Source organism: Peromyscus eremicus, chromosome 15 (assembly GCF_949786415.1).
Source record: "Peromyscus eremicus chromosome 15, PerEre_H2_v1, whole genome shotgun sequence".
Lineage (NCBI taxonomy): Eukaryota > Metazoa > Chordata > Mammalia > Rodentia > Cricetidae > Peromyscus > Peromyscus eremicus.
This window is the reverse complement of record NC_081431.1, coordinates 71,674,503-71,923,772: the sequence shown is the minus strand read 5'-3', so window position 1 is coordinate 71,923,772 and position 249,270 is coordinate 71,674,503. Positions and strand designations below refer to the sequence as shown.

The following is a 249,270-nucleotide window of genomic DNA, read 5'->3' as shown; positions in this document are numbered from 1 at the left end:
TGTCAAGTGGTGATAAGTGTCCTGGAGAAAAACAGAGCTAGGAAAGGGAAATAACAGACTGATGCTTAAGGCACTGTGGTCAGGGAGGGCCTGAGTGGCAAGGCAACATTCCATTCATTCATTCTTCAGATAATTTATCAAAATGCCTACTGTGCTATAGGCTCTGGAGATAGGACAGATAAGAAGACAAAAGTCCCTCAAGGCAACCATGGTGACAAACACCTACAGTCCCTTGGGAAGTTCAGTAGTGAGATCAAGGCCAGCTTAGTTTACATTTGGGGGTTCTGTTATAATTAAACAAGTTTCATGGTCAAGCCTGTGTGGTAGAGTGTACCTGTAGTCCTTGATACTCTCAAGGCTGAGGCAGGAGGATCACTTGAGCCCAGAAACTTGAGGCCAACCTACCTAACACCATCTGAAAGAGGAGGGGAGTAGGGAGGAGGAGGAAGAGGAGGAGGAAGAGGAGGAGGAAGAGGAGGAGAAAGGCTGCATATACCTCCATTAGAGTGCATGAAGTCCTGGGTTTAATACACATGGTTGGTCAGTTGTTAGTAAAGTAATAGGGACAGGGGATGAGGGCTACCAATTCAGCAAGAAAGAAGGCCTCTTAAGACAGTGACATTGTGTTCAGACCGAAGCAGGTGAGGAGATAGCCCAGTAGACATCCTGGAAGAGCAGCAGAAACAGCAAGGACAAAGGCCTGTGTGGACCTGCTCAAGGGTGGTACTGAAACCAAAGGAGCAAGTGCAGGAGGAGAGACACTGAGGAGGGAAAGGGTGTGGACAGAGGGTCTCTGGGGATCTTGCCTGAAAATTAGTGTAGAGGGAGGATCCAGGAAATACCGTTTCTGGGGATTTGGTACTGACCACACCTGCACCACCCTGGTTAGGCCTGGCAGAACACCTCTGTGCCAGTGGTGTTGCCAGAATACTGCTAGTCACCTGTGTGGCACCTCATTGGGGCCAATGGAGCAACAGCTGAGTACTATACATAGCTCTACCCATAGCAGGGTTTTGGGGTGGAGAGACTACAAACTGAAGTTCTCTGGCTGATTAGGGACAATACCAGGAAACCAGTGTCATTTCTGATTCCTGGTACAGGTTTTTAAAGCAAAACTAGTTTCCAAAAGGGGGAGTAGGCCAGGGATCTAGCTCACCTGGTAGATGCACACACATACAAATGTAGTAATTGTAAAATGTAATTAAAAAGAATGAAATAGGGCTGGTGAGATGGCTCTGTAAGAAAAGACACTTACCACCAAGCATGATGACCTGAGCTTGATCTCAGGTCTCACATGGTGGAGAGAACCGACACCTGCAGGTTTTCTTCTGACCGCTACATGAGTGCTGTGCAAGTACATACATGGTCCTTCATGACCCTCACTCCACAAATAATGTTTTAAAGAACGAGACAGATGTAAATATGCTAACATGCAAATATCCCACAATGAAAAAAGGAAAGTTGCAGGCTGTGTCATACAATCCTGCAAGCATAAATATATATGCATACACAAATATACATTTTTCCCTAGAAGAAAATATAATGAAGAGGTCATCATTGGTGTGATAGGGCTTCCACTGCCCCAAGGCTTCATATAGCTCAGAGTTGCTGTTAATCTGAAATTCGCACAAGAAAAACCAGTTCCACAATTTTGAGCCAAAATTGAAGCAAATTTTAATTAAGTACTGGCCAGAAAAGTGGACTCTGGTCAGTTCCACTGCTGGTTCCCAGCAAGTGGCCACAACACAAGTGTTATAGGGGCTTTTTAAGGACAAAACCATAAGGCCATTTATTTCCCATGTAGTTTTGTTATTTTTCTAAGAAATACAACTCCCAATATTCCAGGGAATTACCTGAACCTTGGGCAGGTAGGGCTTACAGGTTGACTTTGACTTACAGAGCCCACAATTTGAATCCACCTGCCTCAGTCTCTTGAGTACTAGGATCACAAGTCTGTGCTTTTCACCAGGTTTGAGGGGGCTTTTCTCAGAGATGGTGAGTTGGCACGAGGCTGCCATAAATCATCTTGGATCTTCCTCAACATGTTTCTCTTAATTTCTTTTTTCTCTTATTTTTGACATAGGGTCTCTTTGTGTTGCACAGGCTGACCCTGAACTCCTGTCCTAAAGTGACCCTCCTACTCCAGCCTTAAAAGTAGCTGGGACTACAGGCACTGTGTCATTGTAGCTGCCTTTGTCGTAATGAGTCCTTTGTCATGTAAGCACCTAAAACAGAGTTAGTGGTTGCAGGGATGTGGTGGTGCAGCCTTTGATACCAGCACTTGAAAGGCAGAAACAGGCACTTTTTTGAGTCCCAGGCAAGCCAAGGCTACATAAAACAAACACCCCCCTCAAACAAAACCAAACCAAAACCGGAGTGGAGCTAGTAGTCTTTACTTCTTCCCTTCCTCTAACAGGCTATCAAGACAGCATGCCTGACTTCCCTTTCTCTTTCAGATGCAAAATGGCATACCTGGCAAGATGTGATCCAGGCTGACTTCAAGAGAAGTCTTTGGAGTGACAAGGTCTTGCTCTGGGATTACTGGAGGAGGTGTGGCCACAATGAAGGAGACTGGGGACACTTTCCTTCTCTAGGTAGGGAGATGGTTTGATGGGTAAGAATGCTTACTGATCAGCTGGGCATTGGTGGCTCATGCCTTTAATCCCAGTACTCAGGAGGCAAATCTCTGTGAGTTCCAGGCCAGACTGGTCTACAAAAGTGAGTTACAGGACAGCCATGACAGTTACATGAGAAACCTTGTCTCGAAAAACAAAACAAAAAAGAATGCTTACTGCTCAAGTAGGAGGACCTGAGTTAGGATTCCCAGAACCCATGTAAACAACTGAGCACAGGTATGTGTGCCTGCAACCCCATGCTGTGGTTGCTAGAGACAGGGATCACAGGCTTGCTGGCCAGCCAGTCTAGCTGAAAAACATTAAGTTCTAGGTTCAGTGAGAGATCTTGCCTCAAAAGAATAGGGTGGAGATTGATAGAGGACAACACCAGATGCCCTCCCCTAGTTTCCACAAGTATGAGCGTATGTGGCTGTTCCAGCATATGTACATGCCCATACACCATACATATATACCAAATACACACACACACACACACACACACACACACACACACACACACACACTCTTTAATTTTCTAAATTCTCTTTAAATCTCTGTTCTCCCCATTCCCTCAAGAAGGGCTACTATGTGTGCTACTAATTCTAGAAATAAACATCATGTTTAGCATTCAACCATCCCTTCTAACTGATCACTCATTAATGACTAAAATCACTGTTAGCAGAGTCCAAAAATAAATCCCCATAAAATAATCTTGAAATGAAGTCATTAGATTACTAAAGCACATCTTTATTTTTCAATTGAACATTAACAACTAGAGGTTTTTTTTTTCCTTTTCACACTTGTATCTGAACAACTACTTAAAATGAAATATGCCCAACAAAATATGTGTAATAGCATTTCACATAACATAAATTGATGTTAGGACTAAAACAGTTTCGATGCAAACCAGCATTTTTCTCCTGCTCACTGTTGGTATGTGTAGATAGTTGAAAACCACGGATGTCAGGAATTCTAATTTTCCTTGAATGAGGACAAGCACACAGTGAGCTGCAGTGACCATCTCAGAATACCCAGTGTTGGCCAAACTCCAGCTTGTGCACTTGCAGTTCTCATTCTTAGCTTCTCTGCCCTTCATCACAAGACTGAGCCATACAGAGATCGTTTTGTACAACTGGGAGAAAAGGCAGTCGACAACATTAAGGGACTAATTCCATTCTGCTATTAGTTCAGTACAAAACATGAAATGGAAACAGAAATGAAAAATATTTTAGTAAGGAAATAAAGTAGACCTTTAACCAAGAAAACTTCTCACTCCATATTTACATATAGCACCTATTACAAGAAAAGAAAGTTCCCAAATTAAAATACCCTCTACACAGAAATAATTTTAAAACTACTGTTTGAAAATAGTACTGATAAGTATAAACTATCAGTCCTAAAGTTAAACCTACACTGTAGAAAACAAGGACTAGCTTTCCTTATTTGAAAAGACTACAACATAGTTCATAAGGGGTATGTTCTGATGCTGGAGAACACTGGAGTAGACAACTTTTATTTTTTACAGCAGATATACTGTACTGGCAGAATATGAAAACAGCTTAATATAAACTGTTACAGCGTCATAAATTCTGCCCTTTGTCTTCTATATAAACTATGTACTCGTGGTGCAGTATCCACTTAATATCTAGGTACTACACTGAAAACAAACGGATTTCCAAGAATTCATGTGATGTCCACAAAATGCAGAGCAGAAACAATTTTATTAAACCAAGCTCGGCTGAAGCTAGCTGAGAGAACTGAGTCCAGCAACACAGTCAGCTGGGCAGCCTCTATTGTATTACACAAATTACAGAAAAATCGCAGAGCTAAAATCACATAGGTTACCTCTTAAATATCAAAGAAGCTATCAGGAGATCATTATAAAGCATTTAAACTTGGGGCCAATCTAATAAACGCTAATACTAATCAATTTTTTTCTGTATTTACAAAACTCCTAGGATAGATATTTTAATGTATAAATTAAGTCAGTAGTAAGCATGAAATAAAGTGCTATTTGAAATTAATTGTAGCACTGAAGTTAGACCTACTCTAAGGATTCAGGAATGAGGTGTCTTGTGAATTCACTGAAAGAGTGGGAAAGATGAATCCAGAGATCACAGAATTGGGTTGAAACATCCATGCCCAGGATGGCAAATAACTGGAATACTATAACTTACGAGCAGAAAACAAATATTAAAACAAAGGTGAAATAGGCCCAATTATGACAATAGTGGATGTAATGACATATAGATCTAGGGAAACCACAAAGCAGCAACTATTTGGGCCGAAGGTTGAAGAAAGCTACTTCCTTGATGATCGCTGGCAGCGACTTTACTTAACAGTATGACTTCTAAGTTACCAGAGTTAATAGTGCCAAACTTTGTAACCACTGGGGTTGAGGAAATCTGACACTAACCTTGAATTACGTTTTGGTTGTTCAGGGTACATCACGATGAGTGAAAATTAGTATGTAGGTTTAGAAAGCATTAAAACAACGACTTCCCAATTTCATAAAGTTTAATAATTGGCAATTACTAGATTAATTAATCATGCCTACAAGCACTGGTTTAAAGTGAAGAGTTTTCACTTAGCTGAATAACTCGTAAGCACACAAGCTACTACTGTTATAAGTCACGAGTGTTGGGCCCAGTGGTCTTACTATCCACATCACTGAAGACAAAAAGGGACACTCATTAGCAGGGTCAGAGGCCTCTGCACGTAATTACTGCAGTGGCTCTTAGGCATGGGTTTCTGGCTTCACATTCTTACAATGATGCCCCCCCCCCCATTGGTGGCTGCGACAATGACAAAGCTTGGGAACTTTCCTCCATGGTAGACACATGCAGCAGCACACTTAGCCTAACACACAAACATTCTTCCACACCCCACAAGTATACAATTAAAATATTTTACACTCAAAATAGTACATACAATTTTTAAGGAAAACTTCCGAAGTCAAAACAAAGCAATGTGAAATGAATGTACACTATACATGAAATAAGCTTTGACAGTGATCATTTATAACGAAACTCCATTTCTTCCAACATTGCATTTTACACAATGACTTGTAACACTTTTCACTCTTTTGCAGATTTCTCTCTCTTTCTAAACACATATACTTAGAATCAAGTAATAATGCTAACATTTGAAAGATACATTCATTTTCTTTACAGCATGAAAGACATACAATATCGTTTTATCCCTTTTAAACAATGAAATTAAAGTTAACAGTTTTAACCTTCTGTTCATAGAAAAATATTTTCTGTATATCATTTACACAATAATAGGAAAACTCTACAATGTTTAATTGAAACTTTTATGACCTTAACAAGGTTTTCTTTTTCATTCTTTTACTGGAAATTTTACAAGGCTCCAGAAAGCTAAACGTTTGAACTCTTCCTTAACAGTGTAGTTTTTAACTTGCAATATTGCTAACAACCTTCTGCAAATTAAAAGTACTACTGGCTTACTTGTTTACGTACTGAACCATACCTCGCTAATACAGACGGACTGCTGTCAAGCAGCTGTGACTAATGGCTGCCCATTTAGCTTTGGAGGACTACAAAATAAACAATGTCTTAGAAACCAACAGTACACCGTAGCAGAAAAAATGTAAAATAAGCAGCAACACATTTATATATGGAACAGAAAGTAACCTTATGGTATCTACTCCAAACAAATTCACCTAGGGCATGAAAATATGGGCTGGAATACATGGGTTGTTGTTTCTGTCAACATAGAGAAGTTTATTATAATAACTGCTACTAAGAGAAAGCAAAATCCATGAAAAGTAAGAATTGTGGTAAAAAGCAGAACCTGAAACATAGAATTTTGGGGTTGATTTCCTGTATTCTTAAAATTGATGAAATTATCTCTTAGCAATTAGCCCTCAAAAAAGTTTTAAGATTCTGTAAATTTCTTTTTATGTCTATAATTCTCTAAGAATTTCATAAAAGTCGATACAATTTGTGATCACACTGAGACAGACACAAATGAGTGTCTGTCAACAGATCGGTCATTTCATGTCTGATAAACTCAATCACTGAAGTGTACTAACGCAGCTGTTTGACTTGGAGGGAGCACCACAATGACTGTTCCAGGAATGGCAGGTGGATGGCTGGTGCACATGTGGGACGTGAGCAATGTCGACACAGAGTACTTGCTTTGTGGATGCAGCACCTTGCATGAAAGCAGACTGTGGGATCATTTAGGTATGATTTGCAGTATTACTGAGATGTTTATTCCATCAAATATTTATCATCATATATTTATTATAAATGACTTAAATACAAATTCATCAGAACTACAAAATAAGTACTACAAAGAGCCTGTAAACATATCCCACATTTGTGGTATAAACAACTTACATGAATTCAAAACTACTTTGGCAACTTTACCATCAGACTATTCAAAACAGACATTAGATAGCATATTGATATAAATTAGTGTTTCCTTCTCTTTTCCTGATAAACAGGCCATACTTCAATTTTATCACATGTTCACATTATGAATATAAATTATTTTGTAAGTAGACCTAAGTTCTAAATCTCAGTTCTATGTTTTAAGTGCTTTAACGCTGCCTTCCTACCTGCAGTTCAGTTTGCTTACTGTATGTGTATCAGGCTAACTACTTCACAACAGCTTATGTCCATCTGCTAGGGAAGCACAACGAGCAAACTTGGCCCACGTCCTAATCAGCATCACTTTTGAAGCCTACTTTCAACCTCTAAGGGGTCAAAGTTCCCAGGTAGAAAGAGATAAAATTTACAAGCATTTATCATATTCACAATTTACTGAAGTTCTAGTCTAATATAGCAACACTAGATTGAGAATTAGAAAACTGGAAGATGACCAGATACTGTTAAATTAATTGCTGGGCCTCTGGTCCTTCCTATCGTAAGGAAATAGAGATTGGACACACATCTTTCACCTTCTTATAGATATCAAGTTGTAGTATCACTTCTAGTGAGACAAGAGATTTTTTTGCTCAAATAACAACTTAGACTTGGTCAGACCTGCCAAGAGATATAAACAACCCCATGGTCAAAAGTCCATTCCGTCTGTGCACACGTCTTTATGAAGCACACATGCAAACCAATGTACTGACGTTTTTCTGTGAAGGCATGTACAGTAGTACCCAAAACCTTCAAATAACTGTCCTTTTTTTTTTTTTTTTTTTTTTTTTTGGTTTTTCGAGACAGGGTTTTTCAATGTAGCCTTGGCTGTAGACCAGGCTGGCCTTGAACTCACAGAGATCCACCTGCCTCTGCCTCTGAGTGCAATTTTCATACATGTTACTTTTATTCTTAGGTCAAAATGATCAATCATTGTCCTTTCCCAGTTATTCACCTCAGTAGGTAACACAAAAGTTTTTCTTGGGCTGACTTTTGAATGGATGGAGGATTACAAGCACAATCTATTCCTTTTGTGAATGAACGTCTACTCCAAATACTCCTAGATACTAGAGTATCTAGGCGATGCTGATGAAAACCAGATGCTCAATAAAACACTGGAAAGAAACACAGAAAAATCATCTGAACTCAGAGAGTGAAAATTTTCACATTTACTTTTTAGCATGTACAAAAGCCCCTGATTCACCAATACTGATTTTTCACTTGTAAGAATAAATGCATTCTTTCTTGAGTTTGTCAGGGTGGCTAGTGAAATGGAAAAGTAGTTTAATTCAAGAAATTTGTTTTTTGTAACACAATATTAAATCAGTATGTATGAAGTCTAGCAGTACTTGGTATGAAAACTGCCATTATTTTTAGAAATCTAATTAGATTAATAAACTGATTAAATGCTTAGGTGTAAAGGACAGTGTTATATGTTAGAAAACTAGGAAAGTTTAGTTAGCATATCCACATTAACAATTTTTAAAGGTAATTGTAGCTTAAGGTCCTAACAAATGGTCTAAGGGCTGTTTTTACACTAAAATGCTGACGGGGGCGGCTCTCAGAGGAGAAGCTGAAGTGGAATTCTCCACTTGTCAATAATTTAAAGGCAGCAATGCTCACTGCCTACACCAGCGTTAACGACAGGTGTGAACAAAGCTGCAGATGAAAGAACCAGTGAACCCTGACACTGCCTTTAGCCTCCACCCAGCCTTCTCCTCCTGTCTCTGGCTGTCACAGTCTATCCACATGGCAAGGACAGACACTTCCAATGGAGACGAAAATCTGTACATGAAATAAAGTAGCTCTACAATGTACAGATCTCCAGCTTCATTTCCCTTTTAAACTTGTAATGATAGCCTCTATTACATTTGCCTCTGGTAGACAATGGAATGTCTGAGGGAAGCTACCGTTCATGAACTAGCTCATATTGTCTTGCATATGAAATCAGAATAGGAGAACTTCCATTTGACATAAAGATTATGTTTATGTCTTTCTTTAAAAAAATAAGACAAAAAATATTTGTAAAAGACAATTTATTTGGTACCCTGGCTATTAATGTTTAGGAACTTAACTTCTGAATTTTACTATTATGGATTCTGAATATGTGAATGGATAATTTAGATTTTACTAAAGATTTTTAAATGTATGGCACCCCTCCCCCAACTAAATAGCAGTCCAAACTATTTACCATTGGAACCTATGTTTTATTAAGACGACAGAAATACTCTGAAACCACTAGCAAATGTGCCTATTTTAACTATATCCATATAAAACAACATTTGAGTAGGTGAGCAAATTCTCACATTAAATTGGGCAATTTTGAAGCTCTATCTCCACAGATTTAAAAACAAATGAAGCCAACAAGGAAAATACACACATCTGTAATGGGAGTTGAATCTTCAGTCAAAATGGACAATCAAAAGCCTCACTACACATGCTTATAATTTTCTTGGCATATATGAACTAGATAATATAACTGTATACAAAAATGACAAGAAAACTTGCATTTTACTATTTTGGGGGTCACATTTAGAAGAAGTCAATAGTATTTAATTCCTTGTCTGAAGAATTCCAATGAAAAGACCATTGTGGCTAGGTGGTGGCAGCACATACCTTTAATCCCAGCACTCAGTAGGCAGAGGCAGACAGATCTCTGTAAGTTCAAGGCCAGCCTGGTCTACAGAGTGAGTTCTAGGACAGCCAGGGCTACAAAGAGAAACCCTGTCTTGAAATAAAAACCAAAAAAACCCAAAAAACAAAAACTAAACCAAAACAGAAAACCAACAAAAAACAAAACTGGAAAGAAAGAGCAGTGTGAAGAGCAGCCTGATATGAACGGGAATGAGTGCTGGAGGGCAACACTTCAGCTACAGACAGGAGGAAACCCAACCACTGAACTTTGTAACTGGAGCTTAGAGTATTAATATGTTGATCTCTAATGTACATGTTACATCACTTTTTAAGTTAGGAAATAAAGTAAATATGCAATTTGAAGAATAACCCCTCTTTTTCAGTAGGCTGCTGAACTTTAACGCCTGTTCCTCAGTAAAGGAATGTACAGGTTGTGAACAATTCCATAGCAGCAGAATGCACTCTCAGCAGAACACAGATATCCTGGCTTTTGTGGCAAAGTACAAGCAAGCACTGAGTAAGAATAGAATTTCCTTACCCTTCTTTGTATAACTCTCAAAATAAGAAGCTGTTTTTTACACTGTGAACTTATTAAAAATTCATCAAACTATGAGAATGTACAGTATACATACCTCCTATGGGGTCAAATGAGTGCCTTTTCATTAGACAAAGAAATCTCAAGGCACTTAAGGGGTTAAGACACGATACATGCATTCCTTTACATCAAGAATGTGAAATCACATGATTTGGAATAAGCCAACCTTATGATAAATATAAGTTACATTATTAAATCCAAGAAAATCCATAGATTCATAGATATAATTTTCTAAGATGCTGGTAATGGACATGTGCAGCATTTCCTGGGAACAGCCAGTTCCCCTTTTCTTCTCAACAGCAGGTCCCTACTGGGATGTCAGGAAGGTGTGCTGCATCCACAGGCAGTGTACTGGCTAATGTTGAGAATGGTATTGCTAACGGTTGAAAACTAAAATCCGGTAATCAGAAGAGTAAGTACATGAACCACTGGAAAGACCAGAGCAGATTCCTGATGTTTACTCCTTTTTGCTTTCAAGGTGCAGGTGTGTAACAGAGATGAGAATTCTGAGCCTTGTCTGGGGCAATTCTACCAGAGGGGACACATGGCACCACCTCAAAATTCCATAAGTTACCCTGAACATATTCAGTTTCCACTATTTGTTCAGAGCAAAGCACAAAATAGTCAAAATAGTGAGTTATAGGTTTTGAGTGACTTTTTTAAACATAAAGTGCAATAGTGCTGAAGTTTTCAAAGTTTGTTTGAGTTCTTCACTTTTTTGTGTGAGATGCCATTTCCTGCAAGCAGTATTATGGCACAATGAATGTAACAAAAATCAGTTTCCCAATACTTATCCCAACTGTTTTGTTTTCTTATTTATTTGATGTTGTTAAGGGTTTAACAAAGCCTTCTTCATATACTTTCAAAATAGCTTCACAGACAAATCTGTACTGACTCTGAAAAACATAAATAGAAAAGCAGAATCATTATAAAATCCACAAAATCAAAAACTAATAGCTCACTTGTCTTGTTTATTAGAAAGAAAGAAAGAAAGAAAGAAAGAAAGAAAGAAAGAAAGAAAGAAAGAAAGAAAGAAAAAGACAGACAGACAGAAAGAAAAGTAAAAAAGCACAGAGATACAATTTTTTCCAACAGATGGGCAAAAAGTTATAAAAAAACCACCTCATATTATACTTTGTTGGCAGACCTCAAGACATTGCTGGTAGGAATGTGAAAACACTGAAACTATAAACAGATATTTGAAAGCATCTAATAAAATGGTATTATTTTACCTTTGGATCAAGCAATCTCACTTCTAGAAAATCTAATTCAAAAAATAAACTTGAAAAGTAACTGAAAATATATACTCACTCTTTTAAAATAAAAAAAAAATTAGGAAACATTTAAGTTGCCATCAACTTGCTGTATAAAAAAGGTTGACAATCTACAGATTCAATGCAATCCCCATCAAAATCCCAATACAATTCTTCACAGACGTGGAAAGAAAAATACTCAACTTCCTATGGAAAAAACAAAAGACCCAGGATAGCTAAAAGAATCCCATATAATAAAGAAACCTCTGGAGGCATCACCATCCCTGACCTCAAGCTCTACTATAGAGCTATAGTAACAAGAACAGCTTGGTACTGGCATAAAAATCGACATACAGACCAATGGAATCGAATTGAAGACCTTGACATTAATCCAGGCACATATGAACACCTGATTTTTGACAAAGAAGCCAAAACTATACAATTGAAAAAAGAAAATATCTTCAACAAATGGTGCTGGCATAACTGGATGTCAATATGTAAAAGATTACAAATAGATCCATATCTGTCACCGTGCACAAAACTCAAGTCCAAGTGGATCAAAGACCTCAACATAAATCCAGTTACACTAAACTTAATAGAAGAGAAAGTAGGAAGTACTCTTGAATGCATTGGCACAGGAGATCACTTCCTAAATATAATACCAGCAGCACAGACACTGAGCACAACAATTAATAAATGGAACCTCTTAAAACTGAGAAGCTTTTGTAGGGCAAAAGACACGGTCAATAAGACAAAAAGACAGCCTACAGAATGGGAAAAAAACTTCACCAACCCCACATCTAACAGGACTGATCTCCAATGTATATAAAGAACTCAAGAAACTAGACATCAAAATACTGAACAATCCAATTAAAAAATGGGCTAAAGAGCTAAACAGAGAATTCTCAAAAGAAGAATCACAAATGGCTGAAAGACATTTAAAGAAATGCTCAACATCCTTAATCATCAGAGAAATGCAAATCAAAACGACTCTGAGATACCACCTTACACCTGTCAGAATGGCTATGATCAAAAACACTAATGACAGTCAATGTTGAAGAGGATGTGGAGCAAGGGGAACACTCCTCCACTGTTGGTGGGAATGCAAACTTGTACAACCACTGTGGAAATCAGTATGGTGGTTTCTCAGAAAATTGGGAATCGATCTACCTCCAGACCCAGCCGTACCACTCTTGGACATATACCCAAGGAATGCTCAGTCATACCACAAAGATACATGCTCAACTATGTTCATAGCAGCACTATTTGTAATAGCCAGAACTTGGAAACAACCTAGATGCCCGTCAACTGAAGAATGGATTAAGAAAATGTGGTACATATACACAATGGAGTACTACTCAGCAGTAAAAAACAATGACAGCATGAAATTTGCAGGCAAATGGATGGAACTTGAGTGAGGTAACCCAAACCCAGAAGGACAAACATGTTATGTACTCACTCATGAGTGGATTCTAGATATAAAGCAAAGAACAATCAGACTGCAACCCACAGAACCAGGGAGGCTATATAGCAGGGGGGACCCTAGAATGACTGTGGCTTATAATAAGTTTTGGTTTTACTCAATTACTGGGCAAGCCTCAATGCCTCAATGAAACATTTCACTATTTGGATAAGAATTTATACTGTATCAAGCTGATAATGGAAAAATAAATAAATAAATAAATAAATAAATAAATAAATAAATAAATTAAAAAAACAATGGCTGTCCTAATCAGCAACTGCAACTCTGCCTCTACCAGCAGCAATTTGGCAGCAAGGGCCATAGCCTGAAGGGATTGTAGTCCCTCAGGCACTGGTTCTTTCAAAGCTACAAGAGAATTTATCTAAATCTCTGTCCATCTAAAAAACTCAAGATTCAGAGGTTGAGGTGGAATTCTGCTCACTCAGAGAAGCTGAATAGCAAGTAGCTAATTTCTCCTTACTGACATCTCCCCAAAAATCAGGCATCCTTCTCCCAGCCCTCACTTAAAAGCCCTTCTCCACCTGGTTCCTCCCTACCACTTCCTGTCAGCTAGTTTTATTCAATCAAACAAATGTAATAGGTCTTTGCATCATTAAACAAATGGTCCAGAGCATAAACAAAAGTAAAACACCTTAAAATAATATTCTACCATATAGTCAGGGTTACAGGAGCAGAGTGTAAGCATAACAAGTTACTACTAACAACTTCCTGAAACAAAGACATGGTTGCAAGGTGGGCATAACAAGGTAATCATAGCAGCAGGTAGTCACAACAAGGTAGTCATGGGTGGTCAAAATAACTTTTTGAAACTATGGTAGGGTTGCAAGATTATTATTTTTTTAAAAAAACAAAACAAAACACCAAACTGTAATGAAAGCACACACATACATACACACAAACTGTGAGTCTATTATATATTGGTCAACTACTCCTGAACATGAGGCCTGCCCTCAAGTGGTTGATATATCCAATGTTACTCTATTGGAGAAAATTGATTTTCCCTCTCTCAGAGGTATAAATGACAGGAAGAAAGGTGTATCTGAATCTATTAATCTCATTTGACCCGTCCTCGTGACTTGTGGAAGAACTATTTCCATTCCTTTATTCTACATTCCTCTCAGCCTGGCTTTTGTCTCTGCTATTATGCAGAAGGAATAACCTAGAAATTCATCCCAGCAAGTTCCACTGGTTTTCCAACACTTTGTTGAGTGGGATTGGTAACAGAGGCTTTTGGGGGAAACACTTGGTCTCTAAGGATGGTATTATTTGTTGAAAGGTTTATAAAAAAGCAAAACAACAACAAAAGGCAAGGAGGGACTGGGGAGATAGACCAGAAGGTAAGAATATGTGAACAAGTATGAGCACTTGGATTCCTGTCTCCAACACCCACTTGAAAGGTTGGGCATTGATGGGGGTGTCAGGGCAGACACAGGAGAGCAATACGATTTGCTGGCTGCCAGCTGAGCTCCAGGGACAGTGAGACCCTTACTCATGAGAATCAAGTAGAGAGTGACAAAGAAGGACATCTAACAGCCTCCTCTGGCCTCCATACATACTTGCACATTTATTCTTTGTCTCTCTCTTTGTGCCACATAAAAAAATTAACATGCGCCGGGCAGTGGTGGCACACGCCTTTAATCCCAGCACTCAGGAGGCAGAGCCAGGTGGATCTCCATGAGTTTGAGGCCAGCCTGGGCTACATAGTTCCAGGAAAGGCACAAAGCTACACAGAGAAACCCTGTCTCGGAAAAAAAAAAAAAAATTAACATGCGAGGAATAAAATGTACATTTATTAAAAAAGGAGAAGGCAGGGAGATCTCTGTGAGTTCGAGGCCAGCCTGGTCTACAAAGCAAGTTCCAGGACACCCAGAGCTGTTATATAGAGAAACTCTGTCTTGAAAAATAAACAAAGAAACAAACACAAAAAGATAAATAAAACATATATTTAAAATCTTACTGTTGGTTTAGCTCTCCCCCCCCCCCCAAGACAGGGTTTCTCTGTGTAGTTTTGGAGCCTGTCCTAGATCTCACTCTGTAGACCAGGCTGGCCTTGAACTCACAGAGATCTACCTGGCTCTGCATCCCGAGTGCTGGGATTAAAGGTGTGTGCCAGGCTAGTTTAGCTTTTTTTAAAAGAAGAATATGATGAATCTTTAAAATGTTTTCATGAAAGGATGGAGGGAAAAGGGAGAAGGAGAGGGACAGAGATCAGACTCCATCAAATACAACCTTCTTCTTCATTTTTAATGATTTATTTACTTTGTTTCCCCCTGTGCATTGTTGTTGTGTCTGTGTGAGGGTGTCGGTTCCCCAGGAACTGGAATTATAGACAATTGTAAACTGCCATGGGGGTGCTAGGAATTGAATCTGGGTTCTCTGGAAGAGCAGCCAGTGCTCTTAACCATTGAGCCATCCCTCCAGCCCCTACCTTTCTATGTTTATAGATTTAAAATATAAAACTGACAATATCCTATAACAAATCAACATGCCTGTATCTAGCTGATGACATAACCAGTTATTTGGAGCAATTTTAAGACAGTAACTGACTATGTTTTGTAGTTACATCCAAGTTCAAAGAGAACTGTGGGAAACTAAGAACTCTTCATAACCATTCTGTGCATGTGATGTCAGCACTGTCATTTTGAAACTGTGACATGTGTTCTTGTTAAACAAGGAGAAAAGGGTAAAGAAAGTTAAGTAAAAAATACCATTGCTGAATTCATATTACATCATAAGTGTATTTTCCTATCTCTGACAATTTAGAGAAACATATCAACAATAACAATACCCCATCCAAACACTCAGAGAGTAGCATCTAAAATAATTTCCCAATAAACAGAACGAAGAATTATTGGAAAATTACTGTTTCCAAATCTAGGGCATAAAATACAAAGCCTGGCTTAGCAATGTTTTTTGACAGCAAGGAAGTTGCTAAAGTTATTATGGTCCTGAGAAAAGGACTTAGGAACCCAGCATGAGGCTCCCACTGGCCAAATCACAGGATCATTTTGGGCATCATTGAGAAAAGTAACTAGATATGGGTTGGAACACATCAAATATGTTTACATACACAACTTCTTTTTTCTTTTTGATTCTTTTTCTTCTTCGAGACAGGGTCTCAATGTGGTGATAATTTATTTGTGCTCTAACAAATAAAGCTTGTCTGAAAATCAGAAGGAGGAGCTAGCCACTAAATAACCATAAAGGTCTGGAGTCTGTATAGACAGACAGGAACTGATAGAGCTGGGCGGAGAGACGAGCTCGCTCTCTTTGGGTGGAGCATTCTGTAGGGGTAAGAACTAGTGGCTTGCTGGGTGGTGGTGGCGGCGGCAGCGGCGGCGGCGGCGGCGGCGGCGGCGGTGGTGGCGCACGCCTTTAACCCCAGCACTTGGGAGGCAGAGCCAGGCAGAACTCTGTGAGTTTGAGGCCAGCCTGGTCTACAGAGCGAAATCCAGGACAGGCACCAAGACAGGCACCAAAACTACACAGAGAACCCTGTCTCGAAAAAAAACTTAAAAAAAAACTAAAGAAGAAGAAGAAGAAGAAGAAGAAGAAGAAGAAGAAGAAGAAGAAGAAGAAGAAGAAGAAGAAGCAGCAGCAGCAGCTCTACTTCTCTGATCCTTCAGCATTTAGCACAATATCTGACTCTGGGTTTTTTATTAGTAAGACCGTTTAGCAATTCGTGTTACATCTGGCACCTTGAACTCACAGAGCTCTGTCTCTGCCTCCAGAGTCCTGGGGATTAAGGGCATGCATCACTACAACCAGCTGGATGCACAGTCTTTAAATTGTACTAAAACAAACAAAAGTCAGTTGCTGGCACTGACTAGTGAGCTGACACTGAAAATCTAGGCTGGGGAGCTCAGTGACAGAGCACTTGTGCAGCATGTGTGATGCCCTGGATTCCATGCCAGCATTGTAAAACACAGTAACAAATAAAACAGCACTTGTAAATCAAGGGAAAGAATCAAGTATTTATCTTTAAAGAATCATTCTAGGAGCTGGAGAAATGGCTTAGTCCTTAAGAGCACTTGTAGTGATATATTGTGCACCCTAATAAACTTGCCTGAGGATCAGAGGACAGAGCCAGCCACTAGATTAGACATAGAGGCCAGACAGTGGTGGCACACACCTTTAATCCTATCACTCGGGAGGCAGAGATCCATCTCTGTGAGTTCAAGGCCACACCAGAAACAGAGCCGGCAGTAGTGGCACACACCTTTAATCCCAGTACTGGGAAGCACACACACCTTTAATCCCAGGAAGTGATGTCTGGGCAGAGAAAGGTATATAAGGTGGGAGGAAACAGGAACTCACCCTCTTTAGACTGAGGATTTCATAGAGATAAAAACTAGTTGTTGGCTGTTCTGCTTCTCTGTTCTTTCAGCTTTCACCCTTATATCTATCTGTCTTTGGGTTTTTTATTAAAAGACCATCTAAGATTTGAATAAGCACTATCTACTTTTCCAGAATGTCCTGGGTGCAATTCCCAGCACACACTCAGTAGCTCATAGCCATCTCTAACTCCAGTTCCAGGGAATCTGATCCCCGCTCTGGCCTCCAGGGCCACCTGGCACACACATGTTGTACATACATACATGCAGGTGAAAGCTTTATACACAGAAAATAAAAATAAATACATCTTCTAAAGAATCATTCTATTTAATAAATGAAGTAGCTGAACATGAATTTGGGAGCAACCCAGTAAATGCTAAAACCAAGCAAACGCACAGAATGCCATTCCTCCACAAACCCAATGAATAACGGATAGAGGTATATATCACCCAAGGGTGCCAATATCACAAAAAGAATGATAATCAAACATCATGTGCTTTCTGAGGAAAGAATTACCAACCTGAACTGTTTAAGCCTATGGCTCCATCTGTCACTTTGAGGAAATACAGACAGCAAGCACTACCTTGAGGAAATAAACCAAACCATCAGAGACTTTGGGAATGATAATAACACAAGTAACTCAGTTTGTTCATTAAATGAAATGGAAAAACAAAACAAACAAACAAAAAAATGACAGAAGGTACAGGAGGAGGTTTTTGACTAAAAGAAATTTAGAACTTAGAAGACATATAAACTAATTCAAATGTGCAGGCTTGTGGTGGTTTGAAAGAAAATGTTCCAAGTGAACAGCACTATTAGGAAGTGTGGCTTATCGGAGTAGGTGTGGTCTTGTTGGAGCAAGTGTGTCACTGTGGAGGCGAGCTCTGAGGTCTCATATATGTTCAAGTTACACCCAATGAAATAGACCACTTCCTGTTGCCTTCAGACCAAGAAGTAGAATTCTCGGCTACTTCTCCAGCACCATGTCTGCCTGTATGCCACTATGCTTCCCAAGATGATAATGGACTAAACCTCTGAACTGTAAGCCACCACCTCAATTAAATGTTTTTGTTTATAAGAGTTGTCATGGTCATGGTGTCTCTTCACAGCAATAGAAACCCTAACTAAGACAAGGCCATTATTTGAACTAAAAACAATCATTCTGATTGTTATGACCCATCAACTTTACTTCTGGGTACAGATCTGAAAGAAAACAAACTGCAGTCTCAAAGAGATAGTCTATATACCCTCCATCATGGCAGCTTTATTCATAATAGTCAAAAGCTAGAAACAAGCCACATGCCCACCATCAGAGAAATGATCAAACAAAATGTAGTATATGAAACAAGGGCATATGGTTCATCTTTGAAAAGAAAGGAGATTCTGACACGGCTACAAACTGGGTCAACTATGAAGATATTTATCTGAACTAAGGCAGTCAGAAGTAGATAAGTACGTATGAATACTTCTATGATACATCAAACTCAGAAACAAGAAGTAGAATGGTGGTTACTAGAGGCTTGGGAGAATGGGTATGAAGAATTGTTTAACGGGTATGAAAAAATCCTAGTTTGATAGGCTATATATTCAATACGACTGAAATGCATACATAAAATATGGTTAAAATGGTAAGTTTTGTTATGTGTATTTTATCACAATTAAAAAGGGGGGGACCCAAAACCTTTGTGCACCTGACTTCACCCCACCTGAGCCACACTCAACCTCCAGGCCCAGACCAACCCAATGTGCCCTGGCAGATCCTACTTCGTCAGCACCCTTCCAAATCCTCAGATCTAGTCTAGATCCTACATCTAATGCCTAGTCTGATGCCTAGTCTGATGAGCCCCTACCACAATGTCCCCAGTCTCCAGCCTCCTGTATGTCAGCCTAATCCCCTGCATCCACCTGACTTCATCCCATTCTCACCATATCCAAACTTCAGGTCTAGTCTGACCTGCACATCCTATGCTGTGTCCATATCAGACACAGAATAAGTGAAAATTCTGTAAAGTTCTGAAAATTCATAAATATGAAAGAAAAATGAAAACCCAAGACAAAGTCTATCAGTCTCTGCCAAAATATAGCAGTCCTATAGATTAGTCCTATAATGTCTAATGAGAATTACCTAGATGAAGCCCAGGACCCAGAACTTAAAAGAACAATCATAGGCCAGGTGTGGTGGCAAATATCTTGAATCCCAGCACTTTGGAGGCCAACCTGGTCTACAGAACGAGATCCAGAACAGCCAGGGCTATTACACAGAGAAACCCTGTGTGTATGTGTGGTGGTGTTGGGGACGACACATGACAAAACAAAAGAAAAGAAAAGAAGATACAATGAAATAACTCAATGAACCTGAAGAAAATAAACTTAAAGAGAATAAATGCCTGAGTGTTGCACAAGAAAAATACAAATAAGGCTGAATGAACCAAGATAATATACAGGGTTGGAAAACTAAGGTTCAATTAAGGGAAATAATAAAGAGAACTCAAACTGGAATGAAGTTGGAATTGGAAAACTTAGTAACCCAATTAGAAAAGTCAGAAGGCCTTACAAATGGAATGGATCAAAACATAAAGAAAAAGTACAAAAAGCCACGAGAGAAAAAATACAAGCCACATATAAAGAATAATAGATTATTTTTCAGTGGAAACCAGCAAAACTGTCAGCTAAAGTTGAAAGAGAAAGAAAAACTTTCCATGATACAAATAGGCAAAAAGAATTTGTGTTCAACAAACCAGCCCTAAAGAGAATACTGGAAGCAATACTTAGGCCTGAAGAAAGGAGTAAGCATAGAAAGAAAGAGACCGAAGAAAGGAAACAAAGCTATAATTCCTGAATCACAAGGTACAACTAACAATACAAACAGCTAAATAAATAAATAAATGAAATGACTGCAATCAATACCCACCTTTCAATAACAACTTGAAATATCAATAGCCTCAACTTTCCAATCAACAGACACAAAAATCTATCCTTGGTTGTCTACAAGAAACTTACCTTGGCTTTAAAGATAAGTACCACTTTAAAATAAAAGGATGGAAAGAAGAATTCCAAGCAGTGGGACCAGGAAGCAAGCAGGCATTGCTATCCTAATACATGACAAGACAGACTTTAAAACTAACCAGAAGAGGGCCGGGCGGTGATGGCGCACGCCTTTAATCCCAGCACTCGGGAGGCAGAGCCAGGTGGATCTCCGTGAGTTCGAGGCCAGCCTGGTCTACAGAGTAAGTTCCAGGAAAGGCGCAAAGTTACACAGAGAAACCCTGTCTCGAAAAACCAAAAAAAAACAAAAAACAAAAAAAAACAAAAAACAAAAAACAAAAAAAAAAAACCTAACCAGAAGAGATTAAGGATACTTCATTCTAAAGGGAACAATTAACCAAGAAGACATTACAATCCTCAACATAACTGCACCAAACTCTGGGGCACTCAACTTCATAAAAAGTGTATTACACAGATTAATATCAACCTATTAATATTAGGTGAGTTTAATGCCACACTTTCTCCAATAGACAGGTCATCTGGTGAAAAAATAAACATCAGAATTAAATAACATCATACATCAAATGGACTTAACAGATAACTACAGAATATACCACCAAATACTAAAGAATATATATTCTATTCCACAGCCCATGGAAGTTTCTCTGGAATAGACTATCCTGGAACACAAAACAAATCTTAACAAATTAAAAAACCTGAAAGAATTCCATGTATCCTATCTGACTTTCATGAGATAAACCTCACTGACAGTAAACAAATCTCTCCTAAGCACACTAACTCATGGAGATCAAACCACTGAATGACACCTGGGGCAAAGAAGAAGTCAGAAAGACATTTTAAAATCTCTGGAACTAAATGAAAATGAAAACACAAACTATTAAAACCTCTGGGTCTCATTAAAAGCAGTCCTATAAAGAAGATTTATAGCTACAAGCAACTACATTAAATGTCAGAGCACAAATTAATTAATGACTAATGATGTGCAGCTCAAGAACTTGTATAAATGAGAACAAAACAAATTCAGATCTAGTATATGGCAAGAAATAATAAAAATCAGAGTAGAAAATCATGAAATAGAAACAAAATAATACAAAGAATCACTGAATCTAAGAGTTGTTTTTCTGAGAGAAAAACCTAGATTCCCACCAACAAACATGCTGAGAAAGAGATCATGGGTATGCCCTACTCACAAGAGCCTCAAAGAACATAAAGTATCTAGGAATAAACCTAACCAAGGACCTCTACAACAAAAAAATCAAAAAATATACCAGACTTCATTAAAGTTAAAAACATTTGGTTATTTATTTATGTGGTGTTGGGTACTTAATTCCTAACCTAAATTTGGGTCTTAAACGACACCATTAAGGAAAAACAAAGTAAAATAAAACAAAACAACAACAACAAAACTCCCCTACAAAAGAGCCAGCAAGCTAGATAACCCAAGTTTGGTCCCTGGGACGCACAAGGAGGAAAAGAGAACCTACTTCTGTAAGTAGACCCCTGACTTTTACAGGTGAGCCACTGCATACACATACCCATCCACACACAAGTAGCACACATGAAATAAATGGGAACATTTTAAAAACAGAAAAGAAACAAAAAGAAAGAGTTTGAAAACATAGATTTCATTTAAGATTTGTATCTAGAAAATATAAATCCAACAAAATGACAAATAAAAATGAGCAAAACAATTTTTACAGAAAAGACACTTGACATCGCTATTAAGAAAATGCAAATCAAAGTCACAATAACACTTCATATTCATATACAAAAGAAACTCTCTTTTAAACAAGGTAAATGTTGATGATGTTAAGGACATGGAACCCTTATTTTCCACTATTGGATATAAAATGTTGCCTTTGACTGAGGATGAAGCTCAGTGGTCAGATGTGTCCTAGCTCACTGACCCAGCAGCTCTACTCCTGAGTATACCCAACAGAATAAGAACATATGGAACATAAGTGCTCACAGAACAGTGTCAATCTAAACATTCATCTATCAATAGAGAAAAATACAAAATGTGCTAGACCCATATAATGAAAAATTAAGTCAGTAATAAAAGGAATGAAGTGCTGATATACATTAGAGTATACATTAACTGATTCATATTTGCTTAGCCTGGGGCTAAGGGATAGTTAAGGAGGGTATCAGGAAAAAATTGGAATAGGTGCTTAATGAGTATGGAGATTCTTAATAGGATGATAAAAATGTTCTAAAAATTGAGATGATGGCAAATCTCTGCGACGTACTGAAAAACCACTGAAGTAAAGCTTTAAAAGGGTAAATTTATGGCATGTGAATTGTATAATAAAGTTGTTTTAAATTTCACAAGTGAGGTTTTTATGAAACTGAAAAACTGAACACTATTTGATAATATTAAGAAATTATAATTATATTTAGGTGAGATAATGGTTTTTTCAAAGAAAAATACAATTCTTATCTTTTAGATACGTATTAAAATATTTCTGACATACAAGATTTGTTTTAAATAATAAGAAATTGAGAGTGTAATAAATAAGATGAGTTGGCAAATGTTGGGTATTTAAAATGTTTTTATTATATTACAATGTCAACTTTTGAGTAAGTTTGAGAGTTTCTGTATTTAGAAGCTTAGAAAATGACAGTCATTTTTAGAGTGCTTAGGCTAGACAGCATCAAGTAAACTTGTTGCCACTAACAATGCCAACATCTCACTTTGGTTTAATTAATACAAAAACCAATCTTAACACCAATTCTAAAGTTTCTTGATTCTGTTGATTTCTAACGCAGAATGAAAAGTCAGTGGAGAATATAAGGGATAAGCAGCTTAATTCCTAGGAATTTTGTCGTTGTTATGCAGTTTAAGTTCCTAGGAAAAAGAAAGGCTTTCCACCACAGCTATAGTCCCAAACAAAGTCCTACTAAGACTCTTCAGTTTAGCCTGGTGGTGATGGCACATACCTTAAATCCCAGCACTTGGGAGGCAGAGACAGAGAACTCTGTGAGTTCGAGGCCAGCCTGGTCTTCAGAGTGAGTTCCAAGACAGTCAAAGCTACACAAAGAAACCCTGTCTTGAGAAACCAAAGACTCTCCAGTTTAGGGATGCTCTCACTGACAGCATTCCACGAGGAAAACACTCAAAAGAGTTACCATGCTAAGCCATCTACATGTTGGCAAAGCTGTCTCTGTCAAAGGCTAGATAGTAAGTATTTCAGACATTGTAGGCCATAGGTATCTGCCTCTGTTGCAGCATAAAAAGCAAACAGAGCTGGGAGGTGGTGGCGTACACCTTTAATCCCAGCAGGGGAGGTAGAGCCAGGAGGATCTCTGTGAGTTCGAGGCCAGCCTGGGCTACAGAGTGAGTTCCAGGAAAGGTGCAAAGCTACACAAAGAAATCCTGTCTCAAAAAAAAAAAAAAAAAAAAAAAACAAAAAACAAAAAACAAAAAAGCAAACAGAGATAACACCTAAAAGGATGAACATGGCAGCCTTCCACTGTATTGTTATGTCTAATACCAAGTGGTGGTGACTATTATAATACGAAATATTAGCTTCTGAGTAAGAATTAAAAAGATAAAGTATAATTCAGAGGTAGACTTTATGGCATATACTTGTCAGGAGGCTGAGGAGTTGGAGCCCAGCCTGGGGTACATAGTGAGTTGTAGGCGGCCTGGTTACATAGTAGAACACTGTCATATATAAGTGTGTTTGTCTGTGTGTAAGAAAAAAAGATAAAGAATGAAGGTTATAACAAGATCCACCATGTTTAGGAGATAGATGTACATATGAAGTATAGTGCTTACAGGTGTTTGGATCATCATGGCTCTTTGATCTCTCATTGTTCTTACAATATCTAGTGGATAAATTGGCTGATTGCATTCAATGAGACACATGGCAGTTTCCATAGTAATAAGAACCCCAGTCCTTCCAATTCCAGCACTAAAACAAAAAGAGAGACAGAGATATGCAAAGTTTCAGTTGTGCAATTGTTAAACTTGTGGCTTTTCTGCAGAAATATCAAAGTATCAAATCACAACAAAGAAAAACAATTTCATTTTAAGGTTTTATTTCATAGAGCGAGCAAGTTAATTATTAAATATTTTAAACCATTTTAAAATGCAAAGTAGATCTAAAACAATACATCATTAACAAATACATAAATGACAATTATGTTTTATAAGGTAATGTTTTAAACATAGTTAATTTATATCAAACTTACCATTGAGATACTTAAAAAAAAACCGCCCAAGACATAATCTATAAGCATAACTATGGTAGCTACTGAAGATTTCTTTACTATAACGAAGCCACAACACTTCACCATTCTTTTTTTTTTTTTTTTTTTTTTTTTTTTTTTTGGTTTTTCGAGACAGGGTTTCTCTGTGTAGCTTTGCGCCTTTCCTGGAACTCACTTGGTAGCCCAGGCCGGCCTCGAACTCACAGAGATCCGCCTGGCTCTGCCTCCCGAGTGCTGGGATTAAAGGCGTGCGCCACCACCGCCCGGCCACTTCACCATTCTTGACGCTGCATCTTACTTGTTTTTTAAAGAACTATTTTATTTTTATGTGCATGAGTGTTTTGCCTGCATGTATACAAGTGCACCAAGTGCATGTGCACCAAGTGTATGTGCCTGGTGCCCACAGAGGTCAGAAGGTGGTGACATCCCCAGCAACAGGAGTTACAGATGGTTGACAGTCACCATGTGAGTGCTGGGTACTGAACCCTGGTCCTCTGACGAACAACTACTCTTAACTACTGAGCCATCATCTCTCCAGCCCCGACATTGGCCTCTTAATTTTTTTTTTTTTAGTTAGAATTCAAAATGATGGGTTTCATGACATTTTCCATGCATAACATGATACTTTGCTCATATTTAACCTCCTCCCACTACACCCCTCATGGTCTCCCTCTACCATCAGTACCTTTTTTGCTTTCCTGTCATATATATATATATATATATATATATACATATATATATATATATATTTAAATCTAGATTCTCTATGATAAAAACATAGAACATTCTATCTTTCCCATTAACTCTCCCTCTTCCCTTCATCCTTGTAGTCCCCTTCTTACCTGCATGTCTTATGCATTCTTCTTACAGTGAATATCAGCAAAAATATTCAAAATCTGTCTTTCTAAACCTGGCTTACTTTAATTAATATGATCATCTGCAGTTCTATCAACTTTCTTATAAATGGCATTTTCATTCTTCTTTCCACTGAATTCATTGTTCATATGCACCACATTTCCTCATTCATTCATCTGTTGTTGGGCATTTAGGCTGGTTCCACATCTGTGCCATTGTAAACAGTACGGTAATAAATACAGACATCTCTGTTGTGTGTTGACGTGGCATTGGTGCTTCAAATATATACTGAACAATGGTATATATGATAGTTAATATTTGAGGAACCTACATACTGATGTCCACAGAGGCTGGAGCAATTTATAGTCTCAGAAGCAGAGAATGAGGGTTCATCTTTCTCCACATCCTCACCATTATATATTTTCTTGATGATGGCCATTCTGAGTGGAATGAGATGGAATGTCAAACCAGTTTTAATTTTTATTTCCTTGGTAACTAAAAGATGTTGAACATTTTTTCATACATTCATTGGCTATTTTTATTTCTTCTTTTGAGAACTGTTAGCTTCTGAATAGATATTTTGTTTTTGATCTTTCTAGATATTAATCCTGGCAGATCTCCAGTTGGCAAACAGCATCTCTTCACCCCACTGATTATTTCTTTTGTTGTGCAGAAGCTTTAAAATTTGATTCAATTCCATTTGTTGGTTCTTGCCATTACTTCCAGAGCTATTACTCTTTTACAGAAAGTTCCTGCTTGTGCCATGAAATGTTGACCTATGCTTTCCTCTAGGAGTTTCAGATTATTAAGGTTTTCTGATCCATTTTAAACTATTTATGCAGAGTAAGAAGTATGAATCTAGTTTCATTCTTTTACAAGTGGACATCCAGTTTTTCCAGCACCATGTATTGAGGAGGTTGTCTTTTCTCTAATATATGTGTGGCTGGTTACTTTTTATCAGTTCAATAGGAACTAGAGTCACCTAGGAAGAAACTTCAATTGAGGAACTGCCTCCACTGGCCTGGCCTGTGGGCATGTGTTGAGGGGTACGTTTTCTGAATTGCTGATTGATATAGGAGGGTCCAGACTACTGTGAGCAGTGTCCTTGGCAGGTGTACCCAGGCTATGTAAGAAAAGTAGATGAGGAAGTCAGTAGACGCAAGGGAGTACCCACTGCGGTAGTTCTTCAGTTTCTGCCTCTAGGTTTCTGCGGTGAGTCCTGACCCGACTTTCCTCCATGATGGAAAGTCAACTACTAAGGTAAAGTCAATCCTTCCTTCCCAAGTTGCTTTTGGTCAGTGTTTGATCACAGCAGAAGAAAATTAAAATAGGGCAGAGACTGGTCTAAGACTGAGGCCTTGCTGTGATAGGTCTATGTAGCTTTGACCTGGAAAAGTCATTGAGTATTTGGAGCTTAATGAGTTGTTGGAAGATAATGCTAAGAGCAGCAAAGATGATGGAGGCCTGACTTGGGAAGTTTCAGAGGGAATTGGAGTCTCTCAAAAGCAGTCTATCAGAGCTGTTTATATGATATTTTTGAATTAAGAACTGGCTGTTTCAGCCAGGTGGTGGTGGCGCACGCCTTTAATCCCAGCACTCGGGAGGCAGAGCCAGGCAGATCTCTGTGAGTTCGAGGCCAGCCTGGGCTACAAAGTGAGATTCAGGAAAGGCACAAAGCTACACAGAGAAACCCTGTCTCGAAAAACCAAGAAAAAAAAAAAAAAAGAATTGGCTGTTTCTTGTCAGCTGGGGCTGAAGAATAATTTGTGATTAACAAGAGACCAATACTACCAAAGAAAAAAGTATGTCTCAATCTTGTAAAATGTGTGCATTTACTTCTGGGTCCATTATTCTAGTTCACTGGTCTCCATGTCTGTTTCATGCCAGTATTCCACTGGTTTTGCCACTATAGCAATATAGTATAACTTGAGATCAGGTATTGTGATGCACTCTGCTTCTGATGTGGGTGTGGGTGTGTGCTATTTGGGTCATGTGAGTTTTAGGATCATCTGCTCCAGCTCTGTGGAGAATGTCACTAGAATTTTGACCAGGATTATGTTCAGTCTGTAAGTTACTTTTAGCAGCACAGACATTTTTACAATTACTCTGGCACTCCATGAGTATGGGAGGTCTGTTCAACTTTCAGGGTCTTCAACCACTTTCTCCAATATTTAAACAGTTTTATTGGAGAAGCCTTTAATGTCCTTCATTATGTTTATTCTTAGGTCTTTTATTTATTGAAGCTTTTGTCAATGGAACTCCCCTGCCCCAAATTCTTTGTTGACAAATCTGTTACTGATATATATGAAAGCTATCTAGTTTTTGTATGCTCATTTTTTTTTTTTAAATCCTGTTACTTTACTAAGTGTTTTGCAGAGCTAAATTTTTCATGGAATCTTTAAGGTCTCTCAAAAATCGGATCATGTGACCAGAAATTAGGGCTAATCTAACTTTTTCCCTTCATTATTTCTATCTTTTTTGTTCTCTTGTTTTATTAGTCTAGCTAAGATTTTGAGATTATACTGGCCCAAGTATACAGCGCTATACTGACTATGTAAGTTGTTCCTAACTAGAGGAAATGTGTTCAGGTTTTCTACAGTTAGTATAAATGTTGGCTCCAGGTGTGTTGTAGTTAGTCGTTATTATGTTGGGGGCATGCTTCTTTTGTCTTTCCTCTCCTCATCTGTCTTCTTCTCTTCACTTTTCTTTCCCCTCAGCCTCCTTTTGCTGGTTGTTGTGGTTGGTTACACTAATGTTGCTCTTTTCCCTTTCCCTATCTGCATTAGGAATTTCACTGTCTTACTATGTCGAACACGGTATGATGGGTTTAGGTATCCTTTGTTTATTTAGTTCTCTCATGAAACTTACTCTTTCCTGTGTTCTCTTGATTGAATCTATCTTTCCTACTCCCCTGTTTTTAGAATTCCTTTAAGTATCTTTTGCAATGCTGACTTAGTGGTCATGAACTGTTGTAGTGTTGAAATGTCCTTACTTCTGTTCATATTAAAAAATAGCTTTGTTGGATATAGCAGTTTTATTGGTTATTCACTTCCAGGGATTGAAATACAGCATTCTATGCTTTTCTGGCTCTAAAAATCTGTTGCAAGGTCTGGTGTGTTTGCCTCCTCCCCACTCTGCCCCAAACAACTTACTATCTCAACCATGCTTTTCAGATTTATTTATTTTGAGGTATATGTATATGTATTATGTGTGTGCATCACATGCATTCCTGGCCCAAGGAAGTCAGAAGAAGGCATCAAATCCTCTGGAACTAGGCTTACCCACAGTTATGAGCCACTGCGTGGGTGCTGGGAATCAAATCTAGTCCTCTGCCAGAGCAGCTGGTGTTCTTAACTGCTGAGCTATCTCTCCAGTCCCTATGCTTGCCTGTATAAGTGAATTGCTGTTTTTTACCTACAGTTTGCTTTATTTTGTTTGAGAAAGGGCTCACTATGTAGTCCTGGCTGGCCTTAAACTCACAAAGATCCCCGTGTCTGTATCTGTATCCACTATGCTCTCTTAGAGTTTTTTAATATTGTTGCTTGTTTTATATTTTGGCATTTTGAGTACATTGTACCATGGAGAGGTTCTTGCCTAGTCATGCAATTTGGGGTTCTAAATACCTCTTGGGCTTAGATGTTTATTTCTTCCCTAGATTTGGAAAACTGCTAGACTTTCATTGAATAGATGTTCTCGGCCATTAGCTGTTCTGTTGACTCCTTCCACTCCAGGGATTCCTAGGTTCTGTCTCTTAATCACATCTTACGGGTTGGAAAGCTATGGTTGGGCCTTTCTGCTCACTTTCTTTCAGGCCATCATGTTTGTACAGTAGTCTTCACAGGTGTCCGCAATCCTGCTCTTCTTTTATTGTTGTTGCTTCGTGTAGTCTGTGGGTGATGCTTTCTGCATTCAATATTCTCTTTACACATTTGCTCTACTGAGTTTTTCATTTTCACCATTTCTGTTTGTTTGATTAACCTCAATTTCTTTGATGAATATCTCAGTCATGTGCACATTAACTTTTCCATCCACTTTGCTTACTTTCTCCCGTGTTGACAGCTTTCTTTCCAAGTCCTGATATGAAATCCTTAGTTCATTCATCTGTTTATATAGGAAAACGTTTGAATTCACCCAACCTTTTTTTGTTGTTTTTTTTTTTGAGATCTGCCTGCCTCTGCCTCCTAAGTGCTGGGATTAAAGACGTGTGTCACCAGTGCCCAGCAAATTCACCCACCATTTTCTCTGTCTTAGTATTTTTGAATTCAGTAATAGAAGAGTATTTCTATGTCCTAATTGGTGCTTCCATTGGTGTGGATTTTCACTCCAGTTTTCTTTGGGGGTCTGCTTAGTGAGCAGCCTACTCTTGCAGGCTAGACCCCCAATACCACTAAGGGAGATGGAAACAAATTGGTTTATCAATAGTAACACCACTCTGTATGTTGTACAGTTAAAATTGACAAAAGCCCAGCTGGGCAGTAGTGGCGCATGCATTTAATTCAGCACTCGGGAGGCAGAGGCAGGCAGACCTCTGAGTTCAAGGCCAGCCTGGTCTAGACAGCAAGTTCTAGGACAGCCATTGCTACACAGAGAAACCTTGTCTCAAAAAACAAAAACAAACAAACAAAATTGATCAAAGCCCATAATATACCATCAATGACCAAAGAAGAGAAAATGGCAAAACTAATGGAAAATATACTATGAAGTCAAAAATTATTTAGAGCAAACATGGAAATAGCAGTAATGAATGAGATGAAGGAAAAAGCCAGGAAAGGAGAGAAAACAGATGCAAAAACAATGTTAAATAAAAGAGTAAAGACAAGTTATAAAAGGGGAGAGGAAAAAACAGAAGATTAAAAACAAAAAAAGAAAAAAGCTTGCTGAATAGTGAAAAATATAAACAGATAAACCAAAGAAAGGGAATTAGCCGGGCAGTGGTGGCGCACGCCTTTAATCCCAGCACTCGGGAGGCAGAGCCAGGCGGATCTCTGTGAGTTCGAGGCCAGCCTGGGCTACCAAGTGAGTTCCAGGAAAAGGCGTAAAGCTACACAGAGAAACCCTGTCTCGAAAAACCAAAAAAAAAAAAAAAAAAAAAAAAAAAGAAAGGGAATTAAAAAAATAAAAACATAAAAGTTGTTTTTTTTTTTTTTTTTAAGGCAGGGATGGGAGTACACATGTAAACCCCAGAACTGGGGAAGTGGAGGATTCAGTTTAAAAAAAGGTACAAGACCAGCACAGGTTACATGAGACCTCATCTCAAAAATGTTAAAATAATAAGAGAAAACAGTAAGATAAAGTTAAAAATATCACCAAAAATACAGTAGCGAAAAAAATCTAGAGGAAGCCCAAGGGCAAAAAAAAAAAAAAAAAAAAAAAAAAAGATGACCAGTTGGATCTGACACTTTCCATACTGGCTAAACTCCAGAGGCCCACAGGCTATCTAAGTTCACTTTATGCCAGGGGCCTCTGCTGGCCACACTTAGTCTCGCAGTCTAAAACTGAAAACTACACGACTGCTTTTATAAATTACAGTTTTGAATATCTTGTTATACCAACACAAGCACATGAAGATAAAGGAAGTATTTCATCAGATCTAAGTTACAATCAATTGTAAGACAATTCCAATTTCAGAGATATTAAAATAGGAAAAGAACTAAAAAACAGCTATGTTTTCCCTTTCCATAGTTTCTAACACTGTTATATTAGAATATTTCCTTTGTCTTCCACCTTCAGAGCACACTTTGGCTCTAAATACCACAGTATTAATCACAATAAAAGGCCAAAGTACAGTAGGTACTCCCCCAGCAGCCAGTCAGTCACTTCCTAAGGACAGGAAATCAAGTACCTGCAATGAACAACAACCGGCTCTTCCTTCCCAGCCCTCTTGTTGCGCACATGACAAACGAAGTCCAGAAAGTCACTGGAGTCGTCAGGTACCCCATGGTCAGGCCAGGCTGTGTACTGGATCTGAGTGAGTTGACGACTCTCATTTTTCTAAATGAGAATGAAAAGGCACACATTTTGACATAGGAATTCCCTTTAAAGTATAAACAGTCATGCCGTTTTAATTTTAGAAGGAAAGCAAAAACCACCTTCCCTTTTCCTCTTGCCATAGTGTATAAACTCACTAAAACCCAATATTTCAAAGAAATAGTTGTATCCTTTTGAGGACTAGTAATTTATATTACTTTTTTTTTTTTTTTTTTTTTTTTTTTTTGGTTTTTTCAAGACAGGGTTTCTCTGTGTAACAGTCCTGGCTGTCCTGGATCTCGCTCTGTAGACCAGGCTGGCCTTGAACTCACAAAAGATCCACCTGCCTCTGCCTCCTGAGTGCTGGGATTAAAGGTGTGCGCCACCACGGCCTGTTATATTACTACACTTTTCTAACTCAGCTTCTGTATCTATTAAGAATTTTGAACACGGCAGTCAAATCAACAGGCAGAAATAAATTAAGGTCAGAGAACTACTCAAAGGGTTACCTAAAGAGATTCCAGGTGAGCAAAGACGGTAAAGTAAAAACCTCTGTGTGAGTATGAACAAAAACTGAGATCATCTTTACATGAGGCAAGTGCAATTATCAAGACTAGAGGGGGAAGCCCCAGGAGAGTGAAATGGCTCAGCAGTTAAGATGCTGTGGCCAAGAATGAGGAGCTAGGTCCAAACCCTGAGACTCCCGTGGTGAAAAAGAGACCAGATGCTAAAAGTTGTCTTCCCTCCCCAGGTGCACCACGACAAAAGCACAAGCACTCACACACACACACAAGTGTGATACATTTTTAAATAAAAACTCCCAATACACATAGATTAGAAATGAGATGTAATAAAAACACCAAGTTGAGAAAGGATTAATTCTACTTGGTGACGGAGGGAGCAATGGTAGATGGAACTAATTAAGAACCTTGGCTCAAATCTCGATTCTGCCAGTTACGGCATTTAAGATTTCAGAGTTTCCTTCGTTCACGTGAAAAATGAAATGACATCTACTGCTCCACAGGACCATCATTAGGTTGACAAGGCTTTATGAAAAGACTAAATACAATCGAACTACTTATTCACACACTTTCAAACACGTAAAGAACATCATGCTGCTAAGTGTGGAAGTATGTAAGTATCAACTGTTTGCTCTTTCAGCATCATTCAATCTGGGGATGCCATTTCCATTCAAGGGAGAACATGGAAGTAAAAGTTAATCAAATCTTGGGAGTAGTACCTACCTGTCTGTTGTCTATCAATGTATATGCATTTATATTGGTAGAAAATCTCTTTTGTCGATTATATTTGGCTCAAATTTTAAAATTAATTTATCTTTGCAAGTTCTAAGGTACTCAGCATATACAAATAAAAATGCCATGGCTAATTATAGATAGACTCTAAAAAAAGGACATTGAAGATAGAAATCATTACACACACACACACACACACACACACACACACACACACACACCTTCCTCCCTCCCTCCCTCCCTCTTTTTCAAGTTATCTACTTGAGAAAACAAAGATGAAAATGAAGAACTATCTTAATGGTTCACCCTACAGATCACACAGGATGCCACCAAACACTTAACTGACTCTTATTTGAATGGACTGTCACTTTCCCCCATAACTTTGGCTTCCCTCAGTGTCAGCTTCCTGCTTCCTTCCTTCTATTGTGAGACAGGCTCTACCTCACTTGTCACCATCACACCCTTGGAGAAGAGGTGCTTCCCACTTTCAAGGGTTTAACTGCTGATGGAAAAGGCTGGGCCGTCACAGCTTGTGCTGCAGTTATTCCTTCTTTTGCCCCCTTTAGAATGACAGGCAGTGTTGCCGGGTGTGGTGGTGCAAACATTAAATTCCAGTACTTGGCCAGGCGGTGGTGGCGCACGCCTTTAATCCCAGCACTCGGGAGGCAGAGTCAGGCAGATCTCTGTGAGTTCGAGGCCAGCCTGGGCTACAAAGTGAGTTCCAGGAAAGGCGCAAAGCTACACAGAGAAACCCTGTCTTGAAAAACCAAAATAAATAAATAAATAAATAAATAAATAATAAATAAATAAATAAATAAATAAATTCCAGCACTTGGGAGGAGAGGCAGCATGAGTTTCTGGCCAGCCACATCTATGTAGTAATACCCTGTTTCAAAAACAAAGTGACACAAAATGATGGGCAGCTGTCAGGGAAAGAATGAATTACGGGTAGTGAATCTGAGGCAGACTGTCTCTAGAGCCTGCCAAGACTAACATCATGATGTCCTTTACATATATATTCCAACTAGGGGACCAAGCCGTGACTCATTAATCGGGGTTTGCTTTTGGCACTGGAAGCCAAGAGGAATGACTGTGGTAGACCTAAGAAGAGCTGGCAGTCAAAGAGCTGCAATGGGCTTGCTGTCAAAGACCTTTTCTTTCCCATATCACCAAAACTGTGATGTTGCTCTTCTCTACTACTGGAAAAAAGTGAAAACAACTTGACATCTTTTAACAGCTTTACCTATTGCCCCAGACATATCCAAATCTAATACTGATTGCACTAAATTTTTTAAGATTTATCTTATTTATTATATAAACAGTGTTCTTTCTGCAAGTTTGCCTGTACGTCAGAAGAGGGCACCAGATCTCATTATAGATAGTTGTGAGCCAACATGTGGTTGCTGGGAATTGAACTCATGACCTCTAGAAGAGCAGTCAGTCCTCTTAACCTCTGAACCATCTCTCCAGCCTCATGCACTAAAATTTTTTATAAGCAAATGTTATGAATAAGCAAACTAGTAACTAATAATATTTGCCAAACTCCCAATTAACTGATTATCACATTTACCACTAGAAGTGGAAAATACATTTATGATAATACAGAACAGTAATATTTATATAATTCCAAATTACCCCATTAAAGCAAACAGTTGATACTTACTTTTATGTGTGTATGTGTGTATGTGAATGTGTGAAGAATCATTCCTTTAGAATAGGGTCTCTCCCTGAACCTGGCCCTTGCTCATAGCTATGGTGGAACCTAGAAAGCCCCAGGGATCCTTCTGTCTCTGATTTCTCAGAGCTGGGGTTACCGGCACTTGCAGTTATGCCCAGCTTGTTATATCAGTGCTAGAATCTGAACTCTGGTCCTGAAGACTGTGCAGCAAGTGTTCTTAACTGCTGAACCATTTTTCTAGCCAACAGTTGAGTAATTCTTGTTTCCTGGTATCTATTACTCAAACTAAAAACATTTTTGGCTTTCAAAGTCTTTATATCAGTTCTTCTGAACATACACTCTTATTGACTTCTTACCTCTTGGTTAAACAGTGTCATCTTCCTGAAGATATATGCAGGATTTCCTTCCTCAGAGTGGCAGGTGACTTGATAGCATCCATAGGATGAGCTTCCTGTGGGTTCTGGCCAATACTGGTGACATTTAACCTGATTATCAACAGGATCGAATATACAAAATTACATTTTTAGGTGTAGGAATTTAAATTCTCCAACTTTCCAAGTATTTTAATTTTTAAGAACTTCCAAATTTACAGAAAATACACCTTTCACTTAGATCTTCCAACTCCTGATTTTAATGTGTGCATTTGATATTGTATGAATGTGTGTGCACATATATGAGTGTGCATGTGCACAAATGGGTGTCCTCCATCGCTCTGTAACTTTTCTGGAGAAAGGGTCTGTCACTGTACTTGGAGTGCATCCAATTTGGCTAGACGAGCTGGTTGGACAATGAGCTCAGGGATCTGTCTGTCTTTACCCTGGCCCTCCAGCTCTAGGGCTACAAATACATCTATCGTACCTAACTGTTCCATGGGTGCCGGAGATCTGAACTCAGGTTCCCATGCTTGCATGGCAGGCCCTTTACAGACTTAGCCATCTTGCCCAGTCATTATTCACATTTTACAATCCTGTTTGGCTATATTCCGATAGAGTTTTACCACAGGTGTGTGTGCACATGTGTGGTCTGTACTATATAATCCCAGCCTTATTATCATATAGCTCACCCATTTAAAGTGCAATTGCTTTTAGTACACTTCAAAGAACTGTGCAACCATTACCCTCACCACTTTTAGAACATTTTCGCCATACCCTAAACCACCTCCATACTTATTAGTAGTTACTGTGCATTCTATTCCATTCCATCCTCTTTCTCAAACATGGACTTAGGCATCTACTAATCTACTTTTTATACTTATGGAACAGTCAATCCTGGATGTTTCATAAAAGCAGAATCATACAATAATTTTTGTTGTTAGAACTTTTCACTTAGTATAATGTTCTCCAGACTCACCCAAATTCTAAAATCAATACTTCAGTTATTACTATTACCAAATATTCTTCAGTAATTTGAACATATTACATTTGATTTAGAGTATGTAAATCTCCATTTCATGGCTAATGTTGGGAAGGCATGGACATATCTTCGATTCCTTGAGTATATATAGTACTGAAATTGATGACTTACGGAAATACCATGTTTCACTTTCCAATCTGTAAGCAGAGCAGTGCTGCATTTTCTCCACTCTCTCACCAACACGTGTCATTATCTGCCTCCCTTTAACTCTAATCAGTCTACTGTATATAAAGTAGTGTCTCACTGTGATTTGGATTTACATTTACTTTTTGATATCCAGTTATCTTCTTACGTGCCTAACAGATATTAGTGTATCATCTTGGGCAACTGTCTATTTAGATCCTTTGACAAGTTTTTAAATGATCTTGTCATTTAACTGTTAAATTGTAAGGAATCTTTACATATTCCATAAACAGGCCTCTTGGATATACAAGATTTTAAACAAATACAATGATAAGAATTGTAACATTTCTATCACAAGTATGGTGTTAGGCACAGTCTGAAGTATTTAGCTATAATAATTCAAATCATGGAACCACAAGAGAAGATTAAAGGCTACAAAAGAATATTCTGAGTCCATAAACACAATGTAATTTAAAAAGAGCCCAAGTAATAGGTCAGATTCAACTACAGCTTACTCTGCCACGTTCAACTTGTGTGGTCAACATCACAACCATGGAAGAGCCTTGTTCCCAAGTCATTTGCCAAAAATCTTTACAAGTGTGCGGTAATGGCCCTTGACAAGCAATGTACTGGTTTATAATACTTGAAGAAGGAATTTCCATCTAAAAAGAAAAAGACATTAAAATTTTTGCATTTTGACTTTTACTATGATTGGGAAGATGAGAACCATCCATTAATGTTAAACTGAACATAACTTATTTCAATAAACTGATTAATACAATAATCTTCATTAATAATTTCATCTGTAAAAGAAATTTCTGGCAATGTCCAAAGTCATACATATTCATCATTCAATTGTTGGAAAGAGTAATTTAAAAACAAATTATTTTCCAAAACACTACTTTTTTTTGGAGACAAAATCTCAATATGTAGCCCAGGATCCCAGATATTACAGGAATGTATGACCATATCTGGCACCACTATGGCTTAAAGGATAGTTTTACAGAGAAACTTGTTTTAGAGGCAGAGGGTTTGCAAAGAATTTTTTTAAAAGTATCTATAAATAGTTTATTGGTAAATTTCCTAAGGAAAAAATAATGCATTTTAGCTGAATTATATTCATAAAACAATGTGAAGAGCTATTAGAATGATGTTTAAAATTATTTATAGAATTAAATAAGACAAATAAAATATTGGAGAATCACAATTGAACTACATTTGAGGTTCATTTTAACAAGGTGATATCTACACATAGCAATTCAGAGAATATCAAACGTTGTATACTTGAAGTCTCCCTCTCAAACCACCTTCAAGTTATTATCAGAGTGTAATTTGTTTTTCTAGTTTCTAGTACCTCTTTCACATAGACAGACTGTACACGACAACTACGACAACTATTTTCCTATAAAACTATTTTTAAAATATATATGGTATATATATATATATATATATACACACACACACACACACACACACACACACTATATATATATATGGTCCTATTGTTTGAAAGATAATGCCAAAATTAGTATCTAAATTTCTTTCTTTTAATGGGCCCTCTTAAAAAAAAAAAAAGCCTGTAATTTATTTAAAAGATATTTAAGGCATAATTTAAGACAAAAAAAAAACATTAACAATATGTTTGTTAGCAGTAACAAGGTTAAACTGAATACTTTTCTAAACTTGACATTTTTAGCAAATGTGAAAATAGGCCCATCTATAAGGGAAACAGAAAGAAATGAGAATACTGGATCAAAATGTATGCAGATTTCAGATTCTGACAATACCATACTGCTCTTCAGAGCATTTTTACCAACCTACACTTCAACCAAAAACACACAGGAATGTATTTCCATTGATACTTGCTAATATTAATTGCCTATAATCCTTTATCTATCATTCTAAGAATATCAATAGTCTGACATGCAAAACTGCTTTTGGTGTTTTAAACCTTGTCTTGACTTGAAGGCATTTTAAACTTGACCTCACTTGAAAGCATTTGACAGCAAAATCTGACTTTGACTGACCTAAAAGTTATTTATTTATTTTTTATTTATTTATTTATTTATTTATTTATTTTTTGGTTTTTTGAGACAGGGTTTCTCTGTGTAGTTTTGCGCCTTTCCTGGAACTCACTTGGTAGCCCAGGCTGGCCTCGAACTCACAGAGATCCACCTGGCTCTGCCTCCCCAGTGCTGGGATTAAAGGCGTGCGCCACCACCGCCCGGCACCTAAAAGTTATTTTTATTCTGACTCAGAATATTTATATAATATCAATATAATAATTACAGGGTTCTTATCCTATAGGCTGCTAGGGAAATTATTTCTTATAGCATTGGTACAGGGACTGAATATTCTTTAAAAAAAAAAAAATCTAAAAACTTTGAGTCCCAAAGCATACTTGACCCTAAGGCTTCATATGAAGAACTGGACTTGCATATGTTATCATAAATTTTTGGTCTTTCACTTTCATAGGTAATAATAGTACTTCTATGCAGTTTAAATTTGTACTTTGTTGTGAAAATCAAGTATACTTTAATTTAACTGTGTTTGATATTATTTTTCTAAGTTTTATATTAGTATTGTGGTTTTGTTTTGAAACGTGCATTGGTGTTTTGCCTGCATGCATGTCTGTCTGTCTGTGTGAGGGTGTCAGATCCCCTGAAACTGAAGTTACAGACAGTTTTGAGCCACCATGTAGGTGCTGGGAATTGAACTCAGGTCCTCTGGAAGAGCAGTCAGTGCTCTTAACCACTGAGCCATCTCTCTAGCTCCAGTTTTGCTTTTTTTTTTTTTTTTTAAAAAAAAAAAAAAAAAGTCTCACAAGTCATTATCTCCTCCAGAAGGAAGAGTTGTGTGTCATCTTGTATCACTCTCTTCCTGCTCCTTTGAGGAAGGGTCTCTCCTTGCACCTGGAGCTTGAGTCTAGAATTTTTTGATGGAAGCCAGCAAGACCCAACAGAGTTAGGATATCCTCCTAACTCTGATACCCCAGAAGCAGGGTTACAGGACACCCATCTTGTTCTATGGGTGGGTGTTAGAATCTTAACTCTGGTCTTCATGGTTGCACAGCAAGCTTAACTGCTTTGCCATCTCTCTACCCCATAATTGCTAAAGTTCCTATGTAACTTCAAAACAGGAGGAGAGATTTGCTGGTCATTTGCAGGCCTACCAGGGACGCAAACAATTTGAGTCACCGGATAAGCATGTTTCCAGCTGACATCAAATAAGGCAACTCTGTTTTGTTCCCCTCTTATACTGCCCAGAAGCAGCTGCCAGTACTGTGCAGTACCATATACTTCACATTTCTGTGTTTATGGTGGGTAACTGCACCATTTACAATCACAATGATGAAATGCTGTCTAGTGTTCTGAGGGGCAAGAAGATCTCCATGATGGTATTATTCATCATGGAGGAAGTATAGATTAGCTTTCTTCAAGTATGAGTTACACTTCAATGCTGTTGGCTATGCATTCAAAGTTAACAAATCAACAATATTAATATTAAATAAGTCTTTAAATGAAGTTATGTATTGATTAACTGATGAAAATATGACTATATACTTATAAAAACCTAACTTTCTATTTACCCTAAAATGATGATTCACTAATTCCCTAGTTCACCATTTGTACAAACTTGTAGAAAGAATCTACGACTACCTCAAATAGTGAGAATTAACTGTACATAAAGTAATATATTTTGGCTAAAAAAATAATCTACAGGGTATCACTTAAACAATACTGGCCACTTGTCAACAGACTTTAAAGCTACGTGACAGATACCCAAGGGACTCTTCTTACTATTCTCTCTACTTTTATAGACATTGAAAATAGCCATGAAGTTTACAATATTCAATGTTGCTTACATTTCCTCTCCTGCCTTACATCCATTTTGTTTTAACTGAGACAGGGTGTCTTGCTTTGTAGTCCTATTAGTCATGAACTTGGCAGTCTTCTAACCCAGCCTTTCAAGTGCTGGTTTTACATGTGCGCTAACAAGGCCCAGCCTATGTGTAAGATTTTAACTGGACAGCATTTTAAAAATTCAGACTGTCATTTAATCTTAGTACTCTTAAGTTTACCAAAATATAAGATTTTCCATTATCACCATTATTTTTAAGTTTTTGAGTGGGGGAGGTGAACAAGGATCCATGAGGCCCTGGCTGACCTGACCTGGAACTTTCTATGTGTTCAGGCTGGCACTGAACTCACAGAGAGCCTCCAGTCTTGCCTTCTGAATGCTGGGATTAAAGCCACCACACCTGGCTTAATTTTCTTTCTTTCTTTCTTTCTTTCTTTTTTTTTTTTTTGGTTTTCCAAGACAGGGTCTTTCTGTGTAGAATTGGCTACCTGGAAACTCGCGCTGTAGTCCAGGCTGGCCTTGAACTCAGAGATCCAACTACCTTTGCCTCCTGAGTGCTGGGACTAAAAGTGTATACCACCACCAAATAGCCTTGGCTTACTTTTTAAAACATTAATTTGATAAAATGTCCATATCTTCAAGTTTTAATATTCTATCAAAGTTAGACCTTCAATAAAAAGGAATTAACCTTAAAATTTACATTGGTTTCAATTATTTCAAATAACAAAAGTATAACAAAAAACTTACATTTATATAGTTTGCATTGATGTAGTCTTCATTACCTTTTAAGAGGACCCGTGTAGCATCATCTAAAAAATGTTAAAAGAAACAATGGATTCCTTTTTTGCTTTGATATTTTAGATTAAACCACCAAAGCCTGGCACATGCTAAGCACAATGCTCTACCACTGATCCACATTCTGGCCATAAAAATTTTTAATAAAGTTTTATTTAAAAGATTAAGCTTAATGATGGTAAGAATTAAAAGATACTCACAAGGCGAAATATCTCTGTATCTATTTTTGGAAATGTTCTGAGGTAATTTGGCACAAGACATTGTCATTCCAGGTTTTTTCCGATACAGTTGCTTTAAAAACAAACGAGAAACAGTCCAGTAAGTCATCAATAATTCTGTTGTTTTTGCAGACTAGCTTCTATTCTAACAGGAAACACCATACCCCCCATACACTATGATACTCTGAAAGAGTAGAGTGCTAGCCCAGAACTGTGTCAGTTCTGTAGCTTTTGACATGCATTATACATCTATGATATCCTAAAAAATCTGAAAACAATTTTGTTCATCAAAGTACCTGATATTTGAATAGCAAATCTGCAGAGAATACTTAGCTTTCTTTTAGTTTAGAAGTACTCACAATATAAAAACGAAGATTTTTTTAAAAGAAAAAAAAGATGCATGTCTTATATGTTTTATTATAGCATTTACATATAACATATACTAGAGAACAATAAATAATGATGGCCATTTTTTTAAACCCATGGGAAAATTTCTAGTTTTAGTAAAGATAAACAAATTAAGTTCACTATGACAAGATACTGCCATCTACAAATGTGTTGAAATGGATTTATAAAATAACTAATCTGGATGTATATAGCTTGTGGGCCACAGGCTGGACATGTCTGGTTTGAATATAGACATTCAAAAGTCACTATATACTCACTAATCAAAATAAAGGTTAGCAGTGAAGAAGCATTCTTGTACTTCTGAGATAAGGATCTGAGGGGTTTTAATACTGTACAGACAAAACTAGAGAAAGGCTAAATGTGACTAAATATCAACTTGAAACACCAAAGTGATTTTCTTTAACTTGAGAGTGTTGTTTATTTTACTTTTTGAGATGAGGTCTTTATTACATGTAGCCTGGGATGCCCTGAAGCTCATAAAAAGTCCACTGCTATGGATGTGAGAACAGCAAATGATGTGCGCTGTCACACCTGACTTTGCTCAAGCTGTAAGTATATAATACATCACCTTTCATAAAAGACCTAATAAATTACAGGGACTCTTTTAAATTTTGAGAGGGGTCTCACTCAATAGCTTAGGGTGGCCAGAAACTCACTATTGTGGACTGACCTTGAACTCAAGAACATCTTCCTGCCTCAGGTTTGCAAATGACGAGTTTACAGCTATAAGCCACTATTCCTGGCTCTTATCCTTTTTTCAAAACGACATTTATTTATATAGGCATTGTTAGAATTCTGCCCTCACTCCAGCTATATGACTGCACATGTGCAGTTCAGGAGTTAAGCAAAGGGTCTTGTGTCTTACATCATCAGTGTGCGCTGGTGACTACGTGCGCATGGCATGGTCACACAGTCAGTGCATGGATGATGTAGTTCCATAAGCTCGCTTCACTGGGAGCCCTTACAAAGCCAGATGCAGACCTCACTCTCTCTCTCTGCCCTCCCCCATCTTTCTCTCTGCCCTCCATACAAGTTCTTTCCCAGGCCTGGTCTTTTTGTTCCTGCTCCCCCCTCCTCCTAATAAAGCTCTCCGCTACTAAGCAACTGGGTTCTGTCGTGACAGTGACCTTTCCGCCGGTAACCAGCGCCACCATCAGATCCGTTTCTCATTCTTTCAGGCATAATTAGTATTATGGTAATAAATTTAAAAACTACATTTTAGAACTCAATGTCAACTAGTTCTAAGGCTATCATTTTACCTTATAAATCATAATACACAGTAGGTTAGGCTCTTACCACGCTCAAACTAATTAGCACATACTGATTTAATACAAGGATATCACTTACATCAAACTGTGCCAGTACTGTTCCAGTGATAAGCCCCTCAGCTAGCTGGATCATTGACTCTCGCAGGGAATGGTCATCTTGATGGACACTATCTAATGGGGCTTTCTCGGGAATATACTGGAAGTCTGGCTCACTTTCTAATTTTTCTTCTACTACATCATATACAGCTAAAATAAAACAAAAAAACATAGACAAGAATCTTAATAGAATTCAGTAAGAAATTACCAGTTATTTTCTATAGATTCAGTTATTAATAATTCCTCTGGATCTAACTGATGCCATTGTGTAGGAACCAAGGACGGCTGTGGGGTTGAAAGGCTTTTACTATTCCTTTGGTGAAGAAAAGGGTTCTTTAGCCATATGCTTAAAATTTGAAGAGACATTAAGAAAATGAGGCTGAACTAGAGAGGTTAAGAGGACATGCTGCTCTTGCAGAGGATTTGGGTCCAGTTCCCAGCATCCACATGGCAGCTCATAACCTCCCGTTAATAAGTTCCAAGGGATAGATATCCTCTTCTGACATTCTTGGTATCCGGTGCCCATGTGATGTGTGCGCCGTACAAGCGCGCACACACACACACACACACACACACACACACACACACACACAAATATATCTTTACAAAAATAAAGAAAATGAGACAGTGTTGAGCTGCAGATCTGAATAGACCTCCCCTTAATTTCTAGGACATGGGTCAATAGTACAAACAAAAGTCTGTACACTATTATATGTACGGATATGTTGGCTTTTTTTTTTTTGTAAAATGTTAGCTTTTTTACATGTAAAATGAACACAAAGCTAAACAAACTTGTTCCACCCTTTCTCCTTCACTTAGTCACTACATACACTTCATCCTCTGTTAGTATAAGGAGAGTTCAGATTCCAGATGTTGGACCTATAAATGCCAGGCCTACAACTTACCCTCACTTCTCCGTCTCAGCTCCATTTTAAAGAAAATTTGATTTTTGTTGTTTTTACATGTATGGGTGTTTTGCTTGAATGTGTATATGTATACCGAGTGCATGCCTGGTACCTATGGATACCAGAAGAAGGCATCAGAGCCCTTGGAACCGGAGTTACAAACCACTGTGAGCCACCATGCGGATGTTGGAAACCAAACTCTAGTCCTTTGTAAAAGCAGCAAATGCTCCTAATTGCTGAGCCATCTCCAGCTCCTTAACTCTACTCTTTAGAATGGGCTCTATTAACACACTCATGAACAGTCCATCCATATGTAAGTATGTCTATTCTCTGCAAATGACTGCCTCTTAGCCAATTTGCTGGATTAGGAAACACCATGTAACATACTTGGGATTAAAAAAAAAATGATAAATCCACATTGAAAATGAGCAGAGGTCTCAGTCTAGAATCCTTTACAAGGTTTAGCTGGGTTCCTCTTGGAATTTAAAGTATAAAAGAAACAACCCAAATTACAAAAAGGCCTTTGCCATGATAGAGACTTCTGTTTATATTCTGGCTCTGTGCCCAACATGAACCTGTAGGCAGGTAATTGAATGTTGGAGAATATTTTCAACTATAAGCTGAGAGTAATTTACCTATCATGTTTGCTGGCTCTGATGATTAAGTGAGAACATTAGACAACAGCCTAGATAGAAAACTTTTCAATAGCTACTAATTGTTGTCACGGAGAGCTACAGGAGCTATTGAGAACAAAAAGGCAAAACTGAGAGATTGTTATTGTTCCACGAACTTGAAGCTGTGACAGAAAACACATAGTATGAAGCTTAAACAAACGAGTTCCTCAAAATTAATAGGCTATTAATGCCTGTTTAATATTCTTAGAAAGCCAATTCTAGGATTATACATGGAGAAGAACACAAAATACAGAAGAGGAAAGAAAATGTCTGCTTTATCCAATTTTCTTTAAAATACATCTCACTGTGACGTTCTCACACATGAATACAATGGATTTCAATCATATGCACCACTCTCCTAGATTCATTCCTACTATAATAAATATGCTCTTCTACATTTACACTTATAAAATACAAGTCTGTGCATTAAGTACATGTCTCCTGCTGTTCACATATCTGCTGGTGGACACAGCTTCCTGCATGACGTGGCTACTGTGATCGTGCCACAATGACTATAAATGCAATAATGCTAGTACATCCAGATGTGGCTTTGACATGACTAGTCCAGAGAGCATCACCTACGGCAAATATAGTTAAAACTGCTTTGTTGTTGTTGTTGTTGTTGTTGTTGTTGTTGTTGTTTTGACTATAGCTTGCTATTGGAATTTTCTAGAAGTAGAACAGATTTCTCCCCATACCCCCCCAAGAGAGGGTTACTCTGTGTAGTCCTGGCTGTCCTGGAACTCACCAAGAACACACAGAGATCCGTCTGCCTCTGCCTCCCGAGTGCTAGGATTAAAGTGCGTGCTATCACTACCTGGTGGGATTTACTTACTCACTAAACAAATATTCACTGACTACACAACACTACTACTAGAGTGGTTGAAGAGGAAAGCCACTTTAGGTATGGTAGAATAAGCAGAGAAAGCCTTCCTGAATGAAGCAAGAACATGAGTTACATAAAAATCAAGATTTGTTTACTAAGCAAAGCAAACAGCAAGTACACAGGCCTAAAGTATATCAGGTTGGATGGAGCTTTTGGGAAACAGTACGAAAGCCACTGGGCCAACAGAAGTGAATATAGTATGAATGGGAGATAAGAGAACCAAGATTTTGGATTGTTTTCTCCAAGAATGATAGATGTCACTGTCATTTGAATAAGAACTCACTTGACATGCTTAAAGAAACCTCCTCTGGCTACCATGTCCAGTAATAAACAGTAACAAATTATGACAAATACTCAGGGCTAAATAGAGGACTTACCATTAGGTCGAACTAAAAGCACGAGTTCCCCAGAATGTCTCTCACAGCTAGCTTTAATAAACAAGACTACTTGATCATGGGTATGTTCTGCAATGTCCCGACCATTGATCAGTACCACTTGGTCTCCTTCATTCAATCGAGGAACACAGAGGTCAGCCTGTAATATAATGTAGAAAAATGTTCAGATATGCACATGGTATCCTGAAAATATGGAAATTTACTTCTTATAGACTATAGCAGGAGGACTAAAACTACATATAGAAAAGCATCCATTCAAGGCTAGGAAGATGGCTCAGTCAGGCAAGTGCTTGCTAGGCATGCCTAAGGGCCTGACTTCCAATCCCCAGAAAGTATATGAACATCAATGCTGCAGTGAACCTGTAATCCCAGTACTGGGAAGTCAGAGCAGAACCCCTGGAGCTTGCTGGCTAGCCAATATGCCAATCAGGGAGCTCCAGGTTCAGTGAGAGACACAATCTCAAAAACTAAGGTAACAAGGTGGAAAGTGACTGAGGAACAGGTCAGCCTCTGGTTTACACACACACACACACACACACACACACACACACACACACACACACTTTCAACTATTTAAAAAGCAGAAATATTCTATTTTGTTTTACAGCTTCACTGAATGAATTCCTTCCTCATGGCAGATCATGCTCATAGAGATTCAGAAAAGATGTCAAGATGCATATATACAAGCAGCCTTTACTTTGTACTGTTTAAATATATACAATTTTAGTTCCCACAGCTTAAATAACAGTAGTTTCTAAATGACAAAATTTTAGTTTTCAGGACACACTGTGAATTACTGCATAAAGTTAATGCTGCTAGTGCTTCAGTCCAAAATGATTATCTCAAAATCAAGTACTGGGGCTGGAGAGATGGCTGCTCTTCCAGAGACTCAGGTTCAATTTCCAGCATCCATACTGGGTGTGGTTACAGAGGAGTTAAAAACGGGTTAACAGAGGGGCTAAAGCCCTCTGTAACTCCAGTTCTAAGAGGGAGTCAGATGCCCTCTTCTGGCCTCCAGAGGTACTGCAGGCATATAGTACACAGACATACATGCCAAGCAAAATATCCATACATATAAAATAAAAATGAATTTTAAAAAATTTCTTAAAAGACCAAGAAGGAACACATCACACTTGTCAAAGCATATCCATTAGTCAGTTTGTGACCAAGAAGCAAAGAACACAGCTGTGCTTCTCTTTGATTCTCAGTGGAAAACCATACAATCATCTAAAAGAGGAACCAGCCAGAAAAGATGAAAATAAAAGCTAAGTAAAGAAACAAAACATGATAGACCCCAGAAGTGACCTTTGACCTGAGAAGACAGGATGGTGGAAATGTGAGCAACTCTGCTGTCTGGAGCTCTAAGTAAGTAGTTATTTTCACAACACCAAGGTGTCAAAGAACAAAACACTAGAAGCAGATGCAAACGTGAAAGATTATGATACTTTGCTAATATAAGGTAAGAGCCTCATTCTGTAGTCTCAGTTTTATAACGTACTATTCAAACTACTTGAGATAAGGACTCATAAATAACTGAAACACTACTTTTCAATATTTCTGATGTTTTGGACTACCTAACATTTCTTGTGTTCCTCAATATTTTTATAACAGACAGCACAAAAGAATTTAATGTATAGAAAATAGATCTAAAAGTCATGAAAACAGTGTAATTTTTCCAGCTGGTTACCAGTCCATGCATGATTTCACCTTGCACGGCAATCTTTACAGTTCTGCACTACTGCAATACAGACTGGCTGAATACTGAGAAAAATCACCCCGTAATAAAGATAAAGGACACAGGGTAGAGAGAGCTTGGCAGTTAAGAGCACTGACTGCTCTTTCAGAAGACATGGGTTCAATTTCCAGCACCCACATGGCAGCTTACAACTGTCTGTAACGCCAGGATTCAACACCCTCACAAAGACACACATGTAGGCAAAACACCAATGCACATAAAATTTAAAAAATTAATTAAAAATATAAAGGAAATAAAAGAAACAGAAATATGAATTGTAGAGAGCCACAAGAATATATTATAGAGATTCAGCTCTGTATTAAAGCTATACTTTGACTGGCCAAGGGTCTGTCAAAAGGCAAGCCATTTATTATGAATATTTGGTATTATTCAGCCTTTAATGTTTCAGTTGTCTTCTGCTATGAAATTCTTGCGTGCCCAAACATTACCAGACCATTTGGCAAACAGGCAACTAACTCCCCCACTGAGCCTAGGAGACAAGCTGGCTGAAGCTGCATAGCTTTGTTTCTTGTGCAAATGATGCCTTGAGGCCTAGTGGTTCTCCAGAGCAACTGACTGAGTACAAAAGAGGTTTGTACATATCAAGGTGGAAGGTAGAGCAACATTCCTGAGGAGGCAGAGAAGGGAGAAGAGAATTACACAGAGGTAAAGTAGATAGTAAGGCAGAACTCTTGTAGAGTTCATCAGTGCCAGGAGTAGAGAGCAAGTAGGGATGAAGGGAGGAGAAACAGAGGATGAAGATGAGGCGGGAAGCATAAGAGCTTAGTTGTTAGCAGGATTTTGAGGGAACAGTAAAAGAGAGGCAAAGAGGAACTGAGTGTCAGGACGGAACTGAAGCTATGTAGACAGGATTTCATCCCAGAGAAATAAAGTAGACGGATAAAGAACTTGGTGTAGCTAGATTTATTCTTGTCCTGAATACCTGATGGAGCTGTAGCTGAGTAGATAAAGTTTTGTCTTAGTGGAATACAGTTAACGGACATTAAGAGTGAGCATAGTATATGTAGATTTGCTTCCCTCAGATATCCCACTCGGGACATAGCATTATCCCCAGACCCCTGGGCACTCCATAATGACTAACATGCTCTATGGAAACATAGGAGACCAAGCATAAAGATGGCAGGCCAGGTAGTGAGAAAAAGGCTATGACAAAGGGGAGGAGAAATGGATCCAACTTACTGAAATTTACTGCAAACAGTTTGATAATACTCAGCAAAGTAGTGTGACCAGTGTCAAGAACACTGCTGTAAAGGTTAAGCTCATCCACTGCTTATGAGATGTGTAATCTTAGAGACCCAACACTCTGAGAAATGTAACAAGGAGGTAGTTATCCTGATTTATGTTCTAGAGTTGTGAAGATAAAAATGAGGTTAATTCAATCAAATGTTTTTAAATCTCAAATATTCAAATGTCAACCTTATTGTTTGTTTGTGAGGTTTTTCTTGGTGGCTATTTACTCAACGAAGTAGATGGCAAACATCTATATATTCCTTTATGTAGGGAAATGCATCTATGTATCAGTTTGATTCTATGCTTTTAAAAATGTGTGTTTAGGATACCCAGAATGAAGCAGAATGGTTGCTACAGTACTGGGAGAAGTGTTACTTCAGCAGAAAGAGCTGTCCTATCATATTACTCTGTGGGTAGTATTCCGGCAGAAAAGAGGAAGTGGTCTATGTATTAGAGGATATAAGTCTTCTATGAGTCTTTTATTATACCCATTTATCACTGATGGGAACTTTCTCATAAATTTAACCTGCCTTTTGTCAGATATCAGTTTTTATTTGCATTTCTTTCTGATCTGAAAAGTTAAAACACCTGCATATCAGATAAATTTCGTAAGAGGAACAGACATTGATTACAAAATTTCCATACAGAAAGAAAACAATTACTTTAATGTGAATTATCTATTTCTGAGGTACCCATTACACAATTTAGAAAAAAAAAAGACTGACATTAAAATACTGAACTAGGTTGGGCAGGGGGTGGGGGAGAGGGTAGGGTAGGGGATTGGGGTCGTGGCTCAAGACTTTAATCCCACACTTGGGAGGCAGAAGCAGGCAGATTTCTGAGTTCAAGGCCAGCCTGGTCTACAGAGTGAGTTCTAGGACTCTGTCCTGGAAACCCTGTCTTGGAAAAGCAACAGAACAAGACAAAACAACTTTTGTTTCCTTTAATTATCTTTTTTAAAAAAGGTCACAGCATGGAAGACTGTGGTGGTATCTAAATTAATGAAATAATTTAAAAATGAGAAAGTTCTACTGCTTCAATATGTTCTAAATTCAACCAACATTTCAAAAGCCTAATTCTACACAGCAGAAGGGAGTAAGTCACCAGCAATATATACACCTCATAAGAGCAAAGCATGTTCGATGTCATGACTCAGATAATTAAATAGGAAGAAAAAAAGAAAGTGAAAAATACCAGTAATTCCATTTTTCCAAGAGAAAGCTTGCTAATATTTTAGCATGTTTCCAGATAACACACTAATAAGAATTATTCAATGATGAACAGAAAATTCATGCCTGAGGAAGCTTAATGATGAGTAACAGGGGGATTCATTGTTACAGGCTCAATGTTCTTAGAATGCACATATTAAAATTTCAAAAATAATCCCATATCGTATTCATTTAAAGTTATATTAAGCTGGGCAGCACATGCCTTTAATCCCAGCACTCGGGAGGCAGAGCCAGATGGATCTCTGTGAGTTCGAGGCCAGCCTGGTGTATAGAGTGACATCCAGGACAGACACCAAAACTACACAGAGAAACCCTGTCTCAAAAAAACCCCAATAACAACAAAAACTAATTTTAAAACAAAAAGTAGGCAAATAATGTACTACTGCAAATGAAAAAAAAGTAAATAGCCACAACAAAAATCTGATGAACTCCATCTTCCTCTGCATTTGTTGAATGAGGAGGTTATTTGGATAGAACCCTTTAGCACTGCAGCCAGTGATAGCTTCTTTCTAAGACAGAGAGTTAATTAAAATGTATCTGCCCCGCAACTTACAATATGGTACTTAGCATTGAGATTTAACATTTGGCACTCGACAAGTTGAAAAGTAAATTTTAACTTTCTTCCTTTATTTAAGCAAATAAAAGTGATTTATTTTTATTTTATGTGTATGAGTGTTTTGACTGTATCTATGTCTGTGCCCCACAAAAATGCCTGATACCTGTGGAGAACACTGGATCTCCTTGAAGTAGAGTTACAGGCAGCTGTGAGCTACTGTGTGGGTTTGGAGAATGGAGCCTGGGTCCTCTAGAAGAGCAGCCAGTGTTCTAAACAGCCAATCCATCTCAATGATATTTTTTTTTTTTAAAGTAAAGTAAAGGGGGTGAAGAAATGGCTTTGTTAAAGCACGTTCTGCTCTTCCTCCAGTTCCGAGGGATACAATGTCCTCTCCTGGTCTCCACAGGCAGCAAGCATGCATGTGGTATACACACATACAGGCAGGCAAAACACTCACACATGCAAAACTTATTTTTTTTTAAAAAGTACAAATGGGGTTGGAGAGACAGCTTAGTAGTTAAGAGCCCTTGCTGTTCTTGTAGAGGACCCATTCCTAAGACCCACATTGTAGCTCACAACTGACCATAACTGCAGTTCCATGTGGATGCTATACTGCATTCTGACCTCTGAGGGCACCACACATACACAGAAGGTGCACAGACATACATGCAATCAAAATATTCATACACATAAAAACATTTTAGAAAGTATATTTGTCTTTTGTTTGTTTGTAGCTCTGGTTGATCTGGAAGTCTCTGTGTAGACCAGGCTAGCCTTGAACTCAATGGAGATCTACCTGCCTCTGCCTCCTAAGTGCTGGAATTAAAGACAGGCAACCATCACACCTGGCCCCAAAGCATATATTCTTTTTTGTTATTCGAGAAAGGTTTTTTTCTCTGTGTTGCCCTGGCTGTCCTGGAACTCGCTCTGTAGACCAGGCTGGCCTCGTGGCTTCAAACTCACAGAGATCCACCTGTCTCTGCCTCCCAAGTGCTAGGATTAAAAGTATGTGCCACCACCACCTGGCCCCAAAGTATATATTCTTAAAAACAGTATGCACAAAAAATTTAGGCTAACTTACAGGTGTTCCAGGTGCTACTCGGGACACAATTACAGGCATCTTCTGATCATATCCTCCCTGGAAAACACAAAGAAAGTTAAATACTACCAAACTAAGAACATCCTAATATAAAAATTAATTAAGACAAATTCCAGATTACCTTTACATTGAACCCAAACCTTCCATTTTCATCAGGTTTCATTTTGATAAGAACAAGATTATCATTTGGAATGCCACCATTAGGCTTGAAAAGACAAAAATAAAGAATTTTCAGATTATAAATAAAGTATATCTTATATCTCCTTGTATTATCTATGGTATGTAAATAATTAAAATTCTAAGAAAAATGTTAACTGAGGAAAGTAAGTTTCTTTGACTAATAACTTGAAGATGCATTCTCTCATTCTTCCTTCCATTCTACTGGCAAGAACACTGGCAAACGGGAAGTATTTGTCATCTCCCATTCCTTTCATTTATGTAATACTAGTCAGATTTTCATCTCCACTATTCCATGACTAGATTAAGACAACAAATATTTTCCCATTGCTAAATCCAGAGTTAAGTCCCAACACTTATCTTATTGAATTACCTGCAGCATTTAACAAGAGTGATCATTTTCTCTTTGGGTTCCTTTATTACATCCTGTTGCCTACTTTTCCTTCTACTAGTCTGCCTGTATATTCTCTGTCTCCTTTAATCTTCCTTATTCTTATAATTTGATGGACTGGAGGCTCAGTTTCTAGAGCCTTTATTTAGGTAACTACACACATTTTTTGGTGATTCTCTAGTTTGTGTTTTTTAAATATTCATGTATATGTGTGCATGCATGGTTGTGTGTGGAGGTGCACATGTGTGTGCAGGTGTGTACGAACCTAACTGTGGAGGCTAGAGGGCAACCTTGGGCAGTACTCCTCAGGTGCTGTCCATCTTGCTTTTTGAGAGCATCTCAAACCAGGGACTTAGCATGTAGGGCTAGGCTGGCTGACCAATGAGCCCCCAAGGCTCCACCTGTCTGTACACTCTGAGTGCCTGTGGAGTCATCATTTAACCAACTAAGCTATCTTCTAGCCTTTACTAAAGATTTTTTAAAGAAACAAACTAGACTGTAAGTTATATAATAACAACTACCATGTGGTAATTGTCTTTGCATACCCACTACCATCAAAATACAAGTTCAGTAACCATGAATGAATCAATGCATGCAAGAAGAGACACATAAACATCACCATAAAGTTAGTACTGGAGTTGTCATTTTTGGTAAGAATTCTGATCTCTTTTGATTAAGTCTATTGTAGTGGAACAGTACATGTGAGAAAATAGAAAGGTTTTAACTTTTGGTAATGGGAGAAGCTCTGAGTAAATAAACAAGAAGGCAGGGAGTGCAGTAATCAAAGGCCTTTGACACTAGATGCTGAAGCCTACGATGGACTTTCCCTTTTGCATCTTATTTAATTTCCTAATGTCTCTTTAAATTTCCTGAAACATATCTGTATATATCTGTGCTTGCTTTTTTAGGAACACAGTGTATTCTTAAACTGGTAATCTCACTTACAGCTTATTTAAATCTTCTTGAGAAAGTAATTAATAAACCATTAAGATTCTAACAACTCATCATTTTATTGTATAAAAGCATATTCTGGAGAAGCAAAAGTTATAAATTATTTTGTAAGATGTAGAATGCACATACACTATTAGATCTGTAACAAATTTTAAAAAGTTGGGGAATATATCTGCATTAAGAAATTACATATTAAAATAAGTATTTACTGAATTATTAGAATTTGTTCTGGAAGCATATGTATATTTTGTATACTGAAATTACCACTAAGTTGTTAAGACATTAACTCAAAGCAATGGGCACTTTATAAATGAAGAAAAAGATAACTCCATAATGGTATAAATCATGATCAAAGAATCAGAAAAAAAGACAAAGTACTATAATTTACAACTAAAACATGCTATGGTTTAAAATAAAACTGCATTCAAGCTTTTAAAAGTTCCAAACAAAGTGAGGCTACCTACAGTGGACTTTTCAGGGGAGGAGGGCACATCAAAGGTTTCATTAGTATGGTTTACTAGATCTTGCTGAGAGTGGGAAAAATGAATTTGGTTCCAACTGTTTTTCTTAGATTGTTTGGGTGGTAAAGCTGGAGGCTGCCCATCTTCAGGGGTCTCTTGTGATCTAGGTAAGAAAAGGGGAGAAGAAATGAATATTTTTTTGTCATCATCTGATGGAAATACCTTATTTAAATTAGGTCAAGCAATCCAGATACCAACCATGTCTAGTATGGAAAGGCTTTGAATATATTTACTTGGAAATGCAACTTTTTAATAATTTTTTAAATTGTAAATCTGCTTTTAATCAACCAATAAGCAATTATCAAATACCTTAAAGGTATTCATTCCTATGAAGATATTTATTAATTTGTTGTAATAATGTACATACCTTTCCAAAACAGTTTTTGTTTGTTTGTTTGTTTGTTTGCTTTTTAAATGTTTTCAATGGAGGCATGGGTAGCCAGAGAGTATTGTAGGCAAAGAGAAGTCAAAATAGAATTTCGGAAGGTAAGCCTCTATTCCTGTGGACACCATGTACTTCAGACCCATGGCCCAGAGGCTCCCTGAGCTGGAACTAACTTCATGCCTCCTCACTGAGGAAGAGCTTTCATGGTTCAAGAAGGCTCCACGCAATCTTCCAAAGGAGGAAGGCAACCACCAGTCCTACCTAACTATGGCACCTATGAACCACAACCACCAGCAAGGCACAATAACCCCTAAGGGTATATAGTGGCACACACATCTTAGTAGTAACCAACAGCTTTCTAATTGGACTTAAGATCCACTCAACAAGAGAGAAATCGTGCTTGGTCCTGGGAAGCTAGCCAATTACCCAGGGATACTAGACTCATAGATCTTGGACAAGAACTTATAACCACTACTTTACTAAACTAGCATAATCCTGAACTATACTCTAAATATTCGTCCTTATACAAATGGATAGGTGTAGCTCTCACTCCTCATCAGGAACTCTTGGTAACAGATGGAGACTATTACAGAAAATCTAACCAATTAAAATGCAGAGCTATAGAATCCAGTCCCAATGGATACATCTAGGTAATACCTTCTGCACCTAAGGCTCAGGGAACATTGCAGAAAAGGGAGTAGAAAGAGCCAGAGGGTCAGGGAGTTCTGTGAGACTGTGTCTCCTAGGAATATCAGAAGCCACACTCACCAACATGGCTTCCTATACATGAGCTGAACAAGGACAACAACAACAGACATCCAAAGGGCATGGGGAAAAGCTCACAAGGCCTGAACTCTATACAAAGAACTACAGATAACTAAGGAATGCTGTGAGTGGGAGTAATACTCTTCCAGGGACAAGCACACCAGTTATTTATCCAATACCAATGGTTAGCCCTGAAAACATACAGACCAGTTACACACACACACACACACATTATAACATTATATATATATATATATATATATATATATATATATAAAATGGAACATGCACATTATATATACACATATAATATATATACATAATACATATAGTATGTATATATATATATGGACACATACACACGTATGTAACAATTAATGAAAAAGAGGCCATGAATTTGAAAGAGAGCAAGAGGGGATTTATGGGAGGGTTTTTAGGGAGGAAAGGGAGGGAGAAATCATGAACTTATATTATAGGCTCAAAATAAAAGACCAAAACAAAACAAAACAAAACTCTGAGAATTGGATGTTGAACAGAAAAAAACCTCCTGGTAGGTATAGTCTAATGACTTTAAATTACTGTCCTCCTATACCATGGCTCATGAGGTTAATAAATGCAATCATGGTACAGAGACTAGAGTATTAAGGTCATCATTGAAGAGACAAAACTTCATAGAATCTTGTCAGGTGAGAAGACAGCAATTTATAAAAACATTAAAGACTCTCTAATTTGTGGCAACAGGAATTGATATTCAGCAAGAGATTTTAAGGTAGAAATCATAACTTTTAAAATCCAATAGTCTATAGAACATAACTTGTGATTTTCCACAAGGGCCTTCCAGAAGGAAGAACCAATGTTCAACTTTTATCCTACTATGCTGGCATCCATGAAAGTAAGCTTGGAAAAAAGAGAGCAGGAACGGGAATCTTTTTTCCTCTTAAAAATTTGCATATATTAATTCCAAAAATTTAATGGATCAAAAGTTTTATTGTGCTATTTTTATATATCCAATGTATATTATGTATTTTTCTCACATGGTTCTCCACTATCCTCTTCTGTCCTAATGTCTTCCTTGGCTTTGGTCCTTTCTCAACAGTCTCCTTTTAAATTCAGATTATTTGTTCCTTTGGTTTTGTTTTTTGAGTTCTTTATTTGTTCTGAATACTAATCCATTTGATGAATATCTGCAAAGATTTTCCTCCCATTCCATAGGCTGTCTCTTCACTCTGAACAGAACTTCTTAATTTGATGCAATTCTGTTTGTCAATCGTTGCTGTCCTATTCTCCTGAACTACTGGAGTGCGACTCAGAAACGTGCTGTCCACACTTGTCCGAAGTGCTTGCCATTGGTCTTCTGCCATTAGTTTCAGGTCTTATATTAAGGTCTTTGATGTATTTTGAGTTGATTTTGCACAGAGTGAGACCAAGAAAACTAGTTTCAGTCTTTTACATGTGAATTTCCAGTTTCCCCAGCATGATAAAAAAAAAAAAAAAAAAATGGCTGGGTTTTTGTTGTTGTTGTTGTTTTTCTTTTTATTAATTGTGTGTTTGTTGTTGTTGTTTTGTTTTTCTTTTTATTAATTGTGTGTGTGTGGGGGATATTTCCCTTGTGAGACAAGGTCTCACTGTATCCAGGCTGGTCTTGAACTGCCTGCTTCTATCTCCTGAGTGCTTTGATTTCAGGTGTATGCTACAGTATCTAATTAAAATTGGTTCTTTCTTAAATTTATTATGTGTATGAGTGTTTTATCTACATATATGTACGTATATCAAATGCATTATAATGCCAGAAGAGGGCACTGGATTCCCTGGCACTTGAGTTAGAGATAGTCATGAGCTGTCTGTCATGTGAGTGCTGGGAACTGAATCCAGGTTCAGTGCAAGAACAGCAATGTTCTTAAGTGAACCATCTCTCCAGCACTGAAAATGGTTCTTGATATACTCAAGGATACAGCTAACCAAGAGCTAACCAAGCATTACTCACTTGGAGAACTGATAATGGATGCTTAAATGATGCTATCATTTTAAAGACTACCCTTTGCCCTTCTCCAGGGATGACATCAGGCTTGTCCATATATGACTTGCTTCAGTGGATGAAATTGGATTGAAGTAGCATGTGTCATCTTCAAAGGGAAGCTTTAAGAAATAGATCCTGATTCATTATGACTCTTCTTCCTTGAAGAGTCTTCCATGCCATGAGACTAGCCACGCCCCCCCAACCAGAGACTTGGCCTGGTATGAAGATAATATGGAACAGAGCCACAACTGATGAATGATGTACAGACAGCGATGACAGCAACAAACATTTCTTCTACGTCAGTGAGGCTCAATTGCTACGACAGTACAATTTAACCCACGATAACAGAAAGGTCATAACAGGAGCAACCTTGTAAACATTCTTTCCCTTGGCAGTAGAGGCATGAACTTCTTTAGAAGGTGGCTGCTAGAAACCTGATAGTTAGGGAGGTAGTCGAGGGTGGTGGTGGTGGTGGTGAGGTAGGGTAGGGGATTCAAATTGGATAGTATGGCTTAATGGCTTCCCAGAGAAGTTTGTGCTAAGGAAAGTCATGAAATTTTCTAATCTGGCATAAAATATAACTAAGTATAAGTCCACAATAATGCCCACTCATCTAGGTGTCTGTGTAAAACAATTCAGAGACCAAACACTCTAAATTTTTTTAAAAAGAGTATCTTTTACTATCTGACAATTTCATACATATTCATACTTGGTCATATCCATCTTAATCCCCCCCATCCTACCCCCCACACATTCCCAACACGTTCCCCTCCCTCATATCCTCCCCATTTTTCTTTGATAACCCACAAATGTTATAAATTCTGGTAGATCTATTAATTACTGCATCAGGGTATGTACCCTTTCTCTTCAATAAAAACTTCCTTAAGATCTACCTTCATGACCGGGGATCACAGGTTCCTTTTTTGTTTTGTTTTGTTTCTGTTCCTTTCAATTGCCAAGAAGACAAGCCTCTGAGGAGTAATGTATTCAAACACTGCTAGTCCAGAAAGTATTTCTATGATAATGAATACAGGCTTGGACCATGGCCTGCATGGTATGAAGGCAAATTAAAAGACTCCCTTTGGTGAAACCTCACCAATGTCTAAAATGTAGGCATTACATGGCCCCCAAATCTAAGATTTTTCTGGCCTTGCAAACAGCTGTTTGCTCAAGATTTCGCCTCAAAACCAAAGGCTTAGAAGAAAAGGGTGTGTGAGGCTGAAATTAGCTGGCAATAGAGTCAGAGAAACTTCTCTTATTCTTGTTCTGGCCAAAATACATAGCAGGATCAATGGTCTGCTGTGGAATAGCTAAGTGCTTAAAGCTGATGGGTATGGGCATAATAGTAGCAGTGCTCAGCTATGTGAGAGAGACTGCATGGATATGAGATATTTTACAAATACTGTTAAATCCACATTTCTATGGGTTAAAACAGTTTAAATATACACCATTAAAAAGCTGTAGGTTCCCCCCCACACACACACATAGTGTACTTCTGATTAGAAATCATTGTCCTGGATAGTACTTGAAAATTCAGGGATTGTACAATTTTGGCCAACATACATTTGGCCCATTCATTGTTTTTAGAAAATGTTAATGAGTACATTTTGAAAATTATATACAATATGGACTTTAAGAATGAAAATCCAGACGCTTTGGGAAGAATGTGTATGAATCATCAATTGTTAAAAATTGAATAAAAGCAAGAGGCAGCTGATGTTTTTTGCATTCCAGGCCACATAAATTCCCACCCAGTACTATCAAAAACAAAAGGTAGAATGTGGTGATATTATGTTTGTGCTCTAACAAATAAAGCTTGCCTGATGATCAGAGTGTGGAGATAAGCCACTAGATAGTCATAGAGGCCAGGCAGTGGTGGCACACACCTTTAATCCCAGCACTCAATAGGCAGAGGGAGACAGATCTCTGTGAGTTCAAGGGCACCCTGGGCTACACAAGATTGATCCAGTCTAAAAGAGAAACGGAACCAGGCAATGGTAGCACACACCTTTGATCCCATTTGGGATCTCATGCCTTTAATCCCAGCACTAGGGAGGTGGAGACAGGAAGTGACATGGCCGGGTGGAGAGAGGAATATAAGGCTAGAGGAGACAGGAGCTCAGTCTCTTTCAGGCTGAGGAGTTGGCAAGATAAGAGGTGATGGCTGTGGCTTGTCCTTTTGCCTCTCCGATCTTTCTCCCTATATCTGACTCTGAGTTATTATTTATTAAGACCAATTAGGAGTCATGTACAGTAGAAAGTTTATGAGGGGAGACACCCAAGGCCGCCTGCTAATCTGCTACCCTCTAAGACAGACACTAATATAAACCTGAGTTATGAAAGGTAGTTCTACTAATGACTCTCATTTTCTAAGATATATACCAGGAGATCATGTCACATTTAACTCCAGTCACTAGTGTCAGCCCTCCACTTAACCTGAAACTTCACTTTAATTATAAAATTTTGGCTTAAAACGTAGGCTTCTTGACTCTTTGGCTAATTTATACTGATGCTGAGATAACTTTTTAAATAAAACACTATACTAGACAGATGACTCAGTTTGGACATGAAATACTCCTTTGGGGCTCATGTGTTAAATATTTGGTTCCTAGATTGAGGTAGTTATGTTGGGAGGTTGTGGAGACTTTAGCAGGAAGGACCTACCTGCAGAAAGTAGTTACTGGGGGTAGATTCTAGGTGAGTACCCAGTCCCTGCTTTTCTGCTTTTCTCTCTGCTTCCGGACCACTATGAGTGAGTAGTCTCTGCTGCACGCCCTTGCTGCCGTAATGTTCTGCTTTACCATGGGCCCAGAATCAACAGCCAAGGATTCTAGATTGAAATCTAGGAAACTGTGAACTAAAACACATCTTTCCCTATCTTAAGTGGTTCTCTCAAGTATTTGGTCAGTTATGCACAAAAATGACCAAAACACTAGTTAGTGCTCAAGGTAAATTAAACAGGCAGTTTAGAAAATACATGCAACCTTTCAAGGATATAATTAATATACAAAAATAGAACTGTTTGGTTAGGTCTTAAGACTTACTTCATACTTTTAAAGTTTCAATTTCAGAAAATATGATTGTCAAAACCCAACAAAAAAGTTAGTTATCATTTTTAAAGTAATAAAATATTAAATTTCTATCAATTCGCTCTCTTGTCAACTAAGTTTTTACAAGTTTCATTGTGTATGATATATCTGTTATATTCTTTCATTCTTTATAATGTAGACAAAGACAATGTCTTCTTAAAATAACCTAAGTTACCAAGGCTAGACTTTTACATGTCTTGGCAGCTTAGCTTTGCTTGGCATAAGTACAACCATGGCTAATATAGGTGGTCATGGTTTTCCAGAATAGCTATAACACTTTGCAGACTTCTTCATCTGTCTTTTATCCCTACCCTAAGACCTATTTGTTCTTAAAGACTGATCATATTCATTATATACTGTATTATATACTCCTTTCTCTTCAACAAAGTATTTCTTACTCATCTGTTATTGTGTAGGTACCTTCCTTCAATTATGTCAAATGTATATGTTATCTCCACTACATAAGCTGATAAATCAAGATGTTGCATATTAATGTGAGGATATGCAGACTATGCATTAGACCAATGGCTATCAATACTGAAATAAGAAGCTATTGATATATCAATCAGTATAAAAATAATAGTAGGAACCTACTTTAGAAACAATGTGGATAGTCAGGAGTAGTGGCACACACTTGAGGGGAGGCAGAGACTTTAGATCACTGAGTTCAAGGCTAGCCAGGACTACATAGGGAGACCCTGTCTCAAAATATGAAAAAGAAAAAAAGAAAAGAAAGATGTGGGCATGCATTCTATAACTGAGTGTGGTAACCATCTCACTTATTCTTCTCTTGATATTTTTTGTTATATATTCTGTTCATATTTATGGTTTCTTTCCTTTAAAAAAAAAGTCCAGATGACTGTCTTACATTCTCCTACTTCCTAACCATATTGCTATATTAACTGAACAAATATTTGAGAGTATACACTAAAAATTAAAGAATAGTCAGTAACCAGAGGGTTAAAGAGAAGAGAGGCAACAAGACATTTAAAGGACAAATAAATACATTTACAAATATGTATTCATAATTATATAAGTAACCTTGTATCAAGTACTCTAATTTCCAAGATTATTTCAAGTGAAGCAATTTAAGGTATTTGAAAATAAAGAATTAAGAAGAAAAATTGAAAAGGGGTCTTACGGTGATGATTCCAGAACTATGCTATTAGCTTGTGTTGATGATGGAGATCTCTGATTTACAAAACCATCACTGGGGGATGTGTGAACCACATGGTCTACCAAATGACCAACTGAAGACGGCCGGACCCGGGTCCCCTCTTGTGTGAATGCAGAACTCCGACTAAATGAAGAGAAACAAAGGCTAAACAAAAGTATACTTTAATTTGAGTTTTCCATGGTTTTTGATTATATAGTTTCCTGAGAAAGTGGTATCTGTTTGTGTGTGTTTTAAAGAATTGTTGAAAATGCAGAATCTCTAACAGTGATATAAACAGAAAGAACACAAAATCAAGACTTGACTGCAGTCTATAATCGGCTATAAGGCCTTACACTTCACTATTATCTCTACCTAGTATTACTAGGTTTTAGTCACGATTAATCTGATGCCTTATTCAACATTTATGAAACTGACTGGAATAAATGTTCAGAAGTAGATTCTAGACTCAATTACTTTTTCTTCTTGATGTTTTTAATTTGTGGAATTTGAATTCCTATGACTAGATGATGAAGAACCCCACTATCCTAACTGGCAGTTACATAAATATCATCATTTTAATTATTAATTGCAATAGTTAGTAACTGAGCATTTTTCTAAGTATCTTTCATTTGTTATGTCATTTAATTCCACATTAAGACCATAGGACACTTACTATAACAAGGATGCTAGGATTAAAGGCATGTGCCATTATGTCCGTCTACAAATAGGATTTTGCAGATGAGAAAATGGGATGGAAATCAACTTCAAGATTTAAATATTGACTCCAGAGCCACTGCTTAATCACTGTGCTGTACTGTCTTTTTTCCAGATCATCCTTAACATTATTTCATTTCCTAGAAAACTTAATGAGAGCTATTATTATTATTTAGATCATCCCTCTTACATTCCTTCCACCCTTTCCTCTCCCTCACACCTTCCCTAACCCTCCCTCTTCTAATATAGGCTCTCTGAGGAAGTCTTCCCTTTCTTATTATTATCTATACCCAAACCTGGCAGCTTTGTGAGAAATGCTAGACTACAGTACACACATGGTTAGAGCTACACCTCATCATTCTTGACCCAGCTCTACTTGAGCTTATGGGGCTACTTTTAGAAATCTTTTTCTAGGCCACAGGAAGTGCTAGAGCACTGAATAACAATCACTCAGACAAAGCATTTTCAAACAATTTATACCCCTTTAGAAATCCTGGTGGAGCCAGGAGATGGTGGCACAGGCCTTTAATCCCAGCACTTGGGAGGCAGAGGGAGGAGGATCTCTGTGAGTTCAAGGCCAGCCTGATCTACATAGGAAGTTCCTGGACAGCCAGGGCTATTAACACAGAGAAAGCCTGTCGCAAAAAAAACAAAACAAAATCCAGATGGAGATCTACATGGAAATGGACTCCATAAACAACAGTTCTATGAAATTTTAAAGTCATGACTAAATCCTTAATTACCCTTCCTGTGAAAGCCAACTGCTAAGGAAAGTGAAGGTTATCCTTCAATCTATTCGTTCATTCCCTAAAGCTATTATTGTAGGCCACTTTAACAGTAAGCAGCAAGCAAAGAGGAAATAATGCTTGAAGTAACACCAATCATGTTTGGGTCTGGTGAGGGAGCTAACCAAGTAAAGGCATCTGCCACCCAATCTGAATACATGATCTCAATCCTAGGGACCCATATAGTGGAAGAATTGACTCCCCTAAGTTGTCTTCTACTCTCCACATGCCCACTATTACATACATGCATATGCCCTCACACACATACACACACACAAAGTAAAATACAATAGAACTTTTTTTTTGAAAATTTGATCAAAGGATTTAAATTTTTATATATTATAATCTTAAGGCAATAAGATATGTAGCCAATAACTTAGAAGCAAAATGCAAGCATAATGCTGGCTTGCCACTTACTGATTGGGAGTTCCGGGTGGAGACCGGGATGGGAGGCTTTGTGTTTCTAACCTGTCATCAGATAATGAATTTCTGCTAACTACTTCCCAATCCATTAATTTCCGTGCCAAAGGCTTACTTGGAGATCTGTAGAAAAATTTGAATAATACATAGAAAAGGTTTGTTTTTATATAACATGTACCTATGAGTCAAATCTTAAAACTCATTTTAATAGATCATATTCAAAGAGTTTGCTTATAAGAAATTCATTGTTTTGATAGTATATATCAAATAATTTCAAACAGGATATATTTGCTTTACATGACAAAAAAAAAAGAAAGGTGGGGTTAGGAAGAGTAAGAGAACAAGGAATACTAAAAAAAGAAATAAAGAAAAGCAAAGGAGAAGTTTGCTACCAAACATTTTCTCGAATCATAAAGTTATAGATCTTTGCTTACGTCTATTCTGTAGTTCTCAGAACGTTGTTTATCATGAGGTGTACTGAACAAGTCTCACCACATTATCTCCTCAATGACTTTTAATTCTGAACCTCTGCTTCAGTGAGGGGAGGGCAAAAAATGATAATCATACAGACTGCATCTATAATTTTTTCTCTTTTATGTAGAGTATGGATAGTGAATGTCTTTCTCTTTCTTTTTATAAAAACATTTTAAAACTACTATGTCTTGTGGTGGGTAACAAAAGGATATTTTTTAAAGATTTCTTCTATTTTTGGTTATGTGTATGTGTGCCTGTGTGTGTGCATGCATGTAAGTGTTGGTGCCTGCAGAGGTGAGAAGAAGGTATCAGATCTCCTGGAGCTGGAGCAACAGGCTGCTGTTAGGCTATCTGATATGAATTCTGGGAAATAAACTTTAGTCCTCTGCAAGAGCAGCAATGGTTCCCATCTACTGAGTGATCTCCCCAACACAAAAGGATATGTTTTATTATCTGTTGTCAGCTATCACAGTAATAAAACAGAATTAAGTGACCTGCCAAGAAAAAAAGATGCTAATTTCCACAGAGCAAATGGTATAACTGTATTCAGAGACATAAATCCTTAGAATTTTAGGAATATTAATAACCAAAGTTTTTAATATGCAAATTCAAGTACTACTCAAAACTCTTCTACATAAATGTGTACTTTTTGATATGTAGAATTATTCTGGAAATTAATTAAATGAATTAAGTGACTTAAATCACCCAATATGACTTTTAATCTCAGTAATAAATTAAAGACCCGTAAAAGTCATGTATGTTATTTTGTTACATCACAATAAAACAAACAGATACCATCACACTACTGCAAAAGTTAGATCATACAAATTGAAATAGAAACACTTATTGGGCAGGGCTGCCACACCTAGGAACTGGAAGTGGTCTTGATAGCACACACAAAAGCTGTGCAAGTCCAAGGCAGACCCAATCCCGCTCCAGCGGAGCAGCTCCTGGCAGTTCTTAGCTGCCAGGAGAGGAAGGGTCAGCTTCCTCTAACAGTGTAAAAGCTGATAAGTCTACCAAGAATATTTGGGACAGCACAAATTGGTCTTGATGAAGAAAACAAAATAAAACACAAAACCATGACAAACACAAAGTTGGAGGGTAAAGGAAGTAAGGCGTAGGTCTAGGAAGAGCTGGGTGAAAGAAGGGGAACATGATCAAAATATATTATACAAAATTAAAAAAGAACTTATAAAAACATATATTAAAAGGCAACCAACTTTTTTCAGTGTTGGCCCATTCTATTCAAAGATCTTCATTTGAGGCCGGGTGGTGGTGGCACACACCTTTAATCCCAGCACTCGGGAGGCAGAGACAGGCAGATCTCTGTGAGTTCGAGGCCAGCCTGGGCTACCAAGTGAGTTCCAGGACAGACTCCAAAGCTACAGAGAAACCCTGTCTCAAAAAAACCAAAACAAAAACAAAAAACAAAAAACTTATTCTATGAATTTTATTTTCAATTTTTTTCCAATAAAAATAAAGACTGTACTTAGTACTATATGTACTTTTTAGATTATTGAAAGTTTTTTGCCTTAAAAATTGTCCATAATTTTCCCTCTTGTCATGTACTATGTACATACTTTTATATAAATTAAGAAAAAAATATCAGGAAAGGCACAAAATAAATGCAAATTTAAGTAATCCAAATACATCCAAACAGTAAGATCATTCAAATTCATTTACTGTGTTTAAATTTGCAGTTGCAGCCTAAAATTTCCTTTGTGACACATTAACTACACAAACAGAATGGCCTGAGAGAATAGCAATGCTCAGCAAATGGTATTCCACAGTGGTTTAGGTCCATAGCAGGAAATACTAAAATAATCATGCCTACTAGGTACACTGAATGCTAATTCTGGAGTATACTAGAAAAATTATTTAAGTTTCTATACTCAATATCTAAATTCATTAGTGCAATAAGGTCTTTATGTCCTTCCTTATCACTTCAATTCTATGACTTAACAGTATAGTTTTCAGTGCAATGTTTTAGCGTCTTAAAAGTTTGTTAAGTTATGAAGAATAAATACTTAAAATCTAAATCATACAAGTATCCTATCATTTCAGTATCTCATAGCCAAACACTCTTGGTTTGGTCTAATCTCTTTTAACTCTAAAACCAATGGGCATCTTCTAAAAGAGACGTAGTGTTACAGGTAAAACAAAGAAACCAACAAACAAGCAAACAAATAAACAAAAATATGGACTCAAATTTCATTTTCCAAATGTAAAGTCAAAGTAATTTAACCACAGATACTTCTTCCTATCATTATGAGTTTAAGTCACAGGACTTCTTGACTTCAACTCAGGACACCAGTAGACTCAGTCCCTCACAATGGAGGACACATATTTCAATTAGTCACACAAATGACAATATTATGTAATGTCTTCAATTTAAAAAATAAAGTCTTAAAGTTACCATAATTTACTACCTTTAGTCTCTTAGTGTTAATATTTAATATTTACAAACTATTCTTTCCTCATATAATAGACTAAATGTAAGCTGTGAGAACCAACGAAGATAAATTACGAAGAGACAGAGAAAAAAAATCATTTGAAAATCCAGCATACTTACCTAGTACAAACTGTCTGAACACTTTATTCTTGGTAACGAACTAAACATGTTTGGAAATGTCTAGAATTTAAAACTAAACTTCAGGCATTTTAATTTATTAACAGTTTTAACCTCAGAGACCCACCCACTTAAGTTTGCTGTCTATGTTTCCTGTTCTGTTCGGAAATTTCAGAGAAAAAAATACCACACTGTTAGCAATGTGGTTGAGTTTATTTTTTGACCATGGCACCTTATTTTTCTGTTGAGCAGAACCTTATTTTCCTCTCTTCCTCATAGAATATTATATGATAACTGAAAAGTGTGAAAGCAATTCAAAGAGTTAATACATAAGAGTGAAAGGGGGGATAAATATTGGTAAAATTTTTCCTGTAAAATTTAAAGATCTTTTTTAACTTTCTATTTATACTGCCATCTAAAATTCTGAGAGACAAGAAATCTGGAATTCTCAACCAAAATGACTTAACACTTTGTAAGACCTTTAGAGAATTGTAGTAGCTCTGTATGAGGGAAGAGTCTTACATAGAACAATCTCAGGAAATATAGTCTTAAAGAGAGACAGCAATCATTAGGAGAGTCTAGCACTATTGAAACTGCTCCCCAGGACGAGATCATATAGCTCCAAGTAGAACTCTTGCCTAGCATACTTAAGACTCTGGATTTGGTAACCTAGCACCTTAAAAAAGCAACACCTATGCCCTGTCCACACACATACCCCAAAAAACAAAGACAGATATATACAAACTTTGTACCATTTTAATAATGAATATACAAAACAATGAAGATGAAGGCATATCTGCATATTTCTAAAATCTAGTATGTTAAAAACCACTAAAATAACATAATAATTTGATTTCTAGAAATAGGGGAGTACTGCAAATAAGAGGCAGTATAAAAAGCCAGAACAAATTCTTTCTAAATTTGAATAATTATTTTGACAAGTGTTGACAAGAAGTAAATTTTTATGGGCAAATGTACAGAAAACATTTTTTTGGGGTGGATTTCGACACAGGGTTTCCCTGTGTTGTTTTGGTGCCTGTCCTGCATCTCGCTCTGTAGACCAGGCTGGCCTCGAAATCACAGAGATCCACCTGGCTCTGCCTCCCGAGTGCTGGGATTAAAGGCCTGTGCCACCACTGCCCAGCCAGAAAACATTTTAATAACAACGTTTACTAAGCAAATCCTCTTTTTCCAGGTCTATACAACATTCTAATTGGAGCAGTGGTGTCCAAGATAATCACAACACACACACACACACACACACACACACACACACACACACACACACACAAATCTCTTGAGTGTATGCAAGGAAAAATCTTGACTAATACCACAAAGTTTGTAGGGCTGTCTTGGATGATTTATTCTTCAAGTCACTAGATACTGTTGAGTCTTTAGAATATAATGAATTGTCACCCATTGCTAGAAACAGGGAGCAATTTTTACTTTGGAAGGAATGAAAAGAGAAAAAGCAAAGCCAAACATAAAAATATTTCTTCTAGAAACACAAAGCTGGAAGGACTTTTGGACAGATATTTAGAATAAAATTTTGACCAAGTAAAATTCTTTTGTTGTCTTTATGAAAGCTTCCAAGTCTCTAGTAGCAGTAGATGCCAGACATATAACTCTTCAGGGCTTTCTGCTCTTGAAGTAATTTCCACTAGGAACAAAGACCTGTTTCATTGCACTTGTAGCCATCGGTCAGCAGCTAATGCTAGTTCCCTCAAATTTGTTCCCTATCCTCTATAGTGTTGAGTAAAGGTCTTTATTATTCTTACTTGGATAACTGTAATCATCTCCTAATTAGTCACTAGGTATCCAATCCACACTTTACTAACACATTCTCTATCTTTAACTATTTTTCTGAAATGTAAATTTGATTGTATCATTTCTATCACTAAAAAGCAAACTGGCCCTAACAAATTTTAATGAAAAGAAGATAATTTTTTTAAAAGGCAAATCAAAAGCAACTTGTTTTTTAATAGCATGATTTAAATAAATATAGAAATGGGCTGGATAATAGGACTCAGTACATTTCTCAAAAAATATATAACAGGAGAATAACTTTCCAATAAAAGGTTGTATTAGCGACACTTGATTTAGCCTATTAAAACCTATTGTACTCAATGCATGATTAAGGTTTATAAATATGGAACAAAAAAAGAATCAGGACACTAGACAAACTAGTTTCCATTTCATAAACACAGTGTACTGTGTACTTAACATCATTTAGAAAGCGTTTCTAATAATTTAAAAAGTTGTTTATGTGTATATGTGTGCACCTGAGTGTATGCATGCACACTACATGCATGCAAGAGTCCATGGTCTAGAAGAGGGCATCAGATCCCCTGATCTGGATCTTTTATAAGAGCAGTAAGTGCTTTGAACTACTGAGCCATCTCTCCAGTCCCCATTTCTAAAAATTTTTATCCTTCTAAAAAACTCAGATATCCATTGGGCTGGTGAAACAGCTTAATGGGGAAATAAAGGTGCTTGCTGCCAAGCCTGACAATGTAAGTTCACTCTGGGACCCACATAATGGAAGGAGAGAACCAACTCCCCAAAGTTGTTCTCTGACCTTCACGTGTGTGTGTGTGTGTGTGTGTGTGTGTGTGTGTGTGTGTGTCCCGCATACACCACAAAATAAACTCTTAAAGTGTAAAAAAGAAAAAAAAAAAAAAACACCAAAAAAAAAAAACCAAAAACAAAACCAAACCAAAAAAACAAAACAAAACAAAACCAAAAAAAAAAAAAAAAAAAAAAAAAATCACCTCGGATACTAAAAGAGAATTGACTTACCTTGCAAATACCCTGTCTTTATTTGCCTTTTCTTTGCCATATTGAACTGACTGGACTTCAGTTCTTCCACTGAAATATACAAATATGCATAATATCTTAAAGGGGACTACAGGATAAAATGACAGCATAAAGCATGACTATACTACAATTTTATAAGAGACGAGACATTTCTGATGACAAGAACAACAATAAAAGCAGCAGAGTAAGGAGGAGAGACTGGACGGATTACTTTCCATTCCGTCTGGATGGACAAAGCTTAATTAGCAGTTCTTCAATTTACAAGAAGGGTCCAACAGACAAGAGGTTGATGACAGGAACCCCTTTCCTGTTGTGTCTGCTTACATGCTCTCTCTAGAGTCAGAGGTGCCCTGTATCAAACAAGCTCCACAGCCCTGACTTACCCTACAGAGCAGAATTAGCTAATGTCTCCATGACTTTTAATTGACTGGCTGAACTATGTGGTCTCTTGGATAACTGCTCTTTCCTTTTCTACTACTAATTATTACATATATGAAGAAAGCCTATCAACTCTCTCCATGTCACAACACAGGAAATTTCAGATTTTTGAATACAGAAAAGAAATGAGGTCAGAAATATTATGGATGCTGGGCACTATTTCCGCCTTGAAGCTGATTTGCCTAAAAAGCACCCTGTGTATACAGAGGAGAATTCTGGTCCTTATCTGTGGTACATCAGTATGTTCAACTAACTGTGTTAATGGAAGAGTAACTAACTCTCAGTGAACTGGTGACGGCAACCTGTTACTGAGTTGTGAGTGAACACAAATTTCAAGTACAGAAAGTAGAACCATTTATAAATATATTTAATGGATATAGAAGTAGCCAAACACAGGTTCTCTAAGCCACACAAGCAAATTTCAGACTATATTCCTAGGACAAATTTAAATAGTTGTGAACTAAATGGCATGATTGATGTTTAAGGGAAAAAATGTTTCCTAGAAAAATGTATTTCCTCTAAGAAGGCTATATATTCAGGTTTACTAGTTTAATGCATTTTATCCCTTGGATATATAGAATAGTAATAAGCTTATGTGTAAACAGAGGAGGTTAAGAAAGCAATAAAACTTGTCAATATTCCCAGCTCTACTTTCTAGCCGATAATATTTCAACATCTTAAGTAGAACAATAACATCAGTATTCCTAGCCACTGCTTACCATGGGGGAAGGGAGTTGATCTCTGTTTATTTTGGGCATGTCCATTAGGGAAAGAATTGTATGCAGTTAGACATTTGTCATGCTGACTTTACTACTTCATTTGCAAGACTATTCAGATTTAATAATGAAAAAGTGCTTCCGATACATTCCAAAGTTAAGAACTACAAACATGGAACTTAACCTTTGAAACTAGAAATATATATGCCCTATGTCCAAACACAATGTGAAATGGGCTGTCACAGGCCTTAATTCTGTCCCACTGTTCTTTGCTACGTTTATCATGGGGCTGTTAAGTGAACACATCCCATTTTCTAGATTCCTTTCCCACTTAGCTTTTTGCTAGGTTCTGCTTTCACAATGTGTAGGAGGAAGGTCATAAAAGTAAGAAAAATGCAAAGCAGCACTGGCAAGTGCTTGGCGCCGCTTCACAAGTCCTGGGAACAAAGGGCAGAGGCATGACATCTTGATGAAGTAGTACTTCTGTGACAGGTCCAGGACTAGCTGGACTGGCCAGGACAGTATCTCTGAAGTGTAGTAGCAGGTTTAGGCTCAGGGAATGCAGACCAAAAGGGACCCTTGCACATTACTTCTACTGCATACTTGCTTCTATATAATCACCCCTCTTCAACTTATTTTCCCATTCATTTGTTTGTTTGTTTTGTTTTTAAATACCTATGTAACCAAGTCTCAGGATTAATTTTCTTTTATATGAAATATCAAAAAGGGCCCTGAGTTTCTCTAATTCAGTACTGACTGATATATTAATATGGCAGTAAAGTAGATTAAAATACAACTCTATTGCTCAAAAGGTTGGATTAACAAGTCAAAGCTCATAGCAAGCAGGAACAATTAATTGTTCAAAAGGGATTTACATTGCATATTTTTCATAACATACTCTTTAAGAGTCAGAATAAATTAAAAATCTGTAACAATATTATAATACCAAATTGTGACAGTACGAATTTAAGCAATGAGGAAGTATCAACTGTTAAATACATACACATAAGCTTACTGCAGTAATTCAAATAATAAAAAAATATATATATATAAAGAAAAGAACAACTAAAATGTAAGCTAGTCTTAAATTTGAAATTTCATCACAAAGAGATAAAAATCATTCTGGAACTTCATATATACTCACTTAGAAAAGCTAGAAATACAGACATAGTCTTATACTGTGATTACAGTACATATATGCTCAGGAAGAGGTTGCTGTTGGTTGGAAAAGGCTTAGAAAAACCTTAAAAGTTGACAAATGTATTTAAAATATGCATGTTTTAAATTTTGTCCATGAGGACTCAAAAACTTCCTCTCACCTACATCTTCCTTTTTAAAGATTATCTTTTCATTTTAAAAGGCTTTTATCATTTTAACTCCTTTCTCTGGTCATTCTGACAGTTGCTACGGATTAACCCTACTGGTAAAGGGCTTAACCTTTCTTTTTTTTTTTTTTTTTAAATGGTTTTTCGAGACAGGGTTTCTCTGTGTAGTTTTGCTGCCTGTTCTGGATCTTGCTCTGTAGATCAGGCTGGCCTCGAACTCACCGAGATCAGCTTGCCTCTGCCTCCCGAGTGCTGGGATTAAAGACATGCGCCACCACTGCCCTTAACCATTCTTTACTCTGTTCTTTTCACCAGGATTTTTCTTGAGTTATTTTCTTGAGTTACTTAATTGGCCTGATTTTACTATTTTTTTTTTAAAAACTCAGTTATATTTTAATTTTTATTTTGTGTAAATGTTTACTCTATATGTATGTATGTATGCCATGCATGGGTAGTGCCTTCAGAGGCCAGAAGAGGATATCAGTGACACAGAAAAAACCTGAAGTTTCATAGTAGCCAGAATTTAGAAACAACCTACATGTTCCTCAACAGAAGAATTAATAAAGAAAATGTGGTATATTTACACAATAAAGTATTACTCAGTTGTTAAAACAATTATATCGCCAGGCGGTGGTGGCGCACGCCTTTAATCCCAGCACTCAGGAGGCAGAGTCAGGTGGATCTCTGTGAGTTTGAGGCCAGCCTGGGCTACCAAGTAAGTTCCAGGAAAGGTGCAAAGCTACACAGGGAAACCTTGTCTCGAAAAAACAAACAAACAAACGAATGATATCATCAAATTTGCAGGCAAAAGGATGGAACTAGAAAAAATTATCCTAAGAGAGGTAACCCAGATCCAAAAAGATGAATATGGTATGTGTCATTTATATGTGGATATTAGCTGTTAAGTCAATGATAACTAAGCTACAATCCATAGAACCACAGAGGGTATAGAATAAGGGTCCTCAACCTTCCTAATGTTGCAACCCTTTAACACAGTTCCTCATGTTGTGATGACCTTAACCATAAAATTATTTTTGTTGATACTTCATAACATAATATGAAGCATAACGTAAATATCTGATATGCAGGATATCTGATATGCGACTCCTGTAAAAGGGTCATTTATCCTCAAAAGGGTCAGGACCCACACATTGAGAACCACTTGTTTAGAGGGACCAGATAGCTCTCATTAGAAAAAGGAAAATAGAATAGTTCTGGATGGATAGATGGATGGATGGATGGATGGATGGATGGATGGATGTCACATACCTGCTGGAAGAAGGAAAATCAGTTTTGTCCAACACAGTGTCACTGAGTATATCACAGTCCAGGACAGGCCTCATGTTGAGGAGTAGTTGAGCAAAATATATTGGACTCCACATTGTGTGTGTGTATGTGTACTTTTATTTAGTTACAGTTTGGTAGGGTTTTGGGGGAGGGTGTTATTTTGATTTCTTGGTGTCGGGGGGTCTTGAGGTTGTTTTGGGGTTTTGTTTGTTTTTTGAGAAAGAACTTAAAAGTGGGTATGCAGGAAGGAAGAGAGGATCTGGAAGGACTTGGGGGAGGGGAAGAATATGATCAAAATACATTTAAATTTAAAAATTGTTTTAAATAATAAAGAAGAAGAAAGAATAGAACTGATGTTGTAAAAGACTTACTAATAGATTTTCTTAGGACACAATAAGTCACACAAAGTAGAATTTAGCAAAGGGAGCCACTGCCCCCCAAATATCCCCCAAATAAGTAGTCTGCTAACCAGGAATGTTAGAGATAAGCGAAGTTTAGGATGCTAGGATATAAATGTTTGCTCACAAAGACTGACTAGTTATTAGACTCCATTCCTAGAACAATGGAGACAACACTGACTTATAGTCAGCCATTATGCCCATCCCTATATGAAAGAACATGCCTCCAACAGTCAGCGAGGGTACAGTGCAATGTCACAACCAACAAGAAAGTCCTGGTCTATCATAAAGCCCCCAGTCCTACTCTTGAGAAAAGCATAATTCTGCCAGATGGGCAAGAAGACCTTTGGTAAGAACTATTTGAAAAAGAATGACACAGGTGTAACTTAAAATAATTCAGGCAATATGCAACATCTTTACTGTGTAAATCTCCCATCTGCCTAAAAGCCTAAGGAGACTTGTAGTCTCCTGTCTCTGTTTAAATTGTTCAAAGTGTAACCTGACCTGCGGTTGGATACTGAAAGAGATTTAAGAATGACAGTTTATATGAAATGCTTAACCTATGGTGTATATAAAAGTTAGCAAAATCTTCTAATCAAGACCATTTTCTTTTTGGGTTTTACCCAGAGCCAGATGTGAGCTAAATTAAAGAGCTTTTCCTTTTATTAGTCCCTAAGTGTACAGAATGACTTCTCACTGGAAAAGCGTATAAATTCTAGACCATCAGAACCCCTGGAACTGGAGTTACAGACAGTTCTGAGAGACTATGTGGATGTTGGGAACCAAACCAGGTCCTCTATAAGAGCAGCCAGTGCTCTAAGCACGATGCCATCTCTCTAACTCCTGATTCAGAGACCTTACGATGCCAGGGATTTTGCATACTGAACAACGTCTACAATGTTGGCTTTAAACTTACTTGAATGGCAATCTGGATGAGCTTACCAAATTCAGGCATTTCCTTACCCATCTCATTTTTGAAACTGAGCTACATAAGTCTGAATAAAAAATTTATTTGGCATAAAGATTGTTTAAAAATAATCCAATCTGATGAGATTCTAACAAGACTGATTGCGGGCAGTGGTGGGGAGGGGAGCGGAAGACAAAACACAAGCAAGAATGAAAGAAGTAAAGTAACCTTCCTATACATTCCAGACTTAAAAAGATAATGATGGTCATTAGGAACTTTATGACGATAAAGTCAACAACCTACATGGAATGAAATACACCAACTACCAATAATGTTTCTTCAAGAAAAAAAATCATCTGAACTGGTTTGTCTAGTAAATTATTTTTTTAAAAAAACTTTCTCTAAATAAAACTACCCCCTGATAAATTCTATCAAGCATTTACTCCATTTACTTCTTAAGTAAGAGCCAGATGATGGTGGCACACACCTTTAATCTCAGTACTTTGGAGGCAAAGGCAGGTGGATTTCTGTGAGTTCAAGGCCAGCCTGGTCTACAGAGTGAGTTCCAGGATAGCCAGAACTACATAGAGGAATCCTATCTCAAAAAACCAAAAGGAAAAACAGACAAACAAATATATAAAGGAAGGGCTGGAGAGATGCCTTCGTCAGGAAAGTGCTTGTCACACAATCATGAGGACCTGAGCTCATTCTCCTGGAACCCAGGAAAAGCCAGTGTGGAAGTCTGCGCCTGTAATACCATCACTGGGAAATGATATTTGGACTAGGCAAAACCTTCCACAAAATTTAATTTTTTTCAACTCTTTCACTAAAGCCAACCTTACCCTGACTCTAAAACCTGACATAATTATACGAAAGACAACTGTAGACTAATATCCTTCACGAGTATGGATGCAAAATCCCAGAAAAATTTTGGTAAGTCAAATCAGACAGTATATAAAAAGGATTCCATGAACAAGTGAAGTTTAACTCAGGAATAAGGAACTGGTTTCCCATTTGAAACTCACAATGAAATTCCTTATGTTAACAACTAAAAGGAAAATCATTATGATCATATCAACAATTACAGAGAAAGCATCTAACAAAACCCAGTATCTAATCCTGATAGAAACATTCAGCAAATGAGAAAGAGAAGTTCTTCAACATGTCATATACTGGTCACTTTTTTAAAAGTTCATAACCAACATGGTACTTAATAGTGGAAAACTACATGCTTTCCCCTAAGAGGAAACAACACTTGACCACAATATCATACAACATTGTAAAAAGGTTCTCCATGGAAGAAATGAAAGGCATCATATTACAAACGAAGAACTGAAGCCATCTTCATCCTCTAAGCAGAAAAGCCCTTGGAAGCTTAAGAATAGTTTCCACAGGGTTTCACAACTTTTCACAAAACAAGACTGATATTAAAAACAAAAGCAATTCTCTTTAGTGGCAGGAGCAACCAATACTGAAATATCTAAATATAATTTAGAATAAAAGTATAAAAATACTTAAGGTTAATAAAGACCTGGAAGACATGGGCACCCAAAACTACAAACATTGCTGAAAGATACAAAATAAAACTTTAGAGAAGACACACTGAGCTTCAGGATTGGAAAGAACCAGTATTTTTAAGATAATCAGTCCTCCAAAATTTGATATCATCAACACAATCACAATCCAGCTGAAAGCTTTTTTTTTTAAATCTAGGAATAGAGATACTATTAATAACTCTCAAATTCAAATGGAAATACAAAAAAACCTAGAGCACCCAAAATACATTTTTATATTGTTTTGGAGTTTTTTTTTTAAAGATTTATTTGTTATGTATACAGTGTTCTGCCTCCATGCCAGAAGAGGGAGCCAAATCTTATTACAGATGGTTGAGAACCACCATGTGGTTGCTGGGAATTGAACTCAGGACCTCTGCAAGAACAGCCAGGGCTCTTAACCACTGAGCCATCTCTCTAGGCCCTAAAATACCTTTTTAAAAGAACAAAATCGGAAGAGTGAACCTTCTATGCTTTAGTCATAAAGTGAACGAACAAGACCACACTAATATGAACAACATAGTACGAAGGAACAACTGAACAGCCATCGGCAATGAATTTCAATGTCTGCTTTACATCAAATACAGGAGTTACATCCAAATGATCTACAGACCTATATGTAAGAGCTAAAATTGTGCAACTTTTACAAGAAAATAAAGGAATAAATCTTTGTGACCTTAGGTTAGACAACATTTTCACAAATATGACAACAAAAGATAAGATTCATAAAAGGACAAACTGGTAAACTCAACTTCATCAAAATAAGACCCATGCTGTTCAAAAGACCCAGGTAAACAATGAAAATAGCAAACACTGATGAATCAACCCATGGGGGAACTGGAACTCCACACTGTTTTGGGGCAGTGCTGGGGAATGAACCCAGGGCCTACCACATCCTAGGCAAGTTCTCTGCCATTAGGCTATACAGCCAGCCCTGAGCTGGAACTCCTCCACATTGCAGTACTGTATATAAATGGCATAATTACTTTGAAGACATATTTGGAGGTGCCTTAATAGGTTAAACATACCTCAGCCATATAACCTGGCCATTCTACTCCTAGTTGTTGACCCAAGAAAACAAAGTAGATGTGCGCATAAAACCTTATAAATGCATATATGTACATATGTGTATATATATTCACAGAAGCTTTATTTATAATAGCCCAAACCTGGGCCGGGCAGTGGTGGTGCACACCTTTAATCCCAGCACTTGGGAGGCAGAGGCAGGTGGATCTCTGTGAGTTCGAGGCCAGCCTGGGCTACAGAGCAAGATCCAGGACGAGCACCAAAACTAAACTAAGAAACCCATTATTAAGCAAATGGACAAACAAATTCTATTTATACAGTAGCTTTAATCCCAGCACTCGGGAAGCAGAGGCAGGCGGATCTCTGTAAGTTCAAGGCCAGCCTGGGCTACAGAGTGAGTTCCAGGAAAGGTGCATAGCTACACAGAGAAACCCTGTCTCGAAAAACCAAAAATAAAATAAAATAAAAATAAAAATAGAATAGTACTCTGCAATAAAAGAGAACTACCGATATAAGCAACATGGATGAGATGACATAATTGTGCTGAGTAAAAGTGGTCACACCATAAAGTATGTTTCAATTTATATAAGAACCTAGAAAATGAAAATCAATTTAAAGAGACAACAGACCAGCAACTGCCTAAGGACAAATGGTTGGGAAAAGGAGTTAAAAAGAGACATAAATAATGAGCATGTTTGCTACCTTGATTGAATCTTCACTCAAAGGAATTCAACTCCCAAACGTTAAAACTTGAACATAGTTGTTTACTATATGTGAATGCTCCAATAAAGTTATTTTAAGACATTTTACTCAATTTCAAAAATATCCATAATCTTAGTTTTGTTAAATATGTGTGTGTGTGTGTGTGTGTGTGTGTGTGTGTGTGTGTGTGTGTGAATTGTGCTAATACTAGGCCAATGTTACCAAAGGGAGTAACTGCCTAAATGGTTTTTGTTTTTTTCTTAGCTGATTTTAGTTTCTTTCCTTTAAAAGGAGATTTCTGTTTATTTTTGATCATGTGTATGTGTGTATCTATTAACATGACTACAGGCACCTGCAGAGGCACTGATGCCCCTGGAGCTGAAGTCACAGGCAGTTGTGGATGGTGGTGACATGGGTGCTAGTAACTGAACTCTACAGGAGCAGCACCTGCTCCTAACCACTGAGCTAGCTCTCTCTCCAGCCGCCAGTCTTCGTTTCTTTCTTTCCTTCTACACATAGACAGTTGTTAAGCTTGTTTTTTTCTTATTTTATCGGAGACCTGTTTGAACTGCAACTGGAGGCTGGTTACTATACTCTATTCATTTCTTTGTGGCCTAAATGAAACCGTGTGTGTTTTCTTGCATAATTTCACTGCTGGTCACTTAGGAATTAAACTGAGGAGTATCTTGAACGGTTTGCAATGTCCTCCCATTCAGCGTGCACAAGACATTCCTGTCCCTGCTGAGGGTATGAGCAGGTACAAGCAGTCTCTGCATTTCCTTGATTGTCACCACTGGCCTGACACTCTCTTCCTCAGTCTATTTAACCTTAAAATGGCAAGTACTACATCTTACCTTTCTGAATATTGCTTTTAGGAAAATAAAAAAGATTTTGCTAAAACACGTTATCAAGCTACTTAAGATTCTGCTGTGTTTTGGTTTTTGGTAAAAAAAAAAAAAAATTAAATTCTACTTCATGGTTGATATTGAATTCCCATACTTAGAGATTTTTTTCCTTGGGGTGAAAGGTATGCATTTTAAGTGATAGATCATGTACAAATGCTGTTATTATTTTTACTACTATTACAAGTTGAGCATTTATAAATGTTGGGGTTTATATTATTAACCTTTTGGAGGAAGATCTACACATTTTTCTTATATAACAATTTCTTCTAGCATAAAAAATTAGAGATGGAAAATCAAAAACAAAAACAGGTAAAATGAATACCATTTGTTCTATTAAATGACTAGTAACTTTTTCTGCATGAGTCTTAATGGATTTTACTTTAAAACTAGATTTTATGTGTCACTTTAGACTTCTACAGCTAAGACTAATCAGGGCTTCTTCAAAGTTATTTTCCAAAAGTTGTTGCCTTTGGGAGAATTAAAAACAAAAGTCAATAAATGCCAAAACACATAGCTAAATGGGAACAATAAGTTCTCATATTTTATAGCACACAAGATCAACTATGATTGACATTAACTGTAAATTTCAAAATAGGTAGTAGACAGTTTAGAATATTCCCAACACAAGGGACATAATATGACACACATCTGAGGCTGTGGATATCTCTGATGATTACATACTGCAAGCACATCAAAGGCCACACTATACCTCATTATGTGTCCATAAAAAATTACTTTAAAGAGAAAAACATAAATTTAGGGGGACTAGAGAAATGGCTCAGGAGTGAAGAGCACTGGCTGCTCTTCTAGAGGACCCAGGTTTGATTACTAGCACGCATACAGTAGCTTACAACTATTTATAATTCCAAACTCAGGGGAACTCTTCTGGATTCTGTGGGCATTGCACACACGTGGTGCATAGATATACAAGCAGGCAAAATACCCATACACATGAAAAATAAAAATAAAGAAAAAAATTTAGGAAAAGTTATTTCTCTGGATTTATGCTGAATTATAGACAAAGAACACAGGAAAATGTCAGGACCTAGGGTTACTGTTCAAAAACTTAATCTTTTTTGTTTGTTTGCTTAATGGTTGTTTTGAATGTCCGTTTGGATAGCTCCAAAAACTGCTAAACTGTAGATTTTTAAAAAATAACTATACCTCTATAGAATATATATTAGTTTTTAAAATAAATTAAAATGTATCTTATAGAAAAGTTTCTATGCATATAATAAATATACTGGGAATTATAAAATTTGTTGATTGTAACTATGCAAATGTGGCTAATTACTTTATAAAATAATTATCTACAGCACAATCACAAGCACAGGTCTTCAAGCTTAGTGTGCATCACAAGACACATATTGGTACAGACATACAGACAGGATTCCATGGTGATTTTGACTCTGTAGGTTTTGTGACTAACAACGATTCTATTGCTTTGTATCTAGATCATTAATGAATTTATTTTTTAAATTTATTTTATGTATATGGGTGTTTTGTCTGTCACATGTCTGTGTACCATAGGCATGCCTGGTGCTCCTGGGGGCCAGAAGATGATGGATGCCTAGGACCTGGGGTTACAGATACTGTGAGCTGCCATGTAGGTGCTGGGAATTATACCTGTGTCCTTCTGGAAGAGAAGCCAGTGCTCTTAACCTGTGAGCCATCTCTCTAGGCCTAGAGCTGTAATCTAAAGGTAAGGGGCAGGGGGAGGGAATTTCTCTCCAAATAAAGTCTTAGTATAAAGTAGTACTTACCAGTACCGGAATTTGGAACCCAGGGTAAAATAATGTGCAAAAAAATTCTTCTGCGGTGGAAGTGGTCTATCCAGGCGGAAGAATGTGTGATGTTCTACACATGCTTTCCACAAATTTTTACAGGCTCTGTAATTCACCATATTAAATCCCAGCAGGGTTTCTCTAGATTCATGCTGTATACAATGACAAAATTCAGAGAATATGGGAAAATATCAGGATCTGATCATTCTTTTGACAGATAAATTATTCAAGTCCTGCAAATGTTAATCTCTACCTCAATGATTTTGTTTATTCAACAAAAACTCAGTAAACTAAAGGAAAAGAGCTGTAAAATGTGCACTTTAGTATTTTACAACTTTTAGGAACTTTTATTCTCTATCATAGTTAGAAATAAGTTTAATTTTTTTATTATTTTCAAATTTTATTAGCTATGATTCTGCTTCAAAATATAACCCTGGACCATAAATTAAATTTGTAATAGGCCCACAATTTGTAATTCTGTCTTGATAAAAAATAGGAACATTCAATACCTCCAAGCACTATTACAAAATCACATTAAAAATTGACTAGCACTAAAATAGAACAATTTCTCTAGTTTTTCTTTTTCGCACAAATCACATTACACAAAGGACTCATCTCCTGAATAACAGTTCTGATTTCCAGACAATGTGATCGACTACTCAGTGAAGACTTTGAGACATATCATTCTGTGCTACCTGGTAATACCCTTCTTTTTCCACTAGATTATCTTCTAATGGTAATCACTTTACTGTCATGACCACAAACCAGTCATCCTTGTTTCCATTTTTCATTGTATTCTATTATAATATATCCACAAAAGTTTATCTACTTTACTGTTTATAGACAATTGATATTTCCCATTTAGGATAGATGAGTGATGTTGTATATATACATTCCTAGTGTCTGTACACATATGTACTTATTTCTGTTCCTAGATCATAACATGTATGTTTAGCTTGATTGGTTAATACTTCCTCCCAACAATAGTGTGTGTTCTATATACTACCCAGCTTCAGTCATTTTCCGTTTTTGTTTTGTATTTGCTTGTTTGTTGAGACAGCACTTCACACTGTACCTTAAGCTGGCCTGGAAGTCACTATGAAGTTCAGGCTGTACGTGAATTCATGACAGTTCTCCCGTCTTATCTTTTGGGAGATGTATTATAAGCATGTACCACCCTCATATATTTTCAGTCTTTCTTATTTCATTGTCTTGATAGACATGTTGAAGTGGAATATTTTGGTTATGACATGTACCTCTTTTTGATGACTAATAAAATCCAACAACTTTTCATGCTAATGGCCATGTGGATTTTGGAGGGAAGAGAGGTAAAGCATGGCCTCTTCTGTAGACCAGGCTAGCCTTGAACTTATGTAAATATCCATCTTAGCCTCTTAAGTGCTGGGATTAGAGTATGGGCCACCATGTCTACCTTATTTTATTTTTTGAGGCAGGCCCTCACATTATGGAGCAAAGGTTGATTTTGAACTCACAACCTTCTTGCCTCAACCTTGTTAAGTACCTGGCTACCATGTGGATACTGTCCTTCCTGAAGTGGGATTCAAGTCACTGGCCTATTTTTCTGTTGGACAGCATATATATGCAAGGACTTGTCGGGGGCATGTGTACTTCATATATAGACCACGCTACTTCTTAATTAACTTAATTAACTCTCTTAATGAGATCTTTTGATGAACATTTACCAGTTTTGAAACAATCTAAAATTACCAATAATTATCTTCAAGGTTAAGAAGAACTTCTTCTATATTTTATTCAAGAACTATTTTCATCATGAAAATCTTTTCCATAATTAAATCATGACAAAAATGTTCATATATCTTCATATTAAAAGGTAAAATGATTAAAGCATAACTTACTGGCAACTAGAAAATTAAAGGTACCATTAACAAGTGTTTGTACATGCACTATCAGTTTACATGTTATATTATATACAATAAACATTATGAAAAATGAGAGAATGACTAACAGAGAAGTATAGTACAGTAACACTCTCAGTGTGTGTGCTCTAAGACAGACATATGCTATCTCCCTTTAAAACAATTGCTTCAAATTGTCTGTATATAATTTGAATACTGTAACTGTATTTGAAATGCAACAACATTTTTTTCCAATTTGTAAACAATGGACATAAAGTATCTTAGGAGTAAGGGTAACAAATGGAAGTTTGGCTTTGCTGCTGTTGTTTTGGCTCAAAGTCTTGCTATGTAGCTCTACTTGGTCTGAAACTTGCTAGGCAGACCAAGGCTATCCTTGAACAAAAAGCTACCCTACTGCCTGTGTCTCTTGAGCACAAGGATTACAGGTGTGTATCACTGCATCTGGCTGTAAGTTTGGATAGTTAAAAACACACGAATGTTTTACAGAGAAAACATTGGCAACATGAACTTCTGCAGTGTATATCTGTATGTGGTCTTTTAGCACGCATTAGTTGACTTTTGATGCTGTTGTTACTCACAGGTAAACAGTGTTAACTGATCCAGTCTCTCAGAGAACAAGCATGAGAACTAAATAATAAAAGTGCTTCATATATTACCAGGCACATACACAAAAATGTTACATTTCATAACTGTTATTATTATTATTATTACTACTACTACTACTGATAACATATCCACCACAATCAGGTAAACTAGAAAAGTTGTCTACTACATACTCTCTATAGTTACTCCAAGTAAATATCTGTTCTCTAGTTTCTGGACAACAAGATTTATTATATTTCTTTCTCTGGATACTTACTCATACACACACACACACACACACACACACACACACACACACACACACACACGATATGACTGTTCTGTACCAGCATTAGTCATAATATTCCCCACTGGGAAATGGTAAAACTGCCCACTAACAGGAGAATGAACTGCTAGTTTATGGCATATGCACTTAGTGGAATACCACACACTAAGGAACAAACCATGCAACATCATGGATGTCAGTACAACAGTATGAACTTCACATAGTTAAGTTGGAAAGAAGGCAAGCAAAAAGAACATGCTGTATGGTTTCATTTACATGCCATGAGTGCAAACTCATTCAAGGTAGAAAAAATGGGAATAATGCTATTTATGTGTTGGAAAGATTAATACCTGCAAGTGGACATCAGCTCTATTAGCACAGGACTAGATCATGCTCTATATATTAATCTGAGTTTATCAAGTATATACTTAAGGTCTAAGTACTTTCCCATACTAAATTTCATTTCGATAAAAAATCTATTTTAGAAAATCTCCCATATTTAATAAACATAAATGATAAACTATAATCACAAAACAGGACACTATCCTCTAACAGTGGATATGGTAGCTAACTCAAATACATTTTTAAGATTTTAAGGAAATTTTACGCATATACATCTTAAAACATGCATTAATTTGCAAAGATTTATAAAAAATAATGCAAACCAAAGAACAAGATTAGTTTGATTGCAAATTCATGTTTTGTGTTAGGGTCTTGCACAATAACCCAGGATGGCTTCAAACAGTCTTCCTGCATGCTTGTGATTACATGTTTCTGTCACCATACCAGGCAAAGCTAGTTTAATTTGATCAAACAGGTAAAATAATTTATAAAATGAAGTTGTTTTAATACTATACTAACACCTAGATACAAGATGTAAGTCCATGAACTAGAAACTAAATATTCAGCGCTCCCAAAATGAAATAAGCTTTCCTATGAAAGGAAGTCCTAATGGATTTAATATGGAGGAAAATCAGAAGAATTTTCTACAGGGTCAGAAAGTTTTAAATATTATCAGTGTGTGTGCTCATGTGCATGTGGGTGCACATATGCACATATGTTAGGATGTCAGAGGATAATCTCGGTGTTATTTCTCAGAAATACTGTCTCTTATTTTTGGAGACAGTCTCTCATTGGCCTGGAGCTCTCCCATTAAGCTAGACTGGCAGGCAGGCTGGGAGCTGGATGGGTCAGCCTGTCTCTGCCTCCTCACTGCTAGATTATCCATGCAGCTTTCTTATTTGGGTTCTAGGCATCAAACCCATGTTCTTGCACTTGTATAAGACCTATACAAATTCAGCCATCTTCTCTGCCTATGGGTAGGCAACCTTAAAAGATCAATAAATATTAGATCAATACTCACCAATTCTTTTCTAAGTTGAATAAAAAATTGTTTGCATTTAAAAGAAATTTTTACAATCTTCAACCTGCATAAAAGAGAATTGGAGTATTCAAAATTACTGGCGAAAGATGGAAATATTAAAAAAATTGGGGAAATTATAGATATGATTTTTAGAAGTTTCATACATTTATAGGATGAATATTAATCAATCTATTCAGCAGTACCTCCAACTCCCTGATACCACCACCCTTGCTCCCTCCTAACTTCATGGCCAGGATCTTAAGTTTAATGTGGACCAATATCTTCACATTTTATTATATATCTCTAATACATATAACATCAATAATGTAAAGTTTATGGTGCTTCCTAGAAAACAAAATAAAATCTAGGTGCTCAACTGAGAAAAATTTTATCAAACTATAGAAATATTCACCAAAAATTAAAATCTCAACAAATATAAATAACATTTAAAACTTTTAATACTCCAAAGCATGTGTAAGGGAAAGTGTAAAATTTCAGAGTTTTATAAAACATTTTTCATTTTAGAAATCATAATTACTTTTATCTCACCCCTATACATTACCTTTTAAAAACATATGTAACTTACTTTTGTTTTTTTAAGAGTCTCACTATATAGCCTCAGCTGCCCTGGAATTCACTATATAGACCAGTCTGGTTTGCCTCTGCCTCTACTGTGGCCACCACACCCAGTAATTTATATAACACTAATTTCTCAATGTTCCATTAGTACAATCCATGACTCAAGCTGGTTTGGTTTCTTATAGTAACCATATAAAAAATAAAGATCTTTTAGGGCTGTAACACTTAAAGGCTATGAGGCCCAAGAGACTGAATCTTAGTAAAATGTGATTTGGAACCGAATTTTTTAACATTTCTACTATTTCACAGTAATTCTACATTTTGATCCTCATGACTCATACCTGTATCCATTAAGAAGTTCTGAGGACTCTCACAGAATAAACTAATCCAATCTCAGCCACTTGGGAAGGTAGATATACCAGTCATACTCAGGAAGATCCATTTAGAGGGGGTAAATTTAAGGCTAGGTTTTAGGTCTGACCTTTGTGTTTCTAGAGGACTGAATCCAGCACCTTGCACATGCCAGTCAAGTGCTATAACACTGAGTCAAATTCCCAACCCGAGGATTGAAATTCATTGTTTTACTATTACATCTTGTGCTCTTACTGCATAGATATATAACAACATGGATATATTATTTTCTCATATACCAGAGGGTATTATTTTCAGAAAGTGAAAGGAAGATTGGATAAAACAGCCTGTGTTTGTGGAAAGAAAGTAAGCCATTGAAAAACCTATACAGAGCTACATACACTTTTACATTTAAACATTAACCTTCACACAAGCAACAAATAAAATATGCTGTTCATTTCTAAATGAATAAGACAGAAAATCTAATCTAATTTCTAGTCATCTTCATTTTACAAACATCAGAAAACATCAAACAATGAATACAAAATTTTACAGTGGATAATGGTCTCTAGCAAAAGTTTACTTGTATGACTGGTGTTTCTTACAAATATATTCTCTCAAGCAATGAATAATACTTATTTTGTATAATAAGATAGCTATAATACTTTTTCCTTTTTCATGCTCTTGATTTATCTTCTAGAGTGAACTCAACCAATCTGTCTCTTTGTTTCATATATATCTCTTATAAATAGTATATACATAAATTCAATCCCATCTGAGTATTTTAAAGAGGATGAAAACACAATAAGCACATGAAAAGATGTTTAACATTATTAGCCATAAAAGAATACAAATTAAAATTAAAATGAGGTATCATTTCACACCCACCAGAATGGCTTTAAGCCAAAAGACTAACAATAAATGGTAGAGAGACTATGGTGAAATTAACCTAGCACATAACCCAGTGGCGATGGAAAGTGACATACTGCCACATGAGAAAAAGTCTGGACAACCCAGCCATCCTAATCCTTTGTATATGTCCCCTACCAACACTTACACAAATATGCAGTGTAGCACCAGTATTAATAGCCAAAAGGAACAACTGGTGCGCTGTGAAACAAAATAGACTTTAACTAAGGGATAGAGCATTATTCAACAACAGAAAGGGACACTGATTGATATATTGTTTTAGGATAGATGAATGTCAAGAACATGCTAAAAGTCATTCAAACACACAATATATTATCTCATTTTAGAATATCCAGAACAGAAACATGATTAGGGCTAGAAGTAAGAGGCAAGACAAGGGGTACAAAATGATTTATAACAAACGATCTTTTGGGGGTAATGAAAATGGTTCAAAATTATATTAGGTGATGCTCTGTTCTTTAACTGTACTATAAACACTATATATTTTAACCATGAATTTCATAAAGCATATACATTATACAATAAAGCTTAAAAATCCATTTTGATAGTCGGCCTCTTTCAGTCTCAAGGGTGGTTGCTATTTTTCCTGAAGAACTCAGTTTAACATTCCGCACACGGCAGGCCAACAAGTAAAAAATTCCTTGAATTCCTCTTGCTTCTGGAAGACAACTATAGACCAAGTTTATGAGTATTTTCTTTGAACACTTGCAAATATTTCACTCGGTCACTTTGGGTTTTCCAAAGACAAGTGCCATGTAATTCTTATCCTTATTTCTCTGCAAAATGGTATTTTTGGTGTTTTCTTTCAAGATTCTCTCTTTGTCTTTGAATCTCTTGATCTCTTGAAATTTGCAGTTGAATCCAGACATGATTTACTCAATAAAAGGAACCAGGTAAGCATTCTTTAGCTGCAACTTCACGTTTATCTGACAAGACAAAAGCTGTGTTCACTGCACTGTGAGCAGCCTGGGGTGTAGGCTTAGCTTCTGCTAGTGCCCTTACTCTACCACTCTGTCTTTGGGTTGCTATCAGTCTCTTGGAATTGCCTTCCTCGCAGTTTCTCAGTTGTAATCCCGTTATTACACAGGCCTTTGTTGATAAGGCCTGTTAATATGTGAGCTGGGGAATCCGGTTCAATCTAAGTGGCACAGAAGCCCATGCCCCTTAGCTCTCACCATGAGAACAGGAAAGGGCACCTGTTCTTCAACTCATAAAGCTTGAAGACGCTCAGAAGACAGGACACCCACAAGTTTTTTTTTCTCAACCCAGTCTAGATCTACCACCCAGCAATGAGTCGCCACCTTTTAAGCACTCCCAACTGTCCATTCTCTGTAGTCACCTGTCTCCAGTTTTCAAGGCAGTAGCTTACTCAGTGTGTCCAACTCTGTGAAGAACCTAAGAAGAGCTGTCAACTTTCGGTTTCTATTGGGTTTTTCTTTGTTGTGGAAGCAGGATAGTGAACACCTTACATGTCAGATCAGGAAGCTGAATTCTAGGTCCCTCACTTACTATCTTAATATCTTTGCATAAGTTTTCTTGTACTGTATACTGTAGAGAATAGTTGGAAAACATCCATTATAGCCCACGGTGATATGGGCTTGATAGTTCTAGCAACTTGAAATTCCATCTATTTAATTACTGAAAACTGTATTTCAAATTCATATTGTGAAATATTTTCTAATTAATATTTCAATGTTAACATTCACTGTTTGGTTTTCTTAAACCCAACCTGCAGAAGGCCTTGGACATACGAGTACTATTTCCCATTTTTAAACCAGATTCAAGTATATTTAAATGATGCATCAAGTCTTCCATCACGAATATCTTATACATATTGATTCCTCAAAATTCGCTATCTCCTTCCAACTGAGAAGCCTATAAAAGCCATCTCAAATTCAGTAAAATAATCCATAGAATATATTTTTTCGGTTCGTACAACAATGTCAGTAGTTTGCTAGAATCCTTATTTTATAATAATGAAAGTTAAAAGAAAGATTATATAATATAGAACTTTGAAATGCAAAAAAAAAATTAATTATCATTGGCATTTTAATCATATCACCTGAAAAGAAAAAGAAAAATTAATTTTTGTGTATCCTATCTGTACTTACAGGTAAGAATTATGTTTTTGCTTATTTGATTTTGCCCTTGAGCATGCCACAATTTCAATTACCTAGGAAACATTTCAAAGGTGGAAGATGAAATACTAAACAATCTTTAGCTTTATCAGTTTTATAGACGTATAATTTGCATTTAAAGTACAATTTACCAACTTTAGGTGAGCAATTCAATGAGTTTTAACAAATCTGTTCAATTGCATTAACTACCACAGAGCAAGTCTCCTTGGTGCCCCTTTATAGTTAACAGCCTCTTCCAATTGTTAAAAATAGGATATCATGTAGAGAGAAATGCATTCTTTTGGATCTGGTATAAAGATTCAAGGGTAGGGGTGTCTGTATGCTTTAGTGTATCAATACTCATCTCTTTTTAATGCTGAGCAGAATTGTAGCATGTAGATACACCATAATTTCTTTATTCTTTCAGTTGATACTCATTTTGATTTTGCTATGAATATTATAGCTATAAATTTTATGAACAAATCCATATATATATATATATATATATATATATATATATATATATATATAACCTATGTTTCTCATGTATAATCTAAGAAAAGAATTGCTAGGATTACATGTGCCATGTTTGGTCTACTGTCAACCTGGCCAGTTTATTTACTAGTTCCTTCTCTTATTTCTGTGACAGAACACCTGTCAAGGACAGCACAAGGCTGCATGGTCTCCGCGATCTCACATCTTAGTACCTGCAAAGCTAGTATCCCACGCACAAAAGTGCTGAGTTCTGCTGACAACTCAGGATGGAGCACAGCTGCAGCCTGTGTGGTGACCCAGGAAACAGACAGTTGTTTCTGAGCAAGGAACCCCTTGAGCAATATTCTCAGTTTAGGTTTTCTCTTTTCAAATAGATTTGCATTTTCACAAGATAGACCCTTCGGTATTCTTGGGATACTATGGTGATATTTTATTTGTACTGAAATGTGATTTTATTTGTATGTTAATAAATAAAGTTGCCTGGGGGTCAGAGCTAATAGCAAACCATAGCAGAAGCCAGGCGGTGGTGGCACACGCCTTTAATCCCAGCACTTGGGAGGCAGAGCTAGGCAGATCTCTGTGTGTTGAAGGATACAGCCAGCATGGAGACACACGCTTTTAATCTCAATACCAACCATAGAAGACCTGGAGGTCTGATCAGATAAGCAGTGACGAGCAGGCCATGTGGTTGGGTTTACAACCAATGAGAAGTCAGAACAGAAAGTCAATAAAAGGACAGACACACAGAAAGTAGCTCTTTTTCTGAGGGGACAGCAGCAGAGAAGGGTAAGCTCAGCTCTCAGCTACTGCTCTGACCTCTTGGGCTGTTAACTCTGCAATTGGCTCTGTGCTTCTTATTTAATAAGACTGTTCTCTACAGGATACCAATTCCTACTGAACCAGTGTGAAGGTTTTCCTTCAATGGGACTAATTTCTACTGATTACAGCTGCTTTGAACCTGCCCTTTCTGTATATACTTGCTCATAATCTTTTCCTCTCAAAGCTACATTTTTCATATCTCTCTGCTCCATATTTTACTCTTTGTCACTGTTACCTGGAGAAGAGCTGTAAACAGTAAACAACACAGTCTGAATAGAATATTGTCTTGAAGTTTCCCCTGCCAAATAAATTAGCCCACTCTTTTTGAATGTGCCCGACTTAAGATCTCAGGACATGGGCCAAATAAAGTCAGATTTTTTTTTCCTTGCCAGAATATAACATGAAAGGCTTCTAGCCCAGTTTCCCATATAGTCTTTGTTCCCCTTTAAAACCTCATGAGCCAGGCCCCCACTGTCCATCCAGTTCTCTCTGTAGCCTGGCCTTCTAAACTCCCATCACAATGACTCATAAAGTTCTGCTTACAGCATTCTGGAGTTTTTCTAATCCAAAAGTCTAAATTCTTCTACACCTTTCTCGGACAAACTAGTTCCACAAGCTTAAGAACCACATAGTCAGGATTATCACAGCCATAACCTGACTCCTGGTATCAGTGATCTGTATTAATTTTCTTGTTGCTGTGACAGAAGCAGCTTAAGGAAAGAGAGGATTATTTTGGCTCACAGTTTGAAATTACAGTTCATCCTGGCAGAGCAGGCATGGCGACAGCTCCCCACATCCAGTCCCCAGTTAGCTAACACAAATAAATGAGGCTGCTACTTGTACTCTTCTCAGTCCACGACCCCAGCTCACAGAATGCTGCCACCCTCATTTAAGAGGGTCTTTCCACCTCAATTAGCCATATGGGGAAAGTCCCTCACAGGCAGGCCAAAAGGCTTGTTTCCATGGTAATTCTATTCCCATTAATTTGACAACCAAGATTAATCATCAGAATTGGTTTTGGAGCCACTGAGGAGACATATTTCTAGGAGAGTCTGTGAGGGGTTTCCAGGAGAGGATTAACTGAGGGCAAGACCCATCCTCAGCAACCAGATATAAAGAGGTTCAGGATGTACTCCTGCCTCCCCTGCTTCTTGCTGAACGAGTTCATCTACAGATGCTGCTCCTGTTATTCTTTCTTGACATTACATTCTAGCTCTTCAGTCTTCTGATACAGACTCAATAGCAACAACTTTGCAGGGAACTTCTAGGCTCACAGCATTGGATTGAGACAGCTGAGCTTCTCAGACTGAACTCTAGGCTTTTCTACCACTCCAACAAGCAGATGGCCACTGTTAAGACTATCATGTAAGATAATCTAATAAATTCCCTTTTTCTCTCTCTTCTTCCTCCCCACTCCCTTCCTCCTTCCTTTCTGTTCCTCTAAAGCACTGTCTAATACATTTTTTTTCAGTTTTTTTTTTTCAGTTTTTGGTTTTTTTTTTTTGGTTTTTCGAGAAAGGGTTTCTCTGTGTAGCTTTGCGCCTCTGCTGGAACTCACTTGGTAGCCCAGGCTGGCCTCGAACTCACAGAGATCCGCCTAGCTCTGCCTCCCGAGTGCTGGGATTAAAGGCGTGCGCCACCACGGCCCGGCTGGTTTTAAAGAAACGGTCAGTTTCCAAAGTTAGTGTATCTGTTTGCATTTCCATCAGTAATACAGTATTTCAAAGGTGTTGCATTACAAAGGTCCTGGGATTACAGCTTTTTGTTTGTTTGTTTTCTGTTTTGTTTTTTGAGACAGGGTTTCTCTGTATAGCTTTGGTGCCTGTCCTGGATCTCCCTCTGTAGACCAGTGCTGTGGGATGGTCTGTATGTCAAGTGTGTTGCTGATTGGTCAGTAAATAAATCACTGATTGGCCATTGGCTAGGCAGGAAGTATAGGCGGGACAAGGAAAAGAATTCTGGGAAGTGGAAGGCTGAGTGAGGGAGACACGGCGAGCCGCCATCAGGACAAGGAAGATGTAAGGTACCAGTAAGCCATGAGCCATGTGGCAAAGTAAAGATTAATAGAAATGGGCTAAATATAAGAGTAAGAGCTAGACAATGACAGGCCTGAGCTAATGGCCAAGCAGTTTAAATAATGTAAGAGTCTGTGTGTTTATTTTATAAGTGGGCTCTGAGACTGGCGGGACTTGGTGGCGGGAGCTGGAGAGAAATTCTCCAGCAACAAATGGCGCCCAACGTGGGGCAAGAGTTTCCACCTAAAACCTGAGTAAAAAGATTCTAAAACGGACCTAAAAACAGCTTCCTAATTGTCTCTCTCAAATAAGCGGCAGCTGCCGGTTTGAGCTACTGGCGGGTTCCTAGCGTGCGCTCTCGACCTGCAGTATGGTGGGAATGAGGCCTCTGCAAGTAGCACATTAAACTGTGTGGTGAATTTAGCCTTTGCTAGTACAAAACAAAAAAAGAGGTTTCTGGGCTACACGCTACTTTGGTAAAAGTGTAGACCCACTATTTCTGAGAGTTATGGCTCCCAGAGCTGGCGGAAAGCGGACCGCCGCCATGTTGGGAAGCTGAGGTGGGCGGAGCCAGCAGCCACAGCTGCTGCAGTTTAAGGCAAGAGATTCACAATAAGACAGATTCAGATGTAATAGTTTACAATGTATATAAAAGATACGTAGGCTTGAAAGAGACAAAAAAAGTGATATATAGAGTTATAGAAACAAATACATAGTTTTAAAAAATAAAGTCTTTAAAGAGACAGTAAAGGTAGTATAAAAAATAAGCCACGTAAAGATGACTACCACACAGAGAATCTGGATTATGTTCTCTTTGATATTCGTAACTACAGAAAAACATTTGATTGTAAAAGCTGTTGAGTTATGCCAAAATGTATATTTTAAAGGTATCTTGACTTCAAAATTTGGATATAAGGATATGTTGCTTTGGAAAAGAGTCTCTGCTCTTGTTTCCACAGAAAGCCAGAGACTATGGATTTGTTCCAGATTAAGATACATCAGGTTTGACCAGCCAAGACCCCCTGAAAGGTCTCCAATGACACCATGGCCCAGATGATTCAACATCCAAAATGGTTTCAAGTCAACTGGCTCAGATATACAGCCTCACGGACTACTCCATGATCCTAAAATTTTCTTTCTGTCTCCATATGATACAGCGCCCCCCTCCAGCAGGAAGTAGTAAGAGAAGCTACGCCCAAATTCCCAAATATACCAAGCTGGCTTTAGAGATGGAATTGGCTCACTCCCCCTCTAAACCCAGACATATTGCTCAAAAAAAAAAAATGGTTAAGAGATTCTTGTGTCCCAAATCAGAAGAGCCCTCTGGTGTGGGACAGAGAAAAAACAATATTTTTATTTAAAGCAGGTTGATTATAAATACAATCTCTTTCTAAAAAAAAAAAGGGGATAGTTTAGATATGATAGGATAAAAGGGTAGATTAATAAACCTACTTTGAAAGAGTAACAACTTGTTTAAAATGTTTTACATTGCTATAGATTTTAGTTTATTGATACAAATTTAAACTTAATTTTGTTATACTGTATATATATTTCTATTCTTGTTTGAGGTATTATGTTTATGTAACTCATTTAAAATTATAATGGATAATTAAAAAGTAGATTAATAATTAGTCATCTATGATAATCATATTTATAGCCATGTTAGTTAAGTCTTCTAGGTATACATAGTTATATTTCAGATAGATAGGTAGTCTTCAAACACTTCAAAGACCTACAGAATATGGCATTTAAAATGTTTTAAAAATTTAGACTTTCTGGACAATGAGACATGTCTGCTCCTGACAGCACCGATTTACTTCAGAGAGGAGGATGGGCATCGAAGACACTCCATACGGAATTTATCTTCACCTTGACAAAAATAGCCATTTGGGCAAGAAACTGTTCTTGCCTGGACTGTCTGATCAACTGGACATGCAGGGCCCATACAAAGATGACCACTGAACTTTGCTTGACAAAATGGTCCTTCAGGTTCCTGCTTTGCAGAGAAAACTGCCAGACATTCTACAGGACACAGAAAAAAATAAATAAATAAGAGACTCTAGGCCTGTGGGCTGAAGACAGATGCCCCAACTTTACAAGATAACTTTAAATGACTGTCCAGGCTGCCAGCTGTCTCTGTCTACCCTACAAGACTCCTAAAAGTTGCTTATATCCTTCTCCATTTCTCAGGTAGTAATATATCCTTCTGAGGTCTTTGATGTGGTTAAAGACTAGATACTTACAATTTTCCTTAGTTATAATAAAAGATAAGTTAGATATAAAACCTTAAACTTATAAATATAAGATAGATAGGATCTCTTCTTTAATATTGTAACTGTAATTCTTGCTTGATAATTGTTTTGTTATATGTAATTTTACTATGTTAAAGTTAAAACCTTCCTTTTTAAGAAAAGAAAAGGGGAAGTGCTGTGGGATGGTCTGTATGTCAAGTGTGTTGCTGATTGGTCAGTAAATAAATCACTGATTGGCCATTGGCTAGGCAGGAAGTATAGGCGGGACAAGGAAAAGAATTCTGGGAAGTGGAAGGCTGAGTGAGGGAGACACGGCGAGCCGCCATCAGGACAAGGAAGATGTAAGGTACCAGTAAGCCATGAGCCATGTGGCAAAGTAAAGATTAATAGAAATGGGCTAAATATAAGAGTAAGAGCTAGACAATGACAGGCCTGAGCTAATGGCCAAGCAGTTTAAATAATGTAAGAGTCTATGTGTTTATTTTATAAGTGGGCTCTGAGACTGGCGGGACTTGGTGGCGGGAGCTGGAGAGAAATTCTCCAGCAACAGACCAGCCTGGCCTCGAACTCACAGAGATCCGCCTGGCTCTGCCTCCCGAGTGCTGGGATTAAAGGTGTGTGCCACCTCCACCCAACAATTACAATTTTTTTAAAAAAGCAGAGTTATGATTGCTTCCTAAGACATTTATTTGTTAGCTATCATACTTCTATTTTTATTCTACCAAAGTATTATTAAAGTAACTAATTATGGAAGCCTGTTAAAATAATAGATACCGGAAAAAAACAAGATCAAATCTTTTAGGAGGTATACAAAAAAAACCATATTGATACTATGTACTGATTTTGAATTTGTTTCTTCCCCTAAAGTCACTTTATTTAAAAGAGCAAAATAACCTTGATTACTAGTGATATGATCAAAGTGATTTTTATAATCCTTAATTTATCCCTTAAGAAGAAACATAAAATGCTTTCTCTTTTTCCTTGCTTTGAGATATAGAAATCATAAATCAGTGGTGACTCATCTTGGACAATGAGAGCAAGGACAAAAAAGATGGCAGAAGGGTAAGACAAAGGAAGCAGGAGAGTGAAGCCTTTGTGGAACCCACGCTTTGCCTGTGCTAATTTAAACCACCGTAGTGCTGGGTTGTTGGTTCAGTAGCCATGTATCTTTCAGCTAATAAACCGGCATTTCAATGGATGCATTTAAATAGAAACAGCAAGTGCAGCCCCAAAATGAGCATTCTTATGATTATATTTAGATACTCTAGGAAGGAAAATCAGTAATACTATTGAGAAGCCATATTGAAATAAATCATCTTGGTGTCTTTTGATTCATTTCCAGTAAGCAAAATAAGGTATAAATTGAACCACACAAGTAAGCTGACAAGATTAAAACAGTTTAAGGGTTATATAATGTGAATTATTATATTTGGTAATATTATGATAATAGCAAAAGTATTTGTAGAAATTCTTACCACGGAAAGGTATTCATCCGTATCCTGTTCTTGTAAATCAGAATTCCTCCTGACATTACTCCAATCATAATTTCATTGTTACTTTGATCCTTCAAAATAAATAAAGACATGACAATCTAAAATAATTAAAACAGGATTAAATTTTTTTAAACACATAACATCACAAAGATAACACAAAACTAAATTACACTTAATTACAAACCCAAATAGTTTGTTGTTGCTCATAAAAGGCAAATTTCAAATAAGCTTAAATGTGGCAGTACTAAAATTCACTAAACTAGAAGCTGGAGAGATGTCTTAGCAGTCAAGCACTTGCTGCACAAGCATGAGGACCAGAGTTGGATCCTCAGAAACCCAGGTGGCCTTGGTAGCCCATCTGTAATTCCAGCCTTGGAAGGAGGAGAAAGGCGATCCCCTGAGCAAGTATCTAGCAAGACTAGCCATACCAGCAAACTAGGGTTGAATCCTGCCTAGATGAATAAGGAAGAACAGCAATCAAGGATGATTCTTGACATCAACCTTGGGTCTCTAAATGCACATGTACACATGTCCAGGTACATCCACACATATGTAAGGACATGTATACCACACACACACACACACAAAGAAGAAGAAGAAGAAGGAGGAGGAGGAGGAGGAGGAGGAGGAGGAGGAGGAGGAGGAGGAGGAGGAGGAAGGAAGGAAGGAAGGAAGGAAGGAAGGAAGGAAGGAAGGAAGGAAGGAAGGAAAGAAGGAAGGAAGGAAGGAAGGAAAAAGAAAAAAAATCATTGTCCTATCCTAAAGTACAAATAATCTGATGATTTCTCTTATGATCAGAACTTTTGGGTCAAGGGTAATCTATAATAAAATACCTATACTACAATGGAAAATCCAATAACTAATAATATGTATTAATATCATGAAAGAACAAAACAGACAATTCTTGGGGAATTTCAATGATCACAAAGAAGAAATGAATTAGTTTTAAAGAATGTATGAGAGCTTTCATATGATGACAACTGTGGTAGTTGGAATGTAATTGGCCTCCATAAACTAAAAGGGAGTGGCACTATTGGGAGGTGTGGCTTTGTTAGAGTAGGTGTGACCTGGTTGGAAGAAGTGTGTCACTGTGGGGGTGAGCTTTGAAGTCTCACGTAACAGTTCACTTCTTGTTGCCTTCAGATCAAGATGGAGAATTCTCAGCTCCTTCTCCAGCACCATATCTGCCTGCATGCCACCATGTCGCACCATGATGATAACGGACTAAACCTCTGAAAATGTAAGCCACTCCAATTAAATGTTTTTCATTTATAAGGGTTGCCATGGTCATGGTGTCTCTTCACAGCAACAGAAACCCTAACTAAAGTACCAACTCAATTTGAATTGACTTGTCTGCATTGTTGAGAATGAAAAGACTTTAAATACTTTTCTTAGAAATCAATCTTTGAAATAGTTTTGCCATTTCACTTGAGAGCAAACATGCTTTTACCTCCTGTAATTCGTCTGCCCTGAAGCCAGACCAAATTAATGAAACAAATCCTTTAAACTGCAGTTTTAATACTTTCTTTTCTTCTTTTTTTTTTTTGCTTTTCTTCACACCACTAATTATTACCTGTTATTTTTTCTTGTCCACAAAAACCTAAATAATAAAGAGTAGAGCCTTTTTCTGTCATCTGTTCACTGAACTCATCTGTAGAAAGAATAGTTCTCTAAAATCTGTACAAATGTGTCTTAGTTGTTTAGCTTGGCATACAAGTCCATAACATTCCATTTTATCTTGCTCCTAACTAGCAAAAACCAATTCTACTTAGGCCATATCAGTTTGATGATATGTTTTGTGATTCCATAATTCATGTTTTATTAATGCTGCTTTCACATGTTCTTTGTTTTTCTGCCCAATTAAAACAACCCAAAATGAAGTCTAGATCATAAACTTCTCTATGAAACCTTAATTCACATCCACACATTCCTCATATTTATCTGTCTCTTAAACCATTTATCTGAAATACCTAATTTCTGTCAGTATATGACAATGGAACACCCATTTAAAAGACATTTTAGAAACGATAAAAACTACAGCATTAGCAAGAGACAGGCTAAGGTTAAGTGGAAAGCTGATTGCAAAGGCACACCAGAAGCATGGGTTTCTTTGAGGTGATAAATCTGTTCCACATTGCAATTGTAGCAGCAGTCACACAAAGCCAAGCAAGAGCTAAAATTCAAAAAACTGAATATACACTACATGCTGTCTGAAAAGAAAAAACCAGAAATCCTGGTTTTTTGTTTTAATTTTAAAAATCATGTATATATTTACCCTTAATATATATATATATATATATATATATAAAATATATATATATATATTTTAATAGGAATAAATATGGTTTTATCCCATTTCTAATAGGAAGGTTCAATAACACTTTTATCCTCTCTGAGACTGCAATGGTAGGATCTAAAATTGATGTCTAAACTGTGATTTGGGGAGATCAGTAGCAAATCAAAAGGAACTTGTCATATATCATTGCTCTTTCTAACACAATATTTTGCCTAGTATGAGTACTTTTATTTAGTTTTTAACTTTTTATAGATTCTTTATGGATTTCACATCATGCATCCCAATCCCACTCACTTCCCTGTCCCTTTGTTCTCCTAACCTCCCACACACACACACACAAAATTTAAAAGGTAAAAACAAACAAACAAGCAAACAAACAAAAACCCAAAGAACAAAACAAACAAAAATCTCAGCATGGAAGCTGGAGTATGGCCCAGTGAGTCACACAGCATACCCTTTAGTCCATACATATTTACTTGTAAGTGCTCACTGCAATGAGTCATTGGTCTGGTTTGAGGCCTCTGGCTCCCACTACACTATACTAGGCCCTCACTGGGGCTCTTCTGTGATATCCTATTGTTGCCTTGTGTCATGGAGATTCTGTAGCTTTGGATCTGCAGGTCTGGCCCCTTTACATGCTCCAGCAGATCACAGATGAGGTGGATGTTGGGTGGGCTACCTCACAGTCCTGGTTCTGAATCTGGATGGTAGCTGGGTTGGTCAGCCCACCAGCTTTCCCTCATGGTCACCATCTGGGTGTGCTCTCCAGCACTGCCCCCGCTAGCTCATTCAATGTAGCAGACATTTCTCCTGCTCTCACACCCTCCAGTCCAGCTCATTCACACTCGCACCACCAGGGCAAGCTCTACTGTTTTGCCCAGGTGAGGTGCAGGGTCTGCTCTTTGGATTGCTGCACTTGGTGAGAGGCAGAACCAGCTCTTCCATTCTCATACCCCTAAAGGCTGGCTCTCCCACCTGTTGCAGGTGGCAGGAGTTGGGGTGAGGAATGGGGTGGGGCTGTTTCTTTTTATCTTCAAATTGTTATTAACTGCCAAGTATGGTGGCATACACCTTTAATCCCAGCACTTGGGAGGCAGAGGCAGGATGATCTCTGAGTTTGAGGCCAGCCTGATCTACAGAATGAGTTCCAGGACAGCCATGGCTATACAGAGAAACCCTGTCTCAATCCCTTCCTCCCCCCAAAAAAACTACCATTGACTTTCTCTTTTCTACAGTTCCCTATTCTACCATTCATACAATCATTCATACAACCCTTTAGCAACTGTGTTTGTATTTTTTCAAATGTGCCATGTTCTCTTTTGATTACAAGCTTTCATTCGTGCTGATTGCTCAACAGTATCAAGAAGGAGGAGAAGATCACACTCTTGGCATACTCCCTTCTTCCAGCATAAATGAGTATACCACTAGAGCTGTCCCCGGGCTAGTTTTTAGTTCACATGCTGCCGCCACACAATCCCTCAGCATCCTGTACTTTCTCCCTCAGTCTCACAGATGGAACTGTTAATACAAGATCCATGGATTGGTTTGCTTTTCTCCTCCATCCCCCCACTATAATGTGAGTTTCGTGAGGGCAGGAATCATTACGTTTTATGCACTAAATGATGCTTAGAGTGAATGCTATGGAAAGCACAGAATACCCCCACCACAATGATGGCTTAAAACATATTTGAATCTAGGAGCTTGACATAAATAACACTGCTCCACTTGAAAGCAGAGAGCAAACATTTTCCCCTGCTTGTTATTTCAAATACACTTTTCCTATGATACCCAATTAAAACTTAAGTTTTCTTTCTGTGTTCCTCTTTTGGGAAAATTCCCTTTATATTTACTGAATGATCTTTTGAGGTCTTAGTATGTACATCCAAGAAATAATGCTTCTCCTAGCCCTTAAAAAAAAATTTGGAGGCATCATATTACTATGCCTATGCATATTATAGTTAGGCTGCCCTGGAATGAGTGATCTTGCCTCAAGTTCCCAACTGGGTACTCAAATGGTAGGCCACCGTGTGGGACATTTTTTGTTTGGTTTGGTTTGGATAAAACATGCTCCTAAATAGCTAACCATTTAAAATTTAAATCTCCTTAACCTGACACTCTACATTTAGTTCTGTCTCAGAAACTGTTTTACAATCTAACAGTTTAAACAAATGAAAACTACTTTAATTAAATCATTAAATAACAGTATAGTTAGTTATATGAGATTTTTCTGTGGTGATATTTTGAAATTATTCTAACAAATAAAGCTGTCTGAAGCTCAGAAGGCAGAGCCAGCTGAAGAGTTAGCCATAGAGGCCAAGCAGTGGTGATGCACATCTTTAATGCTAGCACCTGGGAGGCAGAGGCAGATGGATCTCTGTGAGTTCAAGGCCACCCTGGACTATACAAGGTTAATCCAGTCTAAAAGAGAAACAGAGCCAGGCAGTGAGGGCTCACACCCTTAATCTAAGTACTTGGAAGTCACATGCCTTTAATCCCAGACTAGGAAGTTTAAGACAGGAAGCAATATGGCTAGGCAGAGAAAGGAATATAAGTTGGGAGGACACAGGAGTTCACCCGCCCTTTGGCTGAGGGCTCAGGAACACTCAGTCTGAGGATTCCTGGAGACGATATCTTCCCCTTTCAGCTGAGAACTTGGCGAGGTGAGAAGTGGCTGTGGCTTGTTTCCTCTGATCTTTCAGCATTTACACCAATATCTGGATCTGGGTTTTTATTATAATGCTACATTTATTTAACCTTGCATTTAAATTTTTTTAAAGTTTAATATTCTTTGCATTTAATTGCCAAGAATCTCTTAGAAAACTGCAAAAGAGTAAAACTCCCTTTTCCAGCCATTTTAAAGCATAACTAGTCAAAAAATGTAGTTCCATCAGTTGTAAACTTTCCCGTAATAAAAAGCAAAACCTATCAGTACAAACACCAATGAGAGTATGTAACAAACCTAAGCTCAAAAACAGTAAGCCCCAAATAAGGAGAGAGAAGGGCCATGTTTTTAAAAGTTCAGGAGACACTTAAAGAATTACAAGATATCAATCATTTGAGGAAACCAAGCCATCAGTGAGACAGATTTAAAAGTTAGACAGACATACGATTTATGAAACATAAGTAGAGCTCGCTGGGCAGTGGTGGCGCACATCTTTAATCCCAGTTAATCTCAGGAGGCAGAGCCAGGCAGATCTCTGTGAGTTCAAGGCCAGCCTGGTCCATAGAGCGAGATCCAGGACAGGCGCCAAAACTACATGGAGAAACCCTGTCTCGGAAAAAAAACCAAGAAGGAAGGAAGGAAGGAAGGAAGGAAGGAAGGAAGGAAGGAAGGAAGGAAGGAAGGAAGGAAGGAAGGAAGGAAAGAAGGAAGAAAACAAAGAAAGAAAATTAAATCCTATAAGAGCAAGCAAGACAAAAACAAACAAACAAACAAACAAACAAACAAACAAAACCAGTAGAGCTCATCACCGCGAACCTGACCAGGTGAGACCCTGAAGGACAAAAGCACTACAGGATGGAAGTCTGAGTACTTCCAGTGGACTCTGCACCTGCATGTGTCTGTGTATTGAGGCAGGTTCAAAATAACTGACAGAAGGGAAATCATGGCTCTTACTAACTCCCTTCCTGGCTAATACTAGCCTAATTAGGCTCAACAATGTGTCTAAGGGAATAAAAACTCCACTGCTGACTCAATTGATGGCTATAATTCTACTGAAAATAGCTATACTTTAGGGACTTCAAAGGAATTTAAATCTTGGTGACTCACAAGAAGAAATACATGTGGACAGCTACTCACAAATGTAGGGAGGAGGGTAACAGTCTCTGAAAAGAAAAATGTTTCACACAAGAAAAAGATTACACAGTGAAAAGCCAGTGATTATAAATTTCACTTTAATAAAGAGATGGAGGCAGATACAAACATGACATATTGATATTCTTCCTTTAGGGCTTTACAAAAAAAACTGACCATGAGACAGTTCAGTGTTGGAAACAATCAGGACAAGAATGAAAGTTTCAGTGACATGAGAGCATCTTGTATGATCACAATTATCAGAGATTTACACAAAAGCACTTTTCTAAAGCAACCTTTTGTTTATAAAACACATATTCTAAAACTACTGTCTCCTACAGCCTACAAACATTATTTTTGCAACAAAAACAACCACCTGGAAAAAAAAATCCACCAACTTTGTACTTATGCTATTGTGAAAATATTAATAGAGAAGAAAATTTTAGTGTAACTATGTCAACAGCAAACACAAATTATCCTGTTACCTAGTTCTCTCAAGGAATTAAAATTCTGAAGAGTTGAGTTAGTATGGATAAGCATAAGAGTACTCGCTCAACTCATGCAAGACCCTGGTTCAATCACTCCAGCCCTGTACACAGACAAAAAGATTTTAAAATCTTTGATACTAAGCTCAACATCTAAGTAGTTTTTCTTTACTTACCCTTGCATAGTGGAATTCAACTCCATAGAGTTCTAAGGTACGTGCTGTGTTTAGGTAATTAAATTCTGCTTCTGCAGGAGATAAGCCACTGTAAAGAAAACATCAGGTCAAAAAATAGATCCATAGTAAAAATTGCCAAATTACAGAAAGATTATGGAAAGAAATGAAGAGTCTCACTAACCACCAAGCAGAAGTCCTCCTTTTAGTTTTATATAGTAACAGCTAACTAATTCCAAGGGCATACTTTTACTAGATTACTTTATTTTCCAGGACTATAAGAATACAGTGAGTCCTGGGGCTCATGAGGTCATGGACCTTAGAGAGAACCTACTACCATTCTTTTATCAGACCAGTAGAATTCCTCATTACATCTTAAACTTTTCCTTATACCCACAGTTAAGTGTTAATCTCAAAGAAGTGTTCATCGAAGAAGCTTCTCTTTATAGGATATGGAGCCTATTACAAAACAAAACAAACAAACAAAAAAACAAACAAACCATAACAGGTCGTAACGCAGAAAAGCAATGGGTCATGGGGGGTCTAGTCCCACTAAATACATCTACAACACAACTCCTGAACTTAAGGCTCAGAGAACATTGAGAAAGAGGGGGCTAAGACTACAAGAGCCAGCAAACCAGGGAAGTCTGCTGTGAGATTCTGTCTTCTAGAAATGATAAGAAAGCTTCACTCATGATACCTCAAGAACATGGCTGCTTAAACAAGACCTAAACAATGGTGGTATTAATAGACATGATAACAGAGAAGGGGGAAATCTCATGAGGTCCAATCCACAAAGATCAACTAATACGTGCTGAGAGGGGGGAAATCAGTCTTTTCCAGGGATGAACCCTCTAATTGGTTATCCAATACCAAATGGTCTGTCAGCCCAGAAATCATACACACACAAGCCATACTAAATAGAGTCAGCAAGATGTATTCATATATTTATGCATACCTAAGTATATATATGTGTGTATAATATATCTTGTATATAGATAACTATAACAAAGAAAACAGGTATCAATTTGAGAGAGAGTCAGAAGAGCACTGGAGGGAGTAGAGGGAGGAAAGGAAAGGAGGAGAGTGATGAAATATTTTAAATAAAAATAATTTTAAAAGACAGTGGCAATTAGAAAGAAACTATTGGGAAGTATTACAGAAGAGGGAAAAAAAGAAAATAATACAGCAAGTTTTAAAACTTCTAACTGATCTTACAACTGTTTACAAAGGCACTTAACTTCCAGATGTAACTCTCAAACTCTTTCACAACAGTTTATACACCATAGGCACACGTAAAACCTACAGGACACTTCAACATTCGACACTGTCACAGCATACATAAACACAAGTATCAAGAGGTTTTTAGAGCAACTTTGTAGCCTTTAAATGTTTGTCCTTTTTCTGTTTTTAACCTTTCAACTATTCATTTATTTTTACTATATATTTCAAAATATATAATATATAGTATAATACTGACTGATGGGGAAGAATTAGTCTATCATCTGAGATGCTTATAAGTACAATACCATAGGGAGGCTGAAGTCCAAGCCTCATATTTAATAAACATTTCTAGTGATTCTTAAAACAAAAATTTCAGAACTACTATAAAATACAGTTTTTTTAAAAGGTCAACTCTATTTCATAGATAGTTCTAACAGCCTTAGGTATATGGTGTTAGCAGGCAATATAGCAGAGTATTATAAGCTAAGCTATCGACCTTTGCATCCCTGATACTGGAAAGGAGCCAACCACCTGACAATGCATGATCGAAATGAATGTGACCCCCTCAACACCAACAGTCCTTCCAATTAAACTTAATTCTGTTTTTGTTTATACATCTGATAAATCAGCTTTTCAAATAGAACTAGCTTGTGAAAAATACAAGTCCTTTCCTTATTTAAGGGACTTTTAACAGGTAAATTTTAAAATTCCAATTTATCTTCAAACCATTTCCTCAGACAGCTATATGACAAGTTTTCACTATACAGGGATGGCTTTTAGAGAAAAACAGCAGGCTTACTTACCACATGATACCACTCAGTTTAAATTCTCAAGTCATTGTAGTCTACAGCAGGTCCAAGGTCAAAAAGCCTTCTACTAGAAAGGACTAAACACTAGTCTTCTAGATAAACTGTCATTGTAACCTTGCAACTACTTTATCATGTAAAAGCAAGCCACATCCCACATAGAAATAAATGAGGATGTCTGTTCATCACATGAGTGTTCATTTATGAACAATGGAGTTCAGAACATTTCAAATCCTATAAAGTATTATTTTCCTCCCAGACATTTAAAATATATAGAGACTGAGCATGTAGCTCCATGGTAGAGCACTTTCCTTACATGAGCAAGGTCTAGGTTTGCTCCAAATAGTCTGTGACATATTTAGATACATTGCATTTACAATGTAAACAAATATATACTGTATTACATTAAAAACAAACATGTATTTGCCATGCTTAGCTCACTGGTTGTTCAAAATTAGGTATTGAGCTGTTGTTTTCTAACCTGTTTGAGACACTTGAATTATTACCAAAATGGCAGTAAGAGCTAATATTTCTTTAGTGTTTACCATGTACTAAGTACCAGCTTAAGAACTTTGTATATATAATCTCACTTAAGACTCAGAATTTCTGGCCAGTACTAGTGGTGCATGCCTTAATCATAACACTCAGCAGGCAGAGCCGGGCAGATCTCTGAGTTCGTAAGTTCCAGAATAGCCAGGGATACACATAAGAGAAACCCTGTCTTAAAAAACAAACAAAGGCGCCGGGCGGTGGTGGCGCACGCCTTTAATCCCAGCACTCGGGAGGCAGAGCCAGGTGGATTTCTGTGAGTTCGAGGCCAGCCTGGGCTACCAAGTGAGTTCCAGGAAAAGGCGCAAAGCTACACAGAAAAACCCTGTCTCGAAAAACCAAAAAAAAAAAAAAAAAACCAAACAAACAAAGATTCAGAATTTCTAACTCAAGATACTTTAACTATCTCAAATTATATAGGAAAATTGAGCAATACAAACAGGACTACAGACAAAGTTCTAAAACAGTAAGTAATCTGACTAGAAGTTAAGCCAGTGAGTCCAACTCTAGTCCAGACTTGTGCCAACGAGCTACACTATCTTTGTTCTGTCACTATGCTGAATCACATGTTAGAGCAAAACTTGAGCCAACAAAAAAAAAAGGAACATTTTTGTCTGTTTGTTGTTTTTGTTGTTTTGAGACAGGGTTTCTCTGTTGTAGCCCTGGCTGTCCTGGAACTCATTCTGTAGACCAGGCTGGCCTCGAACTCACAGAGATCCGCCAGTATCTGCCTCCTAATTGCTGGGATTAAAGGCATGCACCACTACCTCCCAAAAACAATTCTTAAGGACAGGCAGTGATGGAGCACGCTTTAATCCCAGCCCTTAGGAGACAGAGGCAGGTGGATCTCTGAGTATGAGGCCAACGTAGTATGCATGCTGAGAGACCCTGTCTCAAACAACAACAACAACAACAACAACAACAAAACAAAAAAAAAACAAAAAACAAAAAATTGTCTTCTTGAAAAAATGTCACAAGGAGTTGCAGAGCTGGCTCAGCAGTTATGAGCACTTGCTCTTCAAGATGAGCCAGATTCAGTTCCCTACATGGTAGCTCACAACCAGCCCCAGGGATTCTGATGCTCACTTATGTCCTCTGTGGGTACCAGGAAGGCATGTGGTCCATACACATACATGCAGGCAGAACACTCATACACATAAAGTCATAAATAAATCTTTAAAAAATGTCACAAGATATTGGACTAAAATAAACCCAAAGTTGAACACTAATGTGACTAAAACAAGTCAGCTGCCTTTAAAGGACTACATTGGGTTGTTACTTTTCTCCTCCTCAGTCATTACCAAACACAATCAACATCCTTCAAAAACCTAAAAACTAAGACAATTACCAAGTCAATTGCTCCACATATTATAAATACATTACTCTAGAATTTTCTTTTTTAAAATTAAAGTTTTATTTTATTTTTAATTACATGTATGTGTACTTATGGGTGGGTATGTGCATTGACTATGGGTATCCATAGAGGCCAAAGAGGGCATCAAGATCCCTTGGGGCTGGAGTTACATACACTTGTGAGTCACCTGATCTGGGTGCTGGGAATGAAACTTGGGTTCTTTGTAAGAGCAACAAGCACAATTAGCTGTTGAGCCATCTCTCCAGCCACCTAAAATTCTTTCTTAAAGAACTGACAATGCTACATATAAGCAAATAAACTCTGTCTACATATAATTTATGGCTGCTAAAAAAATGAAAGCAAGTTTCATATATTTTGTGAAATAAGCAATGAAATGTTTTTAGTATAAATCATCTACATAATATTTCTCTATATTATATAACACTTTTATATTAAATAAATAAAATTAAATTAAAAATGATATACAACATTTCTCTTTCTAAAAAGATTGCCAATAAAGCTTATCAAATAAGCAGAAAATTAAATAAATGCTTACATGTGCTGCTGATGTAACTTTGCAACTTCTTTTTCAAAATCTTGAGGTTGATTAGGAATGAAAGAATAACCTGAGAGGTAGCCTGGCAAGTTTTCTGACTGATTGTAGTCTCCAAGTTCAGCTAATAAGAAAAAGAAAATATCATGCTTTAATAAATATTTTAATTATACTAAGTCAGCAATGCCATATTTATGGAAAGAATATATGTTTTAATATAATCACATTAAATAAGTTGCAATAAATTCTTCTGGGTCTCAATATCATAAAAAAATGTTTCAAGAATCAAAGTAATTGCTACCCAATTGGCCATTTCACTGCATTTCCTCAGGAGTTTCTACATTCTACACATCTAAAGAACTCCTGCATTAAAGGCAATGTATTATCAATACAGACTGCAAAACCCATATGCTACTTAACTTAAAAGTAAGCTGATACTTACACTGAACAGCAAATGAAGCTAAAAGGGCAGCAGTATTATAAGGACAGGACAATCTAGTAAGACAAAAAAGAAAATACAGAACCCAAGGATAAATATCATTTCAAACGTGCTATAGTTTACATTATACTAATACTTCAAGTTTCTATATGCATTAATTGTAGCCACAATTAAATTAATTAAGCTGGGCTCATGAATTTGAGATGACTGCCAGTTTGAGACCAGCCTAGGCTACTTAAGACAATGTCTCACACAAACAAAAGAAGCCCCCTAAAAAGTCTGATAAAAGGAACTAATACTACATATAAACATTTTTTTAATTTGTTACAGCAATCAATCATGAATTACTTAATATAGAATTTAAAGTATTTTTATAGTATTAAAAAAAAAAAACCTTAAAAATAGCTCACCTTCCAGTAAGAATGTCTTGCTTAATTTGCAAAAAATACTGATACCTTAAAAAAAAAAAGATATTTACTAGAATCATCAATTTGAGTTCTTATATACTCCATATTTACATTAACAAAATTAAATATTTGAAGTATTTTCTTTTGTAATCTATACGCCAGCACATAGAAAGTCAGCATATGTACACATTAGCAAAAAAACACCAGAAATAGGCTTTTGTGACTTGACTACAAGTTTTTAAAATTCATTAATATATGGAACTTTGTATTTTGAATGTCTTGTTTCTATTATAAAACTACTCAAGACTTCTAAGATCTCTGATGCCAGGGAGAAGACTTGGGAGCAACAGTCTGAGATTTGATCTGTGCAAGAAGAAACTCTTTCATCAGAAGATTAACCAAATTCCTTCTCCTACTATTGCTCTTGTATTAGAGTGGTTACATGATCAGCTTCTTCCAACACGAACAATAGTATGTTGTGACATGCTGCTGAGGTTGCTTACAAAATGGCACTGTCCTTCTGTCCCTGACAGTGGGTAAGCTAGTCAATATGTGGACAAAATCACCTGTGCTGAATAATATTGGCATAATAATAAATTTCATGATTTCAAACATTAACCAGGGAGTCTAAGGACTTCATTCAACTTTTAAAAAGTCAAAACTCAAAACATAAATGTTATTTACTTAATTCAAGACAGTACAATTTTATCAGATCTACTTGGTTTCATAAGTTAAAGATGGGACTGGTGGCATAAGTCAATGGCAGAGCACATGCTTCCCATGTACAAGGCCTAATATCACTAAAAAGAAGAAAAAAAATCTAAAAGGTCTTTGGTACAAAAACAGTTTTATAGTTGTGATTTAAAGGTAACATATGATATGCCCTTGATATAATTGTAAAATCCTACACAAATAATACTTACTCATCAAAGATCATTTCTATATTCAATTAACAAAAAAAGGAATTATTAGTAAAAACCAGAATTCAAGTTCTAATGCAGCCTATTATTTGAGGCAAATTACTAAAATTTGGGCAAGTCTTAGTTGCTACATTTGTAAAAGAGAAAAAAGATTACTTGCCAGGAGTACATGTTTTAGGAGTTTAAAAATTCAATTCTAATGATGCTGATATTTGCCAATATTGAAGTACATTTATCACAATGGAAGACTTTGATGCCACTGTTTTTCTTCCCACTAATTCAAAATGTTATCTCAAAGCAAGTAGGTATAGCAAACTTCTTTTTTTTGTGAAATCTAAAGTACTCCTGAAGAGTGAGCAGCTGTGGCTGAGGGCATACTAATCAGGATCATCACAGTAAATTATTTCTTTCTTTTATTTTTTTTAAATAGAATATTTTCATACAATACATTCTGATTATGGTTTCCCCTCCCCCAACTCCTCCCAGATCCTCTCCATTTCCCCACCCACCGAAGTACACACCCTTTCTCTCTCTCTCTCTCTGTCTCTCTGTCTGTCTCTCGTTAGAAAACAGGCATCTAAATAACAACAACAACAATAATAATAATATAAAAACAAACACAAAAACCAGAATATGACAAAACAAACATCCAAACAGACAACAAAAAAAAGAAAAAGAAAGAAAGAAAGAAAGAAAGAAAGAAAGAAAGAAAGAAAGAAAGAAAGAAAGAGAAAGCACAAGAAACACATACAGACACGGAGACAAACACTTTGCACCCACAGACAATCCATAAAAACAAAATTGGAAACCGCTGTCTCTATGTGCTTGTATCAGTGTACGGGTATGTGTACATGAGTCCATGTGCCCACAGAGGCCCCAAGAGTACCCTAGATGGCCTGGACATGGAGTCACAGGCAGTTGTGAAGTACCTGACGTGGTACTGGGAACCAAGGTAGGGTCCCCGGCAAGAACAGTATGTGCTCTTAACACTGAGCCATCTTCTTCAGCCCCACACTAATGCACTTCTTAGCCCTGGTCCCTTGTTATAATACTAGAATTACCTGAGGAACTATACATGTCTTTACTCAGGTGCTGTCTGAGTCACATTACATCAGAGTATCTAGGGGTATAGACAACTACTATGGTTTAAAGCTCTCCCAAATGATTATAAATTGCTAATCAGGGTAGAGAATCACTTTTGTATAATTATGATGATTAAATATAATATAGTCATGTACCACAATTTACCAACAGCAATACTGATAAGGCATAAAGAGCTCTGAAATTAAACATTATTTCTAATGGAAACAGGTAATCTCCTGCACTGATAGCTTGAGCACAAGTTAACTCTCTTCAAGTTCTGACTCAGTTATCAGTGAAACATACCCTCATTGTTTCCAGGACATGCTATTAACACACATAAACACAAATTTAGGTTCTAACAGGAAACTCAGTTTTCTGTGTGAAGGAAATATTGAACCTGGCTGCTGTCTGAATGTGACATGTCCCCACAGCTCAGGTGTTTGAACACTTGGTACCCAGCTAGCTGGTGGTGCTGTTGTGGAAGGTATGGAGCCTTGCTAGAAGTGAGTCACTGGGGCAGGCCCCTTCCTCTCTGTTTTCTGACTACAGACATGATAACACCAGCTGCTTCCTGCTCCTACTGCCAGGCATACCCTGCCATGATGGGCCGTAATCAATCCTATGCGCCAGGTCAAAACAAACCTTTCTTCCCTTACGTTGCTTCTTGTCAAGTATTTTTTTTTTTTTTTTGGTTTTTCGAGACAGGGTTTCTCTGTGTAGCTTTGCGCCTTTCCTGGGACTCACTTGGTAGTAGTCCAGGCTGGCCTCGAACTCACAGAGATCTGCCTGGCTCTGCCTCCCCAGTGCTGGGATTAAAGGCATGCGCCACCACCGCCCGGCTCTTGTCAAGTATTTAATCAAAGCAACAAGAGAAATAACTAATACAATATAACTGACAGTATTTTAATTGTTTATATTAACAAACATCATAAAGAATAAAAATGCTAAGAATCTAATTTAAAATTATTGATGTTTGAATTGTGTTTCTTATATATTAAAAGTCTGATTACCTAAAACCTTCACCTTAGAATATTTATATGCTTTATAATTCAAATTGCTCATTAATTCTGGCTAATTTCCTTGGAGTTCATGCAAAATTAGGAAAACTTTTAGTAGCTTGAGATATTTTATAACGATAAAAGATTATTTTAAATATTTAACATCAACAACATATTTGCTAAATTTAGTATGAAAACTGTATTGTGATACATAAAATAAAGTATGATTTTAAAGGGAGAAAAAGCAACAACAAAACCTAAGAGCTATGACGGTAAATTAAACACAATTTTGTTTTTCAAAAAAAAATTAGCTTAGATTCTATTACTATTGCAAATATTCCAGCTGCCTAATATGGCATCTGTACTCCAGTGTCTTCTCATTATCAAGAGTAACATCAGCAAACAGAAAAGACTCTCAAAAACTATGACTTTTCTTTTCTTTCTTTCTTTCTTTTTTTTTTTTTTTTTTTAAGCTTGGTTTACTATTGCAAACTCCACAGAAACCAAGGAATGGCACTGTGAACAAATTTAATTGCTTTATTTTTCTGCTGCTCCATTCTATCATATCACTAAATTCTGATAGCCTCTCACCCATAGTCTTATATCTGAGGAGTGTATAGAAGGTATGTATTCTAATTCTTTTCATTTACATTACTAACTCTGCATTTCACCAAATGTTATCTTTCAGCTTACGGTACCAATGACTGTCACTATTTCTCTTGTTTCTACCCTAAGCATTTTACCTGATTCTCAAGGACACTGCTGAAAGGCTTCCTATACGTCATTCGTGAGTACTTTCTGAAGTAGAAGTGATGTGCTGAGATTTAGAACAGGCAGTCAGGTGGGCATGTAGAGGCCCGAATGTGCTTTATTCCTACAACATCCTTTATAAAATCTAGGGTGTTTTCCTTGGACTTAAAAGATAAAAACACATCCTTCACAGGATGGCTGTACATATATACACACATACATACACACATACATACATACATACATACATACATACATACATACATGGAATTTTGCATTCTCCTCAACAAAAAGAGAGAGGAAAAAAAACTAGACTATGCTTTTGCATGAAAAAACATATACACCAGAAACTCTTACTATGCAACATGCCTTGGATATACTCCAATGCCATCTCATTCCCTTGTTTACTTTTAGTAGTGCTGTTAGTGGCTGGATGAGGTGGCTCTGGGTGTCCAGCTCCTAAAAGTTATTCCAGTCATTCAAACAGGGAGGAAAGAGTTGCGTTGGGAAAATTTATAAACTTTTCAGTATGCTAAATTAGAAGTTCAAGTTTTCAGCATGGTCACTTATTTTTGCCTAGTTAATTTCATTTTTTTCATATTAGATCTTTGCCAATGTTTTCAAAAAAAACAGTTCCATAAACCCACCTTGTATACTCTTCTTGTAACTTGTTAGGGTCACTTACAAAGAATTTGACTCTAAAGTTCAAACTGTAAGGAGATCCTCCTAAAATTAACAAAAACAGCTCTAATTAATCAGATTACATTAGTCCATCATCTTTATAAGGCATATTTGCAAAGTATCAAATAAATAGCATGCTCACTCTTTAGCTGCTTCCTTATTGGTTTGTTTGGATCCAGCCACCTCTGAAAAATAAAGAAGAGAGATTTCTTTTTCTCCTGAGGAACTAGCATATTGGTTATTATATATCTGTTCCACTTGAAGACTGCATTTTGGAAAAGGGTTAGGTAGAAAAGGAATCAAATCAGAAGCAATATTGCTCTGTGATTGCTGCTGATGAGAGAGGGTAGTAGTACTGCTAGGCAGGTGAACCTGGGCTGCATTAGCAAGGCAGTCAAGCATGGGCCTAGGAGCAACCCAGTGAGCAAACTTCCTTCAGGGTTCCTGCTCAGGCTCCTGCCTTGATGTTCCCTGAGCAAGACAAAATAAAACACTTTGTCCCAAAGCCTGATTTCCTTGTTCAGTTCTTTGAACTAAAATACTCTGATATAAGAAGCACAAATAATTAATTAAATAAATGTGTGAGGCTGACATAGCTTAGAAATAATGTTATAGTGAGCACTGAGAAACTGAACACACTCATGGATGACGTCAGTGAGACAGGACTTAGGTTCTTGATTAAAGCCAGGAAGGTGGAACAATGGTAACATATAGTACTGGCTGTTAAATGACATCATTCACAGTTAAAAACACAAAAGATCATTAAATCCAGAAAGTAAACGAACAAACAAAAACTAGAATGGGCTGGCGAGATGGCTCAGTGGGAATGGCACTTGCAGCCAAGTCTGATGACCCGAATTTAATCCCCACCACTCACGTGGTGGAAGAAGACTTGAGTCTCAAAAGTTGATCTCTGGTCTCCACACATGTGTGCACATCACCACACAAACACAAATAGTAAGTAAATGTAAAAAACAAAAAGAAACAAAAAATTCAACAAACAAATCAACTCACAAAGAAATCTTATACATCAATAAGAAAAAAGACCAATATTGATAGAAAAATAGGCAATGGACACTAAGTTCACAACTAAGGAATAAATGGCATTTAAATATATAAAGATAGTCAATCTTGGCCACAATTAAAGAAATTCAAAATAAATGTATGTTGGGCTCTGCTTTTGAGACTGGTTTCAGTAGTTAAGAGTTAATGTTGGCTTTGAACTTATAAACCTCCTGCCAGAGCTTCCAAAGTGCTAGAAGTACAGGCATGTGCCACCATACCTCTGAACCTAACAACGTAAGCTTTTAAAAATGAGTGCCACCCTAATGAACGAACATTATGTCATTGTGTCTTAGTTTCATTTCTTATTTTTGTGATAGAATACCCTGACAAGAGCAACTTAAAGGAGAAAGGGATTGTTTTAGCTCATAGCTCCATGTCCACTCTTGAAGTCCACTCTAGAAGGGAGGTCACAGCTACAGGAGCTTGAAGCAGCTAGATATTTACATCACATTCACGGTCAAGAGCAAAGAGCAATAAAATAACGTGAACATGCTTGCACTTTGCTCACTTTCTCCTTTTAGTACCATCCAGGACCCAAACCCGGGGAATGATGCCACCTACTTTTAGGTTCTTCCTTCCCATATCAATCAACATACTCAAGAAAATCACACAGACATGCCCAGAGGAGGCCAACTCAGACAGTCCCTCACTGGGATTCCTTTCCCAGGTGATTCTAGATTGTATCAAGTTGACAACTAAAACTAACCAATGAAAACTGCTTTTTATTGCTGGTCGATTAATATTACAATCCATAGATGTGCCGCTTTTGGATGGTTAAGTTAGTCTGCTCTTTTGAATAATGGTGCTATGATCATCTAAGCACAAGATTTTGTGTAGAAATGTTTATAAGCCTTGGGTACATTTTGAAAACAAGTACTATAAATTCTATTTTACTTTATGTGCATATCTGTGTATACAAATGTACAAACATGCTCAAAAGTATGTGGGCATATCTGTGCACATGCATGAGCATGTATGTGTGCACATGAGTGTGTATGTATGTGAAGGCTAGAGAATAATCTGGGAAAGCCATTCACCGGCCCCCCTTTTTTTTGAGGCTGGGTCTCTCACAGGGATGTGAAGTGCCCCAATTTGGCCAATATATGCTCATTTTCTGTAAGAACTTCCACTAGACAAAGATTATGTGATTGTCTGATTATACTTGATATTATTGCTGCTATGTTGAAAGCATCAGCTTTCCATAGCATCTACTGTATCTTAGCTAGTGAGTGCTACTGTATGTGGGTACACGTGGAGGGCAGAAATCAATGCTGGGTGTCTTCCTCAATAATTCAATATCTTACTTTAAAAAAAATTGCATTTATTGGCAGCACATAAATATACCATGGAGGTCAAAGGACTATTGCAGGAATCAGTTCTCTCTTTCTACCATGTGGGGCCCAGGGATCAAACTTGGGTCATCAGGTACAGCATTAAGCGCCTTTACTCAACTGAGCAATCCTGCTGACCCATTCATTCATTTGTTGTTTATTTATTGAAACAAGGCTAGTAAGTCACAGGGCTCTTCCTGTTTCTGCTTCCTTGCTGTTGGGATTATAAATATGTACTGCTGTGCTCAGCTTTTTATATGGTTTCTGTAATATCAAACTCTAGACTTCATTATGCATGGCAAACACTTTACCAACTAAAGCAGTCTCCAAGCCCAAAAGATGTTTTATTTTAATATTTATTGTAGACTTATTCATGTGTCAAGCCCTGCTCTATGCAAGGCATATGTAAAAACTCAATTCATCTCCTTAAACCCAAGACTGGTATTATTTGTACATCTTTACAGATTGCTCTTCCCAGTGTATAATATGGTTTGTTCACTTGGGTAAATCTATTTTGTAGTGTTGACTTCCCTCAAATGTTGGTGCCCATTTGTTAAACACTTATTTTTATTTGAAATTCTCTGTAAGATTTTTTGTGAATACTTTCTATCTTCGAGAAAAGACAAAAATATATAGTTTGACTCCAAATAGTTGGTGGAGGATTAATAAGCCTCGGGAACTATAAGCTGAAACAAGTGTTTTCTTCAGTGTCCCGCTAGGCATTTTGTCACAGCAATACCAAAGTAATGAATACAGTGGGGAAACTTTTACTATAGCTCTGCTGTACTGTCAGTACCTTTTCCTTTCAACTTGAAAGGAAATAAGCATAAGCATTTAACCATAATAACCATAAGCATTTAAGGGAAATCTAGTGGTAATGCACTCCCTTGGTTGTAATTTATCGGAGAATACCTTAACCTCCACCTCTGGCACCTTGTTTTGTTTAGTGAAACTGAATCTCGCTGTCTTAGAGCTCTATTGCTGTGAAGAGACATCACGACCAAGGCAACTCTTATGAAGGAAAACATTTAATTGGGGTTAGCTTACAGTTCAGAGGTTTAGTCCATTATCATCATGACAGGAAGCATGGTGGTGTGTAGGCAAACTTGGTGCTGGAGAAGGAGCTGAGAGTTTCTACACCTTGATCCGTGTGCAGCAGGCAGAGAATTGGTTTGAGCTTCTGAGACCTCAAAGCCCACTCCCTAGTGACACTGCCTCCAACAAAGACATACCTAACTCCAACAAGGCCATATCTCCTAACTATTCCACTCCCTCTGGACTTGAGTTTAAACACTCAAGTATTTAAACACATGAGTCTATGGAGGTCATTCCTATACAAACCACCACACTCACTAAGGAGCAAGCCTGGCATTACCTCCCAATCCTCCTGTCTCAGTCTCCAAGTGCTAAGACAACAGGTGCCTACTGAACTCCCTCACATTTGAAGTAATTTTGCTAGATTGAGATTCTGTCGGTTCACTGCAGTTTTCTTCCAGTATTTTAACTATATTATTCCACTGCCTCTGGCTTGCAAGTTTTATATTAAGAAATCTCCCACTAAGTTGAGGAAACTCTATACCTGCTGAGACATTTTTTTCTCACTTCTTTCAAGATTCTCTTTGTTTGCCAACAGTTTGCAACCATTCAGATGTTTCTTCAAATTTGGGAAGCTTTAGGCCATTAACTTCTTCAAATAGTATCTTTATCCTCTTTCTTCTCCCTACTTTCTAGAAGTATTCCTCTGGTTTGATTTTTCTACTAATCCTTCTTAGATTCCCCTTTCTAAGGAATTCTTAAAATTGAGTTAGTGGTATGCACATACCAGCACAGGTGTACCATGTGACTTTTTCCAAAAGTGGAAAAAGAAGCCATTGAAAACAGAAGACATTTGAGGGGAGTCAACACTATGAGAGAGATTTACCGAAGTGAATATATTTGAATTATATTTGGAAGAGCAATCTGTAAAGATAAACAAATTGTACCAGTCTTGGGGTTGAAAAAAGTTGAAAAAGAGAAAAACCACAGTGGGTGAGATTCACAATTTTCTAGTTTTTAGCCCAAGGGTAAGCAAGCTCTAATTGTTTATCATACAGACAACATGCTAGAGATGTCAGAAGACAGGAAGGCAGAATTTTAGATAACTGAAGCTGAGTTGTGACAGAAGAAATAGGTGAAAAGCTAAGGTTCGAAGAAGCACAGACATACAAGTCACCCCAATTATTGCTGAAAGATGAAATACACAAGTATAGAAAGACCCAAGAGCACTTCACCAACAACAGCAAAAAACAAACAGCTGGAAACTTTAAAAAATGAGTAGGGCACAAGCAAAATGGCTTGGTAAATAAAGGTACCACCAAACCTGACCACCCAAGTTAAATCCCTGGGACCCAAACAGTGGAAAGAGAAAACTAACTACGACCAAGTTGTTCTCTGAATGACACCACTATGCTGTGGCATACTTGGACTCATATACACACACACACACACACAAAGTGTTCACAATCCTTCTTCCTTGGCATCCTGTATAAAAGCAAATGACTGTTTACAAGAAATTATCATTTGTACTGTATTGTTAATAATAATCATTAATCGAAGACTCCTGCAGGCATGCCTGACTCCCTCCACCCAATCAGACTCTGTAATACAAGTCCCACTCTGTCCCCCAAGCCCACCCATCAGCCCAGATTGCAGTTGCTCCCTGAGGTGCTGACTCCGCCAGCTCCAAATGGATCAAAAGGTGAGTCACTGTTCGCCCAGCCGGTCACACCAGCCTCTAGGTCTTAGGGCCCAGAGGCACAACCTGTGCTCCCATACCCACACCAACTGCAGTCCCAGTTACAGGCCAGCAGAGAAGACTTCTACTGGCAGACCTGACCACCACCACACCCCCATAGGACCTTGTAATCTACACATCCCACTCTGTTCCCCAAACCCACCCATCCCTGGAGACCACAGCTGCCCCCTGAGACACAGACTCGGCCAGCTCTGACTGAAACACCGAGAGCTCTAACTGTACCAAGAGCTCCCTAAGACACAAACACCACCAGCACCGATTGGACCAATAGCAGCTCCCTGAGACACAGACACCATCTGCACCGAAGGAGGAAGAGATGGGTATATGCCAGTGCAAGAATACAATCAGCAACATAAAGAGCAATACGCCACCACCAGAATATACCGGTTCTACTACAGTAAGACCTAAACATCCCAACTTAGAAGAAGCAGAAAAAAATGACCTTAAAAATGACTTTATGAAGATGATAGAAGCCTTTAAAGAGGAAATGAAAAACTCCCTTAAGGAAATCAAGGAAAAGACAAACAAAAAATTGGAAGAAATCAATAAATCCCTTAAAGAAAGTCAAGATAGACAAATCCTTATCCAAATTAACCAAAAGGCAGAGAGAGAACATCCAAATTAACAAAATAGAAATGAAAAGGGAGACATAACAACAGACAATGAGGAAATCCAGAGAATCATCAGGTCATACTTCAAAACCCTGCACTCCACAAAATGGACAATTTTCTGGAGAGGTACCACATACCCAAATTAAATCAAGACCAGATAAATAATTTAAAAAGACCTATAACCCCAATGGAAATAGAAGAAGTCATTAAAAGTCTCTCAACCAAAAAAATCCCAGGACCAGATGGTTTCAGTGCAGAATTTTACCATAATTTCACAGAAGAGCTAATACCAATACTTCTCAAATTGTTTCACACAATAGAAACAGAAGGAACATTGCCACTTTTTTTTTATGAAGCTATAGTTACACTGACACCCAAATCACACAAAGATGCAACAAAGAAAGAAAATTATAGACCAATCTCCCTCATGAGCATTGATGCAAAAATACTCAATAAAATACTGGCAAACCAAATCTAAGAACACATTTTTTAAAAAAATCATCTACTATGATCAAGTAGGTTTCATCCCAGAGATGCAGGGATGGTTCAACATACGAAAATCTGTCAATGTAACCCATAATATAAAAAAACTGAAAGGAAAAAAAACCACATTATCATCTCATCAGATACTGAAAAAGCCTTTGACAAAATCCAACACCCCTTCATGATAAAGGTCTTGGAGAAATCAGGAATACAAGGAACATACCTAAACATAAAGGCAATTTACAGCAAGCCAACAGCCACCATCAAATTAAATGGAGAGAAACTCAAAGCTATTCCACTAAAATCAAGAACAAGACAAGGCTGTCCACTCTCCCCATATCTATCCAATATAGTACTCGACATTCTAGCTAGAGCAATAAGACAAGAAAAGGAGATCAAGGGGATATAAATTAGAAAAGAAGAAGTCAAGCTTTCACTATTTGCACATGATATGATAGTATACATAAGTGACCCAAAAAATTCTACCAGGGAATTCCTTCAAGTGATAAAACACCTTCAGTAATGTGGCAGGATACAGATTAACTAAAAAAAATCAGTAGTCCTCATATATACAAATGATAAAAGGGCTGAGAAAGAAATCAGAGAAACATCATCCTTTATAATAGCCACAAATAATATAAACTACCTTGAGGTAAGTAACACTAAGCAAACAAGTGAAAGACCTGTATGACAAGAACTTTAAGTCCTTGAAGAAAGAAACTGAAGATATCAAAAAATGGAAAGATCTTCCATGCTCATGGATATGTTGGACCAACATAATAAAAATGGCAATCTTACCAAAAGCAATCTATAGGTTCAATGCAATCCCCATCAAAATCCCAACACAATTCTTCACAGACCTTGAAAGAACAATACTCAACTTCATACAGGAAAACAGAAAACCTAGGATATCTAAAACAATCCTTTACAATAAAGCAACTTCTGGAAGCATCACCATCCTTGACCTCAAGCTCTACTATAGAGCTACAGTAATAAAAACAGCTTGGTATTGGCATAAAAAAACCAAAATGTTGACCAATGGAATCGAATTGAAGACCTTGACATTAATCCACATACCTATGAATACCTGATTTTTGACAAAGAAGCCAAAACTGTACAGTGGAAAAAAGAAAGGATCTTCAAAAAACGGTGCTGGCATAGCTGGATGTCAATGTTATGGTGATATTTTATTTGTATTAAAATGTTATTTGTATGTTAATAAATAAAGTTGCCCGGGGGTCAGAGCTATTAGCAAGCCATAGGAAAGCAGGGCAGTGGTGGCGTACACTTGTAATCCCAGCACTTGGTAGGCAGAGCTGGGTAAGTCTCTGTGTGTTCAGGGATACAGCCATTATTGGACACACATGCCTTTAATCTCAATACCAAGCAAGGAAAACCTGGAGGCCTATACAGACAGGCTGTGACGAGGCGGTCATGTGGTTGGGTTTACAACCAATGAGAAGGCAGAACAGGAACACTATATAAAGACTTTAACACAGGGGTAGCTAGTTCGGAGAGGTAGGACCACTGCAGGAGGAAGGGTAAGGTTTTAGCTCTTAGCTCTGACCTCTTGGCTTTCTTCTTTGCATTGGTTCTGTGTTTCTTATTTAATAAGAAGGTTGGGTACATCTACATAACATGTAGAAGGCTGCAATAGATCCATATCTGTCACCATGCACAAAACTCAAGTCCAAGTGGATCAAAGACCTCAACACAAATCCAGTTACACTGAACCTGATAGAAGAGAAAGCAGGAAATAGCCTAGAAAGCATTGGCACAGGAGACCACTTCCTAAATATAACACTGGTAGCACAGACACTGAGAGCAACAATTAATAAATGGGACCTCCTGAAACTGAGAACCTTCTATAAGGCAAAGGATACTGTCAATAAGACAAAATGGCAGCCTACAGAATGGGAAAAAAACTTCATCAACCCCACATTTGACAGAGGGCTGATTTCCAAAATATATAAAGAACTCAAGAAACTAGACATCAAAATACCAAACAGTCAAATTAAAAGAATGGGCTACAGATCTAAACAGAGAATTCTCAACAGAAGAATCTCAAATGGCCAAAAGACATTTAAGGAATTGCTCAACATCCTTAGTCAGCAGGGAAATGCAAATCAAAACAACTCTGAGTTAGCATCTTACACCTGTCAGAATGGCTAAAATTAAAAACACTGATGACAGCTTATGTTGGAAAGGATATGGAGAATGGGAATACTCCTCCACTGTTGGTGGGAGTGCAAACTTGCATTGCCACTTTGGAAATCAGTATGGCAAATTCTCAGAAAAATGGAAATCAATCTACCTTAAGACCCAATGATACCACTCTTGAGCACCCAAGGGATGCTCAATCATACCACAAGGACACTTGGCTCAACTATGTTCACAGCAGCATTATTCGTAATAGCCAGAACCTGGAAATAACCTAGATGCCCCTCAACTGAAGTATGGATAAAGAAAATGTGGTATATATTACACAATGGAGTACTACTCAGCTGTAAAAAACAATGGCATCATGAAATTTGCAGGCAAATGGATGGGACTAGAAAATATCATCCTGAGTGAGGTAACCCAGCCTCAGAAAGACAAACATGGTATGTACTCATGCATAAGTGGATACTATATGTAAAACAAAGGATAACCAGACTACAAGTCACAGCTCCAGAGAAGCTAGGAAACAAGGAGGACCCTAAGAGGAACACATGGATCACCTTGGGAAGGGGAAACAGATGAGCTGTCCATGAGTAAGCTGGGGATGGGGGGTGGAGTAACAGAGGGGAGGGTATGAGAGATGAGAACATGAGGGAATGGGATGATCGAGCTGGGGGAGGGAAGGAGTGGAAGAGCAAGAAAAGAGATATCTGGATAGAGGGAGACATTATGGGGTAAAGGATGCTAGGGAAATTCCCAGGAATCCACAAAGACAACCCCAGATTAGACTACTAGCAATAGTGGAGAGGGTTCCTGACATGGCCTACCCGGTAATCAGACTGGTGAATATCCTGTCATCATAGAGCCTTCACCCAGTAACTGATGGAAGCAGATGCAGAGATCCACAGCCAAGCACCAGGCCAAGCTCCAGGAGTCCAGTCAAAGAGAATCAAGAGGGATTATATGAGCAAGGGGTGTCAAGATCATGATGGGGAAATCTACAGAGACAAATGAACCAAGCTCATAAGAACTCACGAAATTTAGACCAGCAGCTGTGGAATCCACATGGGACCAGACTAGGCCCCTTGCATACGGGAAACAGTTGTGTAGCTTGGTCTGTTTAAGGGGTCCCTGGAAGTGGGATAAGGATCTATACCTGGTCCATGAGCTGGCTTTTTGGAGCGCATTACCTATGATGAGACACCTTGCTCAGCCTTGACTGGGCCGGGGGGGGGGGGGGGGGTCCTTCCTCAACTAAATGTACCAGGCTTTGCTGACTCCCAATAGGAGGCCTTACCCTTTTGAAGGAGTGGATAGGGGTAGGTCGAGGGGAGAGAGGCTGGGAGGAGAGGAGCAAGAAGAGGGATGAGAGGGGGGATCTGTGTTTGGTATGTAAAATGAATTAAAAAAATTAAGAACCATCATTAATCATCAATCTGTCTATGCTGTAGTTTTGGGGACTGAACTGAAGGCTTTATATGTGCTAGGCAAGTGCATTACCACTGAACTATATTCCCAAGCCTTTCTATACTTTTATATTGAAATAGGATCTCATCAACATTGGCCTTGAACTCTTTCAGTATCCCTGTAGGTCCCTGAAGCTATGAGCTAACTCAGTTTCTCAAGTAGCTGAGTCCACCACCTAGAAATTCTTACCTGCACCAGCAGACTGACTAGGAATATTTAATTCAGTGATTCCAGTGGATATATACTAACCTTTCAGTTTCCTAATGCATATCAGCCAGTATTTAGCAAATACTCTTTTTCAGAGTAAAAGGGTACTGTTTCTTATGGTTTTTCATGATAAATAGATACTAAATTTTATTCTATATAAATGGTGCTTCAATTATGCGTATTTAGTTTTTTAAAAAAGCATCTAGAGCTCATAACATAATTGATAATGAAATATTCAATACTTTCTTCAGATGGGGAGGAAGACAAGGTTACCTCCCTATCACTGCTATTCAGCACTGTTGTAGTGATCCCTCACCATGCAATAATGAACAAAACAAAACAAAAAAATGAACAAACAAAAGAATAAAGACTGGACAGGAAAAAAATAAAAGTGCACACTAGGAATAATGAAACAAATTACTAGAATAAGAGCTTACAAAGATACAAGATTATGACATAATTAATTGGGTGCTCTGGGGTTTATACAAAGGAATAAGGTAGTATGTATGTATGTATGTATGTACGTAATTATTTTGGGTTTTCAAGACAGGGTTTCTCTCTGTAGCTCTGGCTGTCCTGTAACTAGCTCTGAAGACCAGGCTAGCCTTGAACTAACAGAGATCCACCTGCCTTTGCCTGAGTGCTGGGATTAAAGGGGTGCACCCCCACTGCCTGGCTTGTAAGCATTTATTTTTCACTTAAAAATTTAATGATTCTTTTAAATCATAGTAAAAACTAAGAGATAGTATGTAAAACAGTTGATTACCACAATACAAGCTTCATAAATGCTACTCTTTATTCCTTTCTTTTAATATATAAATTATCCTCAAACCCTTCGGATAACTTCACATTGACAATCAGAAGGGCTGGGGAGATGGCTCAGTGGGTAAGGGTGCTTGCTGTGCAAGAATGAGGACATACAAGTTAGGCATGGCAGCTTCTGCCTGTAACCCACTAAGAGGATGGAGAAAGAGATCCTGAAAGCTTGCTGGTAAGCCAGCCTAGCCTAAACAGTAAGCTTCCAGTTCAGTGAGAAATCCTATCTTAAAACAAAGTAGAAAATGAGAGAGAAAGACATCTCCTGCTTTGTCCTGCACACCCACACATTCACATGCATGCAACACACATGCACACACACCAATTAATAGTGGGACAATATAAGAATTGAACTCTTAAGTCTCTTCCTTGAAAAGATTCTGGCACTAACTAGCTCTTTCTGAATATTTAAATATAAAGTTCAATAGTAGAAATAATAGTTCCATGTAAAAAATGAGCACAAGGAATTAGGAGAACCAAATTCTTGGTTTTATTAGTGTCAGAAGTAACTCAGGCTTTAACTCCATAGATTCAAATAATGACTTCTAAAAATATGAGTGTTATGCTGGAAAATTTCCAAAGCCTCTTTTAGGATTTAAAATTCTACAACTATTCTATTAAAACAGCCTTATAATGGAATTTGGAATTTATTTATGTATTTTTGTGTTTGCCCACATGAGTTTGTGTATTATGTGTGCAGGAACCCATACAGGCCAGAAAAGGGCATCAGATCCCTTAGAACTAGAGTTACAGGAGGTTGCAGAGCTGGTACTGGAAACCAAATCCAGATCCTCTGCAAGAGGAGTAAGCTAGCTGAGCCATCTTTCCAGCCCCATAAATAGAATAGTAAAACACTGATTCAGAGAACTTCTTCAATGTCTTCAATCTACACATTTTCTAAATAGTACAAGTATTTCTTGCAAAATATACTCCTGACCCAGTGTGGTAGTACACACCTGTATCTCTACTCTGGGAGGCTGAGGACTAAGTATAAGGCCAACGTGGGCTACATAACAAACATTTTGTGTTTGAACAGAGAAAGAACTCCACTACATTAATTAAAAGGATAGACTGTTTTTGTTAAGTCTGTCATAGTCTAACCACAATACAATAACAAAGAATGCAGCTAAGATGTGTTAGTATATCTTTCATCTATGTTCATAATAGGTATATTTCTTTAGTGCAATTTATAATGCTTAATTGTCAAAGAAAGCATCTCTATGATTCACCATGTCTTATCCTCTATTTCTCTGACCCAATGTTTCTAACCAGAAGAACCATGACCAGGAGTACTAAAAAGTAGGTAGAAACCTAAGGAGCTTAAGATTGAGGATTTGCACAGCTTTGAAATGGAGTATCTTGTGTAAGAAGTGTCTTTATAAAATATTCTTAATTCAACAATTTACAGTAAGAAATTAAGACTTTTGATAGAATATCCATGAACAACTGAAATATCACTGAACAACTCCAATTTCATTTTAGTAAATGTATATACACTTAAAGCAGTGGTTCTCAACCTATTCAGTGCTGCAATCTGTTAATACAGTTCCTCATGCTGTAGTGACCTACAGCCATAAAGTTATTTTTGTTGCTACTTCTGAACTGTAATTTTGCTACTGTTTTGAATCTTAATGTAAATATTTTTGGAGACAGAAGCTTGTCAAAGGGGTCATGACCCACAGGTTGAGAGCTGCTGATCTAAAGGTTTTTCTCTCTTTAGATCAAGAGGCCTTAGTCTTACTTTTTAGTTCTCCAAGACACAATAAAACTAATACTACACTTACAAGTTGACTTATAGTTATAAATACTTAAAAGGAATAGATTCAGATATGTTAAAACAACAAGCATAACAGACAAAGGAATTGAGTCTAATTATTCAATTAAAGATGTTAAAACTCATTAAATAAGAAGGGGCTTTATATAATGAACATAGAGAAAAACTACAAGGAAATGAAAGGCAACTGCTTGAACTTACTGGGTTATCTGTGGAATCGTCAGCCAACTGTAAACCAAAATAGTCTCTCTCAGTCAAATCAAGATGCTTGAAGACTATATCCAACAGAACTTGCCCCTGATCATGTTTCTGCAAGAAAAGTAATACGAAACCATCTTTAATAGGCAGTACATTCTTTTTTTTTCCCCTTTTCTTCTCACTAAGAAGCCCTGGCTGGCCATGAAAATCACAGAGATTCACCTGCCTCTGCCTCCTCTCAAGTGTTAGGATTAAAGGTGTGCACTACCACACCATGCACTTTGTTTTTTAACCTTGTATAACTTTTTGTCCTTTTTTACTACAATGGCCATTGTTTATATAGCAATGACTTGGTTGAGAATAAAGCTTCACATGTGAATACCTTTTAAGGGAAACTGTTCTTAGAAAAAATAATAAATATGAAGATGAAAAACTTTGGATTGAAAATGGCTCCTGTAGGCTATTATCATGGTATTTTTGTTATTTTATATTGTTGCCACAGTAACTGTGGAGGCCCACAAAGGTTTTCTAGTGAGATCTGAGCTTGTTTTACCCAGCAGGGCTACATTAGAGGATTGCTTGACCACATGTGTGGCTACAAGGTGACTGGAAAGGGTCTGCACTTGGTTATGCTAGGGGGAGGTCTTTTGCTCGACCCCTTGGCATTCCTATAAAAAGCCTTTAGAAGAGACAGAAGGGGCCAGTAGATACTGATCCAGGCCCTCTTGAGGCTATCCTGTGTTTCTGTTTCTCTCCCTTCTATTGTTCTATCTAAATATTTCTCACACCTCCCTCCTCAAGAGTACCCTGGGGAAAAAGTGAAAGGGGGCCTCCCACATAGAAATGGGTAAGCCCCCCAACAGATGGCGCCAGGAACAGGGACCAGGGATTTGGTGAAAGGGGGGTTGGGGTGCCATAGGAAGCAGTGGGCATGTCCAGTTTTGTAGTATAATGAAGACAGGGGTATTCTATTTTGGGCAGTATAGGTAAAGTAAGGCAGCTGAAAGAAATGCCAGTGAAAAATGAGGCTGCAGTGAATCTCTCTCTCTCTCTCTCTCTCTCTCTCTCTCTCTCTCTCTCTCTCTCTCTCTTAATTTCTATCTATAAAAAGTAAAAATACAGGATTAGGTGTAGGAATATTGGGTAAGAAGAAATTTAGAATAAGAGTGGAACTAGGAATACTGGGTAGGAAGAAGCTTAGAGTAAGGTAGACTATAAGAATATAGTGTAGAAAAAACTTAGATAAGCAACAGACAGAGGAGCTATATCCTTAATTTTTCCAACTATAGGACTATGAACGCAGACTTCTGGGGAAGAATCTTAGTGAAGAAGAAAACACTATTAAAGAAAACAGGCAGAAAAAGATTCCTGTGGAAGCTTTTGGCCTGCGGACAGCTTAGATGCAAGCCTTGAGTGTCAGGAAAGAACTTTCCCAGAGGCGGATGCAAGTGAAATAAAACCCTTCACTCTGCTGACAGTGCCACTGTATGATACATTGTACCATCAGACTCAGTTTCCTCTTGGCCATGAAGCCAAGTTTGGGGAACTAAATTTTTAGGAAACACTTAATAATCTCTCTCTAAAAGACAAAACAAAACAATGCCAGGGAGTGGTGGTGCACGCCTTTAATCTCAGCACTCAGGAAGCAGAGCCAGGCAGATCTCTGTGAGATTGAAGCCAGCCTTGTCTACAGAGCAAGATCTAGGTCAGGCACCAAAACTATGTGGAGAAATCCTGTCTCGAAAAACAAGCAAACAAACAAAAAAACAAAGAAAGAAAGAAAGAAAGAAAGAAAGGAAGAAAGAAAGAAAGAAAAGAAAAGAAAAGAAAAGAAAAGAAAAAACAAAACCTCTGAAAGCTCTTCAGGTCTTTCCATTTCAGATTTTTTTTTCTTTCTGTAAGGAAAAAAATTAGATTTGCCTGGAAATAACATCTATCAGAATGGGAAAATCACCTATAATTACACTAGAAAAACCAAAAACCCTCTTGAAACATAGCAAATCCTCTCTGTCAGTGCTATCTCCCCTTCAAGTCAATATTAGAAAAACAGCAGCCAGAATTCCCTGTGGCCAGAGGCTATGTCCATTTTCCACCGAGCATAGACAGCCTGCCCCCAGAATGGAGCTGCTGCAGAAGCACTGTGGGACCCAGTGAGGGGCTGCTGGCATGGAAGAAGCATGGAGGCTATGGGATCCTCCCTGCAGCGAAAAAAGCAGGGTCTAAGCTCCAAGCTGCAATGGCAGCACGGGAAAAGCAGAAGCAAAATTTGACCATACAGAAACAGGGATGCAAGTCCTTACCCTCAGAACAGAAAGAAGTTAGCAGAGCCTGAGCAGGGACTCTGTATCTGGAGGAGGAGACAAGCCAGGACAAGACAAAAATCTACCATGGAGGGAATCTCTCTGAAAAGGCTGAAAAAACTTTTTTTTTCTTTTTTTGACACAGGGTTTCTCTGTGCAGCTTTGCACCTTTCTGGAACTCACTCTGTAGCCCAGGCTGGCCTGGAACTCACAGAGATCTGCCTGACTCTGCCTCCTGAGTGCTGGGATTAAAGGCTTGCACCACCACCACTGGGCTAAAGCTACTTTTTTGGAGGGGGGGGGACTTTTATTTCCAGTACTTCCATCTTCTTTCACTGACCCAGTAAGGTGGGAGCAAGCCCCGAGCTGTTTTTGCTTCTGGCACTAAAGTACCTGTCTGAGTGTATGCCCACTCAAGGGACAGTGCCAGGTGAAAAGCTTAATCTTTACTCAAAAATCTCCCATGGCAAAAAAGCAAAATATTGATTTCAGTACAGACACAGATATGTAAACAGGAACCAGGAATGCAGCAGCTGCCATTGGTCGCACCTGGACCCAAAAGGCAGCTTGAGAAATGTAGTTTGTAAAAGTGAAGCGGCATAGGCAAGCAGACCTGGAGAAAAAGCAGATAGACTGGGACAAAAACTTTCAAAAAGCTGCCCAAAAAACTCTGCTTTTTCAGCTCAAAACATTGCTTTTTTTCCCCAAGTGCTGCTATAAACCTTACCTTTATTTCCCGAAAACAAGAAACAGGTGATGCCTGTCAGGGGGCAATTAAGACACTAATGATGCTTCTCAAGTCATTTTGAAACCCTTAAGGAAGCAAGGGAAAGCAGTCCATATACTGGGAAATTGCTTTAGGTATGGAAAAGACTTACAAGAAGATTTAAAAAAAAAAAAAAAAAAAAAAACCTTGGGTTGTGCTTAAAGTCAAAGAGAGAAACACTGGCATCATGGCATCTTAAGAAGCAGCTTTAAAAAACTAAAAAGGGGGAAATTGTATCCTCAGAAGCTTGCTGGCTGCTTAGTCTGGTGAGGAGTGTGCAACAGAGGAACATCAGTTCCAATGACGCTCCTCCACAGGCCTAATAGTTGCACAGGAAGTTTTTTCTAAGAGCTTTACAGCAGCTCAGTATGGTAATTATTCATGATTTGTGAATTCTCTGTCTTGTTGAAAGATAATATAATAGTTCAGTTAAGAGATCTCTTCCAGATGTTTGCTAAAGTTTTTAAAATAGTCCTGTAGGGTTTGCTTTTGAATGTAAGTTAGTTCTGTTAAGAGATTCTTCTAGATATTTGCTAAAATTTGTAAAATAGTTCTATGGAGTTTCCTTTTGAATATAAGTTTGTAAAAAGTATAAGTAAGTATAGTGATATTCATGTTAGTTGTAAATATGTAGGGTGCTGTTAATATATTCTTTCTAAATATTTGCATAAGTTTCAAAAATAGTTACATAGTTTCCTTTTGAATATAAGTTTGTAAAAAAGTGAAAATATGTATAGTGATGTTCATGCTATTTGTAAATATGCAAAAAATGTAATTGTTCAATGTAAGTTTGTAAAAAGTATAAATACATACTAGAATTGTTTTTTATTATTACTTCAATATCTGTATAGTCCAGACAAATTAGGTAACATTAATTTTTAAAGGATAAAGCAAATCAATCACATTACAAGCATATTAAAGTTATTACTCTTTTACCTTCAGATATATTTAAACACTATGATAGCTTAAAATATAATTTTATGTTCTCAATGGCCCCTGGAAAACTTAAGCAAAGGTGTCATAATTAGGGGAGCTTTTCTGTCTTCTTCCTAGAAGTTTCCACTTCTCATCTGTTTCTGTTTATAAAGGAGTAGGCCTCCCACAAGGGGGTAGGCCTCCCACAATCGAGTTAGTTTGTACAGAAAATCTACTGCTGTGTTAGGAATACATGTATATATGAGCTACTTAAACAGCTAAAAAGTGTCTTTATAATTAGCATGGGTTTTAGTTTAGTTAAGTGGATACTTTGAAGTGTTTTGAAATGACTGTTTTCTCCTGGGAACCAAAATAGTCTCTTGAAAATTTTATTGAACATCTGTTAGGAGAGAGTTTTGATTTAGAAAAGGGCCTGGTGCAGCTAAGACTGCTGTAGTCACCTTAGACCCATTCCAAAGGGATATCCCATCTTTATTATCCTCTACTCCTTTACTGGGAGGTGTGGCAGCTGTGGAGATCACTGTGGATGTTTCCAGGCTCTTAATAGGGACCTGGGTCAGATCTGAGTTAAGCTCTGTACCCACCCCCCTTGCCAGAGGTGGCCAAAAAGACAAGCATCTTTCTTCTTGATAGCTTCCTGAATATATGTATGTAAAAATCAATCAATAAGGACAACCTAAAACAGGTACAGTCTATCTGAGGGACCTGGGAGGCCCTTTATTATATCAAGAAGAGGGAATTGTGGAGGTCCACAAAGGTTTCCAGTGAGGTCTGAGCTTGCTTTACCCAGTAGGGCTGCATTAGAGGATTGCTTGATCACATGTGTAGTTACCAGGCAACTGGAAAGGGTCCACACTTGGCTGTGCTAGGAGGAGATACTTTGCTCCACCCGTTGGCATTTCTATAAAAAGCCCTATAGAAGAGACAGAAGGGGCTAGTGAATAATGATCCAGGCCCTCCCAAGGCTATCCTGTGTTTCTATCTGTTTCTCTTCCCTCTATCCTTCTATCTAAATATTTTTCACTCCTCCCTCCTCAAGAGTACCCTGGGGAAAAAGTGGGAGTGGGCTTCCCACAGAAAAATGAGTAGGCTCCCTACAAATAACTTATATATGTGTATATATGTATATATGTCTATGGTATCTGTGTCTCTTTTATTCTTATACTCAAACATGACTAGAAAGTTGACTACAGTTTAAAATAGTTTTGTGTAGAAGTCATAAAAGGCAGCACATGGAAAAACTTTGCAGGAAATTTGAGAAAGGCCTTTGATTTGACAGAACATAACTTTACAATTATGTACAGAATTTTAAAAAATATCTGACTTTAACCTTATTAATTCAGTAATGTAGACATTATTATCCCCATGTTCCACATCCACTAAGTATGGCAGAAAAGACATGATTGAATAATTTACTAAGTAATGAGTAAAACCTAATAGATAAAAACAGAAATTAACAAGTTTATCAATAATAATAATAGAAATAAAAATAAGAAATCACAATGACATGCCATGAGTAGATAATAAATATAAAAAACAATGAGTACGATAAAAATACTTATTTAACTACAGAACTGTAAAATGACACAATTTGTAGGGAAACCATTAGAAAATTGTGTGCGCATGCAGAAGCACCCATCTGTGTGTCTGCGTGTGGAATCACCCATCTGTGAGTGTGTGTGTGCATACACAAGCACCCATCTGTGTGTGTGTGTGTGCGCACGCATGGAAGTACCCATCTGTATGGGCATGCAGAATTACCCATATGTATGTGTGCATGTGTAATCACCCATCTGTGTCCATCTGTGTGTCCATCTGTGTGTGTGTATGCGTATGGAAGCACCTATCTCTGTGTGTGCATGCAGAATCACCCATCTGAGTGTGTGCATGTGGAAGTCAGAGGTTGATGTCAAATATCTCCTTTCTTGTGTTCCGTATCTTTTTATCTTTTACATTATTTTTACATTTATCTACATGTGTCTATACAAGTGCACATGTACATGCCATAGCACAAACATGGAGGTAAGAGTTCATCTTTCAGGAGTCAATTCTCTCCTTCCACCATGTGAGTGCCAGTGACTGAACTCAGGTGGTCAAGATTGTCAACAAATACCTCTACATGCTGAGCCATCTCACCTATTCCTCTCATATTTTTGAGTCAGGGTCTATTACTGAACCTGGAGTTCACTATTTAGAATAGACTGGATGGCCAGAAAGTTCCTAGGATCCTCCTGTCTCAATACCCCAGCATGGAGTTATGGACAGGTACTGCTATGCTAGCTTTTTATTGAGGATCTTATTTCAGGCCCTCATACTTGCAAACTTTTACACCCAAGAGCCATCTCCCCAGCCTAAATTTATAAGGATTAAACAAAAACAGTAACTGTATCAACTATTTCAGATATACGTGAACAGCAAAATAAAGTCTAATATTGAAAGAAATAGCTCAGCACATCAATGTGTTCACTAGAAAACATAGTATGATATATTTTACCACTATTATTTCCTCTCGTTGGCTATAGTAGTCAGAAGGATTCTAAATAAAGTTAGAACCAATCTCAGAGTTGAAAGGACGTATTTTTTTTTTTCATAATATAGAGTATAAAGGTAGAACAGATTCCAGAGCTAAATCAGCCAATGAGAGGCAATCAAGAATAGGTTTGCTCCCTTCTGCCTCGCTTGCATTTCAGTGCTGGCTGTATTTGCGAGCCTTTAGCAGCAATATCATCAAGAAAACAAACATACTTGTAAACTTACCACACAAAAAGACTATGCATCATATCTTACTGGTCAAAACTGTGTTAAGACTGACAACCAATGGAAGGAAGTATGTGCTTCAAATGATACTACTCAATGCCCATTTGGCTATCTGCATTAAAAATAAAACTAAGTACTGCTACACTCTCCTCTTCCCTTTTCTCATTCTGATTAATTGGTCTAGGGAAAAGACTAGGCATTACTTTTTAAAGCTACTACAGTAAAATCTAATGCACTCTTCTCTTCTGAACAAGATGGAGTAGACTCATTTCTTGCTATACCTTCAGTTGAAATGCAAATAATGAACTAATTAAAACACATAAAAGATTTCAATACTTGAAAACAAAAGCTGCTATGTGGTTTTGTGCAGGGAAATGGAGATGCTAAGAATAAGACAGAAGGGACTGGAAAGATGGCTTAGTGCATGTGCTTTTGTAGAGGACCTGGGTTCAGTTTCTAACATTCACATAGTGGCTCACACCCATCTATAACTCTAGTTCCAGGGGATCTGAGCCCCTCTTCTGGCCTCTATGGGCACCAGGCACACATATTTACACAGACAAACATGCAGCAAAACAAATACACATAAAACAAAACAAAATAAATCTAATAATAAAAAATAAAGATAGAAAGTTCAATTAAGAGATGATTGTACTAATAGTAATAATAAGTGACCTAAATTAGAGTATCAAAGATGACAAAGTAAAATGGACCTATTCCAAAATAGCAGATTGGCAAAAAGGTAACTAATTATGGGTAAGAAAAAAAATGACACATCAAGAATGTTGTGTTTGTGTGTCTTGATTAGCAAATGGATTCCTGGTCATGCCACTTGCTGATTTAGAAGGAACAATATAAAAACAAAACACTGCAGTCGATGAGAGAAGTTAATTTTCAAAAACAATGAGCTTTCAAAGAAAGAAGAGAAGATTTAAAAAACACAACTGAGAGGCTAGTGAGATGGTTCAGCAGTTGAGAGCATTCATGGGCTGCTCTTGCAGAGAACCTGTGTTCAGTCCCCTACACTCACATGATGGCTCACAACCCCTTGTAACTCCAGTTCCAGGGAATTTGATGCCCTATTCTGGCCCTCATGGGCACTAATGCACATGCTGTACATAAATACATATAGGCAAAATACTCAAACACATTAAATAAAATTAATCTTTGAAAGAGGAAGCTGGACTTCAAGGGTTCATTGGATCTCTTTGTCCTTCTTCCTAATATGGCCACACTGAAAAAGTGGGAGCTCTTTATTTAAAAAATACAAATGAAAAAAGAAATAATCTGCTTGTTCCTTGCTTCATTAACTTTCTATTGTCAATACCATAATAAAACAAATTGGGTAAGTTTCACACAAAAGACCTTTATTTTGACTCATGGTTCTGAAAGTATTAAGTAAAGGGACCACATATAAAGACAGCCTTCTTGCTGGTAGAGTGCATAGGTCATGTAGGCATCACAAGAGACAGAAACATGTCAATTTTATGGTTCAGATATGAAACATTCTCCCCAGGCTCATATACTAAAGAGATGGTCCTCAGCTGGGGGTGCTCTTTGGGGAGGTTGTGGAAACTGTAGAAAGTGAAAGAATGTCACAAGGAGCTCCATCTTGCCTTAGATCCTTCCTGTTGTTCTGCTTCTTGGTTTCCATGAAGAAAGCAGCTTTGTTCTACTACAGACCCCATTATGATGTTCTGCCTAACCATAGCCAAGAGACGATGAAACCAAAATAAGAACTTTCTCTATTTTTTTCGGGTGTAACAGCTGTGAAAAACTAACACAGGAAATGGAAGCAGGAAAGTGCAGTAGATGCTATGATTACCTAACCATAGGTTTCTAAAGCATGTGGGATTCATTTAAGGGAGAAATGTGAGAAAATTTGATGACAAGAGCTGAAGAGGCCAAAGCCAGGAGTACTTAAAGGTGGGAGAAGGCTAACAGGAATACAAACAGTGAACACCAGGTTAATGAGGTTTTGGATGAGAATAAACATCTATAAAAAAAAATGGACTAACGGCCATTCATGGTACAGTGTGGCAAAGAACTTGCTGGCATTTTGTCTGTGCCCTGAGAATTTCAGAGAAGCAAAATATAAAGTCAATGCATTAATTAATCTGATGGAGGAAATCCAGCATTCAGGCTATGGTACAGTCATTGATAGATGTTTTTTTTTCTTCTTCTCCTTCTTTTTTCTTTCTCTTTTTTCTTTTTTAAGCAAGGAACAAAACAGAAAGATTAGAAAAATATGTGCTTTGGTCAGAAAATTATGTAGTCTGGCACTTAAAATTGCTGGCAACAAGGCTATGGTTGTTAAAGAAAGTGTAGTCACTAAAGATATCCAAGTTTTTGTACCATGAAAATAGGAGAGATTCCTTGATGATATCATAGATGTCAGTGAGACTACCTACCATTCATGCCAAAGCCAAGAATATAAAAGTATAAACTCATTGGAGAAGATTTCCCCTCGAGTAGACAGTACTTCTGACACCTTGATTGCACAAGACCACCTAAAGAAGCATTTTCCATGAACCCAGCAGTATCAGGTACAAGGCTACATCAACCATGGTCCAAGGGAGTCCAACTACCATTCAGGTTAGCAGCAAAACCTTGGCTTTGTCCATATAATATTTTTTTTCAGGCATGTGGATTAATGTTTTGTGGGCACACAGATCATCAGAGCTTCAAGGTCACAAAGGTTTCTACCCTCATTTCAAAGGAAAGCCTGTAAGGCCAGGCAATGTACAGAACAGTCATATTCCTTATAGGCTGCCACTGAAAGGATAATAAATAGAGCAGATGAAATTGCTCAGATGAGAATAAAAAGAAAACAGCTGCAGGAGAAACTCATCATGAACTAACAATTCTCAGTAGGCTATTTCAAAAAGCCAGTTAATTAATATTTGATTAGTTGAGTCAGTGAATGACAAAAGAGTACACTGAAACAATTCTAAAGTTTATGTATGGTTTTTAGTCCCTCTGCAAGAATTACCAGCCCTTCGGTTCTTCTTATTTCACATAAGGACCAGTAAAAAAACAAGGCATTTGGGAGAATCACTAAAGCTCAAAGGATAATATTACAGATAACTTAGGGTAAATTGTGTTTTAAAAAGTAAAGTCTATCCCTGACAGAATGTACTTAGTTTTGTTACTAGTAACTGCCTAACTAAATGAAGATTCTTGTTTGTAGGCCAAGAACAAGGAGAGATGTGTTGAGACCTGGCTGGAAGGGAAGATTGAGCAGCTGCTCTGTAGACTAAAGACAGAGAGCTATACTCTTTAGAATGCAGAATAGCAAAAGTTAAACAGAAAATATTTATACCTATTCTTTATTGGCTGGTTAGCTTCTTATGAGTTTTGTTCCTATATAAGGCAGTTTTCATTGATCCTAAACTATGAAAACTATTACTTCAACAACACCAGAGCTATGTTTTATAGAACCTAAGGCTGAATGAGTGTACTTAGGGGCTGATGTACTAAAGAGGAAAAGTCCAAGGCCAAATTGGGACTCCTTGCAATAACTATAACTTGATCCATTATACATATATTCATGTGTGTATCTTCACTGGAAAATAAAAGGATTCTGTATTTTAAAATGTAATCATCTAACCTAGATGGTCCCTGAGGTACCTATTTCTAAAGATGCTCTCCTGAAGATCAGCACATCTTGGGGAGAGTTCCCTCCATATTTAGCCCAACGACACATTATAATAGCTCTTAAAAGACCAAAATTCTTCAGCCATTATCAGAAGATAGAGTTTGATCACCCTCTGAGTGAAGAACACCTCCAGGAACATCAAAAGATGTACAGTGATTTTGTAAAGTTTCAAAATATGGAATGTGGAACATAATTGAGAAAGATACTCAATGTTTACCTCTGGCCTCCATGTGCACACACAGACAGGCACACAAACGAATACATGAACACACACACACACACACACACACACACACACACACACACACACACGCTCGGTGGCAATAGTTTTGTTTTGTTTTTTTTTTTTTTTACCTTGAACTCATTCATAAAATAGAAGTGGAAAAAAATAAAGCATAAACTGAACTTTTTTTTTTGGCCTTCATCATGAAAATATTTTTTTTTCTGAAAATAACAAAAAAATTACAAAATTTTTATTATTAATCTTCCAATGATTGGTGATCAATAAGTGAGATTTCAAACACTAGAACTTCAAACTTCATACAATTTGCTCAATAAGACCATCAGATGTATTTGCATAGACATTCACACACAATAATAAGCAAGGAGGTAAGTTCATAGAGATATGTGAAGTGTTAGTTTTCATTTCAAACACTTCCTATGGAGATTTAAAGAAGAATGGGGCGGATACACCGATGTCTCTTCCATAGAACTTGAAAGCAAGAACAAAGGAAGTCCCCTGAACAGACAATGCTTCAAATGACTTCTTCGATAATAACTTTTCATATTAGATTTAGAACACAAATGATGATCTAGAAACATCCTTATGTATTTATGTGCAACAAGATGGAAGAGTTGGCGCCAAACAAGACAGCTAGAGAGAAAACCCACAGGAAGTCCTCAATCATTAAATAGGCAAACAAGATTCTTTGCTGTGTAATTAAAATGCTGGGACAAAAAAGTATCAGTTTAATAAACGAACCTTTTTATAAAAGGCCAGTGAGATGGTTTAAAGGGCAAAGAGGTTCTTGCTGCCAAGCCTGATGACCCGAGTCTGAGCCCATGGTGGAAGGATAGACTCAACTCTCATCAGTTGTCTTCTTACCTCCACAGGCACAATCATTCATATATATTACATAATAAATACTATACACACACATACATAATAAATTAAAAGATGTAATACAAAATACTATTTAAAACTAAAATTTTCTATATATTATGAAAATTTCTCATAGTTTTAGGGCTGGTGAAACTATGTAAAACTTTTCTATATAGAAAAGGAGGGCCTAATAAAGAAGTTATATATAGCTAAAGTCCTAATAATAACATTAACAATAGCTAACTCTTACTGAATACTATTGCCAGACACTCCTATTAAGTGTATGTGTCAGATTCCGTTGTTGTCAGAATAACCCTAATGGCTCTAAGGCTTTAGAGATGAAGAGGCTGGGGCACAGAGAGTGCAAACTTCCAAAACCTTGCAGGTAGTAAGTGGAGGAGTTACAAGCTCTCTGAGATTACTGACTCCAGAACTGTTCATAGTTGTTTTTCTTTCGTTAAAAATGGAAGGCTATCAAAAATTATATGTTCATAGGTGTGCGGATTAATGTCAGGGTCTTCAATTCGATTCCATTGGTCCACATGTCGGTTTTTATACCAGTACCAAGCTGTTTTTATTACTGTAGCTCTATAGTAGAGCTTGAAGTCAGGGATCGTGATGCCTCCAGAGGTTGTTTTATTGTACTTTAAAGTATTCTTTTGGCTATCCTAGGTTTTTTGTTTTTCCATATGAAGTTGAGTATTATTCTTTCCAGGTCTGTGAAGAATTGTGTTGGTATTTTGATGGGGATTACATTGAATCTGTAGATTGCTTTTGGTAAAATTGCCATTTTTACTATGTTAGTCCTGCCTATCCATGAGCATGGGAGATCTTTCCATTTTCTGACATCTTCAATTTCTTTTTTCAGGGACTTAAAGTTCTTGTCATCTAGGTCCTTCAATTGCTTGGTTAGTGTTACCCCAAGGTATTTTATGTCATTTGTGGCTATTGTAAAGGGTGATGTATCTCTAATTTCCTTCTCAGCCTCTTTGTCCATTGTATATAGGAGGGCTACTGATTTTTTTGAGTTGATCTTGTATCCTGCTATGTTGCTGAAGGTGTTTATAAGCTGTATCAGTTCCTTGGTTGAATCTTTGGGGTCACTCAAGTATACTATCATGTCATCTGCAAATAGGGAAAGCTTGACTTCTTCCTTTCCAATTTGTATCCCCTTAATCTCCTTATGTTGTCTTATTGCTCTGGCTAGAACTTCAAGTACTATATTGAATAAGTATGGGGAGAGTGGACAGCCTTGACTCGGACCCCAATAAAGACATGGGGATCACCCAATGACGGAGAAATGGATGAGATCTACATGAACAGCCTGGACATGAGTGGGGGTAATGAAGGGCGAGGGTCGAGGGAAAGAGAGCTTGGGGGAGCAGGAGATCCCAGCTGGATCAAGAACAGAGAGGGAGAACAAGAAATAGGAGACCATGGTAAATTAAGACCACATGAGAATAGGAAGAAGCAAAGTGCTAGAGAGGCCCACAGAAATCCACAAAGATATCCCCACAACAGACTGCTGGCAATGGTCGAGAGACAGCCCGAACTGACCTACTCTGGTGATGGGATGGCCAAACACCCTAATTGTCATGCTAGAAACCCCATCCAATGACTGAGGGAACTGGATACAGAGATCCATGGCTAGGCCCCGGGTGGAGCTCCGGGAGTCCAATTAGCGAGAAAGAAGAGGGTTTATATGAGCAAGAATTGTTGAGGCCAAGGTTGGATAAAGCACAGGGACAAATAGCCAAACAAATGGAAACACATGAACTATGAACCAGTGGCTGAGGGGCTCCCAACTGGATCAGGCCCTCTGAATGGGTGAGATAGTCGATTGGCTTGATCTGTTTGGGAGGCATCCAGGCAGTGGGACCGGGTCCTGTGCTCATTGCATGAGTTGTCTGTTTGAAACCTGGGGCTTATACAGGGTTGCTTGGCTCGGCCTAGGAGGAGGGGACTGGACCTGCCTGGACTGAGTCTACCAGGTTGATCTCAGTCCTCGGGGGAGGCATTGCCCTGGAGGAGGTGGGAATGGGGGGTAGGCTGGGGGGAAGGGGAGGGGGGGCGGGAGGGGGGAGAACAAGGGAATCCGTGGCTGGTATGTAGAACTGAATTGTATTGTAAAATAAAAAAAAAAAAAAGGAAGGCTATTTATATTTAGTCCTCCCACTTAAAATCAGTACTTAGGCTGACAATTCATAATAACTTAGGATAGGCTACTCTAAAATACCAAGTTCCTTTTCAGGCAGTATGGCAAACTAGATAATAAAAAGTCCTACAACAAAATATCTAGATGTGCTGGATAAAATATTATTGTCTTATGTTTGTACCCTTCTTATCATTTAAATTTTAAATTTCTATAGTTGCATTACTTGAAAGTCAAATAGGTGTAATACAGTTCTGCCAACTCTTGCTATTAATGAACCGATTCTGCTTTTGTGTCTTTAATATTTGGATTGTGGTCTTATCTTCCCAGAAATGTTAACTCTGAGAATCATTTCTAGTCAGGATTAAGACTATGTTCATTAAGACTAAAGTGGTGATTAAGAGCACTTGCTGCTCCAGAAGAGCCAGGTTCAATTCCCAGCACCGACATGGTGGCTTCCGAACCATCTGTAACTCCAGCTCCAGGTATCCCTACGCCCTCCTCTGACCTCTGAAAGCACTCCATATGTGTGGTGCACAGACATGACCTAGGCAAAATATCCAGACACATACAGTTTTAAATTTTTTTAATTAAAAAAGAGTATGTTCTTTTACTGTTTTATTTTAAACCTCATTAAATTTTAACATTTTTCAATTTAGGGGTTCTATAAACAGTAAATAGTATAAAATTCAAACTTCAGACCCATATTAAGACAGTGTCATAGTTACAAATTTTCAGATTACTTATCTAGATTCCACATACAATTAGCAGAAAAGCCTTTATTCTCCTATTTCCCCTATTTTATCTTACATTGAGAATGCTGCCACTAGAGTACAGGCTTTTAATAGAAACACATGTTTTTATAAGGCATTTTTGCTTTATTTGGACTCCCAGCCTGCACATTGTTGCATATGTGGATAAAACCAAAGTGCTGCTCTTTAATAAGCCCCAGGACAATATACACTGAAGTTTTACTTATTTTTATTGTGTGCTGGAGATTTTTTTTTTAGCTGAACACATAAGCATAATCAAATATATTTTTAAGTTTCTTGGATACACCATATAATAAAACACATAGGTTGAAAGTAAATGATGAATAATGAAAAAGATATACATGCAAACATGAGTCATAAGTGTGCCTACATTAGATCGAGAAAGAAGACCTCAGAGCGATAGATTTTAAAGACAAAGAGGTAATATAAATGACAAAAGTGGCCAATCCACCAATACAGCAATCTCTTAACAACTTGTATGGTGTGTTTGTGTGCATTTAAGTGCAGGGACTATAAGCCGCCCAACATGGATGCTGGGAACTGGACTTGATTCTCTGCAAGAGCAGTATGTTCTTAATCACTTGAACCGTCTCTCCAGTCTCAAGACAGCAATCTTAAATGTACACGTACAGAAAAACAGAAAAGAATGATGCTGGAGAACTCACATTCCCTAATTTTGAAATTTTCTAGGAAATTACAGAAATCAAGATGATATGATACTCTCATAACAACAGACATTTAAGTAGGAAAGAACAGAGAGTTCAGAAATCAACTACTGCATTTGCTGTTACAAGAGCCAAGAACATTCAGATAGGAATGAACTGTCCTTTCAATGATGATGCTAGGATAAGTGGATATCCATGTACAAAGGAATAAAATTGGATACATACCTGACATCATATAAAAAAAAGTAATTAAAATCCTAGCAACCATGGACCAGGTATTTTTTTTTTTTTTAAGATATGACAAACTGGATCCAGATATGACAAACTGGATCCAAGGGTTACAAGTTTTCTATTAAAAGATATCACCAAAACCATGAAGAGATAACACAGAGAACAAAGAATGGAGTATTTGGAAATCACATACCTAACCTAGTAACTAGTAACTTGCACCCAGAATATAAAAAGAATTCTTACGATTTAACAATAGGAAAAAATGTTAAAATGAGCAAGATGTGTGAGTAGGCATTTTTCCAAGTACATAGAAAGCAGCAATAGACTCATGAAATAATTAAAAATTAAAGGACAGAAAAACAGTCAAAGAAAGCTACGGGACACATATTGAAATAAAATAAAAGAGACTGGGCTGGCTCAATGCTTAGCAAAGAAAGGCCCTTGCCATCAAGCCTGATGGCCTAAGTTCAATCACTGGGACCCACCTGGTTAAAAAAGGTATTTATTCTCTGACCTCCAGGTATGTGTGCTCCCATCTCAAAAGAATTAAATAAATGTAATAAGAAAGGAAAAAGTGGGGCCATGAAAAGGGTGGGCTTGCTGGAATCAGAGGTGTTGAGTTCGGTAACACTTTCGAAAACCTTCCAGGGGCACTATAACTGAACAAGCACAAGCACTGACAAAAATGGCTCAGGCTGGAACACATTCCACAGAGAAGGAGCTAAGCTTATTGGAAGTGAAAGACAAGCTGCTGTTCATGTACCCTATGGATCTGAGCCACCTCATCCTGACAAAGCCTCGGGGGGGATCTCTGCAGGGACATCCTACAGTTCTGAGGCTGGTGGAGATTCACACGGCTTTAGAAAAACTCCGTCCCTTGGCCCCAAAACTGAAATAATAAATTAACAAACTAGTCAAGACCACGGTGACAGGTAGCTGCAGTGTGAGTGATCCACTTCATCTTTAAGCCCCATTCCAGCAATATGCTAAGCAAGTTGAACTCTGAGAATGAAGAGAAAGATGAATCAGAGGAGAGCCAGTCTGAGACTTCAGGGAAGAAACCTAAAAAAGAAGTGTTTAAATATGTCTCACTACACTTGGTTCCAGAACATAATGATGAAACAGAAGCTGAGCAGGAGCAAAAGCATTTGAAACAAGTCAAGAGATGGGTATTGAGCAGCTCTGTCATTTGTGAGCTTAAGGAGCAGTGCTCAGATACCCCAGGAGAAATCTGTGATGCCACTTGTCAGAGTCAGGAAGATCAACATAGGATTAACCATGAAGATAGAGCATGAAGATGAGTTTAAGTGGAGCAAGCAAGAAAAAGGACAGCAAAAGCAAGCAAGCAAGCACTATGAGCTCACAGCTTCATTCCCGCACATACTTCAGTGACATCAGTGCTTTGATGGGAGGAACCGCTCACTTGATGAGGATCAGAATCCTATTAAAAAGAGGAAGTAAATACCTAACAAAGGTTGGAAGAAAGAGGTTTCAGAGGCATCAGTGACTTGCTTATGTACTTTTGTCACCCTGGGATGCTTTTAACTTCACTGTATATATGTGTTTTCCTTGGGCTGTGTTGGCCTTGGAAATGTAGAAAGATCTTTACTAAATAAAATTGATTTTGCTTATGAATGAACAGAGAAATGTGTTGCTAAGTATCAAGAAAACCATTATACTAAAAGATGATTAATATATAATTTGCTGAAGTCATAACAATTTTTAACTGGTGTGCAACAAAGTAGTTGCAAAAAAATACAAACTGTAAACTACAGTGTGATATCACTGATATGAGAACAGGAGGCAGAAACTGGCAAGGAAGTTAAATGTAAAAAGACCCCAAAGTCCCAGCCAGCCCTGTTTCAGGTGGCTCAAAACTGTCTGTAACGCCAGGGGGTCTGATGCCCTCCTCTGGCTTCCATGGGCATGCACACATATATGTGGCACACATACACAGATACAAATACTCATATGCACAAATCAATTTTTAAAAGAAAAATGACCAGCTTCTTTCCTGGATAGTACCCAGAACTGTCCTTGGGCCTGTTTCCCTTTTCAGCCTTACCCTTTCCAGAGCTCAGTTGCCAAGAAAGAGTCCTGGCTTCTCCTCATCTCTTTTCCCTTCTCAACTATCCCTTTTCTAGAAACCATACTGTGGACACGACTAAATCTTGAGATACCTCAACACCCAGAATGGGGACTGAACTGACAGTGCATTCTCTCCTCCCTCCTCCATGCAGTAAAGTCTTCATTATCACCAAGGCAGTGAGGCTCAGTGGTGTCTCAGTTCTGGGGACCCTCCATGCTGTACAGGAACTCTGTCTTCTTTCTCTTAAGTTCCCTATAATAAAAACTTCTATAAAAACTCCTCTTGCTTCCTCTGTGTCTGGCTAGTGACTCCTGACTCCACTCTTCCTCTTCCCAGTATTCTCCTAGTCTGCTTGCTCCGCCTATACTTCCTACCTCGCTACTGACCAGTCAGCAATTTATTAAACCAATTTGAGTGACAAATCTTTATAATGTACAAGAGCATTATCCCACAGCATTTATCCTATTTTGTTTAATTAAAAAGGAAGGCTTTGCTGGGCGGCGGCACACAGCTTTAATCCCAGCACTCGGGAGACAGAGGCAGGCGGATCTCTGTGAGTTCAAGGCCAGCCTGGGCTACAGAGTTCCAGAAAAGGCTCCAAAGCTACACAGAGAAACCCTGTCTCAAAAAAAAAAAAAAAAAAAAAAGGAAGGTTTTAACCTTAAAATAGTAAAACAAAAAGTTATTAATAAGAATTCTAGTAACAATATTCAACTCATTTGCACTTGACAAAATTAGAGAAAATATTTAATTATCTACTTTATCTTGGTGAGTCTAAAGTTTTGTATATCTATCTTTTATTATAACTAAAGAAAACTATAACTAAACAGGGGACACAAGAAAACTTCTGGTTACATAATGGCACCCAATGTTTAGCAACTACGTTCACATAAAACCTGAGAGAGTTTGGGAAAGGATTCTAAACACATACAGAGTCAAATGCGGCTTCCTGGTAACCATTTTTTCTCTGGTGGGCTCAGTTGCTGATGTGGAGCAGAGGCACAGCTCCTTTAAAAGACAGTTTCCTGACTCATCATTAGTAGCAAAAACTGTGCAGCTCATTTAAGAGACCCCGCTGACAAACACTTACATGGTGTTTATGAGCAGCTGATAGCACACTACTCAGTAGTGGGATGGAGCCAGACACTAATCCTAGCCACTCCTGCTGAGCAGCTCAAATGCCTAAGTGGTCAGAAAAAGATAATATATATATATATATTTCTATTCTTGTTTAACGCATTGTGTTTATGCAACTCATTTAAAATTGTAATATATAATTAAGAAATGCAGATTAATAGTTATCTACAATAATCAAAACTTATAGTCACGTTAGTTAGGTTTTTCAGGGTATACGAAGGTATATTTTAATTAGGTAGATAATCTTCAAACACTTCAAAGACCTACAGAATATGACAATATAAAATGTTTTAAGAACTTAGACCTTTCTGGACAGTGAGACACATCTGCTCCTGGCAGAACCAATTACTTCAAAGGATATTATGGAGTTTGCTTACAATGTGGAAAAGGCTAGCATTTTGGGCAAGAAATTGCTCTTGCCTGGACTCCTTGACAATATGTTGTAGAAACTGGACATGCAGGACCCACAGGAAAATGATGACTGAACTTTTCCAAAACAGGGTGAGATGGTCCTTCAGGTTTCTGCTCCACAGAAGAAACTGCCAGAAATTATGCAGGACACACAGAAAAGTGACTGACGAACTTTGCCAAAATAGGCAAAATGGTCCTTCAAATTTCCTGCTTCACTGAAAAGTATGCCAGGGACTTTAGGCCTGGAGGCTGAAGACAGATGCCTCAGTGTTACAGAGGAACTTTGGGTGGCTGTCCAGACAGCCAGATGTCTGTCATTTCTATAATTTTGGAAGTTGCTTACAATGCACTTGCTGTTTACTCAAGTAATATTATATTCTTCTGGGGTCTTTGATGGAGTTGAAGACTAGATAGCTATAATTGTATTGTTCCTTGGTTATGATAAAAGGTAAATTAGGTATGAATCTTTAGACTTACAAAAATAGGACAGATGATAGAATATTTTCCTTAATTTTGCTAAATACATATAGACTAGATATTGTGACTGTAATTCTTGCTTGATAACTATTTTGTTACATGTAATTTTACTATATTAAAATAAAAAATTTCCTTTTTGGTTAGGCAGAAAAGGGAAGTGCTGTGGGATGGTCTTTCTTTTTGCTGTGATGTGTTGCTACTATTGGTTAATAAAGAAGCTGTTATGACCAATGGCAAGGCAGAATAGAGCCAGGTGGAGAATCCAAGCAAAGAGACACGGACAGGAAGGCAAGAGTCAGAGGAGACACTGGCGCTGCCACGGAAGCAAGATGTAATGGGACACAGGTAATGTCACAAAGCCATGTGGCAACACATAGATTAATAGAAATGGGTTGAATTAAGTTATAAGAGCTAGCTAGCAAGAAGCATGAGCCATAGACCAAACAGTTTGTAATTAATATAAGCCTCTGTGTGTTTATTTTATAAGCTGCTGCGGGCCAGGTGGGACACAGGAATTCTTCTGGCTACACAGCGCAACCTGATCAAAACAATCTAAGACTATCTTTAGGAGATTCTAGATTATATTAAGTTAACAGGTAAAAATAGTCATCACAGAGCACCACAAATTCAAGGCCAATCTGGTATACAGTGAATCGGGGCTACACTGCAAGACCCTGTCTCAAAAGAAAGTGAAACTAAAAAAATTATACAATAATAAAAATAAGTGACATTGGAGCTAGAAAGTGGCTCAGTGGTTAAGAACAGATGTTGCTCTCAGGGATCTTGGCTCAGTTCACATGGTGGCTAACAACCATCCCTAACTCTAGTTACAGGAAATTCAATGACCATTTCTAAACACCACAGGCAATAGGCATTCATTTGAAAAATAAACAGGCAGAGGTAGGTGGAGCGGCGGCCCGGACACAGTTGTAATAAAGACCAGAAATTGAGCTATTACACGCTGAGGAGTTAGTGAAAACAAGCTCTTAATCAAGCGCTTGGAATAGGGACGCCTTTAATCCCAACACCCAGGGAAGGAGCCATCTCCGTGGGACGAGATCAGAACGGATCTGAACACTCTGTTTGAGGCCAATCCAGGACCCAGCTGCCGATCCTGAGAAACTCAACAACTTGGAAGTGTTGGTGAGACTAACATGCTCAGCTGAAATCCATCCTGGAGAGGATTCAGAATCCTACAGTCTGCAGTCTGAGGAAACAAGTTTAGCTGAGGAGTTGATGAATGAACAAAACGTGACCTGAGAACACAAAAGAAGGCGCCGCCCAGCCACCAGACCAGATCACCAGAATCATAAGCCTACACTACACCGACTGGGAACAGGTAAGCTCCCATTTCCAGACTGGCAGATCAGGTCTCTAGCCCCTAGGCCCTACCCATCGGAGTCCCAGGGACCAGACACCTACCTTTCCCTGCTCCCCCACTCAAAAAAACAAAAAACAAAAAACAAAACAAAACAAAAAACAACCCCTACGAACCTAACAACCACTAAAACCTTAAGCATACCCTGCATCAACTGAGAAGAACTGCTCCCTGAGACAGAACCCACTAACACTGATTGGACTAAGCTGCTCCCGAAGAAACAGAGCCCAACAGCACCAATTTAACCAAGAACTCCTAGTGAACCAAGACTAACAATTAGAACAAGAGAGGCACCTTCAGACACACACACTGCCAGCACCAAGCAGAGGAAGAGATGAGTAAACACCAGTGCAAAAATACAGGCAACAACATAAAGACCTATATGACAACATCAGAACCTGGTGATTCTACACCTGCAAGATCTGAACATACCAAGGCAGAAGAAACAGAAGAAATCAATCCTAAAAATGACTTTAAGAAGATAGAGGCCCTTAAAGAAGAAATAATATATTCCCTTAAAGAGAAAATGAAAAACTCCCTTAAAGAGGAAATAAAAAATTCCCTTAAAGAAATGGAAGAAAAAAACAAACAAAAAATTGTAAGAAATCAAAGAAAGTCAAGAAAAAGTAATTAAACAGATGAAGGAAACAATTCAAGATCTGAAAATTGAAATTGAGACAATAAAGAAAACACAAACTGAGGGAATGCTGGAAATAGAAATCCTGACTAAACAAACAGGAACTACAGAAGCAAGCATAACCAACCGAATGCAAGAGATGGGACAGAGAATCTCTGACACTGAAGACACAATAGAGAAAATAGATTCGTCAGTCAAAGAAAACACTAAAGACAAAAAAGTCATAACACAAAACATCCAAGAAATTTGAGATACCATGAAAAGACCAAACCTAAGAACAATAGGGATAGAAGAAGGAGGATATCAACTCAAAGGCACAGAAAATATATTCAACAAAATCATAGAAGAAAACTTTCCTAACCTAAAGAAAGAAATACCTATGAAGATACAAGAAGCTTATAGAACACCAAATAGGCTGGATCCAAAAAAAAAGTCCCCTCGCCACATAATAATCAAAACACTAAACATACAGAACAAAGAAAATATTAAGAGCCGCAAAGGAAAAAGACCAAGTAACACATAAAGGCAAACCCATCAGAATAACACCAGACTTCTCAATAGAGACTGTGAAAGCTAGAAGGTCCTGGACAAATGTTATGCAGACACTAAGAGACCACGGATGCCAACCCAGACTATTATACCCAGCAAAACTCTCAATCACCATAGACAGAGTAAACAAAATATTCCATGATAAAACCAGATTTAAACAATACCTGTCCACAAACCCAGCCCTACAGAAAGCACTAGAAGGAAAAATCCAACCTAAAGAAGCTAAACACACCCATGAAAACTCAGGCAATAGATAATCCCACACCAACAAATACCAAAGAAGGAAAACGTAACACTAACACAAAAAAAAATTACAGGAATTAACAATCACTGGTCATTAATATCCATCAATATCAATGGTCTCAATTCACCTATAAAAAGACACAGACTAACAGAATGGATAAGAAAACAGGATCCATCCTTCTGCTGCATACAAGAAACACACCTTAACTTCCAAGACAGACACTACCTCAGAGTAAAGGGCTGGGAAAAGGCTTTCCAATCAAATGGACCTAAGAAGCAAGCTGGTGTAGCTATCCTAATATCTAATAAAATAGACTTCAAACTAAAATCAATCGAAAGAGATCAGGAAGGACATTACATATTTATCACAGGAAAAATCCACCAAGATGAAGTCTTGATTCTGAACATTTATGCCCCAAATACAAAGACACCCACATTCATAAAAGAAACATTACTAAAGCTTAAATCGCACATCAAACCACACACATTAGTAGTGGGAGATTTCAACACACCACTCTCACCAAAAGACAGATCTACCAGACTGAAACTTAACAAAGAAATAAAGGGCCTAACTGATGTTATGACTCAAATGGACTTAATCAATATCTACAGAACATTCCATCCTAACAAAAAAGAATATATACCTTCTTCTCAGCACCCCATGGAACCTTCTCAAAAATCGACCACATGCTTGGTCACAAAGCAAATCTCAACAGATACAAAAAAATTGGAATAACCTTCTGTATCTTATCGGACCACCATGCCTTAACGTTAGATTATAACAACAACAAAAATTATAGAAAGCCTACAATCTCATGGAAACTGAATAATGCCCACCTGAAACACCAATGGGTCAAGGAAGAAATAAAGAAAGAAATTAAAGATTTCCAAGAATTCAATGAAAATGAAAGTACAACATACTAAAACTTATGGGACACTATGGAAGCAGTGCTAAGAGGAAAATTCATAGCTCTAAATGCACACATAAAGAAGATGGAGAAAGTTCATACCAATGAATTAACAGCACAACTGAAAGCTCTACAACAAAAGAAAACAAACTCACCCGGAGAAATAGACGCCAGGAAATAATCAAATTGAGGGCTGAAATCAATGAAATAGAAACCAAGAGAACAATACAAAAAAAATCAATGAAACAAAAAGTTGTTTCTTTGAAAAAAATCAACAAGATAGACAAACCCCTAGCCAAATTAACCAAAAGGCCAAGAGAGAGCACCCAAATTAACAAAATCAGAAACAAAAAGGGAGACATAACAACAAACAATGAGGAAATCCAGAGAATCATCAGGTCATACTTCAAAAACCTGTACTCCACAAAATTGGAAAATCTGGAAGAAATGGACAATTTTCTGGATAGATACCATATAACAAAGTTAAACCAAGACCAGATAAACTACTTAAACAGACCAATAACCCCTAAAGAAATAGAAACAGTCATCAAAAGTCTCCCAACCAAAAAAAGCCCAGGACCAGATGGCTTCAGTGCACAATTCTACCAGATTTTAAAAGAAGAACTAATTCCAATACTCTTCAAATTGTTCCACACAACAGAAACAGAAGGAACATTACCAAACTCTTTTTATGAGGCTACAATTACCCCGATACCCAAACCACACAAAGATGCAACAAAGAAAGAGAATTACAGACCAATCTCCCTCATGAACATTGATGCAAAAATACTCAACAAAATATTGACAAACTGAATCCAAGAACACATCAAAAAAACTTATCCACCATGGCCAAATAGGTTTCATCCCAGGGATGCAAAGATGGTTCAACATACGAAAATCTGTCAATGTAATATACCATATAAACAATCTGAAAGAAAAAAACCACATGATCATCTCATTAGATGCTGAAAAAGCCTTTGACAAAATCCACAATAATCCAAAATCCATGATAAAGGTTTTAGAGAGATCAGGAATACAAGGGACATTCCTAAACATAATAAAGGCAATTTACAGCAAGCCAACAACCACCATCAAATTAAACGAAGAGAAACTAAAGCGATACCACTAAAATCAGGAACAAGACAAGGCTGTCCACTCTCCCCATATCTATCCAATATAGTACTTGAAGTTCTAGCTAGAGCAATAAGACAACAAAAGGAAATCAAAGGGTTACAAATTGGAAAGGAAGAAGTCAAACTTTCACTATTTGCATATGATATGATAATATACATAAGCGACCCCAAAAATTCTACCAGGGAACTCCTACAGCTGATAAACTTCTTCAGTAAAGTGGCAGGATACAAGATCAACTCAAAAAAATCAGTAGCCCTCCTATACACAAATGATAAAAGGGCTGAGAAAAAAGTCAGAGAAACATCACCCTTTACAATAGCCACAAATAATATAAAATACCTTGGGATAACACTAACTAAACAAGTGAAGGACCTTTTTGATAAGAACTTTAAATCTCTAAAGAAAGAAATTGAAGAATATATCAGAAAATGGAAGGAGCTCCCATGCTCATGGATAGGTAGGATTAACATAGTAAAAATGGCAATCTTACCAAAAGCAATCTACAGATTCAATGCAATCCCCATCAAAATCCCAATACAATTCTTCACAGACTTGGAAAGAAAAATACTCAACTTCATATGGAAAAAACAAAAGACCCAGGATAGCTAAAAGAATCCCATATAATAAAGAAACCTCTGGAGGCATCACCATCCCTGACCTCAAGCTCTACTATAGAGCTATAGTAATAAAAACAGCTTGGTACTGGTATAAAAACCGACATACAGACCAATGGAATCGAATTGAAGACCCTGACATTAATCCACACACATATGAACACTTGATTGTTGACAAAGAAGCCAAAACTATACAATCGAAAAAAGAAAGTATCTTCAACAAAAAAGAAAGTATCTTCAACAAATGGTGCTAGCATATGTATTTATGTAAAACATTACAAATAGATCCATATCTGTCACCATGCACAAAACTCAAGTCCAAGTAGATCAAAGACCTCAACATAAATCCAGTTACACTAAACTTAACAGAAGAGAAAGTAGGAAGTACTCTTGAACGCATTGGCACCGGAGATCACTTCCTAAATATAACACCAACAGCACAGACACTGAGCACAACAATTAATAAATGGGACCTCTTGAAACTGAGAAGCTTTTACACGGCAAAAGACATGGTCAATAAGACAAAAAGACAGCCTACAGAATGGGAAAAAAAACTTCACCAACCCCACATCTGACAGAGGACTGATCTCCACAGTATATAAAGAACTCAAGAAACTAGACATCAAAATACTGAACAATCCAATTAAAAAATGGGCTAAAGAACTAAACAGAGAATTCACAAAAGAAGAATCACAAATGCTGAAAGACATTTAAAGAAATGCTCAACATCCTTAATCATCAGAGAAATGCAAATCAAAACGACTCTGAGATACCACCTTACACCTGTCAGAATGGCTATGATCAAAAACACTAATGACAGTCAATGTTGGAGAGGATGTGGAGCAAAGGGAACACTCCTCCACTGTTGGTGGGAGTGCAAACTTGTACAACCACTGTGGAAATCAGTATGGTGGTTTCTCAGAAAATTGGGAATCGAACTACATCCAGACCCAGCCATACCACTCTTGGGCATATACCCAAGGAATGCTCAATCCTATCACAAAGATATATGCTCAACTATGTTCATAGTAGCACTATTTGTAATAGCCAGAACCTGAAAACAACCTAGATGCCCGTCAACTGAAGAATGGATTAAGAGAATGTAGTACATATACACAATGGAGTACTACTCAGCAGTAAAAACAATGACAGCATGAAATTTGCAGGCAAATGGATGGAACTTGAAAATATCATCCTGAGTGAGGTAACCCAAACCCAGAAGGACAAACATGGTATGTACTCACTCATAAGTGGATTCTAGATATAAAGCAAAGAACAATCAGACTGCAACCCACTGAATCATGGAGGCTATATAGCAGGGGGGACCCTAGGATGACTGTGGCTTATAATAAGTTTTGGTTTTACTCAATTACTGAGCAAGCCTCAATGAAACATTTCACTATTAAGATAAGAATTTATACTGTATCAAGCTGATAATAGAAAAATAAATTAGCCGGGCGGTGGTGGCGCACGCCTTTAATCCCAGCACTCGGGAGGCAGAGCCAGGTGGATCTCTGTGAGTTCGAGGCCAGCCCGGGCTACCAAGTGAGTTCCAGGAAAAGGCGCAAAGCTACACAGAGAAACCCTGTCTCGAAAAACCAAAAAAAAAAAAGAAAAAGAAATTAATAAATAAAAGAAAAATAAACATATATAACAAAATACACATATACATAAAACTTAAAAATCTAAAAACAATTTTAAGTGACATATCAAATACATGATAGCATGGTGGTGGTATTGCTCAGTAGCAGAGTACTTGCTTAGTATGAGCGAGACCTAGGGTTTGATACCTAGTACTATAAAAAGAAAAAATTATATAATGAGTTCAGGATAGAAGCTAACGTAGTGCTAAAATTAAGTAGTTATTCAATGTAAGGTGTCTATCTACTTCCAGATCTCTTTTTACATGGGAATTTTCTTTTTAAGTTGCAAAAAGAAGCAGCCAAAACCATCAGCTCTGATGTTTATCATAAACAAATCAAAAGGAAATGTTTGCACATTGAAAAAAAATGTCACAATACTATTACTAACTCTTCGTATATAGCAGCTGTTGTTTTCTTTTGTGGAAATTAAACAAATTAATATGTTAAAATTTAGGGAACTGGAAAGATGGCTCTGCAGTGAAGAGCACTGGCTGCTTTCCAGAGGACCTGCATTTGTTCCCAGCACCCACACTGCAGTTCATAACCATCAAGTCCTAGAGGATCCAATGCCCTTTTCTGGCCTCCAAGGGCACAAGATATAAATGTGGTACACAGACATAAATGCAAGCAAAAACACACACATAAAATAAAATTTAAAAATTAATTATATGTAGACTTCAAAGAACTAATGAAAAAGTCAGAAAACAGTACCAAGAACAATATTTAAAAGGAAAGTATATTACTATAACAAATTGCCAATGAGGAGGAAAAAAGGATTACCAGGTAAGATTTCTGTAATGCACATATATTTGTGTGTGTCTGTGTGTATATGATGTTCGTGAGAACAAAGATTGTAAAAGTAATATATGTGCATACAATGCATATGATCTTCCCCAACTGGGTACCTCTCATTTATAGGGGAATCAGCTCAAGAATAAGTGCTCGATGGATTACATTTACTAGAAAGAAAAGCTAACTGTAGACTATAGTCTTGGTCCTCTAAATTAGTTTTTGTTTTCTGTGGGTGATACATAAGAATTCTTTGCATTCAGATAAATTCTTTGCATTGTTATTTCTAGAACGTTCTTATCTTCATCTAAAAAAAACTGAACCTATTGGGGTTGGCAGGAGGGAGGAGAGTGGCCTCCAATGACAAGAACAGAGTCCTTCCTTTATACTTGGCCACTGGGCTGCTACCCCCACACAAATATATCACTATTAAGCCACAACCCTTCCTTTCTTATTCATCCCCAATATCTTACATTGAAATCATACTCTTCAAAGTCCCACAGTCTTTACAAATTCAAACACATCAAAATTTCAATCTTTAAAATATCTAATGTCTTTTAAAAGAAGTTAAGTCTTCCATGTGTGGTTTCTTTTAAAATCAAAATTGAATTAAATACTTTCTTCAAGAGGGAAGAACTAGGGCACCATTACAATCTGAACCAAGAAAAACCAAACTGCAACAGTATAAATAAATAAGTCAATGTCCAATTATCTGAGATTCATGATCTTCTGGACTCCTCCGAAGGACTTGGGTTACTTCTCCAGCTCTGTCCTCTGCAGCACACACAGTTTGTCTTCTAGGCTCCAACTGGTCCCACTCCCGCTGCTGCTGTTGTTCTTGGTGGTCATCCCATGGTACTGGCATCTCCAAAATGCTGGGGTCCCTTGCTGCAACTGGGCTGCACTTTCACTAATAGCCTTTCATAGGCCATCTTCATGGTGTCAAGCCTCAACTTCTTTGCATGACCTCTTCAGTCCTGGGGCTTCAACTGCCACTGAGGCTGCATCTTTACCAATGATTTCTCCTGGCTTCTAACAGTGCCGAGCCTCAGCTGCTCTCCATGACCCCTTCATGTCTTCGAAACAGTACCATCTAGGTGATGCTTACACGTTACCAAGTCTGGTTGCCAGCACGAGGTAGGACCTTAGCCGACTATAGAATACAGCTTCTCTGTGCTCTCAGGAAACACTTCCCAGAAGATTTCACCTCAGTGATGTCGGTCTCTTCTTAATCACTACTAATTTATTAGCTCCAGCTAACCAGCATCAATTGTCCCATAATACAAAAGTTTCACTTTAGTAGTTCTGGTATCTTGTTCATACAGCTGATTCCTCAGCCCCAGCTAACCAGAACTACAGAATCTTAAATCAAAATAGCAAACAGCCCTCGTAGAGTCTTTCAACTTCCTTCTAAAACTTCACAAGCCAGGCCTTCATCCTCTACACTGCTCTCAACATTCTTATCTTCCAAGTTCCCACAGAACATCCCACAGAGATCTCAACACTCAATGACTCTTCTTGTCTAAAGTTCCAAAGTCCTTCCATAATCCTCCCAAAAGCATGGTCAGGTCTATCACAGCAATACCCCACTACGCTGGTACCAACTCGTCTTAATTAGGGTTTCTATTGCTGCAATGAAACACCATAACCAAAAAAGGAAGTTAGAGAGGAAAGGGTTTATTTGGCTTACACTTCAGCATTGCCATTCATCACTGAGGAAGTCAGGACAGGAACTCAAACAGGGCAGGATCCCAGAGGCAGGAGCTGATGCAGAGGCCAGGGAGGGTGCTACTTACTGGCTTGCTTCCCTGGCTTGCTCAGCCTACTTTCTTTCTCTTTCTTTCTTTCTTTCTTCCTTCCTTCCTTCCTTCCTTCCTTCCTTCCTTCCTTCCTTCCTTTCTTTCTTTCTTTATTTATTGTGTGTTTTTTTTCCATTTTACATATCAATCCCGGTTCCCCTTCCCCCCCCTTCTCCCACCCCCTCACCTCCCTCATCCCATCCCCCATCCACTCTTCAGAGAGGGTAAGGCCTCCCTTAGGGAATCAACAAAGTCTGGCATACTAAGTTGACACAGGACAAAACCGCTCACCACTGTTATCAAGTCAGCCTGCTTTCTTATAGAACTAAGGACTATCAGCCCAGGGACAGCACCACCTACCATGGCCTAGGCCCTCCCCCAGTGATTACAGCTGGGTCTCATGGAGGCATTTCCTCAACTGAGGCTCCTTCCTCTCTGATGACTCTACTTTGTGTCAAGTTGACACACAAAACCAGCCACTAAACCCTATCCTGGGATATAGTTGTTCCAGGCACTATAAAAATGGGATAAGTTCAGAGCCACTGTTTACATCTCCCAGGAGCTCCAACCCAGCTGGGCTATGACAGGCACTGCCACTACTCCTGAAGTTTCATCTAAGGAAGCTGCTATAATTTCAGCCTACAGCTTCCACAGAAATCACAGGAGCTGTCATTACTTTAAATGGTCTGGCCTAGCTGTTGACAGCTCCTGCTAATCTACATACCCAATGACAGCTCCAGGAGACTTCAAATCTGCTACTACAGCTTTGAAGTGTCCCATGACCGTCCCAGAAGACTTCTCTTTGTCTGCTGCATAATCCAGTTGTCATCAGTATGGAAAAGATTTGGCTGGGCCATGCAGCCACCACTTCAGATATTCCCACTCTGGTCAGAAGAAGAATCTTTCCAACCCATGACTGCTAGCAACAGTAAACCTGCAGGCTGCAAGATGGTGCAGAAACTTCAGACATCAGAAAAAGGAATGTAAATATGTGGGCCTGTCCCCCGTTTCCTATATATGCAGTCTACCTCTTACTCTCATTGGGTCATGTAGAGACCTCCATCCTAGCATTACCAACTGTACTTAGCACAGGCCCTGATAAAGCATCACTCAGATGAATTTATGCTTATCATGTCTTCTACTGCAGATAGAAAACACTAAGTTGGTTGCACCAAGAAGAGCAGCTAACACCAGGGCTGCTGGTCCAGAAAATGCCTAGCAGCCAGAGGGCAGCTGAAGTGCTCCAGTGAGCTGCCCAGAGCAAAGAAAGAGTTGCCAAAAAAGCTGCAAGATTTGCCAAGAGAAGCTGGGAAAGCTGTTTAACGCTACCTGCTGAGAGTTGCTATTACCTCAGAGTGCAGAGATGTGAACCCTAAGAAATGAGAGCCACTGGCACTCAAGAGCTCAGAGATGTAACACTAAGAGAGCTATAACCAGGTCCCAGTGACAGATGTTACTAAACAAGGTAGACTGAAGAATGATCTTTAGCCTCCACATGCATATACACATAAATGTGCACACACATGTATATAGAAATCTGCTCATATACATGAAGACTACAGAGTTAAATCACAAGGTACTACACTTAAGTTTTTCATACAAACTGTAACTATAGTAGAGAAACAAAGAATATAGGATAAAATATTGATGAAATGTTTTAAAATGGTGGCCAGATAAAGAAAAAAACACAAAAATGTTAACTAATTCATTGTTACCAAGTGATTAGCCACAGAAAGATGTTTCTCTAACAAAAACTAACCCTAGCTCAACTAGGGTTAAGTTGTATCTCAAATCCTGTGAATGACTGCTTACTTGAAATCTAAAATACCAAATTCATCAATGGCCCAGCTGCTCAGGGTTCTATCTTTGGAAATCAAGTACCATTTATTCCCTTAATGAAATCAGTGTATTTCAGACCATTTTGATTTTACAAGACGTTTTATATATCAGTGAGACACAAGTCCTATTTCACTCAATTATCTATCCTGATCAAATGAAGAAGAGATCTATGAACACATGAATATATTAAATGTTTCAAATAAAAAACTCATCATACAATGACATAATCTTATATTTTAAAACAATCAGGACTTTCATTTTTGGTTAGACAGAGTAGCTGGTATTGAAATACTGTCCTGTCACAAACACCTACAAAAGCTGGATATATGTGTGGGGTGTGTACATATATACATACGTGTAATGTGTCCGTGTGTATTTTTTTAAAGAGACATCAGACAACTTATGATCCTTGGGGGGTAAAAAAAAAGATGAGCTAAGTTCTACATTGGCTTTGTTCTTGTGGGCATCTCCTAAACAATGGTATTAAGAAAATACTGACCAAGAAGAGAGTAGCAAGCAGTCTTAGCTAGGGTGATAGAATGAAAAGTATAATTGCAGGTGAATTGTATAGGTTATTAGACAAGAAAGATCAAAAGAAAAAGCTACCAAGATCTACTTCAAAATTCTGCAGTGCACTCATCTGTATTCTAGGACAGAAAGAGATTCAGAGGCTGCATGATTCTAGGAAGACAGAGGACTCCAGGTTCAATCGGAGGCAAGAGATTTTGATGTGCACCTGAGGCATGAGTTGAGAACTCAAACACACTATGCTCAGACTAAGAATAAAGTTGGAATAGACCCAAAGAAAGTGGACAGCATGACTGAGGATTGTCTTGTAGTCTCCATACAAGCTTACATTATTACATTAAAAATAAATAGGAAATAAATAAATAAATAGGAACTGGGAGGACGACTCAGAGTTAAAATGCTTGCTAGACAAGCATAAAAGCCTGAGTTTGAATCCCTTTATCACATCATAGATAGATAGATAGATAGATAGATAGATAGATAGATAGATAGATAGGAACTGGGAAAATGGATCAGAGAGTAAAGTACTTGCTACACAAGCATAAGAAACTGAGTTTGAATCCCTAGCAGCCACCTCAAGCATTGGTATTGTGGCATGTCCCTGTAATCTTTATACTGAAGAAGTAGGGAGGGAAGATAAGCAGATCGCAGGGGCTTGTTGGTCTGTCAGTCTAGCTTGAAATGTCAAGTTCATGGTGCAGGGAAAGACTTTATCTCAAAAGTAAATAAAATATGGTAGAGAGCTACAGATAAAAAAGATACAAAGTTGAACTCTGGCCTCCATATACACATGTGCATAGGCAAGTACAATCACCCATACATGTGCACCCATATACCACATATACACATATGTTGTGGTGTACACCTATAGCCACAGCTTATGGGAGTCTTGAAGGAGGAAGGACTGAAATTAGTTCGAGACCATCCTGAGCTATGTAGTCAGTACCAAACCAATAAGCACTACCCAACAAGCCTGTCTGAAAGAGAGAGACAGAGACAGAGAGACAGAGAGACAGAGAGACAGAGAAGAAGGAAGAGGAGGAGGAGGAGGAGGAGGAGGAGGAGGAGGAGGAGGAGGAGGAGGAGGAAAAGTAGTAGAAGTAGTAGAAGTAGAAGAAGAAGAAAGCAAGCTGGGCAGTGGTGGCACACACCTTTCATACCAGCACTTAGGAGGCAAAAAGGATCTCTTAGTTCCAAGCCAGACTGGTATACAGATCGAGTTCCAGGACAGCCAGGGCTACACAGAGAAACTGGGTCTCTAAAACTTAAAACAGGAAAGGAGGGAGGGAAGGAAGGAGAAAGGGAGAAAGGCAGGCAGCATGCAGAAAGAAAAAAGATGAAAGAAAAAAAATCTTCAAACATTAACACAAAGGTGCACCAACTTGGATAGGGTAACTACCCAGAATTTTTTTAGCAGAAATGTCATTTTCAGTAACAAATCAATATATTTCAAATACGACATGAGACCCAAGAACTACACTTGCCCAATGAAAATGCAATAGGCAAAAGCTAGATCAACTGTTCACACTATAAATCTAACTAATAGTTTTCTCATGCTTAATATACAATTACAGTTTAGAGAAAAGGGCATTCCAAATTAAAAGCATGACTATAAGTTCTATCATATAATACAAAGTTCAATTTCTCATATATTCCAAAATTCACCAATTTACCGTGTGTTTTTACACTAAAATGACCATTTCTATTTTAACACCTGATTTTACTTTTTTGTGAGGGAGGGTTGAGATGGGGTTTGGCTGTCCTAGAACTTGCTATATAGACCAGGCTGACCTTGAATTTACAGAGATCTACCTTGCCTCTGCCTCACAAGAACTGGGATTAAAGGCATATACCACTATAACCAGCTAATTTTACTTTTAAAAGTTTTGTATTCAATAAACTTCTCAAGGCAGACACTGTTGAAAATCAATCTGAGGGAGACTAAAGAAAATGTTTGCTTAAAATAACAAAGTAGCTGATGACCCAGGCTGCCTCCATTTTAGGCTTAAAAGCCTCCATTATTAGCTTAAAAGACATTATAGAGTCATTCCTGTTTATGATTAAACTTCTGTTTCTCAAGGATTAGTCTATGCCCCCCACCTGTAACCTTAACCACAAATGGTGCTGTACTGCTTGTTCCTGGAAATAGCAACCATGTCTTTGTTTTGAAACTACCTTGCAACCCTACCTTTGTTTCAAAAGGTTGTTATGAGTACCTGTTACGACTACCTTGTTATGACAACCTTGTAATCATGTCTTTCTTTCAGGAGGTTGCTATGACTAACTTGTTATGCTTATGTTCTGCTCCTGTAATGCCATCTATTTTGCAGGCCAAATCCCCCATTTGGAAACCCCCTACCCCTGAGCTATAAAAATGTCTTCTTCACATCCAATGCTGATCTCCTGAAACCCAATTTTAGGGAGAGACAGACTATGTACATAAATAAAAAGTCTTGCTTTAATTAATTTGGCCATGATAATTTGTGATCTTTTCTCCTAGCATCTTTGGGATTAACAAAGCAAGGAAAAGACTACACTAACAAAAATTTCAAAAATTAAAAGCAACCTAAGTAGATAAAACAAAGCTAGCAATGTGAGAAAGGCCCAGGAGCAAGCCAATTTTTCTAAAAACACAAGTACAAATAATCTTTGAAAAAGTAAGTCCAGAGAAGACTTGGAGAAGATTTGAGAAGGTTTGTTGATGAGAGATTCTCCAGACCCCTACTCCTTTTCATGCACCACCACCAAACCACTGCCCCTTGTTATTAGGAGCTAGGGGTGGAAGCTCTGAAGAAAATAAACTTCAACTCTGGGCTAAAGGACATCAGGAAGAATTAATTTTTACTACAGTGAAAACAGGCAAGACTGTAGTAAGTGAAAGTCTACACACTGAATAGTTGGTAACACTCAGACCCCTTCTCTCACTCACTAAGATGACAAAGCAGTTAGGCTCTCCAAACTCAAACCAGATAACTGGGGATTTTTTTTCCTCTAGAGAACACAAACACTAAACTAACCAAATATTATTACATAACTACTATGTTTTTGGAAAGAGGACAGAGGAAGTGTTTGTATACAGAAAGGGGATGGAGATGAGACCTAAATTCTCATTCTCCAAATAAACGAAAGAAAAAAAAAACCTCACAAAACTAAAAACATATGTAACAATAAATAGTAAGTAATAAATAAATATCAATTATGCCTAAGGAGTAACAAAGCAAGGATCTGCCAATTTTGAACTTCAGTTTTGTTAATTATGTCCTTGACTAAATTTCTTTTAAGTAATACAATATGTGTGAAAGATATTTTAAAAAGGAATTTATGTGGTGCTGGAGAGATGCCTCAGCAGTTAAGAGCACTTGTGGCTTTTGCGGAGGACCCAGGTTAAGTTCCCAGCACCCTACATGGCAGCTCACAACTGTCTGTAACTCTAGTTCTATGGGACACTGTCTCTTCTGACCTGAGATCTCCTGCATGCCCACACACACACACAAAAAAACTTTTTAAGGGAATTCATGTATCAAATTGAAGAAGAGTTAGTTATCACCTAATAAATACTATTTAATATTTAATGATATAACAATGTTGTAATAAGAGGGAGGGAGGGGGGGAGAGAGAGAGAGAGAGAGAGAGAGAGAGAGAGAGAGAGAGAGAACGCGCGCAAGAAAGAGGGTCCTGTCTCTTTGTAAGTAGCCTAATGACTCATACCATTTTTGTATTTGTTAATTAATGCATCATAACTAGAAGAAAGAAATTCCCAAATTTCTCTTTAAAAATACGACTAACCAGGCTGGTGACAGAGACCTATAAAACCACTGTTGTGCTCTGAATGTAATTGGCCCCAAGAAGCTCATAAGGAGTGGCACTATTAGGAGGTGTGGCTTTGTTAGAATAGGTATGGCCTTGTTGGAGGAAGTGTGTCACTGTGGGGGTGGACTTTGAAGTCTCCTTTGTTCAAGCTATGCTCAGTGTGACAAATAGTTCACTTCCTGTTGCCTGCAGCTCAAGATGTAGAACTCTCAGTTCCTTCTCCAGCACCATGTCTACCACACATTACCATGTCCTGCCATGATGATAATGGACTAAACCTCTGAGCTGTAAGCGAGCTACCCAATTAAATGGTTTCCTTTATAAGAGTTGCTATGGTTATACTGTCTCTTCACGGCAATAGAAACCCTAACTAAGACAACCACCAACTCAGGAAGTTAAGGCAGGAAGGCAGCCAAGTTCAAGGCTTGAGTGGACTACAGAGCAAGCAAGTTCAAGGCCAGCTCAGCACAACTTTGTGAAAGTCTGTCCCAAAATGAAAACTAGAAAAAGGGTTGGGAACAGAGTCCAGTGGTAGAATGTTTGCTTTGCATGTTCAAAGCCCTGATTCAATCCACAGTACAACATAAACAAATATAAAACTATTATTGTAGAATAGTTCTAAATAAGTATTTCCTATAATTAAAAAAATAAAATTCATATTAACTTAAAATAAGATTTATTAAATTTGTATCTCCAAAAGAATCTTTTTTTTTTTGTTTTTTTGTTTTTTTGTTTTTAAAGACAGGGTTTCTCTGTGTAACAGCCCTGGCTGTCCTAGAACTAGTTCTATATACCAGGCTGGCTGGCCTCGAACTCACAGAAATCTGCCTGCCTCTGCCTCCCGAGTGTTGGGATTAAAGGAGTATACCACTACCACCCAGCTTCCTCCAAAAGAGTCTTAATGAGTTCATAAAAGGGGCAAAAAGTCTTGTCAATTGTCTGATACATAGTTTATATTAATCAGAAAGCATATTAATCAGAAATATTTATGAAGGAGAATTCTCTTTACTTTTTTTATTTCTGCTTGGCAATCTACTCTCCATCTATTAATAGATAGTAGGAAACAAGAAATTTAAAATCTAAGTTTTAGAAAGTACACTGAGCTGCTGGGTTAAATAATCTCATAAATAATGATATTTTCACTATTTTGCAGCTTGTTTTCAAATGTGAAATGAAACTTAGGATTTTTTTGAAAGGTAAATTAGTGATCCTGCTACATACTAAGTTACACACAAAAACATTTAAGCTTAAAAAACTAGTAAACAGGACTGGCAAGATGGTACATTGGATTGGATAAAGGCACTTACTTGCCTTGTAAGTCTAACAGTCTGGGCTTGATCCCCAAAACCTATGTAAAAGTGGTAAAAAGAGAAAACAAGCTCCACAAAGTAGTCCTCTGACTTCCACATTCACACTGTGGCACATGTGCTCCCCCTAACCCCCATGCACATTATACATGAACACAATAAGTAAAATAAAGGTTGTTTTTAAGTACTTGGTAAATATTAAGGTTTTAAGTCACAGATTTCAAAGTACAGATAGACACAATCAGGAAACAGATGACATGTCATTGCAGAGACTTTGATATGAATATGGGCTATATATTAAATAGTATCATATATAGAATGCTAAATTTTGGGGTATGACAATGGTATTAGAAGACTCTCATGATGCTAAATACTTACTGGTGTGTCTACCACTTACTTTCAGGGAGTTCAGGAAGAAAAGAGAAAGTAAATGTACAAATGTTAACACCAGTTCAGTCTGGGCAAAGGGAGCTACATATTCAGTATACTATTCTTCCATTCCAACTACAGATTTGAAGTTTTTAAAATAAAAAAGGTATGTGCATCCTTGTATGTCAGGGTCCAGCCCAGTGTTGGGGTTCAGCCCTGACCTATCGAAGGGTCCCTTGAAGAGGGAAGTAAGGAATTGAGAAATGCTAGATAGGAAATACAGAAGTAGATGAAGAAAAAAGAGAGAGACATAAGATAGTTTTGGAAGGGCCCTAGGTCAATACCCAGTCGCCCCAAGTTTAATCATGATGAGCTTTTTATACATTAGCCAGGGGAGGAACAAAAGATCTCCCCTGTTGGTACTAAGTACCAACAAGTGTAGACCCTTCAAAACACCTGGTAACCATGCCCTTGGCCATATTATCTCACTATGCAGTCCTGCTGGGCAAAGCAAGCTCAGACTTTCTGACCTTGAATAAAGCCTTTCTAGGGTGCTTCTGTGGACCTCGATACTTGTATATATTACTAAGACATGTAAAGAACTTAAGAGCCTATAGCGGAAATAATCCAAACACAAACAAAGAAAAAAAATGGAATAACTAAACAGAGATAGGCAAATGGATACACTATGGTATGCTCATACAAAAGAATAGCATGCAGCAATGAAAATGAATGAACTAATACTAACATACCACACTGGTGAAACTCAAATGAGGAACAGCTGAAGCTAGATATTAATAACAAGAACAAATACTTGTTGGATAAATGCTTTTCAGACAATACTTATGTAAGATCGGTCTTATAACTTATCTTTGTTTAACAAAAGTTGTATTCACAGACAGTACAAATAAGGCTTTAGTGAAACATATTAGGAAGGTATTTAAGACAAATTATTTTCAGACATCCTCATGCACATTATAAAACCACCTGCATACTACTGATCTGTTCATGAACTAGGATGCTCCGCTGTTTGTGAACAGTTAGTGGGCCGCACTTTTTGAAAGATCTAGTTTGAATAAGCAGGTATACTGGATATACACTTGTATCAAAAAGACTTCCTTAACTAAGAATGTTCAAACTGTACTATTACTTAATGGTTTTAGTTTTAAAATAAATCTAAATTCAGACTAATATCCAGAGACGATGGTGGTGGTGGTGGTGATGAAGAAGCTAAGGCAAGGAGAAGAAAATAAAATACTCACATTAACTCTGAAAGCCTGTACAGTGTTATCCAGAAGAAGAATGTTGCAAACCACCTCTGTATGCTGTCTGTCTCGGGCCAACTCCGATGCTCGGACATTGTAGGTTCTGCCAGCAGGCAATCGGAAACGTGCGGTCATTACTGTCCACACAATATCTAGGTTAAAAAAACAAGAATCACTAAATAAAAGGAGTGGTGCAAGATACGTATAGCTTAAAAAAAAAAAGTTAATATGTATTTTAAATTAAAACATTGACAGAAAACAATTACAAGTTTTGAAACATCAAGATTAAGAAAATTAGGTATAAAATTACATATAAAGCTAAAATCACAAGCTACCCTAAAGAACTTTATCTTGCACTGTTCTACTGAGAAGATTCAATGGGTTAAAGTTTCAGGAAGTCATATTCCAATTCAAGATACGTGCGCTTAAAGGGTGGAAGGAACAGGAGAGCTCGGCAAGTGCGGTGTCGCTCACTGATGTGTGTTCTAAAAATGCTGCAGAAGGACAACAGGGGAGAAGATTGCTTCATTCCAATCACTATTGTTTTCTTTTTATTTAGAAAAACACTGTAGAATAACAATAGCGAAGATTATTTTATTTCAATTTCAACCAACCACTCTATCTTTTTTTATGGGAAAAGGGAGGTGTCAGGGCCTTACTATGTACCTAGGTTGGCCTGGAACTCCTGCCTCAGCCTCCCAAACAGCTGGAACTACAGACATGTGAGATGTGCCTACGTCTCTGAGATTTTCAATTTTTACATAAGTGGAGGAAATACATAGATCACCTCTAAAAGAACAAACTTGTCAATGATAGCTATTAAAAGACAATGAAACTGTACTTTCAAAGTTCTGAAACTTATTCGAAACACTGAATTCTATACCCAGAAAACTAACAGTCATATTAGAGAGAAAAAAACAAAAACGAAATCATTTCAGGCATTCCATGACTCAAAATTTAAAATCCACACAACTTCCACCTTAAAGACAATGCAATAAAGGAAACTGAGCAAGGAAAAACACAGACATTTAAGATATTATTATTACTATTTTGGTTCTTTCAAGACAAGATTTCTCTGTACAGTCCTGGCTGTTCTGGAACTCACTCTGTAGACCAGGCTGGCCTCACACTCAGAGATCCTCTTGCCTCTTTGGGACACAAAACAAAACTAAATATACTTAAGGAACCTGAAATTACACAAAGTATGTTCCCTGAGAACAAGAGAACTAAACTACAAATTAACAATAGAAAAGTCTCCAAACACAACGAAAGTAAATAGCATACTTCTAAGTACGCATTAGACAAAGAAGAAATCTTAAGGGAACAAAAGATACACATAATTAAATAAAACAGAAAACATAATACAGCAAAACTTGCGGGTTACATATATAGCAGAACTAATAAGGGAAATTTATAGGACTGCATGTATATAACAGAAAAATGGGACATACCTCAAACCAATAATCTAACCTCCTTCAGAACAGAGAACAGAGAAAAACCTAATGAAACCACAGCAAATGGGAGAAATGAAATGCTTTTCTGCATTGATTGAAACTTATCACACTTTTATGATAAAAATTCTCAAAAAAAAAAAAAAAGAAAAGGGCCTTCCTCAAGGAAGGGTATCTAGAAAAGCATTCTGTGGTAATACTGTGTTCCCCAAAATATTGTGCACCCTAATAAACTTATCTGGGGTCAGAGAACAGAACAGCCACTAGATATAGAGGCCTGAAAATGGTGGCGCACACACCTTTAATCCTAGCATTCCAAAGGCAGAGATCCACCTGGATCTCTGTGAGTTTAAAGACACACTGGAAACAGCCAGGCATGATGACACACGCCTTTAATCCCAGGAAATGATGTCAGAAAGCAGAAAGGTATATAAAGCATGGAAACCAGGAACTAGAGCTGGTTAAGCTTTTAGGCTTTCAAGCAGCAGTTCAGCTGAGATCTCAGAGGCTTCCAGTCTGAAGAAACAGGATCAGCTGAGGAATTGGCAAGGTGAGGTGGCTGTGGCTTGTTCTGCTTCTCTGATCATCCAGCATTCACCCCAATACCTGGCTCTGGGTTTGATTTTATTAATAAGAACTTTTAAGATTCATGCTACAGCATTCTATATGGCTCCTATCCTAATTAATTGAATGGTTAGAGTCTAAACATTTTCACCCTAAAATCAGGATCAAGGCAAGTAATTCCATGAAAGTGAGTGGTGAATGGCAGGGTGCATACAAAAAGAACTAAAACTGGCCATGTTTGCAAATTACCTGATGTATACATAGAACACATGTTAAATTTCAAATATAACCCCATGTATAAAAGCTAAACAAAAAATAAAATGTACAAATATAAAAACACATACAGAACGTTATGCTAAAAACTACAAAAGGTGAGCTGAAGAGATGATGCCCAGGATGGTGAGGTGCCCCACCAAGCATGCCAATGTGAAGGGCTGTCATCTTACTGGGAGACATGAATTTTAAATTATGTTTTTCATTGAATATTTCTGTAGGATGTACTTCTCTGTAAGTACTGTTGAACTTAGTGTATTTTACTCTTCAAACAAGAATTTCAGCCATTCAAATCATATAGTCTAAAGATTGTTTGAAGTGTGTTTAAAATATAATTTTGAAAACTCTGAGAATACCTGGGAATACTGATTTACTGTCCTGGAATGTCAAAAATTAACATGCCAGGAATTTGTTTTCTTTTCTTTCTGCTCTTTTTTTTGAGACAGGTTCTCATTGTTATAGCTCTAGCTGGCCTAGAACTCTCTATGTAGACCAAGACAGCCTTAAACTCATAAAGATCTAGGGCTGAAGAGATGGCTCAGTGGTTAAGAGCACTGACTGTTCTTCTAGAGAACCTGGGTTCAATTCCCAGCACCCACATGGCAGCTCACAACTGTCTGTAACTCCAGTTTTGGAGGACTAGACACTCATACTAAAACACCAATGCACATAAAATAAAAATAATTTTAAAAAAAACTTACAGAGATCTGCCTGCCTGTGTCCACAGAGTGCTGGGATTAAAGGTGTGCACCACCACGCTGTGTTTTTGAACAAATATACACATAAATTTTAATGAACCATGCTTTTGGTGACACATCTAACACTAGTTCCTCAAACTTAGATAATGAAGATTGTTTCATGTTTTCTTCTAAAACTTTCACAGTTTAGGTTCTATGTTTAAATCTGATTCGGAGTACTTTTGAATATAAAATGAGAGGTAGTGTGGACTGAGGCTCATTTGTTATTTTGTATATATACAACTCTATCATTGTTGAAATGCCATTGCCCCCCCCCTTTTTAATTAATTTTATTTGGAGATAGGGTGTGTGTGTGCCATGACACCCATGCAGAGATCAGAGAACAATTTGTAGTAGCAGATGCTCTCCTTACACCACGTGGATTCTGGTGAGTAATCAAACTTGGCAGCATGTACCGTCACCTACTAAGCTATCCAATACCGGACAATACCATAGTTGTTTTATATTCAAAAGTACTCAATGAATCAGATTTAAATATAAAATCTAAACCGCAAACCTTACACAGATACACACAGACACAAGCACATAAAATTTAAAAATAAATCTTCAAAAACATTTCCATTGTACTAGGTATAAATAATATACAGAAGACTTAAAAGTATACAACGAGATATGTGCAGGCTTTATGCAAATATTACATCATCTTATATAAAGAACTTGAGACACCCACAGACTTTTACCACAAACACAAATAAATATCCTAGTATAAATAAGGGCCAAATGTTAAGAATAACAACTGTATCCTCTTTGGATACAAGAGAACAAAGGTTTTAAAACAATCTAGAGGAATGAAATGATCATGTTTTTCCTTTAATAAAGTTGTACCTCTTTCTCACAAGAATATTATGTTGATTCTTAATTTTTCTTAACAATTACCCTAAGAAATTCTGGTTTACATTACTTTCCTAATAATTAAAACAATATACCTTTATTTTGAAAACTAGAATACTAGGTTGGGTCTACAACATTTTTCTAAATGGTGTATCTCTTGACTTTGCAAATGATCAATTACATTAAAAACAGACAATCAACTGCTAGTTGAATTTCATGAAATGAAGAGACAAGAACGGAGAACCAGCACTTGAGCTGGTTACTTCTTAGTTACTACATCTGGCCTCTTCCTTTTCTTGCTTCCAGGGTTATAAATCTCCAATACCTACTTTCAATCTCCTGGAAGATGGGTTCTGAGGCAATAGAAGTGCTTGGATTAGGAACAGTTTAGAATGAGGAGAAGCTGAAGAGGTCAATGATTTCAACTTCACTCAAGAAAGTCCACTGACTTAAAAGTCAAATGCTCTTCCTGCCTTACATGTAGCTTTCAAATTATTAGTTTATTCTCCTTTAAATGACCAACTCTAATAAGTATTGCCATTATTCATCTTATTTCTAAGAATTCTTAATTAACTTTATCATTAATTAAAAGAATGATCTTCTACTGGCTAATTTGCCTGGTAACCCTGGATTTACTTGATAATTTGTCAGTAAAATATGTCCAAACACTAAGAAAGCAAATGTCATTTAAATAACCATTTTCTCATTTTATTACTTTTCTGTGTTTCATTTGAGAAAGCTAAAACAAAAATGCTAACAAAGAAATTAGAATTAGTAATTTGACATCTATATAGACCAATAAAGGAATATCAAATGGCCATAGTTTATAATTATGTGAAGCTAGAAGGTGACACTTAAGTGCTCCTAACAACCTTATATACCAGAACAACAAGTTGCATGGAGTTATAATTTAATATCACTTGGGTTTAACAGTTTATTATTGGAGCAGGGAGAAGCTCAAAAAAAGCCATGAAACAATGTATCTAGCAAAGCACTGACAACTCTCTCCACCTACTTTCTTCAATATCCACAATAATAACGCACAACTTTCTATTACTGTCATTATAATCATATTTGCAGAAATGGAGTATCACTGAAAATTAATAACATTTGTTTAAAGCAACAAAAGAAAACAAATAATTTTATTTAGAAACAAGTTTCTTGATTCTTAAAATGCCAAGAAAGACTAACCTTTTTCATGTTAGTAGCTAATAAATGTTACTTACCCTAGTTACAGTACTTACTAACTAGTCTACATAAAATGTTCATCCAATAAAAAAGCACTGAACTGAGTTCAGGTTCCACATAAGTATATACTTGAACATGAAAAAACTTAGCAATCACTTGAAAGTAATTAAGCTACCATTTGTTGAATCTTAATCTTTATAATTTCCAATTTTTAAATGCAAAAAGTAGCCATCTGAAAGGCTTTAGTTTAGTACGTTTAGTACATCCAACTTTATATGAAAAGAATAAAGAAAAGATGGAGGAAGCATTTCTAAAAGAGGAAGTAAGTCTGCTGGAAACCCAGTCCTCCAAAGGTCAAAGAGCACTGGTAAAGTGTCAAAATCAACATTTTCAAAGGTCTGGAAATTTACAAAAAGGTTAAAACAAACAACTGAACTTCACTAAGCATGAGCTTTGTAGCATTTTAATGGGATTTCTACCCAATTCCCTAGTTCCAATAATGTAGGCCCTTTGAAAAACCAAAAGGAGACTGTCCAGAAAAACAGATAGGCTGACTGCAGAGCTTCACCTCTCCCTCTGTTCCTCCAAAACCAATCCCCCAGCCTCAATCTCAGCTCTGCAGAATACCTGTGGCAGCCCCCCAGCCCCAGCTCCAATCTCCAGTGGATCAAACAGATCTTCCCCTCCCAACTTCTCCTACTCCCCTAGTAGAACTACACCTGACTTCTCAACAGAGACTCAAAAGGGAGAAGCATCTGGATATATTGCTACAGTCTCTAAGAGACCACAGATGCCAGCCCAGACTACTATAACCAGCAAAATTTTCAATTACAATAGTTGGAGAAAATAAGAAATTCCATGATAGAACCAAATTTAAGCGATATCTATCTATAAATCTAGCCCTACAGAAGGTACTAGATGGAAAGCTCTAAACTAAAGAGGTTAACTACACTCAAGAAAACACAGGGAATAATCCAATCTAGCAAATCAAAAGCACGCACACAACACACACACACACACACACACACACACACACACACACACACACGTACACATACAAACACACACACCCCAACCAAAGTAACAAGAATCAACAAACACAGCTCACTGATACTTTTCAGCATCAATGGTCACAACTGCCCAATAAAAAGACACAGACTACAAGAAGGGATACAAAAACGGAGTCCATCCTTCTGCTGCACCCAAGAAACACACCTTAACATTAAGGAATCAAGGATAGACATTACCTCAGGATAAAATGATAGAAAAAGATATTCTAAGTAAATGGACCTAAGAAGCAAGCTAGTGTAGCCATTTTAATATCTGACAAGACTTCAAACCAAACTAATCAAAAAAGATAGGGAAGGACAATACACACTCAAAGTGGGGAGAAAAACATATTAAGAGGACATTGCAATTCTTAACGTCTAGGTACCAAACACAAGGTCACTCAAATTAAAAAATAAAAAACAAAAACCTACTACAGCTTAAATAAGGTATTAATCCTACACAGTGATAATGGGAGATTTCAATACCCAACTCCCACCAATAGACAACTAGGTCATCTAGACAAAAACTACACAGAGAAATGCTGGAGCTAACTGACGTATAAACAAAATGAGCCTAACAGATACTTACAGATAATTTCACCCAAATTCAAAAAACTATACCTTCTTCTCAGCACTTCAGGGAACTTCCTCCAAAACTGACTACATACTTGGACACAAAGCAAGTCTCAACAGACAGAAAACTGCAATAACCCCTGCATCCTACCAGACCACCACAGATTAAAGCAGGATATCAACAACAACAGAAACAACAGAAAGCTTACAAACTCGTGGAAACTGAACAATTCTCTACTGAATGATAAATGAGTTGAAAGAGAAATTTTAAAAATAATTAAAAATTTTATAGAACTGAATGACTATGAATACACAGCATACCCAAACTTTCGGAACACAAGAGGCCAAGTTCACAGCACTAAGTGCCTACATAAAAAAAAATCAGCAAGATCTCATAGTAGCAACTTAACAGCACACCTGAAAATTCTAGAACAAAAAAGAAAAAATCACACCCCAAGGGAGTAGATGGCAGAAAATAATCAAACTGAGCACTGAATAAATGAAAAAAAAAAAAAACCTAAAAAACAATAGAATCAATGAAACAAAGAGTTGGTACTTTTTTTTACTTTTTCTTTTTTTCTTTTCTTTTTTTTTTTTTTAAAGACAGGGTTTCTCTGTGTGAAGATGCTGGTGAGGATGTGGGGTAAGGTGAACACTCATCCATTGCTAGTAGGAGTGCAAGCATGTACAGCCACTATGGAAATTGGTGTGGCTGTTCCTCAGGAAGATGGGAATCAACCCCAAGATCCAGCTATACCACTCTTGGGCACATACTCAAAAGATGTTTTATCCTACCACAGAGACTTTTACTCAACCATGCTTATGGCTGCTCTGTTCATAATAGCCAGAAATTGGAAACAACCTAGATGTCCCTCAATAGAAGAATGGATAATGTGCACATTTACATAATAGAATATTACTCAGCCATTAAAAAATAAAATAAAATCATAAAATTTGCAGGTAATAGATGGAACTGAAAAACATCATCCTGAGTGAGGTATCCCAGACCCTAAAGGATAAATATGGTGTATTTGTTTATTCGTAGATATTAGCTGTTAAGTCAATGATAACCAAACTACAATCTGTAGAACTACAGAGGTTATGTATAGAGTAATGGACTAGGGAATACACATAGGAAAAGGAAATAGAATAGATAATTATGGATAGGGGTGCTGGAATGGGAGGATCAAGAGGGGAGGGGAGAGAGGGAATAGGAAGCTGAGGGAGAGAAAACAGGGAGAGACAGCTAAAATTAAGGGTCATTTGTGCAGTAGTATGGAAACCTAATACAGACGGTGATCTAAATAAAATTGCCAAATAATAGGGGAGATAAAATCCCAGTTGGCCATCTTTTGTCACCAAATGAAGTTTCTAGTACCAGAGCTGGGTTACATCTAATTGAGTTGTTGGCCAACGGGGTCGGTCCTGTGGGAATCCCCATACAACCCAGGCTCTTGCCAAGACTAAAGGTTGCTTTCCACAAAATGACAACAAGGCCCATCACTGAAGACAATATCTCACAACTCTTAAACACAAAGAAATCAAGCTGGTACCTACATAGAGCCTTCACCCCTACGAGCTAATGTCTCTGGTACCGGAAGGCATTCAATATGCTACCAAAAGAGAAACATAAATATCAAGCCAGCCACAAACTCTTTGATCTAAAATGCTGTCCTGCCTCCAAGATATGGCAGGGCAATGGTGACACAAAGCTTGTGGGAATAACCAATCAATGTCTGATTGGACTTAAGACCTGCTCCAAGAGATGGAAGCCACACCCGACAATGCTTGGGTGACCAAGAACCAGAGACTACATAGCCCCAGGACCTAGGGTAAAACCAAATACTACTGTTCTAAAACAAACAAACAAACCACAGCAATGACTCCTGATGACATTCTGCAATACTCATAGATCAGTGCCTTGCTCAGTCATCATCAGAAAAGCGTCCTCCTGCAGCAGATGGCAACAAATACAGAGATCCATACCCAGACATTATGCAGTTAAGAAACTTTGGAACATTTAGCCCTAAATGGTACGTCTCTATCAAATCCCTCCCCTCATGGCTCTGGGAACACCACAGAAGAGGTGGTAGAGTTTAAGAGCCAGAGGGAATAGAGGACACCAAGAAAAGTAACACCCTCTAAATCAACATGGTCAAGGCTCATATGAACTCAGAAACAGAGGCAACATGCACAGGGCCTGCACAGATCTACACCATGTCCTCTGTATGTATGTATGTATGTGTATGTGTGTATATATATATATATATATATAAAATAGCTTCCAGTTTAGCCTTTTTTTTTTATGGGATTCCTGAGTGTTCTAACAAATGGATCTCTGATTCCTGTGCCTTCTCTTGGGCTCTTTTATTTTGTTTGTTTGTCTTGTCTTATCCCTTAGAAGTCTGTTTGTTTTCTAATAAGAGACAGAAAAGGAGTGGTTCTGGGAGGGGAGGTGGAGAGGAACTTGGAAGAGTAGAAGGAGGGGAAATTGTAATCAGGTTATATTATGTGAGGGAAAAAAATCTATTTTCAACAAAAGGGGTAAAATGGAAAAGAATGGAAGGGAGGGAGGGAGGGAGAGAGGGAGAGAGGGAGGGAAAAGGCCAGCCAACATGCTAGCAATTATGAAAGCTATAGAAACATTCCTACAACCACTGGATCAGAAAAGTAAGGTCATGAAGCTCCCTCCAAGTCCTCATTTTTGGAGAAACCATTATCTAACAGAATCCTAAAAATTCCTACTTGCATAGCATGCTTATTTTATCTAAGAACCTGACTGTTACAAACAGCCTTTTATCCAGAGCACTTTTTGAAAAATTACCAGTAGTAATTATTTAATAACATAGCAGCCAGAAGTATCAGTAACTGGTAGGGTGGAAAAGAAGATGACCAAAACAAAAACAGTAGAAACTGGAGAAGAAGATACCCATAAAAGGCTGAAAAGCTCCCCGCATACTCCTGGAAATGCAGAAGGATGCCAGCAGGTACAGAACTTTGTTCATCTCAGTAGACTAAGACTAAAAGGATATATTATATTCTATATTCAATATAGCCAAGGGCATAAAATGAAATCTCACCATTAGCATCTTATTGGTGGTAGTTTTTTCACACAGGCATCAAAGTCATAGATGCAATGCAAGAGAATAATGAGAGGAAGAGGTAGAAGTATCTTCATTTGCAGAAACTATGAGTTTACACAGAGAAAAGCCTAACAAGCCACACACAAAAAAGACAAATTTAGTAAGGTACTGAATACAAACGCAATAAAATCAGCTGGGCTGCTAAGCATTAACAATGTATAATGCCAAAAGGAAATTAACAATTCAGTTTATAAAAGTGCCAAAGAGTATATATGAATAAATGTAATCAAAAAAGAAAACTGTAAAACTATACAGGAACACTACAAAATACCAAGAAAAAGAAGAAATAAAGGCACAAATGAATTTGAAAACAGTACTAAAATTGTTAAAACAATTGTTCATAGCACCATTCAAAAATCCACCCAAAGTAATCTATGGACCACTTGATACAGTCTTTACAACTGAGGTCCTAATGACACCGTTTTACAAAAGTAAAATAATTGCCATCCCAAAATTTATACAGACTTCAGAAGGTATTCCAGAGAGCTAAGAAATCTTGAAAAAGAACAAAACTAGTATTCCTAACTTCAAAAGTTATTACAAGGCTATCACAGCCTAAACAGTGCAATACTAGGAGGAAGACTTAAGAATAAAGGCCAAAATAAACCCCACATTATCTATAAGGAAAAGGTCTCAGTCTATTTGTGTTGCTAAACTACACTTGGATACTTTTTTTCTTTCTTTGGTTTTTTTGTTTGTTTGTTTGTTTGTTTGTTTGTTTGTTTGAGACAAGGTTTCTCTGTGTAGCCCTGGCTATCCTGAAACTCACTCTGTAGACCAGGCTGGCCTCCAACTCACAGAAATCCACCTGCCTCTGCCTCCTGAGTGCTGAGATTAAAGGCCTGCACCACCACCGCCCACCACTGCCCTGCTTACACTTGGATACTTCGTTGAACAGTTTACTTGCCTTTGGAGAAGACATAAACTTCTCCTTTTTCCTTAAAGGCCTCCTAAGACAAACCAAAGTACAATTCTACAGAAGTCAACGTGGGGAACCAATGAGTTTACTGGGCTTATTTACCAAGTGTGGTGGCAAATGACCTCCAGGAGCACGTGACTCCAAGGCAGCGGCACCACTGAAATGTCTCCCCCTAGCACAGATGACGACTTCCCGGCAGCTGCACAGGTCAAGCCTCCTTTAGTCAACCTTCTATCCTCTCTATATTCTAACACCTCCTGAGACCTCAAGGCCATCAACTAGGGTAGAATTTCATACCACCAGGCAGAAGGCTGGCATCTCAAGTGAGATTCAAAGACTCTCCCCACCACTCCTTCCTTCTATGAGGGAATGTTAACAGTCAGCACGTCCAGTCTCAGTGGTCTCTTCTCAGCAGTCATGGCTGCTCTGATGACAATGACAGCTATTAGGCTCAGAGGATAGTGCTCTGCAATATTTTGGCTCCCAATTCTGAAGGCAGGGAAGTTCTGGAGCGTGTGTCAACATGTCTTCATTTTCTGGAGGGCCTCATATTATGTCATCACATGGCAGAGGAGTGGAAGAGGTAGCAAAGAGAAAAGATCCATGAAAAAGAGATACAGAAGAGAGCCTGGCCTGCTTTAGAGCAGCCCTCTCTCATCCTAACTATCCAGTCTTGAATCCCTAACTCACTCCGAGAAGACCAAAGTCTTGAAGAACTGACCCAGAAAGACATTAGTCCATTCATGACAATGGTGCCCCAGTGGGCTAATTACATTCCACCAGGCCTTACCTCTTAAAGGTCCAAATACCTCACAACGACAATACATGGAGGACCAAGCTTCTAGCACATGACCTTAGCAGGAACAAACTTCTGCAGATGACAAGATATCAATAAAGAAAATGTATCTTTCCAACAAATGGTTCTGAAAAACCTGAATATTCACTTGTAAAAAAAAAGATTCATCCTTACATCCTTCTCATAAACAAAAATTAAACAGACCTAAATATGAGACCTAAAACTATAAAACTCTTAAAAGAAAACATAAGGAAAGTTTCATGATAATGGACTGAGAAATCATTTCTTAGATATGACACCAAAATGACAGACAATAAAAAACAGGAAAAGTTCGAGGCCAGCCTGGTCTCCAAAGTGAGTTCCAGGAAAGGCACAAAGCTACACAGAGAAACCCTGTCTCGAAAAACCAAAAAACAAAACAAAACAAAACAAAACAAAAAAAAAAACCAAAAAAAAAAAAATAGGAAAAATGAATTTCATCATATCAAGAATAGCATCAAGAAAATGATTAGAAAAAGCATAACATAAGAAAGTATTAGTAAATCATATCTCTTATAGGTCTGATGTCCAAAACATATAAAGGATGCCTACAAAAGGAGGAAGGGCAGGGAGGGTAGTGCACTGATAATATATTTAGCATGCACGAAGCCCTGGTTTCAAACCCTGCCATATCAAAAAACCAAAGGTCTAATTTAAAATACACAACTACATTCAAATGAACATTTCTCTAAAGCTATACAAGCGACAATAAGCACATTCAAAACATGTTCAGTATGACTATGACTAATCATTGGGGAGACGCAAACTACAATCATGACAAGATCTTCCTTCACACATATTTGGATAGTTACTACTTAAAAAGGGGATGGGGTCTAGACACATAGCTCAATGGTAGACTACAAGAGTAAGTAACTTTGAGCTTCAGCATTGAAAAACAACTACCACCAAACAAAAACAATGAAAAATAAATATATTAACAGAATTGAAAGCTCTTAAAGACATGTTTCGACACCAATGCTCAGAGCAGCAGAAGAAGCAACCTAAAGGTCCACTAAATGGATAAAGTGAAACACGATCTATATCCACATAATGAAATTCTGCCACAAGCTACAATTTAGAGTAACCTTGAGATGTTATGCTGAGTAAAATACACTTATATCAGTGGTTCTCAACCTTCCTAAGGTTCAACCCTTTAATACAGTTCCTCATGTTGTGGTGACCTCCAACCATAAAATTATTTTGTTGCTACTTCATAACTGTAATTTTGCTACTGTTATGAATCATAAATGTCTAATATGCAAGATATAAGAAAAGTGACCCCCCAAAGGGGTAGTGACCCAAAGATTGAGAACAACTGACTTAATAAAGTAAGTACGATAATCAAAGCAGAAAGAGGACTGGAAATTGCCTGCCGTGTCTTTAAGAGAGAAAAGCCGACAGGAGCTGGGAGGCAGTGGTAAGCCCACAAGGAAGCAGAAGCACATACTACCACAAAACTGTGCACTTTAACTTCTGAAATGCCACCACATGAAGCAGGGGTCTTGGTTTTGTGGATAAAAATGTTACCGTATTTTTTAATTTAATAGAATTTGTAGTATTAGCGTTCATCATTTATGACCTAATCTTTTATTATAAATGAATACTTAGTTGGAGTTCCTACTCTTTTAAAAAAAGAAATTTGCAAACTAGCAAAATTTCAAAAAGGAAAATTAATAAAAATATAAAACTACCCAGTTAATTTGGAGAGGGAAATTCTAGATTTACTCAAGAACATGCCAGTAGAAGAAGAATAAAAAAACAAAAAGGGGGCTCAACAGGCATCCTCTTTAAACTCTAGGTGGTAACCCCTGATGCACCACTGTGATGCCCAGGGAAGACAGGGTGGCCTAGAAGCCCAACTACTTCCTTAAAAGCATCCAACTTTTGTATAACTACCTAAAATGCTTCATTTGGGGGCAGACAATGTGGGCTCCACACAGATGCAGCAGATCCACATGTCTCTTTGAGGGAAGGCTATGGTGCTAATGGACTAGAACAACATGATACGCAAGGTCATTCGGGGCATCTGGAAAACAACCCAGCTCTGAAGAAACTGTTGCCCCATATCTGGGAGAACATGGGCTTTGAGGACCTCAGTGAGATTAGGGGCATGCTGCTGGCTGATACTAAGGTACCAGGTTGCCACCCGTGCTGGTGCCATTGCCCTGTGTGAGGTCACTGTGCCAGCCCAGAATACCCTTTTCTTCCAGGCTTAGGTATCACCACTAAAATGACCACTGAAATTCTGAGTGACGTGCAGCTGACAAAAACTGGAGACAAAGTAGGAGCCAGTGAAGCCACGCTGCTGAATAAGCTGACCAGATCTCCTCCTCCTTCGGGCTGATCATCCAACAGGTGTTAGACAGTGGCAGCATTTACAACCCCACGTGCTTGACACCACAGAGCAGACTCTGCACTCCCGCTTCCTAGAAGATGTCCGATATGTTGCCAGTGTTTGTCTGCAGACTGGTTACCTGACTATTTCCCCGGCGATGTGTGATGTACTCTATTATCAATGGGTACAAGCGGGTCCTGGCTTTGTCTGTGGAGACTGAGTACACCTTCCCACTTGCTGAAAAGGTCAAGCCCTTCTTGGCCGATCCATTGGCATTTGTGGCTGCTGCCCCTGTGGCTGCCTCCACCACGGCTGCTTCTGCTGCTACTGCAGCCCCAAACAAGGCTGAAACCAAGGAATCAGATGAGAATATGGGATTTGGTCTTTGACTAATCCCCTCGGAGCAACCAACTCAGCCAGCTTAACTTAAGAAACACAGAAATAAAGGCTTACTTCTCTTTAAAAAGGAAGTGGAGGGATGAAAATAAAAGCAAGCAAAAAAAAAAAATGCTGCTTAACATCTCATACTAACTCCAAATACAAGCTTATGCTGCAGGCCAAAGAACAGAAATTCCCACGATTGATTGAATCAATCAATCACTGTCCCTAGGGGGCAGCATGCTACTTTTAAAACTTCAGTACCTAAACTATAGCTGGCCATGATAGTCTGGGCCTCTAATCCACACACATAGGAGTAGAAGAAAGAGAATGAGATATGCTGGGTCATCTAGGACTACAAAGCCAGCTGAAGGCCAGCCTGAGCTACATGACAGACTGTCTCAAATAAATAAATATTTAAGATCCAATACTAGTCTTTCACACAAGTAGTTTCTTCTACTTACATCCACTGAGCTTTAAAACCAGAGGCAGAAGACATACAATATCTTAGGAATGCACACCTAATACTGTCAACCTATTTTTATAAATGGTGCATAGAGAGTTATTAACTTTATTTCTAAAGATGAAGAAAGAGGCTAACAGAGCGGGCACAACTCTGGCAATGTTACATTGCTAGAAAATATAAAATCTAGCATGCCAGGAATTTGAGGCTAAAATCAATGTATCAGACCCAAAAGATTAATGTGTTTGTTTAATCAATTAAGCACCCTGTGGTCCAGGAATTATTCAAAGCACAGCATCTACTATAGCTCATATATTAACTAAGGCAGTAGGAAGTACTTCAGAAACAATTTGGAGGGGTTAAGGATAAAGCTTGCCTAGCACGTAGAAGGATGTTTAATTGCTAATATTGAAAAAAAAAAAAGGCCTTATCAGCTCTAGGACCATCAGAGGCTTTCCCTTCTATCTGATTTTCTTGAAATACTCATTCTCAGGATACTTCTCTCAAAACTCAGCTACCATGGCCCTCTCTCTCAGCCACAATGCAGAGTTTAGAAATAAGGTCTCTAATCTACAGCCTCGGCTGAGCCTATGTTTGAGTTACTAGACATATGAACAAGGATGCCTGGAAATGGATTCTCCAGCCCCCAAACATTCTGACTCCCAGACATTCCTAGCCTAGTAAGCATATATTGTATTATAGAAAAGAAAACAGCAATCACTCCTGGGCCCTGTTACATTGGAATTTCTCACACATAGAATCTACAAATACTAAAATGGTGATTGCTTCATGTCACTAAGTGTTGGCATAGCTTGTTAAGTACCAATAATAACTAGAATAGCTCATGTCTGTCACTTCATTCTTAAAACAATGATAGTCTCTGAAAATGCAAAGATGTCCAACATGCAGCCCACAGGAACACCTGACCAAGGAGAGCTATGGATGATGGTACAGATGTCATCCAGATGCCATATGGATCTGTAGGTTCATGTGGCCTGAGGGTTACTTGGGGGTCCCCATGTACACCATGCTACCAGGACTGTACCCCACTATGGACTCCACAGTGGCCTAAAGTGTTGTTTTTGATAGTGTTCACTAGGTTGGCAGCAAGTCTCAGTAGAAAGAACATCCCTTTGGCCGCAGTGGTTTGCTCCAGACCACAGCTCTCCTAAGAGCTCTTTTAAAAGGTATTTGTGCACACAGATGTGAAAAACAAAACAAAACAGTGAACTAACTTAAAACACTGAGGGTTTTCTTTTTTGTTGTTGCTATTGCTGTTGTTTTTTCTCTCTCTCTCTCTGTCTCTGTGTGTGTGTGTGTGTGTGTGTGTGTGTGTGTGTGTGTTAACTTGTGCACAGTTCTCAAGCACATACTTTGCAAATGAGAATACTGTGTTGAAATGCCAAAAGCATGGCTAAAAGGATTAGGTGACTGGCCCAAGATTATACAAGCAAAATTAGGAGAAAATTAGGAGAAGCACTTGAAAACAGATCTACTTAATCACAAAGACACCCTTTCTACCATATTTTAATGGCTTCTACTTCTTCAAGCTAAAATAATTCTTACTGTGTTTTTCTGTCACCCATGGAAGAGTCTAAATTAATTGAAAAAGAGACATCACTGGTTTCCAAAACTTTGGTTTGATCTACTGTATAATCTACCTCAACATTACTAGAAAACTGAAAACAGAATGAAGTCACATATTAAGATGTTAGCACACAACTTTAATCTTAGCACTTGGAAGGCAGAAGTAGGTAGATCTTTGAGTTCAAGGCCAGCATAGAGAGTTCCAGGTCAGCCAGGGCTTCACAGCGAGACCCTGTCTCAAAAACAAAAAAAAAGTTAAACTAAGATCCAAGAACTCACTGCTCCTATGTGTTGGGAGCGGGAGGTTTCCAGGGAGGCTGACAATCAGTATCAGAGTTTTGCTATTTTATCTAACTTAGCTTTCCCCCATCCCCTTAACCTCTCAAAAAGCAACAACAAAAAGACCAACAAAAAATTCCTAAATTGTCTTCCTAAGTCACTGTACAACAGAAAAATGTTTTTGATGCAAAAATGAGTATATGCAAATGAATGAGCAAGGCAGCAAAAACAGGGCATCCATGACACCAATTATTAGGTCTGTTAAGTACTCTGAAGTTACTATGCTGAAGAAGAGGGTTTTCAAAGCAAAGCAGAGGTCACGCCTTTTTAATAACAGCAACATTGGGAATGCTTAGAAAGCCACTGAGATAATATCCTAAATTTTAATACCCACAGCTTCCTTGAGGCAGCCATTCCATTTTCCTGAACTATGATTTCCTCTTCTGTTAAAGGAATAGAATGTTTTGTGTTCTGTAATCTATATTGTCCTTTATAGTAACCATGCCATATATGACTAAACACTTAAAAATGTGATTTATATGGCTTAAGAATTGTCTTTAATGAGTACTGAGGACTGAACCCCAGACCTTACATGTGTACTCAAGGGCTCCATCATTGAGACAATTACCCTCAGCCTCAAATGTTTTTTAATTAAATTAAAGTTGCCACTTCTGGTTAATGCTTTCCCACTGCACAACACAGGACTACAAGAACTAACTGCAAGACTACAAGATCTCTGCATAGCCTCCTAGTCCTAATTATTTAAAAGTCTAATCTCTCTAAAATTGAGTAACTAAATAAATCTAACCACATAATTGGAAATACGACCACAACAAGGGGATAAAACAATCCTAGTAACCATTAAGCAGGTTCTTGACCAGAACTGATAAAACAGTCCTGTAAGGAGGGGGCTGGAAAGATGGCTTAGTGGTTAAGAGCATTTGCTGCTCTTCCAGAGGACCAATGTCTGGTTCCCAGCACTCACATGACAGGTCACAACTCTCTGTAACTCCAGTTCCAAGGGATCCAAAGCCCACTTCTGGCCTCTGTAGGCATCAGGCATATACATAGTAGCACAGACATACATACAGGCAAAACACTCATATGTACATAAAATAAAATCTTAAAAACTTTTCCTGTATGGAGCCAGATTAATGTTTTTGTTTGTATGCTTTTTTTAATATGCATTGGTGTTTTGCTGCATTTCTGTGTGAGGGTATCAGATCCCCTGGAACTGGAGTTACAAACAGTTGTGAGCTATCATGTGGGTGCTAGAAATTGAACTCAGGTCCTCTGGAAGAGCAGCCAATGCTCTTAACTGCTGAGCCATCTCTCCAGCCTGAGCTAGATTTTTAAAAATTGAGGTTTTATAGGTAAGTGATCTTTATTGGAACAACTTAATTCTAGCATTATAGCATAAAATCAGCCACAAATAACAAAAACAAATCAGTGTGGCTGTGTTCCAAAAAATTTTACTGATACTGAAGTTTGAATTTCATAAAATTTTCACAGGTCACCAAATATTATTCCTCTTTTGATTTTTTTTTTCAAGAATTAAAGAGGCTAGGGACATAGCTCAGTGCTAGAGCACCTGCCTAGCAAAGACAAAGCTCTGATTTCGATCCCCAGCACTGCAACAAAACAAAGAAAATTCAAAAGTTAAAGTTATTTTGCTGGGCAGTGATGGCGCACGCTTTTAATCCTAGCACTCAGGAGGCAGAAGCAGCCTAGTCTACTACAGAGCTAGTTCCAGGACAGCTGGGTTACACAGAGAAACCCTGTCTCAAAAAACCGAGAGAGAGAGACAGAGAGAGAGAGAGAGAGGGAGGGAGGGAGGGAGGGAGGGAGGGAGGGAGGGAGGGAGGGAGGGAGGGAGGAAGGGAGGGAGGGAGGGAGATTAAAAACTTTTTAAAGCTTTCTTTCTTACAATTCATAGGTAATACAAAATAGGTGATCAGACTTGTCTCACCTATCTACGTCTGCCACCACACTATGCTTAATTCATAACTACATAACTTTGACAGAATATGCTGATGAAAACTCAAATAAGTATAAAAAGAAATGTGTTACATATATTATAAACAAACGAAACAACCACAAGCTGGGCTGATGAGATAGCTGAGCAGATACAGGCACTTACCACCAAGCTTGGCAACCTGAGTTCAATCCCCAGGATCCACATTGTGGAAGGAGAGAATCAACTCAACACCAAGTTGTCCTCTGACCTCTACATACACACCCAATTTCCACTGTGGCTATGGAAATGAGGAAGAAGCCTTAAGCTTGGTCACAAAATCTGAGAGGCTAGTTTAAGTGAACATTAGAGGATTTGAGGTGTAGAAAGTCAGTTAGTACAAAATACCAGTGGGAACACTAGTTCATACGGAAGAGGGGGGGTGTTAAAGAACCAAAAACCTTAAGAGCTTATGAAATCAGAATGAGTTACCTTCATTTTATATTTAGCCAATAAAGCATGCAACTCGGTTGGAAAGGACAGAGAGGAAGTCTCTACATATTAAAATCATAATCTTCAAGGTATATTTTGTATAGAAAAAATATAATACAAAACATTTGTACAGTAAGCTAGTTTCTACACGCACAAACAAGTGAACTACAATCTATCTTTTTCTTTTTTTCTTTTTTTGGTTTTTCGAGACAGGGTTTCTCTGTGTAGCTTTGCGCCTTTCCTGGAACTTGCTTTGGAGACCAGGCTGGCCTCGAACTCACAGAGATCCGCCTGCCTCTGCCTCCCAAGTGCTGGGATTAAAGGTGTTCGCCACCACCGCCTGGCTCTATCTGTTTTTATTTGCAGAAATGCTGTCCAAAAAGGAAAGGAGGCTACCTATGAGGAGTAAGGAAGGTAGAAGCAGTAGTGTTCAAACTTCTCTACATAGACCTTCTTATATTATTTTGAAATCTGAATCAAGTAGCCACATTACTGGTTCAATAAAGGAAGTGAGAGTCTAAAAATAATGGAGCCAGGCATGGTGACTTGTGCCTATAATCCCAGAATTTAGGCAAGTCATGGGTTAGACTATATAATAAATTCCAAGCTAGCCTGAGAAATAAAACATCTGTCTGAAAACATTGAATAAAATAAATTGAGAGGGCTCTGATGATGTATAGCTGTTAGTTAGAAACTGTAACTTACCTACATATTTTGACTATATTATTTGCATATAACTAACAGTAGCGGATCTATATCACTTATAACTGTACAACAGATTTCTAATTTATCTAAAGAAAGACAATATAAGCTTCTTAAGAATGAATAGGAATGAAAAGTGCCAGGCATGGTGGCACACACCTTCAATTTCAGAGCTCAGGAGACAGAGGCAGGCACTCTGAGCTTGAGGCCACCTTGATCTACAGAGCAAGTTCCAGGACAGCCCTGTCTCAAAAACCAAAAAAAAGAAAAAGAAAAAGAAAGTTAACAAATGATGCTTGTATTATCCTAAAGACTCACTAAGATGACAATCATCTGAAATGGGAGCAGGGAGCCGTCCCACATTGTTGCAGGAAACTTGATTGAACTGTGATAATCCTAGACTGTTAAACAGTTTACCTTGAATGGAGGACGGAGCTAGAGACTAGCCCACCCTAACTGGCCATAGAGAAGCCAGCAATTTGGATAGAGAAGACACACAGGAAGGAAAGGACAGGGACTTGAGTTTGGCGCTTCCTTTTTGGTTTTGGAACAGTGAAGAGAACCATCTCTTTACTGGGTGTCCAGACAAAAAGCAAGGTCAGTTAGTCACTAGCTCCACCCCGACTCAAGGAAAACTTTATTTAACAGTTGAATGTCACAGTGAGATCAAAATTCCCGTAAGATCAGATATCTACAAACTTAACTCAAGAGCAGTTTCTGATAGTAGATACTGCTGTAAGGTTCTGCTTACCTGCCTTCCAAATAACCTTTCTTTCCCTTAATCCCAACAATGTTTATATACATGCAATCTTAAAAACTGATGCTTTTCTTGATGCTGTCTCTTAATCTTCTGGTCCAGACAGTCCTTCTTCTCAAATTTCTTGAAGGACTGTCTGGTTTGTATTTATGATGTCTAGTTTCCTCAACTGTGTTTCTTAATAAAGCCCTATTCTATAACTCTTCTGCTAAATCAACATGCTGTGGATATCACAAAGGGGATATGATACAGATATGATAGGATGAGAGGGTAGATTAATAAATCTACTTTTAAAGAACTTGTTTAAATGTTTTACATTGGTATAGATTTTAGTTTATTGATACAAACTTAAAGTTGATTTTGTTATACTGTGTGTATACTTCTACTCTTGTTTAAGGAGTTATGTTTGTACAGCTCATTTAAAATTGTAGTGGATAATTAAAAAATAGATTAATAATTAGTCATCTATGATAATCATACTCATAGCCATGTTAGTTAAGTCTTCTAGGTATACATAGATATATTTCAGATAGATAGGTACTCTTCAAATACTTCAAAGACCTACAGAATATGGCATTTAAAATATTTAAAAAATTTAGACTTTCTGGACAGTAAGACATGTCTGCTCCTGGCAGCACCGATTTACTTCAGAGAGGAGGATGGGCATCAAAGACACTATATATGGAGTTTATCTTCACCTTGACAACAATAGCCATTTGGACAAGAAACTGTTCTTGCCTGGACTGCTTGAATGACTGGACATGCAGGACCCATGGAAAGGTGACCACTGAACTTTGCTTGGCAAAATGGTCCTTTAGGTTCCTGCTTCACAGAGAAAACTGCCAGACATCCTACAGAACACAGAGAAAAATGACTGAGAGACTCTAGCCCTGTGGGCTGAAGACAGACGCCCCAACTCTACAAGAGAACTTTGAATGACTGTCCAGGCTGCCAGCTGACTCCGTCTACCATGTAACACTCCCGAAAGTTGCTTGCATCCTTCTCCCATTTCTCAGGTAGAATTATATCCTTCTGATGTCTTTGATGTAGTTGAAGACTAGATAGTTATAATTTCCTCAGTTATGATAAAAGATAAATTAGATGTAAAACCTTAGACTCACAAATATAAAATAGACAGGATATCTTCTTTAATATTGTAACTATAATTCTTGCTTGATAATTGTTTTGTTATCTGTAATTTTACTATGTGAAAGTTAAAACCTTTTTTGAAAAAAAAAAAGAAAAGGGGAAGTGCTGTGGATATCGCTCTGTATAAATAAAATGCTGATTGGCCAGTAGCCAGGCAGGAAGTATAGGCAGAACAAGCAGAAAAGAGAATTCTGGGAAGTGGAAGGCTGAGGCAGAGAGACACTGCCAGCCGCCGCCATGACAAGCGAGATATAAGGTACCGGTAAGCCATAAACCATGTGGCAACTTATACATTAATAGAAATGGGTTAATTTAAGATATAAGAACTAGATAACAAGAAGCCTGAGCCATTAGGCCAAACAGTTTAAATAATATAAGCATTTGTGTGTTTATTTTATAAGTGGGCTGCGGGACTTCCGGGACTTGGTGGGACACAGAGAGAAAACTCTCCAGCTACAGCAACAGGCCTCTAATAAGTGTAAATCAGAATCAATTTAGCACCATCTCAAAAGATTTCCTCTGCTATACTACCACCTCCACATTCCCACCTATTCTGAAAAATCTATAGAGCCTGAGATGAAACCCAAAGAACTTAATGTTTAATCCACATCTCAATCAGCTGGCTTGCCAGAATCTACTTGAAAACCAACTAGCTAAGGTCACTAATAACTTCTCAATAGTCCAAATCACAGCACTTCTGGCTTAATCTTTGACTTAGCATTTGACACTTTCCCAAAATTCTCTACCTTTTACATTCATTCAGTCCTCTTCCCATCTAAGAACACTTAATCTTTCAATGATGATGGTTAGGACCACAATGGTCACGTTCATAAACTGACAAAACAACATTTCAACAATGAACTATAAAACCTATGCAACTTTAAATCCATTGGCTTCCAAATCAGACTTGCATGGGTAGTCAGGGTACTGCAGTATAGGAGTATGATACTTTAGTAGCAACAAATCTGAATCTGAAAATTTTGTCTTGTTTTTACACTTACAGACCAAAAGGCACGTGACTTTAAAATGTATTTATTTGTATATTTGCTTTTTGTGTCTGTTAGGAAGGATGTATGATGATACACAAGAGGTCATGCAGATGTTTGCACATGAATGTAGAGGCCATGGGTCAACTTTTGGTGTTATTTTTGGGAGCTGTCCACCCTTTGTATTTTAGGGCAGGGTTTCTCACTGATATTTGAAACTTGCCAATTAGTCTAGGCTGGCTGGACAGAAAGCCCCAAGAATCCACCTCTGCTAAGATCACAAACTTGTGCCACTACACCTGACTTTTTACATGGTGCTGGGAATTGAACTTAGATCCTCACATATCCACAGTAAACAATTTACTAAGCTGTCTCATCAGACTGACACACACCTTCCAGAATTTTACCTTTGTTTTCCTCCAAACTTCTCTACAAATTTTTGTTATAATTAAAGAAAAACAAATAAATGGGAAGTTTCTACTCTGACAGCATGTCCTGAGGAACTATGGGCCTCAGAGGTAGCAGGGAAGGAGACATTAGCAGGGAAGACACCAGTCTGGGGTTGGGAGAGTAGCACACACAAGATGACTGAGCAAGTAAGTAGTTACACTAAAGATCGGTAAGAACCAATTTCTTGCTGATGGAGAAAAAAGAGTCATAAATACAGAAGGAGACATAGGTCATTGGTTCTTGCCTAGCATGCCTGAGTTCCTGGGTCTAAACCTCCATACTAACAGAATTAAAACAAAATCTAACATAAACACAGAAAGAGAAAAGGCTGGAGAGAATTCTGGAGTTCTAGACTACTGGTTTACCAGTTTAAACAAACACCTCCTCTACTGAGAGAAATCAGGATACCTTGGAGGAAGGAATGATCCCACAGCTGGAACAGAAAAATATAAGATGATTTAGAATACACTGGAAAGTACACCAATGATGGGGACATGCCCAGAAGACAAGTCAACTTCAAAGGGTTCCACTACAAAATCTGGAACAGTGAAATAAAATTGAGCAGTGAAATAAAATTTCAAATCACAGGACCTAATAAAAACCACCAAACGGGAGCCGGGCGATGGAGCTGGGCGATGGTGGCACACGCCTTTAATCCCAGCACTTGGGAGGCAGAGCCAGTCGGATTTCTGTGAGTTCAAGGCCATCCTGGGCTACAGAGTGAGTTCCAGGAAAGGTGCAAAGCTACACAGAGAAACCCTGTCTCGAAAAACCAAAAACAAAAAAACCAAAAACCACCAAACGGGAACAAAACCATGAGAATATATCTGTATCGAGTGAAAGAATGCCTACTCTGACAGGGGGTAAATCTAAGTGATAATGTTTAAGCTCTGATGAGAGGTATTGGTACAGTCTTGGGTGTCTCTCCACCTAAGAACAGTGGGCCTTAGTGTGTGCAAAAGCCATAGGTTTGATCCTCACCACCACAAAAGAGGAGTTAGAGATTTAGCTCAGTGATACAGCACCTGCCTAGGAAGCACAAAGCTTTGGGTTTGGTGTCCAGTATGAGAACAGGAAAAAACAAAAGCAAACCTAAAAGGTGAAAATGATGACTTCACATGAGTTACAGAGTAGAGACACTCAGCAAGCATGAGCTTACAGTGTTCAAGGTCAAACATCAACAGTGGTGGGCCAAGACTGTCTCTGGGTAGTGCACTAAGAATAGCACATCTTTCTGTGGTCGGCAGTTCTGCCAACAATGTCCTCAGTGTGCATGTGAGCAGCCACTGGGAGCATTTTACTAAAAGGACATGTTACAGAATAAAAGGACTGTACTATTTGAAACTGCCAAGGTCATTAAAGACAGGAAAGGTTACTGAAAAGTTGTTCTAAATTCAAGAAGGGTAAAGAGGGACTAGCAAGATCACTTAGAAGGTAAAAATGCCTGCCACCAAGCCTAACAATCCACCCACATGGCGGAAGGAGAGAATCAACTTCCAAAAGTTGTCTTCTGACCTTTATACAATTGTCTTAGCACATAGTAAAACACACAAAATTAAGGCCAAAAAAAGTTTAAACAAAAGAAGAGTGAAGAGACATGACAATTAAATGCAATATATGATCCTAAACTGGCTCCTGGACTAGAAAGGAAAAAGAAATACTATTCGGATCACTGGGAAAACATGACTGGCATCTATGGACCTGAAGTTAGTGTTCTATGAGTGCTCGTTTCCTGATGAGGCATTTTGCAGGAGACTGTCCATATTTTGGTAAACAGAGACTAGAATATTTAGGCATTTTGTCTACAACTTGCTCTCAAGTGGTTCGGAAAGTCTAATCAGATTACAAATGGTGCATTCATTAGAAATGTGGAACTATCGATGAGAATGCACCAGCCAAGAGATTAGGTAGTTTCACCAAACCTTGAGAATCCAATTAAGTACAGTTTAAGAGGGGCTGAGGTGAGGACATGACTAGGTCAGTAGAATGTTTACCTAGCATGCACAAAGTCATGCGTCCCACCCTCAGTATCACATAAATTGGGCATGGTGGAACATTGCTGTAATCCCAACATTTGGAAGGTGCAGACACGAGGATCAAAATTTTAAGGTTGTCCTTGGCTACACAGAGAGCTCACATCAGCCTGAGCTTCATGAAACCCTGTCTCCAAAAAACAACAAAATAGATACAGTAAAAGAGAAAAAGTATCAATTCCAATGTCAGAAGAATCTCTGGACCACTGAAAGGAGATCACCAAGTCCACTTTATTAAGTCAAAAATAACAAGATGTCCCAGGCTAATCTTGAATACACATATAGTATATAGCTAGTTCAACACTGAAATGTGGTTGAAGGGGTTTCAGGAGTTCTTTATATATAGTCTAAGAATTTTCATTAGGTACGAAATTGCTTCAAAGTGTCAATTTTCAAAAGTTCAGTGTAAACTCATGACAATCATGGTGCCAGCAAAAAAACTGGTTCACTAAAATATACTCAGAAGTATTTGGCCCTCCCTCCCCAAAGGAGAACTGCCAAAGGATAAATCTCAGCACAAACTTTGTATTTTTTCCTCCTTCCCCCAGGTCTAAATGTAGTCCCATTCTTTACATCCCCATCTCTACTTCTTATCATAATACCTCACCTGCACCACTGGAACAGAATTCTTGTCTCCCTGATATCCTTATAAAACTCTGCACCATTAACTCTACAATCAGGAACCCATACTTTTAAAATTTATACTTAATTTTATTTACTTATCCAAATTATCTGTAACCTACTGCTAATGTCAATTTACAAGGCAAGAAAATGAAAGGATATTTCATATACGCATTCACACATTCATTAACCAAGAAAACAATGAATAAGTTAAGTACCAAGGGAAGTGAGAATGGAGAAGGGAGAGTAAGAGATAGTTGAGCTAGGCACAGCAGCTCAAACCTATAATCTCAACACTCCATAAGGCTGAGGCAGGAGGACTATAGTTTGGGATCAGACTGAGCTAAACAGTGAGACCCTGCTTCAAAAAGAAAAATGAGGAAGACATTGACTTGAGTTTTAATTTATGCTCACTTTAGGACTTCATATTTATTTTATTTTTTATGACATGGTAGGGATGCCAAAGTAGAGTGGATATAAGTTCCAATATTTAGAACTTCTAAAACTCTACTTTTCCCAACTTGACATTAAATAAATAAAACAATCATTTATCACACTGGGATAATCCAAGGAGATGATTTAAAGTCAAGAGAAACCATCCTCAAGGTTCTAATATGCTCAACAGGAAGCTGCATTCTAAAGCACAAGAGTCATCTGACCTGGTCTCATCTCCTACCAGAGAGAACCCACATAGGAACAAAAACTATGCCCACTTAGAGATGGACATATACAGTAAGACAACTTGTGTTTCTTTAAACATACTACATAATCTTTCACATTTCTGACTTTTATACATGCTGTTCTACCCTGATCAATTCCAACTCATCCTTCAGGACCATATCCAAATGCCAATTCTCATTTCCCCCAGATCTTAATACATTGTCACTCTGAATTGTGTATGTGGATTAGGTATGATCAGCCTAGAACTGGAACTCAAAGAAAAGTATTAAACTGCATTTACCTTTATACATAATATTGTTCCCATTATATCAGAAATTCAAATGTTTGATTAACAGGTAAAGGAACTTGCTCCATTGTTCCCCAATAAGACAAATTTTTCAAAATTTCAATAATTAAAAGAAGGTACAACTATTTTCCCAAAATAAGAACATCTACAGTCTACTTTTATAAAAGAGGTATTTGGGATAACCCTGAACCATTATCCCAGGCCTCTAGTTTTAGACTGAGGACATAAACAAAATGTTTAACAATAGGCAAATGACTTAGTTTAGTAAGTCATCTGAATGTTTATCATTTGAATTATGATCATGAATACGGAACTATAAAACAAAAATTTGCTATGCCAACTGCTATGTACTTAAAGGATAGTCTTAGATGCTTCATATATATATTCTTAGTACTCAACTACAATTCAAGGCCACACTAGCACTCAGAAGCCAGAGACAAAGAGATTGCATTTGTTCAAGGTTAGACTGGGCTACATAAAAAGTTTCAGGTCTGAGTTACAATATGAAGCCTTGTCTCAAAAACAAATTAACAAACAAACAAAAAAAAATCAACTGGCTTAAAGGTCATATAATTTGCCACAGTTTATAAGATCAGATTTTTAAACTCATTTGTCTGGTTCCAAAGTCCATGATCCTTTTCATATATTAAAAGGCCTCCACTATGCAATGTTTCCAATATATTATACTCAAAATTGTATCTTGATCACAAAACTTTAACACACACACACACACACACACACACACACACACACACACACACGGGGGGGGGGGGGAGGGAGTGTGTGCTGTTGCCTAGAAAGAAACAAAAATATCAATTAAAATGGTGATTGGGATAAATGTTAATAATTTTTTATATAAAACTTTCTTTTTAAAAAAATGCTAAACAGGGATTAAACTCATGGAGCAATACAAAAGAAACAGCCCTTGTTTTAAATGTTATTAGATAAAAGCTTACAAAAAATAAGAAGCGGGTCTGGGAAGATGGCTCAGTGGGTAAGGTGCTGAATTTGAATTCCTAACACCTAAAGCTGAAAATGGTGACATGCACCAGTAACTCAAGCAGTAGGCAGAGAACCAAGCTCACTGGCCAGCCAGTTTAGCCAGAACAGCTAAACTCCTGTCCAGATTTGGTGAGAAACCTAGTGTAAAAAAAGTAAGTAAAACTACAGTGGACAAAGGACTGAGGAAGACATCCCAGTGTTGCCTTCTGGCCTCTGCATGAGCCTGCATGGGCTAGCACACAGCTGTGAACACACACATGAACTTTTTTTTAATTAACGAAGAATATACAAAGCTTTATCTAAACAATCACACATTAACCCCACGGTATTTACTGCCGGGTCTGAAAGCCAGACCATTGTGACTGGATTAATCAGCAGCCTTCTAACAAAAAGGTGAGTTCTGAGGAAGACTTAAGAGCAGCAGACCCTGTAAATTGAGGAAGCAAGGGTGAAGGGAAACACAATGTTGTTGTTTTAAGCAAGACTAACAACCCAAGTCAGCAAGATCAAACTGGGAGAAAAGTCTTCAAGTCCCAGCAAACGGGTTAAGAATCACTTTGATGAGTACCAGGAGCTGCTATATATCTTACATGGGGAGGTGGCAAGGACTGCCTCTTTCCTGTGCTTCATGAGTCCAGTGCCACGTTCAGCAATTCTATTTTTTAAAGTTGCTAATCTTAACAAAAATGTAATGGGATTTTTAAAGATTCAGTTTTTATTACAACATGCAGTTCAGTAGCAGAAAACTTGTCTAACATCACCTTGGCTCCATGTTGGAATAAAAAAAAGGAATAGTTTGGGTCACACAATGCTTTCACCAAACAACTGTGTATGAGAGTATGCGCAGAAAATAACCCCTTATCCTCTGTGTACACTTTATATTCTTCTCAAAAATAAATTCCTTACATGAATAGTGAACACAATGGAGAGGGAGAACACCTTCAGAAATAACGCTCATGAATACTAAATGCCATTGTACATTGTAAGAAGTTACTGAACTTTAAAGCAAGATGGGGGTCAGTGGTAACCCCTTCACTTCTCAACAGGTTAAATTGAAGCTCAAGAACTAAGTAAGTTGCCTTGATGTCATGACTAAACCTGTGGAAGACTGAATGCCAGACCTCAGATTTTCTAGGAAGCAAGATCTAAAAATTGTGCTACTCAAGACTGCAAAACTAGCAACCACATTTGGCTAGGAAAAAATATATATACATATGTGTGTGTGTGTGTGTGTGTGTGTGTGTGTGTGTGTGTGTATGTGTATGTATATGTATATTGTTGTTTTGTTTTGTTTTTTGTTTTTCTCGAGACAGGGTTTCTCTGTGTAGTTTTGGTGCCTGTCCTGGAACTTACTCTGTAGACTAGGCTGGCCTCGAACTCACAGAGATCCACCTGGCTCTGCCTCCCGAGTGCTAGGATTAAAGGCGTGCGCCACCACCACCCGGCTTGGCTAGAAATTTAAAATGATTAAAACTAAATGCAACTTCAAACTCAGTTTCTCACATATACCAGAGTCATATGTCCAAGTGTTCTATAACCTATACATAGTTAATGGCTACCATATCTAACAGGATAGGAAGAAAAAATAGTTCCCTCACATTTGTCAATTATACTTCAATAAATCTGGGAAAGAGGGGAAAGTATTTCCATCACTACAGAAAATGTAACTGGACTGAACTGCTTTAAAGAATAAACTTTAGAGTCAGGTATGGTTTGAATTCCACTTGGAGGGGAGCAGAAGACACAAGACTGACATAACATACACCTCACAAAGTATACTTGATGATTATGTACACTGCCTGGAACTTAACAGATAATAAATATTAACATTCTTCCCCCCAGGATCCTTTACTTTCTACTAGTCTACAGAACATCCTGTTAGAAGACACAATAAGTGAGCCTTCCAAATTAATACCTTCCTCTGAAGACAGTCCACCAGTTTCTTCAAATACTCGTAACCTCTCTTCCAATGCTTCTATTTGGGACTCATGGAATAAAAGATGACTGTGAACATAATAAATGTCCCTTGTATTTTATATGACTATACTGAGTTGTCATTCAAAGGATATAAAATAAACCATACAGTTTCTAGAAAACTGTTCCATGTTGGGAAAGAATATTCTACACTACTTCTTCATTATATTACTTCTCACTATCTGTAGTGATTGAACATTATATGAAAACACAACAATATGTTCCTCTACATTACTTTACTGCCCTCCCCATTCCCCAAAAACCCAACTTCCAGAAACTAAATCAATCTTTAAGGCTTCCTAGTACTTCTACAGAGCCAGTAAATTTAACATCTCTGAACTGTATCATTTTAAAACTCTGTAACATGTAATAATCCAGAAAAACAACAAAACAACTCAGTTCAGTTGTAAACCAGTACATTTCTATCAATAAGCAAATTTCATTTATGAGCAACAATTTATATTTAGCTACATTAAGTCACATAGACTTGCATTCCTAACAAGTTCACCATTTTTGCAATCCTAATATGAAGAATTCAAACAGACCTTTAAACCATTTGTCCTTAAACATCTACCAAACAAGATTCCTACTTTTTTTTTTTTTTAAGATTTCTTGCTTTTTGTCAGGCAGTGGTGTCGAATGCCCTTAATCCCAGCACTGGGGAGGCAGAGGCAGAGCGATCTCTGAGTTCAATGCCAGCCTGGTCAACAGAGTTCCAGGACAGCCAGAGCTGTTACAACAGAGAAACCCTGTCTCAAAATACAAAACAACAACAACAACAAAAGGATTTCTTACTTTTCAAACAACCTAATTCTCAGAGGAGGAAAGAAGTACTCTGAATAAGTGTCTTCTTTAAATTACCTAACTCCTATTTTGTTCCTTAAAGATAATTTACTCAAAAACATAACCACTCCTCTCCCTTTTAGAGCTGAGAAAAAGCCATAAATACTAAATGAATAACCATACAAACTGTACATCGTTTTACAATTCTATGTGCAATAGATAAAACTAAAACATTTCAAAGATTATTAAATTAAAACTCTGGTAAACAAACCAGAGTACTTAAGAGTCAAAAGAGTTGACATTATGTTTTCTTAACAACTGAAAAAAGTTTCTATTGCTATCACATTTTTTCTATTACTGTCTCACTTTATACATTAAGAAGGTGGCACCTATGCCTAAACTGATAAAAAACTAATTTGTAGGATTCTGTAATTTTTATTAAAGTTCTTAAAAAAATAATAATATCCACACTGGTCACAGTAGAACAGTTCAAGTGAATTTTCCTGAAGCTGCATTCTAAGTACATCCGACCCAGAAAGTATTTTTAGCAAATGTGTTCAATAGATGCTGGTGTTATGCCTAGCCTAAATTAGAAATTAGTGTCATAAATTTAAAGCAACAATGTTACTAGGGACATTTTAAAGATACTCAATTAGGACACAGTGGGGGAGGAGGAAACAGGACTTGACATAATTTACCCCCACGTAGAAGCTAAGCTATTAGAAGCCAGAAGTCACATCTGTGACTACTTTTGAGGAATTTGATTCTCTACCTTAACAAACTTAACCAACTCAATAGTAAGAAAAACTATAACGCAGTGATGCTTCCTCGTGTTTAAAAACAGTCTATACTGTCATGTATACATGTATACACACACACACACACACACACACACACACACACACACGCAACTATGTTGATCTTATAAATCAGACAAGATCACAATATTATGGGGCCATCCATGCACATGGTCAATACAAAATATGAACAAAGATAAGAACACCACAGAAAATGTGAAGAGACATTATAATAGCTTTTGTGGTAATTGGAGCAGAAATATATTCTGACAACAGCAGCAAAAAAAAAAAAAAAAAAATGGTGGTGTCCACAAGATGATTGATCTCAGATTATGAGTGGAAAAAAAGTAGTTCTATATTAACTCATAAGCTTTTCCTTCAAACCGACTTTTTTCTTTAAAAGAACATTGAATTTGTGTCCTCAACTTCGAGATTTACATAATACATCTAGCTATAGTCTATTAAGCATACTGAACAACTGTTTAAGGTAACCCCCTCCCCTTCTGGAAAACCTGCTTCCCCTCTGACACACTACTGTTGACAAACACAGGATTCTCAAACGGCTGCGACGTTTACTACTCCAGCCTTCTTTCTAGCCCAACTGTCTTTCCAAGTCAGACACACCAGCTTTTTGTTTTTGTTTCTCCTCCAGCCATGTTCTAAATGTGGCCAATGAACTGCGCTATTTCATCTGGACCCAAGAGCTGGTCACACACTCAATATTTCTTGAACTGCTCATTCCAAAAGTAGCTAGTAGATAATGACAGGTCCTCCTGGAACAAGCAGCTTTTAAAACCCCACACATCGTCCTTGTACACACTGATGTCACTCTGTGATGCAAGGCCAGACATAAAGTCTCTAGCCTAAGTTTCGGGGAAACATTCATATGCATTATCAGTGAAATTGTAAGCTGTTCCATTACTGAAGTAACCCCAGCAAATGCATCCAGACAAGCATTTTAACTGCATCTCAACTTTCTTTAAAAAAAAAAAAAAAATCCAGCTTCTCTTTAATCCCTGAATTGAATTGATTTTCAGAAGTCTGTCTTGGGACAATTCAGGTGACTAAGGTCTTGTAAGAAGAGTTCCTGTCCATAAAAAACAATCCATATGCTCCATTTTTCCTGTAAGTAACTATTAACAAACACTGCCACAGAAACAAAAATTTTAAAGCCAGAAAGCCGAAGATCACTGCGCTTACGTTTACAAAAAGCCACAAACACTGATCTGTCCTTTACTACAGACTCACACTGAATCTAAACATTATGAAGGCAGTGAAGATTCCAAACCATCATGAAAATCTAAGTGAAGGACTCAGATCTGTTCTACATCTCAACTTTTTGGGGGTCCAACTACAGATTCCTAAAAACAAGTAGATACTGGCAGAGTCACAAGAGACTTTCAAGTTCAATGGGAGGGATCTTGTGTTCATGCAGCGTGCAAAAAAAAAAATGCTTATATGAGTCAATTAACGAAACAGTATTAGAACAAATGGAATACTGAAGATTCTAATGCAGCCTTACCTTGAGTTTAGGAACACTGGAACATTCCATCTCGCATCTATCCCATCCCTTACACCGTGCGCTCATCCCTAGCAGAGATTTCAACTATAACCCCCAGGGAGATCCAAGTACCCGGACCCAATAAGAAAAGGGAAGTCGGTCGGGTAGCTCCGGCTACCTGGCTCTGCAAGCTTCAGGTGCGCGCCCACGATCTGCAAAGGGGACCCAAGAAGGCCAAGCGAAGAATCTCCCCAAGCGCCCCTCTTACCTTCGTTATCACAGCCGCGTCCTCTCGGCTGGAGAAAAAAAAAATCCAAATAGAAAAAGCCAGGAGGCCCCGGGCGCACAGCCGGGAGGCGGGCGGGGGGGCAGAGGCGCGTGGTCCGCGTCGGGGTGCTCGCCCCTCAGCGCCCCGCCAACAGCCGCCGCCACAGTGGCCGCGCCACGGCCGCGGGCCGCCAGCAGCACCCCGTCATCCTGCGGGGCTGCGGCGGGGCCGGCGTGCGCGGGGAGGCGCGCGCTCGCACCTCGCGGGCGAGATGAGCTAATCCCTCCACACGCGCCCCGAAAGTGCCGCGGTGTCCCCCCCCAACACGCGGCCCGCGGGCCGGAGTCACGTCTCTTTCAAGTCCCGGAGCCCCGGTCTCTGACAGGTCCCAGGAGTCCTAAAGAACAATGTCGCGTCCGCGGAGCAGGAAAGCGCGCGGCGTGAGGCGGCGGGTGACTCCAGGGAGGCGGCTCTGTGTGAGAGTGCAAAGGAGAAGCTCGGTCACCCTCCTCCCTCGTCTCCTCCTCTCCTTCCTCCTCCTCCTCCCTCGCCTCCACCGCCTCCTCCTCCGTCTCCTCCTCCTCCCGCAAGCACACCCCGTCGCCTAGGCCGCAGCATAGCAACCGAACATGGCGGCTGCGCAGCCGCCGGCCAGTCAGAGCCCCGGAACGGCGGCCTCAGCAACAGGAGGCGGTCTCGCGAGAGGCGAAGCCACGCCCCTGCCCCGCCTCCTTCCCTCCCACCCCGCTCGGGAGCGCCGGCGCCTGCTTAGGAGCGCAGGCACTCGCAGGTGCGAGGGAGGCGGGGCTTAGCGGGCTGGGAGGGGAGGGCGTGGCTCCGTGTCCACACCCCATAGCCAGGCCCGGATTGGCTCCTCGGCTGTCAGCCCTCTCCCTCCTCCCTCTTCCCCGGTGTACCTACTGACTCCAGGGACACAAAAGAAGGGGACAGCGCAAAGTGGGGAAACTCGACCTCCTGGCTTCAGGTTGTCCCAACTAAGTGCTGATAGAGGGTAGGGGCTTTGAAGTGCAGTTTTCCATCATTTCTCCTCCTAAATAGAGGCTCTCGTAAACAAAGCCTAAGCAAAAGGCGTTCCTGGGTAAAACAAAGGATGGGTGCTTTCCGTGTGCCAGGAACACTGCTTTTTAAAATCAAATTCGGCCATTCATTTTGAGGAGGAGAGTTGGCATTATCATGCCAGGGCTTTGAGGGGCGTATACTCTAATGTTTTCTGGGTAATACAACCTGCTGATGAGAGGACATTCCTATGGACTGGGTGACCCCCACTGAAATGGGGAAAGCGTGAGCTTGAGAGTACCCTCGCATTTCCTCGGCCTCTTTTTTTAGTTTTTCACATTTCTTTATTTTGTATATACCCAAAACATGATTGTATCGTGTGTGTGTGTGTGTGTGTGTGTGTGTGTGTGTGTGTAAGTCAGAGGACAAGGTTTGGAAGTTGGTAATCCCATGTGGGTCCCAGGGATTGAACCCAAGACTTGGTAGCAAATTCCTTTCCTTTACCCTTGGACCCATCTCGAAGGTCCTTGCCTCTTCTTTCGCAGGGGTAGGGGGCAGTGTCAATGCCCTTTTCTATGGCAAGGCTTCTTGTTGGTTCTTGATTTTAATCTTTGTACCCCCCACCCAGAGACTATCTTTATAAAAACTGTTTCTCTGAGTAGTGGTGGTGCACGCCTTTAATCCCAGCACTGGGAAGGCAGGTGCAGACAGATCTCTTGTGAGTTCGAGGCCAGCCTGGTATACAGGATAAGCTTCAGGACAGCCTCATCCCGAAAAAACCAAAATAATAATAATTATTATGTTTCTTCAGGGGGTTGAGGAAAGAGCACTTGCCTAGTATACGCACAAGGCCCTGGGTTCCATCACCAGCAACCAGCACCCACATGCTGCAAAGCTTTTATCTTTTCTTCATGTCAACAAAATGACTTTACCAATTAGGAAAATGTGTGCAAAACTTCGGAAAACAGCAATTTCTATTCAACTTCTTCTCATTCGCACTCTGCTTCTACTTTTTCTTGTCCAACTGGTGATGAGCACTAGGACACTTGGGAGGCTGAGACAAGAGGATCAGGAGTTCAAGAACATCCTTAGCTACACAGTAAGTCCCCGGCTAGCCTGGGCTATATAAGACCCTGTCTCAGAATGCAGGAGGGACACAGTCATATCACTTCCAGCCTGTGCTCATTCATTCTTCCCTAAGTATGTGTTCTTTCCTCCAGCTCTCCATTTTGAAATCCTTTGTTCATGGTATTGCTTAATCGCTTCTTAGCTCACCTCTGTCAGGATCCCTTCAACAGAAGATCAAAGAGAATCCACCAGAGTTCAGCAGTAAGAAATAATTCCTTCGTTCTGCAACACAGATAGCTGTAGGTTTAAACATCCCTTTGGTGTTTTTCACGTGTTCATTTTCCTGCACAGTACTTCGTAGTCCATGATCTGATCACTGTTACTACCCAAGGCAAAATCCTCTTAGTCATCTCCGTAGCCCTCAGAATGCCTGAGGACACTGCCTGGCAGGGAAATAGAAGTCGGTGGAAAGAACAAAATGTTTGAATCACTAGTGGATAGAGTTTCAAAGAAATACGGAAATCGGGCCTGGAAAGAAAATTCAATCAGTAAAATGCTTGCTGTTCAAGCATAAGGCCCTGTGTTCAGATTCCCCAGGCTCATTAGCCATTCCCAGGCGTACTGCCGTCACCACTGACTCTACCTCAGAACTATCACTACCGATTATCACTACCCCCAAAAGAAATCCCATGCCTGCTGCCCATTCTCCTCCCCAAACCTTTACTAGGCTATAATCTGTTCTCTGTCTCTATGTGTTTGCCTACCCATAAACAGGAACTTCCCAAAGGGAGCCTCCACAGTGGAAGTCACCTAGATGGGCCCTTTGAAGTTACCAATACTTAGAAGCATTTCTAGAGAATTCTAAGTTCATCTTAAACCTACCTTCCTGCAGCCCTGGAAATGAAGGAGCACGTAATTGTCAAAGAGTTGAAAAAGAAGAGGAGGAGAAGGGAGTTGCTTTATAGGCAGTGTGCTCAGTCAGTAGAGCGCTTGCCTTACATTCATGAAACCCTGGGTTTGATCCTCTGCAGCAAAAAAAAAAAAAAAAAAAAAAAAAAAAGAACAAAAACTCACATGAAATTCTAGCACTCAAGAGATGGAAGTAGGGGGATCAGAAATTCAAAGTGATTCTCAGCTATATAATGAATTTGAGGCTAGCCTGGGCTACCCAAGACCCCCTATCCCCCCCACACCAAAAAAAAAGAAAGAAAAAGAAAAAACCTTTCGTCCATGCCCTATGTTTATATTTGCTCAATGAGGAATAAACTGGGAAATAAGTTTACTCAAATTTTAATCTGTATAGCCATCACCTAGACATCCTGTTTAAAATGGAGGTTCTAGGCTGGCAAGATGCCTCAACAGGTAAAGACACTTGCTACCAAACTGAACGACCTGAGTCCAGTCCCAGGAGCCCTCATGGTGAAAGGAAAGAACGGACTCCTGACAGTTGACATCTGACATCCATGGGCCTGCCACAACACATGCACATCACAGCACATGTGTACAGGAACAGACACACACAACACATTCTAAAATGCAAAAATAATTTGTAAGAAGCAGGTTCTAATTCACTATATTTCGGGTGGGATCAGAGACTCCAGGGCCCTGTATGAACTTGGCAGATGAAATGCTCCTGTACTTGCAAATTCTATTAAAAAAAAAATACATTGTTGCTCTTATTTTAATTATATCCTTTAAAATAATTAATATATTTCAATGCCTATTCTGACCCATCTAATGATAACCTTGCAACCAAACACTGCACTTGACTTTACATCTGACCCTAGTTGTAACCACAGCAGTGAGTTTCACACTCTTAACCCTAAGAGACAATTTAATTTCAGGAAAACATTATCTATCACGTTACATACATAATATTAATAGAGTTTTACATTTTTGGTTCATTTTGTATACTATTTACATTTTACAGATATAGAAACCTTGTGAATAAGGATTTCATTCCTAATCTAATACTATACACCTGAGAAACTTAATTAAGGTAATTAAACAGTTGGGAGTTAGCAAGACTTCTTCCTTTCAACTTAGAACTGGCAAACACTACTGGATGTTGGCAGCCACTGCTCCTGACTGTGATGTTTTCCTGTGTCTGCAGTCTGTCCTTGGCTGTGTTTCGAGAGGTTAAGAGCAAGGGCTCTGTCCGCACTTGGAAGCGGTTGGCAGGCAAGAATGACTGGGCCTTTTAGGCTTAGTGGCTGATGGCAGGACTTCTCCTAACCCTGGGTAGCCAGGCCCTGGAGGGAACAGGCGTTTGTTCTCTCCTGCACAGCCCAGCCCAGCCACCCGGGCCTTGGCAGTGGTTCCGTGCAACAACAGGGCAGGAGAGACTTTGACTGATTACAGCTGACTCGTTAGCTCCCCTACCATCAATGACTGGGAAGGACCCCTTTGAAATAAATGAGCAACCCAACTCTGCATCACAAATTCAAGCCCTAACTTCTGAATTCACTGCAGAGTGAATTCAAGGCCAGGCTGAGAAACTTAGTGAGACCTTATCTCAGAATAAAAATTATATATATATATATATATATATATATATATATATATATATATATGAGGACAGGGCTGCTGAGATGGTCTCATGGGTCAAGGTGTTTGCCACCAAGTCTGCTGACTTGAGTTCTAGCCTAGAAGCCACATGGTAGAAGAAGAAAACGTACTCTCACAACTTGCCCTCTGACCTCTACACATGTTGTGGCACAAAATTGCACCACACACAAAGTAAATGTAATAAAAACACTCCTGGTGTTGAAGTGCTCGCTTAGCATGAACGGAGCCCTAGATTTGATTTCCAGTACCAGGACAGGCAGAGACAAAGACAGACAGACACCTTGGGGTCAATATGAACATCCAAGGAGGTGACGCATGAGGAAAATTAGACTCCATTTGCTAGGAGCAGCTCAAGGTGATATGAGTTTTAACGTTAAAACATACCTGTGTTAAGAATGGCTTAATTTTGTTGTCTAAACTTCTGAGGTGAGGCATGCAAGATACATGAACTTTCAGGGCTTGGAGTAAACCCCTCAGTAAAGTGCTTGCCTTCCAAATGTGAAGACCTGAGTTTGATCTCCAGAACCCACATACAAATGCTAGGGATGGTGGCCCATGCTTATAATCCTAGCATTGACAGGCAGATCCCTAAGGTTTGCTGGCCAGATCCAACGAGAGACACTATGGCAGACGGCTTTCTTGAGTATGGTTGTCGCATGAATGCACATCTGCACCCGTATGTGTGTGTATACACACATGCATACACACACACACATGCATACACACACCCACACACACACACGTCAAGGTATACAGACTTTCAAATGATTATGAGTACCACACAAGTCTCTGGCAAGGGACCTCAGTTGGGTGCTGATAATCTCAGCTCTGGGGATTGGGAGACAGCAGGACCTCTGGGACTCACCTACTTAGCGAGCCTCAGGTCCCAGTGAGAGATCTTGTCTACAAACAAAGCTGACAGCTGCTGTAAGGAAAAACACCCAAAGGCCTCGGGACTCTACACGCATATGCATACACATGAGTGTGGACACTCTATCTCTCTCTCTGTCTGTCTCTCTCTGTGTGTATCTGTGTGTCTGTCTGTCTCTGTCCTCTCCCTCTCCCTCTCCCTCTTCCCTCTTCCTCTCCTCCCTCTCCCTCTCCCTCTCCCTCTCCCTCTCCCTCTCTCTCTCTCTCTCTCTCTCTCTCTCTCTCTCTCTCTCTCTCTCTCTCTCTCTCTCACACACACACACACACACAGTACACACGTTGAACATTTTCTCAATAAATGCAGAATTATTATGTGCCTTGGTCTTCCTGTGATTACAGAACTATATCAAGTTGTGTGTGTGTGTGTGTGTGTGTGTGTGTGTGTGTGTGTGTGTGTCTAAGAACCTGCTTTTTAAATTCAGATGATATACAGCTCTGAGACCACTGGTCCAGATGTGTCACTCTGTCTACATGGCTCCCTCTTCTTGTGTTATCCATTTTTTTCTAAAGAACAACAGAAGCCCCAAGTTAGGAATTCTGAGATCAAGAACCATATAGAAAGCCGGGTGTGGTGGTGCATGCCTGTATTACTAGCACTGGGCACCTCAAGGTAGGAGGACAGCAAGTTCAAAGCCAGCCGGTGCTACATACTGAAGCCACTCTGGTCTGTATAGTATATTAAGGTGGAAATAGTATACAGAAAGTTTATATATATATATATATATATATATATATATATATATATATATATATATATATATTTCTTACACCCAGGCCACTCCTTAAAGATGAGCACTATTAATAGTTCTTGTGCAAGTTTCTAGAATGTGTTTTGTGTTGCTATGAGGTAAACATTGTATATCTCTTACCCGTGGATACAAGAGGTCATACTGCATATGTTGTATTTCACTTCTTTAGATGTGTGGGAGAGCCAAGGAGGTGGCTCAGTAGATAACACACATGGCCAGACAAGCATGAAAACCAGATTTTGGATCCCCCAACACCCACGTAAGTTCTGGGTGGGTGTGGATGGAGGCCCCTCTCTGAGGCAGGATCCGGGCAAGCTGGCAAGCTAGACTAGCCCAAATGAGCCAACTTTGGGTCCAATTGGAAGACCCTGCTGCATCTAAGAGACAATCCTCTAAGCAGATCTGTGAGAGACTTTCTTTTTTGGTTGCTTTTGTTTTTGTTTGTTTGTTTGCCTGTTTTTCAAGACAGGATTTCTCTGCGTAGCCCTGGCTGTCTTGGAACTCGCTCTGTAGACCAGGCTGACCTTGAACTCAGAGATCTACCTGCCTTTTCCCCACCCCCACCCCCAGTGGTGGGATTAAAGGTGTGGTCCACTACACTTGCTTGAGAGGGGTTTCTACACTGGATTAATTAAGTTGTGAAAACCCATCCTAGGAATATGTGGCACCACTCCAGGGACTGGTGAGCCAAACTGATAAAAAAGAGAACAAGCCGAGCTTCTGATTGCATTGGGTCCAGCCAGGTGGTCCAGGATAAGACCCATATCTCAAAGTCTTCAATTACATCTACAAAGTCCTTTTTGCTGTGTAATGCCACATAGTCACAGGTTCAGATGAGTAGGCACTTCGGTGTCCGTTCATTTGTGTGCCAGGGTCTTCACTGTCTGTCAGTTTGGGGCCATTATAGTAAGTTTAAATATTGGAGAAGGTTAATGACTTTCCAAGATAAACATTGTAAACTTATTTTCAGCTGGGTCCCAGTGGCGCATGCCTTTAATCCCGACACTCGGGAGGCAGAGCCAGGAGGATCTCTGTGTGTTCAAGGCCAGCCTAGTCTACAGAGCGAGATCCAGGACAGGCACCAAAACAAAACAAAAAAATTAAAAATAATAAAAATAATAATAAAATTATTTTCAATCATGTGAATGTATCTGTATGTATGTGCACATCAGTGCAGTTGCCTGTGGAGTCCAGAAGAGGGTGTGATATCTTCTGGAGTTGGAGTTACAGGGGGTTGTGAGCAGCTGGATGTGGGTACAGGAAATGAACTTGGGTCCTCTCTAAAAATAGTACATGCTCTTAGCCATTGAGCCTTCTCAGCAGCCCCAAGATGAACATTATATTTAATTATATGATTTTTAAAATATGGGAACCTCAGCTTGTGACTGAAAAATTAAATTACATCAACAGCATATGCAGTGTGCCTAGTACAAGATTATTATCTGCCCTCAAATGTGAATACAATGTATGTAGATACATTTATTCACAAGACACTAATTTGCTAAAGATAAGTCACTTAACCTTTATCTAAGTCTTTATAATTAAACATTAATACAAATAGTCCTCATAATCACTGCTCACTTTAAAAATCCCATATTATTCACTGCTTTCTAGATATTGGGAGTATAGATAAGAGGTGGCCCCTGTCCTCCAGACAAGTTGTCTTAGTGTTTTATTGCTGTGAAGAGACACCATGACCACAGCAACTCTTATAAAGGAAAGCATTGAATTGGGGCTGGCTTACAGTTTCAGAGGTTTAGTCCATTGCCATCATTTTGGGAAGCATGGCAGCACGCAGGCAGACATGATGCTGGAGAAGTAGTTTGAGAGTTCTATACCTAGAGCCTCAGGCAGCATGAAGAGAGAGACGTGGGCCTGGCTTGAGATTTTGAAACTCCAAAGCCCATCCCCAGTGACACATTTCCTCCAACAAGACCACACCTCCTAATCCCTCTCAAGTAGTGCCACTCCTTGATGACCACATATTTAAATATGTCAGCCTTATGGGGGCCATTTCTATTCAAACCACCACACAAGTATTTTCCTTTTTTGTTTGTTTGGTTTTTGTTTTCTGAGACAGGGCCTCACTATATATCTCTGGCTGTCCTAGAACTCACTGTGTAGACCAGGCTAGCCTCAAATTCACAGAGTTCCACCTGCCTCTGCCTCCCAAGTGCTGGAATTAAAGGTATGCACCACTATGCCCAGCATATTTTCAATTTTTTAAGATTGTGACTTATTAGTGGATAGTGGGATAAATTTGGAGAATTATGACCCGCATTTTGAAAAAAAAATGAAATAAACTAGAATAGATGAGAACATCTTGGGGTGTGTTATACATATAATAAGCACTGTGGAACTTCATAGGGTGCTATGTAAAATTTCCTTCCTTCCTTCCTTCCTTCCTTCCTTCCTTCCTTCCTTCCTTTCTTTTCTTTTCTTCCTTCCTTCCTTCCTTTTTCCCTGCCCTCCCTCCTTCTCTCCTTCTCTCTCTCTCTCTCTCTCTCTCTCTCTCTCTCTCTCTCTCTCTCTGTCTCTCTGTCTCTCTCTTTGGGTGTGGCAGGGAACAATGTGAGAATGTCCCCTTGAAGGGAGGATAACAGACAGAGGTTTGGAGATGGGCCAGTGGGTGAAGCGATTGACACATACACACAAGGACCTGAGTGTGGTCCCTGATACCCACATAAAAAGCTGAGCATGGAGGTGTGCCTTTGTAATCTTGGTGCTATGAATAGAGACAGGAAGATCCTGTGGCCTTGCCAGCTAGCCAGTCTAGACAAAATGGCAAACTCCAGATTCAGTAAGAGATCTTCTCAAACAATAAGGTGGAGAGCCACAGAGGAACACAGCCCAAAGTCAACCTCAACCTCTGACCTCCACACATCCCCACATGGACACACACACCTGCATACATGTACACACATGTATACTGGCCACACACAACCCAAATCAGAGCAAGAAGTATGTTCACAAATGACTCTGAAAACCTCACGAAGACGAAGTCATGGTATTTCACAGGCCATTATTTCATCACACTGTAAACCAATGTCTGAGATAAAAATTCACATTCAATTATTTTCAAGTGAATGAATGGGGTGGGCCTAGGGAAGGCTATAGGAAGAGAGCAAATGACTAATAGATCCTGCATCATTTGTTTGTTTGTTGATTTGTTTTTGCTTAGAATGGAGCCCAGGGCCTCGCGCACATGAATGAAGTACATCACCACTGAGTTGTATCCCTGCTGAGTGTTCCTTTGTTTGCAGGGCTTCCACAGGGAGCATTGACTATCAATATACATTTTAGAGAGAAAAATGTCACCTATAAATGAATGCTGGAGGGTCTGGAGACACAGCTCAATCAATACAATGCTTGCCCAGTATGTAAGAAGCCCTGAGGTGAATCCACAGCACCACACAAACCAGCCATGGTGGTGCACATGAGCAAGAAACAGAATCTAGATGGTCACAAGTTCAAGGTCATCTTCGGCTACAAAGCACAGTCTAGGCTGCATGAGCTAAAAAAAAAAAAAAAAAAAAAAAAAAAAAAACCATGAAAACAAAAAAGAATTGAATGATGGTCACATCCCTGAAGATGTAACTTTGGGGACCTTGAGTGACATCCATGGATCCTTTAACCACTTAGAAGACAACAACCTGAGGAAGCTCCTTCCTATTAGTTGAGGAGAGATGGGAAGGAGGGGCAAGCCCCACCCTCCACAGTATGTAAAGCCACTTATTTGTAAGTCAGAACCAGAGGCTTGCGGTCTGGGCTCCTTAGGCGTGGACCTTGTTCACAGAAGCTTTGTCATCAGGTTGGAAAGTCTCCACCCATGTCTGTAGCACGTGGCTCAGCACCTGTATGGCAGCGTCAGGCATGCTTCTGGTGAGGGCTGTCTGGCCTGCCTTAGTTGCACATTCAACCTGTAGACGTAGATTGGGTACCACTCACACTGAAGATTCCTATCCCTGACTGCATGTTAGCAACATCTAGGGGGTTCTTAATAACTACAACTACAGACACTCCACAACGATCCACTCCAACCCACTCTCCTTTAATTGATCAAGGTGGGACAAATGAGATTCCTTTTCTTTTCTTTCTTTTTTTACTTTTAAAAAAAGATTTGTAGCCAGGTGGTGGTGGCACACACCTTTAATCCCAGCACTCGGGAGGCAGAGGCAGGTGGATCTCTGTGAGTTCGAGGCCAGCCTGGGCTACAAAGTGAGTTCCAGGACAAGCTCTAAAGCTACAAAGAAACTCTGTCTCAAAAGCAAAAACAAACAAACAAACAAATAAATAAACAAGTGTGTGTGTGTGTGTGTGTGTGTGTGTGTGTGTGTGTGTGTGTGTGTGTGTATTATACGTAGGTACAATGCCCTTGGAGGCCAGAAGAGGAGCTAGAGTTTCAGGCACTTGGGAGCTGATTGACATGGGTGCTGGGAACTGAGCTGGAAGAGCAGTATTCATCTTAACTGTTGAGCTAGCAATCCACACCTTTGCATTTCTTTTTCTAGATGGCAATGTAGTTCTTTTTCCAGCTCCCAGGGGTTTCTACTATGCAGCAGAGTTTCCATCTGGACAGGCATAAGCCCATACAGCATCAGTGTAAAACACATCACTGCCCTCTAATTATCTTCTAAAACTATCTAGACCAATCATCTGTGAACCAATATTTTTTGTTTGATCAAACGATTGTTGTTAGCCCAGGCTGGTCTAGTATTTGCTGTATACAAAAGATAAACCTTGAACTTCTCATCCTTGAGTTTCCTCTTCCTACTTACTTGGTTACAGATGTGCATCACCACATTCTGTTCACCTGGTACAGGAGATTAAAACCAGGGGTTCTGAGTATGCTAGGCAAGCACTCCATCAGCCAAGCTACATCTCTACCCCCAATGAACTACTGTCTTTATAAAATATAAGTACAAATAAATTACCATAACATCAAGTGAAAAGGCAATGCCATCTGATAAAATACAATCCTTTTTTTTTTTTTTTTTTTTTTTTTTTTTTTTTTTTTTTTTTTTTTTTTTTGGTTTTTTCGAGACAGGGTTTCTCTGTGTAGCTTTGCGCCTTTCCTGGAACTCACTTGGTAGCCCAGGCTGGCTTTGAACTCACAGAGATCCGCCTGGCTCTGCCTCCCGAGTGCTGGGATTAAAGGCGTGCGCCACCACCGCCCGGCACAATCCTTTTTTTTTAATTAGATTCAACAGAAATCAATTACTGACAACTTTCTCTAAAAGGTTCTTACTGCTTATTCTCAATTCTCTCTCTCTCTCTCTCTCTCTCTCTCTCTCTCTCTCTCTCTCTCTCTCACACACACACACACACACACACACACACACACACACAGTGGACTGCTGACAGAATCCTCTACAGTGTTGCACTTTGAGTCAGACTGCTCTAGGTTACTTTCTTTCTGGAAATGGGCCAAGGAGGAAACAGAGAAGATGTAGAACATAAGAAATGAGGCTAGCAGGACACGAGGTGGTTCTTACTGCCTTTGAGGAGCAAGTCTGGGCTAGAGAGACGGCTCAGTGGTTGAGAGCATGTACTGCTCTGCGAGAGAACCAGAGTTCAGGTTCCAGCACCATCTATAACTTCATCTCCAACACCTTTGGTGTCCCTCCACATCTGAGTTCACATGTGCATACCCACACACATATGCGTAATTAAAAGTAATAATCTTTGGGAAGCGGACCTGCTGACTCCTCACCAGGGCATCCCGGTCTGCTACAGGGCTACAGGGCCCAGGTTTTAAAGAGCCCGAATTTTGATCTTATTAGAACACCCACATTGAACAGGCCTTGGGATCTGTCCATGTGCTGAACTTTTAAAGGTCGTTTTGTTTTATTTTGTTTTGTTTTGTTTTGTTTTGTTTTTAAGACAGTCTCATGTAGCCCAGGATGACCTGGAACTTCCTATAGAGCTGAGGCTAATAATGAAATCTTGATCCCCCTACCTCCACCCTCCCTTTGCTGGGATTACAGGCATGTGCCACCAAGTCAGGTTTCTATAGCGTTGAGAAGACATCCCAGCACTTCCTACATGCTGGGAAGCATATATCAATAGAGCTACATCCCCAGGCCCAGTGGGCTAAGAGCACATATCGCTCTTGCTGAAGACTGGAGTTCAGTTTCTAGCCAGACATCAGTTAGCTCACATCTGTAAGTGGAGATCAGAGGACAACTTTAGGAATCTGTTTGCTCCTTCCACCTGGACACTGAACTCAGATTCTCAGGCGTGGCCACAAGTGTTTTTACTTACTTAGTCATCCCACAGGCCCAACTTATTTTATTTTATTTTATTTTATTTTTTTATGGGGGGGGCATATGCCTGTGGGTGATCAAGGACAACTTCAGGTGTATTTTCTCAGGTATCACCCACCATTTATTTATTGATTGATAGATTAGTAAGTGGGCCAGGCTGGCTGGCCAGCAAAGACTTGGTATCTGCCTGTTCCCACCTTCCCCAGTACTGAGATTACAGGTTCATACCAGCATGCCCAGTTTTTTTCCCCCCAGGGTTTTGGGGGATCAATGTCAGATTGAATTCAGGCCCTCCTGCTTAAGCACTTTACCGTCTGAGCGATCCACCTTCCCCCCTTTTCTCTGGTTTTAACAGAGAGTATCTCAAGTTATCTTGACTCGATGAGTGAGCTTCGAAGTTTTTATTAGCAATGTATCTGTCAACTATACTCATGCAGATTCGGTCCACAGATAAACTCATTCATCCTAAGCTGATGACTTCTCACCTTCTTTGTATATCATCATCTTTTTTTCAAAAGTTTTTATATTTATTTGTATGTTGATGTGTGGGGGTGTTCACATGCACAGTATAAGTGCAGAGATCAGTGGACAAATTTTAGGAATTAGTTCTACCATATGTGTCCCAGGAATCACACGCAGGTTGTCAGGCTGGGGGACAAGGGCCTTTACCTGCAGAGTCAACTTACCAGCACATGCAATCTTGTCCTTTTACCTATAATACCCACATTCCCTGTCTTTGCCAAACTCCTGTTCACCTTTTAGATTCCAGCTCTCACCTTGGCTTCCGCATGATCCCCATCCCCGAGTCTCAACTCTGCTCCAGCCACACATGTAGCTGGAGGACACAACGGGCCAGTTGTTCCTTACCAGTTGACTCTTGAGCTTCTTGGAATAATGATTCTGTCATTTTACTCTTGGTTCCTCAGAGCCTCACATAGTACAGCTAAAAGGAAAAAGAGTTGGTGAAATCAACTGGTTTGTCTTAGACTAATTCATCTACTTTGTGCATGGATGTGTACGCCATGATATGGGTGCACTTGAAGACAAGAGGGCAGCTTTCGGGAACTGGATCACCCCTTCCACCAGGGATGAGTCCTGGGGATGGTATTCAGCTTGTCAGACTTGGTGGCAAGAGCCTTTACCTGCTGACCATCTCATCAGCCCCCAAATAAACTGATTCTCTAACTCCTTTTCCAAAGGCTGGTGTCGTAGCAAGAGATGTGGCCCACTTCCGAGACTGTTGAAGGTTGTTGGTGGGACCGTACCCATTTGTTATAATCCATTAGGAGTTGGGCTAACTTTTGTAAAGTTCCTTGAAAGTTAAGCAGGAGTGTATGAGCATTAACTGGGAAGTGATGAATAAGTGTAAGAAGGCAGAATGCCCATGAAGCCAATGGTTTAAGAAAGATTAATTCCATGGGTGGAGGAAGGAGAGATTAGGTTTGATTGAGATTCACCCTGGTAGACCAGTTACAGTCGTAACAGTATCTTCCCCTGCGGGGTGTCTTAGAATCTCAGTCCTGGCTCTCACCCTCCCTTCTCCACCCAATCTGATGCATCACCCACACCCATCCCATGCCACCATGCCACGGGATCAGTGGTGTAGAGTGAAGTCTGCTCTTTGCCTGAGGTGCAGGGAAAGGAGATTCAGAAGTCTGTTGCAATCACCTAGATGTGAGATACTGGAAACCTGATGTGTTATCATGACACATGTCACCAGCTTTAAAATGTGGCTCCACTTCTATCTCTGAACTTTTGCTGGAGCTAAGGCAAAGCTTTGAATGGATTACGATTGGCGAAAGCACACTGCTAGTCACCTAGGTAAGGTTTATTTTCATTCTTACTGAGGCTACTAGCTCCCTGTTTATTATATTATCATGTTCTTTACTGAATATTCAATAGATTAGCACAGAACTTTACTGTTAACCCATCATACTTATTGGAAAACTATACTATAACATCTGGACTATCTTGCAGCCATTCAATAAATTATATAGACCTTTCTTTTTTTTTCTTCAATTGAAACAGTGGGAATACATTACAACAACAATTGGGGTGGAGGAGGAGTGCAGTCAGGAGAGTGCTTGTCATGCACATGTGAGGGCCTGGGTTCAATCCCCAGGACCAGTATAAAAGCTGGGCCTGGTGACATCCACCCATAATCCCAGCACCGGGGAGGCAGAGGGATTTCACCAGGTCTCCATGGACAGGCAGTCTAGACAAATTGATGAGCTCTAAGTTCAATGGGAAACCCTGTCTCAAAAAAATAATGTAGATAGATGTTGAGAAAGACGTTGTATTAGTCAGGGTTCTCTAAGGGAACAGGACCAATAGAATGATTGTGTACATTAAAGGGGATTTAGTAGATTGGTTTACAGGCTGTGGTCTGTGTCGTCCAACAATAGCTGTCTCACACCAAATAGGCTGAGTATCTATCTGGTAGTTGCTCGGTCCATGAGGCTGCCTGTCTCAGCAGTTCCAGTCCAGCACTGGAGGCCTGGAGGATTCCTGCAGAGCTGCTGGTCTTCAGTCTACGTTGGAAGCCTGAAGAAGTCCGTTCTAATATAGTTGAGGAAATGCTGCAGTAGCAGGAGATGAACTTGCCAGTCAGAGTGAGGGCAAACTGGCAGAAAAGCCAAGTTTCCTTTTGTGTCATTTGATCCGGGCTGCCGCCAGAAGCTGCCACCAACATTCAGGGTGGGCCTCCCTGCTTCAGACACTCTGATCAGGAAAATCTCTCACCCAAGTGCCCAGCAGCTTGTGCTTTGGTTTATTGCAGATGCAACCAAGTTGACAACCAAGATCAGGGACCACAACACCCAACAGCAACCTCTGGCCTCTCTATGCACAAGCACAGGTGCACATTTACCTGCACTAACATGTACAGATGCACACACACACACAGAGATGATTATAGTAATAAAACACGGACTGATGCTATACTTCATTCTCTTTTTTACTCAGAATTCAAATAATATCTACTCATCATGAAAGAGATAAAGAATGTTTCTTTGACCAAAGCCAGTCAAATCTTGTAATTGCTAATTCCATTTCAGTTACCAACTCCTCTAGATGCTCCTAATACCAATGGTTATGTTGAGGATTCAGAGTCTCACAGTACAGCACACTGTACAACCCAGCATCCCCCTTGAGCACCAGGCTAGAGAGACAGAGACTGAAACTGGAGGCTTACTTAAAAAAAATAGAAGTTTTACTTTATTGTTGTGGTGTGTGTGTGTGTGTGTGTGTGTGTGTGTGTGTGAGAGAGAGAGAGAGAGAGAGAGAGAGAGAGAGAGAGAGAGAGAGAGAGAGAGAGAGAGAATACATACATGTGCATGTAGATGCCCCTGAAGGCCAGAAAAAGGTATAAGATCTCTTGAAGCTGGAATCACAGGCATTTATGAGCTGCCTGATACATGTGCTGTTATTCAAACATTGGTCCTAATGACTGAACAGCAAATGCTCTTAACCACCTCCCCAGCCCATGTGGTGGTTTTTTTTTTTTTTGAGCATTATCCTTTCTTATTAATGACAGTATGACTAATGGATCAGCCCAAACAAGTCTGAGTAATTTTCTGAAGTACAGACCCAGGTGTCCATTGGCATGAAAAAAAAAAATACTGGAAACTGAAAGTGGAGGGAACTCACCCAAATTTAATCTAATAGAAATGTATACAGTGTTAAAGGCAAATTTAGAAGTAATGAGAAGGAAATTGGAGATGAGAAATATATAACACCTAATATATCAACATCACTCTTTTGTGTATGTGTCCACGTTCATGTAGGTCCATGTCTATGTGCTTGGAGGTGTGCATGCCTCTGTGTGTGTGTGTGTGTGTGTGTGTGTGTGTGTGTGTTACACAATTGTGTGGAGTCCAGAGGTCAATGTAAAGTGTATTATTCAGTTGCTTTTCTTTTCTTTTTTTAAGACAGCTTACTCACTGAACCTGGAGTTCACCAATTTGGCTAGACTAGCTGGCCTCAGGGAGTCTCTGGTGTCTTCCTCTCCAGTGCTGGAGTGACAGGCAGACAGTGCCACATCTAGCTTTTCACATGGTTCCCGAGGATCGAACTCAAGTCTTCATCCTTGCACAGCAGACAGGTTACCAACTGAGCCGTCTTCTGGCCCTAGCCCCACTTTTCTTTGCTGTTCCTGTGCCTGTTTGCTTTGTTCTCAGATCCTCGTTAATCACAGAAAAGCATCCATGTTACAAGAAGGGGAATGAAAAAATATATATATATTCTCTAAAGGCCAGTGAGGCTTACTTGGGGAGGTGCCAGAACAAGTGTATCTACAGTCTGGAAGTACCTTGCAGAATCAGTAGCTTCAGGTTTCTGAGAGTTGTTCATACTTGATGAAGCTTACACACACTTTTGGGCAAATGCACACTTCAGTTAAGGATATGGGTTAAGTTGTTAAGTCACCTACTCTATGAGTTACAAAAAGAGACTAGCAAAACCATCCCAGTGTCCAATGGCAAGGAACAGATTGGTTTAGTTTTGATTCATGCATAGATTATTAGTCTATCACTAAAAATGGACAGTATGTGGGACTGGGGGACAGCTCAAAAGTTTGATCACCAGAATTCTGTTTAAAAAAGGAAAAAAAAAAAAAAAAAGCCGGGCAGCAGTGGTACACGCCTTTAATCCCAGCACTCGGGAGGCACAGGCATGTGGATCTCTGTGAGTTCGAGGCCAGCCTGGTCTACAGAGTGAGTTCCAGGACAGCCAGGGCTACCCAGAGAAACCCTTCCTCGAAAAATAAAAACAATTACATTAAATAAAACAAATAAACAAAAAGCCCTGGGGCACGGTGGCATACACTTGTAATCCCAGTGCTAGGGAAGCAGATACAGGCAGTTGGATGGAGTTCCTTGACTAGTCAGAATAGCTTAATCATAGAGCCACAGGTTCCAGTGAGGGGCCCTCTAAGACTGACCTCCAGCCACTACATGTACAAACACGTGTCAACTGTACACATACATCTGCACATATACACATCTGCACATACACCACATGCACCCAAGAAAAATGAGATTGAAAATGCATTTTGCTGACATGCAAAGATATTTATTATAGTCACTCAGAAAAGAAATAGGACAAAAAAAATTAGTATATGCAGTCTGAGCTTTGCTTAGAAATGACATACAGAGGGAGAGTGAACAGGAGGTACACCACAGGTAGTGGAGAGGTGAAGTATACTGTACGATTCTGTAAGATACACATTGTATCTTGGTCAAAATCCATGAAATGTACCCTACCGAAAGTGAGACCTAGTGTGAGCATGGACTTCATGAATCAATATCAGCTCATTGATTATTAAAAATGTACTGAACGAGTGGTTGTTGCTAATAATAGAGGAAGATCTGGGTTGGAAGGGTGGGAAAATTCTTGAGTACTTTCTGTTCAATTTTTATTTTTTATATGTATTTTCTGTAGTGAAATATTATTTCAAGGTGTGTTACTTTTGCTTATGTGGCATTTGTTTAACTCTGTGAAGCTGTGTTACTGTGCCTGTCTAAAACACCTGATGGTCTCATAAAGAACTGAATGGCCAATAGTGAGGCAGGAGAAAGGATAGGTGGGGCTGGCAGGCAGAGAGAATATATAGAGGGAGAAATTGGGAAGGGAGAAGAAATAGCCAGAGAAGGAGGAGGACTCCAGAGGTCAGCCACCCAGCTACACAGCAAGCCACGGAGTAAGAGTAAGATTAACAGAAGTAAGAGACTGGAAAAAGCCCAGGGGGAAAAGGTAGACAGGATAAGTTAAGGAAAGCTGGCTAGAAACTAAGCCAAGCTGAGACCGGGCATTCATAAGTAATAATAAGCTTCTGTGTGTGATTTATTTGGGAGCTGAGTGGTGCCCCCCCACACACACAAAAGAGCAAAAAACCCCAAGAACAATTTTATATATAATGTCTTTTATATGTTCCTTGAGAATTTCATACATGTATATAATTATTTGGATGATTTTTCTGTTGTATGTGTATATGTGTGCATTTGTGTGTGAGTACAAACATGCATGGCGTGTGTGTGTGGAGGCCCAAGAATAACTTCAGGTATGGGTCCTCAGGAGCCTTTCACTTTTGACATAGGACTTTCATCAGCCTGAACTTTGCCATGCAGGTGAGGCTAGCTGACCAAAGTGTTTCCAGGGCTTTACCTGTGCCCACCTCTCATATTGCCAGCACCGGGAATACAAACATGTGTCAAAATGATGCTTTTTGGGTCCTCACAACCACGAGACTGTTCTTGCCCTTCTTCTCAGAGGATCATTTGGCCCAGCTGGATTGGGTTATTTCTTCTTTTACTGTAAAAGTCCTTGAGGTCCTTTTATAGTGTCCACCCTCTGTAAAATGAATAGCTGGCAAAGACATTCTCCACTCTGTGTTATCTCTTCACTCTGTACATTGTTTCCTTTGCTGTGAGAAGCTTTTTAATTTGATGTGACCTCGAGACAAATTGTACTTCCTTTACTTATTGCTCCGGAAATTACTTGAACACTTTTGTGTTTTGTTTCCCCGTCCATTAAAATGGGAATGTGCCTGCCAGTTCTCCAGCTCTGGTCCCTATCATGTCCTCTTTCCCATCACCACATAGGAGCTGGCCAGAGAGTACTGGGAAGGCCTTGTCTCACTGCACAGTCCTTGTCATATTCCTGCAGCCATCCTGGCCCAGTTAAAAGGCACAGAGACTGACGGTAACATTCAGCATGACTACTGGGAAATCACCGGGAAAATTACCTGGAACCACTCACAAGGGAACACTGGCTTTCTGAAAACCCAACTTGGTCCAAAGAACCTAATATTTTCTTCTATGGTTTTTATTGTCTTGTACCCATAAGCCACTACAGTTCAATAAAAACGGAGCTTGGAAAGCTTACCCAGATTACCTGGGAGCCACTAATAAACAAAAGACCAGAGAAGTCCTCAGAGGCTCACAAGGGACGATGGGTGAGCTTCAGTGACCAGCTTCTGCCATCTTCTCAGACCAGGAGTTTTCGGGCTCTTAGGAGACCTAATGCGTAGGCAGAGAAACACCCTGAAAAGGCTGTGAGAAGGGCCTGGGGTGTGGCTCAGCGTCACAGCTCTTATGCAGCACACCTGGGTCCCTGGGTTGGCTCCTCAGGGCTGAAGTGGGGGAGTTCAGGGAAGGGAGATGATCCTCTTCACTCTGCACAGAAAACCTAAAAGTCGTATGCGTGTGTAGAGGAGCAGTTCATCTCTGCCCTGTGAGACTTAAGCGTGTGTGGTGGTTTGAAGGTAATTGGCCCCCAGAGGTTCACAGGAAGTGGCACTACTAGGAGGTGCGGCCTTGTGGAGTAGGTGTGGACTTGTTGAAGGAAGTGTGTGGCTGTGGAGGAGGGCTTTGAGGGCTCATATATGCTCAAGCCACACCCAGTTTCCTGTTGCCTACAAGACGTAGAACTCAGCTCCTCCTCCAGCACCGTGTCTGCCTGCATGCCGCCATGTCCCAGCATGATGATAATGGACTGAACCTCTGAACGGTAAGCCAGCCCTCATTAAATGTCTTCCTTTATAAGAGCTGTGGTGGTCGTGGTGTCTCTTCACAGCCATAATCAAGACAGCGAGGTTAAGGAAGGCAGGGTGACAGAGCAACGGGAGTGAGAGAGAAAACGCCAGCCTCATTCAAGTGATGTCCAACGCCCTACTTACAGAATGCTGTGTTGAACTCTGGTGTTTTAGAGTTTGTTTTTATTGGTGTTGTTAAAGCAGTCAGTTCCTGGACCAATTCAGCGGAGGGAAGCACCTTCACAGCAGGAGAAGTTCGGCTTCTGTGCTGGAGAACACCCTGTTGGCTTTATACCGACTGGAAAAGACATATACAACGGTAATTCTATTACTTGTCCTTAGATTGAGTGTTTTCCCAGCAAATAACTTACGTGTATTTTCTGGTGCATGTAATTAAATAAATGCACAGACTCAAATGATCCCCAGGCATGAAGTATATCCCACAGTGAGTAAAAAGACAGTTTCAAGGGGGCTGGAAAGATGACGATTCCGTTGGTCAAGTGTTTGCCACACAGGCATAAGGACCTGAGTTTGGATCTCCAGCTCACGGGTAAAAAAAAAACAGGCATGACTTCACACCCCTACAACCCCAGCACTGGGAGCAAACCAGGGGTCTGGAGAGCTTGCTGGCTGCCAGTCTAGCCAAAACAGTGCGCTTCTGTGAGAGGCCTTGTATCAAGGCAATAACTCAGGAAATGATAGAGGAAGACATCTAATGTCCTACTCTGGCCTCTGCATGTGCACACACCGGCACACACACCCACACACTCGTGCACATGTACTACACACACACTCACCCCACCCACCCATCCCCAATCAGTCAGTTGAGGCCCATCTCAATGGGTCATCTCCAAAGCCACACATCATTGGGAACATATCATACAGCAACTTGGTTTTTCTTTGTAGACTGGACTGCTTCACAGACCTCTTGGGGGAAAAAAAAAAAAAAACACAAGGCAGTGAACAAAGTGTGAAAGACCTGCTTACCTGTTCTTTTACCGTAGGTGTGGCCTACATCACAGATTTGTAGAAATCCTGAGTGTAGAGATGACCAGCCACACTAGTGGAAGCCCATGAACTGTGGACTGGTGGCTGTGGAGCCCCCATGGGACTGGACTAGGCCCTATGGATACGGAAGACAGTTGTTTGGCTCAAACTGTTTGGGGGGCACCCAGGCAGGGGGATCAGGATCTGTCCCTGGTGTATGGGCAGACTTCTGGGAATCTGGTGCCTGTGGTGTGACACCTTGCATAGCCTTGGTGCAGTGGGAGGGGCTTGGACCTGCCTAGGCTCAGTGTGCTGGGCTCTGCTGACTCCCCATGGGAGACCTTGATTTGGAGGATGTGGTGATGCAGGGTGGCTTAGGAAAGAGGGCTGGGGGGTGGGAGGAGGGAGGAGGGGGGATCTGTGGGTGGTATGTGAAATGAGTAAAAAATTTCTTAATAATGAAAAATGAAAAAAAAAAAAAGAAATCCTGAGTGTAATAAAACATGGGAATGAATATGATCTGAGCTCATTTGTGATAAGAGAAGTCAGGGTGGGAGGTCAGCGTATCATTTTTTCTTAAGAAGTAGCCTCAAGAAATTAGATGTTGCTGGGCAGTGGTGGCACACGCCTTTAATCCCAGCACTCAGGAGGCAGAGGCAGGCAGATCTCTGTGAGTTTGAGGCCAGCCTGGGCTACAGTGTGAGATCCAGGACAGGCTCCAAAGCTACACAGAGAAACCCTGTCTCGGAAAAAAAAAAAAAGAAAAGAAATTAGGTATCAAAGGACATAGGACGTGACTCAGTTGGTAAGAGTTTACCCAGCAGGAAGCCCAGGGTTTGATTTCTAGAACTGCGTAAACCAGGTATGGCGATGTACTTACTCCTGCAATCCCAACACTAAGGTGCTAGAAGCAGCAGGACTAGGAGCTCAAGGTACATCCTTGGCCTTCGAGACTTTGAGAGGTCAGTCTAGGCTCCATGAGTTGCTGGAAGTTAACTGGGCCAAAGTTGCTGAGAAGATAACTCAGTAACTAGAGAGGATCAGAGTCCAGAACACTAGAACCCATATAAAAAGTGAGCAGGTATGGCAGCTGCCTCTAACCCTGGCACTTAAGAGTCAAAGACAAGAGATACCAAGGACAAGCTGGGTGACCAGACTCCCGGGCATTGGTTCTCCAAGTTCAGCAAGAGGTCCTGCCTCCGTAAATAAAGTGGAAAGTGGCAGAGGAAGACACTGGACACACTCTTTGTTTTCATATACATGCACACACCCCCACATACATATGAGCATGGATAATATTTGCATCTACATCATACACATACATTTGAAAAAGGAAAAAAGTTAGGTGCTAAAGATATCAGATGGGGAACTTGGAAGCTGCCACATGTATGTCCATAATCCAAGTGCAGATTTAAAAAAAAAAGTTCAAATAAAGAAATTAGGGGCTGATGGGTCAGCTCCATTAAGTGTCACTTATTTTTCTTTTCTTTTCTTTTCTTTTCTTTTCTTTTCTTTTCTTTTCTTTTCTTTTCTTTTTTCTTGGTTTTTTGAGACAGGGTTTCTCTGTAGCTTTGTGCCTTTCCTGGAACTCACTCTGTAGCCCAAGCTGGCCTCAAGCTCACAGAGATCTGCCTGGCTCTGCCTCCTGAGTGCTGGGATTAAAGGCGTGTGCCACCACTGCCCAGCCAAGTGTCACTTATTTTAAGAGGGCTGTCTCAGGGCTCAGCAGATCCAACCCCCTCTTCTTGCTTCTACAGGCACCAGGCACCAGGCATGCACATGGTCCACATACACAAATGTAGGCAAAACACTCACACACATAAAATAAAAATAAATAGATCTTTTTATAAAAAAGGCCCTCAAGTGTTTTACATCTAAGACAGAGCACAACTCAAACATCTAAACTTAATTTTCATCCCCTCTACACAAAACACTAGAGAGAAACTTTGAGCCAAAATATATGTCAGCTTTGCACAAACTTTTTTTTAATGTGCAAAATTAGGCAAGATTATTTAAAATGGATAAACTTTTATTTAAAGGATTTCACTTCATGATTCTTTCACTGCCTGTCAAGATCACTACAGATGCGCTGAAGCTGAAGATCAAGACTTCCTTTCAGCATGCTCTTTATTATTTCTAATTTTTTAAAAAAATTTTATGTGCATATTTGTGTGCATGTGTGTATGTGTGTATGTACTCCACATATATGCAGTGCCCCTGGTGGCCAGAAGAGGGCATTGTATCTCCTGGAACTGGTGTTACAGACAGTTGTGAGCTGCCATGTGGATGCTGGGAACTGAGGCCATATTCTCTTCAAGAGCAGCAAGTGTCGGAGCTGTTGAGCTATCTCTCCAGTCCCTGAAATGCTTTCTTTTCTTTTAATCCTAGCACTCAGGAGCCAGAAACAGGCAGATCTGTGTGAGTTCAAGCCCAGCCTAACCTACATAGCAAATTATAGTTTCAGGCTAGCTGCATGAGACACCTTTTCCCTGTATATATGTACTATTGGGCTGGCAGGATGGCTCTGCAGGTAAAGGCACTTGCCACTAAGCCTGAGGATCCGAGTTCTATCCCCAGGACCAAAATGTTGAAAGGAGAGAATCAGTCTCTGCAACTTGTTCCCTGTCCCACACACATGTACCGTGGCACACATGTACCCCAACTCAATAAATAAACGTAATAAAAAACATTTTTAAAAACTGCTGTTATACTGGGTTACCTAAGGCCATTTTCATGTAAATATATTATGTATTTTAACATAGTCCCCTAGACTTCCCTGCCTGGCCCTGTTCTCCCTTCCCCTGCCAGTCCCCTCTGACCCTGTTTCACTTCTACTTTCATGCTATTGTTACATACATGAATCTATGTATGTCAAAAGTCCAGGACCCACAAATGAGAGAAAACATGCTTGTCTTTCTGGGAGTGACTTAATTCACTTAGTATGATTTTCTCTAATTGTATCCATTTTCCTGTAAATGACATAACTTCATTCTTCTTTATGGATGAAAATAATTCCATCTATCCATCCATCCATCCATCTATATAGCTATCATCTATCTACACATCCATCCATCTATCCATCCATCCTTTTATCCATCCATCAATTCATCTACCTATCTATCCATCTATCCATCCATACATCTATTCGTCCACCAATCCATCTATCTATCTGTGGTGGTTTGAAAGAAAATGCCCCCTAAGGGAGGGGCATATTAGGAGGCGTGGCCTTTTTGGAGGAAGTATGTCACTGTAGAGGTGGGCTTTGAGTTCTCATATATGCATATGCTCAAGTCATGCCCAGTGATATAGTCTACTTCCTGTTGCCTATGAGTCAAGATGTAGGACTCTTAGCTCCTTCTCCAGCACCATGTCTGCCTGCATGCCACATGTCACACCATGATGATAATGGACTAAACTTCTGAAAATGAAAGCCACCCCAATTAAATGTTTTTCCTGTACAAGAGTTGCTGTGGTCATGGTGTCTCTTCATAGCAATAGAAAACCTAACTAAGACAGAAGTTGGTACCAGAGACTGTGGTATTGCTGTGATATGCTGGACCATGTTTTTGTTTGAAGGAATATAGACCTTGGGACTGTGGATCATAAAAGCAGTTGGATGCTTTAAATGCTTCTTAATGGACTGTACTAGTAGAGCATGGAAGACTGTAGTGCTGAGTGTGATTTGAACTGTGGGTTACTGGATCAAGACTTTACAGAGGAGAATAACAATAATATGATGCCTAGAGATCTTTTTTGTGATATTTTGATGAAAAGAGTGGCTGCCTTTTGCCCTGGTCCAAAGAGTATGCCTGAGGCTAAAGTGAAGAGTTTTGGATTAATTCTGTTAGCAGAGGAAATCTCAAAACAGCCTCACGCAGACTCTGTTGTGTGGTTATTACTGGTACCACTAATGAAGATTTATAAAGAAAAGGAATAAACTGAGCAAAGAGATAAACAGATTGAGAAATGGAATAAAAGGAGTGGGACCTCAGGGCAAGATCCCACCCAGCTAAGTTTCCAAATTGTGAAAAGGAATTTAAAAAGTTTAGAGCCAGGTGTGGTGGTGGATGCCTTTGATCCCAGCACTGGGAAGGCAGAGGCTAGTGGGTCTCTGAATTTGTGGCCAGCCTGGTCTATAGAGCAAGTACCAGAACAGCCAAGCTTAGGCAGTGAAGGAAGCCATGGGCAGCAGAAAGCTGGTGAAGATGTAATTGTACAAGGGGGCCATGTTCCAGCCCCAGCAAGCAGCAGAACTTGGCAGCTTTGGCCACGTGTTTCTGACTTCAGGGATAGAAGAAAGGCATTATGGAATCTTCCTCCACAACTGAGGAGGGCTGTTGAGGCCAGGCATGTGTCAGGGGTGTCCCTCAATGGAGGCCTAAAGAGGCAATTGTGTGAAACCGTGAAGGTGAAGCCTGGACTGCCTTAGAGACCCCAAGACATTGGAGATGCCAGAGCCATGGGATACCTGCCAAGGAGAGCTGCTAACAGGGAGTGGAACCAGCCCAAGAGAAAGAAGTGAGTCGCAGTCAACAAAGCTGAACGGAGATGGAGATCTAAAGAGCGTTTTGACATCAGACATGGAGATGGTTTGGAGTTTGTCCAGCTGGTTTTTGGACTTGCTTTGGTCCAGTATTTCTTCACTATGCTCCCTTCCCTAGGTTTTGAAATGGTAATGTACATCCTGTGCCATTGTATGTTGGAAGTATGTGATCTGCTTTTTTACAGGAGATTACAGTTAAGAGATTGCATGAATCTCAGAAGAGACTTTGAACTTTACATTTTTAAATAAGTCTAAGTCTGTTATAGACTATGGGGACTTTTGAAGTTGGACTGAATGCATTTTAGCATTATATATGGCTACAAGCCTTTGGGGGCCAGGGAGTGGAATGTGGGGATTTGAAAGAAAATGACCCCCAGAGGGGTCACTATTAGGAGGTGTGGCTTTGTTGGAGTAGGTATGGCTTGTTGGAGGAAGCATGTCACTGTAGAGGCAGACTTTGAGGTTTCTTATGCTCAAGTCACTCTCAGTGCCACAGTTCACTTCCTGTTACCTGTGAGTCAAGATGTAGGACCCTCAGCTACTTCTCCAGCACTGTGTCTGCCTGAACACCACATGTCACACCATGATGATAATAGACTAAACTTCTGAAAACGTAAGCCGCCCCAATTAAATGTTTTTTCTTTATAAGAGCTTCTGTGGTCATGCTGTACCTTCACAACAACTGAAACCCTATGACAGTATCCATCTATCTATCTAATCTATCTAATCTATCTATCTATCTATCTATCTATCCATCTATCATCTCCTTACCTAACTACCATCTACCTGTCTGTCTGTCTCTATTTATCTATCTAACATCTATCTATCTTATATCTATCTACCTACCTATCCTCTATCACATTTTCTTTATGTACACCCCTGTTGACAGACACCCAAGCTCGTTCCCTAACTTGGCAGCAGTGAATAGTGCTGCAGCTCATCTTATGCAGTTCTTCCTCACTTTTTCTGTGTTGGGCACAAGATTCTATCTTGGCTTCCTCCTCTGTTGCTTTGCCTCAGCTGGTTGATTGTATAAGCTATAAGAAATGTATGTGGGCCGGGCGGTGGTAGCACACACCTTTAATCCCAGCACTCGGGAGGCAGAGGCAGGTGAATCTCTGTGAGTTTGAGGCCAGCTTGGTCTACAGAGCAAGTTCTAGGACAGGCTCCAAAGCTACACAGAGGAACCCGGTCTTGAACCCACCCCCCAAAAAAAAGAAAAAAAGAAAAAAGAAATGCATGTAGATACATATAACACAGAAATTAGTCACTAAAAGTCAACAATTTTTTTTTTTTTTTTTTTTTTTTTGGTTTTTCGAGACAGGGTTTCTCTGTGTAGCTTTGCGCCTTTCCTGGGACTCACTTGGTAGTCCAGGCTGGCCTCGAACTCACAGAGATCCGCCTGGCTCTGCCTCCTGAGTGCTGGGATTAAAGGCGTGCGCCACCACCGCCCGGCAAAAGTCAACAAATTTAAAAAGAATCAATTAGGGTTGGGGATAGAACTCAGTGGTGAGCACCTAGCATGCATGGGGTCCTCTACTCTGTTGCAGAACATTTGTTTACACTGTAAAAATATGTTTCTGCCTAAGGTGCCTTCTGATTGGTTTAATAAAGAGCTAAATGGTCAATAGCTAGGCAGGAGAGAATAGGCAGGTATTGTGGGATTCTGCCATTCAGTCTAATGACCAATGGAATGGAGTGGGTTGGCCTGATGGGCGTGGTCTTCTCTGAAGATATGTGACCCTTTAAGAATCAGAGGAGGAGGGTCACACTCCCCTTTTGGAAGATGGAAGGTTTCCTGATGCCATGGCTCGGTGACCTTGTCCAGAGTTTCCCCATCTCTCCCTGGTGGATGAAAAAACAGAGGCACCACTTTGTTCTGTATTCATGAATATGTCGTATCAATTTCATTTTTTAATAAATCTGTCCTGATCCAAAACTTCTGTGTCCTGCCACAACAGGCAGGACTTCTGGGCAGAGAGAGAGAAACTGGGAGGAGGAATCTAGGCATGCGATTTTGCCAGTAGGCTTAGAGCAAGTCATAGCTGCTGTACTAAGAAGAGGTAACCAAGCCACGTGTCAGAACATAAATAAAAAAATATATGGATTAATTAAGTTATAAGAGTTAGTTGGGGAAAAGCTTAAGCTAAGGCCAAGCTTTCATAACTAATAATAAGTCTCTGGGTCATTATTTGCATGCTGGTGGTCCAAAGGTAGTCTGTCAAGAAAGACTGCTACACTACTCTAGCTCTGCAAACAAACAAGTAAGCAAACAAAAATATACCTTTTTCTTGATTGTGTGTCCAAATACCTGTCAGAAGTGATTTAAGGGAGGAAGGGATTGTTTTGGTCCCTTGAAGAAATAATCCACACAGCTCACGGTGGCAGAGGAAGCCCAGCAGAAGATGCCTGAGGCAGTCCATCTCTTTGTGTCTGCAGACAGGAAGTGAAGAATGGACACCAAGTTGGCCTGGACTATCAAACCTCACTTCCTCCCTGGGAGGCTCTGTTTCCTATAGATTCCATAATCTTCGGGAGTAGTGCCTCTAACTGGGCACTGAGTGTTCAAATTCAAGAGCTTGGGGGCACATTTCACATTCTGACCGCAACATGAATAAGCAAATCAAAGAATGGTGTACAGACATAAACAGCTCAAGTTATCAGAGGTAAACAATGGGAGGCCCTGTCCTGATCTTTCCAGCCACCATGAAGAAAGCATAAACCAGAAGGCAAGAGCCTGGAAAGGAGGCTAGGAACAGAGAGGAGCCATGGGAGGTTTTCAGAAAGTGTGGGGGTGGGGGAGAGGTGGTGTGGAGCGGGGAGTGAATGAAAATAAAAGAAATAAAAAGGAAGGGTATGACTGCTCCTAAGTGTGGTGGAGGAGAATGTTTATTATAACTAAAAAGGGAGGGCATCACCAGAGGTAGAGACATTGGGAGAGTCCAGGGTAAACATGGCCAGACTGAGCTGGGCCATGTGGGCCAAGAGGGGCTGCCTGGCCAGGAGGCTAGCATAGACAAAATGGCTGAGTCACATAGGGGCCAGAGGAGCTGGGGGAGGAAGCCCAGCCCAATATCCGGGCTGGAGCATTCAGGATAGGGGGTGGGGTGGGGTATGCCAGCTGTGAGGGCTTTGTAAGAGGAGGATGCTGGGAGAACCTGGTGGCCAGCATCCACTTTGATATGTTAATGGACACCTCAGTTAATTAACCATTTGTCCCAGGTTCGAGACCTCACAGGGGGCAATCATCCGTTTATTTTATAAATGCCACCGTGATTATGGTGGACTGCAGATGTAGGGGTGGATAGGGAAACAATGCACCCTGAAGGCCTCTCTGCATCAACCGAATCAGACCCAATTGGAAAGGCCGGGGTTTAATGGGTAAAGCATTCCTGGGTGATTCCCGGCCCCTCAGAGAGGAGACAGGACAGAGAGACCGGAAGAACCACGTGTCTGTTTTCTGGGATGCTTATATCCCCCTGTGGGAGTGGTCTTGAGCCTCTCCAGGAAAGGGGCTGTGTTTGGCAGGCTTTGAAGGGGTGGGGAGTTGCAGGCTTTGAAGGTGGAGGGAGTTGATAGGGTAGGGGAGTTGAGGTGGATCTTCCACCAGACTCCTTCCAAACAGTCCAGGCTCTTTGGGTATAGGGATGCCAGGGTGCCAGGGGTTGAGGTGGAGCTCCCACCCAAACAGAGACGAGCTGTTAAACCTGAAAATCATGAGAGAAAGACCAGTTCCACAATTTTTAAAGCCAAATTTGAAGCAAACTTTAGTTAGAAACTGGTAAGGATGATGGACTGTAGTTGGGACCATGCCGAGGTTCTCAATAGTCACTATTTGCAGAGGCTTAAAAAGGCCAGAACATAAGGCCTCTTCCTACCAGGTCCAATCGGGTAAGCATATATCCTGATGTACTTCCCACCTACATCCAATCAGGTGCAAGCATACATCCTGACATATTTCCTGCCCATGGACTGCCCACCTACACGTGTGCAAGCCCAGCTGGTGAGGTTGAGTCAAATTTATTTAGGGGAGTGAAAACACGTGGCTTGTTATCTCCCATAAACAAAAGCCTCCAGCATTTCAGGAAGTTATCTGTCTTTAGGCAAGTAGGGTTTACGGGTTAAGTTTGGCCTTTACACAGCCAATTTCAAACCTTGTAATAGCCAGAGAGTTGTGGGTTTGGGTCTGTGTGGCACTCTTGGCATAAAAGAGAACCAAGATAAATTGCAGCCCTGGTCCTAAGAACATTGTGTGGGGAAAGGTGCTATTGTTCTTCCCACAGCCAACGTTCTGTTTTCTCCCATCTGCTTTCTGTGATTTTGGTTCCCCATCGTGGTCTGAAGATACTTTTGGGAGTTTATTTTTGAGACAGTCTTCTAACCCAGGCTAGCCTTGAACTCATTTTGATGACTTTGAATTCTGATACTCTAGCTGCTGCTTCTTCTTCCTGAGTACTGGAATTACAAGAAGACCACTTGAGGTTTATATAATGCTGGGGGTGCATCCCAGGACCTCAGGAGTGCTAAGCAAACACTCTACCAACTGAGCCATAGCGCAGCCCTAATTCATAGTCTTAGAATGTTTATCATTACATTTAGTTATTTGTGTGCATGTGCATGCATGTATATGTGGGTGCCTGTGTGTGCAAGCAGGGCCACAGCACCTGTGTGGAGGTGGGAGCACCACTCTCAGAGTTCTGCTCTCTCCTTCCTCCATGTGGGTCCTGGGGATCAAACTCAGGTCATCAGGCTGGGCAGCAGACATTCGTACCTGCTGGGCCAACTTGCTGGCCCATACACTTTCATTTATAAGCCACATTGAGTAGCATGATGAGCTCTTGCACCATCCTGAGCCATCCTACCTACAACATGAGTTGTCTCTGTTCTTGTTTTTGTTTTGTTTTTCACTTGATAAAGCTAGAGTTATCTGAGAAGAGAAACCTCAGAAAAAAAATCTCCATCCAGATTGCCTATAGGTAAGTCTGTAGGCCATTTTCTTGGTTAATGATTGATGTGGGTGGGCCCAGCTCACAGAGAGCAACACTGCTCCTGGGCAGGTGGTCCTGGGTTCTAGAAGAAAGCAGGCTGAGCAAGCCATGGGGAGCAAGCCAGTAAGCAGCCCCCCTCCACGGCCTCTGCATCAGCCCCTGCCTCCAGGATCCTGCCCTGACTTCTTTTACTGTTACCTCAAGTGGAAGATGAAATAAACTCTTTCCTCCCCAAGCTGCTTTTGGTCATGATATTTTTGTTTTGTTCTGGTTTGGTTTTTGGTTTTGGGAGACAGGGTTTCTCTGTGTTGACCTGACTGTTCCGGAACACATTCTGTAGACCCGACCGGCCTTGAATTCACAGAGATTTGCCTGGCTCTGCCTCCAGAGTGCTACCACTGCCCAGCTTGGTCAATGATGTTTTATCACAGCAATAGAAACCTAACTAAGGCCTGTTGTGATGGCACATGCTGGTAGGATTTGCTGAAGGAGGTGGAGGCAGGAGGATCACGAGTTCAAAGCTAGCCTGGCAGAAGCCCTAACTAAGACAGTCTCTTTGCCCAGAGTAGCCACACTGTGTACGCTATCTGTCTGCTAGTCATTCAGTTATCAGAGTGAATGTTGCTGTATCATGGTACTTACGTTAAATTAACCCTGATAGTCCTTAATAATCGTCTCAAAACATAAGAGGTGATATTGGCAATTCAGATATATGAAAGAGAATCCAAACCATGCTTCTAAGAAAAGGTGATATTTTGAGAAATATACAATTCACATGACCTTTATTATGATGTATTGTTCTACCTTATTATTAGTAACCAATTTCATACTCTGCCTAATTTATTCTTATTTGTATGTGCAGGGTGTGTCTTTGTGTGTGGGTTCATGTGCACATGTGCGTGCATGTGGAGGCCAGAATTCAACTTCAGGTATTTGTCTTTGGGCACTGTCCACTGATTTCTTCTGAAAGCAAGCCTCTCACTGGAACCTGGAACTCATCAATAGCTAGGCTGGCTGGTCACTGACCCCAGAGATATGCCCCTCTGCCTCCCCAGTGCTGGGATTAAAACATGCCACCACAGCTGGCTTCTTTTATGTGTATTCTGGGATGGAACTCCAGTCCCCCTGTTTGCCACGCAAACACTTTGCCAACTGAGCTAGGTCCCCTCCACCTCATTTATAAATTAAACTTTATCATACATATGCATACATCCAAAAAAGCAGTATACCCAGGGCTGATCACTGTGTTGTTAGGGGCTTTGACTCTTTTGGGGGAACCTGCCACCCAGCTCCTAAATAAATCACACACACACAGAGGCTTATTCTTACTTACAAATGCCTGGCCTTAGCTTGACATTTCCTTAAATTATCCCTTCTGCCTTTTGCCTCTGGGCTTTTCCCATTCTCTTACTTCTATGAATCTTACTCCGTGGCTTGCTGTGTAGCTGGGTGGCTGTGTAGCTGAGTGGCTGGGTGGCTGGGTGGCTGGCCCCTGGTGTCTTCCTCCTTCTCTAGCTACTTCTTCTTCATTCTTCCATCTCTGCCCCACCCCCACCCCAATTTCTTCTATTTATTCTCTGCCTGCAAGCCCCGCCTATCCTTTCTCCTGCCTTGCTATTGGCCGTTCAGTTCTTTATTAGACCATCGGGTGTTTTTGACAGGCAGAGTAACACAGCTCCACAGAGTTAAACAAATGCAACATAAACAAAAGGAACACACCTTAAAATAATATTCTACCACAGCACTGTCTGTGGTTTAAAGCATCCACTAAGAGTTTTGGGACTCATCTTCCCTAGCGAAGGTGACCCCACAAAGAAAAGAGCCCTGTGGCATGAACCCTGATATAGAACAGGCTGTGAGTAGACCAACTAAAAACATGCAGGCAGAGAGCTCTGAAGAAAGTCAAAGGAGACTGAGGTACTGGGCCCCAGGAAAGGGAGCCTCCAGAGACCGTTGTAGACAAAATTCTAAATGGTCTTATTAAATAAGAAACACAGAGCCAAATACAGTGTTAAAAGCCTGAGAGATCAGAGCACTAGCAAAGAGCCAAGATCACCTTATCTTACCACCTGGCTGCCATTGCTTCCCCGAGAGTTTCTTCCTGTGTGACTTGTCTTTTTATTGCCTTTCTGTTCTGCCTTCTCATTGGCTTTAAACCCAACCACATGACTTCGTCACTGCCTGTCTATACACACCTCCAGGTCGCTATGGTTGGTACTGGGATTAAAGGTTTGGGTCACCATGCTTGGCTGTGTTCTTGACCACACAGAAACTGCCTGCCATGTGATTGGATTAAGGGCATGGGCCACCACCACCTGAATTCTGTTCCTGGCTCGCTAATGACCCTCTGATCTCCAGGCAAACTTTATTTATTAACATACAAATAAAATCACATTTCAGCACAATTAAAATATCACCACAGACTGTGGGAGGGTTGACCATGCACCATGACACCCAGTCTCTTTAGCTACTTTTCCTGTTGTGCTATAATACATCCTGACAAACCACACTTAAGAAAGGGAGAGTTGATTTTAGCTCACAGTTTAAGGTATAGTCCATGATCGTGGGGACAGGATGTGCGGGCAACAGGACTGTGAGGTTGCTGCTTCTATTGTATCCATAACCAGGAAGTAGAGTTGGAATGCTGACACTCAGTCCAAGACACCAGCCCATAGGATGGTTGCTACCCACGTTTAGAGTGAGTCTTCCCACCTCAACTGACCCAATCTAGAAACTCCCTCATGGGCATGCCCAGAGTCTAACCTAATACAGATAACCCCTCGCAAATGAGCCTAGACTTATTTTTTAATCTATAATTAAGGCCCTAGAGCAACTGTTTGAAAACTGTGGGTGGTGTTTGAATGACCCTTCCACAGGGTCACATATCAGATATCCTGCATATCTGATATTTATATGATTCATAACAGCAGCAAAATGACAGTTATGAAGTAGCAACAAAAATAATGTTGTGGTTGGGGTCAGCACAACATAAGGAACTATAATAAAGCTATAATAAAGAGTCGCAGCATTAGGAAGGTTGGGGACCACTGTCCTGGAGACTTATCTCTTGGTGAGTCTAGGTCCTTGTTGAGGTAACAATCAATATTAACCATTTCTTGGAGTGTGTGCTGGGTAGAGATGTGTTCAGGGATTTGAGAAGCTTCATATCCATTCACAACCTCAGCCAGATGGGTTTAAAACTTATTTATGTTTTAATTTATGCTCTCTCTCTCTCTCTCTCTCTCTCTCTCTCTCTCTCTCTCTCTCTCTCTCCCTCTGTGTGTGTGTGTGTGTGTGCGCGCGCGGAGGTAAGGGAACAACCTCACAGTGTCTGTGGTGATATTTTGTTTGTGATCTAACAAATAAAGCTTACCTGAAGAGTGTAGAGCTAAGCCACTAGTTAGCCCTAGAGGCCAGGCAGTGGTGGCACACACCTTTAATCCCAGCACTTGGAGGCAGAGGCAGACAGATCACTGGAAATTCAAAACCACCCTGGGTTACATAAGATTGTTCCAGTCTAAAAGAGAAACAGAGCCAGGCAGTGGTGGCACACATCTTTGATCCCAGCACTTGGCATCTCACGCCTTTAATCCCAGCACTAGGGAGGTGGAGACAGGAAATGATGTGGCTGGATGAAGAGAAGAATATAAGGCAGGAGGAGACAGGAGCTCACCCCCTTTTAGGCTGAGGATTCCGTAGAGGTAAGAAGTCTTTTCTGGTAGCTGGCTGCTCTGCTTCTCTGATCATTCAGCATTTAACCTGATATCTGGCTCCCGGTTTTTATTATTAAGACCAATTAGGATTTGTCCTACAGATGTCAGACCTCAGGTACTTTCTGCCTTGTTTTTGAGACAGGGTGAACTTAGTCACATAGCCCAGGCTGGCTGGCCCATCTCTACCTCGCATCTAACCAGGGACAGGATTATAAGCACGAACTACCACAGTGGGCTTTTTGCCTGGGTTCTGGGGATTAAACTCAGGCTCTTGAGCTTGTGAGACAAATGTCTTACCAAATCCCCCCAACCCAGCTTTGGCACGTTATTTCAGCACTGAGTTCCTTTACTGGCGATGCTATTGGACAGTTTAAACTTTAACAGTGTGGCCCCTAGTGTTTACTGACCTGTTACTCCTTTAAGTACTTTACGATGTTTCCCTTGCTGCTCTCCCTTGCTCTGTGAGAGATGGTCCGTTATTTCTCCTCCTAAAGAGGAGGAGCCCAAGACCTGGTGTTCAGAAATGCTTGGTGTCACAGCTGGTGGGCACAAGAGATAGGTTTCCTGAGGTAAATGGCTTGCACTGAGAATTGTGTAGTGTTGTACCCATGTTATGAAACCCCCAGAGACCGCTAAGGAGCGTGCTTCCAGTGCAAGCAAGGGTCTTTTTTATTGTCGGGTTCGAACCTGGGCCACCACCCAGCAGATGAAGGGAAATGCAGTGGCCCTGGGCTCAGGGATTGGAGGGTTTTTAAGGGAAAAAACACAAGCTGGGAATTACATGCCTTGGCAGTTTTGGGGATTGGGTAGAAGGGATATGGGGCAAGGTGATTTTTTTGAAGCTATTGGTCTAGACTTTTGGCTTGAAACCACAGCCTGCTGACAGAACTGACTATCTGGATATCTGCAAGGGCCATAAATTGCCCACAGGATGTCTGCAGGAGCATCTGGATCTTGTTAAACTTTACTGCCCTGTATCTGTTTGAGTTGTCATGGCACATTCCTGAGGTTCTTCCTGGAACTCAGTACAGCACCCCACTCCCTGTCACCAGGTGGTCTAAGATGGTAGCCCTTCCCTAAGATGGAGTCTGTAAAGTCAAGTCTAGGCCTTCATATTGCCTTCACATTAGCTGCGTTGGGAGCCTTCCTCAGCCCATTGAAAAGAGTTCTTGCAGATGCTGATGCTTCTTTTTTAAACTCTCAACTCTGAGCAAGCAGGCCCCAGAGCTACTGCTGAGAAACATTTCTGTCAGAAATGCATTGTGGAGCCGGGCGGTGGTGGCGCATGCCTTTAATCCCAGCACTCGAGAGGCAGAGCCAGGTGGATCTCTGTGAGTTTGAGGCCAGCCTGGTCTACAGAATGAGATCCAGGACAGACACTAAAGCTACACAGAGAAACCTTGTCTTGAAAAACAAACAAACAAACAAACAAACAAACAAACAAAGCATTATAGAGCAGGGGTTGTAGCCCAGTTGATAACATGCTTGTCTAGTGAGCATAAAGTCCTGGGTTCAATCAGCACCATGTAGACTGGCATAAACTGGGTGTGATAACATTTTCCTGTAAACCCAGTACCCAGGAAGTAGAAACAGGAGAATCAGAATTCAAGGTCATCCTGGCTTACATAGTGAGTTCAAGGTAGGACTAGAGTTCCTAGCTAGTTCTTGTAGAAAAGACGAACACATTTTTAAATGGTCAAACATTTTTATTTGAATCCATATTGATGATAACAAGATTATTAAGAGCACTGCATCATTTATTTTTATATAGTTCATGTATTTTTTGTTGTGAGCCTAGCCTTTAATGGCTGAGTCATCTCCAGGCCTGTTTATATATTTCTTTAAATTTTTTTATATGAGAGAAGAATAAGTAAAAAGAATAAAGAAAAACATTTTAATATAATATATTTTGAGGGTATTCTTTTTCCTCCCCTACCAGATCTTCCCTACCTGCCCAACTTCAAGTTCCTTCTCTCTCTCAAAAACAACAACAACAACAACAAAAAAGTGAACACCAAAACAAACTAAACACACACACACACTATAAGACAAAAACATCAAAAAAGTGCATTAAAAAATAGCAACAGTATGTTTTGTGTTGACCAACTACTCCTGGGCATGGGGCCTGTCCTGGGGTGTCTGTATGTCCAGTGATACTCCATTGGAGAAAACTGATTTTTTTTTTCTTTCCCAGCGGTTATCAATTGCAAATAGCTTCTTGTTTAGACATGGGACTTTGTGTCTACTTAGAGGAACATGAATATTTCTTTTCTTTCTTGTTTTTTGGGACAGGATACCATGTAGGACAGGCTGGCCTTGAACTTGCTCCACAGCTGCAGATGACCTTGAACTCCTCTTGCTCCTGCCTCCACCTCCTGAGTGCTGGGGTCACAGGACTGAGAAAGGACCTTGTCTTGCTGCTTGGGCTGCTCTTGAGTTTCTGGGCTCCGTGATGTCACTTCAGCAGGTACTACAGGCACGCTCCAAACCCGGCTGGAGAGGGGAACATTTAGGGACCAATTCTGAATGATGTCCTCTCATACTCAACTCTAGTGTGTAATTTAGAAACACACATAAGAATTACTGTTTTGAGAAAGACCCAAAATTACTGAAATGAAACTCCTTTCTTTCCGAAATGTGGGAGCAAAGTGCTCCTGGAGCCACCCATGCCGTGGGGTTCTCCCCCTCTCGGAATGACTTAGAAGTTTGTTTTGCCCCCTCTGCCCTCCCTCACTTTCTTTCTGGCACTACCGAGAACCGCCTCTCTGGAGGGTTCTTTCCCTTCATTCTGAGTGCTCCTCCCCAACCTGCCCTCTGAAAGAAACCCAGGATTATTTTTAAACATAATTTGGAGACTTCCAAATAAAACAAATATCTTAACTGCCTATGGTTACAAGTCCTAGGTTGGTGGTGGGGAGCCCAAGGACATGGGGCCAGCAAGGCAGGCTCTGGGGACTTGTAGGGCCTCCAGGGCTGGCCACGTGAGCCTGGCTTGACCTTTGCTCTCTTTGCACAGCCGCCTCCTCTTCCTCCTTTTCTTCTTTCTCCTCCTTCTGTTCCTCCTCTCTTCTTCCCTCCTCCCCTCCTCCTCTTCTCCCTTCTTCTCTTCTCTTCTTTTCTTCTTCCTTCCTTCTCCTCTTTTTCTCTCCTCCATCTCCTCTTCTTCTCACCAGTTGGCTAGACTGGCTGCCCAGCAAGCTCCAGGAATCTGACTCTTGGCTTCCTTAGCACTGAGGTTACAAGCATGTGCTGCCATGTCCAGCTCTTTTACATGGGTGCTGGAAACTGAACCAGCACTTTTAGAAAGAGAAGGAAGGAAAGAAGGAAGGAAGGAAGGAAAAAATGTCATACAAATTGTGTGACAGATGATAGGAACTGTCTGGTCAAAGTTTACTACTTCATTGTAACATCTAGTAAAAGGTGAGCAAATCCCACAGCCTACGCTGACTAAAAGAGGCAGAATTGTAGGACCCTAAGGATGTTCACTTTCTAAACCCTGGACCCTAAGAATATGTTACATGATGTGAATTTGTAGTCTGCACAAGGGACTTTGTGGATGTGATCATGGTAAGGATTTTTAGACGAGGAGATTATCTGTGTTGGCTCCATTGAATCACACAGGTCCTTAAAGTAGAGAGTCGGGGGCAGGGGGGGAAGCTCAGTAGGTGAACATGCTTTCCGTGCAAACGTGGGGATCCCCAGCACACACATAAAAAGCTTGGTGTGGTGGTGTGTGTCTGTAACTCCAGTGCTGTGGGGACAGGAGGTTTGCTGGCCAGCTGATCTTGCTGAACCGGTGAGATAATGGTTCAGTAAAATAAGGTGGACGGTGATGGAGGAAGATACCTAACACTGGCATCCACACACATGCACACATACTCATGTGTGCAACACACACACACACACACACACACACACACACAATGCTCCCCCACCCCCCAAAAAACCAGCTGAGTATGATGACATGGGCCTGTAATCCTGGCGCTGGGAAGCAGTGACAGGAGGATCCCTGGGACTCAGTGACCAGCCAGTCTAGCTGGATCATTGAGCTCCAGGATCGATGAGAGACCCTGTCTCAAAAAATAAGGCCAACAAGAAGGACATACCTGAGCATGATTCCCAGAATCCATGTGGTAGAGAAGGCAAGAACTAATGCCTGTAAATTGACTTCTGACCTCCATATGTGCATGAACTTGAGTGTGCGCAAACACACAATATGCATATATATTAAAAAATGTGTGTGTGTGTGTAAAAACATAAGGTAGGGTGAAACATAATTCCTTTTCCTGCAGTATCAAAGGCTAGTAACCAGTTTTCATCAGACAGCAATAATGTCTTTTTTTTTTTTTCAGAGCTGAGGACCAAACCCAGGGCCTTGCACTTGCTAGGCAAGCGCTCCACCACTGAGCTAAATCCCCAACCCAGCAATAATGTCTTATAACTCACCTGTAGCAAGATGTCAACTTGGTTTTGTTTGTGTACATTTCTCTGGCCTTAGAGTCCATGCATTTTAATTTCATAATGAGTTCTCATCTCACAAGCTAACACAATGCAGGGCAAGGCAAGCTGAGGAGTAAACAACACAAAAAATAAAAGAGTGGAGGACCCTGAGGAAGACGTCTGACACCAGCTCTGGCCACACCCCCGTGCACACATGTGCCCCCACACAAATAAAATAACAAATGACAGCTGGAGGACCACAGCTGGCCGTGGCCGTGGGCAAAGACCAGGCAGCATGAGACAGGGCCTGTTGCTGGTTCTGGAATGTTCAAGGACCAGAGAGGTGCCTCTAGGATGGAGCTAAGCAGCCCCCCAGCTGCTGACAGCCCACAGGAAAAGCGTGCCACAGCCTCATGGCACGGAATCCCGCTCGCTGACAGGGAAATGGATATGTCCCTGCATCTCCTGTGGCCCAGGAGGCCGCTGGCCTACAAAGCTCTAATAATAAACTGTGCTGTGGGAAGTCACTGAGTCTGTGGTGTTTAGTTGTGGGGAGCATTGGAAAGCAAATATCCTGACCAGAACGTCTTCCCCTGTCCTTTTCAGAGAAGGGCCCTGTGTGTACGTCCCATGGAAAACCAGCTTCCCAAAGCTGTCACGCCCAGACGCTGAATACTCGCCAGAAGCAGTGGCCGTGTTCTGAGAACAATGGTTTGCCTGTACGCCTGAGAACCGAATGGGAAGTCCACTTTGCCAACCGCCCTGAGTCTGGCTTCCAGGCTGCAGGTTGGTTGTGGAATGACCCCTCCATGCTTTGGCCTGCCCTTCTCCACAGGTGGCTCCTGTGACTCCGCAGTTCTGTCTAAAACGCCATTCCAAACCTTTTTCAATATTTCCTTTATTTTTAAATTCTTTCTGTGTGTGTGTGTGTGTGTGTGTGTGTGTGTGTGTGTGTGTGTGAGAGAGAGAGAGAGAGAGAGAGAGAGAGAGAGAGAGAGAGAGAGAGAGAACGAGAACAAGCACAGATGAGTACAGATGCCCAAAGAAGCCAGAGGCATTACACCCTCCTGGAGTCGGGTTACAGGTTGTTAGTGGCTGGCAGGAACAGAATTCTGGTCTTCTACAAGAGCAGTGCATGTTCTTAACCACTGAGCCACCTCTCCAGCCCCTTTGCTTGTTTTTAGACTATTATTCTTAATGTTATGTGATTGTGTGTGTGTGTGTGATTGTGTGTGTGTGAGTGGGGGCGGGGTACAGGTAAGGACAATCTCAGGCGTGGTGCTCCTCGGGAGCCTTTCACTCTTTGTTTGCGGCAAGGTCTCTCACTGGACTGAAACTGAATAAGCTGGGCCACCAAGCTTCTGGGGATCCACCTCTCTCTACCTCGGTCTCTGCATCTCTGGGGTTACAAGCGTGCACCACTGCCCCTGGCCTTTTCCTTGGGCCATGGGGGTTGAACTCAACTCCTCATGCTTCTGTAGCAAGTACTTTATGGACTGGGCTGTCTCGGCCCCCAAGTCTTGTGGAAGAAAAGCTAAGGGGGACATCTACTGCAACCATCCTAGAATCTGAAACTAGGCAAAACGCCGAGATAATACCTAACAAGAAAGACAAGTTTGTTTTGCCCCCAGTTTCAGAAGGTGGGCTCAGGGTCGCTTGGCCCTGTTTCTTTGGGCCTGTAGCAACAGTAAATCATGGTAGGACAGTATGGTAAAGGAGGACTGTTTGCCTCATGGTGGCCAGGAAGGAGGGGAGAGAGGAAGAGTGGTTAGGGTCCCAATATGTCTATCAAGGACATGCCTTCAATAACCTCCCTTCTTCCTACCGGGTTCAACCTCTCAATACTGCCATACATTTGGTGGCCAAACTTTTGACATATGGGCTTTAGGGGACATTCAAAGCTCAAACTATAGTACAAGATTTATTTTGGTTCTTCCTTGGCTCAGTAAACACAGGGACAGTTCCCAACAGCCTTACTGGCTTGCTCACCCCCCCCCCCCCCCCCCCCCCGCCATCTTCCGGACCTTGGCCTTGGGATATGCTTAGAACTTCAGTCTTGTCTCTGCAGGGGAGAATAGTGTTCACCCTTGGGAACTGAGTCCAAACACCTGCTCCTTGACCCAACAGAAGCCTCCACCCAGGAGTCCCGACCTCAGGCCCCCAGCTGCCAATCTTCCCTGCAGTCCGTGTCCCCTGCAAAGCTGGTTTGAGCTGTTCTGGGTTGATTAATGCTGACCCTCTCTTTCCATTCTGCAATGTGCCTTTTCAAGCTGTGCTCAGAGAAAGGGCTTAGCCATCTGCAGGGGACCTGTGCGGAAGCGTGGGGAAATGACCGTGCGTTTATTTATGTCGTCCATTGTTAGCTAAGAATATCCAGGTGGTCTAAGAATGGAGGTACCAAGAAAGGAAAAGGGACTGAGTGGTGGGAAGAAGGATGCTGGGTTCCAGGGTCAGCAGAAGCCCCACAGCTGAGCCAGAGAAACTTCCGCAAGTTGCGTTTAGTTCTTTGGCCTCAGTTTCTTCCTCTGGGGAAAATAAAAAGGCAACTATCAGTGACACTTGCGGACTATAAAGGGATGTAACGGGAACCTGTGGAGAGGGTGTGTATGGTCTCCCATTCTCCCCAGCCAAAGAACCAGAGAGCCCAATGAAGAGACATACTGAGACGTCATTATTTTAGGCTTCCCACCTGCTAGCACAGAGCCTATAAGCATCACCCTTCCCCCACATCTCTGAGCATCGATCTGGTGATCAGGAGAACCCACATGCCATCCTTTCGTAAGGCGCTGTCTGTCTGATAGAGCCTTCCGTCGCCATAGCGGCTACGTCTACCCCGAGGGGGACCAACTCTCAGGTAACAAAGCTGCCAGACTGAAGAGGTGCCTGTCACGGTGTTGCTCACCTGTGACATGCACTCAGGAGACAGAGGCGGGCAAATCTGTGAGTTCCAGTCCAGTCAGGGCTACATAGTGAGATCTTGTCTAAAAGAAGAAGAGAGAGAGGAAGGAGAGGAGAGTGTAGAGGAGGCCAAAACAAGTTGTCTTGGGGCTGTGGAGACAGCTTGGTAGGTAATGTGTTTGCAATGCATTCATGAGGACCTGAGTCAGATCCCCATTACACTCCTAAAAGGCCAGGTACTGTAATCCCATCAAGATAGATGGAGACAAACCCCGAGGTGGTGGCACGTGCCTTTAATCCCAGCTCTGGGGAGGCAGAAATGAAAAATAACAACATCTCTGGCATAATGTTAAGTGAAACAAAAGCAAGAGACAAAATGACACAGACATTTTTGACTTCAGACGACAATAAATCTCTACATTCTGGAAAGTCTTAGAATATAGACTACTTTAAAAGGAACAGTCTAAGGCTAGAGATGTGGCTAGTAGTGTTTGTCCAGCATGCTCAAGGCCTTAGAGACAATTCCCAGCACCATGATACCTAAAAAGTTTTTGTCTGTGGGTCAGCAAGATGGCCCAGTGGGGAAAGGCACTTGCCGTTCAGTCTGATGCCTGGTAACTTGAGTTTGATCACCAGGATCCACATTTGGAAAAAGAGAACTGATTCTGACCTGCACGCATGCCATGGTAGACACATCTCCCACCCCCCACCCCCGGTATAACCAAATAAATATAATAGAAATTAATTTTCTACACAATATGTACACTATATATCATGACTACTCTTCATGTCAATGATATAGAGCTATTAGAGGATTCTCTGTGTCTTTCTATGTCTCTGTCTGTCGGAACAGTGTTACTGAACCTGGAGCTAGGCTGCCAATGCGTAAGCCCCATCCTCCTCCTGTCTTTGTCTCTGACAGCACTGTGGTTACAGACATGAATGTACCCTTGCCCAACTTTTTACACGAATGCTGGGGATTTGAACTCAGGTCTTCATGCTTGTACAGCAAGCATTTCTACTCACTGAGCTGACTTCTAAGTCCTAATATCATTGTTAATCATTATTATTAATCATTGTTAATTATTTTTATGGTACCTTATGGTTTGTGTGAAACAAAATGTAACTGGTCTCCGATGGTCTACAGAGCAAGTTCCAGGACAGCCAGAGTGTTACACAGAGAAACCCTGTCTCGAAAAACTAAAACAAAACAACAACAATAAAGATATTCGGATGGCTTCTAGTGGTTTACCATTCCCAGTACACTTCAAAGAATCGTTTTCTCATTAATATTGAATTCGTTCTTCACTTATTTCCTCAGGATAAATTCCTAGAAGTGAAACTGGTTGCTCAAAAGCATTTGAGAGCTTTTGAAATGTATTGCTACACGATCCTCCCAGGAGACTATCAATTTGCCCTCTCACCAGGAGCATGTGAGCGCATGCTCTCTCTCCGGTGATTTTGAAAGCATAGCTCACCCATTTGCTTTAAAATGAAGAAAACAACTCATGAACATAGGCCTGCCGCAGGTGTGAAACTTTAAAATGTTTCGTTATGCAATCCTCGCATGCTATGATGTTGATAGGAGGAAACATTTACGATACAGTCACCGTGTCCCAGATAATATGCGACAGGAGTCAGGTCCTCTAACCTGCCAGGGAATCCTATAAGGTAGGTGTTGTTATCTACGCATATCACATTTGAGGAAAGGGAGGCACAGCGATGTTGAAAGAAGGTCTGCGTGTGTCTTCCAAAGCACTGTAGACCAGGAGCCTGCTCCTAAATGAGAGCCTATGTGAGGCCATGAGCCTTGGGGCATAACCTTGTAATGCAGTTCTCACAGGAACCTGTTTTCTCTCTGGCTTCCTGCCTCTCTGTATGATCTTTGCTTCTCATATGTACTTTTACCACTGTGATCATATCTACCAAGAGGCCATCTCCAAAGTCAAGCCAATGAAGAATGCCAGGCCTTGAATCTTCAGAGCCATGAGACAGAAAAACCTCATTTCTTTATAAAATATCTGGACTTAGGTATTTCACTGTGGTAACAAAGTGACTAAACCAACGAAGGTAACGTTCTAAGGTAATGGGGGATGCACTAAGATTTTATTCACCCCCGCCTACAGCCTACTCCAAACTATACACTTGCTTTTGGGTGGGTCCTTGCTAAGGCTGTTAAGTACCCAGGGAGACCTTGCAGATCAGGATTCGTGATGGCCCCCTGTTGGAATTCCTGGCCGCTCCCCCAGCTACAGGACCGCACATGCATTGTCCAGTAGCTAGGCAAGATGTTTAGTCATTCCAGTGCCTTATGTTCTATGTAATTTGTGCGCAGCATGATCGCGTAATCTATGTGCATGTGTGGTGTAGCTATGTAAGCCTATGTGCGCGTGTGTAGGGGAATCCATAAAAAGCAGGTCACAGACTCCTCCCCCTCTTCTTCCTCTCTCTCCCTGCAGCATTTCTCATAGGCCTAAGCACTGCCCCCTTGCTCTTTCCCCTAATAAACTCTTATAGTGGGTTTTGCTGTGCCTCGTGGCTTTTCTCACATGGTAAACACCTCCACTTAATGAATAACACCGTGCCGCATAGTAATAACTAACACCCTCTGTATTAGTTAGTACTCTAGACAGAAGAACAGAACAAACTGACTATCTGTATATACTGAGCTGAGAAGATGGCTTAGCAGATAAAGTGCTCATCTCACAGGCAACGAGACCTGTGTAAAAATGCCAGGCACGGTGGCGTGCCCTTGTAATCCCAGCACTTAGGGAGGGAAGACAGCCGGCTACTTGGGGCCCACTAGTCAAAATGGCGAGCTCCGGCCACCACATGCCCTCGTTACTCTGCTTTTGTCTGGGAGTAAGTCTCAGTTTAGGTGGTTAATGCAGGTGGGCCCAGCCCACAGTGGTGGGGGACAGGGCCTGGATAGATGGTTTGGGTGTATGTAAGAAAGCAGGCTGAACAAGCCACGAGGTGCAGGACACTACCAATGAGCAGTGTTTCTCCATGGTCTCTGCCTTAGTTCCTACATCCAGGTTCCTGCCTTGAGTTCCTTGGTGATGAAACGTGAGCTGAGAGTTATAAGCTGAAATAAACCCTAAGTTGCTTTGGTCATGGTGTTTTGTTTTGTTGTTTTATTTTATTTTATTTTATTTTATGGTTTTTCAAGACAGGGTTTTGCTGTGTAGCTTTGAAGCTTGTTCTGGAACTCGCTCTGTAGCCCAGGCTGGCCTCAAACTCAAAGAGATCCACTTGCCTCCGACTCCCAAGTGCTGGGATTAAAGTCGTGCACCACCACGGCCCAGCAGGTCTTGATGTTTTATCTATTTAGCAATAGAAACCCGAACCGTTTTAAATACCATGTTTAAAAAAAAAAAAAGACAGGTGTGATGGTGTGCCCTTGTAATCCCAGCATCGAGGGGGTAGAGACTGGCAGATCTATAGGGCTTGCTGGCCAGCCAGCTTAAGCTCCAGGCCTGTGAGAGACCCCATCTCAAACAAACAAACAAACAACACTCCCCCAAACAGAAACACAACAGCAGTAACAACAACAACAAAAAAAAAGTGGACAGCTCTTAAGAAGCAACAGACAGATGAGATTGTCCACTCCCCCACCACCTGCACCCGCCCGCACACAACACATACATACATGTACACATATACAAGAGTCCTTCCCTATAGAGACTACATCACTGATGGAGGGTGTTGTAGAATATTATTTTAAGGTGTGTTCCTCTTGTTTATGTTGCATTTGTTTAACTCTGTGAAGCTGTGTTACTGTGCCTGTCCAAAACACCTGATGGTTTAATAAAGACCTGAATGGTCAATAGTGAGGCAGGAGAGAGAAATAGGCAGGGCTGGTGGGCAGAGAGAATAAGCAGAAGGAGAGATCTGGGAGGAGATAGCCAGAGAAGGAGAATACAGGGGCCAGCTACCCAGCTACACAGTAAGCCATGGAGTAAGAGTAAGATTTACAGTAGTAAGAGAACAGGAAAAGCCCAGAGGCAAAAGGCAGATGGGGTAAGTTAAGGAAAGCTGGCAAGAAATTAGGCCAAGCTAAGGCCGGGCATTCATAATTAAGAATAAGCCTCCGTGTGTGATTTATTTGGGAGCTGGGTGGAGGGCCCCCCAAAACAAACAACAACAGGAGGGCCTGCTTGGGGGATAGAGTTGGCCTTTCAGCTCTAACCTGCGCCACCCCTGGAGCTGGGAGATGACCTAGTGAGTGAGAGTCCCCACTGTGCCAATGTGAGGACCTAAATTAGCACCCTCAGAACTCACACATAATCTTAATGTTCCTACAGCAAAACAGGAGCTACCTGGAAGCTTGCAGGCCATGATGGTGTGTGCAGCAGCCAAATGACAAAAAGACCCCGCCTCACACAAGGTGGGAGGTGAGGACAGACACCTGATGTCAGTTTCACATATGTTCACGTGTTGGCTAAGGAGAGAGGTTAGGAGCTCAGAGACCCCAAGATCCTCTTGCTGCCTCCTGCCTCAGATTCCTCCCCCTCTAAGGGAACCGTCCATATCCCTTCACCGGCACAACACACTCCCCTTCATGAAGTAGTCATATAAACCCATAACTTGCCTGCCTCTGCAATACGCTGTGATAGGCCCTTGAGATACATTATCTTCATCTGTCTTTATACGTCACCTGTGAGGGGTCACCCTCAATCTTCAGAGGCTCAGAGAGGAGAAAGAATTTGTCTAGCTTTGAAGCAATAAAAGTGACTTGAAGCCAGCTCTCTCTGTAGCTGGTACTGTCACCCTGCAGGGCTTTGTGTATGTTAAACACGTCTTCTCACTGAGCTACCCAAGCCCCAGCTTCCACGACAATCCCATACATGTGCATAATGTATTTCCATCATATCCCTCCACATTAATTTCTCTTACCTCCCTCACATCCCTCTTCTTCCCAACAAGTCCCCTACTACTTTTATGTCCTTCTGACATATGCATGACCCACTGAGTTTAAATGGGGTTGCTCACGTGAGCACGGGTCAGGGTAGTTGATAGGAGCATGGGCAACTTGCCCGTGGCTACACCACTCAAGAAAACAGCCCTCCTCCCCAGCTACCATCAACTGCCCTGAGTTCCTCAGAGAGTGGTGGAGACTCAGGAGCCCCTCACCCAGCTTCCAGCTCCCCTGGGCATCTTCACACTGGAGTCTTGGTGGGGTGGCTGTTTCCACTCTTCCCAGGCCATCACCACAATGTATAATGTGTGTGTATGTGTGTGTGTGTGTGTGTGTGTGTGTGTGTGTAGAGGCATGGGGTTGGAGGGGGCATGTGTGTGTTTTCTCACAGAGTATGATAAAGAATTGCTTGGGGTTCAGTGTGGTTATTTCTTAGTTAAATTGACCTTCATGACCTTGCCTGGGGTTCTACCCACACTTAATCATGTGATTTCCTGGGAAGAAAAACACATCCTGTATTCTAAATAGCAAAATTCCAAACACACTGTTAGGATGCCGGCTTATTTGTGAGTTGGGGAATGTCTGCTGTAAACTGTTTTATTCTGCATGACAAGAAAAAACAAACTGGTCTCTTTGGTTGTGCTATTTGGGGTGTCTGTTTAAAATAAGACAGAAGTGAGGCCGTGCTGCCGTTTGTCCGTCTGAACAGGCATCAACTTTGGAATCATTCACTCGTAGGAGCCTCAGGATGCGGTAGGTAGAATGCATGCCTTGCATGTGTGAGGCCCTGGGTTTGAGGGCCAGCACTGCCTAAAATGGGTTTTGTGGTGCTTATCTATTAAGTGTTCTCAAAGTGGAGGCAGGAGAATCAGCACCTTATCCTTCAGCTACATAGTAAGCTTCGGGCCATCCTGGGCTAGTAAAGCCCTGTCTCAAAAAGCAAACACAAAAGTATCTCAGGAGAGTCTGTGCATAAGCATGCTGTCTTAGCTAGGCTGTCCACTGCTGTCAGAAAACACCGTGACCATAAGCCCCTTGGGAAGAGAAAGGTTTATTTCATCTTACAGGTTCTAGTCTATCATCCAGGGAAGTCAGGGCATGAACTCAAGCAGGAACCTGGAGGCAGGAACTGATATAGAGGCCATAGAGGAGTCATGCCTACAGTGAATTGGGCCCTCCCACATCAATCAAGAAAAAGCACCATAGATTTGCCCACAGGCCAATCTGATTGAAAAGTTTCTGCACTCTGATAAGCCTCTCGACCGACACAGCAATCCAAATCAGACCAGATCAAACAGAATTAGAAAAAGCCCAAGTTTAATGGGTAAAGCCCTCCTGGATGATTTTCCGGCCCCCCAGAGAGGAGATGGGGACGAGGAGAGCCTGAAAAACCACGTGTCTGTTTTCTGGGGGGCAGTTTAAATGCCCTATGGGAGTGGTCTTGAGCATCTCTGGGGGAGGAGCCATGTTTGTCGGGCTTTCTGAGATGAGGCAGGGTTTGGGGAGAGAGGTGGGGGAGGGGATTAAGGTGGACCTTCCACCAGAACATTGATGGTATTTTCTTAGTTGAAGTTTCTCTTGGAAACAGCTCCAGCTTGTGTCAGATTGACCAAAAACTAGCCAGCATATATACACTACTGAGAAAAATACATGGTCTGGGGCTGGGGAAATGGCTGAGTTGGTGAAGGACGGGCTTGCAAAAGCATGAAGAAGACCTGAGTTCAGATCCCCAACATCCTTGTAACAGTGGACACAGCACACATCAGTCACTCCAGCCTTCGGCGTAGAGACAGGTGGATCTCTGGATCTCACTGATTAGCCAGTTTAATCAACTGATGAGTTCCAATCATGTTCAGTGAGAGACCCTGCCTCACACAATAAGATGGAGAGCACCTGAGAAAGACACAGGAAGTGGACCTCTGGCTCCACATGCTCTCTCTCTTTCTCTCTCTCTCTTTCACACACACACACACACACACACACACACACACACACACACACCACCCCCAAACCCACACATATACATACATATAAGCCAGGTCTAGCCTTCGTCTTCCCCTAAGCCAGGTTTATGACCTTGGGTGAATGTGTCTCTTTAATTCTCTGGGCATCTGCTTCTCCATCTGAAAAACAGAGGGGTGATTCTAGAAAACCCTTGTACTCTCCTTCAGCTCTCACACTCTAGGAACCACAGGGATCCTCAGGTGAAGAATTACAAATGAGAGGTCTACTTGGAAACCCCACTCCTTTCTTCGACTTCCTTTGTAAGCTTTAGAAGAAATCCCTCCTCAGCAGTGCTCTTGAGCTAGTGCAGAAGGCAAAAAGGGAAAGTCAGGTTCTTTTGGGTGAAATGGAGCATTTAATGATGGATAAGCAGAAAGATGTGCAATGGGCCTTTTTCTTGTTGGGTGTTTGGCTAATCTATCAGAAAATACTGGCATGCTGGTGACAACCCGCATTGAAAAGGGCGGAACTTGGCTCCCCTACCCTCCCAGCTGTAAGAGCTCAGAGGAGACGCTGTGGGGAAAGTGTCTTTCATTTCCCTCTGGAAACTGGGGGAGCGCCGGCCTTAGCATTTGCCAACTCTGCAATGTGGGCCGCCTTCTAAAAGAGGCCTTTTTTCATGGTCGTCTTTTAGGCCACAGCACCCTGTTGGCATTCATGGCCCCTTGGAACAAAGCCCGTTGGAAAGTCTGGTACTAAGGGCACCAACATGGGAAGAAACTCATTTGCTAATGGGGGAAAGGCTTCAGCGTGTCCCCAGGGGCTTTAGTTAAGCTAAGATCTGATTTCTCTCCTGTCTGTTTTCCCTCCATCTCTCTCTACAAGTGCAGCTTATACCATGGCCACTTACCACCAGGACACTAGGCAAACAAAACCAAAAAGAGATAAAGAGAGCCAGGCCCAAGGAAAATAGGAACAGAAAATCAGGATCAGATAAAAGAGAACCACAGCTGTGTGGACAATGAAGAGCAAACAGTTGTGGTAGTTGAAATTCAAATTTAGCTATCTAAAATATTCCTAGTGTCAAAGCAGGAATGGGCTGTGTTTTTCTTCAAATACTTCTTAGTGTTAAGGAGAAGAGGGTCTGATTACTCAGAGGAGTATGCATTTGGCTGTACATTCAGTAAGTATCTATTAAATGCTCACCACCTGACAAAGCCTATCAGAGACGAAGAGGCTGTGTGCAGCCTGCCGATGCTCAGTATCTTGGGGAGACTGAGGGAAGGAAGTGTATATGCATACCTACTGTGTGTCAAACACTGTGCATTTAAATATGTGCCTATTGCGTGCACATACTACACACACTTAATTGTGCATCTGTCATGTCAGACACTGCTTCTGTATGTGTGTGTTTGTGTATGTTTACATGCACATGCATGTTTGTGCATGTTTGTATGTATGCAGATCTGCCTGCACAGGGACACCAGAGGACAACCTCAGCTGTTGTTCCTCAGGTGCCAACTCACTTTGTATTTTTAAACTAAAAAAAAAAAAAAAAAAAATTGAGGGTCAGGAGAGATGGCTTAGTAGTCAAGAGCTTCCTGCTCTTCGAGAGGACCCAGGTTGTGTTCCCAGCACCCACATGAGGCAGCTTGTAACTCCAGCTGCAGGAGGTCTAACGCCCTCTTGGTTACCTGCAAGCATGTGGCACACGGAAACTCAAGCAGCAAACACGCATACACATACAGACGCATCAGTCAATCTTTTTAAAAGGTTTCATTCCAATTTTATCACATATGTTTGTTTGTTTGCCTGCTTATTTATTTATTGTGCCATGGTGTATGTGTGTGTGTATGTGTGTGCGTGTGCGTGTGCGTGTGCGTGTGTGTGTGTGTGTGTGTGTGTGTGTGTGTGTGTGTGTGTAGGTCACAGAAAGAATTGTCGGAGTTGGTTCTCACCTTTCCTGTGGGTCAGGTGGCAAGTGCCTTTAGCTGCTGGGTCATCTCATCAGACCTACTTTGCCTGGAACACAGCAAGCAGGCTGGGCTAGCTGGCCAGTGAGTCCCAGGGACACACACGTCTCTCCCTCTCTAGGTCTGGAATCACAAGTCTGAGCCACCACACCTAGTCTTTTTATGTGGGTTCTGGGGATTGAACTCAGGTCTTTGTGCTTGTAAGGCAAGCTCTTCACTGACTGAGCCATTTCCTCGGCCTGATACTGTGCTTTTAATTTTGCATTAAGTATGCACCTACTGTATTCAGAGACTATACACTTAATTACATATCTGCAATATGCCAGACACCATGCTTTTAATTATGCGCCTACTGTGTGTCAGACACTAGGCATTTAATTACGCACCCGCTATATGACAGGCGTGATGCCTTTTTCTTTAACTTTCAGGAACATTTCTGTCAAATGGACATTATTATCTCCCATGGAAAAAAGCAGACTTCAGCTGAAGTTGGGGACCAAGTCAAAGCCAGCAGGTTTTATTTAGTGCCATACCATTGATAGTTCCTCTGGTTTCCAGGATCGATCCCCTCTTGCCTTGCTAGTGGAATCTCAGCATGTTTTTGTTGTTTTGTTTTGTTTTGAAGATTTGTTTTTATGTATGTGTCTGTCTATGCCACCTGTGTTCAGGTGCCCATGGAGGCCATCAGATCCCCTGGAGCTGGAGTTTCAGGGTTGTGAGCTACCCCATGTGGGTGCTGGGAACCAGACTCAGGTCCATGGGAAGAGCAGCAAGTGCTTCTAACCACCGAGCCATCTCAGTCCTTGGCTTTGTTCAATTCCCTGTTTCTAAAAGTAGCAGAGTCAAGGGCCAGTGACCCATTTCCAGCTCTTGGGATCAAAACTAAAGAGCATTTGACAATCTTCTTAGGTACCAGCTAGGCTAGGGGTATGATGCGGCTCCTTTGCAAAGTGTTTGCCTGGTATACCTGGGGCACCAGTCCAATCCCCAGGATCACAACAACCAAACAGGAAGAATGTCTATTGCATGTTTGGGAAGGCTTTTCTCTCTTTTTTTGCTGGATGAAAACTAGTAGGTATAGCTCTCACTGCTGGCATCATTTCTGTGACTTCTGTGGTTGGTTCCTTCGGGTTGAAACATTCCCTTCTGGAAGGAGATTTAGGAAGTTTCTGAAAGCTGTGAGTCAGGACCCCTCCCCAAAGTCACATACCAGGAACAGTCTCTGAGGGGAGAAGGGATGGGGCTGCCTGTAGGTCATGCAGGAGGCACCCTGGGGATGCAGCTTTGGTGAGCTGTTTTGCATGCTGGAATCCAGCCTGAGATACATGTGATCTCCGTCTCAAAACAAAAACAAATGGTTTATGAAAAAGGATTTAGTAACTCTACCCTTTGAGCAGGTTAGCAACAATTGCAGCCTTAGGAAAAGAACTTTTTTAGAAGGAGACTAAACAGATCTCCAAATGACATCTAGTTGCATTTCCCTCTTCAGTTTATTCATGCGGGACTCAGGCTGGGACCAGACCAAATGCCCTTGAACTTTGTTGTCCTGGCATTCCTTTCCTGAGGGCCCTTCCCGTGCCCTGGAGAAGGAGTTCAGAGGTTAAGTGCCAGTGTGTCCCTGTGCATTGCTTATACCCATTCCTCCGTGGCTGGAAGGCGAGCATTACAAGCTAGCACCCTCGGCCAGACTGCTAAGAGAAAAATCCTGGCATGGAGAGAGCCGCCAGCTGGTCGCATACCCACATCTTTTCAGTAAATTTCCCTCAAGCATATGTACACATACAAATACGCCTTCTGCTGAATGCAGTGAAATAATCTTCCACAGAGCCTGGAGGGAACATGGGAGACCGTGAAGTCAAACTGTGCTTTGGGACCAAGTACAATTTTTATGTAGAGAGACCCCCTATATCACCCTGGCTTTCAGATGTGGGATTCAAATATTTAACAGATTTTAATGGCCTCAAGACGCTTAGCTGTCAGTGTGCAGTGTCCTGGGAAAAGCTTGTCCGTCCTGGCTAAGATGCTACTGTTAAGCCTCAGCTCAAGTCAGGTTGAAACAGTCCCTCCTGGAGACTTAAGGGGTAAAAGAAGCCAGGCATACACCTTTAATCACAGCACTAGGAAGGCAGAGGCGGGCAGATCTCTGTGAGTTCAGGTCAGCCTGGTCTATAGCGAGTTCCAGGACAGCCAGGGTGTGCTGACTAGTTTTATGTCAACTTGACACAAGCTAGAGTCATCTGAAAGGATTGACTCAATTGAGAAAATGCCTCCATAAGATCCAGCTATAGGCAAGCCTGTTGGGCATTTTCTTAATTAGTGATTGATGCGGGGAGGGCCCAGTCCATTGTGGATGATGCCACCCCTGGGCAGGTGGTCCTGGATTCTATAAGAAAGCAGGCTGAGCAAGCCATGAGGAGCAAGCCAGTAAGCAGCATCTCTCCATGGCCTCTGCATCAGCTCCTGCCTCCAGGTTTCTGCCCTGCTTGAGTTCCTGCCCTGACTTCCTTCAGTGATGAATAGTGATGTGGAAGTGTAAACCAAATAAACCCTTTCTGCCCCAAGTTGTTTTGGTCATGGTGTTTCATCACAGCAATAGTAACCCTGACTAAGACACAGGGCTACACAGAGAGACCCTGTCTCAAAAATAAACGAAAGCAAAGGAGACATACAAGGTACAGAAAGTAAAGGAAACTTAGAAGATGCAGGAAACTCTAGAGTTTCAAGATTCACAGGGCCCCTCTTTTTCTTACAGCACAGACCCTTCTCCAATATTATGTTATTTGTACTGTGTACTCCAGCCTCTCAGAAGCCCCCTCCCTCTGTGTGCTTATAGTTTGTGCTCCCCAGCACTTGGCTCACCCAGGTCTCCTGCAAGGCACCCTCTAATTGGCTTGTGTCTTAGGTCAACTTCCCAAGAGGGCAGGAGAAGCAGAAAAACCAAGAGGTCAGGTCAAGAATTAGGACGATGTTGTGATTTGAATGTGACATGTCCTCCAGAGGGCCCATATGTTTGAACACTTGGTCCCCATTGGGAGGTGCTGTTTGGGAAAGTCATGGAATCTTTGGGAGGAAAGCCTTGCTGGAGAAAGTGGGTCACTGGGGGTGGGTCTTCAAGTATCCCCACTTCCTATTCACTCTCTGCTTCCTGGCTGTAGATACGGTGTGACCAACCAGCCTTCTGCTCCTGCCATTATGCATCCCCGGGAACATATCCCATTGAACTGTAAGCCAGGATAGACCCTTCCTTCCTTAAATTGCTCTTGTCTGGTATTTTTGTCACAGCAAGGAGACCATTACGTGTGGCCTAACCTGCAGGTGTGGTGACCAGCAGATCCAAGA

The 249,270-nt window shown here is 39.5% G+C and overlaps 1 protein-coding gene and 2 pseudogenes across 4 annotated transcripts; 2 read left to right on the top strand and 1 right to left on the bottom strand.

Moving 5' to 3' along the window:
- Nucleotides 1–11,036: 11,036 nt before the first annotated feature.
- Nucleotides 11,037–195,439, bottom strand: Ptpn4 (protein tyrosine phosphatase non-receptor type 4). 4 transcript variants are annotated; one of them, XM_059280465.1, is made up of 29 exons: nt 195,396–195,439; nt 191,988–192,047; nt 190,406–190,499; nt 162,331–162,485; nt 124,071–124,178; nt 111,304–111,346; nt 111,128–111,227; nt 106,733–106,777; nt 106,326–106,378; nt 105,887–106,007; nt 101,401–101,488; nt 94,633–94,721; nt 83,600–83,663; nt 79,450–79,622; nt 68,412–68,480; nt 62,564–62,689; nt 60,633–60,791; nt 53,179–53,338; nt 51,317–51,400; nt 51,178–51,234; nt 45,308–45,464; nt 42,449–42,615; nt 40,676–40,766; nt 40,428–40,489; nt 36,335–36,481; nt 34,640–34,768; nt 31,228–31,376; nt 24,097–24,232; nt 11,037–11,134 (listed from the first exon to the last, which is right to left on the bottom strand). In XM_059280465.1, exons 4-29 carry the CDS (start codon nt 162,466–162,468, stop codon nt 11,051–11,053), a joined length of 2,799 nt encoding a protein of 932 aa, XP_059136448.1. In that variant the 5' UTR covers nt 162,469–162,485; nt 190,406–190,499; nt 191,988–192,047; nt 195,396–195,439; the 3' UTR covers nt 11,037–11,050. The 4 variants fall into 4 exon arrangements, with proteins under 4 accessions (XP_059136448.1, XP_059136451.1, XP_059136449.1 ...); XM_059280468.1 differs by having other exon boundaries at nt 111,128–111,206; XM_059280466.1 differs by lacking the exon at nt 195,396–195,439 and adding an exon at nt 194,875–194,985.
- On the top strand, nt 139,990–140,952 carry LOC131925658 (neuroguidin-like; annotated as a pseudogene).
- Nucleotides 175,742–176,641, top strand: LOC131925184 (putative ribosomal protein uL10-like; annotated as a pseudogene).
- Nucleotides 195,440–249,270: the final 53,831 nt, after the last annotated feature.

What these genes read in the sequence shown, in the direction of transcription:
- Ptpn4 (XM_059280465.1), bottom strand. Translation starts at nt 162,468, where the DNA reads ATGACCGCACGTTTCCGATTGCCTGCTGGCAGAACCTACAATGTCCGA. An exon ending in CAGTACTGGCACAGTTTGAT is followed by an intron (nt 40,767 to 42,448) that starts GTAAGTGATATC and finishes TTGTTTTTAAAG; the next exon opens with CAACTGTATCGGAAAAAACC. An exon ending in TCAATGCAAACTATATAAAT is followed by an intron (nt 36,482 to 40,427) that starts GTAAGTTTTTTG and finishes TTTTCTTTTTAG; the next exon opens with ATGGAAATTCCTTCTTCAAG.